Below are 243,793 nucleotides of genomic sequence, written 5' to 3'. Positions count from 1 at the left end.
GAATGGGAAGGTTTCAGTGTGTTGGGACAGCTATGGAAAAATAGGGTGGCACTAATTAGGTCATATTTCTCGGTAGTTTGGGATATTAATGTAATCACTTGAGGTTTCACAGTTCTACTTTACATTATTTTCAATGAGTCCAAAATGATGTTATGGATAGTTACTTCTCCGCTGTTCAATTATTCCATGTCTCCTTCAAGACTATTTATCACAAAAAAACCATAGTCAATTCCCTGAAGCAAAACATGCTATGTGGCAGACTAAAATGATTCCTGTTGTATCGCCTTCCTACTTTAAAATATAACACATGATTTTATCCTGAACAGATCAAAAAGATGAAGAAGATGATATCTTTTCAAAATTATATTTTGCTGAGTGCTAGAATGAGGAAGTTGTTATTGGAAGGTAGGTCTGATTTCAGGCTAGATTCAAAGTATTTATAACTAGGATAAGCCAATCCAGAGGCTTCATACTGCCTGCCAATCCTAGGGGGTCAATATTACAAATGTATAGCCCTTACTGCTTAGTACGTCCTTGTTTTCTGTCTTTTTGCATACCTTGCTAGTGGGGTCAAAGGTCTATTTCAGGCACCCCCAAACTGCGGCCCTCCAGATGTTTTGGCCTACAACTCCCATGATCCCTATCCAACAGGACCAGTGGTCAGGGAAGATGGGGATTGTAGTCCAAAACATCTGGAGGGCCAAAGTTTGGGGGTGCCTGGTCTATTTCCTGATTTTATTAGTTCCTCCTCCTGAGTTTTTGACATCCTGTACCCCACGTAAAGTTTAAAATAAATAGCTTACATATTTTATAAGAACTAGTTATAAACAGTATATATACTGTATTATTAATTAAGGGCTCAATTTCGGTTAATTAAAAGTGTTTAATCAATTAATCTAATATTTAGATTTCACTTAAAATAAGGATTGCAAATTAATTACAGTGGTACCTCGGTTTAAGAACAGTCCTGTTTACAAACGATTCGGTTTGCGAAATCCGCAAAACCAGAAATAGTATCCCGGTTTGCGAACTTTACCTCGGTCTAAGAACGGAATCCGAACGGTGGAAGGGCACCGGCGGCAGGAGCCCTCATTATGGAAAGTGCACCTCAGTTTCAGAACGGTTTTGGTTTAAGAATGGACTTCCAGAATGGATTAAGAATGGATTAAGTACGGTACCACTGTACTGTAATTAGTTTCTAACCAATTTATCAATTACAGTGGTAACTTGCTTATCAAACTTAATCTGTTCCAGGAGTCCATTCAAAAACCAAAGCACGGCTTCTGATTGACTGCAGGAGCTTCTTGCAGCCAACCGGAAGCCGCGTCGGACACTGGACTTCCAAAAAACATTAGCAAACCAGAACACTCACTTCTGGGTTTGTGGCGTTTGGGAGCCAAGCCGTTTGACAACCAAGGTACCACTGTAAACATTTTGGCTATAACATTGACTACAAATGTTCATGGGGGAAAGACATTTGAGTGTGATGTAAAGTTTGTTACTTTATGACTCTATTTAACAGCAGCAAACCTGAAACCTTAGTTTCATCCTTGGAAATGGTTAACAGTAAGTAATTATATTGTGCAATTTAGTACTGAAATCTTTCTTTTTTTAATTAATCATCATCCATCACATCTGCACATCCTGAAAATAGGCTTTAAAAATATTAAATGATAATATGTATTCAACATATAATCCATTGTAAATCTTGTTAATGGGTACATGTGCTTTCCTCAAAAGAGCACTCACTTGGACTCTTCAAAAAGATAATGAGTGCCTAATTTGAAATTTCCTTAGCATCTCATCTAAAGTACAAAAACAACAAATACAAAGGAAACATTGACTGACACCTGGAGAAACATCAAGAAAGGGGAATAATTGTGAGACACGTCTGCTGTCGATAAAAGATTCTTTTGTGCCTGCCAGAGACAAATAATCTCTTTCATAGGAAATATGGAAGCAATTAGATTCCTAAAAATAAATATTCATGTCAAATTATTTGCAGTTTTTCAGTAGTGAGTAGCAAAATAAGGGTACACACAGCCCTGCTTCTCTTCTGACCCCTTTTCTTTCCCCATGGCAGTGGAGGAGGTGATGGAGCAGGGGAGGCAGAGGCAGATTTTATTTTTTTCAAATAATTTTTGCCTCAAGCAACAAAATGTCTTCGGCTGGTTCTGGAAACTAAGGATGACTGGAACTTGTCAGTGCCTGGATGGAAACCCTGTGTACCCCAACTTGAGTTCCCTGAGTTCCTTGGAAGAAAACCAGCATATAAAGGAAAGGAAATAAAGAGTTGTCTATACGCAGTTGTCAATTAATTGAATCAGTGGTGTGGTTTCAGGTGCATCTGTCACAAATGTGAGTTCCTCTTGTGTCTTTAGACACCAGAACTGGCTCCAGGTTTTGGAGGGCTCTTGGGCAAGACACCCCAAACATCTCCACCCCTCAGTAAAGCCCACTTCCTCACTGCCATTATCACTAGCAACTCCTCCTCCTCCCCATCATTACAACCAATGCCAGGCAGAGAACCAATGAACAAGCAGGCGGTGGCATCTCCTGTTGCTCCTTCTCAACAGTACTGTTTGAGCCAGAGCAAGAGATGGATGAACAAGCAAGCAGGTGGTTAGGATGAAGGGAGAGCAGGTTCAGGGGCCTTTTGTTAGCTCTGCCTGGGTGCCTGGCTGATACCTGAAAGTGCTGACCCTTTATGCCAGCAATTAATAAAATGTGGGTTAAAATAAGAACTCTTGAATTCTTTTGAAAGTTACCGATGATGGGGCCATTTCTACTTCACCCCTGAGCATAAATGCAGGGTAGTAGTTTATAAACCCCCAACTCCAGCAAGGTACAGTACTTTATTTCTACAGGTTTTGAGTGAAGGGGCAAAAGGACACGTGCAAAGAAGGTACTGCCTTTCTGCCAAAAGGCAACATTTGATAAGTAAGCTGCGTATAAAGCATGGGAAGGGTTATGAGGTGGGAGCTTTTACTTAAGTACAGGACATGACAAATGCATTGTAGTGCTTTGCTTTGAAAAGTCAAACTACGAATAAATTAATAAGGAAAGGGAAGCCCTGATCATTGTCTAATGTATTGAAATAGGTGTGTCTGCCTGCTGCTCAACTCAAAATAATGTCAGTACAGTGTGGCAGGTTACCGAAATGAATCACTGCCCTGCTCTCAAAGCCCTGTCAAGGAGAAAGAAATGATAACGAGCCCCAAGTCTGCTTACCAGGAAATCTCATTATACTAAGGTAGAGTTCAGATGTCAGAACAGCAAAGCAGAGAGTATCAGGGGAGAAGGAGAATGTGCACATTTTATTCTACTGTACTGCACAAATAAGTACCCTGATTCAATTCCATCCACAAATGTCTCAGCCTAAATAGCTTCATGCACTGCTTCAAAGATACAAACACATTTCATTAAGTGTATTGGGAACAAATCAGGATGTGCATTTTACAAACAACGTAATAATCAATGAGCACAATTCCTATCGCTTCAATCCAGAGGAGGATTGTTCTGTATAATCTTGTTTCTGCTCACGCAAAGTATGTTCTTACAGTTGCCCAAGTTATTTACACTATTCAGTCCCTAATCAACATACCACAATCACAAGAATCAGGTTTTTACAGCCCATCTGTTTATGCCCCTGCAGGTTTTACATCCCATAGTGCCTGGTTTAGTACCTCCTTCATACACGTGGGTGCAGGGAAGGTTTAGAGAAGTCCTTGGGCAAGATATCCTAGTGGAATAACACCAATTATAATGCATGTATATGCACTCCCTGCAAGCATCTGGGTGGGAGATGTATGTCTAGACTCTCTTGTGTAGGTAAGTATCCACTTGAAAATAAATAACCAAGTATTTGGAATGTGTTTTCACACAGCTCTATGGCATTTCCCCACCCATTAAGTTAACAATGGTTTTTTCCTGGCTGGTGCATGTTATACTGAATTAAAAAAGCAAAACAAACCCCCAACAACTTCCCTTTAGGTTACTGAGATTGCATCGTATATTTAGTGAATGAATGTTCTTGGAAGAGGAAAAACATCACTTTCATGAACTTGACCAAGTCTAATATGACTGGCATTTCCCCAACAGCATTCTTTTAGTTACTATGGTTACCTCCTTAGTACTTTATCTTGCGTCTGTATACTAATCTGCAAGTTTCCGTTTACTGGAACATTTGGAAAACAACAACTATATCCTCCCAAGGTGCCGTCTGATATTTTAGGTACTACAGTATTGTGCTTAGAACGCTTTCGAGGAAGAAGGCATTTAGATTTTATTTTGCTTTCTTGGGTTGCTCAGAATGCTTTCAACTGATTAAACCAATGTAAAAGTTATTGGTAAAATATGTTCCTAACTTTGTAAAGGCCTGCTAATAGGCATCCTTCTAAAACACTGAAGATGAAACATCTTGTTTAAATGCTACCACTAGCTTAAGTATTTAAGAGAGGCAGGGGAGAGGAAGAGAGAGACACAAGTTTCCAAAGCTATAAAACTACACAGCCTGAATTCATTAAGCTTAACCTAATGGAGATACATTAAGGCATTGCAGGGGGTTGGACTAGATGACCCTCATGGTCCCTTCCAACTCTACAATTATGTGATTCCATTATTAAAGCACATCTTTCAATTGCTTATATTTAGGATAAATCACCACCATGTGTTCAGAAACTACTCTGAGTGATTCCAAGAAATAATCCAGGGCATTTTAATGAGGAGGCTGATTTGCTATTTACAAATATTTACTATTTTTTAGATTTACATAGCAAGCTAAGACTTTGGTAGTGTGTGGAAGGTTGGAGGTACAATAAACTTCCAGTTTATGTATGTAGCATTTATCAGAGCAATCTAAGGCTCTCAAAGCTGCAGAGGCATAGCTGCCAAGTCTCCTGTTTCCCCCAGGAAACTCCAATTTTTAAAGCCGTTTCCCACTGTCATCCCGAATGGCGAAATATCCCGTAATTCCCCCAGATTTCTTCCGGTGTCACTCTGCCCATGTCTGGGCACTGGAAATCGTGCAGCGCCGGCACCGGAAGTTGCTTCTACGCATGTCTGGACATGCGTAGAAGCGACTTCCGGTGCCGGCACTGCTGATCCCGTACTTTTCTAACCGGGACTTGGCAGCTATGTGCAGAGGTGTTGGTTGGTTTAGGTGGAGATTCCTCTCTGCTGAGCTCTATGTGTAAACAGGTCTCCCATCAGGTGTGGCAGAACATGTGGATGGGTGAGAGGCTGCCTGCTAGTGTTAGCTGATGGGTGATTGGAGTGTGTCTTACTCCAGGAGCTGGAAGAAGTTTGCATGGCATTGAAACTGCTGCTATAATGGAGGTTTTTAAAATCCTTTTTAAAGCATTTGTTTCAATGCAAACTGCTTCCAGCTCCTGGAGCAAAAGGCACTCCCACCTTCTGTCAGCTGGTGGGTAGGAGAAGTGTGTGTGTTGCTCCAACAAAGGAAGAACTGAAGGCCAACTTTAAATTCCAGATTCTTGCTTGGAAGCCATGTCAGTACCTGCCCCACCCTGACAACACATAGGACATCAGGTGTGGGGTAGGTGGGCATGGTTTGCCAGGAATAGCCTGGCAGGCCAAATTGGGAGCCATGCTGAGCCAAATTTGGCCACTGGGCCAGAGATTCCCCAAATCTAATCTACACAATCCTATGGAAGGGAACAATGCCCTCTTGTACTTCTCTTCCACCAGCACACCATTTATACTGTATGCTGTTTTAATTATGTTTCTATTAGCTGCCTTGGGAACACAACTGTGTTAAAGGCATGGAATATATATTTCTATATAACCACGACACACACACACACACCATGTAGTAGTAGTATGCAGTATGAACCAGGGCTGACTTCAGATTCTAAACACAGATTCCTGCCCAATCTGCAATCATATTTATATATTGCAATTAAGTCTGATTTACAGAAGCAGCACTCTGGAATTTTGTTAATTTTTGTCATCTATTTGAAATATTTATCCCCTTAAAAAATTTTTTTCTCACTTTGGTCAAAATTCCAGCAGCTTTTGAAACACAAAGCATGCTTCCATTCTGCAAGGACACCACCATACTCTTCCTAATAAGAAACACAGTTCTTGTAACAGGTCCTGAAGAATACAAATGAGGAAACCAGCAGCAATTTCAGCTGATCTGTCAAATCTTTGGAAAATTGGACAATGGGTTCTTGGCACATTTGATAAAAAATGGCAACCAGCAAAATTCAGCAGAGTCTCGATCACAGTGCCATCTTAGCTCCCATTATAGAATTTATTATAATATTTAAATATATTTAAATAATATTATGAAATAACATAGTACGATATATCTTCACTGAAGGAAATCTACTCCAACTATCTTTTCTTTATATTGGGGAAAATATTTAGGTACTCTCCTGCCGATTTTCTATGTTTCATGCCTCCCTTTAATTCAAGCAAATTCTTTTGAGGAATTTCTTGAATTATTAATTACTTTGAGAAATCAAGATTACTGTGCTCTACTATTATCAAGCTTACTACATTTTATACTAATATTATGTAGGGACTAGGAAAGATTCCCCTCTGAAACCTGGAGAGCTTCTGCTAGTCACTATGGACAATACTCAACTTGTTGGACATAAGGCAGATTCCTATGTTCCACTAGGTAGCCTTTGACACAGCACTCTCCTGCAACCCTCATGCACTCCATCTGCAACATTATCCTGACTGCAACCAGCAACTGAGACTATGGCAAGAAAGTGAACCAACAGTGTAACCAATTTGCAGAGATGTTAAACCCAGACCTAGGCCTTTATACAGGGCTTGAGCCTGATCCTATCGTCCAGGAACTGCTTATGACAGAGACCTTTAAACTAGAATTCCTGAGCCATATACTCCCTCCAGACTGGGGCCTTCATGACTTGAATTTCTTGCTTCCTGGCTTAGGCAATGTATATGGCAGAAGCAGAAGTCAGAGGCAGGACCTCATGCAGTATTAGACTCCAGGCCAGAGGACTATCCCTTTAAGGCTCTTTACTCCAGGAACAGAGACTGGGACAAAAAAAAATTGCCTCAGTTTGAGTGCCAGACCATGTCCCAATAGGTTGGCTGTTTGGAGCTATCCAAGGTTCTGCACCTCCAATCTAACGTTATCTACCTACGGTACCTGATTGATTAACTATCCAAGATGTCTTTGGGCTTCTGCTGGAGGAACTAGATGGGGGCTCCTAGTGGAGAGAAGGCAGGTCCTTCAGGAGTGTTTGGCTCAATGATCCCTCAGACTCATGTTCAAAGTCAGGGTCCAGGTTCAGATCATTATATGCGGACTTCTACTCATGGTCAATGGAAGACCATGTTATTATTAATACTAAACCGTCTTACAGAATTGTAAAATTATCGAGATACACTAAATTTGTTGGCAGAAGTAAAAATAGCAACCCAGTTTCCAAATGTTTCAGGAATTTTTTTTAAAAAATCCATTTGGCACTGAAAGATTGCATTGTAGAATTGTCATCTTAACAAAATAGTGATGCTAAACTGACTGGCTTGATGTTTACAGACCAGAATGAAGACTGTAATTATGATACAATCTGTGTATATACACTGTACTAAAATGAAGAAATCAAATAGTCAACTCAACCAAATTCTGTATGGAGAAAATATTAGTTTTGTGAACATATATGAATGGAGGAAATGAATTAAACTAGAACAGAGTTCACTCTCATGGAATGAGCTTTCCCGCCTCTTCCTTTTCTCTGAACTCCCTGAAAATTCCTTTCCTGGAGATGCGGAACTCCTGGGAATAGCAAGAGATATGGTGCAAGGGACTGCAGAGTGGGAAGTTGGCAGAAATCATGCCTACAACACATGAATAGAGGAGCAACAAGCCAGAGTAATTCTTCCCTCATGGGCTGAACTGGATGCATACCTCTTGCATCGCCTCTCTTTAAACTTCTGTTATAAATGGTGTGGTAGAAACAAAAATTCCATGGAAATAGTCTATTTCTGTTGCAGTCACTGGGAAATAATGCACATGCAAAGCACAATAAAAACAGTTCTCTTGAGACAAATAAAGTTGGATTGAAGCTCAAACATGCTTGATCCTAATTGCTGCAATTTTGTTTTTTAGGCTCAACATTCCCCTAGAGTAAGAGGAGATGTTTCCTGCTAAAACATTCTGGTGCTGATGGCACTAAAAGGACAATGTACTGAGGTTAGGGTGTCCGAATTAATGTTACCAGTTGTGGAGGAATTCTGAACCGTAAATGTCATGCCTCAGCATGAGCTGTCGAATGGACATGCTCTATGTGCCATTCATGGCAGGTTTCATAAGTGAAATGAATGCTATAATATTATTTGTAGGTGGGTTCATGAGGCAAACATAACTACAGTAAAGTATTTCAGCTTTCAGGAAGCCTGTCCTCACAATCAGGAATTGGATGCAAATGCACTAAAGTCTTAACATGAGAGCAATCCTAATTCCAAATGCAGCATAGCCTAGAAAACAGCTGACCGAGAGACACATTAAGACAGGCATCCCCAAACTGCGGCCCTCCAGATGTTTTGGCCTACAACTCCCATGATCCCTAGCTAAGAGGACCAGTGGTCAGGGATGATGGGAATTGTAGTCCAAACCATCTGGAGGGCCAAAGTTTGGGGGTGCCTGCATTAAGAGAATTCCAGGAAAGACAGAAAATTCTGGCTAACAGGAAGCTAAGGTTAAGGTCAAAGCTGATGAGACATTAGTTGCATGGATGTTAATAAATAAAATGAATAGCAGTCATGTTTGACCCCTGAGCCACAGTGGAACGATAAAGAATGAGCCGGAAGCGTTTAACCTCCCCCACCCCCCGATCTCAATGTACTGTAAATTGTACCTGCAAACAGAGCTGGCCCAATCATGAAGTGAAATGTGACAGCCGATACAAACAGCAGATGCACAGGGGTGAGGTAGTGTCCTGAATGCTGGTGTACCGTGAGCTAAGCCCTGTTAGTGCACACAGTGAGCAGCGTAGTCTAGGCAGAAAGAGCTATTGCTAATAGTCCCAAGGGCAGTGCTAGAAAGTAGTCAGACAGTCCAATGTTCAATTACAGGCTCATGTCCAATGCAATGAGAAAAGTTCAAAGTCAAACTGTAAGGCCAAGTTCCTGTCTCTGAAGAAGTTGGAATCCTAGAGTGAGTCCCAAAATCTAAGTCCAGTGGAGCTCCAGAAACAGTCAAGTTATGGTCCGTCAACAATGAAAGTTGAGTAGACACAAAGTCTCCGCCTTGCTTTTCTTCTGATGCCTCCCAATTTTATTTGATGCACCTGAGCTTGCTCTAGCCGAGAAGCTGTGCCTGTCCCCTTAATGAAGCATATGATCATCACCTGCCCCAAACTCAATCAAGCTGAATGACCACCATGATTTCCCCCTGATCAGCTAGGAAGCTGGGGTGTACTCTCTTGCCTGGCTCAGTCTCGTCTCTTAAAGTGTACTTCCTGCTCATCATGTTTTCAGAGAAAGGGGCACCTCTGGTTCTGGTGTCTACTTCCCCTGTCTCCTGTGAACTGTCGGCTGCCCCTTTGACATCCTCTGATGTCCATTGAGCATCTCCAAAGTGCCAAACCTCCCCTTCCCCAACTCCAGCTTATCCCAGCGTATACAATCATGGCTACATCCCTCTTCCCTTTCTTCAGTGCCTGCCAGTTCATGATAGGTGGGGAATTGGTGTCCCTCGGTCTCCCACCTTGCTTCCAGGTCAGTTCTGTACGCCCCAGAGAAGCAGGAGGCTCCTGCTCCTGCCCACGCCTCTCCTCCTGCTCCCTTCCTGACCTCACTCTGTGAAAGGGCCTCTGAACACGGATGAAGAGAGCTACCCAGTACTGCTGCCGCTAATGTACAAAAAAAAAAAAGGGAAAAGGAAATAGACATGAACTGGATGGGCTAGAGCAGTGTTTCTCAACCTTGGGTCCCCAGCTGTTGTTGGCCTACAACTCCCATCATCCCTAGCTAGCAGGACAGTGGTCAGGGATGATGGGAATTGTAGTCCAACAACAGGTGGGGGACCCGAGGTTGAGAAACACTGGGCTAGAGGGAGATGGTGGCAGAGGCAGCAGGACATGGAGGGGAGGCACCAGAGGTAGGAGAGAAGGAGTAAAAGTAGGGACAACAGCACAGTCTCTTGTGCTGGTCCTGCCTCTTTAACTGTCATTTAAGCCACTAGAGGCTTCCTTCTTGGTGCTAATTTTCCATGGGGATAGTTTCAATGGGACCATGATAGGGGGAAAGGGTTGAGTCCCCCACTTCTTACATGACGCAGATCCAGTGCTGCTTCACAGGGAAGCTATTTATAATTATTGCTATTATTTACTAAATGTGTATACCACCCTTCATTCAAAGATCAAAGGGCAGTTCACAACATAAAAATACAAAACGAGAACACAAAATATATAATAAAATAAAACCAATAACCCCACCCCCACAAACACAGAATGTTAATCAGCCAAAGGCCTGGTCAACAGAGAAACTTTTCTGCCTGGTGCCTAAAGATATGTTATGAAGTTGCCGGGTTAGTCTCCCTGGTGAGAGCATTCCACAAACAGGGAGCCACTGCAGAAAAGGACCGTTCTTTTGTTGCCATCCTCTGGACCTCTCACGGAGAAAGTACATAGAGAATTTACATTAACAATTATATTTACATTAACAATGAGCATGTTCATTGTATTCACTCAATTAATGCCACATCTAGTTTAACTGCTAGACCCACTGGGTGTCCATACTGGTATATCTCCTCTGTAAAATAGCACTGATCTGCATTAAATTATTGTTCTCGGGACAAATAACACTATTATAAAGTACTTTTCATGTTAAAGTCCTGCATGAATTATTCACAGTAACTAGGGTGTGTATATTCAAGATACTGCAAGAAAAGGAAGAAATAAAAAACGTGCAGTTGATGAAAAACGAGGCTGCAGAATATAGTTTATGCACAGCCTGCTTTGTTTGGATGAATTAATTCAGTTTATTATTTTGACAGAAGGCCATAATACTCTTCTAGTGTGTAAGTAATAGATTTTTGGGGGGAAAGTCAGCTAGGAACTATATTTGATTTTGTCTATAGCTGATGGGTTCATCCCTTATGGTAAGTTTTTTTAAAGCATAGAATTTTCTAATCTGTGCTTCATTTTCCTAGCCCCGTACAAGGAAATACTATTTTATGCATCCTTGGATGCATTGCTCAGCTGAGTCCTCCATGTGCAATAAATATAAAACATGTTGATTGCTGCTGCAGATGGCCAATTATTGTTGTTGACAACAGTGTATAATCTTATCTTATTCCAAATGGCAAAACTGTATTGTCAATAATTAATTATTGCATTAAAAAATTCCTTCAGTAGCACCTTAAAGACCAACTAAGTTTTTATTTTGGTATGAGCTTTCGTATGCATGCACACTTCATCAGATACACTGAGACAGAAGTCACCAGACCCTTATGCATATTCAGAGGGTGGGGGGTGGGGGTGATGGGAATGGGTGATGGGCTGATAGGAGTGGTAAACCTGTTGATGACTGTTAACGACTGTTAATGACTGCAATTGGTCTTGTGGGGGGGGAGAGCAAGGACTGAGGTGCTAAGGAAAGCTTGATCATGTATAATGAGATAAGAATCCTATGTCTCTGTTCATTCCTGGTGGCTCCATGGTAATTATTGCATGAAAGCTTGACAATCCATAAAACTGTGCAATTTTTTTTAATTTTAATTTTAAAGAAGTTTTGCTCGCCCCAAAACATTATGAAAATGTTGTTTGTTTAGCTTTCTGGGCATGAAATGCAGCAGAGATCCTGCCAATATAAATATAAAGAACACTTTGTGGAGCCTAAAGTGGGTTATAGTCTGCTGTGATATCTGTGAATGTTTTATCTGACTTGGAAAAATTAACTATGGAAGTTAATTTCAAAAATCTGCATGGTCCTTGTGCTGCATTTGCTCTGCACGACCAGGAAGAAGGGGGGTGATTGTTCTGGACTCAATAGCATGAAGAAGCAAGCAGACACTATGGCAGCTAGAGTGTCTTCATACCTTGCTTCTTTCATATTTGAACTGCAATAGGCATGTGAGCAAACTGCTGGTTTGGCTAAAAAAAAAGCCCAAACAACTCTGGGCAATCCTCCCAAAAAAGTTCAACAACTCCCCCCATTTTCTTAATTTTGAGTCCACGGAAAAATATGGTGTGTGTGTATGTGTATTTTTCCATACCGGTATATACTTATATATATGCATGCATGCTGTAAGTCGCTTGGAGACCTTCAGATGACAAGTGATTTAATAAGTTAAATGAATGAAAATGAAATGAAAAAGGAGCAATATACCCCCTCCACCTCACAACTGGACACAGAATTTTATATGCATTTTTCTATAGTGAGTCTGGTTCCAGCAAATTACTGTTAATTCTCAGCATTCAGTAGGTGTAGATAAACATTCACTGAAAAATCAAATGGAATATGATTATTTTAGTGGTAGACCTGCAGCCCTGTGAATTAGCAATGATGTGTAAGCTCCACACTACCTGAAGAATAAATATATTTACGAAGGGAATTAGAATGTGTGTTGAGTATTTAATTCCATGAATCTTTTTGGAGTTTAATTTCACACCACAGATTTCCCGATGACGTGTGTGTGTGTGTGGCAAACAGCTCAAGTTCTGGACAGTGAAGATATAGTGGAATGCCTGCTAAGTAAACTCTGTGGAGTTCAAGTAGGCTTGCTCACAGGAAAGTTTCTGCAGAATAGCAGTTCTCTTAGGATGATAACAGATGAGATGCATTATTGGATCACCAGACATTTTGATTTGAGCTCAAAAGCAGTCATAGGAGCCCTCAAATAGATTGGGGCACTTGGAAGTGTACATTAATGTCCCTCAGTTCTATTTCCCCAAGAAAAAATCACCTTCCCAGAACTGCTATTAGTTCTATGAGGTGGGGCATGGTTAATTAAGAGACAATACACACGGACCTGTCCTTTCCCCCAGCAGGACTAATAGCAGTTTGGGGTGGGGTGGGGGAATCTCCTGTAACTTGTCTATTTCAGTTCTGAGTCATAGTAGAACGATAGTCCTTCAGCCAAACTGAATGGAGCTCATCGGGAGCTACAGGGCAGAAAACCATCCATTTAACTGAGATTATTATTGGAGTACAATCTTTTATCAACTTAGCATCTAGTTTATAAACCTTGAAACCCATTTCCTTGAAGCATCTTGTATTCTTGCAAGATCCTGCTCCCACCATCCCGTGTTTTAATGTTTCTGCACGACAACCCACTATGTGTGTGAAGCAGCCAATTCAGTCTCCGGACCCTTCACTACATCCCCATTTTACAAATTCCCAGTGCTGCCCATTGTTCATTCATTTCTCTTGAATTACCAGGATGAGGATAGGGAACTCCCTGCCACCCATATGCTGAATATATGAACTATCAGGTTTGTCCAGACCAGGCATCCCCAAACTTCGGCCCTCCAGATGTTTTGGACTACAATTCCCATCATCCCTGACCACTGGTCCTGTTAGCTAGGGCTCATGGGGGTTGTAGGCCAAAACATCTGGAGGGCCGCAGTTTGGGGATGCCTGGTCCAGACTTTGTCACAGAATCTTACCAAGTAGCATTTTTATTCTCAATTACTATGTACTGAATGAGCTTTTATTTTCTAGATTGCATGAAACAACACAGGAACAACAGCCTTTATCATTCATGTGTTGAGCAGGAGTTCCCTCGGAAATCACAAGACAGATGACCACTGTTCTGGTAAGGATGTAGAGACACGAAAGTCAAACTGTTTTGAATAAAACTGGGTCAGTGTTAGCCACATACTTAATATAAAATTGAATGTTTTGTTTTTAAAATCTGATGCTTTCCCCAAAGGAAGGATATAATGTTGCCTTACTTTCATGTCTCCCCACTTTTGTGGGTGGGGTGCTGTGAAACAGGCAGCCATTAAATAGAGCACAGTCTTGTATTCATGCATTTTGCTTGCACTGAGGTCTCAACATACCGACAATAAGGGAAACAGGTGTATCAAAGGTATGCTATCTTTTGCCAGTTCTTTGTAGAACTAAATAAAGCTTGCCTTTCTTCCAAGCCCTGCTATCTTATATTAAATAAATTATTTAAGTTTATCTGAATATAAGATGGAAAAATCTAGTGTGTTCAATTATTTCTGTAGATTTCTGTAAAAAGCGTTTTACAGTATGATCTTATACTTGTCTACTCAGAAGCAAGTCCCATTGAATTCACATAAATGTGCATAGGACTGCAACCTTAACCAAGCAAATCACATAAAAGGTAAAATAAATCACAGGATTTTTATTTTTCAATGCATCTTTTTTATGTGATGCATTCACAATTTGGAGTAAATTGAACTTTTAAAATATTGTTGTACATTATGCATGTAGTTATATTATTAAAAATATGGAAAACGCTGACATTGTATGCTTCAACAAAGCTTACAAAGTATGTATAATTGTGTATTATTTTAGCATGGCTGGAGATGATAACCTTTATAATTTTTATCCTAGCTTATGCTAATCTTATTTATAAATATTTCATTCCCTTTCAAAACTGTTTGCCTGTACATTAAGAAAAAAGTCAAATAAAGGCAGTAAAATGAAAGAAGCCCATTTTAAGTCCAGAGATGGCGACAAAGAATTTGAAAGGTTTATGCAAATATTTTGCCTACAGCTAAAGTAATTCTAATGTAAAATGTTAAAAATATATTACAGGAATAAGAGTGATATCAAGAAAAGTGCACTTTCCATCTGAAAATTAAAAAAAATGGTAATATATACAAAGCTCTTACTCTTACTATAAGACAAAATTAATCCAGCCTCAGTATACATAATGTAGGGATCATAAGTAATAGACAAATAGCAGTGATTGGAATTAATGCCTCAATGTATTATTATTTACTATTAAAATGTCTAAGTCACTTTTTTGCCAAGGAAATTCAAAGCGATTTACAATATATAAACACACACACAGAGAGACACAGCATAACAGAAAACAAAGAAAAATCTAAAAGGCAATCCATATAATTAAAAGCTACATAATGTTTTTGCCTGTTGCCTAAAAATATGTAATGAAGGTGCCAAGCGAGCCTTCCTGTGGAGAGCATTCCACAAGCAGGCAACCACTACTGAAAAGGTCTGTTGTGTTGCCATCCTCTGGACATCTCATGGGGAACATGAAGAACCATGATCATATAGAATTTTAAAATTACTTACTATTTTATAAACCTGGAAGGTTTTGCAGCACATAGAGGGGTGTAAAACCTGTGGGTGTAACTCACAAAGTAAGAGGTCGGGATCTAGGGATAATTCTTATGGGATACTCCTGCTGAAGGAAAAGGAGGCAGCTATTTCCACCAATCCTTCATTCACCTACAGTTGTATTTGCATCCCAAAAAGATGTTCTGGAGGATTGGGGGACCCACCAGGACAGCATGGGAAGTGGCCCTGGGGGCTGGTGCAGCAATAAAACTCTGAGTACATTTTCAAAGCTAAGCAGGGTCCAGTATGGTTTCAGATTGGATTGGAGGGGGGAACCACAGGTTGAGACTCCTGCATTGCAGAGGGTTAGACCTGACGGCCCTTGGGGTCCCTTCCAACTCTAGAGTATGATTCTATGAAAAGGGGAAAATCAATTGCCTCCCCTACTTCCTCCAGCACAAGCCTCCATTGAATCTGCCCCTTCAATAATGGAGCAAACCTTTCTCTTCATAGAACGGCAAATCTTAATCAAACAATTGTTGACAGTAAATCCTATTAATATCAGTGAGAGTTAATCATTTACTTGTGCCAGACTGTATTCATAGATAACTTTGGTGAAAACATAAATATTTTGATAAATATATTTTGGTCATTCCTTTTTTTTTTTTTACAACAAGGCTAAAAGTTTATTTCACATTATTTCCAAGCATCAATTTTCCTTCTCATCTTCAGTTTTATTCTGTGTATTGAGTCTCTGGCATAAAATGTATAATGGAAGAATAACTGAGATGAAGAGTAAACAAAATTCAACCAACCATTCAAGTTAAACCAAACAAGTTAAACCCAAACATACAGTTACAGATGTTGCTATTAACAGTTACGTATCCCTTGCAGGGCAAAGCTAACATTCTCAAAGGACAGAATTTATCTTGGTCAGGCTACAAAATCAGTTACAATAAATCTGAAATGCATCTGTAATACAAAGCCCCATTTTGGTTTTAATGTTAAACAATAGCTTAGTTTTACATGAATGAGCAGTATCAAGCCTCAGGCTTGTGTTCTTCTCCCTCTCTTTTTGTCTTTAGTAACCCTGATGAGGAGACCACAAACTATCAGTTCCTATTTTAAATTAAGCAGAGTTTGTCATTATGGACTGGGGTAGAAGAATGTGGGTAATTTAAAATATGGTTTGTTGAAACAAGTTGGAAGTAATGGTTTATGATACTGACTTGCTAACACAAGTAAAGGTAAAGGGTAAAGGGACCCCTGACCATTAGGTCCAGTCGTGACCGACTCTGGGGTTGCGCGCTCATCTCGCATTATTGGCCGAGGGAGCCGGCGTATAGCTTCCAGGTCATGTGGCCAGCATGACAAAGCCACTTCTGGCAAACCAGAGCAGCACACGGAAATGCCGTTTACCTTCCCACTGTAGCGGTACCTATTTATCTACTTGCATTTTGACGTGCTTTCGAACTGCTAGGTTGGCAGGAGCTGGGACCAAGCAACGGGAGCTCACCCCGTCACAGGGATTCGAACCGCTGACCTTCTGATCAGCAAGCCCTAGGCTCAGTGGTTTAACCACAGCGCCAGTTTAAACCAAGGGTAGCCAAAATAACCCTCCAGTTGTTGTTGAAGTACAGTTATAAAGGTTATCATCTATCTGTGGCTGATGGGAGCTGGAATTCAACACACCTGGAGAGCATCATATTGGCCACCTCTGGTTTAAACTAACCACAGTTCTTCCAGTTCAGACATCAGAGGGGACTTTAGGTACTTTAAAATTAAAGGCAGTGCTTCCAGTGCACCAAAGGAAGTGAAAAAGTGCAAGAGCACCACTGCTCATTCACATAATGCTGAACTATGGTTTCAGTGTTATGTTCAAAACATATTATAACCATGTAAACAGATGGAAAATAGTAGCAATATTTCTCCCCCTCACTTGCTGGTAGGAAGCAGATGATAGCTCAGGCTGTGCTAACTCCACCCTCCTTTCATGTTGGTCTCCCATGAAAGTGAGTGTTTTTTGAGAAGGGGGAGTAACTTGGGGATAAATTTCTTACATTTCTCAGGAGGCGTTTACCATCACTGACACTGGGCATAAAATGTATAATGGAAGGATAACTGAGATGAAGGGTAAACAAAGTTCAAACAACCGTTCAAGTTAAACCAAACAAGTTAAACCCAAACATACTGTTACAGTTGTTGTTATTAACAGTTATTAACAACCCATCACTGGGTTGCAGCCATTGCTTCAAAGAAGCAGGGGCTGGAAAGTGTTGCTTACTGAGAATGGTCCAATGGGATCGACACTCTAAGGTTTTTTAGTTGGGGCCTAGTTAGTGCTGAAACAACACCTAATGTTGGTGTTCTTCCTGTTACTCCTTGTTGGACAGCTCCCCTTGTTATCTAAACTTCCAGATCACTGACTTGCTGGACAGCTCCTGGCAAGGCAGGATTTTGAGCCACATGGCAGGGGTAGCAGGAAGGGGACATTCCCTTGCAAAGACCTTTGGATTCAGCATCTGGGTAAATCCAAAAAGACATCCAGAAAAAGGAGACTTTCCTAGGGCACAGCAAAGCTTTACCAGATGGAGACCATGTAATACGTATGAAGTTTGCCACCAAATGTGGGTGGGGTTATATGAAAATTTAACTCTACTTGTCTGGGGCCTTCAGCTAAAGGAAGGTAGAGGTAAATATTTATATGGATCCACCCATATAAAATTTTATCCATGTTACATAGGAATATAGGCATATTTGATTTTTAAGAAAATATTTATTTGTTTTGTGAATCAAAGAGAGCATCAACAAGATGGGGGGGGGGAATAGATCAATATTGCGACCTAACACTGAGAAACTGCAGGATCCATTATTAAAGAAAGGATATAAACATTTTTAAATATAGGCCAATGCCCGCATTACTTGGACCAACATAGGCTGTCAAGTACTGAAATACTAAACAATTGAAATATAATTTTCTTCCAAGTAGTTCCCATATTTTGAACATTGCATTGAGACATAGGTGAAGGACAATTAATAAACAATTACAATGATAGGTGTGTTTGCAACCCAAGGATATTGCAAGCAATGGAAACATCAGAATATCTGAACTTCAAGTTACTGCGTTGGTCACTTTTTAAATTTATGTGAAACACCTGTATGCTGCCTGAAGTACAGTATCAACATTCTCAAAACCTAGTCCAAGCGCTACAAAATCTCCTAATGTACATCAAACAAACTCTCTTTTGCAATCAGCATGATCCAGGATGCTTTGATAAGTACTGTCAAAGGCATTTATAGTACAAACACACACATACAATTTGGGTATCTTTACAGGAAAACGCCTCTTCTTCACAGGAGACAGTAGCTTCTCTGTACCCTGGGCTCATGACACAATTTGTGATGGAGCTTTCTAAACCATACACATAAAAGGAAAGAAAACAGAGGGTTTGCTGTTCTTATTTTGTGGCCTTTTCTCTGGTGGCTCTCAAGCTTTCTTTTGAACTGTCCCTCCATTGCTTCCTATTGCAAGAGTCAGTAAAGTTTTAGCTCACCAACATACACTTGATGGGATAACAACACAGGGAAGTGTTCCATTGTAAGTATCTCAATGAAAACTTGAATCCAGTGTTTTAGAAGCATGTTCAGGGCAATAGTAAATCTGTATTCTGTATACTAAATAGCTGCATATTTTAAAAATGCCAAGGGTGCCAGAGTGGAGCTTCAATGACCTCATGTAATCAGAATGAAGGAGATGCTATAATTTTGCTAACATACACATTTATTCATTTTTAATTTTTATTAAATATTTTCTTAGTTTACAGAAATCTCTGCATGGTCTCTTTTTAAGCTTGTGCTTTTTACATATCAATTACATTTGCACAGGGACCTATTAGCATACACCAGAATGTACACAGGCTCCATTACACTACAGCAATGGAGGCAGACAACATACATTTGGCTGTACATGCATAGTCCCCTGTGCAAATGTAATTGATCTGTAAAAACACAACCTGAAAAAGAGACAACAGGTGTGATCCAGCCCTACAGGTAGGCTGTACCTAAATTGGTCATCTGCACAAGGCTCCTCTTTTTTTCTTTTTACAAATGGATGCACTGCTATTATAAGATGAATTCCTTATTTGTTGTGGCTTCTGCCATGAGAGGTACATCCAGTTTTAGACCAGCAAATTGCCATATACCTCAGCTCAGGAGTGCCAGCTTGGCCCCATGACCGTGGGTGCCAAGGGCCATGGGTGCCATGCAGTGTGCATGGCCCTGACACCAAAATTTGTGGGTGCACAAATGGGAATTTTGTGGATGGGCACCCAGAGCCCCAGGGAGTTGGCCCCTATGCCTCAACTAATTGATTGCGCGATGCATGTACGATGCTGTATACTAACCAGATTTGTTATATACAGTACAGCAATCCCAAATTATAGGTTCTCTGTGACTGTATGCATGTGTGCGTACGTTTACCAAAACACACACATATATACATTAGCATTTTAAATGATATTTATGTGGGGGTGAGTGGGAATGTGGGGGTAGGAGGCACGACCCGTGACTGGCAGTGAAACACAAAGAATAACAAACTCCGAGCCAGAATCTCAGCAGTCTAGCTCGTTTGGGACATTTTAAAGCCGCAGCCTCTCAACTGGGAGATCTCCAATTAGCCGCGAAACAAACTCCAAAAGCGCACAAGCTTGTGTGTGAAACAAGCAGTTGCTGGCACGCAACCATTTCCCAAGGTTGTGCTTCCTTTGCTTTTCGCTGAGATTTGGCGCAGGCGAGGGAAAGGGCTCGGAGTCACATGGATACAAAGCTTTTGATTAATGTCCAGGCGCTGCTGCTGCTGCTTGAAGTCTCCAAATCTCCCCACAGTCATACAAAGAGAGCCGAGAGCTGGTGACCACTCGCACTTCCTTCAGGCTGGGTCCCTCTTCCTGACCGGGAAAGGACGAGAGAGAGAGAGAGAGAGAGGCTGCAGCGGGGTGAGGGGTGGAGGAAGCGAAGCGGCTCCTCCACAGCTGGGATAGTGAGGGGAGCCCGCAGAAGCGAGCTCCGGCCTCGCCATGGAACGGAGCGGGCTCTTTTGTTGTGGTCTTTTCTGAACCCCTGAGGGAATTTCCCCGCCTCTCCCCCCCCCCTTGTCCTGCCGGCCGCCTCGCCAAACACTAGAAGGAGCCGAGGGGAGGAAAGTTTCGAAGGCGCTTCTTTCGGGGGACGGGGGTGGCGGTGGAGAGGAAACCATGACCGAAGAAAGCAAAGGGGAAGGGAAAGGAGAGAGCGGGAAAGACCCCGAGAAGCAGCTGCGCCTCCGGGTGTGCGTTTTGAATGAGCTGCTGAAGACGGAGCGCGACTATGTGGCCACTCTAGAGTTTCTCGTGTCGGTGAGTTGCCCGCCCCTCCCCCCCTCGACGCTTCTTCGCCTTCGCGCGGGGCTCCTCGGCCGCCTCGTCCTGGACTTCTTGTGCACAAACAACCAGCCTTCTCCTCCCTCCCTCCCTCTCCCCATCTTTTCCCCTTGCCAAGTTTGCCAACAGAGAAGAGGGGGAAGGGAATGGTTTTCCTGGAGGAACTCAAAAGCTTTGGGGACCAAGTAGAAAAAAAGACAAGATTTGATATTTCTCCCCGAAGAGGAGGCTAATTCCTGGTGATCCAGGTCTCTCTGTAAAGCCATGTTGTGGTTTTTCCTCCTTAGAGGAGAAATGGGTGTGTGTGTGTTTCTTGTGGCATGTATTTTCCTTAGCTGATTTTAAGCATGTTGCTTTTGTGTTGAAGAGGTGATGGAGCTAACATTTCAAACAAACAAACTTCCTCTCTGTGTGCACAGACGTTGAAAAGTAGTGAGCGCTGTTTGCCTCAGGTACATTTGGTTGAACGGCGTTTGGGGGGATATTAACTGTTGGAAGTTTAGAGTTTCGTCTCCTAAGGCGCCACAGTCTCTGTATTTACAATAATCCTTGTAACACAGTATTCTGGCAGGGGGTAAGAGAGAGAGAGAGAGAGAGAGCACACAAGCAAAAGTGGGGGGGGGGAATGCTTGATCTATAACAGCTGTTCAATATTAAAGCCACATGTAGCATTTGCCCCTTCTCCCCACCCGTTGACATCCTTCTATTCAAAATTTTATTTTGGTAATAAGTTGGTGACCCATGATTGAAATGGCTATGAATTGCACAGCTGTAAAGGTAACACACCTTTTTATATAGGGCCGAATTCAGTGTAAAAGAAGAAGCTTTTGCATTTGGATGAAGCAGACTTCTGAAAGAAACAAGAAAGGTAGAACTTCCTGTGAAGGATCACAAACGCAAACATCTCTATATTGCCTCCTGGCCTAATTTACACATTTATTGGCAGCATCACCTAAGAAGCTTTTGGGATAAACAAATCTCAAGTTGTCTGCTTAGTTTTGTGGAGTGCCTGTCATAATACCCCTCACATTTCTCTTTCTCTTCTCCCCCTTCTCATCCTGAGGGGGAAATGTTTCAAACAGCAAACTTCCTGCTTAGTTTTCTGAGATCTGTGAACTTTATCATGCAAGAGAAAATCCTCAGCTTGGCTTTTGGCAAGAAGACCAACAGTAGAGATGATGAAGTAAAATATCACAAAGTAACATAGTATACTGTGTTTTGTCATTCAGTTTCTGTTTTACACAAAATCTAGTTGTTAAAGTATTTTTTGCTCCTTATCTGATGCACCTGGAATTTGCTTTAAAAAGTGTCAACAAGTTGAAAACTCCTGAGATCTTGTTTTGTCTGTATTTTTCATACAGTGTTGGTCATTCCTGAAAAATGAAGCTGATGACACAAATATTACATCTTAGTTTAGGCTGTGGAGGGTGATGGTGGTGCAATCTTTGGGTTCACCTGTGAAGATTTGGATATGTGCAGGCTAGCTGGAGTTTCAAGCTAAAAAATGGAAGTGTGCAGTGCCTATATATTCCAGTGGGATTTGTGTGCATGTAAGCTTGTCCAGGGCAGTGTCCCAATGTGAGAGAACTATGCCTTGTTTACCTACTGCCCTCTTTTGAGGAGGGGCAATAGCTCAATAATAGAACACAGGCCTTGCATTCATTTAAATAAATAAGCAAAAGAAAATAGGTAGCAAGTGACTTGAATGCCCTCAGGTGATACCCTAGAGAGTTGCTGCCAGTCAGAGTAGACAATACTGGGTCAGATGGTCAAGTACCGTGACCTAGTGAACTGGACCTTGGAATTAACTTCCACTATCAGTTAGAATAGATAATGTGGAAACTTGCAAAGAAACAGAACTCTGTTGCAGGGAACCCCTGAAGTGTTTTTTTAGGTGGGGAAACTCAAGATGTTCTAATATTACATGAAAAATTAAATTCAAATTCCCTGAAAATACAGTTTATGAATATTACACAAATGTGAAAGGATGGTGGTGCTGATGGCCTAGACGTTCTTATGCATAGGACCTCTGCAACAGTGGGTTTTTTGGATTGTTGCCTTGGTCTGTCATTTTCTTCTTGATCTCAGTGTGAGACTACAGCTGCTATGCTGTGCACATTTACATGAAAGTAAGTCCCACTAAGCACTATGGGATTTAGAAATGAGTAAACATGCACAGGAATAGGATTACAATTCATTACAATGGGACGCGGGTGGCGCTGTGGCTTAAACCACAGAGCCTAGGGCTGGCCGATCAGAAGGTCGGCAGTTTGAATCCCCGCAATGGGGTGAGCTCCTGTTGCTCGGTCCCTGCTCCTGCCAACCTAGCAGTTCGAAAGCACGTCAAAGTGCAAGTAGATAAATAGGTACCACTACAACGGGAAGGTAAATGGCGTTTCCGTGTGCTGCTCTGGTTTGCCAGAAGCGGCTTTGTCACGCTGGCCACATGACCTGGAAGCTGTACGCCGGCTCCCTTGGCCAATAAAGTGAGATAAGCGCTGCAACCCCAGAGTCGGTCACGATTGGACCTTATGGTCAAGGGTCCCTTTACCTTTACCTTTAAACATGCATAGAACTAGGATTACAATTCATTTTCCTTTGGGTGCTAGTAGCTGCCAAGTATTGCTAGGAGGGCGCAGGGTACATAGGTTGTGCAAAACCGTATACATACAGTAATGCGTTAACACGGACATAAGAAGAGCACTGATCAGACCAAATGTCCATCTAGTCCTGCATAGTGTTCCCACAGTGACCAACTAGATCCTTATGGGAAGCTGCAAGCAGGAGATGAGTGCAGTAGTAGCGCTCTCCCACTTGTGATACCAGTAACTAATGTTCAGAAGCATGCTGCCTTTGGTACTGGAGCCATCCTTACAAGTAGCTATTGATAGCCTTATCTGTTAATTTGTATAATCACCTTTAAAACCACCCATGTTGATAGTCACCACCACATCTTCTTGTGTGAATTCACTATGGAAGTGTGAATTCACTATGAAATTCACTGTTTAGCTTCACTGGATAACCCTGGCTCCCAGTATAGAAGGGAAGAAAAGGTCTCTCTTTCCACTTTCTTCAAAGCATGCGTTGTTTTATACACCACAAATATGTTTATGCAAAAAAGAGATGCAAACACAGTTGCCTTTCCTCAGAGGAAGTCGCTCCATCCCTTTGATCATTTTAGTTGCCCTTTTCTGCAGATTTTCCATCTCCGCAAGCACATTTTTGAGGTTTGGTGGCCATATCTGTACACAATTCCAAGTATGATCACACAGTAGATTTGTATAAGTGTATAATAAATACTACATTAGGTTAAAAAAATTGTGTAGAAAATTGAAATTTCTGTTGAAGTGAGTGAACTCTGGGGAAGCTGCAGAGAAATTATTTGATATGCTGTTCTTTTTGATGTTTGAAATTAATCTTCAGGCTACTGCTGATTTCTCTGTGGTTCAACAACTTCAAAGGAACTTGGGTTTCCTAAAAGTTTGTTCTGTACAACAGATGATGCACTGCCCATTACAAGAGGCTGAAAAACTTTTATTCTTCAGGCCTATCTTCAAAAAATTTAAACCAGTCAGGAAATATTTTGCATGGTCCAGACAGTGACAATGACATTTCAGCTCATTTAGGGGACAAAACTAGAAACCACAGGAAGTTTGTTAAACAACCCAAAGGTAATCCAGTAGCCAAGCAGGATCCATGCAAAGGATCAGTGATCACACTCACACTAACATATAATTTGGTCTGAAAAAAATCATTATGTATGAAAGATGGAGAGTCAAGGAAAGGTCAAAGGCAGGGAAGGAACAGAAAAACCTAAACAGCAATCTGACTTGGACACCATGCATAAAAGAAGGAAGGTCAGAACCTCTTTCTCTCCCTATGTTTGCACCACCTATTTATTTCCCCCGAATAAGAGATCCTTCCCTATTTGCCCCCAAAGGTTTTGCTACTTCTCTTTTGTGACCACACGCAAAGAGACCACACACAAAGAGAAGTAGAATTACACACATAAGGAATGATTCCAGTTTAGGATGCTCACTCATAAGCAGATCAACTGAACTAGACCTTTCCCAGCCCTCTGATTTGTTCTGCTGTTATATAGCAGCTCTTTGTTGAGTCTAGTGTTATTATCTCAGAAGATATGTCAGGGACCTGCTGGTTTTGAAACAGGGGCTCTGGTAGCTGCTGAACAAAGATAGTTCTGAACACCGCTAGTTCTCTGATGGTCATATACATTTCCATGTTAAACCTAGCTTTTTATCAAAGGAACTGTTTTCATGGAGCCCCTAGGTCTTCCTTTGGTACCTACAGTATATTTTCCTGCCTTGAAGGATCCTATCTACTTTCATCATGGAGCCTTTCCAACCTCTCTAATTCCCCAGTTTTTATTCTTGTTCTCTTGCATCAGAATGAAATTCCAACTTCAATCTTGGCTCTGACAATGGAATTTGGACAAATTATGTGGGGGGTTGCCTAGTTCAGCCACCACTATATACTGATTCTCCAGATTGCAACTGAACTTTGGCCATTGACTTCAATGCAGGTCAAGTTTTTCAGAGCATCTTGTGCTGCAATACTAAGGCAGAGACGATGACTCTTGAATTAATATACCGGAGGTAATTAAGGCTCTTCAAAGCAAAGACTTGCTTAGATTGAAAAGCTGAATGCATGATAACATCAACACACATCCAGTCCCGAGACACAGTAAACAGGAAATAAAAATAAAGTAAACATTGAAGTCTTAGCTCTAAAAGTTAAAAATGCTCATCCAGGATTTAGAGCTATATCTGTAACATACATATATCTAAAATTTAGATGATAAGATTTCACATTAACTGGCAGCAGTTCTAGAGGAATAGCTGTCTGTCTCAGAAAAACATTCCTGTGTTGCTTTAAAGACATTGTTGTTCCCAGTTGTTCCTATCTATCTATCTGAATATTTGTCTGTCTGTCTAGTACAATCTAATTCTTTTCTCATTCTTCTTGACCTAGGAAATGCCCTGCCACAGGTCTGTTTTGGGAGCCCTGTCAGGGAGCTGTATAAACCCTTCTTAATAAATGAGCTGTTAACAATGCTTATGTGGAGATTTAAAACATGGGACCAGCAGACAACAGCTAATCCATTTTATAAATTTATTCTTATATAAATCTCATAATTTTTAGGATTGTTATTTTCATTGTTAACTGGACAAACTTATTTTTCTTATTCACATTTTAATCTTTGAATTCAATTATTAATCTATATTATTCTTGAGTCAAAATCATGTAACCTACAAAACAGAAGATATAACACTGTAGTCAGTTGCTGTCTCAATAGGTCAACCATTGATCACTTGTTGAAATGTACCTAGTGGCAATAAACTTATACTATACAGAGGTGATCCAGTCAACATAGTATACCTGGACTTACCAAAAAGCTTTCAGCAAAGTAGCTCACCAAAGACTCCTGAGTAAGCTTAGCAGTCAAGGAATAAGAGAAGTCCTCTTGTGGATCAGAAATTGGTTAAGTTTCATGAAGCAAATAAAAGTTCTCAGAGAAGTAGAAAGTGAAACTCCCCCATCGGTATTGTGACCTGTGCTTTTTAACTTGTTCATAAATGAGCTAGAGCAGGCATCCCCAAGCTGCAGCCCTCCAGATGTTTTGGCCTACAACTCCCATGATCCCTAGCTAACAGGACCAGTGGTCGGGAAAGATGGGAATTGTAGTCCAAAACATCTGGAGGGCCGAAGTTTGGGGATGCCTGAGCTAGAGTTAGGAGTGAGCAGTGAGGTAGCTAAGTTTACTGATGGTAGCAAATTGTTGTTAAAAGACAAAAAGATTGCAAAGAGCTCCAAAAGGACCTAGCTAAACTGAGTAAATGAGTTGTAAAATGGCAAATGCAATTTAATGTAAACAAGTGTAAAGTGTGTAAAGTGAATGTTAATTTCACACATACTGTACACTGATGGGGTCTGAATTAGCAGTGACAGACCAGGAACGAGACTTTGGATTGTAGTAGGTAGCTCAAATGGGACGTGGGTGGAGCTGTGGGTTAAACCACTGAGCCTAGGGCTTGCTGATCAGAAGGTCGGTGGTGAGCTCCCATTGCTCGGTCCCAGCTCCTGCCAACCTCGTTCGAAAGCACGTCAAAGTGCAAGTAGATAAATAGGTACCGCTACAGAGGGAAGGTAAACGGCGTTTCGATGTGCTGCTTTGGTTTGCCAGAAGCGGTTTAGTCATGCTGGCCACATGACCTGGAAGCTGTACGCCGGCTCCCTCAGCCAATAATGCGAGATGAGTGCCACAAACCCAGAGTCGGTCATGACTGGACCTAATGGTCGGGGTCCCTTTACCTTTACCTTTAGGTAGCTCAATGGAGGTTTTGATCCAGTGCATGGTGGCCGTGAAGAAGGCAAATTCCATGCTAGGGATCATTAGGACAGGAATTGAAAATAAATCTTCCAGTATCATAATTCTGTTATACAAATCTATGGAATACTGTGTGCAGTCCTGGTCACATCACCTCAACCAAAATTATCAAGGGGATGGAGTTACTCCCTTATGAAGAAAGGTTGCAATGTTTGGGACTTTTTAGCTTCAAGAAAAGGTGACTAAGAGATGACATGATATAAGTGTACGAAATTATGCATGGAATGGAGAAAGTGAATACAGTAGATAAAAGTCCCGCCTCCCTAACACTAGAGCTTGCAGACATTCAATGAAGCTAAATGCTGGAAGATTAAGTACAGATAAAAGGAAGCACTTATTCATGCAATGCTGGAACTCCCAGGAGGCAGTGAGGACTACCAGCAAAGATGGCTTTCAAAGAGGATTAAACAAATTCATGGAGGAGAGGGCTATCAAAGTCTACTGGCCATGATGGCTATGCTCCCACTCCACAGTTGATGGCATCAGTGCTCCTGGGTGCCACTTGCTGGAAACTGCAGGAGGGGAGAGTGCTCTAATCCTGTTTCCTGGTTTCTCACATTGTTAGGCATTGTGAGAACAGGATGTTGGGGTGGATGGGCCTCTGATCCAGCAGACTGTGCCTATGCTCTTAATTCAGGTTTGCCTTGATTTGTGATGGTGTTTTCCTCTGGCTGCTAGCCTGCCTTGCGTGTGAGTTTTTCCTTCTTCCCAGGCAAACCTACCTTTATGCATTGAATCAGGAGGCACAGGAAACTACAACCCCCTTGCAGGAAATAGCGTTCCTTTGAAAGCTTACAAGGGTCGAGGCCATTTAAGGATGGAGGCTGTTTCTAGCAAGCACCCGCTCCTGCTGGTTCACCTGACACTATGGTGGGAGGCCTTCCATCAAGTCCTGAATGTTGTCACTGCTAGGTGAATGGGGAGGGAGGGCAGCGAAGTCCAAGGTGCTTATACAAAAAGAGAAATGCGAGAAATAAGATATTCTGACTCTGTATGACGAGGTCCAAGCTTCAGAGCTCACCTCAGGAAAAACACACACATTGTTTTCGATTAAAAACAAAGCCTTGTTTGCTGAGCACAGTTCCAGGTCAAGCTATAGGGAATTTGCTCATCACTAGATTCAAGAGAAAGAGGTCTCAGAAACCTCTGCTGTTTTGTACTTATGATGTAGTATACATATTTAGGCAGGGAATCAGAGATGTGTTGTTCAAGGACCCTCATCTACAGATCATCGCATCCAGCAGCAGGTTGCATGCACAGAATTACGCATAGAAGGATCTGCATGTTGACCTGTGAAACATGTTATCTGTGCTGGATTGGGGAGTTTGAGAAGGTAAAGTAAGTTCAGAGCAGGAAGGAAACCCACAATATTGGAGGAATCACTTTGGCACTATTTTTAACACAAAAATGGGCGACTGAATTAAAGAAATGCAATGTGTTTCTTGACCTCTCGAGTTTACCCCCAGTCTATGTCAACACAAGGTAACCAGGGATCTAAATTTAGATTTCTTGCATGTCAGTTATCTTAACTGTGTTCCATATCTCACTTCCAAATGGCTTGTATTTTATTCATTGAAAAAGTATTAATCAAATATATAGTAATTTGTGACTTTATAATGGCTAACAAAGCTGCACAGTGTGTTGCGGGATTTTTTTAATGGGAAGGGGAAAGACTTCAGCTGGCTGTGCTTTTTGATAAGGTTGTGCGATTTCCTTTTCCTCTGCTCTCTAACACACCACTTGTATGGCTGATGCATCATATAAAGTCAAAAGGAAGCTGAGACACAATTACCATAGAAAGTCAAAATCACTGCCATTCACTTCCAGTTTCTGCTGTTTTTGTCTACTCTGTTACAAAGTGAGGAAAACAGTGAATGGTTTCTTAGTTACTAAGAATTTAATATCAATAGCACCACCTGCATTCTTTATAAGGTAGAATGCTTATTTTTGATGTACATGCAAGAAAACAAAAGAAAATTGAATGCATTTCATTTGCAGGAAATTATTTTCAGACTGTTGTAGTTCACCCAATAGCTTTCAAACATTTTAAAAATTCCAGACACTCAAGAAGAGTAGTAAATGAAGTATTTTGTTGTAATAATTAAACATTTTAACACATCACATCTACATATTACACAATGTCAATTCATTTTTTAATTTACCAGTAAGCACAAGTTCAAAGTCAAATTTATGCAGTTTGATTTTTTTTCACTAGCAATTCAACAAAAATAAGTGATGAATTGAGTGAGAATATGAAAGTTGTAACTTAATGCGACATATGTTTTGAACTTGTTACAACTTGTATTATTCAGTGTAGAAAATGCAGGATGTGGTGATTAATCTTTCAATTTATTAGAATTTGCAAACAGAAAAAGATAGGGAGAAAGCAAACTAGGAGTTTGAATGAAAAATTATGAGACATGCATGAACCATGTGAAGACTGTGACAGTATTAAATCCAAAAAGAATGAATACTGTATGAAATTAACAGTGCAGTTACTAGCCCCATTGAACATAATGTGGATTCCCAGAGAGAAGGTTGCAACTGCTTTGATCCTCCCATGGTTGGGTATGCTGATCAGAAGGTCATTGATTCAAATCTGCCCTACAGGCTGAGCTCTAGTTGCTCTGTCCCAGTTTCTGCCAACCTAGCAGTTCGAAAGCATACTTGTGCAAGTAGATAAATAGGTACCACTGTGGTAGGAAGATAAATGGTATTTCCATGTGCTCTGGCTTCTGTCACGGTGTTCTGTTGCACCAGAAGCAGTTTAGTTCTGCTGGTCACATGACCTGGAAAGCTGTGGACCGGTTCCCTTGGCCTGAAGCAACCATGAGCACCACACCTCATAGTCACCTTTGAATGGACTTAACTGTCCAGGAATCCCTTACCTTTTTTACTTCTACCTGCTGCTGCATTACTGTGAGTTAAGCCATGGTTTGACTTAGCGTTGCATCCAAAGTTGCTCCAGACAAACCATGAGTTGTAGCCAAGGTTTGTTGTGTGGCATACCACTTGTGATTTGTGTCAGGGAGATAAACCATGAGCCTGGGTTCAGATGTAATGCTGAGCCAAACCATGGCTTAGCTCATGGTTTCATGAGTCCTGTGGTAATGCAATGAAGAGAATGGTTGTATCCTGAGGAGGAATGGAACTCAGAAAGTTGGAGCTGGTTGACCCTGGGGAGGGTCAGTATTTGTAGCTTTTAAAGCTTCAGGGCACCTATCTTCTTCCAACTGTAGCACTCAGGTTTCCAGTTCTGTTTTATAATTGGTGAAGGTAGAAACACTACTCCCACATAATAACTTGCTACCAGTGAACTGATCAAGCTACAGATGCTTTGTCAGAGGCAAGACCTAAAACTTTAACAGATTATAAATCCGTGGAACTGACAATAATACTGTAGTTAAAAATAAAGATAGTGGATGTATTTTCTTCATAAAGTTCTAGGATGTTATACAAAGAGAAGAGGTAGAGTTTAAACCATGCTATTCTGATCAATGGATTTGCTTCTTTCTATGAAGTAGAATTCTAATTGCTGGCATCAGTAGCAGGATTCCTGTTATATGAATTAGGGACTAGAACAATGAAGCTGACTGATGAATAAATACTACAGCAGCTGCTGATCCTGCCAATAACAAGTTACAAAAGAGAAGTTTGAGCTGCTGGGATTTCCCTTTCTGAGCTGAAACATTTTATAAACTCACAGAACTGTATGGAAGATTTGAGTTACAAGTGTAACTTGAATAAAATAATATGACCACAGAGTAAGATTAGTGTTGTTGGAACGGAGACCAACATAGTAGCTAACTGTCAAGTTATTTAAGTAAAGGAGAGTTTGTTCCATAGTAATGCAGAAAACAGGTGCTTAAACACTGGGAGAGTGGACATGTAACTCATCATTTTGAAGATGTTGAATGCCTTTCTAGATCCTAGAACAGTTACTCGGTCTGTCCGTTGAGTAAAGGAAGCAGCAAAAGACCTTAATGGTATCTTGGGAGGTGGTGGAAAGAGGTGGGTGGATTGGTCATGCAATTTCATTCAGAAATGCAAGGGTGGCAGTCAGCCCAGACTCCTCAAAGAAGTCCCTGTACAACAGTTTTCAACCTAAATTCATGCTGCTGATTAGATGCAGAATCTTTTCATTTGTAGCAGCCAATTTGCTTCAGTGAGCAGAGGGCCATAACATAAAATATCAGAAATACATCCAACTCGGGACAGAAAATATTTTGTTTCTTGAATTATAATTCCCATGTAGATTATACATTTCTCTATGGTTTGTTCTTTGAATTAGATGCAATAGCACAGTACACTCTTAATAAGGATTTGGTAAAATATGAAACTTTTCTTTCCAGCTAATTGATAGGATTTTTGAATGGGGTAAAGGGGAGTTATCTAGAGTGAGTATTGGGGAGTGAGCAATATAGTATTCAGAGTGGGCCAGCTTTCAATTACTGGGATTTGCAATGTTATCAAGTATGTACTTTTGAGTTTGTTATGCATAGTTTTCTAATTAGACTCTCACATCCCTTTGGCTTCCTCTGTCCATTTTTTATGACTGAGTTTTTTAAATGCAGGCAATTAAACCATTTTTCTTTTAAACTACAACTATTGAAGCTGTCTATATGGATTATAGTATCTGCATTATACCTGGTTAAAATTAGTGGAATTTTCTTTGGAAATCCTCTGATTCTTCATGCTGATTATGAGATTGAGCTTTTCAAAAAATATATACCATTTAAAATGAATGACATGCCACTGCAAGTAGATAAATAGGTACCACTGCGGCGGGGAGGTAAACGGCGTTTCCGTGTGCTCTGGTTTCCATCATGGTGTCCCGTTGCTCCAGAAGCACTTAATGGGCTTCCATGAAGAAAAAAGGTGTAATGGCAAACAAGCATGCACAACATGTGATTACTACTGAGCTGCAATAATGGGGATTAAGTGCACCATTCAAGCAATTGTCCTGGGAATCCCTTCTCCTTCTTTACTTCCTTCACCACACTTTCCAGGGGTTAAATCACTAATGCCTGGCTGGGCAGCATGGCATTGCTTACTTGACTTTGCAATGGTGCAAGTTACTGCTAGTTACCATAAGGAGCAAAGCTGTGGGAAGCTGGATGTGGGCTCAGCAGCAGATCCAATCTTCTGGCTCCCCCTCCCCCTCTCAGGAACTAGCAGTGACTTGCCACACTGAGAAGCCAGGTAAATATTGCCGCCCTGCATGTGCCACTACTGGGTTAAATGTGTTGTTCAAACATACAGTATGTCATGGGAATTCCACATCCCCCTCTTAGCACCTTTCATTGGGCTGGTGGCAATGCGTAAATATACTGCTCATTTAACACTCCCTGAGAGATAAGAACTCTCTCTGATAAGAGCTAAAGTATTAAGGATGACAAGCAAAACAAAGGCTTCTCCCATCAGGAGAAATCAAATCAGCAACATTTTTCAAAATTGCTCTTTTAAAAGCTGCAGTCTGGTTGGCTTCCCTTGCTTGCTCTCCCAATAATCAACTCCTTCCCCTCTTTTTTCTGCAAGCATTCTTCAGAAATTTTGTTTAATGTGAGGTGTTTCAATACTACAAAAGGTTTGAGAACCACTGGTGTATACAATAAGAGTGCACTTGTAAGCAATAACATAATCAATGTGATCTTCCAGATTCTACTGATAGGATTTCTGGAGAAGCAAAAGCAACATTCCCAGTGCTAGCAAAGATAACCACCACTGTATAAGTAGAGAAACCCATGAGTAGCTGGCTGCTCCTTTGTGGCAATTTGCATGTATACACTCTAAGAGATTCCATGCACTACTTGCAAGTAGTAGTGTTTGGACAGCTGCTAGAGGCTGGCTTAGAGACACTGGCCTCCTTTCCTGACAGACAACTGGACAGAGAAGAAAAGAACAGCTCTTGTCCAAGTCTAACAAGCACCATAGAGCTCCCTTGTTCCCAATAATAGCACCCCCTTTGAGAATTGATTTACCAGTGAAAGGAGAACTTGTGCCTCTACTTTAGTGTAATGTAGGAAGCAGAGCACACTGCTCTTTAAAATCTTTAGCACAGCAATGCGGAGGCTACCTTTTGGCAGTTTTTAGCAATGCTGGGAAGCTAAGTCAAGGCACAAGTTATAGTAGCTCAAACCTCAGTCCTAAGCAGTTACAAAATGTAAGAAAACGAGTTAAAACAAAATAGAAACCATAATGCACACTCACATAAATAATTCTGTATACAGTATAAAAGATTAATTATTACACAGGTTACCAGGTTAGACACTCATTGGCTGTTTTCAGATATTAAAACCAATGAACTATACGAACAAGTTTTCGGGACCTTTGGAGAAATGTCTGCTGCTTCTATCCTTTGCCATAGTTTCCCACAAGTCAGCAGAGGTCCGAAACAGCAGTTTTTCCTACTGTTTTTGTCCTTCTCCAAAACTTCTTGTAAGACCTCACCTTGCCTTCCAGGCCTCTGTATTTGCTATAGGTTTCAAGAAAGAGGCAAAGCTGTTCCTGACTTTTATTTAATAACAACTTTCCTTCTCCAAAGTTCTCTATTTGCTTCAGCACACTAGCAAAGCCTGAATGATGAGGTGAGAGCTGGGGTCTTGGAAGAAGCTTTGGAGAAGGACAGAAACAGCTGGCCATTTCTCCAACTGTTTCTGTCCTCTTCCAAAACTTTCTGCAAGTGAGAGAAGCCCCCACCTCCCCCTCACATACTCTAGTAGGCACAGAGGGCTGGAGGGAGAGGCATGGTTCTGCCTCACTTCAGCTGAAGTTTGCTTGAATAAGAAACAGGAAGAAATGCTACCTGTCTCTTTTCTTATCTGCTCTGTTGGAGAAAGGCTGTTACAGTGAGGCAGTGAGGTTTCTTGCCAGGGGATAAGGGACACTCATTCCTGGTAAGCGGGTGAGTGACAAATAATGTTGACGCCAGCCAATGGCTGTATCTGGTCCACCAAGGCTCTTTTGTGGCCTCTCCATCTCTTCCTATCTGCTGTGTGGCAAATTCAAGCTACTCAAATAAGTTAACAACGTTTCTACATCTTTGAGGTCAAATAGGACCTTGCTGGAGTTTCACTGCCTATCAGTGATTTGCATGGTCTGAACAGTCTAAAGGAAAATATGAAAACTATTAGTTACTAATAATTAAATAAAAAAGTAAAAGTTAGTTTTAGATAAATGAAAAGCCATAAACCAACCACATTTATTTCTGTGTCACTTGCATGCTTTGTTATCATAGCTCAAGGTACTGATTCAAATGCCAATAGGGAATAAAAAAAGACTGGGTGGGGAAGCCTTGATACAAATTTTGCAAGAAACAAAGATTATCAAGTTAGTAGGGTAGCAACATTTAAAGGAAAGCTGCTTGCTGCTGCTGAAGATTTAGCTAAAAAGAGAGGAGAAATACAGGTGAATGTTCAGCAATTGCTTATGGAGACATACAAGCTATTCTGTCAGCCATAAGCCTTTCATTTCCATTGATAACTGAACCCCATTCATGCATGCAAACAAATACAAATGTTAATTGGGTGCCCCCTCCCTCCCAAACCTGGGCACGAAAGAGGTCTGTCTGTACATCTGAGAGTGCACAAACCTCTAGATTGGGCACAAGCCTTATTAAATTTAAGACTGATACTTGATTTTCAAAAAGACATGCTGAATAATTGTTCCAAATTTGGTTAAACATTTCATGGTTGTGCAAAATTTTAATCAGTTTGCAGAGTATGAAGATAATTGGTGAGAGAAAACAAAAAAGCGCTGAATCATTCAGACTAAAGTGCAATACTTCCATCTTAGCTAAGCATATTGGCCATGATAGTTACTCACTAGAGGTATGCAGAACATTTTGTACACAAGACTCAATGAAGCTTTCATCATTTTTTCGCTAATTGGAATTTCTCTCTTTCCCTTCCTCTCAACTGGCATTGCACTGCCACTTCTACTATACAAGATTAAATAACCATGCTGAACTTGCAAAACTAACCATGCGCTTTTAAAGATCCATTGCATAGAAGTGAGTTCCACTAAAATGAATGGGTTCCATGTATATATATAGGACTGGGATCTAAAATATGTGGGGTCTAAAATATGGCATGATGGGAAAGCTGTTTACAGGACACCACAAGAAGAAATATTTTCTTATTCACACGTGAAGAAGAGTCATTACTGAGTGACTGTTAAAGGAGTAGAATGCATCTCTAACAATCAAAAGTTCATCTCAATCATAAAAGGTAAAGGTAACGGGACCCCTGACCGGTCCAGTCGTGACCGACTCTGGGGTTGCGGCGCTCATCTTGCTCTATAGGCCGAGGGAGCCAATGTTTGTCTGCAGACAGCTTCCGGGTCATGTGGCCAGCATGACTAAGCCCCTTCTGGCAAACCAGAGCAGCACATGGAAACGCCGTTTACCTTCCCGCTGTAGCGGTTCCTATTTATCTACTTGCATTTTGACGTGCTTTCGAACTGCTAGGTTGGCAGGAGCTGGGACCAAGCAACAGGAGCTCACCCCGTCACAGGGATTCGAACCGCCGACCTTCTGATCAGCAAGCCCTAGGCTCAGTGGTTTAACCACAGCGCATTAAATAGTAGTTACTGAGATTTTATTAATTATCAAATTCATTATGAAAAATATTTTTGTACTGAATGGCAATTTAGTTTAAGGATAATAAACAGCACAATCCTATACCTGTCTACTCAAAAAGCCCATTGAGATCTGTGGGGCTTATTATCTGGTAAGTGGGCATAGATGTCAGGGACTGGGCAGAGGAGGAATGGTGGAGACCACCTCCCGGGAAGCAGGAAGAGGAAGACAGTATAGATTTACAACAGTGGTTTGCAGGAGGTCACAGCTCAGAGGTAGATGAAGGGGGAAGGGGAAATAATGGGAGAGGAGGAGCAGGCAGAACTGGAGCAGCTGGCTGACATGGTACCATTAGAAAGCATTCCAGACCCTTCATCTCTCAGAACCGAGCCAGCCTTAAATTAGGAGAGCAAAGTGCTCAAAGACAGAGGGCACTTAGCAGCACTGGTAGAAGTGATGAATAAGGAGATGGGAGAGACAGGGTGGGGGTAGAGATTCACTTTGGAGAACGCCATTATCTAAGAGGATGGGTTCTATAGTAAGGTTACCAGATACTTTTCAATGAATCCGGGGACACTTTTCAACTTCCTACTAAATAGATGGATTTTGTCAGGGGACTGATTTGTAAATCTGGGGACTGTCCCCAGGAAACGGGGGCATCTGGTAACCTTATTATAGCCTCTCTCTGTAAGGATTGAAATAAAAAGGACAGTAATAAACTTTTCCTTGTCTTTATACTTTCCTGGGCAGCCAGTTGGGAGCTGATGACAGCATCCTGACAGTAGGATTGCAAGCAAAATTTCTATAGAGAGAAATAAAATGTGATAAAATGTGTGCAAATATTTCAGTAGAAAATTTAATTTTGTGCTCACAATTTACAGTAGTTCAAAGAGAAGAAACACCCTCGAGCAAATCTTTTCTTTGCCAAGGGACTGGAATGGTCACCATCCTCTCTCATGGCATCAATACAGAGCACGATGGCTATGATTTATCAATGACTCTTGTCATTCAATTTATTGCAGGGATTTTTTTCTGCAATACATACATTACAATAATTTAAAAACCATATATACTGAAAACATGCTTTGGCAAGAACTTGTGCATGGAAAAACCATTATGATATTTGAACCAGGTATAAATTATTTCTTACTGTAATTCAGAGCTATGTATTATTTTGTAAGTGTCCACACAGCACAGTTGAGATCCCTGAACACTTTTTGTTTGGCCACCAGCTTGCATCTAAATAGTTGTGAAATACTTATTTTCACAGATGGCTTAAGATGGGATATCTATTAAAACTTAGTTTGATATTAATTAAGTCAATGGCATGTGCATTATGCAGCTTCACATACTGTTAAAAGAATTAACCTACTGCTTCGGCATTGATCAAACTTTGTTCATTGCCTTGTCATTCTTTTCTGCAAGAGGAGATCAGCCAAATCAATGTCTCCTGACTGTGATGTCATATGAGTCAAATGAAATATTGTGTGTCATTTTTGTGGTGCCATAGACATTTTGAAGTGATTGTGAGAGTGCACTTACTCACATTGAAAGTGGCTATCCATGTGACTTCCCTGGGACCTGAGACCCCGAAAAGCCCTTACCAGCCAAGAGTAGAAAATAGTAGACTTGATGTACAAATAATCTGACTTCCTAAAAAGCAGTTTCCCATATTTCTTTGGGTCCGTCTCCACATACACGTGGTTACTGTTCTGTTCAAAACAGTTATGGTATAAGCACCAAATGCTACATCAGGCAGGGGCCAAAACCTTACCTGCAACATTTCTGTTTAGTCTGTAATACTCATCAGCATCACACTAGATGTTATGAAAGAAACATACCCATTTCTTCCTCATAATGCTAATATAGGGCGCTTGGAGGGGAAAGTCATTTTTCCTCAGCCTACTGATTCTCCTTTGCAAATGTTTCTCATCCAAGCAGATTTGAATGTTTTTCCCTAGCCAGTTTCCAAAGCTAGAAGTGAGTCTACATGAAGCGGGTTGGGGATGGCTGGGGTGGATCCACCTTCCCACACTCCTTCCTGATGTCCAATCCTCCTCTATATGTGGCCGTTTTCCTACCCACAAAAACGGGGTTGCAACAACATGTTTTCCAAGGTAACATCTAGCTTGACCCTTAAAAGGGCATTAGAAATTTCCGATGCCAACATCTGTATATCTCAGTGAAAACAGCTGTTGTGAGTGGGAATAGCAGACTAAGTTCATGTTGACAATTCTGCTTGGACATAAATGTGGCAGAAAGTTACTCTGACCAATATCTGGCCATTAGCACCTGTATATTAAAATGGCATCAGCATAGTAATACCAAAAAACTATCAGAATTTTTCAGGCATATATTGTTCTCTCTAAAAAAATAGCTTTGGAGGGAAGAGACTGCACTTTATCCTGCAGCCAGTTATTGTCTCTTTTAAGTAACAGTCTCCACTGAAACACACATGCAGTTTCATACTGCTAATGTACTCTTCATCCAAGAAACTGTTCTAATGCTATTGTACTCCTATGGAGGTAAATTTTGGCCTTGTTTCTGCATCTCCACATGATATTTCTTTATTCCGTTTATCTGCTAAGATTGTATATCTCATGGTTATCAGAGAGAAGGTCAGTTCTCAGAAACAGTGTGTTGTCAGTCCAGGGGTTTGCAACCATTTAAATCTGTTTCATAGGAACAAAAAGTGTGTTGAGATCTCCACCCTCCTTTGTTCCCAGGGTGAACTCCTTTTTTTTTCTATAGCCAGGAAATTATGTTTGCTTCCTTTTTGTCTGTTCCTTAAGAATAACAGGGAAAGAAATGTATCTTTAAGGTTTGCAGTTAACAGCTGGCAAATGTGTTTGGGGTAAGATATTTTTCTTTATATGGTTGGACAAGTCTTGCTGTGCCTCAGAAAGAAATGGGTCATCCCACTTCCGTGACCTCACAATACCTATCAGAAAGAGCAGAAACAATACGTGGACACATTCTGTGCTCCCAGACAAAAGAAAAAAAAGAAAGAAATTGTGATCAAATTCAGTTACTTACACTGCATACAACTACACAGCTGACAGTGTGGTGATTATGGAGGTGGAGAGTGAGCTGTCTTGGGCTCTCGGTGGGTAATGAATGAAATATTGTGCCACTGAGTGAGATAATGATATGTTATATAAACCAGAGTTTTGTTGTATAACTAACTAGGAGTATATATTTGTGGAATTTCCCCACCTCTTTAAGCCAGGCCAGTATTAGGAATCAAACCTCAACAATCACATAAAAACCTCAACAATCACATAAAAAGCAGCAATGCAGGATAAAATAGCAGCAGCAGCAAAATGTGTGAAGGTGCCGTGGGTGCTTCCCACGAGTCACGACACACCACCACCTTGAGTAATATCTACAAGGCTTTATTTACAGCTACGGTATGTACAGGTCAGAGCGAAAATGTCCATGGCTGTTTCAGTCTGAGTCAGAATCCGGAAGTGGCTGTTTTCGGGACCGCCTCCAGTACCGTAGAGTAGCATTGGTGTCCTAAGGCGCCTCCTCTCTACCCGTCGCTTTCTCCCCTGTGTTGCTAGGGAGAAGGAAGGACGGTTGTCCCCTTCCCTCCTGAACTACTCAACTGCTGACCAGGCCCTCGGGTCACTGACACCTCCCCTTCCACAGTGCTCTGTTCAGACGTTCTGTGCTGGCAGCCCCCCCTGCCACTTCCTCAGCCTCAGCACCACTCTGAGTGGTGCTCTGAGCTGGGAACATCCTGGAGGCCCGACGCTTCCCGGCTGGGCTCTCTGCCGACCCCTGGTGGCCCCCTGACAAAACAGATCTAATAAACATGATAAAAAGCACAGCTACCGTAAGTGAAAAAGCATTCACCCAGGACTAGAAAGTCTTGGGATTTGTCACGAGGAAAAACGCCTAGGGGAAAAGCATTCCATACGCAGTCTGCTAGAACTGGGAATGCCTTTTCTCAAGAAGGCGGCCTTAGAATTTAGGCAGATTCATGTGGTGCGAGGTGGCAAGTGAGAGACCTTTTTCACCTAAGGTCCACATTTCCTTGCAAACAGTCTTCTGGGGCCTGCATGCCAGTGGTGGGTGAGGGCAGAGGAAAAAGTGGGCAGATAAATGAATATGGCTGTTACCTTTGTACATTGGGCTGCATTCCAGCCATGCAAAAGTCACATTTTTCTATGTATCCCCTCCATCACTCCATCGTCCACCCAGGCAAACAAGCACACTTATGAAAAGGTTTTAACTGAGAAGCTGGCAGCATTCCCACCTCTTATCCTAGATTATTTAACATACACCTGGAAAAGCCAAAGCATCTCAGTAATATATATTTCCCTGTGGAAGCTGCTCTCTGAAAAGGCACAGCATGGAATCACCTTTTCATTTTGAGCTGTTCATGAAGAATTAGTTGAAAATAAAATGTGGATTAGCTAAGGTTGTTGCTTTTAATAAATCACTATAAAAATAGTGATATTTTTAAAATAATCTGTTTTTAAAATTCATCCAGGTGTGCAGAATACAGGATTTATTTTTCTTACCAGCAGATGCAAAACATAGGCAGGATGTGTTTAATTGTAAACTGTTTAGAAATAAAATAAAATGGATATTGTGTCCCAGAAGGAATTACATTGCACACAAAAATGAGGATTATCCAAGGTTGTAATTTTGAACAAGCCAATAGACAAGAGAGAGAGAGAGAAATAAAAAAGCAGTTCTAGCATTCATCCAGGTGGTTTAAGCAGAATGCAAGATTTTAATAAACAACAACAATACAGTAATTTTTATTATTTTCCCCCAACCATCTGGCTGGGTTTCCCCAGCAGCTCTGGGCAGCTTACAACATATCTAAAAACATAATAAAAACATCAACCCTTAAAAACTTCCACAAAACAAAATTTAACCAAGTTTGTCTGTCTGTCCATCCATACTTCTTTCCTCCCTTCCTCCTCTGCTCTCTGTTCTGCTGATATCTTGGATTTCAATGAAAACTTATAAAATCCTGGATGAAAAATGGATCTTGATCTCTCTTGGTTCATGGAACCAAGAAAATATCGGAATAGTATAAGAAAGTTGTAATGATAAGGTTTATAATTATTACAATCTGAAGAAGTGTGCATGCACACGAAAGCTCATACCAATGACAAACTTAGTTGGTCTCTAAGGTGCTACTGGAAGGAATTTTTTTTTGTTTCAATTATTTCAATGGAATGAAATTACATAGGTGCTGAAGTGGTGGTTGGCATCTGCCTGTTTCAGGAGACAATGGAAGAGTACTTAATTCGTATTTTTGGAAGCAATAAATGAAATTACAGCTATATCACAATTTGAATAGCCCCCTTCTCTTAAAGCTTTCCTGAAGCATTTTAGAACAGGCGTCTACTTTATAGACACAACCATAAACATAAGCCAATATCAGGCTGCAGAAAATGTACAAATTATCACACTGGAATTATCAAATTTGGCAGGCACTCAAAATACATTAAAATTCTATTATCTATAGCCAGGCTCATAAAATGTGCTTCAATGGGAGTTTGTGTGTATTTGTGTTGTGTGTTGCCATGTTAAGAGTTGTGTTTGCAATGATAATTTGCAAATGAAACTGCCTAACTCGGAGAGGAGTTGTTTTGGAACTTTCTCTGACCAGTTCACCAGAAGCAAACCAGGATTAAATATGACTGAGTAGCAGGAAACAACCCCAGGTGTAGTGCGACCCCAGGAACAGTTGGTTCAAATGTGTTAGACACAACTGCCCCACAACAATATGGAGTATAGCATGATGTATGTGTTATATTAGAAAAAGGACTTTTCTCTCCTATGGAATTGAAATAGATTGCTGTTTGGGGGGTGCAATGGGAAGGATGCTTGAAGAGTAACAAGAGTGGGGAATCTCCCCCCCCCCTGTTTGGGGCCACATTCTATTGAGGGCAATCTGAAGGGGGAGGGTTATGCCAGCAGTGGACAGAGCATGAACCAAAACTGGATGAGCACTCAACTTCTCTCTCTCTTCACCACCCTCTCTGTTTCCCCTCTGCTTCCTTGACAATAGTATGAAATTACTTTGTTGTTTTGTTGTTGTTTAGTCGTTTAGTCGTGTCCGACTCTTCGTGACCCCATGGACCATAGCACGCCAGGCACTCCTGTCTTGCACTGCCTTCCGCAGTTTGGTCAAACTCATGTTCGTAGCTTCGAGAACACTGTCCAACCATCTTGTCCTCTGTCGTCCCCTTCTCCTAGTGCCCTCAATCTTTCCCAACATCAGGGTCTTTTCCAAGGATTCTTCTCTTCTCATGAGGTGGCCAAAGTATTGGAGCCTCAGCTTCACGATCTGTCCTTCCAGGGAGCACTCAGGGCTGATTTCCTTAAGAATGGATAGGTTTGATCTTCTTGCAGTCCATGGGACTCTCAAGAGTCTCCTCCAGCACCATAATTCAAAAGCATCAATTACTGAAATTACTAAGGTTGCCATATTTCAAGGAAAAGCACAGAAAGTTGTTGAGCTTTTATTGGAGGGGGGATTTCAAAAATCTGGACATTTGAATAATTTCCCGAAATTCCCCCCAGAATCTACCATTGGAATCCCTGACATGTCCAGGAAAATCCAGATGTATGGTAACCCTAAATTAGACCAAGGGATGGATGTGGTCCTTGAGTAGCAATTTTCCCAGTCTGCACTTTAGAACTTGAAGGGGTTTTTTTTTTAATAGAAGCAGGCAGTAGTTCTGTTCTGGGATGGTGGGTTGTTTATTTCTTTTAGTGCCATCCACTCCAGCCAAGTAGGGGAAACAGGTGTTCATCCAGCTGGTGACTTACTGAGAAAAGAGTCTTTTTGTTCAGTATCAAATAGCAGCATGATTGGCTTCTGTCTCTGTTGCTGGCACAGGTTAATTGACATAGGAAGAAAAACTACAGGAGGAGTCATTTTCCAGTTCTTCTGTAAAAACTGTCTGAAAAAGTATGTGTTATATGCAGAAACAGAAGGAAGTGCATCAATTCTCTCAATAGTATATTGTATGTACGGTATATGCTTTGCATCTAACATGCATCAAAGCTGTTAAACACAAATTAAGAATCTATACAAATATTTATACTGCCTGATGGGTTAGTAAACACAACTGACATCCAAATGATTCAAGGAACACAGATAGGGTTTGGAATATAATATGAATATATGTGTATTTATCTAAACTTGGTCTTTAAATTTTCATTAAAAGCATTACGATAATAAAGAAAGTAACTACATTTCCAAAGCTTTGTTGAAAAAATAAGAGAGAGAAAATGTGAAAGGCAAAAATATGTACTTGGTCAGAGGTTTTTTTTGAATATGAAATGTGCAACCAGGTAAAAACCCAATTGGTTCTGTTTTTTTCATAGCAACATAAATCTGTTTCCACATTATGGTTATTATCTTTAGTATTCCATGTTAGACGACTGACTTTAAGATTTTGTTCATGTTCAGCAAGAAAATTATCTATCTGCCTAAACAATCTCACAAAATATAAATTGGTATTTAATGATTTTCTGGTGTAGATGTATCGTAACTGTTGAAAAGCAGTTATTATCCATATATCATTCTTGAATTGCATTAGTGGCTTTGTTATGTCAGAGCCAAAGAGATGCTCAAAAGACTTAAAAGTGAGATTTTCAGTTCCATAAATAGAAAACTGAAAATTCTATTCCACGTTTTATAGTTCTGATGTGCTTACAGTCTGGAACCTAAACTGCTAAACTCTGTTATTCTAAAAAGGAAGTGGAAACTGTTGCTTTGGTAAAAGGAAGTAAATGGTAGAAACACAAAAGTGGCTTGCTAAAGTCACACACTCTAAGCTTGGAACATCCAGCTTAGGCATCCTTAGTTAAAGTGTTCATAAGGTGAAAGAGAAAGAACAAAGAGTTTGGTAACCCTTCCTCCAAAGGTAATGGGGTAAGGCCTAGCTAAGCCTGGCAGGGCAGCTTGCTCTATGGTCTTAACCCTTTCATGCATTAATTAGAGTTAAATATGTTGGTTATATGAGGCTGGTTATATCCCACAGAAACTTCCAATTGCCTTGTAGTTGTGAACAAGCCAGGGTGGGGGGTGAAGAGAGACCAAGGTCAATGTTGTAATTCTAAACTGTGGTTTAGCATTACTTCCAAACACAGCTGACCTGTTTCCCGTTTCTTAATAAAATTATGCAATGTTTCTACTGTCTAGGGCAGAACCACATATTTGTTAGCGCCATGGGGATGTAACTTGCTTCATCTGACTTTAGTTTCAGAAAAGGTTAATTTTTTTGAATGATCCATAATACCAGTAATAACCCTTTAATCAGGGGACAGGACATAAAAATAAGTTTTTTTATTTTTGAAGGATGCAAATAGCATTACAATTGGGTTGTTTGCGCTCCTAGTACAATCATTTATAGTGCTATCTTTAATCGTCTTCCAAAACTGAAATTAGCTGAAAACAGGCAGAAGAGATTAGAATACCAGTATTGTGAATACTGTATCCTAAAGCATAAGCTTTAGTGACTTAAAGGTAGGCTGCTACATTTTAAGGTGGGGCTTCAAAGTAATGAATGTGGCACTGGTAATTTATGTAAAATCTGTTGCTAAGCCAAATGTTTATGTATTTCAGCATCTATAAATTAGTGTCAGGAATGTAGGTTAAATAAAGCAGTTGATTATAAATGTAAAGCTTGTTTACTTACAAACTTTTATTTAAATTAGCCCTCTAATCCTATGGTCTTTGAGAGGGCATTCTCTCAGGACCTCCCTACCATTGAATCCTTCCTCTCTGAGAGCAAAAACAGCACCAGCCTTGAAACAAAATACGTAAAAAATATTTCCTTCCAGTAGCACCTTAGAGACCAACTAAGTTTGTTATTGGTATGAGCTTTCATGTGCATGCACACTTCTTCAGCACCAGCCTTGAACAGGGAGATCTGATGTCAGATGCCACTCTCTGCCAATGTTGAAACTTCCATGAACCTTGCCTTACATTGAAAAGTGGGATTTGTTAGGGTAGATCGGAGGGTATGTCTTTCTAGCCCCCTGGAGCTGGTGTAGTTTTAATGGAAGGGAAATTTGTAATTAAAAATAATAATGGAGGGAGAAAGAAGAGCACAAGAGTGTTGCTCCATCTTCACTTCTGCTCTGCTGGAGAGAACCGGAAAGGCCACTGGATGAGGCAGATCAACCACAGTCAGTCCCCAGCCCCATTTTATTATTTGCTTGCTTGTTTATATGATTTATCACCTGCCCTTCCCCATGAGATCCCAGGGTGAGTTACAACAAATAGAAAATATAATTTAGGACTCCACCCTAACACATTTGGAAAAATAAGCATTGAGCATCTATGCAGGCAAATGTTTTGTAAACATGTTGAACTAATAGAGCAGGTATATTTTATGTTTTCATAAGAATTAATAATAGCGTGAAATGAAGAAGGGTTACACATTCCACCCCCTCTCAGGAACCACCATGTCCTGTTCCCCATGCCCTGACCCCCTGAAGTGGGTTTTGTGGGAGGGCACTGGTGACTGCAAGGGGGTGGGGAGGAAACGCCCTTCCACGATTTCCCTTCTTGTGTTTCTCAGAATACAAGCCAATAATATTATTATGTTGCAGGAGAAGGAAGCAGTCACCTACCACACTTCCATTATATGAAATCCTCTGTTGTAGAATTAGATGGTCTCTTATGAAAACTGTGATGAAGGACAACACACAAACCAGAGAGAGGGAGAGAGAAAGTGTTCTGGCAACATAAGAGAAAATGATTAACAGTTAGGAAGTTTGTGTCTGTATTGCACCTTTCCATCATTGATGCCCAGGCACCTCTCATAAATTGATAGGGCTTCTGTAAGCTCTTCCACATTTGTCATGCTGCTAAAGCTATCTACTTATTCTGTCTTGTTCCTAATTTATGATATAGTATACATCTTAACTGTCTTAGAAGATACCGTAAGTATATATCATAAAATGCCTGCACAGATATGAAAAATATGCTCTTTAGGATTCCAGAGACATTGCTGTTTTAAAGATCAACTGTGTCCCTAGTACAGTTATCTAGACCATCAATTTCAAATATAGGTTCATTTCAATATTCAGCATCTGGCTGTCAGTGTTCCTACCTGATGTTTTAAAGTCATGCAAACAGAGGTCATGTTTGTACTGCACAAATGCATATCTTTTGTTGGTGCTCCATAGTAGATGTCTGCTCTATGTGAGCACCTATTGTGAGCACTTTTGTGGCTGACAAGGCCAAGTGTGAAGAACCTTCTTCAGCCTAAGGGTCTCATGAGTTAAAATTCTACCTTTGTTAAGTAGGCTACTTTCTATATTCTGTCCAGCAAGCAAGAGTCAGAGATCAAGGACATATTCCAGCCAAGCTAAAACACTCAAGGAGGCTGTGAAGTAAAACCACTGAGGTCTAGGGATGCATGTAGTTTGCTGGCCTGAAGTTCCTCACCCCTGACTAGGTTGTCCCTTACAACATATATACATAGTTTGGCTTCTGTTTTCCTACTTTCCCCCCCACATGCATAAAATACTTGGAGGTGAGACTTGAATAATTGTGTGTCGTTGTCCCCCACTCAAGGGTGTGTGATTATGAAACTGTTGTCTGGAAGCCTGTGACAACAGGGGAACAAAAGAGTAATTAGATTGTGGAAGCTACTGCAACCCTTGCTGCCTAACTTATCCACAACTGGATAATAAAATGGACTGTATGCTTAACATTCTAATACAAGTCATGTTTATTTGGGAGAAAATAGTTGCTGCTTATGCCAGTGTTTCTCAACCTTTTTTGGGCCACGGCACACTTGTTCCGTGAAAAAAATCACGAGGCACACCACCATTTAAAAAGTTAAAAAATTTAACTCTGTGCCGCCCTATATTATAATTATGACTGTAAGAAACACTTGCCAAATATTGCTTTCCAGCGGGTTAGTGCTGTGTATTGGCGGCTGCCAGGCTCGTTTGCACTGAGCTTTGGGAAAGAGGAGGAGAAATATTGCTTTCCGGCGGGTCAGTGTTAATTATTGGCGGCCGCCAGGCACGTGACAACGCAAATAGCCCTTCTCGTCGCCGCACGTCGCGGCACACCAGCCAGCGTCTCGCGGCACACTAGTGTGCCGCGGAACAGCAGTTGAGAAACGCTGGCTTATGCTATGGAAGAAGTGTCTGCACTTGATTGAGGGCAGCTTCAGCCTTCCATTTATCACATTACGGTTCATTACCCCCCTTTTTAATACATGGTTTCCCCCTATTACCATGTTTCGCCAATAAATTATTAATTCATGTCTGAAACTCTCTTGAGACATGCATTTGTGTTCTTCAGTTCTCATTTTGTTAACTTTACTGGTATCAGTGGTATAGTGCGCCACCTTCTCAGTTCTCTTTGTACTACTGACACCAATAATTTGATGAAAAGCGAATTATAATAATGTTGTTGTTTTTTGGAAAAAATGTATTTTTGCTGCTATAGACTAACATGGTAATTTACTTATTTACTTACTGTATTTCTATCCCACCTTTTTATGCAAGCAGCTCAAGGTAGTATGAATGGTTCTCTCCCTTTTCATTTAATCCCCAGAACAACCCCATGAGGTAGGTTAGGCTGAGAGGCAGTGACTAAGCCAAGCCCACCCAGTGAGCTTCATGGCCAAGTGGGGATTTGAAGCCTGGTCTCCCAGGCCCTAGACTGACACTCTAACCACTAAACCACGCTGGATCTCAAAACAACACTTCTTTACCTTAAAGTTTCTTTATTTTTATTTTTCTCCTTCTCTCCCAAGGCGTTCCTTCACAGAATAATGCAATGGGCTTTTTCCAAGGTTGATAAAAATGTTACGGAAGAAACAGTTAAGGTTAGTTATATTTACTCTCATTTTATGTATTGTAGTTTATTTCTTTTCATTCATTCATTCATTCATTGATTCTCTGGGCTTCTTGTTTACAGACATTGTTCTCAAACATTGAAGATATTCTTGAAGCGCACAAGGACTTCCTGTCTAGTATTGAAGAATGTCTACATCCTGAACCCAATGCCCAACAAGAAGTGGGAGCCTGCTTCCTTCACTTTGTATGTCAACTTTAATAATATAAGCTTCATATTTAATTGATTTTCTCTTCTTCAGCCCAGCTTTAAAAAAAAGAATTCTGGCATGGTAGCTCATGTACACTTCACACTGAGGACAAAAACAGACTTGATTGCATAATTAAAGGTCTTTTCAGGACACTTGGAAGCAAGAGTCACAGTGAAAAAGGAAAACCTTACAGTTTCAGTGTTCATTTTGTAGATAGCACGATGCACTGCATGTTTCCCCCCCCATCAAGGTACCCTTTAGCATACATTGATTATAATGATTTACCACATTTAAAGAAATAGATTTAATTTTTTTCAGTCAGGTGCAAAAACCATTTTACATTAAAGTGCATTTGCTATGGAAATGAGTGGCAGTCTGTGCGATGTATTCTTTGGCATGAAGTGCTACCTTGTAATTCTGCCAAAAATGCAGTTTTGCGGTTACATCAAGTATTCACGCTGCACTGGGTTTAGAATCAGTGAGAGAGCACAAAAACTACTTGAACTGAACTATGAAGCTGACACTTAAACGAAATTGAGCACTAGTTCTTCCTGTCTGGTTTTGTCTGTGGTTAGTTTTTCAGTATTGGGCGTAATGTGTTTGTATTTTATAGTTTTATTTACTTACTTACCTAATTGAGTTCAGGTATTTGTTTTATATATGTAACTTAAGCCTTTAAAAATGTTTACTCAAAAAGTTAAAAAGCAAACCTGGGGACCAAATGACTAATATAAACTGCCCCCCTCCCCACAGAAAGACAAATTTCGGATCTATGATGAATACTGTAGTAACCATGAGAAGGCACAAAAGCTTCTGCTTGAGCTTAACAAAATAAGAACAGTACGGGCTTTTCTACTGGTAAGCTAATATTTATAAGTATTCTGTACCTAAGTCTTTTGTTTAAACTGATCAATTGATAACAGTTATTGTCAAAAGTGAAATATTTGCCTGTTTTAAGGGCAGAAAGAATTGAAGAGCCCTGGTAGGTCAGACCAAAGGTCCATTTTGTCACCAACCAGGTGACTCCAATAAAGTTCATAAATAATAATAATAATTTTATTATTTATACCCCGCCCATCTGGCTGGTTTCCCCAGCCACTCTGGGCGGCTTCCAACAGAAAAATGAAATAAAATAATCTATTAAACATTAAAAGCCTCCCTAAACAGGGCTGCCTTCAGATGTCTTCTAAAAATCTGGTAGCTGTTTTTTCTTTGACATCTGATGGGACGGCGTTCCACAAGGCAGGCGCCACTACCGAGAAGGCCCTCTGCCTGGTTCCCTGCAACTTGGCTTCTCGCAATGAGGGAACCGCCAGAAGGCCCTTGGTACTGGACCTCAGTGTCCGGGCAGAACGATGGGGGTGGAGACGCTCCTTCATGTATACTGGACCAAGGCCATTTAGGGCTTTAAAGGTCAGCACCAACACTTTGAACTGTGCTCGGAAATGTACTGGGAGCCAATGTAGATCTTTCAAGACCGGTGTTATGTGGTCTCGGCGGCTGCTCCCAGTCACCAGTCTAGCTGCTGCATTCTGGATTAGTTGTAGTTTCCGGGTCACCTTCAGAGGTAGCCCCACGTAGAGCACATTGCAGTAGTCCAAGCGGGAGATAACTAGAGCATGCACCACTCTGGCAAGACAGTCCGCAGGCAGGTAGGGTCTCAGCCTGCGTACCAGATGGAGCTGGTAGACAGCTGCCCTGGACACAGAATTGACCTGCGCCTCCATGGACAGCTGTGAGTCCAGAATGACTCCCAGGCTGCGCACCTGGTCCTTCAGGGGCACAGTTATCCCATTCAGGACCAGGGAGTCCTCCACACCTGCCCGCCTCCTGTCCCCCACAAACAGTACTTCTGTCTTGTCAGGATTCAGCCTCAATCTGTTAGCCGCCATCCATCCTCCAACCGCCTCCTGCCACTCACACAGGACCTTCACCGCCTTCACTGGTTCTGATTTGAAAGAGAGGTAGAGCTGGGTATCATCTGCATACTGATGAACACCCAGCCCAAACCCCCTGATGATCTCTCCCAGCGGCTGCATGTAGATGTTAAAAAGCATGGGGGAGAGGACAGAGCCCTGAGGCACCCCACAAGTGAGAGCCCGGGGTCCGAACACTCATCCCCCACCACCACTTTCTGAACACGGCCCAGGAGGAAGGAGCGGAACCACTGCATGACAGTGCCCCCTATCAACTCCTCCTGCCCTGACATTTTTCTCCATCATCTAGTATGTGTAGACTGCCTTTGGACGTCACCATCACCACTTTAGTATTAATAATGTATCTACCCTTTAATTCAAAGGTTCTGAGGGTGATATACAACATTTGATGAAATCCATTGATAGAAACTCACCTACATGACATTTCCAGCTAAGTTAGTAGTCATTACTGTATCATGCGAAAGATTGAGGGCACAAGGAGAAGGGGACGACAGAAACGAGATGGTTGGACAGTGTTCTCGAAGCTACAAACATGAGTCTGACCAAACTGCACCCCCAAACTGCAGCCCTCCAGATGTTTTGACCTACAACTCCCATGATCCCTAGCTAACAGGACCAGTGGTTGGGGAAGATGGGAATTGTAGTCCAAAACATCTGGAGGGCCGAAGTTTGGGGATGCCTGCTGTAGAGCTTAGGACAAGGGTCAGCAAGGCTTAATGGGCATGGGCCGGATCACTCCCGTGGAGATCCTCCATGGGCTGGACCGGCACAGCGTGATGCCAGAAATCGCGTTTGCGCATGTCCGCAGCGCCGGAAATTGCTTCTGCGCATGCCCAGACGTGGAAATAGCACCTGTGCAGAAGCAATTTTCAGCATCTGGGCATGTGCAGAAGTGATTTCTGGGACCGCGGACATGTGCATACACGACTTCTGGCATCTGGGCATGCGCAGAAGCGATTTCCGGAGCCACGGAAGAGAGTCCCCGCGCCGCACTGCGCTGGTTTAGCGCAGCTCACGGGGATTCGCTGAGTGGGCGGCTCGGTTCGGGGGCAGCTCATGGGCCGGATACACGGCCTCCATGGCCACTTCCGGCACTACTACTTCCGGCCCATGGGCCGCAGGTTGGGAACCCCTGGTTTAGGGTGATGAAATAAGCTGGGCGATGGCTCAAATACAAGAAAAGGTCTGGGTGAATGCAAACTGTAAGTTCTTCTCAGAAAACTGTGGAAACAGGATGCTGGACTAGATGAACCACTGGCCTGATCCAAAAGGCTCATGTTCTTATGTGGCAACTTTGGCCATAATAACAGAGGAATGTTTGCAGCCTGCTAATAAAGGGAATTTGATAAAAGGCATTGCCACCCAGTGAAACCATCTGAAAACTGAGCAGTCAAGCAAAATCTAGAAGCATAATATTGACAATGGAGAAGTTACTTCCAAAAGAATTAAGTGTTTCAATTCCTTTCTAGAACTGCATGTTGTTAGGAGGACGGAAGAATACTGATGTACCATTGGAAGGTTATTTAGTAACACCAATCCAGAGAATATGCAAGTATCCACTTCTTCTGAAGGTATGCATTTTTTGTTGCTTAGAATATTTTATACTGAAAATATATACTTTATATATTTTATACTGAAACTTAATTTCTTTGTTAAATTCTGTTTGATGTTAAGTAATGACAATCCTTTTCCTAAAGCAAATGAGACTTATCATTTCACATTTTCCCCTATTGTGCTTGATAGAAGTTTACTTTGGATCCGATCCATTAATCCATGTTATGCCTGCAGAATCCTTCAGGTGAAGGGATATAAAGAACAAGTGTGAAACTCTAGCAGGCAGGCAACATTGGGATCATTCTAGCAGTTCGCATCTTTGTCCCCAGCTGGGGGAAAGTTGGAGAGAGTAGTGCCGCTGCGAGGAACTGCTTTGTGACTGACAGGTTCCATGTTTGGACTGGGGGAGTTGACAACAGCTGTGATAGATTGGCTGTGGCTGATGAAAGTTGAAGTCCCAAATATCTGGAGGGTAACAGATTAGAGAAGACTGCTTAGGAGAAACCCTGCTTCCTTCCTCTCTTAAGCATATCTACTGCTGGATGTAGTTCCCTCCCATTGTTTGCCAGGAGCTTGTCTCCATTCCCTGCTTCTATCAGCATCTCTGAAGAATGGGGCTAGCATTTCCCCTTTTCCATGCTGCATATTTGTGGAGCCCCTGAAATCCCAATCCTGCAGTATGCTATGGACTGGTGTGTGCTACTTAGTCCAGGGAAGGAGTTGGGGAAGTCCCATGAGAGAACTGAATGGGAGAATTAAGCATAGATTTAATAAAAAAGGGTACTAATGCCTAATATTTAGTTTTAGTATCCCTATCAGTTTCATTGTTCATTCCTATGAATCTTTCTGGATTCAGTGAGACTTGCTCCCAAGTAAGTGTGCATGACACTACAGCTTGTCTCCAATAATAGGAACATAGGAATCTGCCTTATGGTCAGACTATTGGCCCATCTAGTCAACGATTGGCAGCAGCTCCCCAGAGTTTTATGCAGGTACCTCTCCCATCCCTAACAGGATCCCTAACAGGAGATGATGAGGACCGAACCTAGGATCTTCTATGTCCAAAATAGATGTTCTGCCACTGAGCTATGGTTCTTCCCCAACAGTGAAATGATGAGCAGTGAAAGTGCAGGAATTGGTTTTCATTATTGTGAAAGTGCAGGGATTAATTGTTTTCTTTTAATTTTTTTAAAAAGGAGTTGATAAAGCGCACTCCCAAAAAACACAGTGACTACGCAGCCTTAATGGAAGCTCTCCAAGCCATGAAAGCTGTCTGCTCCAACATAAATGAGGCCAAGAGACAGATGGAAAAATTAGAGGTTTTAGAAGAATGGCAGTCTCACATTGAAGGATGGGAGGTAATGTCACAAATTTTGTCATTTTATCAGATGTGGGAGGCATTTAGATGTCTGCACATGGTGCCTGATTTATATTCAGCTCGGTACATTTTGTGACATATTGGGAACAATCCATAACTCACAATTAGAATAAAATGCTTTGTCCTTTTCCCTGATAGTAGGAATAATATTATACTTGCGAACTGGGTGAGTTCTTGTCTGTAAGATTAATAACAGAAATTTGGGGATTGGGCAAGGCAGCAGGAGGGTCTCTTTTGACTGTTGCCCCAAAACCATCGCAAGCAGACACCACCTATATTTTTCAGTGGGCGAGGCAGAGGGTGGGATTAAGATGAGATTCCCTTTCACTACCCTGTCTCTTTCAGGACAAATGGAGAAACAAGTGTTATGGTAGGGAAACCCATGTAAGGGAGCATCCTGATTCTGTCTCCACCACCCTTCCCATTTTGATTACTACTATGTCTCAACTTCCTTCTCTTACCTGTCAATGGAACACTTTGGGTGGGTGCTTGAATTTCAGGAGAATGAGGGTGTCCCTTACCTTTAGCCACATTGGCTATCTTCCCCCTCCATTGATGGAGATGGTATGTCTCTGATTACGGATTACTGTGAATCACGAGTGGGGAGACTGTTTTTGTGCTCAGGTCCTGCTTGTGGTCTTCCCGTAGGCACCTGGTAGGCCACTGTGAGATTATGGGCTAGATGGGCCTTTAGCCTGATGCAGCAGGGCTTAGCTGAAATTAAGAGGGTTGGGATGAAGGATCAGAAGATGGGTTGTGGATTTCATTATGGATTCCCTGCCTTTTCCTTTATAGCATGAGCCCTTCTGTACAATATGGGTACTGGATGGTTGGTGACAAATGCAGTCACCCAATACTTGAAAGATCTACGTTGGCTCCCAGTACGTTTCTGAGCACAGTTCAAAGTGTTGGTGCTGACCTTTAAAGCCCTAAATGGCCTCGGTCCAGTATACCTGAAGGAGCGTCTCCACCCCCATCGTTCTGCCCGGACACTGAGGTCCAGTACCGAGGGCCTTCTGGCGGTTCCCTCGTTGCGAGAAGCCAAGTTGCAGGGAACCAGGCAGAGGGCCTTCTCGGTAGTGGCGCCCGCCCTGTGGAACACCCTCCCATCAGATGTCAAAGAGAAAAATAGCTACCAGATTTTTAGAAGACATCTGAAGGCAGCCCTGTTTAGGGAGGCTTTTAATGTTTAATTGTTTTATTTCATTTTTCTGTTGTAAGCCGCGCAGAGTGGCTGGGGAAACCCAGTCAGATGGGTGGGGTATAAATAATAAATTATTATTATTATTATTTTTTTATTATTATTTCTTTTCCCCATCCCTTGATAAGGTTTAGTCACAGAAAGCATGTGATGTGATACCAATGCACTGAGGCATTCCCTGATCCTAAGGAAAAAGAGTGTGGTTAGGAAAACTCACATTGCTGTTGTGAACTGAGATTTACTTGATGTTACTGCTTTTGGCAGTAGCCAAGTATTCACAGTATAATCTACTTCTATCTTTATTCCTGTGTTCCTATGTTCAAATCAAAACACATATTAGTTATTATGGGGCAATCAGCCTCGTATTACCAACATAAGTCAAATTAGTGCCAGAAGGGGTAAGAGTAAGCTGTCTTGCCAGGCTTAATGAGGTCACTTTCCCTTACCTTGGGAGGAAAATGGGTTATCAAACCTGTTGTTCAACCTCAAGTCTACCTGAGAAGCTCAGTGTGCAAAGAGCTTTGAGCTGGTTGCTTCAGCTCAGAGTAGCTTCCTATGTTTTGTAGCAGGAACATAATGTTGGATAATGATAGTTTTTCAGTAAGGTGATGTCACATCCAGCCCTATATTAGTAATCAGATTTGAAGGTATGTTTTAGTTACAAGTTAATACCCAGTAAAGGAAGACTTTTTCTTCATATGATAGTTTCACACTTCAAACTCTCTGAATTTAAATGGTTTCTGAAAAAGCTAGCCAGTTTTAGAAGGCTTCTTTGCAATAAATTCTTCTACACTGCAAGAGCTGGTTTAATTAACTAAACATCTGGTTTGCTACAATGCTTAAGAACAGAGAAGCACACTTGTTAGAGATTTTCTGTCAGAAGAAAATGTTTAGCACATTGCTTAGCTGGGAAGAGGACTATTTTTAGCATCTGATGGAGGATCAAAGCATGACTTGCATTCCTACACAAAAGTTTCATAAGCTAATCTTGTGTTGCTGACAATTAAAAAATTGTGAGAATACAGACTTTTTTTTAAAAAAAGAATACAGTCTTTAAAACTTCAATTAATTTTTATTAAAAATCATACTACAATGCTAAATTCAATATGCTTATCAAAGTACAGCTTATCTGAGATGATGTTCATATAGCAGGATCTCAGCTGTTTGAAAAATAGGTAGTAACGTTTTTGGATTCTCCAAGAGAAGAAACCCCTGAGACTGCATGAAGTAACTCAAACACAATTGTTTTCTAGCCAGCAAGTTAATTAGAGAATATGTTGTATTCTGTTACAGTCATGTTTATTGATAGGTTTCAGATCATGGATATCTCATTTTTGATCTGTAGTTATGTCTCAAAGGACACAGTAGCATGAATCATCTTCATGGTATTTGATGGTCCATGTACTGCACTTATTAGGCACATATAACGAAGTGCAAATAACTAGCTGCAAAAGCACATTAATTTATTGGTTTTTTACCTATTCTTTAGAGTGCCTTTTAAAGAAATTATTTTGCTCAGCCAATAAATTAATTATCTTAGATGTCATTATGCTAGATGTTCTAGTTCCTAATTCAGCATAGTTCTGACTTGTACAAATACATTCTGAACCACGCATAATTACTAACATTCTAGCCCTCAGCTTATTTTACCTTAAAGCAGGTTCCATTGATATCGTTCATGCTTATAGCCAAGGAAATATGTTTAGGGGTGTAGTACAAGTTTTCATGTTCCCAAAGTAGCATGGTGTGCCAGTCAAGAGCAAATAACCTGACATCATATAATTACTTAATTAGTTAATTTTATATCTTATCCTTCCTCCCAAAGGATCCCCGGGCAGCAATCTTCTTATGTATGAGAACAGTTTAAGGGGAAACTCAATACTGAAAGCCAGTCATTAGATTTAGAGGGAAGCAAAATTCTTCAACCAAGATTTGGTAGCAAAGGAAGAGTTCTGGCCAAAAACCATTGCCCCCCTAATATTTGCAATAAAGTGTGTTATTTTGCTTTCTTGATTATAATCTGCAAATTAGGTTGCCTTTTTTGTGCAAAAACTGCCTTGAAAACTTTTTTTTGGGGGGGGGGATGAAATATGTAGGAAAAACATCAGAGTAGTTTACAAAAATATAAAACAATGACACTATCACTAAAGAATTTACACCATAATTTAAAACGTACAGAAAGTTAAAACCACAATAGAATAGACTAAAACAAATTAAAACTTGTATAAGCTTTCTAAATATCTGGGTAGGCTTGTCTAAACAGGAATGTTTTCAGAAGGCCCTGAAAAGAGTACAGTGAAGGTGCCTGGCTAATATCAATAGGCAGGGAATTCCGAAGTTCTTACATATGCAGTGTGTTATATGGCACCTGTAAAAGTGCCAATTCTGCTGATTGAAGCAGTCAAGTGGGCAAATATGGGGTAAGGCAATCTTGTGGGTAAACCGGTCCCAAATTCTATCTATCTTGGTTTTGCCAATCTCTACCAGCCTTTAGGAACCAATACATTTTTAAAAATATGTTTCTTGGGTAGGGATCTAACATCACAGACACGTGCACAGAAATGCTGATGTATGGAGTTTTGCTGAAAATATCTGCAGGAAATATTCAGGAACGGGTGTTTTTTCTTTTTGACAACCTTCTGGTCTACTGCAAAAGAAAACACAGGTAAGAAACATGCACTGAAGACTGATACCATGTAACAAAATGATGTAGATTTTAATGTTAAAAATATTTCTTATCTTTTGATTTAGCTACTTTAATGTTAATATATGCATTTAATTTTTGAAATTATACACTCTGTAGAATGCAAAGCAACTACACTTAAAGATTTGGGGGGGGAAACAATAGGTCTGCAAGGTAACCTTCTTGCCTGTCTTTTCAAGCTTAACTTTATTATAATTTTTTTTAATCACAGCATACAGAGATGGACAGTAGCCCTTAAAAAAAGATTTGTTGCATCTGTAATATAATTAATTGGTAATAATGATTAATAGTCGTGATGATTCTGGAGTAAAAATAGCAAAGTCAATGTTTGAACATTGCTCTTTCCCCCCCTACCCTCACCATAAGACGACTGAAGAACAGCAAAGCATCAACAGAAGGCCATCGTTATCTCTTCCGGGGCAGAATAAACACAGAGGTGATGGAAGTCGAGAATGTAGATGATGGCACCGGTATGTGCATCCGAACCAAGGAGATAATCTAAAATGGTTGTTGTAACTAAATATAAATGCATCTTCTTTTTGAGATATTCTGTTGGTTTTGCATTTCTTTATATTTGCAGTAATCTATATAGGTTTAATATTAATGCAGTTGTTGTTTAGTCGTTTAGTCGTGTCCGACTCTTCGTGACCCCACGGACCATAGCACGCCAGGCACTCCTGTCTTGCACTGCCTCCCGCAGTTTGGTCAAACTCATGTTCGTAGCTTCGAGAAAACTGTCCAACCATCTTGTCCTCTGTCGTCCCCTTCTCCTAGTGCCCTCAATCTTTCCCAACATCAGGGTCTTTTCCAAGGATTCTTCTCTTCTCATGAGGTGGCCAAAGTATTGGAGCCTCAGCTTCACGATCTGTCCTTCCAGGGAGCACTCAGGGCTGATTTCCTTAAGAATGGATAGGTTTGGTCTTCTAGCAGTCCATTAATGCAGTAATTTGGCAGTAAAGGTAAAGGGTAGAGGGACCCCTGACCATTAGGTCCAGTCACGGACGACTCTGGGGTTGCAGTGCTCATCTCGCTTTATTGGCTGAGGGAGCCGGTGTTCAGCTTCCGGGTCATGTGGTCAGCATGAGTAAGCTGCTTCTGGCGAACCAGCGGTACCTATTTATCTACTTGCAGTTTGACGTGCTTTCGAACTGTTAGGAGGGCAGGAGCTTGGGCCAAACAATGGGAGCTCATCCCGTCTCGGGGATTCGAACCGCTGACCTTCTGATTGGCAAGCCCTAGGCTCTGTGGTTTAGACCACAGCTCCACCCGCGTCCCATTTGGCAATAGTTAGCAGAAATTAAATAAAGATTATAAAAATAAGAAGAGTTAAACAAAGGCATGTAGTCTATTCTATGCGCTGCTGTGCTGAGGCAGTATAATTAGTTAGTGGTAGTACACTCTGAGGAGAAAACATTCATTAAGCATCTAGTGGGGCACTTAGCTGTTTCAGACCCCGTAAAGTCTATTTTATTATTTGAACTGTCCATCAATAGGTGTTTCTTAGCATTGGAAAACCACAACAGCAGCCCAGATCTGCCTGTGCTGTTAAATACTATGTCTGCATCATAAGCAAAGATGATGAGGAATTGCAACAAAATCAGAATTTCATGCCATACTTTGCATGTTTGGACAGTATATCTTGCCTCAGTGGACATCTTCCTCTAAATGACATTAGCTGATCATCAATTGCAACGTTCTTATATGCCAAGATTCATTGTGAGAGTGTCTTTGGGTTGTATCCAACATGGCCTCTATTGAACTTAATGGACAATGACTAACGTTAATTTCAATGTGTCTGCTCTAACTTAGTTGGATACAACCCTTGATAAATGTATTTCACATTTCACTCTCAGGGAGAAGTTTATCTCCCACATTGATTGTTTGGTGTTGAGGTAGATAATAAAATCTGAGGACTCTATTGATTATTTTAAAGGAGGGCAGTGTATGTGCCGGTAGTGTTGGGGGTAATTTTTCTGTCTCAGGGTGGGATCAGAAAATACTTTGTGTGGCCCAGAAGGTGTACTTGCTAATCATTCATGCACATCCTCCAAAGTTTCCTTTGTGTTACCTTTTTCTAGCTGATTATCACAGCAGTGGTCACATAGTTCTCAATGGTTGGAAGATACACAACACAGCAAAGAATAAATGGTTTGTGTGTATGGCTAAAACACCTGAAGAAAAGCAAGAATGGCTGGAAGCTATTCTGAAAGAAAGAGAAAGGAGAAAAGGTGAGAGCATAAATTTTAAATTGTGGGTTATTTCTAGGCAATATCACACTTGGAGGAGAATTGGCTTTGTGTCTCCTATCTGAGGATTTCCTCAGCCTGAGCCAAGTAGAATTCAACCCCCATTATTTCTTTCATGACTTAATTGACACACTTTATTCTGCTTCCTTTGGGGATCTGAGCTGGCATTCTTACCAAAAAATATGTTGGAGATTCCTTTCTTCCATTCGCCATTCATGTTGCCCCCTGCCTATTTAGAAAATAATAGGAGATAGAATAGGAACACACATTCATGAGATGATGGGGCAATGTAGCATGGGAGGGGGGTAGATTTAGAAGACTACATGAAGGCTCTTTCTCAACTTGTAAAGCTTGGAGTATTTTGTCTCAAAACTGAAAAAAAGAAAAGAAAATAGAGTCCTCTAAATTTTTGAATGGTTTCAAAATACATCAGCATTTGCTACTGTATAACAATGGTTTCTTAAGCAGTAATAAATAGGTGCCTGGACACACAACAATTATAGGAGCAACAGAAATGCTTGAATAGGAAGTTGTTGAATTTTATCAGCAAATTCCACCTACAAAGTCCTGGGGGACCATGATTTCCCTGCAGTTGAGGTGCCACTATAATGAAAGGTGTTTGGATCATCCATCAATGGCAACATTAGGTGAAGGAATGTGTTTTGGGTCTCCCATGAGGCTTGTGTGAGTACTGTGGGTTTAATGCACAAAGAAGCCACTGTATAGAAAGGAATCAAGACACTGGAGAAAGGCTTTGGCAAAAACAAGACAGTAAGAGCAGGATGATCTATCACATCAGTTCTCAAGACAGAAGCTTTTGAAACATCTTTCAAATAATTCTTATATTTACAACCTTTATTCCCCCCCCCCGCCATCTCCTGCTAACTATAACTGAAACATCTGTGTAAACACCTCTTTTACAAAGCAGGATGCCTTAATTGCAAGCAGAATTGCCGATGATTCATAAACAGCACAGTTTGCAACAATTCAAATGCTTTTGCTAAAAGTAGCAGAAAACAGCATTCCATTCGACGTGAATAAAGAGAAATTTTAATTCCTTTGTTTGCTTCATACGACAGCATTGACCAAAATTCTGCTCACTTCCCTGGATGCAAACGAATTGAAATGTTTGCACATGGATAACTGGAAAGGAAATTCAGCTGACTTTCTGAAGTAGAGATCTTGTGATCTTAAATGCTGTTACTTGAAAAAAGAAAGGGAGATGAGGGGAAGGCATATGATCTCTCATATCCCTGCCCTTGTGTTTTTTAAGTGATGAGGATGTCATTTCCCTAATTTTCTTGCTTTTAACTTTCAGTCCTTTGCAGATATTTAATGCTTACTTTTGATTAGCCAGTAACCTTAAAGAATAATTACATTTTTAAAAAAATTAATGGTGTTTTTGTGTTTTAACATGTACAGCATGTACAACATGATGTGGCAGTATAGAAATACTTTTATAAATAAATAAATAAATAAATAAATAAATAAAGTCTTCTTCTATCTGGTTTAAAATTTCTCCTGCTTGTATTACTCAGCTGTATTAAGAACCAAGTGCCACTTCCTTGCAGAGTTATTCCACTTGGAATGTAAGCTGAGCTTCTGACATGTTCAAATCAGCAAGGATTGTCTCCCCATGGTATTTGAGTAGTCAGTAGAACTATCAGGCATCCTGGAAACCATATGACCCAGGTCTCCTCGCACTGTTAAGAGTATATTTAACAGCATCCCAGGTGCAAAGAAACCTGGAACATGCTCTGTCCACATCCCTACTAATTACCCAGGTGCCCTTTTCAGTATTCTAGGCATAAGGGAACAAAGGAGACCTGGTTGTTCATGGTGCTGCCACCACTGACAAATGAATTTGGGATGAAGGGAAGGGGTGACAGTTCATGGGTGAGGCATTCAGGGGAAATGTTTGGGCCCCTTTTCTGCTCCCAATTATGCCATTGGGCATGTGACACAATTTCCAAGTTTGGAATTTAAAAACTGTGGAAAATTAAATCTATATTTAACAGATTTATACAGTGGAACCTCGGTTTACGAATTTTCGGTTTACGAACGCCGCGGTCCCATCGGGAGTGGATTAATTCACTTTCCATTACTTTCAATGGGAAAGTTTGTTTCAGTTTATGAACAGACTTCCGGAACCAATTACACCCATGCTTCGGGTTAAGTACGCTTCAGGTTAAGTACTAGAGCAAGGACTTTTAGATGTGCAATGGAAATTCCCTGTCCTCTCTTCTGCTCAACCCCACATGACCCCTAAATCTGTTTTGGGGCTTCTCCAGAGAAGATTCAGGGCTTGTGCAGGGAGAGGAGGGTGGAGAATTTACACTGCACAGCTAAAAGTCCTTGCAGTAGCAGCAAGTCAAGAAATATAGCAGCTAGGCTGTAGTTTGCAAAGGTGATTCTTTCATAACAGAAGCTGATACCAGGTTTTGTTTGTACTGTTTTTATTTGATTATGAACTTCTGACCCTTCCCTCATTATCTAATTTTGACAAGCTGGTACTGTAGCTATTTTCTGGTTTTCCTGGCGAACCCACAGGTAGACTGGTACTCAGCCCTTTTGGACTTTTAGAATCACTGTGAGATGAGTTCACTGTTGAATGGTGATGACTGAAAAGACTGTAGCCATTATTGCATTTGGCAGGGATCCTGCCCAGATCAGCTGTCTGAGATCTGAATACCAGTGGCTGGAAACCACAGGAGGGTTAAGCTCCTGCTTATGTGCTTCTCACAAGAATCTGGTTCACCACTGTGATAATAGGATGTTGGACTTGATTGGCCATTGGCTTGATCCAGCAGGCTCTTCTTTCTTTGTTATGAAGTCTTTACAACTGGAAATGCAAGGCCTTAGAGAACCTCTTGGGCATTGCACTATTTCTTTTTATATACACAAAAATTGATTGCATATATCACTTTGTTGGAAATGGTTCAAATGCCACTCTCAATAACATTACCATTCCAGTTTTGTTATAAATGCCAAAGAACCTATATCTTATAGCTAATATGTATGTTTGTATCTGATAAATCCACAGTTACAAAAACCTGGAAACATTTCAAATAAAAAAATAACTTTGTTTTTGTTTTTCAGGACTAAAACTAGGTGTGGAACAAGATACTTGGATGATGATCTCTGAACAAGGAGAAAAACTTTACAAAATGATGTGCAGACAAGGAAATTTGATCAAAGACCGGAAGAGAAAATTAACCACTTTCCCAAAATGCTTTCTTGGAAGGTATGTGTTTCTATTTCTATTTTGGGTTTCACTTGACTGAAACCTTGTTTTAGCTAGTCTTTGCCATTCTAGTTAGTTAAGAAGAAATCAAGAGGGCTATATCTATGAAACATGGATTCCTATGTTAGCTAACCAAATGGTTCTTAAATGATTATGTAAGTCAGCAGACATGATAGTTCTTTAAGATAGAATATTTATGAGACAAATTAGTACAATTTGTGTATGTAAATGTCCACCTGTTGCCTCCGAAATATTGAAGTTGAAATCACCATTTTATTTCATGCACCCAAAATAATGGATTCTTCAGTTGAGATTCCTGCATTGCAGGGGGTGGACTAGATGCTTCTAAGGGTCCCTTCCAACTCTACAGTTCTATGACAATTGCCCTGTGCCAATGTCCTGCTTGGGCACTTCCCATAGCTATCTGGATGGCCAATGGAGAACAGGATAAAACTTAGATTAGACTAAAATTTAGATTAGACTAAATTTAGATTAGATTAAAATTTAGACTAGACTAAAATTTAGTCTAATCCAGCAGGCAGCAGGCAGAATAACAAAAACTGACAGGAGCCCTTCTTTCAGCCTCCCAGATTTTTGCTGAAGGTGCCAGGCTGAAGTTTCTCTATGCAGGTCTCAAGGGCTAGGAGCAAAGAGCATTTCAAGTTGAGATTACCTGTTTATTAAACACTAATCTGCAGGCAGATTAGATGACACTGGTTCCTTAATAAACATTCACTCCGATTCATTCGCAGGGAAGCTAGACAACATAGAAATTTCTTTTACACATAAACCAAGGTTGATGTTTAATGTACTTACCTTTACATTAACTGTGTAAAAGAAAGTGCTATCCTACAATTTCCACTTAAATTTGTGTCCCTATCCTTGTTTCAAAAAGTTCAATCCTTTGGGGAAGTGGGTTTGTTGTCCAAGAACTCCATATAAGCTTTAATTGCACGATCTGAATTTGCAGGTATGTGGTAGAATCCCATCTGAAAACAGTGATAGTTTGGAAGCCCCCAAACGTGCAACTAGAGATTTCTTTGGAAGGCTGACCCTCTAAAATTATAGAGTCTAGAAGATGCATAAGAGCCAGGCATTAACCAAATACATTCACCAACTACAGGCTCTTGGGCTTTAGCACTTTACTTGGAGGTGGCTAAACTTCATTTGGCTGGAGGAAGAATTCAGTAAACATGAATTTTGAAGCAATTACCTGCTCTGCACCTCCCTGACTGAAGTGTGGATCAGATGTGGGTTCAGTTCAGAATCTACACACTGTATCAATTCCACAGTTATGTGGCTGAGTGTGCTGGAGTCTCTTAAAAATAGTTATGATGATGCGGCTGTAGGCTGGCTTTCTTCTTTTTTACATTCAGAACAGCAAGTCTGAAGTAGCTGGTATGTGCATTGCTGCACTTAAAGCCTTCACTTTCCCTGAAGCGACATATACTGATGACATGACTCTCAAGGAAATTGTATGGGGGCGTGAGGGCAGCCATGCTTTTTTCTCTGTATAATCTCCCCTGGAGTTGTGGCATGTTATCAATATACATTGCTCCAGGGAACTGAAGGCTATTTATGTGCAGCAATGCACACACTAGATACTTCAGGTGGTGGCAGCTCTGAAAGTGAAAGAGCCAGGTTTTGGTTACTTCATAAATATCTTTTAGGAGGCTCCATACTGGACCCTGCTTAGCTTTGCAAATGTGCTAGCAGTTTTATTGCTGCCTCAAGAATTGAACAATCAAAACAAAAACAGCATAAAATGAAAACTGAAAGACAGCAAACTACACTTATCCAAGTTAATGAGATAACCCACACTAATCTGTGTGCTAGATTCTTTTCATAGTTCATAGTGCCATGTTCCTATATCCCATAGCTGCCAAGTTTTCGCTTTTCTCGCGAGGAAGCCTATTCAGCATAAGGGAAAATCCCTGTAAAAAAGGGATAACTTGGCAGCTGTGCTATATCCTTATCTATATCATAGCTTGTTGCTGAAGGGAACAAGGGATCTAGATTTGTGGAGGAGTTGTATGAATTCTTGAATAGTAAATTTAAAAACCAAACCAAGCTTTGTTGCTTCCATAGCAATCTTGATTCATATGAAGTCATTATTTTTCTGCCATTTTAATGTTAAAATATGCTAAAATAATTCTTTGTTTTTCCCCTAACTAGTGAGTTTGTATCCTGGATGTTGGAAATTGGGGAGATCCACAGACCCGAAGAAGGTGTTCATCTTGGCCAGGCTTTACTAGAGAATGGCATTATACACCATGGTAATTATACCCCCTCCCCTCAAGTATGTGAAGGTAACTGTCTCCATGTATATCACATGGAGACAGCTACCTCGCATTTGGAATAACAAGGATAAGATCCAAGATTCCTCATAGATGACTTAAGTACAGCTCTCAATAATAGTTAGTGTAGAATTGAAGGCTGGTGAAATGCTATGGCGGGAGGCTTGTTGATAGCATGCACACGAAAGCTCATACCTATGACAAACTTAGTTAGTCTCTAAGGTGCTACTGGAAGGATTTTTTTTAAAAAAAGACAATCGGAGTTTGCTAACAATGGATATGTTTCTCTATTGCCTGGTGATAGTTAGGAAATGCTGGATAGAAATCTACTACAAATATGCTACGTTGTTTATTGACACCTTACTAATAGAGGAGGTTTTCTCTAGACAGGATGAAAAAATGCATACAGGCAATCCATGTTTGGGCGGGGGATATGTTCTAGACCCCCACAAGTGTTGGTGGGACCTGCGTAAAGCATTCCACCCTGCCCCACCCCTGTTCCGACCTTTCAGTGACATTTTAGGGTCACTTCTAGGTTCAGTGCTGTGCATGCATGCTCGGATCACGTATCAGTCGGACATGTTGTTGATTGCATTTTGCAACAGCAGATTCCTTATGTTCAGTTATTGCACAATTTCTAATCTGCTTCACCTTGTAGTTTTTCCTTCATTATCTACTTAATTAAACCCAATGTGACTTTTTATCAAATAACCCAAAATGTCTATTGCCGGTATCAGGATTACATCTTATTTAAATTGATTGTACTCAGTGGACAATTAAAGCAAAAGAGGGAGGGAATGATGTTTGGATGTCCATAAAATAAAGCAATAACACAGAGAAAATTCTGAATTTGTATAATAATTCATATACTGTACTTTGTTGGAAGTGTATAATAATTTCTTATGTCAGACTATATTTAAATATACTATATAAAATTTTTGTTTAAAGAAATAACTTTCCTTTTAAATTATAATCAGAATTCAATCCTAGATTGACCCAATAGAAATTTAATGAATATTTTATCGGCTGTTTTGATGGAGTCATTACTTTAGACAGAACATAGAAGTTTGAGCCAGACATATTACTTTTATTACCAAGTGGACCCAGCTGTGTTGTCCACAGGAATAGAATTCTTAAAATAAAGTTGAATGAACCATCTGCTCTTCAATTGAGAAAGGACGTGTGTTTGTGAAGGAGTCAGGTTCACATTACAAACGCCCAACTTTAATTATACATTTTAAGGAAAAAATAATTAGTATTATTATACATGCACACTGCATTAAGTATTGTTTGCTAAAAACTAAATAAACTCAGACCTATTACAGAAATTGCAGGCATTATTTTTTGCTTGTTTTCCTTAATATGTCATAATCACAACTAATGAATGCAAGTATGCACTCACACACTCCCTAACCCCCCAAATTTCCTCTTGGAAAGCTTGCTTCAAGCCATTAATTAGTAAGCAAGCAAGCAAGCACAGCTGCCTTTTAAGAAAAAGCATTTTCCTCTGCTGATATGGAAGGCAAGTTGATAAATACCAGCCTATAACTACAATGGGAAGTTTCATACCACTTAATTTCTTTCAATATTAGAGGTGAATCAATCAATCAACTTCAGAGATCCGACTGTATATACTAATGGATTCTGAATAAAAGGAATCTGGGAACATGGCAGAAAACTAACTGAAATGCAACCATATAAGGTTTCACCAGCAGGTCTTAGGGTGGGTTACAACAATTTAAAATTCAGTATCAAAAATAGTTTAAGCAAATTAGAGTAACAGAAATAGAGACGGTTCTGAGAACATACATCTTGGGTGATAAAGCACTTGATTTTGTTCATCTGTCTTTTATGTTTGCCTTTGCTTTAGTTACTGACAAACATCACTTCAAGCCTGAACATATGCTCTACAGATTCCGTTATGATGATGGCACATACTATCCGAGAAGTGAAATGCAGGATGTAATTTCCAAGGTATAAACCTTATAATGTCATAAAGGTAAAGGTAAAGGGACCCCTGACCATTAGGTCCAGTCGCGGACGACTCTGGGACGATTCAGAATGTGGATTAGCCTCAGGCTTGCTCATGCTCAGAGTTGAGTCTATTCAGTAGGCCGATTGAAATTTTAAATTTGTCTACCTTTCTAGCATTCTAAAAGCAATCTAGCTTTTTAAAAAATAAAATTTCCGTGGTCCACCAATGTGTTTTGAATCTACTATACCTACAGAGGTGTACTCTAAACATGACTAAGGTTGGATCCAACCCAGTATTAGTTTGGATTAACTGGTTTTGAACAAGTGCTTATTGGTTGCTGTTTTGTATTTGAACATCGGTTTAGCATTAAACCTGTTTATATCTCTTAACAGGGTGTAAGATTATACTGTCGCCTGCACAGCCTGTTTACTCCTGTGGTAAGGTAGGTCTTGTTTTCAGAGCTTTTGCTTCAGAATGTTAGATAGTAGTTGCTCCCCACATAGGCAGGGCAAAAGATTGATTAATGTGTTGGTGATGGAGAGTAAGGTGGACTTGTTGCAACAGGGAACAACTGTGACAATGGCAATCTGTTGGCTTAATCATGGGATATGTTATGTGTGATATTCAATAAATGCCAAATATGTCAATTTCGGATTGAATTATTTTGTATGTTTTATTTCCTTAGAGATAAAGATTACCATCTAAGAACCTACAAATCTATAGTCATGGCTAATAAATTGATAGACTGGCTAATTGCACAGGTAAGAAAATGCTCTGAAGCACATAGCCTTGATTAGCAAATGGAATGTCTACTAACTGCTATTATCAATACAGATTTTCCTATGATGTATAAATTAACTTGTAGCTCTATATACACCTCAAGGCCAACATCAGTGTCTGGCATCATTGGGAAACTACCAGGGCCACAGTACAATGCTGATGCCCACCCTGTTCCTCTTTTATTGGATTGTTTCCAGTGCTGCATGGGCAGAGTTCTGTGCTGGACCACTAGGGGACAAGATTTTTGACCTGCCTCCCTTCGTGGGACCCTTATAAGGAGGCGCATCCCCCTATGGATTTATTTCTGCTCTCTCCTTTGCCTTTTGGTGGGAACATGAATATGTTGGGGTTTTAGTCTTTTTGAAATGTCATTATTTTGTTGCCTTCAGTTTTTGTAAGTTGATTTCTTTTTGTACCCAACACTATTTGTGCTCTGAGTAGAATGGACTTCCAGTTCTGCCAGGAGACTTCACTGTTCTCTTCCCCCAACACTGCAGCTGTCCACATGGAGATTTTGGAGCCATGTAGGCGGCTGCAGGGGCCATGGTGAAATCACCACAGAAACAGAAGACTATTCCACTTGTGCAGCATTGGATACCATCCAAAATAAGTATGTTAATAAAGGTTATTGTTCCCCAACAGAGATATCTACTTTTTATCAGTAACACTCTAGGACCGATACAAGGCTTCTAAAACAATGGATTTATATGCAACCCACTTTTTGTACATGCTGCAAAAGTGATACATGATTGTTTTTCCTGATTTAGAATTGTTGCCTGTGATATTTACATTGAGGTACATATTATTTATTAATAGGGAGATTGTAGGACAAGAGAAGAAGCAATGATCTTTGGAATAGCACTTTGTGACAATGGATTTATGCACCACGGTATGCAATTTTCATTCAAGTATTCCTTAATTTGTAAGTCTCGAACTCTTGAACCAGATACTCCAGCTTCCATCAGCAAGAGCCAGCATGGCCATGGATGATAGGAAGGCCACACTTTCCCCCTCCTTGTGTTTTGCTACTGAAAACCCTCACCTATGAAATACAGTACTTTTGTGTCTCAGTATTGCATGGCCAAAGAAGAGTAATGCCCAGGCTTGGTGGCCATCAATAATGTAAGGCTTGTGAAGCAAAATATTTTTTCCTGTACCTGGAACAATGTGGCTCACATGTTTGAGCCACCAATGTAATAAAGGTAATATTTATCCTACGTAAACTTTTGCATGGTATACCTTGTGTTTTCTTATGGGTGGGTACCGTGTTTCTCATATTATAAGACATGTCTTATATTTATTTTTTCCTCAAAAAAACACACTATGGCTTATTTTTAAGGGATGTATTATTTTTTCCCTCCTCCTCCTGCCACGGCCGGCATTGCTGCTGCGCCTATCACTATGTCTTATTTTCGGGGTATGGCTTATATTCCTTGAATGCTTAAAAATCCTGCTATGGCTTATTTTATGGGTATGTCTTAAAATATGAGAAACAGGGTATGTTCCAAAGCATGCCACAGATAGCTAATGTGGTCAACAGTACAAAATGCCACAAACACAGAATTCCTCCATTGTTGATTTATGTGCAAAAATACGTTTTCCATCACTGAAGTATTTCTGGAGTTTTAGAACATGCAGGTCAGGTCTCTGCTGTGAGGAGCATAAAATCTAGAATTTGACATAGGGGAAACAAGAGAGAAAGGGGGCACAGGGAAGTAATATGTGGTTGTTTCACTTGTACATGCTTAAGCAAAATCAGAATATCAATAGCAAAATGAGTTTGTGCCATCACAGAAAAATAATATTATTTTTATATCAAACAGTGCTGGAAAAAAGTGAGTTTAAAGATGAACCACTTCTCTTTCGTTTTTTTGCTGATGAAGAAATGGAAGGCTCAGACATGAAGCACAGACTCATGAAACATGATCTAAAAGTAGTGGAAAATGTAATAGCCAAATCACTGCTGGTAAGATTTTTTTTTAAATGAAGCATGTGCATGTATTAATGCATGTGTGTACGTATACACATATTATTTAATGTACACTTGATAGTTGGCAAACCAGTGTGGCTGGAATAGACACTAAATTAAGGTTACCAGATTTTTTTTTCAATGAATCCAGGGACACTTTTCAACTTCAATTGATTTTGTAGGGGGACTGATTTGTAAATCTGGGGACTGTCCCCAGGAAATGGGGACGTCTGGTAACCTTACACTAAATGACAGTGACACCACTTTGGCTTCTAGTAACAATGCTTGAACAAGGAAAACACCCAAGCTATGTGTTTGCTCCTTCAACAGACAGGACCTCCATTTTGTCAAGATTTAGTCTCACTTGATTGCACCTCATTTTCTAATTTAAATGTATTTTAAATATTTTTTCCAATATGTGTCAAACCATTTCCCTTTTACAGATTAAATCCACTGAAGGAAGCTATGGTTTTGGCTTGGAAGACAAAAACAAAGTGCCAATTATTAAAATAGTGGAGAAGGGATCAAATGCTGAGGTAATACATGCTAATTTATAACCATGATTATTTTACTTCACAGACATTCCTGTCAATACAAGGTTGTTATTCTGGCTTCATTCAAATTCTTAACTTTTGAATAAACTGAGAAATATTCCCTGAGTAGTTCCATTTATTACAGAGCCTTGAAGCTGAATGCACTTTCTTTGCCAGATGAAACTGACTGGATGTGAATGGCTTCTGTAATATAGCAGTTCAGGTTTTCAGTCAAAAGAATTAATATTTTGAAGGTACTGTTGGGCTTCTGTATGTTTCTGAGCTGTATCTACAAACCTAAATATTCAGTAAGTTCTGTGCTTTCAAATGCATATCTCTATAAAGCAAAGTGGTTTTCGATAAATGGAAAAAAGGTGAGTCAAGATAGGTAATATGGAATAATTTAAACTTTTTGGTCACTACTGTCAAGGCTGCATAAATATTATAAATAACAAAGTGATTCTTCCAATACAGTAATTCTAAATTTACAAAATAGAGAATTTTCTTTGACCTCCGGAAATAATGTGGATTGTGTAGATTTCATAGCTAAGGGCATACTCTCACATGGCAAGCATTTCAGCATCTTCCTTTGTGTAAAGGAAATTAGTACATCACTAGTTCTGTTAAAACAATTGTGTGTGTCTTATCTTTTCTTACCTAGATGGCAGGTATGGAAGTTGGGAAAAAGATCTTTGCCATTAATGGTGACCTAGTTTTTCTGAGACCCTTCAGTGAAGTGGATAACTTTCTGAAAGCATGTTTAAGCAGCAGAAAGCCCCTCAGGGTACTTGTGAGCACAAAACCCAGGGAGTAAGTTGTTACTTTGGTTTGGTAAATTGTGAACAGGGTGTGTTGCAAAGGCATGCAGATACAAAAGGAAAGAGGAAACACTCTTTTGCCAAATTTTAATGATCAGAATAGGGGGTAAAGGTTAATGGGTGAAAGGACTTACAAGAATTTAAGTAATTTAAATTATTTGTAAGGAATATCTAGTGTTGCTGATAATGATAATGATGAGACTATGAATCGATAATAAATAATAATGTATCAATATATCAGAAAATGTGATTAAGTATCTCTTTCTGTTTTGTTTTTTAACATTTTGTCAACACCAAATAAATATTCAATAGGTTAAACATGTGAAGAGGGCATTTTCTGGAATAAGCAGTGTTCCTTGATTATTAGGGAAGTTTTTAATTTTTGAAGTTTTATTCTGTTTTTAGTCCTCTGTTGGGCGAACCCCTGTCAGATGGGGTGGGGTATAATAATAATAATAATATTTTATTTTCATCAGTGCTTATTCCCCCTTCTCAAAAGCTAAGCTTCATGTGTAATTCATTGTTTGAGAATTTAGTAGAATTTTAAATAATAATAATAATTTTATAGTTATAGTTTTATTATTAGTAAATTGCTATATTCTGTGTAAAAATTGATAAATGTAATAAGCACACTGGTTTTGGACATTCCACCCATACGTTCTCTTGTACTCAGGACAGTGAAGATCCCCGACTCTGTGGATGGCCTTGGATTTCAAATACGAGGCTTTGGTCCTTCTGTTGTCCATGCTGTTGGAAGAGGTAGGCAGAGGGATATAGAAAGCTGTAGATGGAATTACTTTAGATATATGGCTGAGTCATATGATCAATACTTGATGGGTGTTTGCTTTGATAGTTGTTTTGCTATGAATAGTAGTGATGAAAGAAGATTATAGTGGTTTTCACACACCATATTAAACCATAGCTAATGTTTAACTATGGTTTTAACATGCATGAGTAGCAGACTGGTGCATGCTGCTCAGAGGTCCCTGCTTTGCTCCTCTCTGCACATGGCAACACTACATTGTGAGCACGTCATCTGAACCCAGACTCACTGTTTGTTTCCCAGCAGCAATCTATGAACAATAAGCCAACACTGATGAGCTTTTTTAGATCATAGGTAAGACAAACCATGGGACGCGAGTGGCGCTGTGGGTTAAACCACAGAGCCTAGGGCTTGCCGATCAGAAGGCTGGCGGTTCGAATCCCCAGGATGGGGTGAGCTCCCGTTGCTCGGTCCCTGCTCCTGCCAACCTAGCAGTTCGAAAGTACGTCAAAGTGCAAGTAGATAAACAGGTACCATTCCAGCGGGAAGGTAAACAGTGTTTCCGCGCGCTGCTCTGGTTTGCCAGAAGTGGCTTAGTCATGCTGGCCACATGACCCGGAAGCTGTATGCTGGCTCCCTTGGCCAGTAAAGCGAGATGAGCGCCGCAACCCCAGAGTCGTCTGCGACTGGACCTAATGGTCAGGGATCCCTTTTAAGACAAACCATGGTATTTCTTTATATTCTGCTGAGCTGCCATGATTTGATGCATTGAGATCCACTCTTAAGAAGCCTTTGAGCCCTGTGACTTTCACTGTATCTGACTCCTTCATGAGGTCAGGACAGATAAACATACCTGCATACCTGAATTTAGGTTTTCCAATAAACAAGTTCCAGATTAACAAGTTTAGGATTAGGATAGGTATAAATAATGGGCAAAAGGGGCAGCAACAACAAAATACCAGTATATTTCTAAGTACAAGTGGTGCTGTTGTGTTTAGATTCATCATTGGATGCATGGCCACCATTGTTCGTCAGCTTTATTGACCTGCTTTATTGGCTACTAATTCCAGACGTGTCCTGTTCCCACCAAGTTGATAACCTTATCAAAATAGATCACACCAACCATTTATTGGGGGGGGGGATTCTCATGTAAAGTACCTTGTACATATTCTGTGTTGGTTTAATTTAACATGTTCTTGAATAAACAAGCAACTATAAAACCAAACATTTTTTTTTCCTAAGAAGGAAATTTCTAACTTGGCAATTTTTCTAACTTTTTTCAAGGAACTGTAGCAGCAGCTGCTGGCCTCCACCCTGGACAATGCATCATTAAAGTGAATGGGATTAATGTCAGCAAAGAAACTCATGCAAGTGTTATTGCCCATGTCACAGCCTGCAGGAAATACAGACGTCCGATGCATGTAAAGATGGTGCTTACTTATTTATTGTTATGCTACTTAAACAAAAAAATACAGTTTGCTTCCATTCCTTGGCAAATGAATGTTAAAAAACAAATAATAGTCAATTTTTCTAAAGCTGTTCTCTAATCCAGTGGTTCCCAACAGGTGGTCCGGGGACCCCCAGGGGTCCGCGAGCTATGCCAGAGGGGTCCGCAAGATGCTATTAGAATAAAAAATATATTAAATATATTTCGTATGATAACGTATTTTTGGTTTTGGCCGCTTCCTGCATGAGCAGAGTCTAGCACAAAACTAGAATTAGATAGAGGCAGTAGTTCTGCTGTATGCCGTTAGGTGGCGCTTTACAAACACTACTGTTTTGCAAAGAGGCAGCGCGCGCATTCTACTAACGCTCACCTCCCCAAGATGCTTTGCGCGCGTCGGCTTCATTTGTGCGCTACTGCGCAGGTACCCTCTCTTCTCCATTCCCCTCCCTCCTCCCTGGCGCGCGCTGCCTCTTTGCAAAACAGTAGTGTTTGTAAACAAAGCAAGCATTTTCTTCCATGTGTTTCATGAAAAACAAATTTAGGAATTGGCTCGGCATGCGGTCGGATTTCAGAGTGAAAGTTTCAAGTTTGGAACCTAATATTTCAGAAATAATGGTCTCAAAGGACAGATTTAACTTATCTCATTAAGAACTGAAAATTAAAACTAACTGTATACTGATGGAGTACTCTGTTGTAACTGTAAAAAACATATAAATATAAAATATAAAAAGACTCTTAATTTGGCTCTCACTTTTTAATTTTAGGATTAGGAATTAATGGGGGTCCTTGTCACAATAGCGGCTCGATGAGGGGTCCTCAAGAAAATTTTGTTGGGAACCCCTGCTCTAATCTAATTCAAACCACGCATTAGAACTGAGTTCTGCTTAAATCAAAGGGGACCAACTTTTAAATAAAAGTTTTGGAACAGGATGTAGGGATAATATTGTGAATGTTTTACTCCTTTCCAGCATTCAGGGAAAATTATCTACAGCTGAGCCTCTAATGCACATGCAGTGTGAAAAACTGAGCTAAAAAAAGGCAAGGGATATAAAGAAATTTGACCTAGTGTCAAATACGCTCTCCAGTAGCCTTTTAAGTAATCTTTCCAAAGAAGAATTATTAGAGATAAGACAAAGTCTGGTCATAAAGCTCCAGTGAAGTGCAATAGGTTTTGTTTGAACAGTAGTTAAACAAAACTTATTGCACTTCTGAACAGCTTTATATTGGTAAAAAATGACTATAATACTGATGATCTTGAGAATCCTACAAGGGCACTGGTTCCCAGGGTAGTTTCTGAAGAACCGAATAAATATGTATCCAAACAGTCCTGCTTTACTTTGGTGAATGTACCCTACTGACAGCTGCTCAAGATAAGCAATATTTAAATTTAATACTCTGAGATATTATCTTCTTTGTTTTCACTATTATATACGAATTTTCAGGAGATTTGTGTTGACAGTTTTGGCAACAGGGTGTTGTAATATAAAATAAAGATTTAAAACATACCATTTGTTATGATGCATCTTTTATAAAATATGAATGGAGTTCTGATTTAAACCTCATCTGGTAAATAAAATGTATTTTGAATTCTTCATGAATATAATTGCAATGATCGTGAAAGACAAATAAGTTTAAGCTCTCGTTTATGGGAGGGAGCAATGTGCAAAAACTGTATTATTATTTTTTGCTGTTCTTGCTTAACTTTCATTTCATCCCACATGTTTCCCTTTAGAGGCTATGTTTTCAATTCTACCAGAACACAAGCTATTTTTGTGGTTCATCCAGCTGCATTTAAGTGCGGGTGATATAAGCTTCTATGGGGGATGTAATGTTTCAGTAATTCAGCATGAGATTGATTTCAGATATATTAAATAAATTAATTAGCATTTTTTTTGGATGGATTCACTTTTTGATTGGCAGTCCAGCAAAGTTCTACATGTCTGGGAACAAATTTTGAAGTAAAACAAATGACGAAGTGACCTGGTCTTGCTACAGTGAATGCAATTTAAAACCACACTTTCCTCTCTCTCATCTGTTAATTTTTGTGGTGAACACCCAGCAAGCAACAGCTTTCTATTATTTATTTAATATATTTATATCCTGCCTTTCTCCCAAGCTGGGATTCAGGGCAATTTACCACATTTAAAAGCACATTGTTAATATAAAGTAATAAAAGCAAACTAGCTAAAAACAATAATTAAAATAACCAAAACATTTTAAACCAGCAAGTAAAATGGTTTACCCTGACAGCATCCCAGTGATCAGCATTGTCTGTACCTTAATTTTCAGAGGCCTGTCTGAATCAGCCTTCCTGTGGAAGGATAACAATGAAGGAACTAATCTAACCTCTCTTGGGAGGGAATTCCACAACAAGAATCTCTTCTGCACGTTTGTCCTCTTTTGAGTTTCTCACTTTAAAAAAAAAAAAAAGGAGGGGAAAAAAGGATGTGTGTGCTTAGCGGACTTAAAAATGTAAAATACCAAATCTCCTTCTTGGTTCAGCTATAATAAAAACACGGTTTTTCTGGTAAGGCTAATATGTTTGTGTGTGTGTGTGTGTGTGTGTGTGTGTAAACTTTCATCATTGTTATTACTTTCCTATAGCAAGATTCTATTCAGTGGGTATATAACAGTGTTGAGAGTGCCCAGGAAGATCTGCAAAGAACAAACTCCAAACCCTTGGGGGAAGATGGAGGAGATGCATTTGACTGCAAAGTAGAAGGTAGGATCAATTGTTTCTTTGTTATTAAGCAAAATAAAGGTGAGCTTTGGATGTTACCCTTAACAAAGCAAGCACAATTTTCACCTGTTTGTATAATGTAATTCAAAGTACAAGATAAAGTGCAGTTATTGCTTGCTTGATGGCATGGTTTTCTTAACTATTACATATCTGCTATCATAGTATATTTTTTATCTTTTGAATGCAATACGCAAAAAGTTCCTTATGATGTGATAATCTAGAATGAGGCCTTCAGAAGATTGCCTAAGCATGCTTATTTTCATATTGGATTGTGCCCATAGAATAACAGCAAGGCATACTCATATTTTAGTTGTCTGTTACTGTGATTACAGCTTTCGTTTGCCAATAATATTTTTAAAATCCCTCTACAACAAATGAACCATGTTTCACAGACATAGTATCTGCACCACAACCTGACTCACCCTGTTCAATCATTAATTTAACAAACTGAAATAGGTGTTTATTTAGTAAATTAGTTAAGTTAGGCATATTGGTTAGTTTAGTAAGCATACTAGGATTCAAAGCAATTTGATTTTTAAATTTGTTTTTAGAAGTAATTGACAAATTTAATACTATGGCAATAATTGATGGGCGGAAGGACCATGTCAGTCTAACTGTTGATAATGTTCACCTGGAATATGGTGTAGTTTACGAGTATGACAGCACAGCGGGAATAAAATGCCATGTTTTGGAAAAGATGATTGAACCAAAGGGCTTTTTCAGCTTGACTGCAAAGGTATGAAACATAAAATATTTATTTGTTTAGTTCTTTATTGTTCCTTTGATCACTGAAGCAGCACACTCTATTTATGAATATGATTTATGGATATGATTATTGTAATTTAATCTCAAGTGTATTCTTTACCAGTGACCTGTGTCCTATTGATGGTCAGGAATTGTGGTCATTCACCCAGAAAGAAAATTAAGTCATAGTGTAGTCATAAATTGAGCTTCTAAACTCAAAACAACAAATGCTAAAGAAGTGAAACGTTCGCTACCTTTCCAACCATTCTCCATATCCCACGAAAGTTTTTTTTTTTTAAAGGGAGATATACAGTTTTTCCAGGAATCCATTTATTTAATTATTGTATATTCATGTCGCCTTTTGAGCAAACACCACAAAACCATTCACACAGAAAAATTAACTAATAATTATAAATTAAAACTATGTAATAAATGTGGAAATACAAGATACAAGGAGGGGGAGAAAGCCCTCTGGCATGACAGTTAATTAACTGAAGTCAGAATGCTCCAGGAATACTCTGCCCATGTTTTTTGTTATGAAATGTCACTCAGATACCAGGCCAGACCCTGTAAAAAAAAAGTCGTTTGCATTCTGGGTGAAGAAGTGAGTTAATTTTTTCCTGGAACTAGGTGCACAAGGCACCTTCACTTTGTCCAGTCGTTACCATCCAGAGGTAGGTTACGCTGACTGGCCCAAGGCTACCCAGTGAAAGCCATCAATAGGGAGGGGGAAGGTATACCCACCTCTGCTGTATCCCTTGAACCAGAGGATTGCTTGGTAAGTCACCTTGTAGCAAGTAGAAGTAATGTGAAACAATGGAAGGGTAGCTGTGTTTGAGTGTTGGATATAGTAATCCTCGTGGATTTCTTTTCTCCAAAGCTATGAAGCCTAATTAATAAGCAGCTTAATTTTTTTTAAAAATAGGAAACCATATAGCAATGTAATATTTTAGAGCTGCTAAAAATATAATAATTTGAAAATCAAGAAGAGGGTGCAGAAGTCTTAGTAATGGTTTAACCACAGTCTTTGTAGTTATAACCAAGGGATTACGTTTGCAGGTATGTTTTGCATTATTAATTAAACCTGCAGAAAATTAAACTCTTACAAGCAATTAGAAACCTTTAATTACTGTGCTGATTCAGAAAGTAAGAGTTTAAAAGCTTTATGTCTATCATTACATGAACTTAACTTCTTCAGTTCTAGGGCGACTATAATAAGCTATGACTATAATTAAAATGTGTGCAAAAAAATTGGGTGATTAGTAAATTCCCAATTACTTTGACTTTTACCAAATTCCAATAAAAACATCAATAAAAGATTATTATTTCACATAGCATAAATTAATTTATTAGGCTTTCTGATTTTGTAGATTTTGCAGTTGTATATAGGATCTGGAGCCTGTATCCTGGATTTGTTCTGCTTCAAACAATATTGCCAAGTTATTGTGAAGGGAGGACTGGTTAATGACAGCCAATGAGCTTTGTAAGCCTCTAGCCTACAATTAAAACCTCTGTTCAGGGTTGAGAAAGGAGGTTTAAAAATTCACTTTTCCTTTGACATGTTCTCTTTTATTTATAATTGTAACGAGCTTGGGGTTTGTTTTAAACAATACAAATATGACAAGGGCAGGGTGTTAAGGTAATCAGGTTCCAGCTCACAGGGACAAAGGAATTGAGAGGAGGAAGAGGAAGAAGTTGACTAGTGCTTAAGGAAGGCAGGCAAGGCATATAGAAAGTGGCATAGAAATGAATTAAACAAATAAATTAAATTGCAGCTCAGTATCTGGGAGCTACTGCTGACAAGCAGCATACTTAAATCTGAAAAGAAATATCGTCTGCAAGAAAAAATGTTTATTGTCCTGCATTACTTGTTTGTTTACACTGATATCTAATGGCAGTCTTTTTAACACCAACACAATCCACCGCTTTTGTCTTACTCACAGATTCTCGAAGCTTTAGCAAAAAGTGATGAGCAATTTGTGCAAAACTGTAATAGTCTAAATAGTTTAAATGAAGTGATCCCCACTGAACTTCAGAGTAAATTCAGTGCCACTTGCACTGAGAAAATTGAGCACATTTGCAGAAGGATCACTAGTTATAAAAAGGTAAGGAGCAAAAAAAAATTTGGGGAAATTTACTGACTTTGTTTAAAATTAAAAACACTCAGCTGGAACTAAATATGTATAACTGAAATATTAGCTCTCCCACTGTTTACTCCTACGTTTCCCCCCTCTCCTTCCTCTGTTGTCTCCCCTAGGTCAAATTCTATGTGAAATAAAAGGTCAGGTACCTGTCCACTTTGTGAGATGTCATGCACATTAAAGATGCTAAAGAAAAAGAAATAATCAGCCATAATACAGAAAAATGTCTATGCTTATAATAATATTTTATTATCTTGTTAATTATGCTGTTTCAAATATTCATTTTATCCATTCCCCCTTTGAACAATGGATAGGAGATAGAAGATCAACCGCAGCAACCTGACCTACAGGCCTAGTTAGATTTGCCAGACCTCCCAGTTCTGCTCAACAGACTGTTTTGGGCTGACCACACTGACAGGTCATTCACCTGATGTGATATGATGGAAGGCATGGACAAGTAAAGTTGTGGCTGCAAAGAAAGAATCAGGAACCCAAGAATGTACTTATGATAATGTTCCATTGCAGCCATGGCTTCTATTCGTTGCTGTTTAGTTAGTGCCGAATGCAAGTCCTGCTGCTTTCACACAGAAGCAGATCCATTTGGGAGCTCCTGTCTGGAGCTCCTGAGTGGGCTGATCCCTGCTGACTGGGTCCAGAATCAGCGCAGCTTGCATTTGGCGTCAAATCTAAACAGTGCTGAAAGCATGTCCCTCAAGGGTTCCGGTTTCCGCCGGCAGGAATGGCGGACCTGTTTTCCATCTCTCTGACCTTCGTAAGGAATTTGGCGGTTGCTAGGGGAGTAAATGGCAACCCCCTACCCTCTCCGGGGGTTACGGAGAGGGGCCGCTGGCCCGCGATGCCCCCAGACCCACTCCGACTGTTTTTGGAGTGGGGGGAGCTTGGGCTGAGCACTTACGAGGGCCAGGACTCCCGGACGCTAATCTGCATGGCGGGGATTTCCATGGTTAAAGAAGATAATTAGGCTTAAATCTATGGACATACTTCAGAAGGAGGGGAAGAAGCGCTGTTTACTGCTGAGAAATTTATGCTGCTGAGGGAGAGGAGTCAAAGGCTGTATTTCATCTGAAAGAAGGAGTGGTGGGAACGGAGCGATAAGGGAAGTGAGTCCTTTTTTATTTTTCTTCATATGAGTTACTTCGTACCTTCCCAGACGCGATGTCCTGGTTTGTTTGGAGTGAAAGAGAAGCAAAAGACTGTGTGAGTTGAACTTTATAAACTGTTGTTACTGAGCATATTTTTTAAAGATGTGGAGTTGCCGACGAGAAAAGCCCCCCTCTAGTTGGACGGAAGGAGTCCTGGACGCGTTCGGAGGATTTATGAGCTGTGACGCACTTTGAATTGGAGCAGCGACCTGAAGCTAAGTTCAGCTATAGGGCAAGGAGATCCATTAATTTACCAAGAGTCTTTGATGTTTGGGTCTTCTGCCTGGAAAAGCTGTAAATTTTATAAAGATCGTTAATCTACCCGGTTATGAGAGAAAACGAAAGTGTTTTGAGTTTTTTTAAGATGGCGCTGCTTCGTGTTGACGCAACAGGGAGCTCCAGACCAAGAAGATTTATGGGGAGGCTGGACTGATTAACCCACACAGGAGAAAGAACATTTGTGAAACCTTGTTTGATATTTATCTCAGCAGCTGGGAAACAATCGGTTGAAAGTGGAAAACATCTATGTGACTATAAGGGAAAGATTCGGATTATTATGAACTTGGAGAGACGATTTGAACTTTAGAAAAAAGACGGCAGTGGATGGTTGCGAGGAATCCCCAATTTCTTGAAGCATGGGAACCCAAAAAAAATTTTTTTAGATGATTTGGCGTAATATTCGGTTTGATTGATATATATGTGTATAATTTGAAATAACGAATGTGATATAATTGGTTTTAATTGGAAAATTAATAAAAATATATTTTAAAAAAAAGAAAGCATGTCCCTCAAATGCGGCCTGTAGAGGGTTGGCCGCTATTTGACCCAGCCCTCTGGCCAAAAGGGGTTTCCCCACCCCTGCCCTCGTGATCCTTTATTTTGCTTGCATTTTGCAAGAATTATACACACATTAGAATTTTACATTTGTACTTTGAAACTGGGTCTTTTGTTTTATGAACTAAAATGATATTTTTAAACTGGAACCTGGCAAGCAAATGTTCCAATTTGCAAGTGGAGATAGATAGATAGATGATAGATAGATAGATAGATAGATAGATAGATAGATAGATAGATAGAGTTTAACACTCCACCACTTGACTTTAGAATAAATGATCCAAAAACATTTCATGGTCTAAATAAATATAGCTAGCAATCCATTCATTAAACCCTGTCAGTCTCATACCTGCCAAGTCCCGGACTGCAGAATCCGGGACTGGCAGCCGTGTGACACCAGAAGTTGCATAGACGCAACTTCTGGTGTTGCTTTGTCCATCTTTGGGCACCAAAAATGGTCGCCACCGGCTTCGAAAGTCGCATCAACGCATGTCCGGAAGTACGTAGACGCAACTTCCGGTGTCGCTCTGCCCATCTATGGGCACAAAAAATGGCCACCGCTGACACCGGAAGTCCTGTCTATGCACTTTCGGACATGCATAGACAGCGCCGGCCATTTTCGGAGTCCATAGATGGGCAAATCAGAAAAAAATGGCCGCCGGCAGGAGAATAACGGGAGAATAACGGGAGATGAAGTGATACGGGGGACCGCTGGGAAAAGGTAAGAAAAAACGGGGTTTCCCGGGGAAAACGGGGTACTTGGCAGCTATGGTCAGTCTGTCTGTCTGTCTGTCTGCCTGTCTATTCACCTTACTTGACTGCCTCAGGTAGGCATTTTAACTGCTCAGTCAGAAATTCAATGTAGCCAAATACATTATGCTTTTCATATTGCTTGCCTACTTTACAAGAATTTAATGTGATGTGCAGTTTCCAGGATAAGAATAGCAAGATCATACTAGGTCAGGAGGAAGTACATTGGCACAACCACAAGAGGAAGGCATATATAATTACTATACCTGATACATTATCTTATTATAAACCCACATATTCATCAACTTCTCAGATAAGACCTTTCCGACATCCATAATCATGTTGCAAATTTGCCGTTTCAAAAATGTTTACTGTTCTTGATGGCTATTAGTAACCTGTTTCATTCCAAGAATAGCTATGCCTTTCTTTTAGGGAGGTTAATGTAACCATAGTAACAAAAGTGTGCTATTAGCTTCATTGTGAAAGTTTGAAATCTATAAACAGAAATGCAGTGGCTTCCTGCAGTGCTTATTATTATCTCATTATTTCTCAGAGAAGTTTTAAGGCCTGGGTAATAGTCCCCACTTTTTCCAACACATGCATGAAAAGAAATGTGGAACTTACGTTTGACTTAAGTTGTAACTAGCCCATAGCTGCCAAGTTATCCCTTTTTTAAAGGGATTTTCCCTTATGCTGAATAGGCTTCCTCGCGAGAAAAGGGAAAACTTGGCAGCTATGAACTAGCCATTTGGCACCTGTGGGAGACAATGTGTGGGAGATTTAAATGTGAAAAACGTACAGTCAAACATCAGTTCCCAAACGGCTCCATTTTCGAACATTTTGGCTCCTGAACACCAAGAACCCGGAAGTAAATGCTCCAGTTTTTGAACATTCTTCGGAACTCAAACATCCGACGCAGCTTCCGCTTGAGTGCAAGAAGCTCTTGCAACCAATTGGAAGCCACGCCTCAGTTGTCAAACATTTAGGGAGTCAAACGGTCTTCCAGAATGGATTACGTTCGACAACCAAGGTTTGACTATACTGCCGTTCTTCCTATTTAAGTGCCCTTGTTTCTTCCTTGTTGCAGTTTCACGTGTTTAAGTTTAATATATCCACACAAACCTACTTGGATAGAAATATTATCAACGTTACACACAATATAGAAAAAAATTATTGTACAGACTCAATAACCTGTTGATTTTATTGAAAACCAAAGCTGCACACAGGAGCATAAATGTGTGTTTTTGTTTGTGGGTGTAGGAGTGCACTGTGCCTATTGATCTGCAAGAAAAGGTACCTACTTTGGTTAGAATTAAAAGTCTGCATTCCTAGGCTATGCTATGTGGGTACCAAAATATCAATTGATTGGAGCCAGCTGGGGCTACTTCAGCAATTACCTCCATGAGATTCACATCAAGCCTCCTGTTTAAAAAATTCGTTGTCCCTGAATGGTTTGTTTGTTGCTTGTTTTGCCTGTTGATTAATTCTCATCTTTCTACAAGTGATTTGATGAGTGGGGCAGAACTGTTCACTATTGCTTACTGGGAGGTAGAGGCCTGATGCAATGTGGAAGGTCACTGCAAATGCTCCGGCTTGGCTCTGGATTACAAGCTAGCACAGCAATTCTACCCCACCCAGCGAATCATGTCTGACTTTATATAGCTGTTCTTTTCTTGTATTGTTTTAAGACTGATTATAAACTGCCTTTTGGGGATTTTCCTGGAAAGGCAGGAAGCCGGTGTGGTATAGTTAGAGTGTTGGACTAGGACAGGGGTCAAATTTCCGCTCAGCCATGAAAAGCTCCCTCAGTGACGGTGGGCCAGTCACTGTCTTTACCTCACAGGATTGTTGTAGGGATTAAATGAGGAGTGGGAGAACCAGATACACCAACTTGATGTAGAGTAAAATAAAAAAGTAAAATAAAATAGAATTTAAAATAATATAAAAGTAAAAAAGTAAAATAAAATAAATAAAAATATCTAAATTAATGAAATAGGATAAGGGTTCATTCTGTCTTAGGCTGCCACAGGATTATTCATTTTGCTTTTAATTGCTTTTCAAACTATTGTTCCCATAGTTAGTGATTAGAATAATAGAATTAGCACTTGGACTCACCTGCAATCTTCTTCCTCTCTTCTCCTGTAAAAAGCAATATGAGGTTAGGCATGGACACAGAGAAAGAACATTGTTCTATTTCAAGAAGTCAAACTTCAGTTCAGTTCCACCTATCAGGCTGGGGAATACTAAAGTGCGTGAGAGAGAATTTTCCTCATACCTGAAAAATAAATAGAGCTAACTATATTTAAACCTTTTAGTAGTTGCTAATATACTCTACCCTCCCCCTGCAGTTTTCACGGGTGCTAAAAAACCGAGCTTGGCCTACCTTCAAGCAAGCAAAGTCAAAGATTTCACCACTGCACAGCAGTGACTTCTGCCCAACTAACTGCCATATCAACGTGATGGAAGTCTCATATCCTAAAACTTCAACGTCAGTTGGCAGTGCTTTTGGTGTTCAGCTAGAGAGCAGAAAACATCATTCCCATGAAAAAGAAAACAAACACACTGACCAAGGTAAGCTTCAATATGAGCTCTAGCTATCTACCTTCCTCTACCTACCTATCTGAAAACTACCCCTCAACATTTGAGCCCATGCTAGTGTGTCCAAGAAACGCCGGCGATAGTCTGTCCCCATCAACATCAACTGCAGCATTTTGCAGCAGCCAGGTAATTCCACATAGAGCATGTTCCAGAAATCAAGCCTTGAGGTTACCAATGCATGGATCACCATGGCCAGACCCTCCCTGTCCCAAGCATGGCCATAGCTGACATATCAGCCACAGCTGGTAAAAGGCACTCCTAGCTACTCATAAATTCCCAGTGACAGAACTGGAGCCAAGAGCACCGCCAAACTCTGAGCCTGTTCTTTCAAAGGGAGAGCAACCCCACCCAGAACAGGCAACTGCTCAATCTTCCAGATACAGGAACTACTAATCTATGGCACCTTCATCTTCTCATGGTTCAAGCTGAGTTTATTGCCCCTCATCCAGCCCACTACTGCACACAAAGCACAGTCCAGATTATACACAGCTGCCCCGACTCACATGTTATGGAGAAGTACAGCTGTGTGTCATCAGCAAATTGTTGACACTTTGCCCCAAAACTCCTAATGACCGCACGGTGATTTCATATATTTGTTAAACAACGTTGAGGACAAGACATGACATTGTGGTACACCATAGTGCAAAGACCATGTAGCTGAAACACAGTCTCCCAATGCTACTTTCTGGACATGATCCTCTAGGTAGCAGTGAAACCACTGCAAAACAGTGCCCTCAATAGCCATCCCACACAGCTGATTCAGGAGGATACCATAGTGTATGGTATCAAAAGCTGCCATTTTCTTAATCATTTTCTTTTATTTTCTTAGCATAAAGCAAACTAATAACCAGTTAGGCACTGGCAGATTTTGCCAAAATGTTTGATCCTTCAGTGCTTGGGCTATTTAAACAGACTTTTATAACCCTTGAATAACAGAACTAATGTTTCACTAGCAAGCAATTTGCAAAATAAAAATAAAAATGGATTGTTATGCATAGTTGGATTTTCAATATCAAATAGCTCCTTTGTTGAATGTATAAAAAAACTTTTAAAAAACTCAGTGTGATTATTAACTGGATTCATGAAAAATGTATTATCTGCTATGGTTCAAAATAAGTGAGCTACAACTACAGAGACTAACATACCTGATAACCTACTTATGCATTTTATATTATTTCCTTCCTGCCCAGGTAAACTGAGTCCCATGGTTTATGTACAGCATACAATTACCACTATGGCAGCTCCATCGGGACACTCCTTGGGTCAACAAGATGGCCATGGTTTGAGGTATCTGTTAAAAGAAGAGGATCTGGAAACACAAGATGTCTATCAGAAACTGTTGTGCAAACTGCAAGCTGCACTAAAAGAGGTGGAAAACTGTGTTTCTCAAATAGACGAGTAAGTAAAATATATGGAATGTAGGGATTTTGGACATTAAGACATAAATTTGCTTTTAAATGAGCCCTTCCTAACATTGTATCTTAGCCTATGTATTGGACTTTTCTGTGAGGGCTATAGCTCAGTGGTGGTAGATTTTTTTGTGTGCTGCACACCCTGGGTTAGATACCTGGCACTTCATAGATAGATAGATAGATAAATTTTGGAAGCATGGCTGGAAAGTACCTCAGCCTGAGACCTTGGAGAGCTTCTTTAAGCTAGAATAGACAGAAGTGAGTTAGATGATCTGACTCATTGGCACATTCATATAAGTCAAGGGGTAAAAGGATAAAGGCCGTTGGAACAATGCAGTTCCCTAAAATCAATATTAAAAAATCAATATAAAATTGGCAGAAAATGATAGCAAAGGGTATAAGGCGGGGTGGATTAAATCCTATTTAATTATTTCCAAGATGTACATACTGCTCACATGACCTCTTTAAGCAGCCGGCAATTTAAAATAATACAACGTGATACAATAAAAACCACAGCAAAATGTTACTGTATTAAATATAAGATTTTTTTATTTTAAAAAAACAGAAGCAGGAATGTCCCAACCATTAGGCAAAGTGAGGCAACCGCTTCAAGTGGCAGATGCTGGGGGATATTATTATTATTATTAGTAGTAGTAGTAGTAGTACTAAAGGTAAAGGGACCCCTGACCATTAGGTCCAGTCGTGACAGATTCTGGGGTTGTGGTGCTCATCTCGCTTTATTGCCCAAGGCAGCCAGCGTACAGCTTCCAGGTCATGTGGCCAGTAGTAGTACTAGTGGTAGTAGTATATTAATTACTGTACATTTGTATACTTCCCTCTACCCAGGTGGCGCTGTGGGTTCAACCACAGAGCTTAGGGCTTGCCGATCAGAAGGTCGGTGGTTCGAAGCCCCGCGACGGGGTGAGCTCCCATTGCTTGGTCCCAGCTCCTGCCAACCTAGCAGTTCAAAAGCACGTCAAAGTGCAAGTAGATAAATAGGTACTGCTCCAAGTGGGAAGGTAAATGGCGTTTCCGTGTGCTGCTCTGGTTCTCCAGAAGCAGCTTTGTCATGCTGGCCACATGACCCGGAAGCTGTCTGCGGACAAACGCCAGCTCCCTTAAAGCAAGATGAGCGCCGCAACCCCAGAGTCGGTCACGATTGGACCTAATGGTCAGGGGTCCCTTTACCTTTACTATACCCACAGGTCTCAGGGTGGTTCACAACATAAAATCACAATATAAAGACACTAAATACATAATAAATAGAAACAAGAAAGAGGCAATAATCTCCCCTCCCCCTTGCTGTTTCTCTTAAGCACCTCAGCCATTCCCCTGAGTTGGGACAGGAGGATGTGGTGTGTCCTCCCCCCCCCCAAAAAAAACCTTGCGTCTCTGCCTCAGGTGTGGTGGTGCACACTACCTCATCAGCAATGTTGAATTAAGATTCAGCTGTCAGTCCAGTTAGCTTCTTTATCTGGAATGGAGAAAGGTGCCAAATTTATCTTTGCCTCAAGCCAAAAAATGTCTTGGGCCAGCCCTGAATAGTAGCTCTATCTCTCCCCCCCTCACACACTCCATAACATTAACATCTTCCTGATTAAATGGGTTTAAACTAACCTCCTAAAAGTCAGTGGTGACTGACTGACTTCCTTAGGCGAAAGGTTTCAGTGATAGCTCCTCTACTGAAAAAGATTCGTTTTAAATAAACACAACTTTCCCAATTAATCATAAATACTGGACCAGTGCAATTGCTTTTATAACCGAAATTGATGAACAAAAAGTCGAACGAACACATTCACTGACATATTTATGTACATCTTTTTCCAAGAGTTGCAACACAATTTCAAATAATTTGTATTTTTTTCAGATGATATATTGAACTGTTCACATTTCATTTATGAATAAATACATTATAAAGCTGAAATATCACAGAGTGAAATAGCCACAGAGTGAAACAAGGGAAAGTTGTTATACTTTCTTTAAAATCATCAATCTCTTTTGATCAATATTTACATTTTCAGTCTCAGTTATTATTTCAGTAGCTTTTTTACTTGGTAACTCTCACTGTCATTTCTTTTCTGTTCTCTAGACTTCTGTGATGTAGCACCAGTAACTTTCCTATTTTTTTCATGCTGGAGTAAAAATGATATAATTAAGAAAACATAAATTGTGTGAGTCACATAGTTGCAAACGTTAACAATACACAAGAGAATCTTACATAAAGTATTTATATTGTAAAAGAATTCTGTATAAAGTGAACCAGTAGAAAATCATATTTAAGATGTACAGATTGAACAAAGGGTACAAACTTTTTAATACTTAGAATTCTCAGGCTTCTTATCACTATTCCTTATGGGCTTATAGGCTGCCCGCATTTAATTGTTCTGAAAGAAAGCAGTTTTGTACAGGAAACAGGATACCCAGAAGCCTATTTTTAAATCTCTGTGGAAGAATAGGAAAAATGAGGCCAGGATTGTCTGGCTGTCAGTATCAATTTACACAATGCCTAGTTTCTGGAGTTCTATCACACCCTAGTATCATTAGACCAATGTATACAGGATGCACAAGGTCCCAGGGACCTCTCCACAGGAGAGCAACTAGCAACCAGAGCAGGCAATACTTTGTAATCCTATTTTACATCCTATTTGTGCTCTGTTTCTGCTGTAAGTAGAATAATGTAAGTACTTCTTACATTATTTGTAAGAAGTACTTGATTCCTCCCTGCCACAGAGTAGTACTTGGCAAAAATGATTATTTCCAATAAATTTTATTGCCCATCATGCAAGAGTTTCGTGATTAAATGCTAAAATTTGCACTGATGCACAATAAGATGCATAGGTACATTTGTGCTAATAAGAATACCGGTAACACTTACATTGCCCCTGGGCTATTTCCTTTTGCTGCTTTATGCGAAATGGTGATGAACATTCCTTTCCTACTACTGATGCCAAGACTGTAAAATTTGAATATAGCAGCTGAGTGCTTGGAGGGCTTGAGTGCTGCTGTTTATGCTTCCACTTTTTGAGTCTGATAAGTTTGTTTCAGGATTTCATGCATTGTTTAATCACCGTAGATGGAAAGATGGCAGTGTCTAACTGTAGCAGTGCACCTTAATGCATATATTGCTAAGCCCCTAAATTATGGCAAAATTGTATGCCTTTCATTTAATTTAGAAAAAAAAATCTGTTTGCATTTATTATGAATGCACAATTTCCTTTTGTGGTATGTCACTAAGCAGTTGAGGCACACACACCCATTGGGTTGTAAGAATAATCATTGGATTGTGTCACTGTTGTTCTCACATAATCATACTAGCTGCATTTACTAAAATTAGTTTCTCCTAGAGATTATTGTACCTTGGTCCTCTAATTCTATATTGATACATTAAGGAAACAATCCTATTCACAAGAAGCTGGCATAAAGCAAGATGATGTAAATTAAGCTGGCACAGAGTCACACCAGATCCAGCTTCCATTTAGGAGTGAGACTAGTGCTGCCTAAGTCTGGCAGAGGGAAAATAAGCCTTTAGAATAGTGTCTGAGTTACACCACCCTTTCTGTCAGCTTGATTTATGCCAGGTTGCTAGGACACATGGCCAAGTTGAACAGGCTTAGGAAGCAGCCTATACCCTTGCCCTTGGTCCCACCCACACTATGCCCCTGGCCACTTTTTCAGTGTTTACACCATCTTATGATCTGCTGGGCTCAGCTCAGCGAGCTGTGTGGGGATGGGGCAGATACACCGATCTCTCTGGCTGAGCTGAGAATGAGGGAGTCAAATTGGCATAGCCCAGCTACACCAAGAACCACCTAACTCAGCTGCAGATCTGCTGGAGTCTAACCTGCTGATCCAGGTACACAATTACTGTCAAAGCTTCTATAAGAAGGGCTAACCTAACAATGATTTGGACAGTGGTTCCTGTCTTAAGTTGAGTGTGCTTGATTAGATGCGGTGTGAGCTAAGCCATACTGATTATTATTATTTATATCTTATAATTCTGCTGAATTTTAGGACAGTACCATGTCCACTTTGGCATATGCTAGTTTTCATACTGTATTTGTAGCATTACTGTTTTTCAAAAATAAAAAAAATCCTTACTTACAGTAGCTGAATTTATCCCATTTCAGCCTCCTTTCTTCAATAACATACTCTCCACAATCAGAACGAAAAAACCACGAGCCATTAACACCAACAGACAGTGATAGCGAAAAAGGAGAACGAAATGAGAAAAAGGTCTGTTTCAGTGTAGCAGCTGATGAACAAGAAGATTCTGGTCATGACACCATTAGCAACCGGGATTCATACAGGTAAACTCTTACCTCCATCAAGGATAAGAGAATAATGAATGAATCATGTATTCAGTTGTTGGTGCATATAAAGCTGTTCAAACATTTTGCTTACAGGTAGCTAGCCATGTTGGTCTGCCATAGTCGAAACAAAAATAAAAAATTCCTTCCAGTAGCACTTTAGAGACCAACTAAGTTTGTCATTGGTATGAGCTTTCGTGTGCATGCACATATTGTGTGCATGCATGCAGGTATCTGAAGAAGTGTGCATGCACACGAAAGCTCATACCAATGACAAGCATTTTGTTGTTACTTAAAAACTTTGTATGGTTAAAAGAACACTTAATAAAAAAGATGTGATATAGTGTTATAATTAACAGACATTTGATTTGTTTATTTCAATGGACTGAAGCTCACTTAGCTTAAACTCTGTTGGATTGTGGCCTTTGGTATTATTCTGTTCAATTTTAAAATGTTGAGCTTTCTTGCTCACAAAATGTACAGCCTGCATAACTTAGATTAGGAACTGTAAAGAGGTGCTTGGTCAAGAGAAAAAGATAAAAGGATGGAAAAGCTGCTGTTTAAATATAAATGTTCCAAGAGGATTTATAATGTGTTTTCTTTTCTCTATTCAGTGATTGCAACAGCAATAGAAATTCTAGTGCATCTTTTACCAGTATTTCCAGTAGTCAATGCAGTTCCTTTTTTCACAGTGATGAAATGGATTCAGGTAATTTTGTGACCCCCCCCACCCGCACCAAATGTACTTTGTTAAAGGAAATTGTATGCGATTTGTTAACTAGATGGGTTTGTCTACTTCCCTTCTGAAGTAGATGAAAAGAATGTTTGTCTTTCTTTTTGCTTTAATGCATGCTTCAGTTAGCTCTACAGATGCTTCAATTTCTGATGCAAATAAAGTGAATCTGTAGGAAGTGTTGTCCTTTGATCTTGCAAAATACTTACCGGTATGTGAAAATTAGGCTGGCTGCAAGAATCATCTTAATCTCCTCACCACTACCACCAATGGCTTGAGAACAGTGAACAAAGAACGAAGGCCAGTGTTGTCAGTGCAAAGCTCCCGATTCAGTAATGAGTGCAACCTCAATTCCCTGTGCTTCAAAGTTACCTTAGTTAGATGCTGAGAACTCAACATTTCCAACACTCAAGCATAGAACAGCCATACAACGCTTTAACACCTGACATTTACCATTGCTTTGCCATTTCAGGATTTCTTCTTCTTCTTTCTTAAATCAAACAAACAACTCCTCTTTTCTTCCTCTGCCAGGCCATTGAAATACTCAGTCATTACTAGTTAAAAGTGAAAGATGTTGAGAAATAGCAAGTTTTACCACCTTCCCCCACAAAGCCCTGACATTTCAAGAACTGGGATGAGGAATGAAATGGACTAGATGGACTGCAATTAGCTTCAATAAAACTGTGAGGAAAGCTAAAAGGAAAGCAGCTGTAGTAGAAAAGGAATGAGATGGTCATTTCACCTTTAGAATACCCTGTCCTGGAAGCACAAGCAGTGCCATAGCATATGGCAGCAATATTAGTCCCCTAATGTAACATACTGTATGGCTTTTCTGTGCAACAAAGTGATCCACGTGTAAGGTTTGTACAGTCTGTTAAATTCAAAAGCCCATAATAATTTCAAATATTGTTTTAATAGGTGATGAACTTCCTTTAAGTATACGCATCTCTCATGACAAGCAGGACAAACTCCATGGTTGTCTGGAGCATCTTTTTGGTCAGGTATTGAATTATTACCATTTATGATTCTATGATTTTTTTGCGGTGCAAAAACAGTGCTATCTTCTAATAAAATGAGACTATACAGGGATGCATTGTGAAAATTATCTGTAGCAATTTCCCCTCTCTTTCTGGCTTGCATCGTTATTTCAAATGCTGTGCCTTAGATATTTATTCTTCTCCAGAATGTATTCTTAGGCATGAGCCTGCTTTGCATGCAAAAGGTCCCTAGCATCTCTAGGTAGGGTTGGGAAAAGACTCAAGTCTGAAATCCTAGAGGGTCACTGCCAGTCCAGCTAGTTGGACCAATGTGGTCTGACTTAGTACATGTTCCCAGGAAACCTAACATTTTAAAGTTAAAAGCAGTAATGGAGTATGGGGTCAGATTACAACTGTGGCACTGTCAGAGAGGCATTTCACCCTTTCCATATTCATATTCTTGATCTTATTCCAAAGCTTCTATTTGTCTCAAAGGTAAAACATGCACTTACATTTTATGTTTGTCTTGATGGATCCAACATAAACTTTTTTTAAAAAGCTAGTTACGTTTTCACCATCTACAGGTAGATTCAATTATCAATCTACTTAAAGGACCAGCAGTGGCAAGAGCTTTTGAGCAGACAAAGTTCTTCACACCAGGTCGAAGCTTGCAAGGTAAGCAAGTATGGCAGTCAATGGGGTTTCAAACAGAAACAGAAGATAGATACACCTGTTAATATAGCACTGGAGTTAAAAAACAGAATATTTTTTAATATGAAATAATATTAAAGGGTCCTATTCTGTCACATGAAACAGCCTGAATTTCAAGATGGTTCTCTGAGACTGTCCTCTGTGTTCTGCTACCTTCTGAAGTTAGGAGGGTGATAACTAGGGAGAGGACCTTCCCTGTTTTTGAATGCTCTTGCCAAGAACACTCACATGGCAATGCTTTTATTTGTCCAACCATTTTCATACAACATCTTAAACAATGTAAAACTGTCAATTAATAAACTTTTAGAATTGGAGTTCTAATTGTTTTATTAAGATTGTGTTCATACTGATCTTTTAAAAGACCATATAACACCGGTCCTGAAAGATCTTCATTGGCACCGGGGTAGCTAGCCACTCGGGCACTCGGAGCAGCAACCTGCTCCGTATGGCGCATGTGCAGCGTCGCTCCATACAGTGCATGCACAGCGTCGCTCCGTATAGCACATGCTCACCTACTTGGTGCGCCCTTGTTCCTGGGCCAGGGGCGGGCCAGGGAGGGGGGGTCAGCGGCCGCCCCTCGCCTCCGCCCAAGCAGGAAGAAGCAAAGCGCACGCCGGCCAAGCAAGTGAGCGAGCAGCCAGCCACGGAGCGAGGCTTTTTACCGGGCAGCGGCTGGCTGCTCGCTCACGGGGGGCGTGCTGAGTGTCACCCCCCTCCAGGGTGGCACATGGGGCGGCCCGCCCCATTGCCCCCTTGCTACGCCCCTGTTCATTGGCTCCCAGTACGTTTACGAGCACAATTCAAAGTGTTGGTGCTGACCTTTAAAGCCCTAAACAGCCTCGGTCCTATATACCTGAAGGAGTGTCTCCACCCCCATCGTCCACTGAGGTCCAGCGCCGAGGGCCTTCTGGCGGTTCCCTCACTGCAAGAAGTGAGGTTACAGGGAACCAGGCAGAGGGCCTTCTCGGTAGTGGCGCCTGCCCTGTGGAACACCCTCCCAGCAGATGTCAAGGCAATAAGCAACTATTTTACTTTTAAAAGACAACTGAAGGTGGCCCTGTTTAGGGAAGTTTTTAATGTTTGATGCTGTATTGTTTTTAATATTCAGTTGGAAGTCGCCCAGAGTGGCTGGGGAAACCCAGCCAGATGGGCGGGGTATAAATAATAAATTATTATTATTATTAGGAAAAATATTATGAAGTGTTGCATTCTATTTATGCCCAATTAAATTAGTGCTGGTGTTGAATGAAAATGTTTATTCAGAGAATTAAATACAATAGGTCTTTACTCAAGGAAATGAATCTGAAGGCTCGCCTTCAATATTTAAGTTCACTATACTTATGGAGCAAAATAAAATGATAACAAATTAAAGAAGTAATTTTGCTTTTGATCAGAGTTTCAGCAAGAGATTGGACCTAAACTCAGCTGCCCAAAGAGACTGAGACTTCACATCAAACAAGATCCCTGGAATCTCCCTAGCAGTGTCCAAAACCTTTCCCAAAACATCAGAAAACTTGTTGAAGGTAACTCATTTATCATAGATAGTTTTGTCATACTTCTGAGATAGAGCTTCTGAGATTTATAGAATCTTTTGAGGAATAATGTATATTCCAAAAAAAATACCAGTAGCCTGACTAGCCGAGTCAATGGAGACTAATGTTGCTAATGGGAGACCCTACACCTGTGTTCAGAAATTTGAGTCATCATTGCCTTCTTTGATGCAATGTGGATAATTCATGAGCTATGATATCAGTTTCTCCAGTCATCCCGCCTGGTGACTGCAAGGAACTAGTAGGTAGGACTACTCTGGAGAAGCCATCAGTAATATCTTGTGCTTGAGCTGTAGCAGTAGCCTCTACAAGGTCTTCTTGATTATTGGTTTTCTCTTGCTAGTTCACCCCATCCTGCCTGCAGTCACTTTGTAGATAAAGGAAAAATCTCAGCATAGTTGGCTAACATGTCCAAATTCCTGTTTAATAAAAGCTGCATCTTTCTGCGCATTGTAAGCATAATCCATTATCAGTATTTTAACTTAAATTTGAATATACTTAATGTCTCCTGAGCTGCATCTAGAATTTGCAAATACCCAAACAGAGAGCAGAAAATCTCTTTTGACTAGCATCTAAACTCATTTTGGTGAACCAAGTATGCTGTGATTGAAAGTTTGCTGATTTGTTATGGAAGTTAACTAAAGTAATCTACGATGAAAATCAGGGGCCAGTGGGCTTTTGGTCATAGTTTTTTATAGTGTGTATGCAGAATACCAAATTAAATGATGATTGGTGATTAAACATAGATGTAATATTAAAATATTCACTGCTCTTTAATTGATTTTAGTAGTGAATAATGAGGATAAAAATAGAAAATTCATTCTATTCATACCATGATTTTTCTAAGATTTCACTTGGTTTGTTCACTTAGATAGAAAGGAGATTATTAGAAATACACAACAAAAGCTGTCCTACAAAAATGGACCAGAGCTACTTAGTTTCCTTTGGAAATAGGTGAAAATGTTTAATTGAATGTGAAATATATTCAAGGCCAGCAGATGAATTTTAAAAAGACTTGTAATGTGACCAGGGACAGATAAGGATGATTAATTAAGCTGCCTGGTGTGCATTTCGGTATGCATTTGGCAGTTGCATTGGTTCACTGAAATTGTAGCTAGATATTAATGAGAAGTTCTGCTGATTGTGATGGCAGAAGGATAGTGTTTTAAATCATAGTTAATTTGAGGCAAGGTGTCACGAATATGCTGATGACACCCAGCATTTCTATGTAACATCTGAATCAAGAGAGGCCATGCATGCCCTAAAACAGGGCATTGATGCAGCCACGGGCAGGAGGAATGCTAAAAAGCAGCAACTGAATCCTGATGGGAGACCCAATGGACAGGCAATTCCCAAGTCTCACAGTTGGGGTGCGCACCTGCTCTTGATGGGGTTATAGCTCCTCTGAAACAGCAGGTGCATAGTTTTGGGATGCTCCTAGATCCATCACTGACTCTACAGGTCTGGGTGACCTCCGTGGCTCAGAATACACCTTACCAGCTTCAATTGCTCTGCCAACTATGACCATTCAATTACAGGGATAATTTGGCTGTCCATACGTTGGCAAACTGACTACTCTTGAGTCTCATTTGGAAGCGAAAGCTGCTAGAGAGCAAGTTTAATGTTTTGTTGGTATGTAAAGTTCTAAACTTGGGGCCAGGATAAGCCACAGTCTGCTTTCCTCTATATAGATCAAACTGAGCTTTTTAAGATCTTCCAAACAATTTATCACTTCTTGACAATGCAGAAGCAGGCCTTTTCAGTGGTAGCGTCCACATTCTGGAATGTACTCCCTTGGGTAATTTGTGAGGCAGATGCATTAATAACTTTTTAATGCCTCTTTAAACTATATATTTTGTGTACTCTGACTCATACATTTTTATTCTGTTTGGTACATTGCTCAGTCTTATCTGTGATGCATACTTTTTGTTTGGTTTTTATCTTTAGGGAATGTTTTGATGGTTATTCTTGTGTTATTCTTGTTTTTATGCAAACTGCTTAGGATTTTTTATTATATAAAGCAGCATAATTTTCTAATAAATAAGCATAGAACCTGGACATTCATGAATCCAGGAGTGAGAGAGGCTGGAACCAGTAAGCACAGAGTATATGAGTGACAGATTAAGGAATAAAGAAAAAGGGTATATTTGGAAAACTGACTTGGATATAGTTACAGGTAGGTAGCCGTGTTGGTCTGAGTCGAAGCAAAATAAAAAAATTCCTTCAGTAGCACCTTAAAGACCAACTAAGTTTATATTTTGGTATGAGCTTTCGTGTGCATGCACACTTCAGTGTATCTGAAGAAGTGTGCATGCACACGAAAGCTCATACCAAAATATAAACTTAGTTGGTCTTTAAGGTGCTACTGAAGGAATTTTTTTGACTTGGATATGAGAGTCCTTTTTTTAAAAAGGGATCCTAGTGGGGCTGTGGGTTAAACCACAGAGTCTAGGGCTTGCTGATCAAAAGGTTGGCGGTTCGAATCCCTGCTATGGGGTGAGCTCCCGTTGCTCGGTCCCAGCTCTTGCCCACCTAGCAGTTCGAAAGAACATCAAAGTGCAAGTAGATAAATAGGGATCGCTCCGGCGGGAAGGTAAATGGCGTTTCCGTGCGCTGCTCTGGTTTGCCAGAAGCAGCTTTGTCATGCTGGCCACATGACCTGGAAGCTGTCTGCGGACAAGCGCCGGCTCCCTCGGCCTATAGAGTGAGATGAGCGCCGCAACCCCAGAGTCGGACACGACTGGACCTGATGGTCAGGGGCCCCTTTACCTTTAATTAGATATACTTAGTGAGCCAAATGCAAATTCTAGCAGAATTCCAGCTTCACTGGGAATCTTTAGGCATGAATTTGGGATGAGAACAGGAATCAGTTCAACATGACATAGTCAACACTGCAAATGCATCAATTGCTGTATAGAATAGAATTCCTAGAAATCAATGTAGTTAATTAAAAAACCAATATTAAGATTTACCCTTTTTTTTAAATCTTCATGTAGCTTCTAAGAAATGATTGAAAGAAACAAATGCCAACTTCTAAAACTGTTGAACTAGAAGGCTAGGCTGTAATCGTATGGACACTTACCTTGCCATGGAACTGAATGTGGCTTATTTTTGAGTAGTCATAGGTTGGATTGTACTGCAGAATATGAATTCCCATGCTCATATAACTACAAATTCGCATATTCAAAGCTTACTAGAAATTCAGTAGTCAGCTAACCTGTTTAGCATATATTGCTATTTTATTATTTAATTTGGAAAATGAATACAATAAGCATGATTATTCAGAAGATGTATAATTAGAAGATTGGAAGAAATCAATAGAAAGAAGGGCAAAGTGTGGTCAAATCTGAGTCCAAAACAGGATTTTGGCTTACGTGTCTGTCCTTTTCTTCCCCAGAGGTGAAAGCAAGGGCCCTCTTGGCACTCCTTGAATATACAGGTAATTTTAATGAATTCATTTCAGTATTTCTATTCAAAGCAGTTGCCTGAGTCTCCCCAAGAATATTTGTTATATTTTCATGAGCTCAAAGGGTACTCATAAAGATGGAAGAAAATGGAACATAGAAATTGAGTGGTCCATATTAAGTGAAGTGAATATATTAAATGTGATTTTCCCCTTCCCTAACTGATGAAGAGCGTGAAGAAGTATCAGTCAAGTCTGATAAAGGGTGATACTTACAAATGGGGGAGCTAGTGAAAAATTTAACAAAAGAAATTAGGACCAAGAAGAGTAAGATAAGGTCCTAGATCAGGCACCCCCAAACTTCGGCCCTCCAGATGTTTTGAACAATTCCCATCTTCCCCGACCACTGGTCCTCTTAGCTAGGGATCATGGGAGTTGTAGGCCAAAACATCTGGAGGGCCGCAGATGCCTGTCCTAGATACACTAAAATACATCTTTTTTTTCTTTTTTCTTTTTAAAGAAGGGGTTGGGGGAGGCTGAGATATACAGGCCTATACAGGACAGGACATAGTGATGACTTATCAGGGATCAATCTATAGACTGAACACATGGGACACCCAACTTATTTGGCAATTTTTAATGAAAGTTGGTAGAAAAGAAGCACCAATGTGAACTATAGTTGACTTCCTTGCTCTTCTTCAGAATCCTAATATAGTTGCCAGTGCCAAGTGATGCAGTGGCATCTGATAACTAAATTATTTATTGTTCTGAGTCAAAACTTTTGCTGTAATCTACAAAGATCGTGAAGCATATATGACATTGTGCTGTCACACATGACAGCCGCTACTGTGTATAATGTCACATTTTGCCCAAGAAAATAATGGCACTGCTTCTTGAAGGAGAGACACAATTCATTGTGCATTTTCTTTATAGTTTATTTATTTCTCCTTATTTATTTTTCCCCTTCATTGTGCCCTTCACAGATAGTAAGATACAGCTCAGGCGAGACATGGTCTTTTGCCAAAGTCTGGTGGCCACAGTTTGCGCTTTTTCAGAACAGTTAATGACTGCCTTAAATCAGATGTTTGACAATAACAAAGAGTGTGAAATAGAGACACAAGAGGCCAGCAGAAGATGGTTGGAACAGATATCCAGTGCCGGTGTCCTCCTTCACTTCCAGTCACTGTTGTCGCCAAATCTGGTGAGAGTTCCTGTGCGCAGCTGCGCCATTCTGTGTAATGTTCTTATTGTCCTGACCAATGGCATCTGGAATTAGCATGTGTCCAGAAGCTCATAGTGTGTTTTCTAAAACCTATACTATTTCTAAAAATATACTGTAAGTGCTAAATTTAATTCAAATGGCTCTGTATTCTTCAGGAAGCTGACACATTGAACCAATAGGCAAAGGAAAGGCTTTGCATACTTTACTTATTTTTTTCTCTAATTTGCATTAATAACATTTGGTTTCCACTGGAATCCTGGAGCCAAACCCAATCAAACAGCAACCATCCTGAGGGGCCTCAGGAGTAGATGTGCTTATTTAAGCATTGTGATCAATTTGTGTTTGGTTTTTGTTTATTTTTTAAATGTACATTTGAGGAAGCTACAAATGTCTGTGTAGATTACATGTATCAAGGATAAAATATCTCTGTTCTTCTGGTGATTTTATTTAATGCTTCTGGCTTCAACAAGAAGCTGAATATAAAGCAAATTTATATTTTGCTAATCAACATGCTGATAAGCTAGGGAAGGTATCAGAAAATATAATTACTCAGAATCAGATTATTTGATTTCTGTTATAGCTACTGTAAGTTTTACTTTCTGGCAAAGTTCTGGAGGAATGCTCCCCTTGTTCAATAAAGTGCACTGAGAATATTACATTTTATTTTATAAGCCACATTAATACACAGTTGCATTTTAAAAGTATTAAATACTGTAACACAAAAAACATTTTAAGCATTTAAGCATAGCTTGTTGTGCAGAATTTCTGAGCTTACTCATTTGCACGAGACACGATTACAATTTGATAAGATTAAAGTCCACAATCAACATAGCAAATGGTAAATTAACCTGCTATATTTCATCCTTGCTAACAGTCATCTTTTGACAGCAGATAATGGAGTGCAAAGTCAATAGAAATACATCAATCTTCATGCACTCATCAGTTAATTGGGTTAACTACTGAAACAGGATGTGACCACCTGCAGTTAATGTTAATAATGATATACATCAATCAAGTATCTTTAGTAGACTCTCTCTCTCTCTCTCTCTCTCTCTATATATATATATATAAATATATATTTCAGGCTGATGAACAAGCTATGCTAGAAGACACATTGGTTGCATTGTTTGACCTGGAGAAAGTTACATTTTCTTTTAAACAATCTGAACAAGAGCCTCTAGTTGCAAGTGAGTATTATAAAATAAATGTTCGTCCTTCCATTGCTACTTTAAAATATAGTATAGTATAAATGCATAGAAGCTTTATATTTTCTAAATTGTATCATATCACCTGCATGTGGAATGGTTTATAGAGCTTTGGAATGAATATAATTTTAGTCTTAAGACCCAGTGCAGATGCCCAGGTCCAAATTTTATAAACATTGTTAGGTGAATGGAACTTGTGGCTTTCACATACTACTGAAATTACCCAACTTTCCTATTATCGGTGATCCCTGCCCTTCTCCTTCCTTTAACTTAACAATGGTGCAATGTCATGTGTGCACCAATATTAATGCTAATTATGATAACTATAGACAGCCCAAAGAGGTGTATGTATGTGCTGTGGAGGCCAAGTCCCTGGGACCAGGGCCTGAAGGGAATCCAACAGACTGAAAATGGGCTAGGAGCCAGGTGTGTGTGAACAATGAGTTCAAGGCAGCCTATATGGTACTCCCCACCCCCATATCATCCTTCCACCAATCTTGTGACGTAGGTTAGGCTAAGACAGATACCCCCAAACTGCGGCCCTCCAGATGTTTTGGCCTACAACTCCCATGATCCCTAGCTAACAGACCAGTGGTCGGGGAAGATGGGAATTGTAGTCCAAAACATCTGGAGGGCCGAAGTTTGGGGATGCCTGGGCTAAGAGATAGTGACTGGTTCAGGGCCATCTAGTGAGCTTCATGGCAAGAGGGGATTTGAACCTGGGTTTCCCCAGATCTAGTCCAACATTTAACCACCATACAACCCTGGCCTTCTTCTCTCACACACAGCTCCTTTCCCACTTCTCCAGTATGAGAAATGTTGGCTCAGTTAATGTTTTCTTACAGTACTTGAAGCTTTTTGTAGCAAAAATACTGAACGGGTGTTAGCATTTGATAAAACTGTAACATTTTTCTTTTCTTTTTTAGATATGCCAATCACATATCAAGCAGAAGGAAGCCGGCAAGCCTTGAAAGTTTACTTTTATCTTAATAGTTACCATTTTGAACAGCTTCCTCAAAGACTGAAGAATGGTGGAGGATTTAAAATTTACCCCGTCCTCTTTGCACAAGGTATCCTGGCAGTCTTCTCAAGCATTCCTATGTTCCTATGGTAGTCTTCTCAAACATTCTGTAGGAAGTCATGTTATTTTTGTGTGATGCTAATTGTGCATTGTGCATGACTACAACCTGATGCAAGCTTTGATGTTAATTTTTGTTGTTGTTGTTCACTTCCAGCTATTTGGACACTGCCTTGAAAGTTTGAACTTGTTATATATTTACAGACTGCAAAAAAAAACCCAACTCAAACAAACAATACCCAGTAGTTGGTGTGGATGAACATCCAATATTGGATGTTCTGCTGCGATTAGCTCATCTGAAAGAGCATGAGACTCTTAATCTCAGGGCTTTGGGTTCAAGCCCTACGTTGGGTGAAAGATTCCTATTTTGCACAGGGGTTGGACTAGATGACCCTTGTGGTTTCATCCAACTCTACAATTCTATAATAATTATTATATATTTTTGAAATCATTTTTATTGGTTTTACAAATACAAAGTACAAATAAACATAAACTATAAAAACATATCAGTATAAAGAGATTCTCTAAATCTCAAGACTTCCCCTCCATCCCCTCCATAGGGTCTCATTTTAAACATCTACACCTGCATATTCATCCGTACTCCAATTTTTATAGCAAACCATACTGCCCTTAGTGATTTTTTACACTACAAGTGAATCAAAATCCTGCTCTTGTTTCCCTCTGCTTACAGTGGTCTCCTAAGTAATTGTTTCCATTCTTTTATAACATTTTTATCCTCCTTGTTTCTGAGTTTTCCAGTCAGCTTTGCCATCTCGGCATAGTCAATCAGTTTGGTTTGCCATTCTTCTCTGGTAGAGACTTAGGTAAAGGGGGCCCCCTGACCATCAGGTTCAGTCGTGTCTGACTCTGGGGTTGCGGCGCTCATCTCGCTCTATAGGCCGAGGGAGCTGGTGTTTGTCCGCAGACAGCTTCCGGGTCATGTGGCCAGCATGACAAAGCTGCTTCTGGCGAACCAGAGCAGCGCACGGAAACGCCATTTACCTTCCTGCCGTAGCGGTCCCTATTTATCTACTTGCACTTTGATGTGCTTTTGAACTGCTAGGTTGGCAGGAGCTGGGACCGAGCAACGGGAGCTCACCCCGTTGCAGGGATTCGAACCGCCGACCTTCTGATCAGCAAGCCCTAGACTCTGTGGTTTAACCCACAGCGCCACCTGGGTCCCTCTGGTAGAGACTTACAATTCTATAATTATATGATACACATTGCAGTAAATATCTGGACCTCATTGAACTAGATGAATGCGTGTGAAGACGTGCATTCCTGTCTAGGGATTAACTATGACTAGAGTTGGATTTAGATTTGGAGTTATTATATGCTGTCATTTTCTACTCTTGCTGAAATGGAAAAAGAAAATGCCTTTAAACTGACCCCTGTTCCAGGATTATTGAATAAGCACCTCTGTCTTTGTAGGTTGTATGGTCCCATGCACTAGTTATGAATCTAATGCAAGGATAGAGGTATATAATTTGACCAACATCACTAACTATCTTTTGTACAGAAACAAAGCTAAGAACTTTTAAAGCACGCAAGGGGTTGGGCAATAAATGAATTATTTATTAACTGGCCATTTAAAGAACTTTTAGCAGAATTAATATTCAGTATACAGTTAAGGCTGTGAACCCACATGCTGTTTTCAACAAAATTTTGTTTATTGGGAACATTTTCAAGTTGTTCCCTAGAGGGACAAGTCCTCAAAATTTTATATTATCAAAGTGGTGCGATTCCTAATTGCAAAATCTTTTATTAATATGCTCCTTCCCTCAAATGTCAGTTAATGTGTTCCAATTTCAATGTAATAATGAGATTACTCACCTATTAAGTTCTAATTTTATCAGCTTTAGATTTGCATAAGTTCTCGTTAAATGAGTAGGTAAAGACTCAGCAATGACTAAAGATTAAGACTGCAATCCTATGCATACCTAGCTGGATGTGTAAGGAGCATTGCCAATACTTGAAGAATAAATTGAAATGGTTCCTTCTAATTGCAGTGACAGAAACAGTACAGAAATTAGAAATCACATGAAAGAGACAGTGGGACTATGGCACTGAACCTATTGCTGCACTCTCAGAATTAATTCCACAGCCACCCATCTATAGGAGGCATGTCTGCAGAGTCTGCCAAAAACACATAGGCAGCTCCCATGATATGAGATCCTGACTGTTCAGGGTTCCAGATCAAAGGGATCCATTCAGGGGGATTCAGCATATATTAGACATATTTTAATCGGAAGAAAAGAATCATATAGAGAATCATATCGATACTCATATTTATTTTCTTTTGTAGCCCTAGAAAGCATGGAAGGCTATTATTACAGGGACAATGTATCAGTAGAAGAATTTCAAGCCCAGATTAATGCAGCTTCATTGGAAAAAGTGAAACAGTATAACCAAAAACTCAGGTAAGGTAACTGCTTATCTATATGTGTCTTATCCAAGAACTCCTATTTGACTCACACTCTTGAAACAAGGGAAAGTGAAGTCCTATTTAGCGGCTCTCTAAGCACAAGCATCTTTTAGGATTGCAAACTATTATTAATATGCATTGGTATCAACATGACCTACAAATTAGTTCAGGTAGGAATACCTAAATTAAAGTCAGTATGACTCCCATGCCCTATTGCAACTCAGCCTAAGCATGTGCAACTGAATAAATGCATATTGCCACCCCTTCCTCTGCTTTGCAAATTTTAGACTGGAAACTCTTTGCACCAGGGAACTGTTCTCTAGTCTCCGGAAAGCACTATGCATACTGATAGCCCTGTATAAATAGCAGCAGCAACATCATTATCTTAAATGCAACTAGTTTGACTAATTTGTTTATTAAAAATAATACTTAACATTCTGTAGGGTTTCTTGCAAGTGTTTGTACTCATATGCAGAAAGATGGTTTGGATGTAATGCTCCAACTTCATAAATAAACTGTAGTTTACAAAGGGAATGAGCACCAGCCCTACATGTACATTCCCCTCTTGTACTGAATCAGTTCATATCTTAATATCCTTGTTAAGAGACCATGCCTGTTGTCTGATGTACATTCTTTGGTTTGTTCTAAATTGTTTTGTTATATTTTAATATTGTATGATTGCTGGCCCTGCCACACATTGCCGTGGCTAATCCCTGTGACTGCCCCCACCCTGTGCCGATCCATGACGTATCCCGCCCCCTCCTTCCCCCATCCCCGGGTTTTATCTGTGATCCCCCCCTCCGTCCTGTCCCATGACGTATCACGCCCCCTCTTTCCCCCCACCCCGGGTCATCCCTGTGACTGGCCCCACCGTATCCTGACCTATCCCATACCGTCCTCCCCCCAATCCCCACCCAGGCGAGTCAGTACCTCCATTCGGCCTAGTCTGTAAAGGCTTCGGCCTAGTATGTAAACAACAGCTGAGGTGCTGTTGAGAGGGAAGGTTCTATTTCCCAGCATGCACTTTCGGCTGAGTGGTGTGTTCTGGAACATTGGGGTTTTTGGGTTTCACCTGGCAGAGGTGTGGCACCTGTCTTTGAAAACCTTATAAGAGCCTTCGGACATTCACTTTGGATGTTGTGTTCAAATTTGAACACAATCGGTGAAGCAGTTTCGGAGAAAAGTGGATAATAACCCCATATAATTATATGGTTGCAATTACCACTGGGATTTTGTGGTAAAGGGCAGGTAAGAAATTGCTGAAATATTAAACCAGGGTTCCCCATTTTCGGCATAATAGGGAACTTGAGTTAGAACACCACCAGGGTTTCCTTGCTGAAGCCAGCACAGGAGGAGTGGAGAGGTGGGGCAAGGGAAGGGAGAAGCACATGTACCTGATGTTCATTTCAAGCTTCCTAAACATTATGATCCTCTATAATTTTAATATAAACCAATACAAGTAGTTTGCCAATTGTTCTGAAGGAAAACAGGAGACAAGACTAAGTTAACTAGGCTGCAGATTTAAGCATCTACAAGATGGGACATTCTTCCAAACCCAACTGACCTAATTCCATTCCAATGCACACCATGCTGCTTCTGAAGAGACAATAAAAGCCGTGAAATTCCTCACTTCCCATTTGCTCCAGATTTCAACATATACTTGGTAGCCAATAAGGAACACACTGTGTACTAGGTGAAATACCAGGGTGATACAATCAGCTAAGGCATGGTAATAGTCAGGAAACTACTTACCTTGAGAATTTAGAAAGGTGCAGATAAATCTTTTAGCATCTGCCCTAGTCTCATTTTAATGGCTCTATATATTCTTGTCAAACTTTCAGCCAGATTGCTGTTGTGTTTTATAATTAGACTTTACTGTACTAGTTCTGTTTCCTTGGCATTTTGTGCAAGAAAAATGGTATGCTGATTTTCTGTTTTCAAGTTGGGAGAGGTTAATGGTGTAAATTTACCCTGACCTTATGTTTTGCTGATGGAAAGATGCTGCTCAAAAGGGATAAAGTAATTAAGTCAGCAAAGATTTTTAAACACCTTTATTGCGGTATATATGAAAGCTCAGCAGTTATTAAGAGCTATGGGGAACTTAGTGATACATTAGCAAAAATTTAAGCATAGCACTATCAACATTGTATAATTACAGGAGCTTTTGATTAGATCAGTTAATCTCTTCATAATCTTGGGAATTAGGTGAAAGGGAGAAATACAGTAGTAATGCATTACCATAAATCAATTCTAAAACGAAATAAAGTTTTATTTTTTTAATATCTCTTGCTCTTTACATCTGATTTTATCTTTTCTCTTATGGGCCTGGCTCCGCATGTGCCATATTAGCCCATCCTCTTTACCACAGCCATGGCAGCCAGCAAGAACTTGGAGGGCAATGCTCCAGGCTGCATGCCAATACTTTCCAGCCCTACCATCTTAATTGTGGCAGCCCTGTTTTCAGCTCCTCCAATACTCACCAGGAGAGCCTGGCTATAACAAGGGCACTTGTGTGGGGACCCCAGCAGCAGAACTGATCAGAGCGCTGGGCTGCATGCCCAAACTGCCTGGTTGTCACTGCCTTACTTATGCACACACCAGGAGCAGCAGAATTAATGTAGGTAAGAAGTTTGGGCACATCATATGCAGCTACATTATCGTAGGCTGACAGGTGACCTGCCTGCAGTCTACCCAGGGCCTCCAAACATGGAATGTACCTGAGTAACTACCATGTAATTTTGGGTAGTAGATTCAGAACTGTATCTTATACAAGCTGTTTAAAAAATGGTGGAAAATGCTTTCCCATGGCCATTGTTCTGCATTCTTCTGTGGAAAGGAATGCTGTCCTTCCCAAGCATATGATGCAATCCATTTGAATAATATTTTGTGTGAACTCATTTACAGAAAACAAATCCCCTGCTAATAGCTCCCTATCCACACGCGTCTTTTGACAATTTGAATTCTCCAGTTGTGCACTAGAGCAAAATTGATAAATGAATTGCTTTCAACCAGGAATGGTTAATTACAACTTCAAATTTATGAAACATATGCTTTTCAGCTGAAAGCAAACCTGATTTGCTTAACAGCCATTTGCATTTATTCAAATAAATATTTTTAATGGAATTTTGCAGTCCTTTTATTTCTTACAAGGAAGTCATCCTTGTGTAAGAAAAATAAGGTTTAGAAGTCTAAAACAGCATTTCCCAATCATACTACAAAATGATTGTAGTATGTCTGCCATGTATATTTCTTATTGAAAATTTCTTCCTGTCTCTTATTAACGCAGCCTGAAATGGCTTTAGTTGATATATTTTAATAGAATTTTAGCAGCAACAACACAGGTGAAAAGGTTGGGCTATATCTACCAAAGTCATCTGGTTGGCAAAGGGCTTCTGCCTGTCCAATAGGACTTCTCCCTGTTCTAGGGATTTCCCAAACCCTCTTTCTTATCTAAACGGTAGAGATACTGAGAAAGCTCACATAGTAACTCCATCTTCTTTGTGAGGACAAATAAGTATTTTGTCCTCTAGTATTTTCCCCTTTTCTTCACTTTTCAGAGTTAAGCAGGGGTACAGTATGACAACTACACCAATGATAATTCTAACAATAGCCAGCTTTAATTTGTGTTTAAAAATTCAGAATACACAATAAACATGTTGCTTCCAAATAACACCACAAATTTAATATTTCATAATTCAAGAAGTCTACAATTCTGTGTTAACATATATGATCAATGGAGTACTATAGTGAAATATAAAAAAGAGTTAATGACATTTTTATTCACAACAAATTAGCAGTCATTAGACCTTCAATTTGCTTGCTGTGACCATGCAAATAGGTCAATGAAGCTATATTACAAAAGATAAAGCATGCAGAATACATAGGGAATGAGGTAGAAATTAAAAAGTATATTATAATAAAAAGGAGAGATTATGTCAAAATGCAAGTAGATAAATAGGTACTGCTACAGCGGGAGGGCAAACGGCGTTTCCGTGTGCTGTTCTGGTTCGCCGGAAGCGGCTTTGTCATGCTGGCCACATGACCTGGAAGCTGTACGCCGGCTCCCTCGGCCAATAACGCGAGATGAGCGCCGCAACCCCAGAGTCGGTCATGACTGGACCTAATGGTCAGGGGTCCCTTTACCTTTTATGTGAGCTTATATGCTCCATTTCAGAATGTGTGTGTGTGTGTGTGTGTGTTTTAAACTATAACCATATTTGGAATTCAACTGGATCTCGTATGTTCATTTATTGGACTTCCTGACTTTTTAGTTCCCTGACCTTGTTTTCTATGGTGCATGATTTAGATAAGTTTAGACCTAATTACCATTTGATCCTGGTTGCTGTATAGTTATACGTGATTTCAACAAACCAATCTCTTGTATTCAAATACAATGTGGAAACTATGATTTGTTCCAAACATCAAATGGCAGCTTTAAACCTTATATTGTTATGTGTAAAGCATGTTCCCATAACAACAACAATAATTCTCATTCAGACTGAAATGAGCCTTACTCCTATATAATTTCTACCTTTTTCTTAAAAAAAATAATTCTCCCACATTTTCAGAATGGCAAAGCTAATATTTTCTGCACATTGAGTAATTCAGGGGTCAGCACACTTTTTCAGCAGGGGTCCGGTCCACTGTCCCTCAGACCTTGTGGTGGGCCGGACTATATTTTTGGGGGAAAAAGAACAAATTCCTATGCCCCACAAATAACCCAGAGATGCATTTTTAAATAAAAGCACACATTCTACTCATGTAAACCACGCTGATTCCTGGACCATCCGCAGGCCAGATTTAGAAGGCAATTGGGCCGGATCCGGCCCCTGGGCCTTAGTTTGCCTACTCATGGAGTAAGTATTCTGATTTCACACTTGTCACTCTAGGTAGATTAGAAAATACTGCCTCACTTTGGGCATTACTCCAAGTTTTCCATTAGCTTTCCTCATAACATTTGATTAAGGTCCTAAACAGGCATTTAGTAATTAAGTGAAGTACTTTGGAAATTTGTATGCTGTCCTCAGCTTACCGTGTTCTCAGAAATACAGAAGATCATATTGCAAAAAGCTATACAAGTATAGTACTTTCAAATTTTCTACAAGTGTCAGCTACTTTAGGTGCCAGATGAAAACATTCCTCTTCAACCAGGCCTTGGGCTGATTAACACTTTTAATGTGTTTGTAGGAGGGCGGGTTATCAGTTTGTGTTGTTTTTGTTATGCATTTCACTTTTATTTTGTATTTTTATGGTTTGAACCACCCTGAGGTCTTTGGCTGAAGGGTGGTATACAAACTTAATAAATAATAATAATACTTGGTAGTATTATTTCATGTTCACGTAAATTACACTCTGAAAACCAATCTGGTGCAAGGGCTGAACTGTCCTATATTTGTATTCCACAGGAAATAGATAAATGTTTCTGCTTTGCTGGTAAAATGGCTGCCAAATACAATGCATGCTCAGCCCAGGAAGAGATAGGAACAACACATTCTTTACAAATACCAAAAGAGTGTTAAAAAAGAGAGAGACAAGCACGAGTGTAGTCCAATGGAACACCACCAGTGGCAGCTTGTGGCTTGTGATGCTACTAATATACTGTACTCAATATATGCATTCTGCCCACACATGGAAATAACTAAAAACTTGTGACACAGGGGGAAAAACATAATCACAGCCCTGGCATCACTGCACACAGAAATTGCAATATGACACCACAGTATCCTCCCACCCGAACTCAACCAGCTAGTGAAGCATGCTAGCAATTACTGTGCTAGAGCTAGTCCCCAGGCATCCATACAGGCAGGGTTCAAATCCTTTTATTCTCCTCATAAGCACAACAAACACAAATGGAAGGAAGGAGATAGCACACTCCAGAATCTGCATAGCTCCCTGGGTGCTATGTTTGGTGTTGACTGATTCCATCATGGTTATTTTGTAGACCATAAAATCAAGACCTATCAAATAATAAAAAGTGCTCTTCACTTGTTCAACTGAAAGTAAAGTATTTGAACTTGGGTCCTGAACTACCCATAGCCATTCATGATCTACTTTTCCAGACTATTACTAATTGCAGTAGATCTTATGCAAGCTGCTGTAAACATGACCCTGTAAAGGTCATATATTCTAAAGAATTGCTTTTGTAATGCAAACTAAGATTTTCTCATTCTACAACTTTTAACTAAGTCTGTTTCCACGGGTTAGCATATTTTATATTAATGAAAGCTTTGGCTTGCACCATATGGTGGGGTACATTTAATTTTCAGGACAGCTTGCCTCAAAATTATTAATATTTTTCACAATAAGTTTCAAGGGAGGGTTGCATTAAATTAACATTTGCCCATCACTAATTTGCATGATGGTTCTTTGTGTTGTGGATGCTTTAAAAATGCCACAAAGAGGCTAAAGGTTTTTGCTTTAAAAGTACATTATAAAAGCTCTTGAACAATTAACCCATTGTAGATGTTTATTTTTTTTCAGGGCATTTTACCTGGACAAGTCAAATCTTCCACCTAATTCAACATCAAAAGCTGCTTATATAGATAAGGTAAACGAAATAAGGATGTGTTAATTAAACTGTTTCATCATCCAAATTAGGTATTCCTTAAGAGCAATAGTGCAATGCACATTGTCCACAAGAAAAACATTGTATTTCTTGAGACATTCTAAGCTTAAAAACTGGACTAATCATATGAAGGAGGGGAACCTACTCCTTAGGGTCCTTATCAGGAAGTTTCTTATGTTTCAGAGATTTAGGTTACTCACAATGCAGAGCTCACTCAACTATACCATACCTTCCAGTGCTGCTGCTGCCATATTTGTTTTATCTGTAGATGGGCACATGTGCCCATGTTTATACATAGAATGGCTGACTTAAGAACATAAGGAAAGCCTGCTGGTTCAGGCCAATGGCCCATTTAGTCCAGTATCCTGTTCTCACAGTGGCCAACCAGATGCCTACATGAAGCCTGCAAGCAGCATCCAAGCACAAGAGCACTTTTTCATCCTGCAATTTCTAGCAACTGGTATTCAAAACTAAACAGCTTCTAATCATGGAGGCAGAGCATAAACTTACTTTTGTAAACTAGTAAGACGACACCTTTATAAGTGGCTGTTTTCGGCAGGTGCATATGCATGAACCTTAAAGCATAAAACAGGAGGCACAAGCATCAGAAATTGTGCCCTCCCTCAAAGAGGGCACGTGTTGCAGTGAGACCTGGCAACCAAACCCTTGTGTTGTGGGTGGGTACGATTGGATAGCCACAACACCCTATTGGTAGGTCCCTTGATGCTGGGTTTAATCTGACCAATGGGACGCTAGCTAAAATGCCAATGCACATGACTCAGAGCTTCCTCTTTTGATCAGTGCATTGGAACACCCGCCAACCTCTCCCTACTTTTAGGGCTTGCGTGCTTGACCTTGCTATGCCGTCATGTGTCGTCTGTCATTGGGACAGGGGCACGGCATGAATTTTCCAAACATGGCTGATTGGCTAGTGCCATTTGGGTTTCGCCTGCCTCGTTGCAAATCGTCACAACTTGTAAGGTTGCGGACAGGCTCTGGTTCAGGTGATAGGGATGGGGGAACAGCTCTCATCCCTATGCGAAGGGGTATTCTGTTAAAGGAATCCAGGGACTCAATGGTTTGGTCAACCCTGTGAGGGGTTGTGCCCATGCCTGAGTCCAGGGGGACATCTGGGTGGTGGACATAGCATGTCCCCGGCTTTCTGCCATTCCAGGTGTTCACACTAGGCTGACCTACAATGGAGCTCTGGGTCAGCGCTACCTGCCACGGGTTAGGGAGCTAGTCGAACCAGAGCCTATGCAACCACTCACTGTAATCAATAAAGTTGTGGCCTAAATTCTGCCGAAAACCAAACAAAAAATTTGAGTCTTATGTGAATTTAAGGGGGAGGTTTAAAGGTCTGAACACGCAAATAGAATAGAAAGGACAGAAGTAGTGGGGTAGAAGAGCTGAAAAGAATGCTAATATATTTCAAGTCTGGCAACGCCTTTGGTTTCAGATAGTACATGGTAGATAAGTCTAAAAAGCCTGGGACACAAAGGCTCTAGGAGGCTCAGTTTGGCCAGAATCGAACATACACTTCCAGAGTTAATGCTAAATACATTACTTCTGGTAAATGAGCCGTCATAGTTGTTAGAGGACCGTGAAAATTTGTGTCCCAGGCTTTTTAGATTTGTCTACCACAGGCACCCCCAAACTCAGTCCTCCAGCTGTTTTGAGAGTTGTATTCCCCCCCCCCCCCGCTCTCCTACCCCACTAAAGGAACTGTTAGCAGCAGAAATCAGTAGAGCTCTCTGGAGCTACAACCCTGTCTTCCTTGAGATTGTGAATATAAGAGAGAGTTTTCAGGGGAAAAAATCTCTATTGTAAGTATGACAATTCATTAGTTCCATTTCCTTTCTTTGTTTCACTAGAAAGTGTAATCTGCCTATTTAAAAAGTTTCCACTGTTAATTTCCTTTAATTGTCTAATTAAAGAACAAAAGCTGCTTTTGTTACATAATTGCTAAGGGGCCAGCTACAACTTTGTCCTGGTACAGTGGTACCTTGGTTTTCGAGTGTCTCGGAAGCCGAACGTTTCAGTTTTCGAATGCTTCTTGGAAGTCGAACGGTTTCTGCTGCGTGTTTTTCAATTTTCACCATTGAAATTGAAATTCTCCCTTTGCGCCTCAATTCGGTTGTCGAATGTTTTGGAAGTCAAACCATCTTCTGGAACGGATTACGTTCAACAACCGAGGTACCACTGTAATGGGACCTAAAGTTACTTATCTTCTACATGAAGGACAAAAAAGGCTGTCTTCAGGATGCCATGGTACCTATGCTCTGAATTTATTGATTCTCATGTCATTAAGAGAAATAACAGTTTGGTTTTTTGATGAACTTAGAATTCATTACTTTCTTCTTGAGGCAGTGAGAATATATTAATGACAGCAGCATTGTCACTTACTTGCAGCTGATGCGGCCCATCAATTGTCTGGATGAACTTTACCGACTGATGGTGTCATTCATAAGATCGAAGCGCACAGCATCCTGTGCTTACACAGCATGCAGTGCTTCAGGAGTTGGACTGCTGTCAGTCTCTTCAGAACTCTGTAGCAGACTTGGAGCTTGCCATATCATTATGTGCAATAGTGGAGTTCACCGGTATGGTAATTTATCACTATTCTTGATTGCTGCTATTGTCACCCAGTTCCAATAATAATGATTTATTGAAACTTTTTTTATTCAGAACTGAACATGTGTGTACAGCTCGTGTAACTGACTGTGAGGTGGCTTAGCATAAGAATATGTAACACTATCTTATATATATTAAACATGTTGCTGTCCCAAATGTGGTTGAGCGCTATCTCCTTGTGAACTACTCTACTCTGGTGTTGCTCTTGAATAACTAATAACATTGCCTAGATTTGTCTTGGGTGCCACACTGCAAGCTGGGTTTCACTTGAGTAAGAGAGAGATTACATAACAAAAATTAAATGGATGCTGCTTCTAGGTATACCACAATGCTTCCTAGATGCGTGCCTCCTACTGGTCTAAGAGGAACATAAGCCATTTTGTGGACTGGCATGTGAGGACAGCTCAGAAGTGAGAACCCAACAGGCAGTTTTAAGCAGTGCCTTTTTTCTAAAAAAAAAAAAGAGAGAGAAAGAAAATGTTTAGGGGTACCATTTTATAGTTCAAATTGGGAAAAATAAATACAGTAAATGGACAAATTACAAATATTCACAAAATATTTAGGGGTATGCGTACCCCCAGAAGAAAAGCACTGGTTTTAAGAATCTAAACTTAGTCTGCTTTCTCTGCCTTTTGTATTAAATCTTGAGTGGTTTTGACTTTTCTCATGAATAAAGAACAAATTTATTTAAAGGTCACTAATTAGCAAAACCCAACCAAGAGAACAGAATGAGTAAGTAGCAGATGGTAGGACATTTTTTGAAAATACGTGGAAATAAAACCAAACGCTAAAATAAAAGACCTTATTTTTAGAGTAATGCAAGTGTTCTCAAAGCAGTAAGAAATTTATAATCTTCTGAAATCTACATGACCTGCTGAGGTTAAGAACTTTAAAGCCCTCTTCAGATGTTCAGTCTGAATGTACAAAAGGGCAAGTGGAAACATGCACAGTGACCCTCACCTCTTTGATGCGCACTGCGGACACTTCCCAGCCAATGCGTGATTGGTGTTAACCTCAAGGGGGCTGCTTTACTTGTGCATACGGATTCCAACATGGAGACAGTCACAGAACCCAGGTCATTCAGGATCAAATGTTGAATGGACTTAACAATCCTATGCATTCTATAAGAGAGAGAATAAATGCAGTTCACAGAAAACGACCATTGGCAACAAATTATGTTATCAGCTTTTCATTTTAGTTAAATACAAATCCATGTCCTAGCTATCTTTCAGTTTGGTGTGGAGAGTGGCTCTTTTGTCTGTTATTTCTTCCACAGAGTCCAAATTGAACTGTACTTAACAGCACTAAGCTAAAAATGCTTGAAAGATTTATTTGCATTCCAGTATCAGAGCTAATATTTGAGCTTCTGAAAAGTTAGCAATTATTTTTGCTTTGATTTTTATTACAGTACATTTTCCAATTTTACATTAAAGCAACAAATCCTGTATCTCTCCAGACAGACATGTATAGCAATCAAGTGTATCATCTGAATAGGATCACACCAGAAAGAAAATAAATGTACTTATTAACCTTCAGAGTGCTATATGAAACATATTTACTATAATGTATACAAATTAATCATTTATGTAAATTCACCATCATTTATTAAAATTAGCATAATCCTAAAGAGGGAGAATCTTCTGTTTTGGGATTTTGAGGCCACAATTACAATCCTAGTTCCCCTAGTTGGTTGGTTTCTAGCTGCCTTGCAAGCAAAGAATGCCATCCCACCCTGCAGCAGATCACAACAATTTACAATAGAATTAAGCTCAGTTTAATTTACCACTAAGTAAATATTCATCAGATTGAAGAATATGTGTTGCCCAGCGGATAAGAGCAGTAGGCTTGGATTATCTAGGCACAAATTTGCCTTCTCAAATGAAAATCCAAAATATGTTCTATAAATTTGAGTTTTACCTATTTGAGAAAAAACTGATAAAATTTCTCTTTAAATTCGATAGGAAGTTTCAGACAGACTTTTGATTTTCATGTGGTGCAGTTTCAACATGTTTGCATCATAAAACTGCATGAAAAACACTCGAGCCTAATTCAAATAGTAGAGTGCTTGGTATCTGGTGGGCGGGGCTTGTATGTTTTGCTCCGGAATCAGCACCTCCCTTGTGTGTGTTCTAGATCAGTGGTCCTCAACCTTGGGCCTCCAGATGTTTTTGGCCTACAACTCCCATGATCCCTAGCTAGCAGGACCAGTAGTCAGGGATAATGGGAATTGTAATCTCAAAACATCTGGAGGCCCAAGGTTGAGGACCACTGTTCTAGATGGTAAGAAGAGTTCTGTAGAACTAGAAAGAAAGGCTACTCACTACTTCGACTTTTTTGGTTGGACCTAATAAATACATTATCCTACTGCAGCTTTGGATTTTTGTTCTAATGGACCAACATGACTACACATTTTTATACAGAGAACTAGAACGCAATAAAACTTGATCTCTCCTGCATTTATCTGATTTTGTATTGCAGGTGCACTCTGAGTGTCACTCTGGAACAGGCTATAATTCTTGCTCGGAGTCATGGCCTACCTCCTCGCTATATTCTGCAAGCTACAGATGTGATGCGCAAACAAGTAGGCTTTTTTATTGCTTTGATAGGTTACATTTTCGCTACCCAATGCTCAGTCCCCCCCCCCAAGTTGGATTATTGGCCTTGGAAAGCAATTCTATCCATTTGAAAGTACATTAATATTTAAAGCATATGCAGGTTGAACAGGACTGGGCCTGGGAACCCGGGATTTCTCAGCCAAGGCAGGTGGTTAGAGCCATGGCCATCAATCCAAAGGGGCCCACTGCTGCCCCATCACCTTGGCAAATAAGTGGTGCCGATTTCAAGCAAGATTATGCCCATTTGTGGCGAGATCTCACTCAAAATCGGCACAATTGTGCACCAAAGCAGCACTGATAGTAGTGCCACTTCTCCCCCAGCGTGTCTCGGCTTCGTTACAAAAAATAAAATAAAAATCCAAACCCACTTGCAGAGAAAGAACTGCAAGATGTGAGATACAAAATGAAAGTAAGAATGCCCAGCTCTCTGAGCACATGAATTTATCTCTCCTAGCTCAGCATGACCTTGAGATAGTCAAAACATAAAACATAACATTTACAGCACAGCGATGGATGCGTCTGTTTTGATCTTTAATTGCCATCTACCTTGTAGTTTTTCCGATAACTTTGGTATATATTTTTTGAATTTGTTACATTTTACATTTTATGAGGAATTAAAGCATTATGGATAGCACAGGTGCTGACCATTCTTTGAACCTCTCCAGGGTTTTGAATGTTTGGTCAGAATTCTGCCTTTAGAAACTGAAAGTGCAGTGGGAACTTATTTGAAATCACCTTATTTGATTATATTTTCTGAAGCCACAAACAACTCTTCAGTTACTTACTGCTGATTAGGGGTATCTTCTATTTCCGAATCAGCAAGGACAAAATTATTGTTTAGGTATCCTATATTTGACCATTTTGTTTAAATGAATAACCCTGTAAATGTCCTGGTGGAGAGCCCCCTCCCCATTTTCTAAGGAATAACTCTATTAGAAGCACAATCATTTTTCTGTCTTACAGGGAGCAAGAGTGCAGAACACTGCCAAGAATTTAGGAGTTAGGGACCGAACACCACCATCTGCTCCAAGGTAACAAAACATTGCAATCAATGGCCTGTAACCAAGGCTATCATTTCTCCAGTTTCTGTAAAATACTTTACCCAGACCACACTTTTATTGATATTGAAGTACAGGGTGTTTTTTTGTTTGTTTCTTAGTGACATCCATACTTTTGGAGCTTATGCAGTTAGGTAAAGGTAATGATACCCCTGACCATTAGGTCCAGTCGCGGACAACTCTTGAGGGTGCGTTGCTCATCTCGCTCTATTGGCTGAGCGAGCTGCGTTTGTCCGCAGACAGTTTTTCCACATGGAAATGCCGTTTACCTATTTATCTACTTGCACTTTGACGTGCTTTTGAACTGTTAGGTTGGCAGGAACAGGGACCGAACAACGGGAGCTCACCCCGTTGCGGGGATTCGAACTGCCAACCTTCTGATTGGCAAGCCCTAGGCTCTGTGGTTTAGACCACAAATGTCAATTCTGGCGGAGTGCTTGATTATTACAAAGCCATTGTAATATAGTTGTATCCAGTTTAGGAAAATATCCTGATTGGACTGATCTAGGAGCTGGGTGAAATTCCTTTGATCCCTGGAGTCGTATTTAAGAGCCTATTACCTTGGGGGTTGTTTATTTTTCTCTGGAAACATTTAAATGTGTTTGCCAAGTGAATGGTCAGTTCTCTCCCTTTTGTTATAAATGTAAATGTTTATAAATGTTTTGGTTCATACCAGCCTCCTGCTGGAGGCAGAGTTGGAATGTGCATAATTAGTTTTACACTGAACATTATTAACATATTTATATATATGTCTTGTCCCAACTGTGGCAACTCATGAGATTCTATACTTTGGCGGTCTTCCCCTTGCAATTGACTGGGCATGGATCTTTTGAATGAACTCTTTCGAAAGCTCAGGTGCAACCTGCCTAGATTGGAGCATATTTTCATGAGCTAAACATATATTTTCTTTTATTCCAGATACTCATTTGAACTAGAGTTGCCACCTTTGGTCAGGCAAAATATTGGACAGGTTGGGGGCCTAGTCGTTAGTAGAAAGTTTAAATGTTTTAGACCAGGCATCTCCAAACTGCGCCCCTCCAGATGTTTTGGCCTACAAGTCCCATGATGCCTTGCTAACAGGACCAGTGGTCAGGGATGATGGGAATTGTAGTCCAAAACATCTGGAGGGCTGAAGTTTGGGGATGCCTGTTTTAGACACTTTCACAAAACACAAGCACTTTTATAATTGTTCTTTGTTTTTGGCAGGCTATACAAACTGTGTCAACCACCACCTCCTGTTGGAGAAGAGTAAAGATTCCTATTGGAGAAATGATCAAAATTCCAGCTTCCATGACACTAGTATTCCCTAGAATGTGTCTCGATGAACAACAGCGTGTAGTTCCAGATACAGCAGTGCTTTATCTTAAATATGGCTTAGCTATTGAGGAACAACTATTACTGGAAAAAGCAGATCCCAAGATCTGATCTGCTTGCTTGGTGAAGTAACATTTAGGACATTTACACTGGAATAAGTCTGCATTTTAGGTGGTTGCTTCAACAGTGCCAATCACCCACTTAAACACTGGTAACTGTATGAACACAAAGCTATAACACAGAATGGAAAAACCACTATAAAAAGACCCTTTCAAAAAGTTTTGATTCAGAGGAAGATAAAATAATACTAGTTTCAAGTTGTTACGCTATACTTTTGCAGTTTCTTGCACAGATAATTGCGTCCACCCCCAATATTATAATACTGTAAGTTGGAGCTATACTTGAAATTACCATTTTGCTGAAGATACGGTTACATACTAAAAGCAGACTTGAATGCTAATAGGAGTAGAAAAAGTACAAGTGAATTCGTGTTCCTGCTTTTCTAAACCTGCAAAGTGGGACACGAAGATCATACCTTATAATGGGTTTTATCTGAAGCACAAAGACTGCACTGGGGGAAAGATTTCTGGCATTCCACTTCACGGTTACAGGAGAAACATGCCTCCTATAATAGATTTGAGAAAGGGATGGTGATGGTAGATGATTGTAGAGGATTGCAAATGGATTATGTGAAAAGCATTATTCCTAATACATGGGTGTTAGATACAGGAATGTTGTGTTTACTTTCCATGACTTGACAATAAGTGATATTCAGCATGAGATGCTCAGTTTCTTTCACATTGAGATCAGATGCTAGAAGTGACAGGTGGATTCTGAAGAGTTGCAAGATTCCATTAATTAGACTCCTTAATACGGTAATTATTCAGGAACCACTGACAAGAGTGTTTCCTGTGATAGTGAACTCCATGGCATAAGGGATTTTTGAAAATTCTGAATCTGAGAACATGCAATCGTTTATATTTTTGTACTTCCATGTAAAAGATAAGAGTGTGAATTACATAAGAATACAAAAAAGTTCTATCAACTATTAGAGGTCTCTAATCTTTCTTTAAACTACCTGGCAAATTATGTAGTATCAGTATCCTAAAAGAAAAGCAAACATTTTGAAAATTAAAGTTTACTGACAGCATACATAAATTTATGTCAGAAATGACATCAAATTTGTGTTGCAATCAACCATGGGATAGAGTGACAGTGAAAAGAAAAACAGAGAAGATATAGCAAAATAGACAAATTTCACAATAAAATATATATCATCTAGAAAAGCAGAGGATTAACAGCTTGCCTGATTATAAAATTAATGTTAAAAATATCCCACACCCTAAGGCAAAATTGATCTGGCTGACCACTATCAGGGAGAGGCTAGACTATATGTCTACTCAGAAGTACCCCAGGAATTTAGTCACTGAAGCGGCAGCCATAATAGGGTAGTATGATTGTATTATATAGTAAGCAGCTAATTGTTTACTTCAACAATATGTAACATGCAGAATTCACTTTCTGAACTGTATTATCCCTTCTAAAATACTGAACTTTATGTTTTAAATGTATCTAGGGTATATATTTGGAGCATTCGGGTTCTAAAATTTAAGAGTAATTTCAAATTGTCCACTGCAAAATCATATTAGTCATCATTTATCAGACTGGGCTATAAATTTCACTTCATCTTAGGAATCTTGGCTTAGAACCGAAATCCTGCCTTTTAGACAGGATGGTTGCTACTACAGTTCAAAAGCACAATTTAGTATATTCTGATAGTGCCTGGAACATATTTCTACTGAACTCATATTGGTGACTCAGCATATCATTACTATCATATATTCCTACCAATTTTTAAAGAATATAGCAGCACTATTAGTCCGTAGCATCATGTATATAGTGTAAGAAATCCAGTAAACTTATGTGTCCTTTGGGGGGAGGGGAGGAGTTAGTTGTTTTCATTTTTTTTGCTCATTCTTGCAGTACTACTTTTTGCAAAGTGAGAATATATTTTTTTAATTACTCAGTAAGAAATCTAGAACATTGCTGCTTTTTTTTAAAAAAGTATACATATGTAAAGAAAACTACAAAGTATTATCACTAGTTTCTTTTAAATCTCCCATACTTGTAGCCATATACTTCAACTTTTCTGATATGACATTGGTAAATAAAAATGAAATCTCCTCTTAGTATGGATTTGAATCAAATTATTTTTCTATGTATATCTTTGTGTCCATCATATCATCATCACTTACAGTGTAACAAATTCCAGGTGATATCCAGTGTTATTCATACTTGGAGAAAGTCCATTGATTTCAATGGGCCTACTCAGAGTATGACCAATACTGAATATCATTCTCTTTTTTATTAGATATCTGAATGTTTTAAGTCTAAATAAAAAGTATGGAATAGCACCAAACAATAATAAACTTTTCATATGTATAACCTGAGCTGTTCTTTTTATAATTACTTATTTATATAGCACCAATGCATATGTAACTTTGTTTACTTTTGCTTTTCATGCTTTTTAGCAACTTTGAAGACAACTAGCAGTTGGGAAGGGCAATATTTGGTGCACAACTTTCACAGAGCTCTAAGCTGCATCAGGGGCACAATCAAAACAGGGGCCCAGTGGGGCTGTTTTTCCTTCAAAATAAAAATTGCTGACTTGTACATGCTTTTTTTTTTTAAAGTGTGCTGTATCTCCCGAAGTATGGGGAGTCCATTGCAATTCCACATATTGCTTAGATTAGAAGATAAATGACCAGGCAGCATTCAAAGCTTGCAGCTCCTACCCCAGCATTCTGCTATCAACTCTAGATGACATTTAATTAGGTTTGAAAGAAAAGCGCTTATAGAATCCTAATCACTTGTTCATACTACAGTCATACCTCGGTCTAAGTACGCCTCGGTTTGAGTACTTTCAGTTTAAGTACTCCGCGGACCTTTCTGGAATGGATTAATCCACTTTACATTACTTTCAATGGGAGAGTTCGCTTCAGGTTAAGTACGGACTTCCAGAACCAATTACACTCATACTTCGGATTAAGTATGCTTCAGGTTGAGTACTCCGCGGGCCCATCTGGAACGGATTAATCCACTTTCCATTACTTTCAATGGGAAAGTTTGCTTCAGGTTTAGTACGCTTCAGGTTAAGTACAGACTTCCGGAACCAATTGTGTACTTAAACCGAGGTACCACTGTATTGCTATCTGCCTTCTGTGTAATTGAAAGCTCAGAGGACGTCATTATGCCAACCCAATATTCTGAAATCTTGTCCATCACTGTGATAAAGTGACATGTTTTATTAAACTATATATATATATATATATATATATATATATATATATATATATATATATGAGAGATAAGAGGAGATATTTTCTTTAGAACAGTATCTTTACAGATCAATGAACATTTTAAAGAAGAGAATTATTAACACTTAAGGCAAGGGTGAACATTGGGCCCATTGAAACAAAGCAACAATTTATACCTCACAAATGTGTTAATTAGAGACCTTTTGTCAATTCGCTGTAACAAGTAAAGACTTTATACCAAGTCAGGTCAGTCAAATCTGCCATAGTCAAGACCACACATGCGAGTTCTGTGTCCAGTTCTGGGTGCCAAAATTTAAGGAGGGTGTCGCTTTCCTGAGTCCTCCCTCCAAGCTCAATCACATGCAGGCACCAAATGGGTTATCAGGCTTTATTGGCTTCTTCTCTGGCCCCAGCTACAGAACATCAAACAGCAAGTCTAATACACAGCATGTTCTCTCTCCCCTGGCAGGTTAACTCAAAGATTTACAGGGGCTGGGGAATGCTGGCAACCAGCCAGCCCCATCACACACTCCTGCTTTGGGGACTAATCATTACCACCTGCCTGAGGGGCCCCACCTAGATATACTTGCTCACCATGACATTGACAAGCTGGAACATGTGCAGAGGAGGGTGACCAAGATGATCAAGGGTCTGGAAACCAAGTTTTACGAGGAACAGTTGAGGGATTGGGTATGTTTAGCCTGGGAAAGAGGAGATAGAACAGCTATCTTCAAGTATCTAAAGGGCTGTCACATGGAGGCCAGGACCCGAACCAATGGATTCCAGTTACAAGAGAGGAAATCCCGACTAAACATCAGGAAGAACTTTCTGATAGTAAGAGCTGTTCAACAGCTGAATGGACTCCCTCAGGTGTCCTTCCATTGAGGTTTTTAAGCACAGTTTGGCTGGCTGGCCACCTGCCATGTATGATCTAGTTGAGATTTCTGCATTGCAGGGGCTTGGACTAGATGACCCTTGGGATCCCTTCCAACTCTACAGTTCTATGATAAACAGTATGGGTCTTGAAGTAAGTTCATTGGCTTCCTCTGTGTGTTGATGGTGTGCGGGCCTTGTTGTATGTTTGCCCTGATGGGTGCAGATTCCAGGATGTGCATCCCTTTGTCTACATTGTTTTTGTATTTCCTGGTAATACATTTTCCTCTTCCCCTGCTGGGCTAAGCACACACTGAATACAGCAGCTGTTCCACTGGCATAATTGTGGTGTATCTCTTATCACCATCACCCCCTGGCCCAGCATAATGCAAGTGTAGGATTGTTCTATAACTTATCTATACAGTTTTTGCACCACTGGGTTTTTAATCCCATTTTGTGGGTGGAATGAGAATAATGAACCCAAGGAGTTATCAAAGCATCGTCTTCTATAATGAAATATATTGAAATGTTATGATTATGATCCTGTGGGCAGGAACTTGTTTACTTTTATTCCTGTACAGAGCCTAGTGCAATTTAGGTTTTTATACATGTTAAATGATGGTGAAGTGGTAGCGCTGTTCTACAATCAGGGTTCTTAAGAGCCTTTATACTGCATATAAAGCGCATTCACATAGTTCAACAAGAATGCTTGCCCTTCAGTCAAAATCACATTGGCTATGATCCAGAGAGTCCATTTATGCAAGAGACTGTATATATGCCACACGAGGTGTTTGTTCTCTCTCTTCCCTAATGCCTCTCATTATGAATTTTCAAGCTGTTTTCTTCACTTCATAAGGAGCCTGATGTGATGCTATGTGGAGGTGAGAACTGTGCAGACAACTTCTCTTGATTGTGGCTGTTATGCTAACATCCTCTGAAATTAACAGAGTCTTGGTGGGATCACACCAATCATGCAAGCATATACCAGAGCTAAAGCATAGGATTGAGATGCTAGTGTGCAAGAATAGCCATAGTTACCAAAACTGAATGTCACCTACACTTTCATTACCTACTCTCCCAGTATTACGATGATCTTCTGATCATCACTTCCTCCTCCTTTGGAAATACTGTAAAGTTCAGAGGTGGGACAAAGTGGCACCATCGATGCACAGGAGGGAAATATAAGCAGGCATGGGAGAATTCCAAGGTTTGCATGAGTATGAAAACCCTTGGGGTGTGCTTAAAGAGGGAATCACCCTAAAAGCCTAATGAAGTTACAGGGAACATGGCAGAGGGCCTTCTCGGTAGTGGCACCCGCCTTGTATTCCATAATTCCATAATTTAAAAAATCTAGTATTCCATAATTTTATTATACCTGTTCCCCAGGCCAAAAATTTACATATGCAATAATTGAAATTCTTGAAGATGAAAGTACTGAAGTATTTATCATCTTCAAATACCGTGTAACTTCTTGACCTCCTAATTAACAAGAGGTTTTTCATGGGCACACACAGAAAATATACTCTGCATTCTGAAGATACTATACAGAAATGGAAATGTGTGCAGGAAATGTTTCCCTTCTCATATGACCGTGGAGCAGGATTAATATCAAATGGTGGGAAGTGTTTAGTTGTACCACATGTCCTCACTGTACTGCGATTTGGGGGATGGAAAACAAATGTTCTATTTATGCACGAATGTTGTACATGATTTTAGCCTTTTCTTACATTTGTGTGACTTTGTCAAAAAGCTTTTGGTAAGTCTGTTACCCCCAAAATATTCAGTAGCTGCATAAGATGGCAGATTTCATTAAGGAACCTTAATGGGTTAAAAAAAATAAGGAGGAGAAAGGACAAGTATATAGTTTTTCTATGGAGAAAAGAGCAGCGCTGCAATAAACCTACTAGCATGTTTGCAAAGCTAAGCAGCATCCAGAATGGTTTCAAATTGGATGGGAGACCACATGTTGAGATTTCTGCCTTGCAGGGGGTTAGACAAGATGACCCTTGGGGTCTCTTCCAACTATATAATTCTAAGAGTCCATGATAAACATTATGGGTCCTGAAGAATATCTGTTGGCACCCCAGTGATTTTTTTCCATGAATTATATGGAATAAAAGTAGAGGACGAGAAAGCCAACTTTGCAGATAAGGGCAAACTAGGAGAAATCCCAAGTAGACTGAAAGCTCCAAAAGGGTCTCTTCAATCAAGAGTGGAAGAAAGGGTAACAGCACAGCAGAAGAGATTTAATGTTAAATTAGTACAAAACAGAGGTGACTAGAATAATATATGTGGGACAGCAACAAAGTCTCAGTACTGTGACAGTAAAGGTCTTGGTTTTTTTCTCCCTGCTATCTTTGGGCAGTCCATTGAGGAATGTATTTTGGCCTTAGGCCAGCTGACTGGAAAGAGCTGTCTTCAATGGCTTCTGTTTGCTGGGTTGGAAGCAGGGGAGAGGGGGAGAGGGGGGGAGGGAGGTACTTTTAAAAGCTAAGGATACAGAGGCCAGGAAGCTGCTACTGGATCTTATCACAGAAAATGTATGTCAGGTGTTCTTAGAGAACTACACAAACAGTTCATTTATGGGTGAATTTCACTGTGCTTATATTGACTTTTAAAGCTCTACAAAGTTTGGGACAAAGATATCTTAAGGACCACCTTCTTTATAGTCCCTAAAGTCCCTAAACTTTAAAGATGCAATTCTCAGGCTGAATCAGGCATCCCAGACATGCCTGCCAGCCCCAATTTTTAGTGAACTTCTGAGAAATGACCAAGCAATTACTTTATCAGTGGCTTTCAATACCATCAACCATGGTATCCTTTTGAACTTGTGACTATCCGAACTAGGGGTGGGTGACAGTTCTACTTATATGGTCATTCCCTGAGGGTGTTGCTTGGAGAAGGTCCCATGGAACCTTCAATGTGGGGTTCTGCAATGTGGAAATCAATCCTATCCCCAACGTTGGTTAACATCTACATGAAATTGCTGGATGGGGTTCTCTGGAGGTTTGGAGTACATTGTCAGCAGTATGCTAATGACACTCAGCTCCATTTCTCCTTTACATCTGCTGGTGAGACAGTGGAAGTGCTGGACCAGTGTCTTGCCTTGGTAATGGACTGGATGAGAGCCAACAAACTGAAACTCAATCCAGATAAGACTAAGGCACTGTTACTGAGTAGTTTCCTAGACCGGATGGGTGGGAGATGGTCTGCTCTTGATGGGGTTACACTTCCTCTGAAGGAGCAGGTTTGTAGCTTGGGGGTACTCCTGCATCCTTTGCTGTCGCTCAAGGCTCAGGTAGCCTCAGTGGCCCAGAGTGCCTTCCATCAGCTTCGGCTCGTGGCCCAGCTACACCCCGGCCCTATCTGGACAGGGATAGCCTAACTACTGTTGTCTATGCTCTGGTAACCGCAAGGTTAGATTACTGCAATACGTTATACGTAGGGCTGCCTCTGAAGACGGTTCGGAAACTTCAGCTAGTGCAAAATTCAGCAGCCAGGTTGAGCATATTACACCGATCCTGGTCCAACTGCACTAGCTACCAATTAGTTTCTGGGCCCAATTCAAAGTGCTGGTTTTGACCTATAAAGCCTTAAACAGATCAGGACCGCAATACCTCAAGGATTGCCTCTTTCCATATGAACCTACCCAGACCCTGAGATCACCTTCTGAGGCACTTCTTTGTGTGCCTCCTCCTTGAGAGGTCCAGAGGCTGGCAACACAAGAATGGGCCTTCTCTGCAGTGGTTCCCCATCTGTGGAAAACTCCAGGTTCACCTGGCACCTTCATTATACACCTTTAGGGGCCAGGCAATAAAGTTCCTTTTTAACCAGGCCTTTGGTTGATTTGATTGACATTCTACGCCCTTTTAAAATGTGGGGGTTTTTTTGGGGGGGGGAGGGGATATTAGGTTGTTGCTTTTATTTTGATTATGTATTGAGTGGTTTTATATTTTGATTTTATTCTATGAACTGCCCTGAGACCTCCGGGTATAGGGTGGTGTATAAATTAAATTTATTATTATTATTATTATTATTATTATTATTATTATTATTATTATCCCTAGGTTTTCACAGAATTGCCTGGTATTTTTTTAGATAACCATGGCAGTAACCCTTCTGTGATTAGAAAAAAAAACCTTTCAGAAAAACTGATTTTGTAACTGATAAGTCATCCAAATGTGGACAGATTTGTTTCCTATTTTTGTATAGTGTAAACATTTAAATAATAATAAACAGTGAAAATTATGATTTTACGTATTTTATTCTGAGGATTACTGTAATCTACTTTGGGGGTCACCTGGGCCTATAAAGTAGACTCTAAAGTTCCAAATAAATTAATATTATACAAATAAATCTTATTAATAATAATTCCCTGTACCAAAGCTCAGTTTGTTGACCTTTTTATTAACAGATGCCAGAAGCTTATTGAAGCAGAAGCTTTCCATACTGAATTTTAGAACACAGACAAATTTTCCAAAGCTGACTTGAAAGCCACCTATATTGTTATGGTTCTAATCAGTCTTTCAAGGAGAAAATATATTAGACTCATGATATAAAATTCCATATGCTTTTAGTGTCAGGTAGTCACCTCATCCATTTCCCCCCTCTTTCTTTGTAAGCATAGCTCAGCTACCAAATCTTTTATGCCTATCCCCTGCTATTTTGACTGGCAGCACTGCATCATGCAGAGCTCTTGACAATAATCATATAACCAAGCCCACTATTTTCTTTTCCCTATTCCATTATGTTTTCCCCACCCTTGAAGTAGACAAATCTGTTCTGCCCTGCATAATTCCTACACATCATTACTCCCATTTTTCATTTTATAGTTAAACCAGTAATTCATATGTTGCTTCTGCTTCCATTAATTTTTGTCCATTTTATTTTTCAAATGCAATCTCAGCTGGTGCATTTTGTCCCTTTCACTATAAAAATATTAACAGGCATACCTGTTCATTTTTCTAGCTCTCTCTGAATTTAGCATCAATAATCAAATCCAAAAATACACCTACAGTATCCCTCTTATAATGCCATATGTGCTACAGTTGTTGTTTCCTTAAGTACCTATCTCAGTTAATCCATCTGCATAGGTATGTACAGACTTTAAGCGCGAAATTAGGAGTGTGGAAAGTTTTTTAGCCTGAGGTCCACATTCTGTCATGGGCAACCTTCCAGGGTTGCATGCCAGGGTGGACATGGCCAGAGTTTTATCTGTGCACAACAGGCTATTATATGACAGTCACAAAAACATCACAGGTTTCTAGACACCCACCCGGCCAGGCAAGCAACAGACATGATCACAGTTCAAGAACGCGTTCCAGCTAGGCAAAACCAGTCAAGGGAGTGGCAGAGTAGGATTCTGAGGACCAGCGAGAGAGACTCTGAGGAGAGCATTTGACTCTTGGTCCTGATAGTTCCCCAGTCATGATTTAAATGAAGTACTTAAAACTGAGCAATAGACCTTCCCGAAACAATAAAATATACATGCCTGAGTTCAGCAGGGGAAAAAAGAATCGAGGAGAAACTCAACTTTTTCATACTTTATTACTAGGGAGAATGACATATAACTCTGAACTCTGCCAGATGGGCTGACTAGAGTGCCTCAATAAAAAAAGAAAGAAAGCTGATTTCATTCTAAATTTATTAGAAACTGTGTATCATGTTGCTATGAAAGCTGCCTGCAAAGAACTAATAATTAATTCCAATTCTCAAACCTTGTTAAAACAGTAATTAATCCACATTCTGCTTTATTGGTACAAATAAAATGAAACCAGCAAGAAAGCTGTTATGTACTGAGCTGAATCCTAGAACAATAGGATTCAGAATCAGCGGGAGCTACCCAATCCAACTCCAGGTGGAAGTGAATCCGCAACCTGATTGGCCTGCTGGAGCAGCCAATCAGGCGGCTGGCAGAAGTGAATCTGCTACCTGATTGGCCTGTAGGAGCAGCCAATCAGGCTGCAGGCAGAAGTCAATCCACAATATAATTGGCCCACAGGTGTAGCCCTGAAGTAGCCAATCACGCAAGGCCCATTGTGTAAATAATGTATATAAGCAGATGGTTTTGGGAAAAGAGCCATTCGTCTTCTCTTCTTCTCCTTGATGAATATGAGCTGAATAAAGAGCATGAAATTCACTCTCGACTCCGAGTATATTTCACTGGCGACGAAGGTGGGATCCTGCTGAGCTGACCGCCACCACGCACTGCACCACAGCACCGCCACCTGCTGCACCGCTGCATCGCACCGTGCATCCAGGCTTCAGCTCCAGGACCCAAGGAACCCAGAATGGCAACCGACAGCAGCTTCTTGCCATTCAAACCAGCATCAGGAGACTGGGAAGGGTACGCCGCCCGTTTCAACTTCCTCCTGCAAGCGAAAGAAGTCACCAACGATGCCATGAAGAGGGCGACATTCTTCAGCGTCTGTGGAGAGGAGACGTTTGAAATCGCCCGGGCTCTCCTTGCACCTAGAGATGTCGCTACCGTCTCTTACAAAACAATAATGGAACGGCTGAAGGAGCACTTTTCACCACAGCCCTCGGTGGTAGCTTGCCGAAATGCCTTCTACGCAAAGCGGCAAGCCCCAGGGGAAACCATAACTGGGTTTGTGACCTCCCTCCGCCAAGCCGCCCGGTTATGCAACTTCTCAGAGTTGGAGAACATGCTTCGTGACCGCCTCGTCGGTGGCCTGAGGGACGAGATGTTGCAACGACGCCTCTACGCCAAAAAAGACCTCACGTTCCAGATTGCTCTGGAGGAAGCCCTGGCAACCGAAGCCGCCGAGAGGTCAACGCAAGAGGCACGACCGGCCCCGCCATCCCAACCGAGGGTCTACCACGAAGACCTCACCGACGAATCCGAATCTGACAGGGAGGAAGTACACCGAGTACAGCGGCGCACTCAAGCAGCACACACACCACAGCAGCCTCGACGAGAAGGAGGGAACTGTGCAAGCTGCGGGGAGAACCACGAGAGGAGGACCTGTCGTTTCCGCAACGCAGAGTGCAGGCAGTGCAGAAAATTGGGACACATCGCCCGGGTGTGTCGGGCTCGACTCACCCGTCGACAAGCATCAGATGACCGATCCAGGAGCCCCAGGTCACACGGCACCATGCACCAAGGCAACTCGACGGAGATCACGGACTACCAGGTATTCCAGTTGCCCCATCCCAGCACAGAGAAAATTTATATAGAGGTACAGATAGAGGGAGCCCCATGCCGCATGGAGCTGGACACGGGTTCAACTCTATCCATAATCTCGGCCCGAACATTAAGGGAACTGTGCCCTAATGGGGGTCCCAAACTAAGGCCGGCCCCATTCACCCTCCGGGACTTCCAGAAACGTAAGGTCCCTACAATGGGGGTGGGGACCTTCAGGGTGCAATATCGAGGGCGAAAGCAACAATTGGACTTGCTGGTAGTTAAGGGCCCCTACGTTAGCTTACTGGGACTGGCATGGTTTGGACCTCTGGGGCTAGCCGTTACCGGGGTGAACCGCACTAGCTTACAAGTGGACGTGGACGCCATATGCAAAGAGTTTCCAGGGGTTTTCGATGGGGCATTGGGACGATATACAGGACCCCCCATTGCCCTACAGCTAGACCCCGCTGTACGACCCATCAGGCACAAGGCCCGCCGGGTCCCGTTCGCCCTGAAACCCCGCATAGACGAGGAATTGGACCGGCTCGTGGAGCAAGGAGTGCTGGAGCCGGTGCCCAACGCCCCCTGGGAAACTCCAATTGTCACACCCGTCAAGCCTAACGGTTCGGTCCGCATCTGTGCAGACTACAAATGCACCATAAACAAGGCTCTCACGGCCCATGCATACCCAGTGCCAGTGGTCAGCCATGTCCTCGCCACCCTGGCTGGGTCAAAAATCTTTGGCAAACTGGACTTGGCCCAAGCGTATCAACAGTTGCCTGTGGACGAAGCCACAGCAGAGGCTCAGACGATTGTGACGCACAGAGGGGCATTCAGAGTAAAGCGGCTGCAATTTGGCGTTAGCGTGGCACCAGGCATATTCCAGAATCTAATGGACTCTCTCCTTAAAGGGATTCCTGGCGTCACCCCCTTCTTCGATGATGTACTGATCGCCGGGCCCACACCAGAGGAATTTGAGGACCGCCTCCGCTCCGTCCTGCACCGTTTCGAGACGGCGGGCCTCAAGGTGAAGCGGGAAAAGTGTTTACTGGGAGTGCCGCAGGTGGACTTTCTGGGATTTAAGGTGGACGCAGAAGGGGTCCATCCAACCGGTGACAAGGTACGGGCCATTTGTGAGGCCCCAGCGCCCAAGAGCAAGCCCGAACTTCAGTCATTCTTGGGACTATTGAACTTTTACCATGCCTTCCTTCCCCATAAGGCAGCGGTAGCGGAGCCCCTACACAGACTCCTAGATAAAAGGGCCCCTTGGGTGTGGGGCCAGCGACAAAGGGCCGCATTCCAGGCAGTCAAGGACTTGCTCGTCTCGAACTCGGTCTTGGCACACTTCGACGAGAGGCTGCCAGTGGTGCTGGCATGCGACGCCTCTCCCTATGGCATCGGCGCTGTCCTGGGACACCAACTCCCGGATGGAAGAGAGGTGCCGGTGGCATACTTCTCCCAGACGCTTGCTGCAGCCGAACGAAACTACTCACAGATTGACAAGGAGGGTCTGGCAATCGTGAAGGGCGTAAAAAAATTCCATGATTTCTTGTACGGGCGGCCCTTTACCATAGTGACTGACCACAAGCCGTTGCTTGGCCTGTTTGCCCCCGAGAAGCAGACCCCCCAAGTGTTGTCTCCACGTGTCCTCAGGTGGTCAATTTTCCTTGCCGGCTACCAGTATGCACTAATCCACCGCCCTGGGAAGGCGATGGGCCACGCAGACGCACTCAGCAGGCTACCACTACCAGAAACAGGCCCCGACCCAGCGCCTGCGCAAGAGGTTATGACCCTGGAGCTGCTCCCCGACCGACCCATTCAGGCACAAGAAGTTGCGCACCATTCCACAAAAGATAGGGTCATCTCCCGGGTCCTGGACTGGGTGTGGCGAGGATGGCCCAGCAGCAGCCCCGGGCCAGAATTCGCTGGCTACACAAACTGCAAACATGAACTGTCGGCCCACAAGGGGTGCCTGTTATGGGGAAGCAGGGTCGTTGTTCCCCAGCCCCTCCGCAAAAGGGTCCTCACAGCCCTACACGAGACACACCCAGGGGTAGTGAGGATGAAGGCCCTTGCCAGGAGTTATGTGTGGTGGCCGGGGATTGACAGAGAGATAGAGGCCTGGGTCCAACACTGCCAGACCTGCCAAGAATCCCGCCCGGATCCCCCAAGGGCCCCAGTCCAGCCCTGGGAGTCCGCCCGACATCCATGGTCACGCTTGCACGTGGACTTCGCTGGCCCCTTCCAGGGAAAAACATTCTTCATAGTGGTGGATTCCTACACCAAATGGCTGGAGGTCGCACTGGTACCGTCCACTTCTACGGCGGCAGCCATCCGGGTACTACGTAAGCTGTTTGCAACCCACGGGCTCCCTGACACCCTCGTCTCGGACAATGGAACCGCATTCACGTCAGAGGAGTTCCAGACCTTCACAGCGCAGAACGCCATCCGCCACATCCGCTCAGCACCATTCCACCCTGCCACCAATGGCCAAGCGGAGCGCATGGTGCGGACCACCAAGGACAGCCTCCGCCGCATAACACAAGGGGACTGGGAATACCACCTTGCCGCATTTCTTCTAGCACAGCACAGCACCCCAAGCACAACGACGGGCCGGAGCCCAGCTGAACTACTCATGGGCCGGCGCCTTGCAACTAGACTGGACCGACTTCACCCCGACAGAGCTCAGGATAATAATAATAATAATAATAATAATAATAATTTTTATTTATACCCCGCCCTTCCCAGTCAAGACCGGGCTCAGGGCGGCTAACAACAAATAATATCAACACAAATATAAAAGAAACATTTCAGTTAAAACAACAGAATAATACAATGTTAAAATTCAATTTTAAAATTAAAAATCTACGAATAAGATAAAACCATTATAAATAAAACCTTAGGGGAGGGTAACCGTGGGGTCAGACTGCGTCAGTCCGAAGGCCAAACGAAACAGCTCTGTCTTGCAGGCCCTACGAAAAGATGACAAATCCCGCAGGGCCCTAGTCTCCTGGGACAGAGCGTTCCACCAGGTCGGGGCCAGTACTGAGAAGGCCCTGGTCCTGGTCGAGGCCAGCCTAGCCACCTTGTGACTCGGGATCTCCAATATGTTATTATTTGTGGACCGTAATGTCCTCTGTGGGTCATACCAGGAGAGGCGGTCCCGTAGGTACGAGGGTCCTAAGCCGCATAAGGCTTTAAAGGTCAAAACCAGCACCTTGAACCTGATCCTGTACTCCACCGGGAGCCAGTGCAGTTGGTAAAGCACTGGATGAATATGATCCCGCAGCCGGGACCCCGTAAGGAGCCTCGCCGCGGCATTCTGCACCCGCTGGAGTTTCTGGGTCAGTTTCAAGGGCAGCCCCGCGTAGAGCGAATTACAATAATCAAGCCTAGAGGTGACCATCGCATGGATCACTGTGGCTAGATCAGGTTGAGAGAGATAGGGGACCAACTGCTTAATGCGGCGGAGATGGAAAAATGCCACCTTGGCTGTGGTTGCAACCTGTGCCTCCATGGAAAGGGAGGCATCCAAGGTTACCCCCAAGCTCTTGACAGAAGGGGCTGACACTAATTGGGCCCCAGCGAAAGATGGAAGTTGGCCCCCCCGCCCCATGTCATCCCGACCCAGCCAGAGGACCTCTGTCTTCGAAGGATTTAGCTTCAGCCGACTCCCACGTAGCCATCCAGCAACAGCTTCCAGGCACTTGGTCAATGTGTCCGGGGCCGAGGCAGGACGGTCATCCATCAACAGATAAATCTGGGTGTCATCAGCATATTGATGACAACCCAGCCCAAAACTCCGGACAATCTGGGCAAGGGGGCGCATGAAGATATTAAAAAGCATTGGGGAAAGGATTGCACCTTGCGGGACTCCACACACCAAGGAGTGCCGCGGTGACAACCCCCTCCCTAGCGCCACCCTCTGTCCCCGACCTGAGATAAAGGAACGCAGCCATTGTTGGACTGTACCCTGAATCCCCACGTCGGCAAGGCGGTGGTCTAAAAGCTCATAATCGACCATGTCGAAGGCGGCTGACAGATCTAGAAGAATCAGCAGCCCCGACCCGCCTTGATCCAGCTGTTTACGGAGGTCATCTGTTAGGGCGACCAGTGCTGTCTCGGTCCCGTGGCCGGGACGAAAGCCGGACTGGAATGGATCTAAAGCCAATGTTTCATCCAGAAACCTACCGAGCTGTTCGGCAACCGCTCTTTCAATTATCTTACCCAAGTATGGAAGATTTGAAACAGGGCGATAATTGGATAGATCTAGCGGATCTGACGATGCTTTCTTTAAGAGCGGACGCACCACTGCTTCCTTCAACTCCTCTGGGAAAGTCCCTGAACTGAGAGACAAGTTGATAATCTCAACCAGGGGGCCCCGTACCTCGTCTGGACACGCTCTAATCAGCCAGGACGGGCAGGGGTCTAGGGAGCAAGTGGTGGGCCTCCCAGCCTGGAGGAATCTGTCTACATCAGCGGGGAGTATGTGGTCGAAATGGTCCAATACTAAACTCGAAGACAGTCGAGGGGCCTCTAGTTCCGCTATTGTATCAAAATTGGCAGAAAGGTCACGGCGAAGTGTCAAGACTTTCTCCGCAAAAAAGCTCGCAAATGCCTCACAGCTATGGGTCGAATTAGTACCTAAATTTGACTGATCCTCAAGGGTTGTTAGAGACCTGATTGTTCGAAAAAGTTGTGCCGGGCGAGAGCTAGCGGATGCGATGGAAGCTGAGAAGTAAGACTTCTTTGTGGTTTTCACCGCCATCTCGTAGGTTTTCATAAGCGACCTATAAGATGTTCTTGAGGCTCCGTCGCGAGTATGCCGCCATACTCGCTCAAGCCGTCTGAGGTCCCGCTTCATTTTCCGAAGTTCCTCGGTGAACCAAGGGGCCCGGTTTCGGCGGGGTTGCAGAGGGCGCTTAGGTGCGATCTCATCAATGGCCGCCAAGAGCCGGTTATTCCAGTTCTCGACCAGCTCATTTAACGAGCCACCAGGGGGAGCAGGGTCCCGTAAAGCCTGACGGAATCTATCAGGATCCATCAGCCTTCGCGGACGAGCCCAAATCGGCTCACCACCCAAGCGGGGCAGAGGCGGTAAGTCAATCCTGGCTTTCAGAGCGTAGTGATCAGACCATGGCACTTCCATAATTGGGGACATGATCACATCTATACCTGCACCAAAAATCAAATCCAGCGTGTGGCCTGCTTGGTGTGTGGGACCCAAAACAAACTGGGAGAGCCCTAATGTCGCCATGGAAGACACCAGGTCCGGAACCCGTGAGGAGGGGGTGGCATCAGCATGGATGTTGAAGTCCCCCAAAACCAATAAGTTAGGGAACTCCAAGGCCCAGCCGGCCACCACCTCCAACAGGTCCGACAGGGTGGCTGCTGGTGCGCTGGGTGGTCGGTACACCAGCCAGACAGCCAAGCCCTCCTTGGTGCCCCACACTAGGCCAACACATTCAATGCCGGTGATTGATGGTGATGGCAGAGCCCTGAAAGAGCAATCCTCCCGGATTAACAACGCCACCCCTCCCCCCCCGACCCACAGTCCGTGACTGGTGGAGGATGGAGAACCCAGGGGGTGTTATTTCATGTAATGCAACTACTTCACCTTCACGTACCCAGGTCTCCGTCACACAAGCCAGGTCAACCCCCAGTGAGATAAAAAAGTCTCGCATAGTGGCGGTTTTATTGCCTATGGACCTGGCATTGCACAACACCAGTGACGGAGGTGGATAATCCCTGCTCACCCTACCCTCGTCCCTCGGGATGGGGCGTAGATTGGAAGGGATTCGAGCATCACCACATCTCAAAACCCTTCGTCTGTGAAATCTACCCCCACCACCATACCTCCCTCGCCCATCGACAGTGGTGATCCCTAGCCCCGTGTCAGCGTCCTCCCCAAAGGAGTGATGTCCCTTCAATAACAGATCTGCCCTAGGCCCAGTCTCTTGAATAGGAAGGATATAATGATGATATGTAGAATCGGATGGACAGACATCTCCAATAGGTATAAGTATAGCCCCTCCCGCCACATCCCGGATTAAATTAAAGTGCACAGTTTGTCCATCAAGGCACCCGTCCCCTGGGTTCCTGTGTCAGTCTTCTGCCTGAATGGTTTCTAAAGTGCCAAGTTTGTCCACAAAGACTGAACCATTTCCAGGCCTAGGCTGCACCAGTTCAACTTGGTGTGTTGTCAATTTTGGTGTTGAAGGAAGTGTTGGGGGGCCCATTTCTTCCGGGGTCAGGTATTGACATGCCAACCACTCCTCATTAGATAGGGGCTTTGTTTTGTGATTGGCGTAATAATAATCCAAAGGGGCCGGAGGAGCTAGAAGGAAAATATGTTTTCTTAGGGCCGAGAGTTCATCGATCAGTGTATCCTGAGACTGCTGAAGTTGCTCTAGATTGGCCATCAGGCATTGCCCATTCTTTAGAATAAAATCATTTCCTTCCTTGCTAAATGATGTTTGGGGTTTGGGGGGCTTATTCTCATGGAGATGGGTTTTAACAGTGACTGGGTGTGGTGATTTAGGATTATCCTGGAGGCGGGTTTCATTTTTTGTAATGTCTGGCTGTGGTGGCTTAGGATTTTCCACCTTGCTGGGCTTGTTAATAGATATTTGAGTTTTGGGGAGCTTGACCTCCCGGGTGTAGGCTATAACTGTGTCTGATTGTGAAGACTTAAGATTTGCCATACTGCTAGACTCTGTAGAACCAATGTTGGATCTGCCAGACTTGTAGTTCTCTAAAACTGGTGAGGGAGCTCCAATGTTTTCAAAAAGGCGATTTATCCGCAGTCCAGACTTCAGGAATTTATCTCTGTTTGATAATACTTGCTTAACTGCCATCCAGTCTTTAAAAGTCACCACTGCCCTGCTGTATAACTTATCATTTGAGAGAAATGTTACCTTTCTAATATTGTCTAATCTCATAAAGCCCCCAATAGCAAGGTCAATTTTCGTCCGAAAGTTACTTTCCCTGTGGTTGTACATTAGGAAGTTTCTATTATTGTGTGGGATTGTAAAAACAAGTTTATGCTTGTTTAAAATTAAATTCCAGCCATTTTGGATTAATTTATCACACACCTTTTTGGATTGATTTGAATGGGCAATGATTCCTTCGGACATCTTATGTAAACTTGTTTGCTTAAGCGTCGAGGGGTCCTTTTGTTTTTCAGAGTCATCGCTTGGTAGCAGTGTAGGTTCTATACTGTTTTGTAGCACGGCCAGAGAGTGTTTTGTTGAAGAGCTTGGCTTTTGGACAGTTTTCTTCGTTATTGTGGAAGGGTTGTTTGTTATTGAGTCCTCCAGCAATTTGAAGAGCTTTGGGAAGTTCATTTTCCTGGTCTGGTAGTACAATTTTCCGGAGCGGCGGCCCATTTTGATATTCTTGGGCTTTTTCTTTTTTTGTACCTGTCGCTTTCTCTTTAAGGACAGTTTCCTGACCACAAGGGGACTTTCCTTCTGTCGAGGTGTAGAGGAGTTAATTTCCGTGACTTCAGTGCCTGACTGGCATTTATTATCATTGGATATATTATTATTTGATTCATGAGGTGGAGGCCTTTCTTGTCTCTTAATTAGTTCAATTAAGGTAGCAAGCAGGCTCAGGCTTTCTGATAGAAAGTTTTTTATCAGCTTCAGGTCTTTATTTATCTGTGAAGAATAGTTTCTAAACAAGTCTTCATACATCCCAGACAGAAGGTAAAAGTGGCTGTGCGTGAATTGTAATCCGATGTTGCCTTGCTGTTTATCCCATTCCTGTGAGGGAGGTGAACTGGGCACATTTAGTCCAGAATCAGGGTTTCCACTTAAAGGCCCCTGCTCCTGAGGTGGTTCATGATCTGAGTGGGCGACGAGGCTCTTATTTGCTAACGCTGCTTGTTGCAACTCCGTTGCCAGGTCTGTTTCAGCCACTTTATCATTTGGTGTTTCCTCCCACCTGTTCCAAGCATGATCCAAAGACCATTCGTGTGGGTGGGGGTCTACTGGGTTTTTTAATCCTTCCCCTTTTGATTGAAAAAAAGTTGGAATTTTGGTCTGCTTTTTTCTTAAAAGGCTTTCCTCAGGATATAGAGGTGATATACCCAGTTCCTTATAACACTGTCTTGTTAGAACCATAGCTGACTCAGAATGATATAGGCTAATTTAAGGAGTCCAGCGTTAGTCTGGGAAGCTATGGAGGCTATGGAACTGCGGAGGAGGAGAATTTACGAGCTCTTCAAACAACTCCCAGAGTCTTTCAAAGATCTTGTCGGAGTCTTGTTGGTGATAAGGGAAGGAGGTTGGTAATTATTTCTGCCCTGCACTTCTTTATCGGCGTATTTGTTAAAAGATGCTCTTACTCACATAAGCGGGACTCAGAGAGAACTTGCCTCGGCGCCATCTTGGAGACTTTGGATGAGGTAGTGGTGGGGAAAGGCAGGAACCCCCGGACATTTGTGGCCCAGGACCCAATGTATGCAAAGAATTTTGGGGCAGGCCCAGCATGGGTACCCGCCACAGTCACCAAGGTGACCGGTCCCGTGTCGTACGAGGTACTAACGGAAGGGGGGCAATGTTGGCGCCGCCACTGCGACCAGCTACGGCGACGATTCCCAGGAGGAACCCAGGAGGAGAGCGGGACAGAGGGGTCCCAAGGGGACAGCAGGGCAGTGAGGCCTGTAGAGCGAGAGGGGTGGGCAGGGGAAGCAGAAGCAGCAGGCACAGAGGGGCGCCCCGAGGCTGGAAGGACACCGGAACCAGAGTCACAACCTAGTGGTTCAGTGGCGCCAGACCAGACAGCCCCGGCACAGCCAGCAGCCTCGGAACACGAGCCAGAACCAGAACCCCTGACCAAGGAACACCCCAGGCCACAACGCACACGGAGGCGGCCAGCAGACCTTGGGGACTACGAATGCAACTTCCCGGGCAGGACTGGAACTTAGAGGGGAGGGGTGTTATGTACTGAGCTGAATCCTAGAACAATAGGATTCAGAATCAGCGGGAGCTACCCAATCCAACTCCAGGTGGAAGTGAATCCGCAACCTGATTGGCCTGCTGGAGCAGCCAATCAGGCGGCTGGCAGAAGTGAATCTGCTACCTGATTGGCCTGTAGGAGCAGCCAATCAGGCTGCAGGCAGAAGTCAATCCACAATATAATTGGCCCACAGGTGTAGCCCTGAAGTAGCCAATCACGCAAGGCCCATTGTGTAAATAATGTATATAAGCAGATGGTTTTGGGAAAAGAGCCATTCGTCTTCTCTTCTCCTCCTTGATGACTATGAGCTGAATAAAGAGCATGAAATTCACTCTCGACTCCGAGTATATTTCAAAAGCCATTGGCAATAATTCTTACACTCTTAAGGGGGAAAGCAGGTATAGAATATTCATGCAATTAGTAACTGTAGCATTAAAAATATATATGAAATAGTACCTGCAGGAACTTCTGGTCTGCATTGGCACGTGAAGTGGGGCAGGGGGGTTCTTCTTGAACCTTTGAGATAAAATGAGTTATCAATCAGTGAAAAGAACAAAGACCAGTTTAAAATCCTAGCAGATTACTTCTGTGTTATAATGATATGCTAGTGTCCAAATTAAGTATTTCATTAAAAACACTTATTTGCTAGCACATAGAATTGTAATGTGATATGATGGGGGGGGGGGAAGCAAACTCTGAAATAATATATTTCTGAATGATCTGCAAGCTGAGCCTTCAAAAACCACTATTCGTTTTTCAAAGCTGTGTACTACTAGCACAATTAAGTGCACAATTAAGCATTTCTAAAACTGGTCAGTTATTATTTCTGTAGACCTAGAGCATGATCATAGGTAATGTATGCACAGAAAATTTTCATTTTCTTCTGTACCCCAAAATATCAATGTCTACATATATTCTGCATAAATAGACTATTCCCTTACTAAACAAAAGAAGTCCCTCATATCACAGGTTTCAATTATGCAATGCAGTTCTGAACTGTGGCCTGCTGTAAGGAGAAACACAAGCGCTAAAGTTGGTCAAGGCAGAATGCTTGATTGTGGTAAGTTTCTAATACTGTATTTTGTAGACAGGAATGTGTAACTGTACACATGCCCCCTCTAGTGGCTTAATAGGTGGTATGAATTTGCTCCATCCAGTTGGCTTGGTTACTACTATGTAAAAACCAAAGGTCCAAATTTCAGCCTCCCATCTCCATGTAGAACCATGAAATATGAACTTTTGTAGTTCTACATGGGGAATGGGGGCTGAAACCTGGAACTCTGGTACTTACTTCGTAACATCTCCAAATGGCTAGAGCAAATACTCCCTATAAAGTTTAGCAGAGCTATTCCAATCCTCAATTCTGTAGTGAATTCAGTAAACTGAATGGGAAATGTACCTTTGAGCCAATAGTTTACTCCACCTTCAATAAAAGGACCATCTTGCCCCCATCTTCTTGTTCTTTGATATTTCTGCCATTTATTGCTGGAAGGGTATCCAGAGAGACTAGAAATGAAAGCTAAAGATCATGGTCTTTAAAAATATGGAAATAAGGCTCACTAATTTATGAAGAACTATATAATTTGGAAAGAGTCATAATATCTTCTCTAATTTCTCTCAAACTACTATATATATATTTAATATGGAGCAGGCTTGCTCTGCCCACAACCAATAGCTTTGAATGCAATGTGCTATGTGCATCCATTTTATTGATTCATAATGATGTCACCCAATGGATCAGCCCTGGAATGTACTGGGTTTTTTCTTTCATATCTAAAAACTTCTACCATGTTTTTCTGATCCTTCCAACTCTGTATTTGGAAAATAATAAGAGGCAGGAGTCAAGCCATTTATCTTAGTTATGTTTGGAAGGCTTCAATATGTTTCATTTATGAACACATTTGACTGGATATATAGTACTATGAGAAAGAATGGGCTTTGATTAAGGTTTAATCTGGGCAATTCTCCATGACATCAACGTTGACAAAGGAACAGAAATTTATGGTCATTTCAGAATTATGTTTGAGGACCTTTTTTGTATTGAGTTTACACCAATCTATAATTTGAAGTAATTTTAGGAGGTATTAGAACATTGATCTTTAAAGATACAGCAAAGTAGGAGAGTTCTGTAAGATTGCAGGGAATTTAATTTATTTTCAATAAAAGGCAAAGAATGTGTCGCACACATCCATTGTATTGAGAAACTTTTTTATTGTTTCTCTTTGTGTTTTTAGCAACATTCTCCTTAAATTCTTTTTAGCATCCCTTATTGTCTGTTTACATTACAGTACTTACAGCAATTGAACTTGATACAATGAAATATGTTTCAGATACCCAAATGAATCTGGAAAAAGAAGTTCTATACATAGCATATGGATCAACTTGTAATCAGAATAGAATGACTTGGCACTTCATATTTGTGTCCTTTGCAGAAAGCCAAATTATCACTTCAATTTCTTTTTCTTCCAGTGCTTACACAATCATTTTTTTCTACAGAACACGTATTTTATTAGGCACTCAAGTCTTTAAATCTAGTTCTGATTTTCCTGTGATGACTGAGGGTTCATTATAGCCCCATAAACGGAAATGGTGACTCCTCAGTATTTTTTAATGTACCATACAGTTCAAAGATGCACGAGACACTTCTGAAACTCTATAAACATTATCAGAATAGCCACAACTTATGAAAACACAACTAAATGGGTTTAAGAGCTCATGTAATTCAGTAGATAGAATATTGGGTTTTCAAGATTACTCTCAAGACTCTACTCTCAATCAACTTAGAAGCTTCAAAGGTTGCAAGAACTAAAATTAACTTAATACACTAAGAGTTGGATACAGACTTTATGCTTATATCTTATTAACTGAAATCAATGGGACTAACTCTAAGCATGAAATCCTAATCCCACTTACCCTGATGTGAGCACCACTGAATTCAGCAGGACTCATTTGTGAGTACACATGGTTAGGACTGCACTGGAAGTCTGGTTCCAACCCTAACAGAGCAATCCAAACACCTCTTAGACCTGGCTATGGGGGCTTTGGATTGAACAGAGGTGCTGCCCCATTCAGCTCTGCTGGCTGATCCAGAATCCCACCAACAGAGTGATGCAAGCATCACTTCATTGGAACCAATCCCTCTCTTCCACTCATGTTCCAAGCGTGGCGATGAGTCAGCCTGGGATCCACTGAATCTCATTCCAATCTTGCTGCTGTTGCCTGATGCCAACAGGCCCGATCCAGATCCACTGGCACATGGATCTGGACAAATGGTTCTGCCCCTTCTCCTATTTCTATCCCCGTGAATGGGTAAGCTGTAGAGGTGGCTCTGCCAGTTGGGCAGAGGATGTGGGTTTGGATGGTACCTTAAGGCTGCAATCCCAAAGACATGGATCTGAAAGTAAGCCCCACTGAACTCAATGAGATTTATTTCTGAGGGGGCCCACATGGTTGTGTTTTTTATTTTTATTTTTAAAAACCTATACCGATTGCCCAGTGGGTGCTGGTCCACTAGAACTACTGGGGCACACACCTCCTCCCAAAAATGTCAAGCAATTAAAAAAAGGTGCTCCTCAAAATCTCAAAGCCACACACTCTTTCCTGTTCCACACACACACTATATACTTCTTTTGGACTATAGAAGCATTTCCGCCAACCTTCAGTTCTCTTCACTAATCAGCTCTCTGTACCACTCAGCCAATCCTAATCAAAATGCAAAGAGATCTCCCTCATGTGTCTCTAAGCAGAAAAAGGATGTGACAAAGTGGGTTGTTGGAAAGTCTGCCCTATTAGGAAAGCTCTTACTCCATCTGTTGTTATGAGGCCCGTCCAGCACAGCCACGGGATGAGTACCAACTGCTTCAAAAACAGCTCTACGTGGTGGCATTAGTATAAGATTCATACATTGACTCTGAGAATGTTCAGAGATGTTTCTCTGAAAGCCAGAAAAGCAACAAGAAGTTCCCTACTTCGAGGAGCTTTTTTATGGTTTAGTTTAGTATTTGGAAGATATTATCCCAAATCTCAGACAAGAAAAGGTTGATTATGATTAGTCTGGTGTAATGAACTCTACTCATGAGCTGAGATTATTACTGCACGTTTGCAGGGCAGCTATGCATTGCAAATATTTTCTGATGCGCTCTGATGTGCCCTGACTGAAATGAAACAACATTTATTTCCTTTTTGTGGTTTACTGTTGGAATACTTTGTTATTTTAATTCAGAGGGAAAAAAGTGTTCTGGATATTGAATAGTTAAGTAGATTATGGGTGCGAGGAAAACTGCATACAACTAGAAGCAAGTGTTCCTCATACTTTATGTGCTTAGTTTTTCGGCAATAGATGTGTAGGTATAAACAATGCTGTTTAGTCAGTTGTGTCCGACTCTTCGTGACCCCATGGACCAGAGCACGCCAGGCACTCCTGTCTTCCACTGCCTCCCACAGTTTGCTCAGACTCATGTTCGTAGCTTCGAGAACACTGTCCAACCATCTCATCCTCTGTCGTCCCCTTCTCCTTGTGCCCTCAGTATTTCCCAGCATCAGGGTCTTTTCCAGGGAGTCTTCTCTTCTCATGAGGTGGCCAAAGTATTGGAGCCTCAGCTTCAGGATCTGTCCTTCCAGTGAGCAATACATGAATTCAAAAACTGATATGGTATGGCTTAATTTCTAAGTGAGAGATATATAATCAATCTTGCCTGAAAACCATATTTAGGCCCTCTTACATGGAAGCTCTTTTCCTGTCCATGGATGTGCCGAAAATAATAATAACTGATTCTCTTTTTAAGAGGAAGAGCAGGAGATAATTGCACTCTGCACCTGTGTAATGGCACTTTCCTAAATAAGTGCTGTGCAAGTCCTATTGTGAGGAAAGCGGCAAGGTTAAAAACTGCAGCTCTGCAAAGTCGAAATATTACTGGCTGCCTCTGCCAAAGCCCCAGCCTTAAAAGCTAGGGTGGGGAATCCCAGGGGGTCTCTCTATCCAGCCCTCAGTACTATGTGGGCCACACATCCGCTCTCCAGGCCACACTCCTGAATGCCCTTCCTCTGCACCCTCCTTGAGTACTTATTCTGTACTGAAACTGTGAAACTGCCTCTTGCTCACCTGGATGGGTATAGAAACCTCTGACAATTGTATAGCTGGAATTGACTTTACCAAGTTAAGAGTTGCATTCATTGTTCTGTCCCCTTTTCCCTTTGACCCCACCCTATAACTGACACGTGGCTCCCATCATATTTTTCAGGAGGGACTGTGTACCTTGCCCGCCCGTGCCATATAGGTTTTAGGCCCACACACTTGAATAGTCCTTGGGAGTGACTTTTTAATGGAGTAGTTCTAGTTACAGGTCTACCATAGTCGAAACAAATTTTAAAAAAATTCCTTCCAGTAGCACCTTAGAGACCAACTAAGTTTGTTATTGGTATGAGCTTTTGTTTGCATGCACACTTCTTCAGATGCCAATGGAGTAGCGTGATTGATGGCAGCCCCTTCAGGTGTGACAGGGGACTCATGTCAGCATATTCCAGAAGGGCTATTAAACATTCCTATTGGGGCTGTGTGGCTTCAGTTGTGTGTGTGTGTGGGGGGGAATGCCATGTACTCCTGAAAAGACCCTGTGGCGCAAATGGTTGAGGACAGGTGATTATTTATGGAAAATAAGCTAACATGGATCTGTTAAAGACTATTATTATTTAACGAAGATGCTTCTTCACGGACTGTTACGACACTTGCATAGTTCTCCAAAATTTCTACCCCTCTTCAGTATCTCAGAACCTCCAAAATAAGTAAATAATAATATATATTTTAGAATGAGATTCAGGTTGAATATGAGGAGGAATGTTCGTCCTCAATGCTTTGTAGCTTTCCCGGGGTTGTCTGCAACGGCCAAAAGGGCTGTAGAGAATAAAAAACAACACGCGTGTTTCTGGCGTCCGAAAGCGTTTTCACAAGTGACACCGAACACGTGTTGTAGACTCGGAAGCGCCCACCTCCGTGCATGCCATCCCACCGCGCGCCCCCTTCCCGCATCCCCTCTATGGCTTCCCCACATTTTCGCCACGCCGCCTAGGAAACAGTTTTCCTCCTTGGCGAGGGAAGCGGCTCCCTCGTCTGGCCGCGCTTGGGAAAGAGCAGCGCCGTTGCCATTGGCTTTGCGAGAGGCGCTGTCGCTAGGGAGGCGAAGCTTGGCGAGGCGTCTTGAGCTGGAGCCGCGGCTCCGCTCCCTGTAACCAAGGAACGAGTGTCTGTCGAGCCAGCAAGGCAGCGCTCGCACCAGGGCTGCTCCCGCCGCCTCCCTCCAAGCACCCGGCACACTCCATGGAGGAAAAGACCCCAGCCTTTTCTCGCCTCGCAGCCTGGGCTCGGCTCGGCTCTGACGCACGGGCTGCCTTCTAGGGAGCCGAGTTTGCGCCGTCCGCCGGACCTCTCCACGCCGGTCTCTCCGTCTCTGTCCCGCCGGCTCCTCCCTCCTTCCCTCCCTCCTCTTTTTGCTTCAGAGCAAAAGGGGACCTCGGGAGTCGCTGAAGCAGCAGCAGCAGGAGCAGCAGCAACAACAACACGGCCACGCCAGCTCCTCGCCCCGGGCGGCAGCTGAATCTGATGGCGTCTCACCAGCAGAACAGGATTCAAGCCTACCTGGAGAAGAACAAGATCGGGCCCCTATTCGAGGTAAGGCGGGCGGCTTCGGGCCACCGGCTGGGCTCCCTTGGCTTGCACCGAGCCCGGGGCGCTCGGCTCCTTTCGGTAGCACCAGCCGCCCTGCGCGCGCGCCATCCGCCTGGGCAAATGCGCGCGCGGGTCACGCCGAGTTAACTTTCAGCCTCGCCTTCAATTGAAATTGCAAGGCACACCAGGAACAAGTGAGTGACCGATCTGATGGCCGAGCGCCCGCGAGCGGGACTACCTGCTTACGCGTGTGTGTGTGTACCTCGCTGTAGGTTGCATGCAGGTATGCTTCACCTCAGAGAATTCACCTGTGCCTCCTGTTTCCCTCTCTCACGCACGCTCTTCTTTTTCCTCTGTTCCAAACTCTCCCTTCGCCCCCACCCGTTTTCAGTTTAGGGTCCTGCTCCTGTTCTCTTGAGAATTGCACAGAATTATATCATACCAAGAGCAACTTCTCTCCTCCCTACTGTGCTGCTGCATTTAGTATTCTTTCTGGTGTGCACCTGTTAAGGATAAAAAGCCCTGCTCACCAACGACTCAGGCAACCTTCTTGCACGTTTTCTCTTTCTGGCAGGCACACAAGTCTTTCTCAGATGTTAATGCTATCTCTTTGCTTAACTGCATCCATATATGTGTGCGCCCTTTCTCTTGCCTTTTACTGTTCTCTTGCTATTAATCCACATGTTCTGGATTTGACCTGTTCTCTTTTTTTATCTTTCCCACTGATACACATTCTTTCATCCTACATAGTTTTATTTTTTTCTTTTTACCGAGCTCCTTTGCCTAGATACATGTTCTCTGTTGCATGTGCTTCGTATGTATATATTACCACTTGCACATATCTCTTTGCAACTCTCCTTCCTCTTCTCTTCATATGGGTCTGATATTTCATACACTAAAACTGAGCAGTCACGTGTGTAGAGAGAGACAGTTGGTTCCATTGAAGGCATTCCTTGATTATTCTTTTCTGTCACTACGCTTGCTGAGAGTCAGCAAAACTGGACTGAGTTGGAATCATCTGTCACCTTTAGGCTGTGCATAGTCCAGCCTTTTGTGGATTACTGCCTGGCTCTGTGCAAGCAAATTGAGGGCAGAAAGTGTCCTGTTAGTTGCCAGGGCACAGGGTCAGAGAGTGACTTTGCACTGCCCAGGCACGGAAGGCAGCCCGAGGCTGCTGTGCTTCACCCTCCCTGTCATGTCAATGTGAGGGATGGAGAGTGTTCTAGAGTCTCTCTGGACAGGAGAACTGGTGAGGGCTCCACATGCAGACTCAGCACATGGGAGTGTTTGCTTTAGGATATAATGCAAAAGCAGTATTGCTGTGCTCTGAGAGCAAACCGGAGGATAGCTGAGGACTTAAGCATGCTGCGCACGCCAGCATAGATAACACCAGAGCTATTATCTTCTTTTGACTGATCTGAAACAAAAATACCACGCGAAAGATTAATTCAGGATTTACTGGAAGCACAAAGCAGATTTTTAAAAAGAGAGAGGATAGTTATAAAAAGTGACCTGTCCCATTGGAGCGTTTTAAGGCTTTATTTCTTTATGTCCTTCTGCATTTGCAATTATTCTGTTTGTTCTCCACAGGTTGCAGCATTTCTCTATAGGTTTTGCTTTGATATAAACATCTATAAAGAAAGGGCTGGCCAAATTTTCCTGTAACATTTTAAAGCAAATATGCTTTTAGACATCCACTCCATCAAAGTCCTGGGTAAAGAGGTGAATCTTGACAAAGGGTTGAAAAGCATACATTGATGGTGCAAGATGGCGCCTCAGAGGGGAGATCATTCCACAGCCTGAAGGCTACCACAGATAAAGGCCTCTCGTGATGTGCCATCACAACTGAGGGTGGCAACAGCACCAGCAGGGTCTCCACAGCTGAACTTAACAACTGGGTAGGTCAATATGGCAAGAGAAACTCCTTCAGAAATCTGGGCTCTTGATTGTTTAGGACTTACTGTGTCAACATAAACACCTAAAATTGGACTCAGTAACTAATTGGCAATCAGTTCAGATCTTTCAAGGCCAGTGTAATACAGTATGTGTCCAACCAGAGACATTCTTCACTAGTTGCAGCAGTCTTAATGTTCAGTGTTAAGGCAGCAATCCTAATTCCACTTACCTGGCAAAGCCCTATTGAATTCAGAAGGGCTTAGTTAGTGCTAAGTAGACAGGGTTAGGAATTGAGATTTAACCAGGTTGTTGCTGGCCCAGATCCGTAACCAGTGCACTATTCCAGCTCTATGAAGTGTTTCACAGAATCATGAACAGTCTTCTAATATTCCTTTATAGACTCCAAACATGTTAACCACTTTTAATATGGCCCTCTGGGCCAGGCAGCTGGGTATGTGAGCCATTTTAATTGTACATGGTGGTGATGATTTTGATTTTGCAAATGCCCCAGAGTGATGCTACCGTAGTTCATGGGTATTGTGGATAACTAAAATGGTAGGCAGTTCGCAGCTGCCCACTATAGCCTGAAACATTAGCACTGCCACCTCCAGTCCAGCAGTAGGTAAGTCTGCTGGGGTGGGGCTACTGATTAAGGAGGGAGCTCATAAGATGGCTGTATAGTGGGAACCCTCAAACATGTCCTACTTCTCTAGAAAGTACAGCTATTGCCTCCCCACCCCAAGATTCATATTTATTTCAGTTTCGAATCTGCCAACTTTGGCTTAATAACAACATTTTTAGTTACTTGGTTTCTGCCGCTCACCAAACTAGTGTTTATCGTCTTCCTGAGGAGACGACTAAGCCAAAAATGCATCATGAGAAATATAGTTATGTTTAGGGGAAATGCCATTGATTTCTGTAAAAGAGCAGATATGGTTATTGACTTCTGTTAGTGAATGAAAAGTTCAAGTGGTGTAGACATCAAGTAAAATAACAAGACCATTGTGGTTTTATGCATATGGGGATGGTTAAAATGATGCAAGGGTCTCATGTATTTCTTCGGGGAAAGTGGACTATACTTTAAGGCAGCCCTCCTTTAATACATTTACCTAGGAGTGAATCCCATTTAATTCAAAGTAACTTACTTCTGAGTAGATTCAGGTAGGTAGCCGTGTTGGTCTGGTGCAATCTGAAGAAGTGTGCATGCACATGAAAGCACATGAAAGCTTATACATGCACATGAAAGGTGCCACTGGACATTTTTTTAATTTTTTAATTTGTTCTACTTCTGAGTAGGTATGTCTAGGATTGTGATGTAGAACAAATACCCCAAAGTGTTTGAAGATACATGTTCTAAAAATATTGCAAGTTTTGAAAATGGCAAAGATCAGGTTCTTTTTGCAGGTGACAATATATATATTCAGATTTTACCTACTGAAATGGAACTGAGATTCAAGCTTTTGAATGCAAATTTTTCTCTGAGACACTCAGAATGCAGCAGTCTGTTCTAGAGAAATATTTAAAAATGGCTAAGCATAATACAATGCAGCATGATTTTTTAAAAACAAAATACCCCAAATTTGTTAAGGTGGCAGCATTTTAAGAAATAATAAAATTTTAATAGAAGTTAACATTAGCTATTATTGTAGAAAGGAAACCCAGTACATTGGTAAGAAAAATACATTTTTGATTATCATATTTTTAGTTCTGCCCCCCCCCTTGTGCTTGTTTCACAGGAAATCTTATGCCTTTTCTTACTTTTAATATGTACAAGGATACTGTAGTGTGCAAGCTTGTTTGCCAGCTGACTCATTAATGAGTGTCAGTTTATTCAAAATGTTCATGGTGGTGAGCTTATATTAACAATGCTTTTCCTGCATCTAATTAAAGTACAAAGTACATTCTAAACTGCAAACAATATATATTTAATTGCATGGTTTGGAAAGGAAATCTGCGCTAAGCTACCCCAAACAAACCCGGCCATTAGGGCAATACAAATGCACTTTAGTAAAGATGAAAAATATAGTATTTAAGGATAATTTCTTTCCATAATATGCCCAAGAAATAGCTGGATGGCTGGTAAAACACATTCTTAATTTTACTAGTGTATTGGCTGAAATTGATTTTTCATGGGGGTGGTATTTTTCTTTTAAAATACCATAACCTGCAAAGCAGTGGTAAAGTTTGTTCCAAACACGATTCTGATTTTTTGTCCTCAAGCCCAATTTCTTATTCTAACTGACTGGGCCTAGTTTTGTCAGAAAATGCTAGGTAATCATAGAATCATAGAGTTGGAATAGACCAAAAGGGTCATCCAGTCCAACCCCCTGCCAAGCAGGAAACACCATCAAAGCATTCTTGACATATGCCTGTCAAGCCTCTGCTTAAAGATCTCCAAAGAAGGAGACTCCACCACACTCCTTGGTAGCAAATTCCACTGCCGAACAGCTCTTACTGTCAGGAAGTTATTCCTAATGTTTAGGTGGAATCTTCTTTCTTGTAGTTTGAATCGATTGCTCCGTGTCCGCTTCTCTGGAGCAGCAGAAAACAATCTTTCTCCCTCCTCCATATGGCATCCTTTCATATATTTGAACATGGCTATCATATCACCCCTTAACCTTCTCTTCTCCAGGCTAAACATACCCAGCTCCCTAAGCCGTTCCTCATAAGGCATCGTTTGTGAACAATGTGTTTATTTATGCATTTTAAAGGTTGCATTAGGCATTAGTGGGGTGGAGCCACCCTCCAAACAGTGGTGTCACTGCTGCTAACCTGGAAGGAGTTCAGGTGGCGGCAAGGTTGGGGTTGCATGGATATAATAGTGGAAGCAACACCAGTGCTGGGAGAGCAGCTCCACCCCATCACTACTGACATTAGGCTGACATTGGGTACTGTATGCCTGAGCGCCTTCTAGGTAATTCCTGGATCCAGCAAGTGGTAAAATCTAAGCAAAGATTCTAATTGTGGAAATAGCCAGACAAGTATCTTGGTAATGGTCCTCTAAGTATGGGTAAGAAAGGAAGTAGCTCTGTGCCAGATGACAAATGAATGAGTGCCCGTCCCTCAACTTGCTGGTAGAAAGACAAAGGGCAGAGTTGAGAGTTACCTGAGCTACCGTGTTTCTCCTTTTTTAAGACGTAGGCATAATATAAGACATAGCAGGATTTCTAAGCAATTGTGCGATATAAGCCATAACCCGAAAATAAGACATAGTGATAGACCCTTCCCCCCTCCCGCCAGCAAACTCCCCCCCCTAAAAATCTCTCCCCATTTTGCTGTCGCTCCAAAGACACGTATTTCTTTTAAAAGCTTGTAAAAATGCACCGAAGAGCCATAGCTGCTGGTTGCTGCAGACTCGTGATTTCCCCTCCCGTTCGATTTTTTTTTTTTTAGCTAGGCTGTGTGAGTGAAGAGGAGAAAAGTGGCATTTGCGGTGGGGAGGAGATGAAACAGGAGGAAGAAAAGAGGGGCGATTGAAGACGCTGCCTTCCCCTTTAGGGAGAGACTCTGTGTGCGCGTCTCTCTCTCTCTCTCTCTCCCCTGCGTGTCTCTCTCTCTCTCTCTCTCTCTCTCTCTCACACACACACACACACACACACACACACACACACACACACAGAGCCCACCTCTCGCTTCCCCCCACCTTCCCCCCTTTTAAAAACCTTTTAAAAAGTGAGGATTCTTTTTCTTTCTATTGCTTGTCTGTAGAGCTGCCCCTTTAAGGATTTTTACTGGTACCGGGATCGCTGCCGGTGGCTTCTCGCTGTTTAGGAGCTGCTAAAAGTTAACATTTTGTGGGTAAGAGAAGCAGTTAGGACCAGCAGATTATCTCACCCCGCTTTCCTGCTGGCTCAATTGCTACAATTGCTACCATTTACCATTTTAATTGCTGCTCAACTGCCTTGTTTTCTACAGTATCTCTTATCAGCCGGTAGCCTCTTTGCTATCAGTGCTACAAAGTGCTACATTGTTGGAACTTTCGCTCTTAAGTCTTGGGCTGGCTGGTAGAGATCCTTATTTGCTATACGTACTGCATCACACAGATAGATTCCATTATACTGTACTGGTTTAAATTTAAGAAGCTCCAGTGTAGCAGATTGCTATTAAGTGAGTCCCCACCTGGGAGGAGAGAGAGAGAGAGAGCAGCCCTTCGGAGGAGCTCCCTCCCTCCCTCCCTCACGAACATCCCAGGGCCGGGGAGAGAGGGCTGGGCCAGGGACGCACACACTTCCCTTCCCTCAGACTCCCTCTCACGGAGTTTGGTGGTGGCTGTTGCCCGTCCTTTTCTTTCAGTCAAGAATCCTGCCCCGCAGGGAGCCAGGGAGCAAGAGGGGCACTGCTCCTGACGTAATAAAAACAAGACATTCCCTGAAAATAAGCCACCCAGTGTTTTTTTGAGGGAAAAAAGTTATAAGACGGTGTCTTAAAATGTGAGAAACACGGTAGAAGCTGGAAGCAAGCAGCAGGCTAGGAAGCCAGGGGGTCAGAGGCACGCCTGATTTAACAACAACAACAACAACAACTTATTATTTATACCCAGTAACCCCACCTATCTGATTTGTGTTTGTATCCAAGGCTGTGGCTATGGGAGAAGCAAGACTCTCTTAGGGTATTAAGGATATAAGTAAAAGGTAAAGGGTAAAGGGACCCCTGACCATAAGGTCCAGTCGTGACCGACTCTGGGGTTGCAGCGCTCATCTCGCTCTATTGGCCGAGGGAGCCGGCGTACAGCTTCCAGGTCATGTGGCCAGCATGACTAAGCAACTTCTGGCGAACCAGAGCAGTGCATGGAAATGCTGTTTACCTTCCCACTGTAGCGGTACCTATTTATCTATTTGCACTTTGACGTGCTTTTGAACTGCTAGGTTGGCAGGAGCTGGGACTGAGCAAAGGGAGCTCACTCCGTTGCGGGGATTCGAACCGCCAACCTTCTGATCGGCAAGCCCTAGGCTCTGTGGTTTAACCCACAGCGCCACCCGCGTCCCAGGATATAAGTATATATGTGTAAATAAACCATATATCCTAAAGACACTGCAGTCTCCAGTGTATCTCATTACTAAAAGGAAAGCTCTTGGAAAAGTAGCACTGGTTAGAATGATCTTGTGGCTGGGAAGTCCAGCAGGATCATGCTCTGAAGTGGTCTTTACCTGCCTCCCTCTCTCCTGAAATCTTCCTCACACAGTTGATGGTAGATGGCCCTATTATTATTCGGGGGGGGGGGAATGCCTCAGAAGGTGGCATTCTGGGAAATCTTCACGTGTGGTTTCCAACCTGATGGAGAACTCTGGTAAGTATTGTCTTCCATACCCCTCCAAAAATCAAAGAAAAAAAGGAGTCAGAAATCTGACTTAATGGCAGTACAGTCATACCTTGGGTTGCGTCCGCTGTGGCTTACATTTTTCCAGTTTGTAAACGCGGTGGACCCAGAAGTGTTTACTTCCAGGTTCCGCCGCATGCACATGCGCAGAAGCGTTCTGCACGCTTCATGCATGCACAGAAGCGCTCTTTTGCACATGCGCTCTATCGCCGCTTGGGTTGCGGACTTTTTGGGGTGTGAATGGCACCCCGGGAACTGCAGACCCGGATTGGGTCTGCAACCCAAGGTACCACTGTATAGAGGACCTGTAACTAAGAAAAGCAGAGGGAAATGGAGTAGAAGAAGACAAGGGGCTTTTAAGGAAGGAAAAATTCAGAATGAATGTTTATTTTGAGAAGTAAACAGTAGCAAAGCTGTGTCCTGGCATATGTGTCAGTTGGTTTTTACATGTGCCTTATAGATTTAGGCATTTTGGCCATACATCCTAACCTAGATTCCCTAATCAGAGGCTTGATTGATGTTTAGAATTAGGCTTTTTTCCTTTTTTTGCTGTGCTTCACTTTTACTGGTTATGTATTATCTAATCACATAATGAGCTCTTTCGGACATCAAGTTCTTTCTTGGACTGTCTCTTTTGCTGCAACTGCATTTAGGATCACCATTCCGGGAATGACTAAACAAAAGTGACAGGGTTCATTTTCCTTACTCGAAGGGACTTTCAAATCTGTGCAAACTTTAAAAAATGTTATGAAGACTATTTCCCTAATCTTTTATACTGGTTGAAGAATTTGTTTTCAACGTTTGTGAGCTCAAAAGTGTTATTTGGAGGGCTTTCTTATGCCTGTAACCTGGTGTGCATCTTGAGCTACATTTTTTTGGGGGGGGGGGCACAAATAGAATTCTAGACTGTACATGTTCTTTCCACAGTATTTTGTATTATAACAGTTTTGTCACCTGTGTAAAATGCTCTGTTCTTAACGATGCGTGTTACACCTTGATTTCTTGCCCTTTTTTGAGGTCTGGTCTGTACAGTACTTTGTCCTGGCATGGTTCTGGTTCACTGTTTGTCTATTTTCTCTTGAATCTCTTCAATCCGGGGTGTCTCCTCACAATGTTTGGGTTCTCATAGTCATGCGTACACATAGTCTTTTAAAACCTTATGGGGGGGGGCGTGAGAGGAGATTGCATTTTCCTCCTTGAGTTAACATGAAAGTGATGCATGCATGCTACAAGGAAACTGCAGAATCAGAACCTGTTCCCGTTACCAGGAGGAAATGTTGTATGCCATGGAGAATGGATAAAACCATCTGTGGGGACACTTAGAGAGTAAGCATGAAGCATTAATCGCATGGCACATTCATTGTACGTAATGATGACTGGAAGTTGGGCAATATGGGCACAGCTTGTTTCCGAGACATGGGGTTCTGGTGGCAGGTCTTATTTTACACAGCAAATGTGTTCCATGTGTGTACACCACTGTTTCTCATGGCAAACATGTAACATATTGACTACATATACTCATGAAGATATATCTGGGGCCCCTGCTATGGTTCTGGGTCCCAATATGCATGCAGATGCTTAGATATGTGAAACGCCTTTTTAAAGGCATCCTTGATACCCAAAATGTGGAACAGAGACATACTGTACAGTACTCTGTGGTTTCTACCCCAATTCGAAATCCATGCTCCACAGTTTCTCATGTGTCATCATTTCTACAAAGAAAGTGAACATACCGGTAGTCCAAGCCTATCTGCATTTGCATAATCTCCAAAATCTGATTCCCTTCATTCTTTTTTTTCCTGTCTCCAAAACTGCCTGTAGTACAAAGAATATCCTGATGTTTATTCTGGTCAGGGTAACCATATTGTACATTTTACTCCAGCTGGAAGCTGGAAAAACTGTGACATGGAGGCAGAATGATTAAAACAGTATCAAATACACCCCCCTCCCCTGATTATATCTGTGGTCACTGATTTGGTTCACATGTTGCATTTGCATATGGTGACTAGAGCTACAGTACTAGTTTGAAGGTAAGATGCCCTCAGTCAAAGGCTGGAATAACAAAACACAGTGTATCCAAATGACATGAAGCAATGCAAATACATACATTCGTTCCAGTAGTTCTTAGGATAATATTTCACAAAGCTATACAGCTGTCAAATAGTTAACCTGACAGATTTATGTCTGTGATTACGTCCTGTGAAAAAGCAGATTTCCTCACCTGCGGGAAAAGGGAATTATGACTGAGATCAGTAATTTTGTCTGCAATGATCTTTCCTGATTGCTAAATCAATATAATTAGTTTTGACTACAGATTCTCTGCTGTATAGATCCTTGATGAAATGTAGGTTCTGCTAATAGGAAATAGTATCTTACGTCTCTCTGAAAATGAATTTCCATGTCATTCTAAGACTACAGGCTTTGGCTTTTGGGTAACAGTCTAATATTAGAGTTTCCCCATATGGTAATGAAAACTATGCATTCTAGTCACGCTCAAAGTCAGGAATTCAAATATGTATACAGTATACCATATTTTCCCGTGTATAAGACTATATTTTTTTCCTAAATTATTGAAGTTTAAAATAAGGGGTCATCATATACACGGATAGTGCATAGTGCGTCTTATACACTATACACTATACACAAAAATGTGGTGTATAAAAATCCTATTGAGGCAGTCGGAGCCTAATCATGCCTGCTCAGAAGTAAGCCTGATCTGGTTGCAGTTTATTTCCAAATACTGTGACGTTAAGTCAGATTTCTGGCTCCTTTTTTCTTTGATTTTTGGAGGGGTTAGGAAAATGCTCTGCAAAAAAGTTGTAAATCTCACAATTGAAAATACAATTGAGTTGCATTTCAGCTCTACAGCGCCATCTGGTGTCGCAGTATTATAATGCATTTTTAGTATTTTTACTAATGTAGTTGAGTCCTCAGTAATTATTATGCACACACCTTCCCATGGCTACTATTTGTATTTTTTTTTGAAATAAGCACACATTTCTAATAATTTCTAGTTTGGCCCTAAATCCCACTGAGCCTAGGGCTTGCCGATCAGAAGGTCGGTGGTTCGAATACCTGTGACAGGGTGAGCTCCCGTTGCTTGGTCCCAGCTCCTGCCAACCTAGCAGTTCGAAAGCACGTCAAAATGCAAGTAGATAAATAGGAACCGCTACAGCGGGAAGGTAAACGGCGTTTCCATGTGCTGCTCTGGTTTGCCAGAAGCGGCTTTGTCATGCTGGCCACATGACCTGGAAGCTATACGCCGGCTCCCTCGGCCAATAATGCGAGATGAGCGCGCAACCCCAGAGTCGGTCACGACTGGACCTAATGGTCAGGGGTCCCTTTACCTTTACCTTTATACACACACCTTCCCATGGCTACTATTTGTATTTTTTTGAAATAAGCACACATTTCTAATAATTTCTAGTTTGGCCCTAAATCCCAGTAGGCTTTATTGATGTGTAAATAAATATGCATAGGGCTGCAGCATAATGTCTTCTTAATAAACTATGTAACATTTTAAGATACAGTAAGCCAACAATTTATGCAAGGGTTACATTCTGGAGGTTGCACCTAAAGCAAAAATTGTGTACAGCATTGGGTTCAAAGGTGGAGGGGATTGCCAAAGTAATTTCCCCCAGAATTCCGCTCCCTTTTAATTTGTTTTCCACACGCATAAAGCTGAATGCACACAAGTTAAATGTGTGTAAGTTGTGGGCTTATTTTATAGTTAAGAAATATGTAAGCATGTATTACAGTATTTTTTCCTTAGCAATAGGCTGTTATGGCAGCTTACTTGGACTTGTTAAGAAAGGTAGCATTCTATTTATTAATGAAAATGACTTCTATGCTGCCTTTCCAATATAAGAGTGTTCAAAGCAGCTAAAAGCATTCAAAGAACAAAATAAAACAATCATAACAATTAAAGGAATTGGAATAAAACAACAAAAACAGGCTGTATGGCACATAAAAAAAAAAAAAACTCACCAGAGCCAGCATAAAGGGGAACTGTTGCTATAGTTCAATATCAAAAAAATATATTTATTTAAAACCACTAAGGCATTTTACAGTGTTAACTTTTACCATGTTTTGTGTTAAGGTGTACGTTCTTAAAAACAGAGCTTTCAGTTGTTGGTTTTTTGAAAAACGAGACAGAATCTAAAAAGGCTTTGTGCAATCACAGTAGAAAACTGCACACAGCTAAATTTTCTACTGCAGCAGTTTTTAGTGCTGAAGAGATTTGATATTGCTGTTTTCTGTTTCATATATACTTTGGATTGGGGTGAAGCAAGGCTTCTAAATCCTCTTTTTTAATACTGGTATAGTGCATTTCATATTTCTGAAGTATACTTAGAATCAAGATGAACCTAGGGGTATTATTGAAGGGAGCTGCTCACTCAGCACCTATATAGAAATCAGGCCATCCACCTTTTCACCAACAACAGAATTTGCATTGCTAGGCCAGCAGATATATGCTTAAGACCGCCCATATTGCGCGCTCTCTCTCTCTCTCTCTCTCTATCTGTTTTGTCCAATAATGCATAAATAACAAGGTGAGGGTGCTAAGCTTTCCTACCTTTGCAACTTAGCTCCCTGCAACTTCATACAGTTTGCATGAAGTTTGCAATAAACCAAGAATATCTGAACAAGCTTTTAGTCATAATGGGATTTGTGTGTTTTAAATTAAAATAATTACTTAAGCATTCCAATGTATAAATAAAACAGTATCAGCTTAGGCTGAGGTTTCTACCTATGTGGAAACAATCTTTAGAAATCATCTGGACTTTCTTGCAAGCAGTAGCTTTGATCCAGTACCTTTGTTGTTGGTGCATAAAGTCCCACTTAGGTGAGAGCTGCTGTGTTCGCTTCAGCATTGAGGAATATTCTGTATCAAGGCTGTACTGTGTACTCACAGCAAAGGAAGGAGCTGTAGCAAGTATAGAGCTTGTGCTTTGCATGACAAGTTCTAGGTTCAATCCTTGGCATTTCCTAGCAGGGCTAGGAAAGATATCTGTCTAAACCACTGGAAAGCCTCTGCCACTAAACCTTGATTTAGCATTCTGTGCAGGAACATATCTGAACGCTCCTCTCTCCTTTCTAGTCTTCCCAGTCTGCTGAGAAGGCAAATAAGCCACAATTCAGTTTCACTTCAACCCGTTCCTGGATTTTAACCAGGAATCTTGTTTTAAAACACTCTCTAACCAATTGCAAACTAAGGCAATTTCATACCATAGGTTATGATGCTGAAATTAGTTTTAAACTAGTATTGCTTTATGTTTAAAAAGAAGCCAGGAACCATGTAAAGCAAAACTTTTCCCAGCCAGGGGTAAGAGGAGGGTGCAGCACTCACTCACTGTCGCAGAGAATCATGTGCATACCACTAAACCATGGTTTAGCATTAGGTGTGAGCCTGTTAGGTGTGCACAATATACTGATTTAGATAGAGCAATGGTATGACTCAATATAAGGCAGCTTTCTGGGATTTAGTTCCCATAATTGAAGCAGCCCTGTTCACACAGAGGTCATAGAATCATAGAATAGAATTGTAGAGTTGGAAGGACCCCTAGGGTCATCTAAGTCCAGCTCTCTGCAATACAGGAATCTCAACATGCAATCTCTCATCCAATTTGAAACCATATCGGACCCTGCTTAGCTATGCAAATGCATAGCTGCCAAGTTATCCCTTTTTAAAAGGGCTTTTCCCTTATGCTGAATAGGCTTCCTCGCGAGAAAAGGGAAAACTTGGCAGCTATGCAAATGTGCTAGCAGTTTTATTGCTGCAGTAGGTCCTGTGCATATATTGTATAATAGCTTTGGATTTGAATAAATGTATTTAAGGCTGAGATACAAGAATAAATGTATTTAAATGTATTTAAGGCTGAGATACAAGAAGATGGCAGGCAGAATCCAGGACATCTTATTTTTACCATGCCTCTTTGTCTTCCTAACCTCCTATTCACTGAATGAGTAGGACCTGAATTTTTAAAAGGATAGTTGGCTTTTTTTAACCTCATGAAAATGGAAATCAATGAAACACTTAAAGAGGAGGAGAAGTCTGCAATATTCACCTGAATTGCTATTGGTTTTCTTATTGTAGAATTAATGAGGTTTTATTTCTAATGTGCAATTCAGTTCTGAAACAATTTACATTTTAAGTCTTTCTTGATTTATCACTTGCACCTGAGATTATTTTTTGGAAACAAAATGTGTGAGAGAGATGGGACTATGTCTGTGGTAATTTTTTAATTAGTATATGGAAGCCATAAGCTTAATATTTCTTTTTTGTTTATGAAATGGCTCAATCCTATATCCACTTAGACTCAATCCACTTAACTAATGAAGTCAGCGTCATTGAACTCAGTGGGACTTACTTCCAAGTAAAGTAGGTTACTGGTTTTTGAAGAACTTCTGAGAAGATGGTTTTTGAGAAGAAGCTACATAAATCCTCTACAACCCACAATGCTTCTTTTTTAAAAACACAGTACTGCATTATGGTGGCCTTTACATTGCCTTGTTGATCTGTAAGAGAGACCACTTGCAAGCATAACAATTGTTTATATGATATGGCCCCGCTGTCAGTATAAAACTGGTGTTATGGGTTATAGGATCAAGCAGTAAATATTTCTGTGAGGCAGAAAAAAATACTGCAGGAAATCAATGACTCTGGATACTTAGTGAAGCACTAACATAGGCTGAAGGGCTGCGGGAGTTGCTGCCATTTATACAAAACAAATTATGTCTCCTGTCAGGAAGCCACTGCACCTGGGGGTTTGTACCTGGTGTTTAGCTGGGGAAACTGAACAGATAACTTGTTGGTGTGTCACCCACCCTACTGCCTAAATGCCTTCCTGTCAGAATTGACAGAGACAGTTTTAGGGATGATATATAGGAGAACTCCCCAAGTGAAGTGATTTTATTGTAGGACATATATTCCGAAGCTGTCTTGATAGGATCAAATTGGGACTTCATGCCTGCAATGAGAATCATGTGGCTGTTTTCGTACATCACTAGCTCAACATGTGCTGCAGGTTACATTCCTGTTCTGATTCTTTTCCAGAGTGGATTGGGTATGGTTCCGTAGTTGGATGTGTGCGATTGTAACACTGTCATCATGGGTAGATCACTTCCAGATGAGGTTTGATTTGAAGGTGACTGCAGGGATGGTTCATCCCTGAATACTTACTGGTTGGCATGTCTGATATTCCCAATGAAGCTCTGATCCCACTATAAAATGGTGAGATGGGCAGGCCCAGGGCTACCATTGCCCCTATGTGCTCTTTCTTGCACTGCACAGCCCAAGGTATGCCTTGGTTTTCCAGTGAGCTTAGAACAATGAAACAAGTTGGGTGATGGCTCAAGCTCAAGTGGCAGAAGTCTCACACTGACAGTGATAAAACACAAATAAGAGCACATAATTGTACCTACTGTGTGGCGGTGGTGGCAGTACTTGCATCTGGCAGAGCTTTTCAGAGTGGTAAAGAAGCTTGTGAGTTCTGGATCACAGCCAGTAACAGCAGAACCCTCTGGAGCCTACTGCAACAAATCTGCAAGGCATTTCAAGGATAACGTTGCTTGTCTTTGCTCTGACCTTGACACTACTATTAATATAGTCTCTGATGACATGTCTAGAGAGCCATCTGGTCCTGTTCTTTGGGATCAGTTTCACTTACTGTGGCTTGAAGGTAAAGTGAAGACACTTGTAGGGAGTTGGTCAACTGCTCTACATGCTCTCAATCTCTGTCCGTCCTGACTTGTAAAGATATAGGGGCCTGGAGATGGCAAATGCCTCAATGCAGGAGAAGGTAGATACGTCTTTATTTAAAGACTTACCAGCCAATTGCTAATGCCCCCTTTTGGTGCAATGCTATTATAAAGAGTGTGATAGCTGTGAATTGCAGAAGTACTTACATGAAACAGATGGTCTTGAATCATTACAGTCTGGCTTCTGGCCTGATTTTGGTATCGAAACATGATGATTGATGAGTTGTATTGGGAGAGAGACATAGGGTGTGCAATCCTCTTGATTCTTCTTGATATCCAGTGCCTTTTGATACTGATAAGGATACCACGCCTTTGAAGAGCATGGTATCCTGTTAGAGTGTTTGGGGTTGGAGCTCAGTGATACATTGGTTCTGCTTCTAACTGTAGGGTTACCTTCAGATAACACCACTGGAAGACTTCTGCTTGACCACATGACAGTTTTGCTGGGGGTCTTGTCCCATGTTATCGCCAATGCTATTCAACATCTATCGTATATGAAGCAATCTAAGAAGCTATATGCAGTCATCAGGAGATTTGGAGCTCAGTACAATTTTTGCTGGCGAAGCTCAGCTTTACCACTCTATATACCACCTGAACCTGATGAAGCTGTGTTCTTGTTGAACCAGTGCCTGGAAGTGGTAATGGGTTGGATGGAAGCCAGTAGACTGAAACTGAATCCTGACAAGAATGAAGCTCTCCTGATGGATAGTTCTCATGTCTGGCAAGTGGGGCAGTTGGCCTGTTCTAGAGCAAGTTGTACTCCACTTGAAATATCAGATACATAGTAGTGTAGTGGTGCTCCTGGACTCAACTTCGTCACTTGAGGTACATGTGACCTTTGTCACTAGGAGTTCCTATTTCCAGCTGTGGTTGGTTTGCCAGCTATGGCCATTCCTGAAACGAGATAGGCTGGCCACAGTTTTGCACACTTTAGTCACTTCCTACCTTGACTACCATAATGTGCTCTATGTAGGGCTAGCCTTGAAGATGATCTGGAAACAGCAGCTGTCTAGAACCCATATTTTCATGGATTCGTTTCAAGAACCTGCCAAACGATTGTCCTACAGATTTAATTATGGAGGAGAGAAAAACCCTGAAATCTTAGATGCGAGTGGGGAATAAAGCTTGATCGCATGTTTACAACTTCTGAAATGGAACTGGCAACTGCCATTAGTGGCATGATATGCTCTGCTGTACTTCTGCTGTAGCGGCGCTAGCTCACTGCCTTCTGGAAATAAGAACTGGCAGAGACCTTTACAGATGCCCTTCTCTTAAAGCAAGAAGGAAAGAAGCATTTGATTAACCCCGGCCCCAAGTGCTCTTTGTCTGTTTCTCTGTTTCTCTTTTATAAGAGAAAGAAGGTCAGACTGGAGAGGCAGCAAGCATAACACATTGCTATGTTCTTCATCAGAGAAACATACTGGTGTGCTGTGGCTGCCCCAGTCTGAGATAATTTCCTCTTTTTTCCTGCTGTGTGTGAGAGATATATATAGAGAGAGAGCACACGAACTAAGCATCCACAACACACAACTCTGCTTCCTAGGCTGGGGAAATGCAGTGAATGCTGAGACTGCACTTTATCATTGCATTTGCTTACCTGGAAAACAATAAAAGGAATGGTAAATGGGCTGGAGGTAGACCATTTTATAGCTTTTAAAAAAGACCTACTGTAAATGAAATGTTGAACTCTATTTCAATAGCCTGTAAGCAAAGAGGTCCTTTGCAAAGGTAAAGCCTTTGTGAGCAGGTATGAATTTAGTAGGTTTCTTAATAGTGCCACAGCTATGTATGGATGTTGGAAAAGAAAAACATCCAAAAGAGGCAAGATTAGAGTACTGGAAAATGTCACATTTATGAAAGAAGTAAAAGGAGGTAACTCAGAAACCAATTTGCAGAATAATGCAGTCCCTTTAAAAAGCATGTGGGTGGTGGTTTTGAGAAAAGAAAAATCAAATATGTGAATGACACCAATGAGGAAAATCAAGGGAGAAGGAGTGCTGATGAAGATTACGTTACTATTCAGAGTAATAAATTGGCAAGTAAAGAATTCAGAAGCGAATCCTTTCTGCTTTAATGAGGGCAGGTACAGCGAAGCTGCCGGGTTGTTGCTGATAGAGGGCAAAAAGATTACCCTGAACATTTTGTACATTGAGTCTGAAAGATACCCAGTTAGTTATTTCATTTGTAGATTATTTTTTTCTGTCCCAGATGAAGGAAGTTATATAACTACCTTTGTAAAATTTTAATGCAACTTCAAGGGTACATTAACCAACTGAATGGTAATGGAACATTGAACTGCTATGTTAAGGAGGTGGTTGGGAGAGCGTAGCATCACAGAGAAGCCCCAGCAATGGAACCTTGGGGGATCCGTTCCAATGAGATGTTACATGGTAGTATTGATTGTTAATATGACATTGCCCTTTCTGTAAATCCTACAACATTGTGAAAGTTCATAAAGTTGCTAGAGACGTGGGATTTGTCTACCCCCCCCCCATACAAGGTAAAACTAAGCTTAGCTCTCAAAGTAAACAATAACAGATAGCGTGATGGGGCAGTGGTGCTCCCCTGACCACCTGGCAGCTGAGTCGCTGCTGGTTACTGAGAGGGGGAGGGGCCAGGCAGCAGGGCTGAAGCCAACAATGGCCCAGAGTAACGAGAAGATGGTTGGTGAGGTCAAAGGGAAGTGCAGAGGGGTGGCTTGGGTGAGATGAAAAGCAAAGGGTGAGTTGCTTGGGTGAGCAGCATAGCTGCCAAGTTTTCCCTTTTCTCGTGAGGAAGCCTATTCAGCATAAGGGAAAATCCCTTTAAAAAAGGGATAACTTGGCAGCTATGGTGAGCAGAGTGAGCAGGGGGCAACCCCTAGTAAATAAAATTTTCCCTAAATTCCCATATTGCGGGGTGCAGCCTATTTGTAGACAATGTATGTACATTACCAGTTGCCTGTAAAGTGTGTGTGTGTGTGTGTGTGTGTGTGTGTGTGTGTGTATTATATTTATCTTACACATTCTGTATCCCACTTTTCAATGTAAAACCATATCAAGTGTTTTTGTACACTATGGTGGAATTATGCTATAAGAAATCCAGTAGTTTAATTTGTCTTCATGCATTTAAATACTGGCTTTTGGGGGCAGTGGCGGGGGAGGGAGAACATGTCTACTTCATGGTTGAAATATATATTATTTTAGTTGATTCATGAAGTACATAGAATTTTCAGTTGCCGAATAGAGACTAAAAAACAAGGCAGTCCCTGCCCGTAGGCTTACACTCTAATAGACATAAGCGGAGCAGGGCCCCACTTCTTGTATATTATTATAATGACTAGTTGTAATGGAGCAAAAGAGCTCAAAGGCAGCTGGTCTCAGCTGAGCCGATGTGAGACCACTTCTCCCTCTGCTGCAGTCAGGCAGAATGGCTCCTCATAGATAGATGACAGCGCAGGAAGAGAAAAGGAGCCAGATGACAATTGGTAACTCTCTCCACATCTCTGTTTACTGCAACTTGGTGAAATGGTTGTTTTTATTTTATTTTAGTGGAATACCAACATTTCAGTCTGTACGTACTTTTTATATTTGTTTTATATTATTCTTTATCATGTGCTATCAGTGTACATTTGCATAAGGAAAAAGACGGAGAATCTTGGAGGTGGGTGGGAAAGAAGACAACATAACTGTGGGTTGCGGGAAGTGAGAGAAAAATACATTTAGAAAGTGACTGGAAATGTATGTCACGCTTTTAAAGAAAAGATTGTAAGCACTGGCTTTATTTCCAACTTGCAATAGAAAATAAAAACTTGAGAGGAATAGTAAATGAGTTACTAGTTAGCCTACAGATCAATATGGCAATCACACTGGTTCTTATTCGCTCGTTTGCGCACAATGAAGGTGGCAAAGATTAATGAACACACTCCTGTTGCCATTTATCTTGCACCCGCACATGCCTGTCATCTAAAGCCCACAAAATCAGCCCACGCCATTCCCCTGATTACTTGGGCTCATATTGCTGTATATTAAACTGTCTTGTAAATTATCACCACTCCCACCACCTGAGCTGCTGAATCCAGTGCAGCAGTTTCCAGATTATCAAAATTGTGTGATTAACTTATTGGCTGTAGTCCAAACTTTTCTTTAACTCTGTGCACACAAAAATCTGTGTGCAGGATCTGTAGTTCAGAGATGATTTATAAGAATGGGTCACCAAAGAAGTAGTATTTGCCTTGTGGAAAGAAAAAGGAATACTTTACACTTGATTTTAAACTTCATGTTCATATGTTCATAATCACAACACTCTGCAAGAGCCAGGGGATATATTGCCTAGGTGCAATCCTATGTTAAGTTATTTCTAAATTCTTCTGAGTTCAATGGGGCTTACTCAGAGGTAATTGCATAAAGGATAGCAGGCTAAGGGCCAAACCGTGGATTACGTGTGGTGTAGTGGTTAAGAGCAGTAGACCCGTAATCTGGGGAACCGGGTTTGTGTCTCCGCTCCTCCACATGCAGCTGCTGGGTGACCTTGGGCTAGTCACACTTCTCTGAAGTCTCTCAGCCTCACTCACCTCACAGAGTGTTTGTTGTGGGGAAGGAAGGGAAAGGAGAATGTTAGCCGCTTTGAGACTCCTTAGGGTAGTGATAAAGTGGGATATCAAATCCAAACCCTTCTTCTTCTTCTTCTTTCTCTCTCTTTTATAAAAAAAAGTCTGCTCACCAGGGCAGTCTTAAGTATATTTGGCGCCGTGGTGCGACGGATCCCTCCGGCGCCCCCTCCCTGCCCTGTTTCCCAGCGCGGCGGGTGGCCGGAGCTGTAGGGCCGGGCCCTGTGCTCACCTTTTGAAAGAACTGTGCAGTCTTGTATCACACTTTGGGTCCAGATCAGGACCACACCAAGTATCCTCACAACTGCCTTTACCCACAAAGATGCTGTTTGTAATATGTAGTTTGGTCCAAAGTAAAGATCATATTATACACATGCAATTCATCAAAGGTTTTTATGAACAAGATAGCATATTCAAAAACCAATGGGTTGTCTCCAACTGAATCATCCTGTTTGTGCAAGAACTTACACTTAAGCTTCAGAACTCCCCACCCACCTCTCCCAACTCCTTGGGCCCTGTGATGGATGACCCTTGCTCCAAAAAACATGGTCAAAATTAAAGGGTTCAGGAACTCAGACCAGACCAAACTTCATAAAACCATACACAGACTTTACTAAAACAAAACCCTACAAGAGTGCAAAACTCCAAATAATTACACGGATTAAAACAGCTCAGAAAATATGAAAACAACAAACACTAACTTATCCAGCTAATTAACGTAAAAGCTTACACTTAAATCTCGTAGGCTGAGCAATGGAACAAGATGCTGCCAAAAGCCCAAATAAACGCTGACCGCTGGCTGGCGAGAGCTCCCACCAATCCAGGTTTTATGGGAACTTAGACCATGGGCGTTCACCTCTTCCACCCAATTCCCTTGAAGCCTTAATGGGAGACAGCTATATGTGATCTCATTAATAATAATAATAATAATAATAATAATAATAATAATAATAATATTTTATTATTTATACCCCGTCCATCTGGCCGGGTTCCCCCAGCCACTCTGGGCGGCTTCCAACAAAACATTAAAATACAGAAATCCATCAAACATTAAAAGCTTCCCTAAATAGGGCTGCCTTAAGATGCCTTCTAAAGGTCTGGTAATTGTTGTTCTCTTTGACCTCTGGTGGGAGCTCATTCCACAGGGTGGGTGCCACTACCGAGAAGGCCCTCTGCCTGGTTCCCTGTAACTTAGCTTCTCGTAGCGAGGGAACCGCCAGGAGGCCCTCGGCACTGGACCTCAGTGTCCGGGCAGAACGATGGGGAGGAGATGCTCCTTCAGGTATACTGGACCAAGGCCGTTTAGGGCTGTAAAGGTCAGCACCAACACTTTGAATTGTGCTCGGAAACGTACTGGGAGCCAATGTAGGTCTTTCAGGACCGGTGTTATGTGGTCTCGGCGGCCACTCCCAGTCACCAGTCTAGCTGCCGCATTCTGGGTTAGCTGTAGTTTCCGGGTCACCTTCAAAGGTAGCCCCACGTAGAGCGCATTGCAGTACTCCAAGCGGGAGATAACTAGAGCATGCACCACTCTGGCGAGACAGTCCGCGGGCAGGTAGGGTCTCAGCCTGCGTACCAGATGGAGCTGATAAACAGCTGCCCTGGACACAGAATTGACCTGCGCCTCCATGGACAGCTGTGAGTCCAAAATGACTCCCAGGATGGGCACCTGGTCCTTCAGGGGCACAGTTACCCCATTCAGGACCAGGGAGTCCTCCACACCTGCCCGCCTCCTGTCCCCCACAAACAGTACTTCTGTCTTGTCGGGATTCAATCTCAATCTGAGCTTCTAACCCATTCCCATAAACCAGTCTTAAAGGGGCAATATCACCACAGGCCCCCGCCCACAATTTGCTCTAGAAGGTTGGGGGAACTCACAGAACAGACTTGCATGGAGAGGAAGTTCTGTTACACAAGCAAGTTCTGCTCCTTTCACAAATGGTGTTGGATATCACCCACAATCTCCTCTAAAATAGGCTTTGATTAATGTGCGCTTATTAATTATATTTCAATCACCTGCCATCACAAGGTGATTTTTTAAAATACTTCTTTGATTTTATGATTTTAAGGAACTGATGACCAAGCTGATAACAGAGACTCCGGATCATCCAATCCCATTTCTCATTGACCACCTCCAGTCCAAACAGGGAAGTCGTAGTCAGCTTCAGAGGACACTGTCTGGATCTGCTGCTCTCTGGGCAGAAAGTGAAACTTCAGGTATGTAGAAAAATAATTGTATGTTAGGGAACATAGCTGCCAAGTTATCTCTTTTTTAAAGGGATATTCCATTATGCTGAATAGGCTTCCTCGCGAGAAAAGGGAAAACTTGGCAGCTATGTTAGGGAATTCTCAGTAAGTACCAACCAACAGTCATTCCCCACCCAACCTGGTGCCCTCCGGATGTTTCAGACTGCAATTCTCATTAGTCCCGGTCAGCATAGCCAATGATCAGAGGTCAGCGATGGAAATGGTAATCCAGCAGCACCAGGCTGGGGAAGACTGTGGTACAACAATGCTCATATATTAATTTAATTTAATTTAATTTAATTTAATTTAATTTAATGCACAGGGAACTCAGACTTGTGCATGGGGTTATCCCATATTCTCATCACAATAGTCTTTGGATGTAGATTTGGTTGTGCATGACTGATTGTGCCCAGGTCACATTGTAAGCTTTTTGTTGAGTTAGGCTTTGTATCCATGTTTTCCTAGATTAACACTGCTAAACATTTATATAGTACATGTTATTATTTATTATTATTCTGTAATGATATTTTATTTATATAGTGCATTGTTGACGAGATTCTTGGATGCCAGAAATTCCTAGTCCTCCCAACTGTAAAATTTTATCTTCATTCAGAACCAAATTAGGTATGCAGTCATTTCATGAACAGTGCCTGATGCTTTGCTTTTTACGGAAAAGCAGCTGTGGGAGTGTGACATCCCTGGAGCTCTGGTCCCTAGAAATCACTGGGTAAGCCAGGGTAACTAGCTGTCTGGTAGCCCAGCTTGCCCCTTGGATACAGACTCATCATAAATGTATAGGTAAACATTGCTACCACTTACTAAGTGGTAGGACTCTTCTTAAATTTGCTTGACTGTGCAAATGAAGGCAAGAATGTGGAGTGAGACATTTTACTTTGGAATATACCTGGATCAGAACATATCAAATATTTGAACAGCTAGGTATTGTATTTATTTAGGGATCATAACAACCAGGAACATGTGGTCAATAAAGAGTAGGGAATTTTTTTGCTACCTGATAAATTCACTTGACACGTCCTACTCTGCTTTTCACCACCAACTGTCTTAACAAACGACCTTTTACCTCTTCTTCCTGTCCTTCTCTACTAACTCCTCCCACCTGCCACTCACTATGACACTTCCCACCATTCCAACTCCAGAGTGCTTCCAGACTCATTTTTTTTAGGTGGGATTCAGTCACACATTGGCAAATTCAGGCTGCACAATTATTGTTGATCAGGAGGTCCTGTGCAACAAACATGCTTCCCCCCCAAACATTGGACTTCTTCCAATAACGAAAGATGGGGAAATGCCCTGGAAGGTATGGGCTAACCCTTGTTTGATGCAGCATCATCTAATCTCCCTGTAAACAAATCAGGATGAATGGTCAATAAGCAAATTGTTTGGAAGCACCCTCGGTCTCCTGCTTCTCTCACCTAGTCTTCTTTTACAGGAAGCTGCTAGTTTAAGTGGTGGAATCGGTGTACAGTCATACCTCGGTTTAAGTATGCTTCAGTTTGAGTACTTTCAGTTTAAGTACTCTGCGGACCCGGAAGTGTTTACTTCTGGGTTCTGCCACGCGCGCATGCACAGAAGTGAGCTGCGTGCTTCACGCATGCGCAGAAGTGCTCTATTGGTGCTTCGCGCACGTGCGCTATCGCCACTTGGATTAAGTACTTTTCGGGATGAGAATGGCACCCCAGAACCAATTAAGTACTTAACCCGAGGTACCACTGTAAATGTTAATTTTTTCCATCTACAATACTGTCTTATTTTTTTTATAGTACAGTACGTCTCATTAGACAGTAAAATTCGTGTTAAATTGCTGTTTTAGGGGGTGTTTTTCATCGCCTGGAATGGATTAATGCACTTTCCATTACTTTCAATGGGAAAGTTCACTTCAGTTTAAGTACGCTTCAGTTTAAGTACGGACTTCCGGAACCAGTTAAGTACTTAACCTGAGGTACCACTGATGTTGAAGACTTTGTCTGCCTCCTCCTAAGTGGCTTATGTGTGTGTTGGGTGAAAAGATATGGGACCCTTGTCTTTTCCCCTGTAAAAGGAAATACACCTTTGGAATGGTGATTTTGGAAAAGAGGGAAGAGGTTAAGAAGCACCCTCCTTTGTTGTTGCTCTGACCGGTCAGACAGCCTCCTGTAGCTACTTTTCTATATATATATATATATATATATATCAAAATGTTCATGTGTTTCCTTTGCAGTGCAGTACATGGCTGACCAGAGGAGGAGTAAAGTGGCCACAGTCTCCTTTCTGGAAGTGCACACATTAACACAAGTGAACTGAGCCACAATCTACATGCATATTTTACAGTATACCTTATTTTGAATGAGTTTGTTTTTATCAAGCTATATTTTACATATTTGCCTAAAGGAAAAAAAAACTTACTAAGCAAATACAATCTTATTTCTTCTCCCAATAGAAAATAAAGGAACAAGAAGAGATTTCAGAAGCTACGATAAACCCTGGCAGACAAATGCAAAGAAGCCTAAAAAATCAAAGAGTGACCTTGCAGTATCCAACATTTCGCCCCCATCACCAGAGTCCAAATCTTGTAAGGAAAATGTACAGCATATTTAATAATGAATGATTTCTTCAAACTTTTACCTTTTGATTCTTAAGAAATGAAATATGACCCAAACTGGGGCTTGCACTTTTAAGTTTAAATGTGTCAATATGAAAAACTCTTATTTCAAATATGGGTTGCTTGTCATAATATTATGATTTCATATGTACATAATTTGTTTTAAAACATTATATGTGTCATATTCAGTTTTATTTCATTTGTTTCCTGCATGATATTGTCTTGTGTAGAAACAATTTATGGTTGAAGAAATATGTATATTTGAGAAGGGAAAATAATGAGCATGATAAAATATTCAGTTTTAAAATAAAATGTTTAGGAGGAAATCTTACTCTACAGCCGCTAGATAAATTTGTAATTGTTTGTAAAAGTAGTACCGGATTTACAGTATGTAGGAATGGTGGTAAAAGGTTATTCCTTTCATTGCATAGATTCCAAATACCCAGTACTAAACCTATAAATATGGCAACATAAAATAACTAAATATATAGCTATGTTTGACTGTGGGACTATTGGATTGCTATTGAGAAAAATCATGGGCTGGGTCCAGAGTTGTGGAAGTTGAAGTCTGTTTTCACCATAGGACTTTCCTGCCCTCTTTTCCACATTGCAGCTACCTGCATTCTCCCCAAGGAGACTCAGAAAAAAACTGATCTGTGACTGCCGTGGTAGGAGCAACACAGATTGAAAATTGGGCAGAGGCCGCTTGCAGCTTTACACTCTCTCTCTCTCTCTCTCTCTCTCTCTCTCTCTCTCTCTCTCTCTCTCTCTCTCTCTCTCTCTCTCGTGTGTGTGTGATACACACCCACACACAAGTATAGAATTCTGTTTTGGTGATAGGGATAGGATTACATGATCTCTTAGTTGATTCTAATTCTGTGACTATATAGGATATGGGAGCAGCATTTTTATCCTGAGTCCTGCCTCCAGCATAAAAAAACTAAACTGGATTCTCCTTTTAAATCATAAGCTGATAGTGATATTGGTAGAATGGTGTTTTTTTCTGCTAGAGAACCCTGGGAATTGGCCACAGAATTCTCTGTAGTGTTCCCTTAACTGTAATTGCTGAGGTCCTCTGTGAGAAGGAGTGCATTATCACCTTTAAAAAAACTTACTTTGTGCTGTAGATGTGATTTTGGCAATGAACAACTCGGCGTTGGATAAACATAATAATGTGTGTCGTGTCCTGTGACACACTGGTTTAAAAGTGAATTGTGTAAGGCAACACAACTCAGCAGCTGCTTTTAAAAAGTGTATTGCAGACGTACTTCACACTTGTGATGCATCACAGAGACGCTGTGGTCTAAAGGTTGGCGGTTCAAATCCCTGCGATGGGCTGAGCTCACATTGATCTGTCTCAGCTCCTGCCAGCCTAGTAGTTCGAAAGCACACCAGTGCAAGTAGATAAATAGGTACTGCAGCAAAAGGAAGGTAAATGGCATTTCCGTGCACTCTGGCTTCTGTCACGGTGTTCCGTTGCGCCAGAAGCGGTTTAGTAATGCTGGCCACGTGACCCGGAAAGCTGTCTGTGGACAAACAGTGGCTTCCTTGGCCTGAAAGCTAATTGAGCACCATAACCCCATAGTCGCCTTTGACTGGACTTAACCGTCCAGGGGTCCTTTACTACCTTTACCTTACCTTTTTACACTTGTAACACTGCAGTACACCTTACATGATTCATTTGTGCATCTGCTATGCATACAGACATTCTGTACCTATTTTGAGGTATCTAGGAGCATGACATATTTGTTTGGCTGCGTTAAATTAAGATTATACCATCAGCTTCACAACACTGACATTTTTCTCCCTTTATGTATCTTCCGACTCCACTGTATAACACAAATGTGCTCATTTGCCATTTTAGTGTAATGAATGCCAACAGAATTTGGGGCAGGGGAATAGGAGTTACTGAATGGCTATTTAAATATTTGAGGGGAGGGAATCAAAAAGGGATAACATGAGCAAGTACATTTTTGTTATAAATTGAGAGCAATTTTGTTATGAGGGGGAAATCTAAAAGAACATTATACATAAACCATGACAAATCTGGTGTACTTATAGTTACTTGCTTTGCATGCTGGGTATTAGGAGATAATGATAACTCAGGTAATAGGACAGGGGGTTTAGCTAGCTTCTATTCTGATTTTAAATGGAAATTGTGATTTAAAATAAATGGTGACTATAAAGCCAGTGAAGGTCGAGAGTATTACTAAGGAATTTCCCTAATTCTTATTCTTATCTCCCATAAGAAATTCCTATAGTGATAGCAGACATAAACAATGAAACTGGTCTCGTTCTTACTGGCGGATTATTATTATTTTGTATGTATGGGGAACTTTGTGGAAGGAGGGGGAAATATATAATTAAAATGTTGTATGAAGGCTGATTTTCCGTCTCCCCTACCACCGGGGTGGGAAGGGAGCTGCAGAAACACTTTCCCTATCTGCACCACTGGAGTCATTTAAGAAATCCCAAATCTTTTGAAAGGAGCCACCATTCAGAGCCACTTCAAGACTTGCAGAAGTCCTTGGCACAGTGCCAGTGATGGCCATCATCCATGGCAAGGTAGGGCAGATAGGAATGTAGTGCTTACGTTCAAAAGCGACACTGCTGCCCACTGCCAAAAGCATCTGAAGGTCCGGGAAGGCAGTGAAAGGGACAGTGCCCAGCCTGCCCATCCCTGGCAATAGGCCTGCTACTACTCCCTGTGCTAACATTGACTCGGTTTCCTGAGAGTGGGTCCCTTGAAAGTGACACTAAATGATCACATTCTGTTGTTACCAGGGCACTGTAGGTAAAAGCGATGACTGCAAAATCAGTTTTGATAGAAATAAAGCTGCGTGATAATTAAAATCATGATGAAGCAAGTTTGGGGAAGACTTTGGTAGCATTGGGAAAGTTGTGTCTTCCATGCAGGCTCATTATTATCAATTTTTTCTAATATGAAATAAGAAAAATATACTCTATTTTACTTTAGTGCCAAGATCAGCAGAACATCCCAAATGGGACTGGAGGACAAAATCAGAGCATCATGATTTTGATGAATTGAACCATATTCTTCAAGAAAGTAAGAAGCTGGGTAAAGCCCTGGAGAATCTTTCTCGAAGTAAGTTGATTAATGCTGATGTTATGTGCGTGTCAGCCATGTCCTGAAATAGGCACGCGGCTGGTCTTGGTTGCAAGAGCACAGATTAGGCATAACTACTAAATGCATTTTGCCTATGATCCCAGGTTCTTCAAACCAAATCTTCAAAAACTCATTTAAAATATAGTTTATGGTGCCTGTAGGGAAGGATTAAGTTTGAATAAGTGTTGCGTATGCACTATTTGAAGCACAGTTGAAAATGTTCAAAGATGTATTGCTTGCTTTTATTCATTTTTAAAAATTGGAAACCTGAACAGATGCCAGAAAATGCAGCGCACTAAGAGCTTTGTATTTCAGTTTCAGGAAACAATGACATGCCTTTTCATTTGATAATAAAATGCACATTTTTATGATTATAGTACCCAACTGAATTATTGGCAATCACTTCCTGAACATATCTCAGGAAGTGATTGCCAAATGTAATTCAGTTTTCCATGTTTGCATATTTTTCGGAAATAGTTAATATGACTTACTGAATGGTTGGTTACCCACCCTTGAGTGGCCCTGTAGTACACTGTAATTGAAATATAGTAAGCCAACAGATTATTTAGAATTTCCTTGCTTTATGTTCATCGCTCTGTCAATTTCACAAGTGTATGCCTTCAGTGTAAATTTCTGTGACTGACATTTTAATATACAGTTTCAATACATTTTAAGGCGAGCTATTTAAAAAAAGTCTAATCTGTGTTGTGTTTGCTAAGTGATACCATTTTTGATCAAATAATTCAATTTGTTTTGTCCATTACATAATGAACAAAATCAAAATGCTGCCTGAGATTGACACCCTGATCCTAAGCACATTTACAGTATTTGGAATGAAAAAACATGCTTACCTGAGATCTGTTTTCTTTTGTTCATTCCTTTGCCCCATTCCCACTGGCTAGGACACAAACCAGTGCCTGTGCCAGTGGATCTTGGATATTTGCCACCACTGTGGAGTATATTCCAACATATCAGCTGACATATGGTGACAGAATGGTTCATTGGAGAGGTGGAAATGGATGGTGGGTGGGAATTGGTACGTAGGCCAAATATTTCTAAGACCCCACTCCCAGCCTCTATGCCAGCGTTCTGTTACCCTGGCAAAGAAAGCTCATGTAACAAACATATCAACAATGTAAATATTTAGAGTACATAGAGTATTATAATTTTCCATACCATTTTACTGCTCTTCGGTGTCTTCCTGCAATACCTTTTAGTCCTTGCAGCTGTCGTTGCCATAAAGTTTATAATATTAATCATTAGTGACAGCTATGCACACATTTGTTTGTTTGTTTGTTTGTTTATGACATTTATATATGTGCTTATGCATACACATACACAATGAACCCTAAATTCCATAGTGAAATATGAATTCCTAAATTTGTATTGATTTGAGTCACTATTGTCCCTTTCAAATACTGTACTAGGAGGAAGAATTACGTTGTTAGAAGACGAACTGTGTCCAAATTTGTCCTTTTGCCAGATACTGCCTTGGGTTTCTACTTATAAAGGGGTTTCTTTTTACTCAATAGTGTAGAGATACTGAGATATCTCAGTAGAGGTAATGAGGTCTGTGCTCCATTCTTAAGGAGCTGCTTCACTATATCTTCCTGCATTTCCATTAAATGTAGATTGCACTATTTTGTACATATATGTTTCTCCAAGGACATGACCAGCTGCCCTGTTCTAGAAACTGGGTAAATGCTGCTGTTATTTGGGTGTAGAGTAAACCAATTCTAAAGTCAGTGCAACTGTACTGTGCAGAATGAGCATGGTTCCGTTTTACTCACATAAGCTAAACTCGCTCTGAAAGATACACCAGCTGTGGTGTATCAAAACCAACATGTTTAATTCAACAGTTAAAGGCATTTAATTCAGCTGTTAAAAGCATGGGATCTTTAGTAAGGCCATCTGCTGGAAATTCAGAAAAATGCATTGCCATAGACTTCTTGTTTCAAGTGCAATAAACACCAAGAGAATTTGTTTAATTGAGATATCTGAAAGGAAACCAGTAAAGGCAACAGTGCCTTCTTTTCCACCATTGTGATTAGAAGTCACCTGGGTTACATTAAAATTGTGGTAGCACACTCTTCCTGCACTTATTTGAAAGAAATAGCTGTCTGGGAGCCAAGTAAAAGATCACGAACTAAGAAATAAAGGCTCTGTGGTTTATACTTTATTGGTCAGACAGTGATGTGGATCTAACCTACAAGCCTACAATATGAGTGGATGGGAACTGTCAAATAAGCCTATAAAAAAGAATAGGGAATTATTATTATCTGTTGAATAGTCTTGAATTCCAGATATTCAGTTTATGATCCACAAGAGCTAAAATTGCCACTTGAGGTCCTTTCAGTGATGACATCACATATATCCAATTGATATGAAGGAATAAGATTTTTATTTTGTCAGGAAGGGTGCCACACAGGAGTAAACTAGTTGTAAGTCCTGATTCCATGTCAAATTAGAAAGGGATAAATATAATAATTGGCACAAATAGGACCTGCAACAAAACCTTTTAGCATAGTGTGCTCCTGTTCAGAGTTTCAAGTCAGCTGTGCCCTGTACTAGGACACTCCATTCCATGAGATCAGATGGAGGAGCTCTCTAGACCCTATGGACCAGAAGCATTATTCAATGAGGAGACATGCCTTCAGTGTAATGGGTCCAACTTTATGGAATTCCCTCGCATTAGAACTCAAGGCAGGCACTGTATCCCTGCTAAGCTTCAGACATCAGGTTAAAGTAGTTTTGTTTTAGCAGCTCTTTGTACCATGAATTCTGTCCTAACAATTTATTTCCTTATGTTTTGAATTTTGTTTTTGTAAGCCACTTTGAGACATATGGTGAAAAGTGGGGGTATATAAATTCCTTAAATAAATTTTCAAGGGGTACATCATATTTGTAGATGTACCAAATCAAGATTGAGTAGGGTGGTTTTGTCTCTCTTCGTAGCTGTAGCGAGCAGCTGTCTGAGTGAAGAGTGAGCTAAATTAAGTCTTTGGAGCTTGCTTCTGTTTTCTAGCTCCTGCAAACACCCACACAACTAGAGATGCCGGGATGTTCTTTCATTCCTAAATTAATCTCTACAGGATTAAAAACAGATTATCTGCTGGAAGCAAAGTGTATTTTGTTCGATATGTATGTACTTTGTAACTGCAGAGTGGAAAAAAATCCATTAATGGCTAGTATTTCCACACACACACATTGATGTGTTCATAAAATGTTAATTACTGTACTCTGCAGTACGTTATGCTTTTTTCCACACAGAAGTCAATAAAAGGAAGTCATATAGACTGAGGAAAAATGGTCAATGTATTGGCAGTTTTGAAAAACTTTTAAGAAAATAGGAAGCCAACATTTGTCTAGTGTGTTTAACAAACTTATACTGTATTGATACTATGCATGCATTTTTAATGTTTAGAGGAAAGATGTTAGGATGTGTTATTTTGATCCCATAAGGACTTTTTATCTAGCTGAAGTTTCTATGAAGGAAAGGGAAGGAAGGTACTGTAACTGCTGTGGGGTTTGCACTACAATAATGTACCTGGATAAACCTTGAGTTTATACCCACCCTCTTCTCCTCTGGTGGCACCATGTGGAGAAGATTAGAAGCTCTTGCTTCCATTTTCAACTAACTGCAGTTGCTGTTCTGATCCAAGCTGAGAACTGTGGCTAGTGGTTAACCATGGTTTAGAGCAGGGGTAGTTAACCTTTTTATACCTACCACCCACTAATGCATCTTTCTTGATGGTAAAATTTCCTTACCGCCTACCAGTGCTCGATGGAAGGAGGATTCAGCTTTTGCAGTAGAATCCTGAAACGCCCACTAGTGGGCAGTAGGGACCGGGTTGGCAACCCCTGGTTTAGAGAAACAAGCCAGGATTGTAAGCACGTTCCCATAAACCATAGTTGAGACTATATAGATTGTTCAGGTTCAGACATAATGAGTAAATGAGGTTAGAAAACAATAAGCAAAAGCTTCCAATCTCAGTCTTGTGAGCATGACGAACAAAGGGAAGGGAAGCGAGGGCATGTAAGCCCTGAGGCTCACACATGTAATGTTAAACCATTGGTAATAATAATAATAATAATAATAATAATAATAATAATAATAATAATAATAATAATTTATTATTTATGCCCCGCCCATCTGGCCGGGTTCCCCCAGCCACTCTGGGCGGCTTCCAACAAAGTATTAAAATACAGAAATCCATCAAACATTAAAAGCTTCCCTAAACAGGGCTGCCTTGAGATGCCTTCTAAAGGTCTGGTGGGAGGGCATTCCACAGGGTGGGTGCCACTACCGAGAAGGCCCTCTGCCTGGTTTCCTGTAACTTGGCTTCTCGTAGCGAGGGAACCGCCAGAAGGCCCTCGGCGCTGGACCTCAGTGTCTGGGCAGAATGATGGGGGTGGAGACACTCCTTCAGGTATACTGGACCGATGCCATTTAGGGCTTTAAAGGTCAGCACCAACACTTTGAATTGTGCTCGGAAATGTACTGGGAGCCAATGTAGGTCTTTCAGGACCGGTGTTATGTGGTCTCGGCGGCCGCTCCCAGTCACCAGTCTAGCTGCCGCATTCTGGGTTAGTTGTAGTTTCCGGGTCACCTTCAAAGGTAGCCCCACATAGAGTGCATAGCAGTAGTCCAAACGAGAGATAACTAGAGCATGCGAGAGATAACTAGAGCATGCATGAATCCCGACTGGAAGGGATCCAAATGGTCCGCTTCTTCCAGGCGTTCCTGGAGTTGTTCAGCAACCACTCGCTCAATCACCTTGCCCAGGAATGGAAGATTTGAGACTGGGCGATAGTTGGCCATGTTGGCCGCATCTAAAGATGGTTTTTTAAGAAGCGGTTTAATAACCGCCTCTTTCAGCGGGTCTGGGAAGGCTCCCTCACAGAGAGAAGCATTCACCAACCCGCGAAGCCCATCGCCCAGCCCTTCCCGGCTAGCTTTTATAAGCCAGGATGGGCAAGGATCAAGGAGACAGGTGGTTGGTTTCACTCGTCCAAGCAGCCTGTCCACATCCTCGGAGGTAACAGATTGAAATTGATCCCACACAACTTGACTAGACAGTATGCCATTGCACTCTGGGGCGACTTGAAGAACATTCAGGAGAGCTCTGGAGAGTCTTGCTTTCATTAACTTGCAGCCCATATCTTCCTGCATTCTCTCTCTCTCTCTTTCTCTCTGCGGAACATTCAAGGGAGCCGGCAGCTTTAACTTGTAGCCCATTATCTTCCTGAAATAAAACAGCAGCAAAGAAAGAAAGAAAGAAAGAAAGAAAGAAAGAAAGAAAGAAAGAAAGAAAGAAAGAAAGAAGTGGAGAAACACTTTTGCATGATTGTTTATCTTCTTAAAATATCCCCCCCCCAAAAAAAACCCTCCCCACAGCTCCTTAGTTTTACACAGAGGGCATGAGATATGCAAGAAAATAGTACGTAGTGTGGTTTATTAATTTGCTTTTAAAATACACTCCAACTGTGTTCTTCTTTTATTTGTAGGCATTGCCATTTCTGATGAGATTGATAAGGTAAGGGCTCTGCCTTGTTAAATGATGCAATTTCTGTGTGTGCTTCTGAGTGTCTTTACATTGAAGCAATGAAGGCACACAAATAACAACCATCTGGAACAGATATGATAAGGCATGCATACCATTAGTGCAGTGTTAGAAACTGAGATATGAAAGCTAGGAGCTAAATGACACCTTAAATCTAGGTTATGGTCGCAACAATGGAATGTCTAGGCCAGGCACCCCCAAATTGCGGCCCTCCAGATGTTTTGGCCCACAACTCCCATGATCCCTAGCTAATAGGACCAGTGGTCAGGGATGATTGGAATTGTAGTCCAAAACATCTGGAGGGCCAAAGTTTGGGGATGCCTGGTCTAGGCACACTTTTTTTATTAACAAGACAAGATTACAAAGCTGAAAATGAATGAACTGCAGCTAAAAGATTATGTTCACTTTTTGCATGCTCTAGTCCTTCCCCTGCCCACCCCCTAATATTCTTAAGAAGGACTCTTCTCCAGTCTTCGGAGAATAGCTGGAAGTGGGGAGGCAGAAAAAGGTTATCCTTTCCCTCCACTCTGCAGTTTTAATCTGAAATCTTACGTGCAATACTGCACCCAGAGCTCAGAATATATATATATACACAGGTGGCACTGTGGGTTAAACCACTGAGCCTAGGGCTTGCTGATCAGAAGGTCAGCGGTTCGAATCCCCGCGACGGGGTGAGCTCCCGTTGCTCGGTCCCAGCTCCTGCCAACCTAGCAGTTCGAAAGCATGTCAAAATGCAAGTAGATAAATAGGAACCGCTACAGCAGGAAGGTAAATGGCGTTTCCATGTGCTGCTCTGGTTCGCCAGAAGCGGCTTTGTCATGCTGGTCACATGACCTGGAAGCTATACGCCACCTCCCTCGGCCAGAGTCGGTCACGACTGGACCTAATGGTCAGGGGTCCCTTTACCTTTACCTATATAAATTACATCATAGACACTCTTTTTTCTTCTTCCAGGGGCATTAGAAGAAGCCTATTTACCCTTCCAGTGTAACTCTATTATTCTAAGCTTGCATTTAAATGCTAAAATCAGACAGGCTCCCTTGCTTTTGAACTTTCAGTGCATACTGAAGATTTTTTATAGTTAGTTTCAAACAATTTTTTCTCCATTGTATTTGTTGAGCTTGATGTGTATCAATCATTAAGAGACGGTTGCCATTAAGCAATATATAAACGTTCTAGGGAGAGAATGAGAATAAAAAAGCAGCCAAAGTATCATTTCCCCTATCTAGGACGCAGCAGCCTTTAATGCTCCCCTTTTACGCCCCCGTGTTGTTGGAGAATGGGTTGGCCGAGAAGAGAACGATGCAGACCCATTGGCTGCCGAAATGCTGCAACCTCCAATACCAAGAAGCAAAATGGAACAATGGGATAGTGAAGATAGCAGCAGTCCTGGAGGAAGGTAAACTTTGCTGGTCTTATCGAATACTTGAACATCTAAAATGGTCCCCTTATTGGTTATCTTAATACAACAACTTGAGTTTAGCTTCTCTAGCTACATAAATTAGACTAGTGTCTGCATGAAATCATGGGTTGCATGAGGGTCAATAAAACTTACATTTTATAATGAGCTCTATGTAAGGCAGTTCGCCACATGCACTAAAATTAGGTCAGAAAAATATTTCACTTTACGTATTTTGTTTGGAATTCTGTAGAAGAACCAAGATAGCAATATTATCAACTCTGCATATAGTTCAAATCAGGTACCTATTTAGACCTGCACAGGTGTCTTTGTATAGCAACTGATTAAATGCATGTCATCTCAGAGTAACACATCATGTATCCAGGAGTTAATTCAATTTAATTAATTATTAAAGTATTAATTAATTACAGTGTTTACATGATTGCAACATATAATACCATCTGATTAGATGGTTATTTAATTCAACTTAATTATTTAGCCTTTAGTTTAGTAACTCTACTACTTGCAAATAATCTTTCTTTCAAGTACTAATAAAGTGCTAATTTATTAACATTGTCAGATCATTTTAAATGTTAAGTGTGATGGAGAATGTTTTTACATCAATTTTAACAGTACATTATTGGGAGCTTAAAAGGCAATTTGGTGGTTTGTCAGGAGTGGGAGCTGAAGGGCTGTTGAAGACACAGCTGTAGTGAAAAATGTGAATGTTCATTTTATTAACTCCTTATGAATACTGTGTACAACAATTTGGATGCTGAACCTTCTCTGCCTCAATGGGTTTTCATTTGCTATGGTTTGATTGTGGCTGAATGTGGCTGAAACTTGGTATTAGCACAGTGGTATCTGCTGAAGGTGCAAAAATTGGGTTCTGGGGAAGAGTAGATAAATAGCTGGCCTCCTAAGACTATATTAGGGCAAAATGAATATATGCCCACAAATTTTACTATATAGTTTCTTCAAGAAGAGTTGTCTGATGATGCAAGAATGAAATAGACTGAAGCTATTATTCCTAGCAGTGTTTTACTTTTTCTGTTTTATCTGCTAACATGGGCCTGCATTCCTGAAACAGTTTAAATCAGCCTTTCTCAACCTTGAGTCCCCAGATGTTATTGGACTACAACTCCTATCATTCCTAGCCGGTGGGGCCAGGGGTTGGGGGCTGTAGTTCAAGAACATTTGGAGAAGCTGCCCAAAGTGTCTGGGGCAACCCAGTCAGATGGGTGGCATATAAATACATTATTATTACGGTATTATTATTATTATTATTATTATTATTATTATTATTATTATTAGTGAAGGTTGAGAAAGGCTGGTTTAAATTGTAGCTCTGTGGAATAGATAAAATTGTTGCAGGACCTGTGGATTTCAACATGGAACCCTTTTGTTGGATCTCATTATGAGTACATGTTACATGTTATGTGTTATATATTGGAGTTATTTTGTCCCAAAAGTAAACGCTTCAACTACTGTTCCTTTAAAAACTTCCTCTGTTAGATGCAAACATTTCCTTTCACACATATGACGATAAGGAGGCTTTCCATGAGTGGAAGGGTTCATATGGATTCCATCTTTCCGTTCCATTGTTTGCAGCGCTATAAAACACAAACAGTATATATGCAGGTTTCTCATTTGAGAAATTAATCAGACAGAACTTGTAGTTAGAGGCATTTAAAAGCAGGTTTTTAAAAAATGCTTAGCAGATCAACCTGTTCAAGCTATGTTTATGGTAACCTGTATATACCAACTCTATCCAACCCCACCCCCCCAAAAGTGATCTGAGTTTACTGGTGGTGCTGTGGGTTAAACCACAGAGCCTAGGGCTTGCTGATCAGGAGGTCGGCGGTTCGAATCCCCACGATGGGGTGAGCTCCCGTTGCTCGGTCCCAGCTCCTGCCAACCTAGCAGTTCGAAAGCACGTCAAAGTGCAAGTAGATAAATAGGTACCACTCTGGCGGGAAGGCAAACGGTGTTTTCGTGTGCTGCTCTGGTTTGCCAGAAGCGGCTTTGTTGTGCTGACCACATGACCTGGAAGCTGTACGCCAGCTTCCTCGGCCAATAATGCGAGATGAGCGCCGCAACCCCAGAGTCGGTCACGACTGGACCTAATGGCCAGGCGTCCCTTTACCTTTACCTTAAGACTTGGAGGGCATGCTGGTTAGGAAACAGAGAAGAACTTTATGGTCTCTCCCCAACAAGAAAAGTAAAAGTCTGGCTCATCTCAGATCCAACTAAGTCTAGTGCCATCTACTGACTTAAGTAGCCTTTCCCAAACTGATGTCTCCCATCATCTTTGACCATCGACCATACTAGCTGGAGCTGATAGGAGTTGGAGTCTCAATGTTTGGAGGGCACTGAGTTGGGGAAGACCAGACTAAAATTCACACAGTCCTCACACTGACATTGTCTACATTCTGGATTATTATTATATTATTATTTATTAAATTTGTATACCGCCTTTCACCTGAAGATCACTGGCCGGTTCACAACATAAAAATACAAAATGACAACAGAAAATACATTAAAGAAACCAAGAACAGAAACAAACCAATAACCCTCCCTGCCACAAACACATTTCAAAAGCTATAGAATGTTCATATCATCATCATCATCAATATATGAAATTATGGAATAAGTATGAAATTATGGATTGAAATTATGCTTGTGGTTCCCTACTATGTGGACATAGCAGCCTGCCTGCAAGTCGGCTTCTTCATATGTATTATCTTATGTTGGCCACGGTAAATTGTTTTGGTAAGATAAAATTATGAATTCTCCCGAGATGTCAATGGACAACCTAGGTGCTCTCATGGAGAGACTGACAAATCAAAGAGGCAATTCTTTTTTCTTCTAGTTTAAAGATGGAACCAAAGACTAAAGGATTGAAACATCAGCAGCAGCAACATAAGAAGCTTCTCGCTGCCATGCTCTCTCAGGATTCGTTTGATTCTGTACAAAGCACAGCTCCCTCAGTAACAGAAGAAGATATTGACAATGAAGATGATGCTATGGAACTGCTGGGTAATTTAAAAGCTTAATTCACTCACGGAGCGAGTTCAAATGTGGTTTTTGCCATTGCTGCATTTACTCTGCCCCTCCTGTAATATAATGATTGATGCCTATTGTGCAAAAAACCCAGTGTCACTGAAAGCTTACTTTCTTTATAAGGCTGTATCACACATGGGGACATGACTACATGCTTTGTGTTCTTGGAAAAATCCCAGTGTGAAAACAAGACAGGAAATTATTGCCCTCAGCTCTTTAGATGATGTCATAACATTCATTTTTTTAAATGTTGGGGCTATTTCAAATAAATATATGGGCCGAAAGGATAGACTTAAGCAAAGTAACCCAAAAAAGAATCCAGAGCTAGACTTTATTTTCCTTCTTTCACCTCTGTCGTTACTGTGTTGCCTTCCATCATTAGGAAGTCACCCATTTTCCTACAATGTCACACTAATTTTAGCCCTTCCCTTACTCGTTCAAATGATTTGTTTCCACGCTGTCAGCTGCTTGCCTAGCCTTGGCTGCTGCTAAAAGAATATGGTGCTCTGTTAGTCTTCCTAAAGGCAATATTCTAACAATATGTATTTGGTTGAATTAATGTGCATTCCTCCCCCTGTGGTTTCATTTATACAGTTTAACTGGAATGTCTCGCACAATTTTTTAATGACATTGGATTATACAAGTTAGTGAACAACGTATGTAGCCATAGCTGAAGAATCTCTTAGAAGCACAGGAAATTGCATTATACTAAGACCTATTGTTCTTCTATCCCAGTATTGTCTGCTCCACTAGTTGAGACCACTAGTGAGTCATGGCCTGATCCAAGGTGGGTCACAACAGGAGCACTAGCACCATGAATATATATGGTAAAAGATTAAGAAATAGATCCCCAAATGTATGTTTGAATTAAAAGTGGGTCCTGAACCTGAAAACGCTGAAGGCTGCCAATCTACTCTGATTTGCAGCAACTTTCCAAGGTCTCAGTACAGTAGATGTCTCTTGCATAACCTCCTACCTCATCCTTTTTATCTAGAGATGGAAGAAAATTGAATCTGTATGCAAACACATGTGTTTTGTCACTGAGCTATGATACCTTCCCATTTCTTTAATCCTGTTCCTTTTAAATATTTTTAAATATTTAATTTAATTTTTTAAAAAAATATTCCTTTAAAACAATAGTTTGGGTTTCTCACTGCCCCCTCCCTTTATTTTACTTTGTTGGAAGTGTGCATTTTAAATATGTTCAGAAGATATATTCAAGGTTATTTATGCCATGGTTTTAATTAGCACATTATAACGAGTTTTAGTAATTGTTGTATTTGTGGCACATTGATGCCAGATTTAATGTGAGACATCTGTTGAGTCCTTTTTTCTGTGTAATGTGGAAGCTGCTAGTTTAGACCACAAACTGAAGTCTTTTTTTTTAAGCCCCCCCCCCCACTTCTCATATACTGTTGTTGGAGCCAGTGTGCCACAGTGGTTAGAGTGTTAGACAAGAATAGGGGAGACCTGGATTCAAATTATCATTCAGCCAATTAAACCCATTGGGTGACGTTGGGTTAGTCAGTCTCTCTCAGCCTATCCCTACCTCACAAAGGTTTCTCTAAGGAGGAGGAATAAAGGTAGGAGTGGGTGAGGAGAGAACTAAAAGTTACTGAAGGAATGACAAGATTGATTGATTGATTGATTGATTGAATGGTTTGCGTTTATACAGAAGACAATTTTACGGTTAACCAAGTAAGTTGTAATCAGAATCACTGCCCTTTTGAGAGATTGATCACTTCATTGATCCCTCCATGTCCAGTTCCTCCAACTTAATAAGTGTTCTGTACTCTTGTGTAGAAAGGCTACATGAAAAGAGGTTAAGGCTGTTATCCTACATACACTTTTTTAAAAGGTAAGTTTCTTGAACACACTGGGCTTTACTTCTGGCAAATGTGTACAGAGTTGTGCTGTAAGGTTGCGGTGAGCATTTATCTAGAAGTAAATCCCATGGATCTCTGAACAGAAGGACTTACTTCTAAGTGAAATTGTATAGGATTTTGCCGCACATTAGCAACTTGTCTTATTCTGGCACAAAATCCACGGAGATAAACCTAATTAGAAAGAAACCAGCCTATTATATTCAAGAGCAAGTGGCCCAAGGGAAGAGGGAGTTGTAAAGCTGCAACATAATCAGATATTCAGGAGTTCACGTGAATATGAATGTTGAACTAGCAAACTCAGTATTTAAATTAGATTATTAGAACTGGCATTCACTACTGAAAATCTGTATTTTTAGCCCTGATAAGCAAAATATGGTTAAAGGTAACAAGACTCTGCTTATTATTACTATTCATGAATTACTATAAGCTGGGTTGTTGTGTACCTAAGATCAGACTATTTCCATCACAACTTACAAAAAATGCAGCAGAGAAGTTGGGGGGGGAGGTGTAGCTAGTTCCAAACAGAATAAAATTCTAATTCAATTCCAACTCTGATGAAAAGGTTTCCCCTTCTGGATTTCTGCTGTAAGCACCTGTTAAAAGCACAGGAATACTGCCAGCCTCAAGTCAGAATCCTATGATTATATATGGTGTTTCCTGCTTGGCAGGGGGTTGGACTGGATGGCCCTTGTGGTCTCTTCGAACTCTATGATTCTATTCTATTCTAGAATGGCACGGTGTGTAAGTCTAATATTTTCTAGTTATGTCTGTTAGGTAGTAATGCACTACTTGTCCCACATCTCCACCCCCAAAGGGGGAAGTTGGAGATAGAACAGTATCTCACCAGAGAAGCACCAGCTATCGGAATCTGATCCCACTGCCCCCCTGAGGACAGCTGTGGGCTCTATAACCCTCCCCTCCCCCTCCCCACCCTCCACAAAGGACAGCAGTAAGTCCTATACCAAAAAGCTATCTGTTCTTTGTTCATACTCATCTGCTGTTGGCCACCTTTATTTCTGACTTTCACATGTGTTTTCTGCCATTCTGTTCCTTATGTCTGGATTAAGCCTCTTAAAATTCCTAATCAAAACCCACTTTGCCCATAAATCCTTTCCAAACCATCACCATCTTGTCTATTCTGGGCATTTTGCTACCTGTTATTCCCACCCACTAACCCACTCCTTGCATCTCTTCTATCATGCCCTATCTTTTAGTGTTGCCATTCCCATCTGAATGTAAGGCCAGCTTTCATGTTATGATTGTCGCAAGAAGCCTGCTCTTAATTGCTCCACAAGTACCACCACATAGATTTATCATGTACCACAATGCTAGGTGCTATGCATAATATGGAGCCTAGAGGTAACATGGTGCTTGCCCAGGTGGTTTAAAATCCAGATGCTGTCCTCTCTGTTGGAATGTGGCAACAAAGAGTAAATTTCCACTGAACAGAACAGAAAAGATCCTCATTTTCCCCAAGCTCAACTCACCGCAGATGTTTCTCTAATTCCACAGTGAATGGTTAAGACCTGGCAGCTATAAATCACAGCAGACAATCTGCTGTCACTTCTAAAAATTCTCACTGAAGCAGAAGCTTTATAGAAATGAATGGGGCTTGTGCCAGTGTAGCACTTTGAGGATCACTGTTTTAGTAAGGCAAACTCTATAATAATGCTGGAAACAGAGTTTTCAGTTACCTTAATGGGAGTTTTGGCTGTAGTTGGTTCTGATATATTAACATTTCTAAAGTAAGCCCTATTTCAAAATGCTTATGAAGGCTGCATTTGGGACTAATCTCTGAAAACAAATGGAGCCCATTTTCCAGAACACAAATTGGATTAAAAATGCCCTTTGCATTCTTGAATTAGATTGAATTCAGAGTAGTCCAGTTCTGTTACAGTGAAGTTTTACTGAGAAAATTCACATTGGCTGCAGGCCTGTTGTCAATGGCATACAGTTGGTCGCAGGGATGACTCCTCCCACTGGACCTGACAGGAAGTTTCCAGAAAACCTTTCACATCTTCTCCAGGGGGAGGAGTCATCCTGCCCTCCAGTCCAACCCTGTTTGCAGTCAAAGACACTTGGGTGCTCAGTTAGCCTGTGTGTTTCAACAACTTTTCAACCCCATGTGCCACTAGGGAGCGTGTACATTTTGAAATGTCATGTCCTCCGTTCTCCTCAGCTTATCTTTTCCTCTGTCTACTTGTCCTTGCTTCTGACATTTGTCTCAGTCAGTGGTTCCGTCATTTTGTGGGAAGCGTTTGGCAAGCAGCCTTTGTGGGGTGGATTTGCAGAGGCCGTGGTTCATCCTCTGCTTCCTTGGGCCACAGCTGAGAATTGGCTGGAGCAGGCGGTTTCCACAGCTGCACAAAAGTGGGTGGGACTGCCATTGTGTCCCTCAGCAGACGCGGCCACATTTATTCCCCAAACTCCTTTTGTTGTTCAGCTTGTCTCACAACCCTTTGGAATCATGAGGGATTACTCTGCGGATCCCAAATTCCTTGATCCTTAAACTAGGAGGCGTTTTTAAAGCGATTATTGTTCCGCTGTAGCGGTACCTATTTATCTACTTGCACTTTGACGTGCTTTTGAACTACTAGGTTGGCAGGAGCTGGGACTGAGCAACGGGAGCTCACCCCGTCGCAGGGATTCGAACCACCGACCTTCTGATCAGCAAGCCCATGGCTCTGTGGTTTAGACCACAGCGCTGCCCTTTCTCCCATGACATCTAAGCCCACTATTGTGTCCCTTTCCCTTGGTTTTCAACAATGCATGGAAGGCTGAATGGAAACATCATAATAATACTAAAATAGTGCTCCGAATGACAAAGAAACATTATAGTTTCTCTAAAGAAATGCAACAGCTATGCTTGTCTCTAGTGAGTCCACTGGTGGTGACTTTAGTCTCCCCTATGGTTATGCTTTCAGAATAATTACTGGAATTTATCAGCTTTTCAGAAGGTTTCTTCTATTGTAATACTTTTCAGAGAATGAGGATTAAATAATTTTGATGGTTATAGGTTGTTCATACCTTGCAATATTTGTCTTTTCTTTATAGCAAATGACCTATATGTCAAGACACTGTGTCCTTTAGAAATGTTAAGATCAGTAGCAACTTTTGTTCTTTAAATGTCCAGGGGGAAATAGGCAGCAATCCTATACATGTCTACAGCAAAGTAAGCTGGTTCAGTGTGACTTACTCCCAGGTAAATGTGCATCCTTGCATCCTTGTTTATTTATTTATTTTGGCTGTTGTTCACTATTCGTATTTCAAAATATTTTTTACTCAATCAAGTGTCTTAATACTATTACAGGCTAACATTTTGTTATAGAAGCTTTATTTCCAGCATTAGGTTGTTGCCACTTGAGGGCACTAATGTATTCTCTTTATGGAGATCCATAAATCTTAACCAAACAGATGTGCGAAAAGGATCTTACTAAAAATTAGTTCTGTGCAAGAAATATAAGATATAGCTCCTTGAACAAAAAGCTGTGTTGTTTTATTGAAACAAAAACAAAAACACTTCCAAGCCTTGGAAGAATAACCAGAATGTGTATCTTTCAATGCAATTTCTTTTCTTTTCTTTCTTTTTTATAATTTTCCAGTTTATTAACTTTATTTAACTTTTCTCAAAAATTGGAGTGCATAACAAAAAGTATATTCAAAAATGTAAAAGTGCATTGCAAAAACAAGGAATAAATATACAATGCAATTAAATATTCAGATTCAAATTTACTTTGTAAAACTAGCTTGTCCATGTGAACAGAAATAGTTTAAATCATGGTTTTGCCATGTGGGGCTGTATGTGTTTATATAGTTATTAATCACAGTAGAATTGCAGCTCTTAATGTTATTGTTAGTTCTGTAGAAATGGACGAATAAGCCCCTTTAAGTATCTGTTTCCTTGATGCTACTACACACTGATAATTGTAAAGTTTCATTTTAATATTCTTGTCCTCATTCCTTTTAAGTTTAACATTTTATTTAGTTAGTTCAAAGCAGGCAGATCCAAAAATAAACAGAGCTCATCCTGATTCATGAATTAAGTCTTACTAACTATATGGATATATCTGCACATGTGTTCTTGGCTCATTTCCTTGACATTTGCCCCTCACAGTCATGAAGCAAATCTATGCATCTTTCCAATACATAAATGGTTTATTCATCCTTTGAATTTGCTAGGATAAGCTTGACATAAGCTTGTAAATTAGTCAAGTTAGCTTTTGCTTTAAAAAAGGAAGAGATAGAATTAATTCACTGGCCTTGTTTGTATGTCATGATAAGCCAAACCATGCTACTTTGCTCCTCACTGGTCCTATTTGTTTCTGCTATGTGTTGACCAAGTTTGGTTTAGTGTGTTCTGTGAATCCAGGCTCATGGTTAACTTCCCTACAGCCTAACCATGAGCTGCAACCAAAGTTTGTTCCTAGTTACTGCTTGTGGTTAGCATTCAGAAAGTTTAACCACGAGTCTGGGTTTGGATGACATACTAAGCCAGTGTTTTTTTTTACAACTGTAGAGAAAGACTGAGGAATCTGGCTTAGTGCAAAGCAGGCTAGTGGCTAGACCAAAACATACACAGATGTAATGGTTCTTAGGGTGCAAAGTTCAGCTAGATGTATTCTGTGACTTTACCATGCTTGTTTTGACTCACTGATTATCAGTAAATGTTCATAGAAGGAGTTTCTTATCACTAGCATTCTCTAAGATTTTAAGCCTTCAAACTGAAGAATACTGTATTAAGTGTTATATAGTGGAACCTCGGTTTTCGAACTTAATCCATTCTGAAAGACCGTTGGGCTTCCGAAAAGTTGGAAAACCAAGGATCAATGGGCTGGCTGCAAATTCAATGTGAGGGTGGAATGAAAAACGCACCTCGTTTTTCATTCAAAAACGGAAGCATTCACTTCCGGGTTGTCAGCGTTCAGGTTCCAAATTGTTTGGCTTCTGAAGTGTTCGACAACCAAAGTTCCACTGTATATCCATTTCTATTTTCTTCATAGAAGCATTTTCTTATTTTCAATTTGGTCCTTCTGAAAGGTTCTGTGATATTTAAATTACCAGCGACATAGTGGTTTAGATCTAGAGAACCGCACAAGTAATTATGTGTGCTCAAGGAGGTTAACTTACCTTTCTTGAGTACAATCACTCCATGCAACATAACAAACCACTTTCAAAATTGAAAACATTTTAAAAAGCCATTTGTGATGAGGCATAGGGATCTACTGTTTAGTTATGTCCTCCTCACTCCCCCCCAAAAATCCCTGTATGTATATTTAAGTTATTGAGCTTACCTAAGGTAACCCCCTTTGGCTCCTAGGCTTTGAGTACCTTAAAATATTACAGTTTAAGATTTATAAAGTGCACCTCTATATAACTCCTAATTTAATAGCATGAAATCATTTAAAACAATCCTCTGTATTGTTGAGTATAAATTACTGTTGATCTTACAGATGGTTACTGTTTGATTAATTTCAAGATTTGCCCTACCTTGCTATTTTTAGAGTGGAAATGGCATGCATCAGCAGACTTTTGGCAAACTAGCAAAAGTTGACTCAACAAGAAACTAGTTGAGTAAACTATGAAGACATAAAGAAATACGAGTGAGGCATTCAAGGCTAGGCCAAAATTTAATTTAACACTATATAAACAGCTACACTATATAGCCATGTGTCTGAAAAAAAATCGGCTACCTCAACAATATGCCAGCCGTAATGAATTCAGTGTTTGTTTATCGGCAACAATTTCTTAAAATATGGTAGTTGAATATGACACACAGATTCCCCCTTTCCCTCCTACACACAAAGCAAGCACAAATGTGTTTACAGTGGAGTTTTATTGAAGAAACATATGACAAACAATCTCCTGTGAACTTTGGCTGGTTTTTCAGAAACCAGTATAATTTACAAAACAGGCATGCTTTTTGCCAACCCCAAAATGATGCCTCTAAAATAATATCACATAGATCTGCATACTCTTCTGAGTGTGTACCTTTTCCTCCTATAATGCTTCGTTAGGATGTGCTAGATCATGGATAGGGAACCTCAGCCCCCCAGCAACCAAATGGGGACTTGGCTTCTCCACCTGGGCTATCCTCTGGCCACACCTCACCCCTGCCCTGCTTTGCAGCCTCCTCAAGTGTCCTTGCTTGTATTGAATGTATCCTTTAACTCTGTTAAAGCTTCTTGCTTGCCTTGGCGAAGAATAGAGAAGAATGTGTGCGTAAATAAGCATTTGCTGTTCCATCCACTTTTGCTTCTGGCCTTGCCCTGTACTAGCATCTGTCCTCTGGAATGTTGCCTGGAAGGGATGATAAATACAAAGGAGGGAAAGACAGAAGAATACTTGGAGAATCTGCAACCTTTAACCTGGCAGAGAGCCCTTCAGATGCCCTGTACCCCTAAGAATCACCTACCAGCATGTATGCATGTAGGAGTTGGGTGCCTTTGTGACAACCCCAACATACATATTTTCATTATTGTCCATACATTGCATTATTTCCTTCACCCACATATATCTGCATTATTGCATATTGCTTTGACTGGTGGGTGGGTGGAGGGCATTCCATGCTTGTGGTTTTAAAGATTCCCTACCAACCTGATCCTTGCCTCACGTTAAATAATTGTCTTTCACAACAGGCTGACAAACTAATGGTGAATGGGAAATTTTAATTTATTTTTTATTTTATTACCTTCTCTCACCTTCCCTGGAAAGAGCTCAAGGCAGTGTGCATGGTTATTCCTCTGTTTATCCTTGCAACAACCCTGTGAGGTTTTTGGTACAAAGTGACTGGCCCAAGGTCACCCAGTAAGCTTCACGGCTGAAGCTGCCATTTATATGTTTCTAAAACAAATATATTATTGCAAACATTTACTTAGTGATATACTTGCTTTTTTTTAATTTGCAGAGGATCTTGATGATTTAAGAATGGAAGGGGTAACCAGTGTCATTTCTTCTGGGAGCAAATTTAACCAAACCCGAAGCACACATACAGCTGAACCACAAGCCAAGGTCACATTGAACATCTGTGCTAGGTGTGCCAGGTAAATAATAAGATTTTTGTTTGTTTCTTTGTGCTTCCCCAGGGGCAAATGCTTATGGCAGATTGGAATTTGCAACAGTTTCACCCAGCTATCTAAAAGAAAGCCCAGGATACATTTTTTAATCTTAAATTTGGATAGGGGGACCGTTCTTTTTATCCCTGACTTTCAGTGACATTAGAAATTAATTTAATAATCCTAAATTCTAGACAGAGAAGCCACAGCTGCTGGCTCCAGCTTTGAGAAACAGTCATGTCTGGTGTTTTGTTGAAAGAGGAGGCTTTCTTAATTAAAATTAAATCTTGAGTGGAATCTTTATCAGGTCTTAGGACTTGGCAAATTCATAAGAAGGAGTAGTTGGGGTTGAATAGAGCCTTTGGCAAGCCAGAGATCTTTCCCTCTTAGCATGGACTATTAACACATTTTTCTGTCTACCATTTGACTTGATTTGTGGATTTGAACAGGATTGCTCAAGTTTCTTTTGCACATGACACCATTCACACTAACAATGTACCAAATTGTTTCACATACTTATCAGCTATATGCCGCAGCTTGGAACTATTTTCACTTTTCTTTCTCTGAATTTGATTAGTTACCGTACCTGAATTTCTGTGGCTTTTCAAAGATGATCCAGGGTATTTATGGCTTCAAAATTCACCTGTGTAAATTAAGATTCAGTTGCATGTGTGTTTGGGGGGGGGATTTCATACAGTTGCCTTTTAACACTTCATAATCCTATCCTTCTGGAAGGAACCTAATCAATATGGAATCTTTCTGGATTTGGAAGTTATTTTTTCCCATCTACAGTATGAGAGCAAAAAAAAGCAAAGCACCCAAATCAACTAAGAAGGCAATAATAACTGCAAGCCCTTTGATATTTTTTTTAAAATGAAGACTCGTTTTTGAAAAGGAATTTCATGTGACAAAACTAGCCAACTCAATCACTTAAGTGATTAGCAAGAACATTATTTGCAGGGTGGGTGGGACAGTTCCAACTTCTTGACTTCTGCTGCTGGCTATTCTATTGTGGTACTTCAGATAAAGTTGCTGTTGTTTAGTCGTTTAGTTGCGTCCGACTCTTCGTGACCCCATGGACCAGAGCACGCCAGGCACTCCTGTCTTCCACTGCTTCCTGCAGTTTGGTCAAACTCATGTTTATAGCTTCAAGAACACTGTCCAGCCACCTTGTCCTCTGTCATCCCCTTCTCCTTGTGCCCTCCTTGTGCAGATAAAGTTAAATACCTTTAAAGTTAAATACCTTTAAAGTTAAATACCTTGTGCAGATAAAGTTAAATACCTTTAAATAAAGGGAACCTGTGATGGCATCAGGATGAAATTTGAGCATGTTCCAGTCCTGTTTTTAAACTTCATCCTCTTTGATTTGAGGCTGCCACTTTTTGACGGCTGCCTGCTTGGAGATGCTGATTGAAAAACACTTCCAGAAATACCCCCATGCCCTTGCGTGTAGAATCATAATGTAGTGCTGTCATTGTTAGAGAAATCTCCCCCACCATTTAAGATTTAAACCCTGCAATATAAATCAAGATGCGGTTTTACATCCCTGACCCATAGCTGTCACCGCTGATACTTAGTCCTCTCTTGATTACACCAAAAGACTATTCTGTCCGTCTTTTGCTAAATCAAATGGAACAAAATGCTAAGCCTCATCTGCCCAATCAACCAAATAGCATGACAAAACCTGACTGCCCTCAGATGGCAGAATTATCTATTTGTTAAACTCTGAGCTTTGTCTAGCCTTGACTGCTGCCCCAGAATTTGCCCTGATTAAATGAGGTGAGGATTTGTCCTTTTTACAGTGTGGGTCAGGGACTTGACTGCAGAAGAAGCAGAATTTATAACTGAATTAGAACTTGCTCTATTTATAAACCTTTTTTTTTTGGATCATATGATATATACTCTCCATCCCATTGCACAGTGGCGATATGTGTATGATGCTACTGTTAGGTGGCAATTGCTAAGTGTAATTACTTGAAGTATCTTCTGTTCTGTAATCACCGACTCTTTGAGTAATGCAGTGCCCTGAGATCCGTATGGCCTGTTTAGGTCATCAGATGACCTTAACAGATGAGGGATATCTGTTGAATACAGACTAAAAAACATGAAAAAGTGTTTAAAAAAATGAAAAAGTGTAAAAAAAACACAGAAAAGTGTAAAAAAAAACATGGAAAAAAGTGTAAAAAACATGAAAAAAGTGTAAAAAAACATGAAAAATGTCATGGGACTCAAATATCTGAAGGATTCCCTCTATCATCCTGTCTGTGCCTTAAGTTTGTTGAATGAGTTTCTTCTCCACCATTGTGTGAGCTGTGCTTTGTGGTGTCACACGAGAAAGCTTTCTTTACAGTGGCACCCTACTTGTGGACTGTCCCCGCCATAGCTGCCAAGTTTTCCCTTTTCTTGCGAGGAAGCCTATTCAGCATAAGGGAAAATCCCTTAAAATAAGGGATAACTTGGCAGCTATGGTCCCCGCCTCAAAACTGTGGATGATGTTGCTACTTTTATCAAGTTAAGACATACTTGTTTTGCCCAAGCATTCTCAGTGGTTAGTTAATTGGCATTAGGGTTACCTTATCCTGTGTTTTCAGCTGCTCCTATTGGTTAAAATGAATTTTATGGTTTTATTGTAGTGTGATAGCTCAGTTGGTTAGAGCATGGTGCTGATAACACCAAGGATACAGGTTCGATCCCCATATGGGACAGCTGCATAGTCTTGCATTGCAGGAGATTAGACTAGATGATCCCCAGGGTACCTTTCAATCTATGATTCTATTGTGTATTTTTATATGTTGTATCCCATTCTTGTACAGTGGTACCTCGGTTTAAGTACACAATTGGTTCCGGAAGTCTGTACTTAACCTGAAGCATACTTAACCTGAAGCGAACTTTCCCATTGAAAGTAATGGAAAGTGGATTAATCCGTTCCAGACGGGTCCACAGAGTACTCAACCTGAAGCGTACTTAACCCGAGGTATGAGTGTAATTGGTTCCGGAAGTCCGTACTTAACCTGAAGCGTACTTAACCTGAAGCAAACTTTCTCATTGTAAGTAATGGAAAGTGGATTAATCCGTTCCAGACGGGTCCGCAGAGTACTTAAACTGAAAGTACTCAAACCGAAGCGTACTTAAACCGAGGTATGACTGTATAGATGAAGGGCAGGTTATAAATAACAATTCACAGATAAATCTTAAGGTAAGTTCTGCAACCTAGGTGAGAGGATGACCATAGATTACCTATAACTATAAAAAATACATGGAGCAGATTTTCTGTTTTACATTTTGGGAGTATTTATAAAGTGCTAAGTGATGTTTAAATTGGTTTTACTCAGAGCAGATCCACTGAAATTAATGAACATGACTATGCTAGTTTTATTAATTTTGATGGGTCTAGTTGAGTATCGCATCCAACATGTTCAAGGTGGGTTACAAGGTCTTAGGGGAATTTTTTATGAATTTGACTTGCATTCTCACTGTGGCAAATCTCTTTCTTGCATCTCTTGCCAATAGATACTTGGGAACAAAACACTTTTTGTTGAACCCACAATTTCTGCTTGCAACTTTATACAATTTCTGCTTGCAACTTTATACAAAAGTATGAGTTATGTGTAATTTCAAAATGCATAGAATTCCTTAGATCACACAGTCACAAATTATATTATCTGAATGAAATTATAAGAAGACTACTATATGTATGCCAAGTTTGTTGGTAAGCTTTGAAAATACTTGGATCTGGAACTAGATAAATCACAAGTAAAAAAAATCAACAACACTAAACATGTTATGGAAATGAGATGTATCCAATCACAACAAAATTCTTGAGCTAGCTAGCATGCTGTATAATTTCCTGTGCAATCTTTGTAGCAGCACTCTGTGATGCATGTATAATTACCATCACTTGCACCTTGGCTTCATAATAGATGGCTAAATGTCACACAAATCTTTATTGGAAGCCTCCTGGTGACATGAAAATGTGAAGGAATTCATGAGTTCAGTGGATTATGAAGCAAATAAAAGGTTTGTTAATACCTCCTTCTCTGAAAAAAAAAAGTCCTGTTGACTTCTGTGGAGCATACTTCTGAAAAAACAAATAGAGGATTCGCCTGTATGGCCTAAATGTACATCAAATTTAGTGAACACATTTTCAATCAAATGTAGGGTAGACAGTAAATCTATAACACACAGTTACTTACACTTACTTACACTTATAACCCGTTAGGTTTCAGTAGTGCTATTTACTGAATAGTGCCTAAATGAAAAATGTGTGCAATAAACCAAGAACTACTATCGTTTTGAATCCCATGCTGCTAAATCAATTTCATGGTGAACTCCCTGTGAATTTCCCCTTGTGAAAGAAATGGCTAAGTCTCATTATTTCCAAAACCCTAGCTTTGTCATGGGAAACAAACAACATAAGACAGGAGATTTATGTTCCAGCTTAAGCAAAATCTCATGGGGCATAGAATTTCCCTAGTTGACCACATTTTCCCACTGAGTAAATCCAGAAACAACATTGAAAAAAAGTTGATGTGATAATCAAAACATTCTCTGTTAAAGAGTTATAGAGTCTGTCAAAAGGAATTGCTCTCTCTGTGAAGGAAAAGGAGGAATAACTGCAGTCTTAATTGTCCTTCTGTTGCATAATCTATTAAGAGATTATATCTTCCTACTGAGTCTGTTTTAAAGTTGTTCTAGTCCTTTAAAAAACAAATGTCTGCAGGTGTTTTCTGTTTGCTTTGACACATGCAATTATTGCTAAGAGGACAATCCAAGAATCCTGTTTGCCTAATTTTGTAAAGAAAGTATCAAAATGTTTGTTCCGTTGCCTCTTTGGTATTTTTTTGGTTTCGTGCTTTTAAACCACAACCACACTTTAATATTGACCAACTATGTATGGGACTGTGACTTAATGCACTGTGTATTACACAAATAGTATTCTTCATAGATGTTGTTGTTGTTGTTTAGTCGTTTAGTCGTGTCCGACTCTTCGTGACCCCATGGACCATAGCACGCCAGGCACTCCTGTCTTGCACTGCCTCCCGCAATTTGGTCAAACTCATGTTCGTAGCTTCGAGAACACTGTCCAACCATCTTGTCCTCTGTCGTCCCCTTCTCCTAGTGCCCTCAATCTTTCCCAACATCAGGGTCTTTTCCAAGGATTCTTCTCTTCTCATGAGGTGGCCAAAGTATTGGAGCCTGAGCTTCACGATCTGTCCTTCCAGGGAGCACTCAGGGCTGATTTCCTTAAGAATGGATAGGTTTGATCTTCTTGCAGTCCATGGGACTCTCAAGAGTCTCCTCCAGCACCATAATTCAAAAGCATCAATTCTTCGGCGATCAGCCTTCTTTATGGTCCAGCTCTCACTTCCATACATCACTACTGGGAAAACCATAGCTTTAACTATACGGACCTTTGTCGGCATTCTTCATAGATAGAATGGGGAATAGATAGAATAGATTTAGAACTTCATAGATAAAATGGGGGAGTTTTCAATGCAGTATTACCACTCTCTTCCATTTATAAGCAATGCATCTGTTTCTGAAGCAGAATCTAATACATTGTTGTTGTTGTTGTTGTTGTTGTTGTAATTTTATTTATCACCTTCACCCTAAGGTCCCAGGGAGGGTTACAACTCTTCAGTAAAGATAAGTTAATTGTATGACAGAAAACGTTTAGAAATTTATTTTAAAGTACACGTGAAAAGGAATTAGTTTGAATTCCTTTCTTTACATGTTAATATGTTTGTGATGTTGAAGTCGGTACCTGACCATATTTTATAGAGGTATAGTGGTACCTCTGGTTGCGAACAGGATCCATTCTGGAGCCCTGTTTGCAACATGAGCAGTATGCACCCCGCGTCTGTGCTTCTGCGCACGCACGGGTAATGATTTGGCACTTCTGCGCATGCGCATGATGTCATTTGATGCTTCTGCACATGCGCAAACCGCCAAACCCGGAAGTAACCCGTTCCGTTACTTCCGGGTTCGGCGCGTTCGTAACCCATGTTGTACGCAACCCGCAGAATTTGTATCCAGAGGTATGAATGTACCCTGTTTCTCATATTTTAAGACATACCCATAAAATAAGCCATAGCAGGATTTTTAAGCATTCAAGGAATATAAGCCATACCCGAAAATAAGACATAGTGATAGGCGCAGCAGCAATGCTGGCCGCGGCAGGAGGAGGAGGAAAAAAATAAGACATCCCTTGAAAATAAGCCATAGTGTGTTTTTTTGAGGAAAAAATAAATATAAGACATGTCTTATAATATGAGAAACACGGTATATCTTAAATATGTTCTTTTCCTTTCCCCTTTTCCCAAATAATTGCAGGTCTTTTAAATTTAGCAGATAGATCCTTCAGTCCCAAATATTAACATTTAATTCAGTAGAAAGTATACTTAACATAACAGCTTAGCAAGGTGAATTTACACAAAATTATTTTGTTACCTGTGAGTAGACAGAAGGTCAGTTTTTGTACTAACTTGATTTTCCTGTCTTGTTAAAGTCGGAAATTGTAGCCAATTGCAGGAAATTATTTTTCTAAAGTGAGATAATGACTTTAAGCAAGCATCAGATAAAAGATTGCCCTAGAATGGAATAATTCCTGATCTTGGGAAAACATCTGATAATTATGATTCTTTACAGATTCTGTGCTCTGGGAAAATGTATTATTATCACTTTTGGTGCTTTGGAGGAATGGTTGCAATGTCTTTTAATTTAGATACACAAGCAATCACATTTCATAGCTTTTGAAAATGCAAGAAAAACCCCTCGCAGAAAAGGTTTCCTCCTGAAAATTTCAATGTATGACGTTTCCTCAGGTATTAAAGCATTGTAGTCTGATACATTGAAATGTTGTAGGGATTCGGAAACAAAATTGATAGCATACGTGCCCTTAAATAATTTGTAAGTGACTAAAAATCATCATCAGTATAGCCACCCTTTGCCATGAGGTCCCAGGGTTACAACAATATGACATCCAGCATTAAAAACAGTTTAAAGCAAATTACAAACAAATATGGGCAAGCAGGTGTATTGGTAAAGATACTAACATAGAAAAATCACCAGCTCATTCATATAATGAAACTGAAGATGATACATTTTTGAATGATTTATGTTATCAATAACAAAGGATGGAGAACACAGGAAGCAAAACAAGTTTTGAGGTGAGACATGTTTACACAGGTGTTGCATCGGTTTTTAGCAGTGCGTCTTTACAGTTTGGTTGTATTGATTTGGTTACTGTAGTGGCAAAAACAGGAATTTGTTCCACTGCAGTTACATAGGTTTCTTTGCTGTAATTTGGCTCGGTGTGGAATTAGCTTGGTGTTCACATTACTAACTTCATTGAATATTTAGAGAAAACCAGTCGGCTGCTTTCAAAAGTTATCTTCTGGCTTACATTAGCATATGCAAGCTTATTGTGCCTTATATTGCACCCTGGAAATTGTAGTTCCCAACACTAGTCATGACTGTGAGCTGCTCAGAAATTTAACCCATTCCTATGTTTTCGATCTGTACATGGTACAGCAATCTTAATTATGGATGTTTATATTTTAATGCTTGTGCAATTGTTTATTTCAGTTTTTTGTAAACTACTTAGAAGACTACTTTGGTATTAAATGATATATAAATTAATAAACCATCATCATATAAGAAGTTTTCAATAAACTTCTTTATTGTCTCAATTAAAGAGAAATTGCTTACCAAGCAAAAGGCTACTTGATTATAGAATCATTGAGTTGGAAGGGACTCGAAAGTCCAGTTTCACTGCTAAAGCATCGCTAATAGGTGACAAGACTTCTCCTTCCCGGAGGGGAGGGGTTGCGAGCGGGAACCGTTTCCCGCGCTTGCAGTGGGGCGTGTTCACCCCCTGCATTAGCCCCGTCCAGCTGCCGCATTAAGCCCCTCAGCCGGTCAATAGGGCTTGCTGGGGGGCGGAGTCTGGCTGCATTTAAGCGGCCATGGCTGCGGGAATTTTCGTACCCCGCTTCCTGCTTGCATCAGATCTCCCGTCCTCCCTCCCTTTAGGCTTTGCTTTGCTTTGACCTTGCTATGGACTTCGGTTGGTCACCTTGGTTGTCCAAGGGGCCTGGTAGGAGTTTTTTTTTTATCCATGTGGCAAATTGGCACCAGCCTCTTGGTTTTTTCGCCTACCTCATAGCAATTCATCACAACTTTTGGTATTGGCAGTTAGGCATTGGATTATTCAATATGTGATGTATCTGTGTTCTGTGTCGGAGGGCAGGTTGTGGCCATCACCTACTTCCTTTGGGTATCCCGTTAAAGGGATCCAGCAGCCGTGGATCCTGTCCGATGTCATGATGGGGTTAGGGCCATGGCATGACCCCTGGGGACGTCAGGGGAAGCTTCCAGTTGTATTTGCATCAACAAGATCCTCCCACTGTTTGTTAACCCTAAAGTGACTCCACACCGGTTGGGGTGGAGTCATGTGTCGTGTTCCCATCCAGTGCCTAAGCCAATACCACTCACATGCCGTAATCAATAAAGTTGTGACCCTCTTTTGCCCATTAACCTAAAATCACGTGTCCTTGTGTCTTATTTACTCCACATGGGGGGCGGGTCATCGACTCGCAATCATTCCTGTGACTTAGAAAACTCTAATGAAGGTGAGTTCAACACCTTCTGCAGCAGTCTTTTCCACTATTGAACGTTCTACTGACAGGAAGCTCTTCCTAATGTTGAGCTGAAATCCCCTCTCTTGTAATTTCAACCTCTTGGTACAGGTCTTACCTGCTGGAGCAACAGAAAATGAATTGGCTCCATGTGTGTGCAGTAATTTAGAAGGATGTTAAACAGCAGTTTAGAAAGAAAAAAATGTTCCTTTTGGAATTTTAAGGCAATGTTGATATATGTTTTCAGCAGACATGACAGGTCAGACACAGGCTGAATTAAAGAAAAGGTTGAATAGTTCCATTACATAGGACGTTAATTCTAATACTAATGCTAGCTATTGGATGGAGGGGGAAACAAGAGAAGAATGTGTGGATACTTCCTCCGCATGGCTTTATAAAGATGCAGTGGGAAAGAAGAGATGTGTCTCATACAAATGCTGTTTTCTATCTGCCCCCACTTTTCTGGCTTGGAATGCTAAGAACCAGTCTACTATTATTGGCTTGTTTTAATAGCAGATTACAACTGTCACTGGTTTGTATCAGAAGCAATTTATAAAGGACTTCCAGTAAGATTTTGTTTACTTTTCACTAGTGGTATGTTTCAGAGGAGGCTGAGATTTTTCTTTTCTATCTAAAATAGAAAATGAAACTTATTTTCAAACAACAACAAAAAAACCCTTAATTCCTTAACCAGGCTATATATTTGCCTGTAACAAGTAAGCAAGCTTCTCAAGAGAAGCATGATCATTTGTATTACAGTATTTGACTCCAGTGCTCTTTGGTGGCCTGTCTCTGACTGTTTTTCTGTGGAAAAGCGATAGTTTGTTGTTTGTTGTTTTTACTAACCCAGTCTGCTAACATTAGCTGGGGTAGAAAATTCACCCATGCCAAAATTCAGTGCACTTCTAAGTCACTTTATGCCACGTGTGGTTTTTTTTGTTTTGTTTTGTTTCTAGAGGGTAATTCCATGTTTATCTATCTTTACTAATCACAGAAAAAAGTGTAATGTGCTGTAAAACCCTATGCATGTCTACTTATAAGTATTTTCATTTAACTCAAAGGTAAATGTTTACAGGATTGTTGACACAGTATTTTGTAGCAGTGACATTTGTTAGGCTGAATAACCTATCAAATGAAAGAGAATCTTTAGTCTTCAGTAGAAATTTTGTACGTACCAACATCTGGAACCTAGAAAGGTTAGTACACTGGTACCTTGGTAGTTGAATGGCTTGGCTCCCAAACAATTCGGGTCCCACACACCACAAACCTGGAAGTGAGTGTTCCGGTTTGTGAATATTTTTTGGAAGCAAATGTCCAACGTGGCTTCCACAGCTTCCAATTGAGTGCAGGAAGCTCCTGTAGCCAATCGGAAGCTGTGCCTTGGTTTTCAAACTGCTTCGGAGTCGAATGGACTCCCAGAACAGATGAAATTTGAGAACCAATGTACCACTGTATTTCATATTCAGATAATATTGAGGCCTTAAAGTTTTATTTGTGGCTATTGCTATAGTATGTGGCCTATAGCAACATTTACTATAGTAAGTAGTCTGTAAATAATAGATGATCCTTTTTCTAAGTAAACTAGTGGGGAATGTATATTTTAAAACCCAGTATAATGTGAAAAATCAGACTTCCAAAACTAAGCCAACACATATGTATATCCTTCAAAATCTGGGTGACTCCTGGCTCAATACTGTACAGTTCTTGCATGGCTGAGCATTCCCTAAATATGTGCTTAGGAGCACAATCCCATATATGTCTATTCAGAAGTAAGCCCTGTTCAGTTCAATGAGGCTTACTCTCAGGTAGTTTTGTATAAGGTTAATCTAAGCGTCTTGTTATAGGCTGGAGCCTACAGAAGTTTGCAGCAAGAGTCTAGGATAGACTGTGGTGGTCAGGACCATGGACAGCACATTGTGGGAGCTGGTTTCAAGGTTAAACTAGATGCAATTTAAGGAAACAGTGCTTGAAATGTTGCTCCACCAATAGTCTCTAGAATCAACTATGGCCTCAAATAGTCCCCCAGGAAGGTGAATGTCTTACAGCGGTGGAGTGAACACTTCCAAAGGAATGAGTCTTTTGAGTCACAGGAAGGAAGTAAGACTACCTCCTCATGCAGAGTGGATGGAGCTTCCCCTCCATGGGAGCATCCTATAGGCTGGTTGCTTTGGAGGCTTTTTCCTCAGATGGCTCCTAAACCCAGTCTTCCACACCCTTTGCCATTGGATCCCTTCTCTGATAGCATGGGGAGCCTAGTCTTGGGCCATCACATTGCATTAACAAAACTAAAATAAGATAGGCATAAATTTGAAGGATGGTAGAAGGGGACGACAGAGGACGAGATGGTTGGACAGTGTTCTCGAAGCTACGAACATGATTTTGACCAAACTGCGGGAGGCAGTGCAAGACAGGAGTGCCTGGCGTGCTATGGTCCATGGGGTCACGAAGAGTCAGACACGACTAAACGACTAAACAACAACAATTCAATGCAGTGGGATGAGCTAGAAGGGGGGCACCTTTTGGTATACTTAGTAGGTTCCAGTGCTCAAATCGGTGACTGATCTGTGACTAGCACAGGTAGGAGTAAAGAGAGTGGAGTCTTGGAAATGATAGTGTGGCTGCTGACAAAAGTGTTTTGTGATGGTCCTGCCATGGCCAAACCTTTCCCATGCCTACCGTGGTCTGCAGCAAAATCAAGGAAGCCACTTAGGTGGGTTTTTTTTTTTTTTTTTTGCTTGTTCTCTTGAGATGTAAGGGACAGCAGGGAATTTGAGGTGGCAATGGGTTGGGATGAGAAAATAAAGATGCAATAGGGTAACTAAAGAGGAGGAGGAGGAGGAGGAGGAGGAGGAGGAGGAGGGGAACAGTAGCTGGTGCTTTAGGAAAATTACATGTTCCAGAGATGCCTGAGACATTGCTATAGGGAAGGGGAGAGGAGCAGAGAGGTGGTAAAAGGAGACATCCTTCTCTGGCTCAGATTAAAACCTGAGCTAGACTTGGAAGTACTTGAAGATGGGAATTTTAAACCACAGAAATTTGTATTTCAACTCAAAGGACTACACACATTGGGCATCACTAAACTCATGTGTTGTGCTTCTTCATTGGTGAATCAAAAGTGGCTGTTGTTCTTAGTTATCATTGAATATGTACAGGAACGAGCTCAGCACATTGAAAACCATTTCAGGAAATACAATATGAAATTCACGCTATGCTAACATATTTATGTTTTATGATTATGGGCACTGGGAAAAAAGAAGTTATGTAGATGTTCCAGATGGATTGTGTCTCACATTTCTAAAACTCTGCAAGATGTGGAAACTATTGCCAAACTTTAAATGAACATTCTTTCATATTGTGATAATCTGCTATAGAATTAGCAACTGACTTCCCTAGAGCTTCAGGCTGTAATGAGTAATTACTTACAGTTCCCAGATAGTATTCTATATTAAAAGTTATCAGAGGAGTGAAATTGATGAGGTTTTATCAGAAAGCACACAAAAAAGAAAGCCTATAGTTAATTCCACAAAACAATTGTCTGTTTCCAACTCTGATGTCATTTCATGAACATTTTTAGGAGTGGCTGCAGAAAGTAAAACAAGTAATTTGATACACTTTTATATACTTGTTGTTCACATAAAACCATGTTTAAAATTGAAAAGAAAAAAGAAAATGTGGCCTTGATACCACCTGTGTGACATAGATAAGGATTCAGTTCTTCATTTTACATTTTTATCTTACCAGAAGCATGTACATCACTTGCGGGTACTTCTGGATCTATTCCTGTCACTTGAGACATAACTGGCCCCAGTGGCATTGAGTGCCTTCTATCAACTTCAACTGATGGCCCAGATAGTAGCCTACCTATTGTTGTCTGTGTTCTGGTAATCTCTGGGTTAGATACCTTTGAAGAAGCCTTAGAAGAGGAAGCTGGTATAGCACTCATCAGTCTGATTGCTGAGGGAGGAAGGAGTAAGAAGAGAAGAAATTACAGTAGGGCATGGGAACCAGCCATAGGCTTCACTGAAAAGTGGGTTTTGAGAAAGAGTAAAGTTGGAGAGGTGAAATCTCTGATCCTGAGAAGGTAGTTCCAAGCATACAGTGCAGCAAGGGTGAAATGGTGGGAGCTAGAAGCATGTGCTTAGAGCTGGAATAATGAAGATCACAGGCAGGGATATATCAGGATATAAGTGTGGATGTATCAGATGGGTGCAAGGCTATGAATGGTTTTTGAAGGTAAGGGCAAGGAGCTAGTGTTGGATTTAGGAAGCCAGTGTAGGGATTTAAGATGGAGCATCACACTGGGGTTTAAAATGCTCATATCCCACTAGTTCCATGCTTGCATGGTGGAGCAATGAGGGTCCAGCGGCAAATTATTTTAGCAGCTGAGTGTTGGATAGGTGTGAAGAGACATGGGGCAGGGGAGAAATTCTGTTCACCTGGCATTGAAAGGCAAACCTGTCTAATTTGCACTTTCCAAACCAATACAAGAACCAAAACACAGCTAGCTTTTGAAATTGACACTTCTCTGAATTCTGCAATACAGTTTTCAGCCAAGTAATGCATACAAAAATGAAAATAATGTGGGAAATCTTCATGAATTCGTTTAATCTTCTTTTAAAGCTTGGTTGCTTTACTGAGAGAAAGCAACTCAGAGAAACCTTAACTGACAGCCTTGCCCTTCCCTAGAAGAAGCCAAGGTGAGACAATCTAGTTCAAAGAACAGAAATTTGCAGAGAGGAGGCAAAGATAAAGCCAAGGCTCTGTGCATGTTCAAGAGGGTGCCTGTGGATAAAGAAAGCGTACAAGGGGATCAGGCTTAGGAGGAAAGATAGGAAGTTCAGTCTTTTTTTATATATATAATAATTTTTATTGTTTTTTTTATAGAAACAAAACAAACAAAACACACAAAATATGATCTGTCCCTCCAATTTCCCTCCCCCCACAAGTCCACTTCTGCCACCAGTAGTACCCGTGGGCGTTGAGAATCAGAGGGGTCCATTGTAAGGCTGGGTTTGACCTCCCCCTCCCCCCTCATCCCCTCCCTGCCACTGAAAGGACAGGGGTGGAGGGGTTCTGAGGATTGGTTTTCCCCCAGCTGCTCCTTTAACACAACCCTTAAAACACAGCACGCACACAAAAAAGAAAAAACAAAAATAAAAATTCCCACTTCTTATTTTCTTAACATTGTCTTTATGACTTCCTCGATTCTCTTCTTCCTGGTTTTCTAAACTTCTCTAATTGATTATGGCGGATTTTCTACCCCAATTCCAAATCTTATCCTTATAATATTCACTCAATCCTCCTCCTTCTTCATACTGCCCCTCCCCAAGTCCCCTCCTGCCACAAGAGGAACCTGCGGGGCGCAGCACTTCAAAGGTTCCATTTTTGTGTCTGGGCTTCCCTCCGCCCCCTCCTCCCCCCTCAGAGCACCCCCTGCCACTAGCTGCTTCTGAGCAAAGAGAGGAGGGAAGTCGGCCCTCTACCCATACACTCATCTAAACACAAAAATGTTAATACAAATCTAAAATTTGTTTCCAAAACCACTCTTCAACCTCCCTCCAGAAATTTCAATTTTATATCTATTGACTCTCCTTCCCCCTCCCGGTGCCTTCCCCCCCCCCTTGGATCAACATTCCTTTAAAAGGCCAACATTTCAGAAAGTACCTTTTAACTAAAATTCTCACCCCACACCAATTCTTTCCCACTTCCAAATCCAGGCCTTTGTCCCCCCCCTCCTTCTGCCTTTCCTTTCCCTCTATTGCCCATCCCCAAATTTCAGTCTCTCCAGAGGCCTTCTTTTCTTGGGTTTTTATTTCATCTTGTTGTTCCTTGCGGCAGTCTTTTTCTTTTCCAAGTCTTTGTTGTTCTTCCTCCAAGTCATCTTTTTTATAATCCACCTCAGTTTCACTTCTTGTTCTTTAATCTCAAGCTGGCTTTCAACATTATCCTCTGAGTCCTGATCTTGAACCAAAGTCTCTGAACATATTAGACTGGAGTGTTGCAATGTCTTATGGATGTCCTTCAGAGTCTCTAAATAGTTCAAAACAGCCTCTTGGAAGCTTGGTGAATACCTTGTTTTCATTCCTTCTAACCACAAACAGGCAGGAGATTAGGAGACAGAGCACACTGGAAATTTCCATTCACACACGCTTTCCTCCATCTTGGCTGTTCCTTCCATTGTCTTTAACTTTTCCACAATAAATCGTCTCTTAAGTCCAAATGCTTCTCTTTTAATAAGATCTTACAGCCGGTTAAACTCTCAACGAATTTTTACAAATTTTTATTGTCTTTTAGCAGTTTTGACAGCTTTGACAGCTGTCAAAATTTTTCCCCTTAACGTACTTGCTGTTCCTCAGGGGGTGCCGGCGCCGGGGTTTGAGAAGGAGTAAAAGGTCTTTGTTTCTTTCGGGTACTAAGAACAAAGTGTCTTTTTCAGCTTTGGCTTTGGAATATTTAATGCGCCTCTTAATTAGCCATTAGGAAGAGATCGGCTCCCGTTTTTAAATCTCTTCCAATTTTCCAAATTGTTGATTTTAAAATCCAAAAAGTCCCAATGAAGATTTCACTTACTTTGTAAAGTCCTTTATTTTCTTGGGAGAATCTGCCGCTGCCCGGTAGAAGACTCAGGGCTTCGCTAAACCGGAGGTAACGATGTCGTCCAAAAATGGCTCCCGCGACTCCACTCCGCTGGCTCTCGGAGACTCTACTGAGTCTCCGGGCAGCAGAGGAATCGCCCCACGGAGCCTGCCGGACCTTGAGCCCTCGGGACGCCCTTCCCAAGGTTCTTGCGGGGAATCCGCGCGCCCCGTGGAATTCCCCCCCCCTCCGCGATGCCGGGGACTGCGGAGCTCGCAGTCCCTGCGTCTTCTTTAGCCGGCGTGGCAGACCGGAAGTCTTGGACAGTCTTGGACATCCAAGAATGTGTTAGTGCCAGTTGTGGCATGAATTGAGGAAACAAAAACTCACATCTGGGGAAGAGGAGACTGGAAGGAGGTGGCTGTGGGCTCTCAGCAGCTGCCGAACTCATGTTTCTGTGTGTCACCGGGCCTGATTTTAGTTAGTATCTGCACCCATCCAGTGTAGATATGTGTCTTCTATGTCCTCTTTTCCATTTCATGTGTGTGTGTGAGGGGGGGGGGGGAACAAGGCATATTTGTCTTTGACCAATCTTTCTTATTCTATATTACTGAAATCACTGCCAAGTAATTTGGCACTGTAGAGAGAAGCCCACCTATGAGGTTGGATATTTCCGGCATTCCTGAAATACATTATACATTTTTTTAAAGACTATGAATTCCATTTGTAATTAACAGCTACATTTATAAAAAGCACAGCTTTTTTGAAAAAAGAACAGATGCCAAGAATATATATATATATATATATATATATATATATATATATATATATATATACACACACACACACACACACACACACACAAAAACAAGAAGAAGCTACAGGCTTGCTATTGCTCAGCTAACTTCAATATTTACTGAGCCTTAGAAAATACTGTGACTGTGAATAAAGCTTTTCAAAACTGTGGATAAGAAATCTTTTCTACTTAAGTTCTCTTTCCTATGTGGTCTAAATGTGTGATATTTTAGTACTTTGCAAATCAGCAGCTCATCCACTCCAGCTTTCAGTCCTTTAACCCTATCTTCCATGAGCATGAATCTGCACCCATACACCGAGTGTTTGCTACCTAAAAATTAGCTGGGAACATCCCAGCCAGTAAGCCATGAGGAATTGGGGAATGTTAGTTTAGTCTCAGAAATGGTTTAGCAAAATCATTGAGACTGAACAAATACGTTAACCAACCAGTCTTGCTCAGTGCAGCAGTCATGAAGATAGAGATGAACAGAGCTTAGTCAGCGCATACCTTGGAGAGGTTAAAGAGAACCTTTATCTGTACCGCTTGCCTAGAACTTGAATCAGCTCCAGGCAGGAGGCACAGGAGATTAACAGTGCTTGGTATGCTGGGGCCAGCTTTGGTAAGAGGCAGATCTCTCGCCCAGCTCCCAAAGCTGTCATCCCACTGCTAACCTCTGGTGGGCTGTGAATGGAGCTCAGTCACACCAGCCATTTCCATAGCAGCTGTAGATGGAGCAGCTTTGATAAGTTATCGCTTATCAAAAACAAACAAACAAAACCTCCCAAAGTCCTTAGAAAGAAATTGCTAGCTAGTCTCAAATACGTATTTTTGATAGGAATATTAATAATTAATGTTTTAAAAGATACACTTTGTGCAACTAATGTTTTCAATGAATTACGTGGTAAGGTACAGACTCGATGGTGGCTTTGAGAGGTTTTACTGGGTGGCTACTAGCTTCTACCACAGAGCACCTGTGTGAGAGAAGGAGGACCCAGAGCCCTTACTGGAGGTATGGAGAGTGCTGCCGCAGTTCATATCTTGGATCCTTGGATGAAGGGTGGTATATAAATTTAATAAATAAAATAATAGTTTCCACTGCAGATACAAGCCAAAGTATCAGCAGCCCATGTTGGGCACCATTAGCAGCTGCATGCCTGTAAGGCACTAAATTATCAGCCAGCAGCCTCCAGCCCCAGGATCTTTCAACACATTTGTAAGGGCGTCAGCCTCCTAGTGGTGCTTAGCAGTGCAAGCTGGCAGCTGTCCAGTTGTCTTGTGCATTAATCAGTGGAATGTTCCATATAACTTCAAATTGTTTCCATTTCAATCTTCCTAGACTGCAAGGGGATAACTTGGCAGAAAGAACAGAGGATGTATCTGTTGCGTCTCAGACTCTTGAGCAAGAAGTACCACAATCTGTCGGTAAGTTCTTGAAAGAGCTATGCTACCTCGCATGGAATAATCTGAACGACTCAATACATACTGATAAAAGCACATTCGAGAATATCTGCTGGGAAACTTTTTAAGACCAATTTTGGTGGGAGGCAAATTCCTTTTTCACTTACCAAATTATAGTAATGTGTGGAAAGAAATTTAGCTCATCAGACCCTGTTCCTTGCTATTTAAGTTTGTTTTCTTTGCTCTCACTTCTGTTCACACTCCACTCCCTGTTGAGATTAGACTTAACACTGTGTGGAAAACGCTGATGCAACTCTGCTTTTTGAAGACAACAGCACAATGCTGAGGCTTTGCAGAATTAAAGTGCTTATCTCTGCTGTTTGGATAATGATGTATAACTTGGTTAGCAGGCACAATGTGATTACACTCAAAAAACCTCTCCTGTGGCAGTTTGTTCTTTATGAATTAGCTAAAAATCCAGAACTGGGAAGTGCTGAAGCTCAGTAGGAGCAGAACATCTGCTTTGCATGCAAAAGTTCCAGGTTCAGTCTCTAGCCTCTCCAGGTAGGATTGGGAAAGAACCCTGTCTGAAATCCTGATAGCTGCTGATCTGATTCAGTGTAAGGAATATTCCTATGGAGTTCACAACTCAATGAGTGTTATGAGGGAGGGGAGTTCCATGAAGTTCCGACTATCTAAACTGGTCTGCTGGGGGCTTGTGGGAGAAGTGCTGGCCTGGGCAGCTCCCAGTGAACCTTGCTGACTAAGGTTTGGAAGAATAGGCCTGCCTATTTCCAGTTCTAACTGGAGCTGTTCAGATACGTCTCCTTTTGGGCAGAGAGGACTCGACCACAGTACTCCATCCTCTGGTAATCCCAGATTGGATTGTTGCAATGTGCTGTACATGGAGCTGCCCAGAACTAATAAACTTCCATCAACTATGGAATTCTCTCCCCACAAAGGTGCTACTCACTAAGCAGCTTTTAGTAAACACTGAGGATGCATCTCTTTACCCTGAGATGCATGTTACCCTGACACTGAGACATGTGTTTCCAGGATTCATGATATTTCTGTTACTTTAATTGTTTTAAATGTTCTTCATACTGAATTTTAAATTGTTGTAACCTGCCCTGGGACCTGCTGATGAATGGTAGGGAATTATTATTAACAATAACAGAAACCATTATGGTGATGTTTCCTCAACAAAGGATCAGGGTCATCTGAAGACTTAAGAAGTCTCGCTTTCCCTTCCAGTGCCTCCTCTCCCCTAGGAGAGCTGTCATGCAGTCCTTAAAAAGCCTGTAACTTATTCTGCGGTCACATTTTCCTAGATAGCTATGAAACAGGAGAAGTTACAGGGGAGTCTTCAGATGATGAGGGAACACTTCCTCAGGCCCGGATGGTTTAGAAAGGGGCACAAAGAGTTAAGTGACTTTGTTGTTGTTGTTTAGTCGTTTAGTCGTGTCCGACACTTCATGACCCCATGGACCATAGCACACCAGGCACTCCTGTCTTGCACTGCCTCCCGCAGTTTGGTCAAACTCATGTTCGTAGCTTCGAGAACACTGTCCAACCATCTTGTCCTCTGTCGTCCCCTTCTCCTAGTGCCCTCAATCTTTCCCAACATCAGGGTCTTTTCCAAGGATTCTTCTCTTCTCATGAGGTGGCCAAAGTATTGGAGCCTCAGCTTCACGGTCTGTCCTTCCAGGGAGCACTCAGGGCTGATTTCCTTAAGAATGGATAGGTTTGATCTTCTTGCAGTCCATGAGACTCTCAAGAGTCTCCTCCAGCACCATAATTCAAAATGTACCATAAGTGACTTTATGGTAATCTAAATCAGAGTCCGCCTTGGAGTAACACTGGACCATGATGTAATGGCCATGATGCAGACTCTGTGTCAGGTAGTATAAATATTAAAGGTGTTGTTTCACCTTTCGTAATTTAACATTAAAATTAATGTTGCGTCCAATCAACAAATTTTGGGGTCCAGTATATTATTACCATGTGAACTATGACTTGCAATAAATATCTGCATAATATATTATGTCAATAGTTAATGCAAGTTATGCAAACATTTGTTGGTCCACGTGTTTAATGTAACACATAGCCAGTGGGTCAGTTTTTTAATTAAAATTATATGTAGATATATATAAATACTTGCATAATAATTAGTTCTGGATTACATGGTTTCAGTCTGCTATTCATAGATAATAATTGCTTCATCAGAACATAAGTCAGTACAACAGTATTTTCTGAAAATAGCAATTATTTATGGATTAACAGTGTTACCACTCCTGAGCAAAGCTATTTGCTCATCATGTGGCAAAACAAAGCAAACTGGCCCCAGTTAATAAGGCAATGCATGGATGGCAATATATAGGCTGTGTTAAAATAACTATGCGTGAAACAGAAAGGTCTTTAAAATGACTTTCCCACAACATTTTTTCATTATCACTGAACACTGCGCACCGTGATGTGGTGGGATAAGTGTTTATCACATATTTTAAAAAGGTTTGAAGCCTAATGTCTTCCATATTGTAGTAAATCTTGCATTCACAATGCTGTTCTGCCGTCTGATATTTTATTGGAAATTTGCCACTTTTCCACATTGAGCAATGAATGCAAGTTACAAATATATGCAAAGGTTAGCAAATGCAGATTTGGGGTCAACTGACACAAATCAATGGTATTTGCCCAAATATTCAGCAGCAGTGTGCAAGGGCAGCAGAGCTGCATTTTCCAGAACGAGGATGATGCTACCACAGCTCCCTCCCCATCCCTTCTGTGTCTGGGTCAATGCATTGTGGCTATTGGGATGGCACTGTTGGTGCCCTGCCGCCACCTCCAATGCTACTGTGAATTATTTCTTAGTTGAGAAGTCAAGAAATCACTCACACAGCTATGAAGTTATTTAAAGAAGCTTTCATTAACAGAGGAGACTTATTTGGCAACCCAGTTTTAACTAAGTCATGCCAAGCCTAGATCAGCTGAAACTGAGGTTTATTACAACAGGATACTCTTTCTTTTGTGTACTCTTTCCTCCCCTCTCCTGGCATGGCTGCAAAAGGGAGATCGGACCTTTCATTTCCAGTATTAAACAAACCAGAGTTCCCTGTGATATCAGCACTTGGAATCAATGTGGTTGGCTTAGCTTCAGTTGATTGAAACAAGCCAGCTTCAAACCATAATGTACAATACTGGTCTTTTCACTAAACACAAACTAGCCACACTTCCCTGAGTTCAAACCTAATGGGGAGCTATGATTAGTTTAAACCCAGAAGCAGATGCTTCTGATCTCATCTCCACAGCTGCAGTTGGTGTGCGGGGAGTGCACAATAATAAAAAATGTTCATTATTCTTTATTGGTTTTTCCCCCATCTTTTAAAACAGCATCAGTGCCTGGAGCAGAAATTTCAATGGAAAGCAGTGATGAATTGGAGGATGTACTCCAAGGAGCAGAGCAGGTAAGAATAAGGACCCTATATATGCTGTCTTCAGTTTTATGGTCACAAATTCTGTAAATAAACACAAATAAACCCTCCGTTTTTCTAGATTAACTTAAATACATTTGGCATGAAACTGAAGGGCATACTGGAGGTTTGCATATCACATTCCCTGAGCGCTGGACTAGAATATGAATCACATTTAACCAATTAGTTGGTTCAAGTTTTCAGTGTCAACCAGAATATTCAGCATGTATAAATGTCAGTGTTTATGTATAAACATGTACTTTCAGTTTTCCAAGAGCTCAGGATTTTTAAAGTTAATTTTTAATATGTAATTTTAAAGATATATTGGCAGAATCAAGACAAAGGTAAGCACTTTAAAATCCTGTAATAGGAGGCGTGTTAGGCACCTGCTTTACTCTGCAACTGAAATGAATCCACCTTAAAAATACTGAACTGGCTGGATCATATGCTATATTTTTAATACTATATTTTGATGTAAGTATAGCTATGATAGGGTTAACCTCTGTCAAACTAAATCGCATAATCTGTTTTTGTTGGCTTGTGCAAGAGTGTGCAGTGGCTTGTTCTCCACAAAAATAGGTACTGTTTTTCATAAGGTGTTTTATTACAACCAAGAAAGCAAGTTTTAATGGCACATCTTGTACTCATTTCAGCCTCCCTTGATTTTCAGAAACTAAATCAAATAAATGTACTGACATTCATTTCTTAAAATGAGTTTATATAACAGCATAACCTCCTCACACTTGTTAACATCACGGAAAAGCTTAAGCGCTTGCGAACTTTTATCCATGAACGATGCAACTTCAGTCAAGGTTATTTTGCAATGTAGTGCAAAATTTGAGTCCAAAGCATATTGTTCCGCATCGGTTAAAAAGAAAATGGGGCATTTGTCACTTGTGGAATATATACGATATGCCTCACTTGTGATTTTAATAAGCTGTGCTGAGTGCCATTTTAGATGAAGAGCAGGGTAAAAATGCTCTACCGTAATGAAATAAATAAATCTTCATGGTTTTTTGTTCATAACTCTTAATTTACTTCTAACTCCTATTCTGCCCAACTCCCATTGTTACTTAAGTTTATGTTTTCTGTTTTTTTGTTACCAGACCACAATAGATGAGATGCAGGAGAACTATGATCAGATTCCCACTGTTTTTGGTTCAACAAGCAGCCATGGGAGAATTCTCAAAATTAAATGGGAGCGGCAAACAGAAGCCCTTTCCCTGCCATATGTCATTTTCTTGATCTAAATCACCCACCCCATTACTATTAGTCACACTGTGGAAATCTCTGTATCTTCTGCTGTTGGGTGGCAATTCAGAGCAGAGAAATGACATAGGTAGAAAGATTGTACTCTTTCTTCTTCCAGTGCTGCATCTCCAGTCTAGTTAAGGGATGTTCCTAGGTACCTCTGAAATGAAATGTAAGTGTTGGGATATCCAATTTATGAAACTCCCATGATTTGTCTGTTTTGACCCACAGTTTCAAAGTTCCATTATTATTTCTTTTTCCTGGTGGCACTGTTCCTTCCTTTATACAAACTGTCTTTTCTTTGTTGGCACATAAATAGCTTACTGTCCTTAGGTTTACCAGCTGTATTATTTTTTATGCTTTATTTGTAATTTGGTGCATGTGCTTTTGTTTTCTATATCTGCTTTTAGCTTGGGTTGCTAATGTATGAATAAGGATGTTATCTGTGAAGTAACCTACTTTAAAACCTTCTCTGAAACATCAAACCAAGTCTTTTCTTTTTCAGCATCTTGGGATAAATTTTTTGTGTTCTACCCTTTCATATTTCTTCAGCCGCAGACATTCACATCTGGAAAGAACACAGAGTACAGTCTCAGCCAAGTGCTGATTTCAGCAGTGCAATGATCCTGTAAATTCTGGAAGTCAAGAGTTGAAGGGGTCATTCTGGGTTTTCAAATACGCTAGTGGCATCTACAAGACAGCATATGATGTGTCTTCCTGTCGCTTCAAAACAATTTAATATCAATTTATCTCTTGATAGTTTTTCTTTTTCCTAAAGTTTCCATTGTTTTGAGTATCATGCCTGCTTGAAACTCAGCTGAGGAAAAATGAGGATTTAGGATGGGGGGAAGATGAAAACTGGTTGTGTTCTTTGTGGCTCTGGAAAGGGCAGAGGATGGCAGAGAATGGGACAATCAGAGAAGTGGTACTAATTGGAAATGTAGTGACTACAGTGGTACCTCGGTTTATGAACACAATTGGTTCCAGAAGTCTGTTCATAAACTGAAGCGTTCATAAACTGGAGCAAAATTTCCCATTGAAAGTAATGGAAAGTGAATTAATCCGTTCCAGACTGCCCACGGAGTACTTAAACTGAAGCGTTCATAAACTAAAGCAAACTTTCCCATTGAAAGTAATGGAAAGTGGATTAATCCATTCCAGACGGATCCGCGGAGTACTCAAACTGAAGCGCACTTAACCCGAAGCATGGGTGTAATTGGTTCCGGAAGTCTGTTCATAAACTGAAGCGTTCATAAACTGAAGCGAACTTTCCCATTAAAAGTAATGGAAAGTGAATTAATCTGTTCCAGGTGGGTCCGCAGTGTTCATAAACCGAAAATTCGTAAACCGAGGTGTTCATAAACCGAGGTTCCACTGTATTTGCATTGGGAAATGAAGAGCAAATATTATGTTTCACCAAAATAGACCATTTACAACTTTTTAGATGATTCTACCATATAATTTCCCTTTGTGTCATGAGGATTTGTAAAGGAAGCTATGACAAGCGTTCATTGGCTTTGCTAATGCCTCTAAGGCAACCCCCCCAAAAACCTACTAAAGACTTCTTATTTAGATTCCTGGCCTTCTTTTCTATACCAAATAGAATATGTATCTTTCTATCTTAAATGTATACAACACTATTAGTAAAAGGGCCACTCTTTATGAAAATCAGCACTGTATTTGAACCTATGCTATCTTCGGCAATAACGTAAGATTGTCAATCTCAGAATTACCAGTTCTTAAAAACAAAAGCATTGCTTCTGTCTTATTACATGCAGCCATTTGTGTAGGTTTTCCCTGTCTGCATCAGCATGAATCATGGTTTGGGAAGGACTAGCTCAGTATGATTTTGGCGTAAAAATGTGCTGGCATGCTGCCTGCTATACAGAGCAGAAAGCTTGTAATTTCAATTACATGGCATTTCAAGTAGAACGGACCTTAATGTTGGACATAGGGATTAAAAATAGCTGTCAATATTGCAACAAAGCTCTGAGGAGGATTATTATTTTTAGATTACATGAAAAAACTTGAATCGTTTGCAACATGTCCCTGGAAAAAGCTCATGGAGCAAAAAGAGTGAACAGTTGGTGAACTCTAAGAGGAAAATGAATGACGTGAATAGCCCTGCATGCAGAGTATTTCATTAGTTGCTTGGAAAGTTATCAGTCTTCTTATATCCCCCTCAGGCAGGATTAATGAGAGAGACAGATTCACAGGAACACGGAAATGTTTAACCATGTTCTGAAGTCTGTGACAAATATTTCCATTTCATCTTGAGTAGATGAGGATTGTTCAACTGCTTACTAGGGACCTCTGAAATCCATTCTTTTTTTGACATGGAATCATTTCATAAAGTTGAAACTGAAACTGGAAAAATGAAAAGTTCAGCCAAATTAATTTGTATGTAATTTTGACAGGAGCTGATTGCTAAATAGCAATTTCCAGATTTTACTGGCATCAGTATCACTGAGATACATTTCATCTTGGCACCTTTTTTAGTTGTTTTCCTGAATTGTTATTTTCAGTCTGACATTGGTCATTGCAAGCTTCACATTAGCCTTGTCTGAGAAATGAAAAGCATGCTTATGCACCTCTGAAATGTCATTGGGAGAGAAGTTCTAAGGATAAAATCATCCCCAGAAAGCACACAATATGTTACTTGTTCTCGTATAAGAATTATAAAAAGTACTATGCTGCAAAAACGTTTGAATACCTGTCCCCATATGGTGCTGTTTTCACATGCTACATCTCGGTATCTATGCAGTGACTTGTGGTACTTCATTTGGAACCATGTGTGCAACACCTAACAGATGGCTGTTGTTAATAGTTTTGATGGTCCTGCCCCCAAAGGATTAGTGCTGAATCTAGTCCCATGTGTCTAGTCAGCCTTCCCAATTGTCCCAGCTGGCATTGCTAACCTTATGTTAGCTGGCTAGGCATCTGAATCTCATTCCTGCAGCAATAAACCATAGTTTATTGTTTCAGTGTGAGCTAGAGCAAGCAGACTAGTGTGAAGGTCAACGAGTCTCTAACACACAGACAGTGGTTCCCACTGTGCTTTCAGCAAAAACGGGATTAAACCTCCAGTTTCACAAAAGATAGGGCTTGGCTCTAGGTTACCTCAGGGCACTTTTTCCAAAGCCTCTCACCACCTTACTACCAGTGCGGTTTTCCCTCTCATGGATCCCTACTGCTCTGGTTAGCCTCTCCCTCGGGCCACTTTGTGGCTTTCTTGGCTTCACTGACCAGCCCTTAGTTTGTCAGAAGTACTTTGAACTAGCTTCCTTTCCTGACCCCAGGGAAGCTTGGTTCTCTTCTTAGTCACACAACTAGAGGAACTGACACACTGCTGGAGTCAATTAATGTTTAAGCACATTTAACTTTATTTATTAACTTGAGAACATGGATTTCACTGGTAACTTATAGTGCATTCCTTTCATTATAGGACACAGTCTTTTTAGAGCATTTAATCCCTCCAAAACCTAACCTCCCACTCCTCACTATCTCACTCTCCACCTTCCCCAACCAACTCCTCTCCCACCAACTGACTCCTACTAACCGTTATCCCTCTTTTGTTTTCAAACACAGTCTAGTTCCGCCTCCTGGAGAACTGCCTATCATTGGAGGGATAGTTTAACCCCCAACACACCGGAATCCTCATCAGGCACTAATCCGCCACAACTAGCTCCTCCATAATCTCACAGGATTCTACTGTGTTAATACCAGTCTGTGCACCATCAATGGTTTGCATTAGCTTTTATGTACAGTAGTTAAATTACATAAAATATAACACTACAGGGAAAATGAAGAAACAGAGCTTAGACCTTTCCATGAATTTTCTGCAGCCTCTTGCTTTAGAACACCTCTGTTTCCAGAAAGCAGATTAAACCTTCAAGATTAACAATCACCCAAGAAAGATGAGAGCAACGTCACTATTTAAAGGAGTGACTAGCCCAGTGATCAGGTTTTTTCCTTGGGATATAGTAACTGTTAAAAGGACCTAGTTGACTATTCTTGAACTAGAAGTTGCTTTCTGGTGTAGAAGTTGGTGTTGTTTAGTCGTTTAGTCGTGTCCGACCCTTCGTGACCCCATGGACCATAGCACGCCAGGCACTCCTGTCTTCCACTGCCTCCCGCAGTTTGGTCAAACTCATGTTCGTAGCTTTGAGAACACTGTCCAACCATCTCGTCCTCTGTCGTCCCCTTCTCCCAGTGCCCTCAGTCTTTCCCAACATCAGGGTTGTAGAAGTACTGAGTGACAAAACCCCAGCTCTGGAAAACCAGGTAAAGCCAATGGGACATATATTATTGGGAACACAGCTTTGTAAGCCAGAACAACTGCATCAGATTCCCCAATTTGGCAGATTCAAGTTTATGTTATAGTCCTGGGGGAATAAGGACTAGTCAACTCAGCTATAGCTAGCATTTGTTACAATAAAGAGCCATTAAAATAAAAGGGAATGTATTGATTGAGGAACAACCTACTTTAGTGAACAAAGCCAGTATCATTCGATTTGCTTTTGGGTATACTAAAACTGAAATCGCTTATGCTGTTTAATTGAGCACACCTTTGAAGAAACCTCACCAGTCATGCAAATTTTGGCCCTGAGATTTGTGATAGTTTTAATGTGTTTTAATGTGTTTCAGTTTTGCATCTTTCCTAAATGGAAGATCAAAAAAATCACTTGTGTCTGGTCAGATGCAATGCTGAAACTAGACACAAGTGATAGTTGATCTTGTTTCTTAATATGCTGGTGTCCAGGCATGTTTCCTTTCCCCTACCCTCTTACAGTATTTTCCAAAAATGTAAAGAACAAGATAAGTAATGATTGAATTTGGGTCTTTCCTTTCTGTTAATGTTCATGCCAGGAAGAATTTATATGTAGTAACTTGAGTAAAGACAAAAATAAATATAATGTAAGTGAAAAAATAATGAAGACATGGGGGGAAACTTTTAAACCGACATGTGGCTGACCTCAGCTGCTGGCAGATACATCTTAGATATATTGCTTGAGAACAGTTTTCCACTGCTGCGATAGCTGGGGCCTTGCCTCAGTTCAATCTTAGGTAAGAGTGGCTGAAACCCAGTTCCAAAAGTAACATGGACAAGAACGCTTTAATAATTTCCTTTGTCTGAAAATTATTACGACTCAGCCGGTCACAGTTTTATTGTGTATAGCCAAAGGTCATTACAATGAAATAAAAATGCCAGTAACATCAAGGTCACAATTAAAAAAGAACTGCCAATGTGTAATTGATTTTAATATTAACTGTGTTTGACTAAGTCATTGTCTGAGATACAAAAAGCTGTAGGGCCATGCTGGTATAGTCCAAATATTAAGAACGAAAGTGCCCTAGATTTATATATTGGAATTATTAACATTTTTAAACGAAACAAAAACACTGCAGCAAACAGAATTTCTAGGTAAGTAGTATAAAATTCCACCACCATATCTTGGGGTATTTGGTTAATATGGTGCTGCATATAGGTTGGTCTATATTTTGCTTCACTAACTAAAGCAAATAATAGCAATAATATCAAAGAGAATTATGAACAAGTGAGAAAGGACGCTTTAAAAACACAATATAAACAAGGTCAGAAATGCCCAGGGCCCAAGCAGCCTGGCAGAGTCCACAGATAGTAATAATGATGATGATGATGATGATGATACTTATACCCCGCCCATATGGCTGGGTTTCCCAGCCACTCTGCGTGGCTTCCAACCGGAGATTAAAAATACATTAAAATATCAGTCATTAAAAAAACTTCCCTAAACAGGGCTGCCTTCAGATGTCTTCTAAACATCAGATAGTTGTTTATTCCTTTGACATCTGATGGGAGGGTGTTCCACAGGACGGGAGCCATTACCGAGAAGGCCCTCTACCTGATTCCCTATAACTTTGCTTCTCGCAATAAGGTAACCGCCAAAAGGCCCTCGGCCAGTGCTTGCTTAGGCCATCCATTTCCTTTTTTTTTAATAATGATTTTTATTAATTTACAAACAGAAAAAGAAGAAAAATCAACAACTTAAAAAACAATAAGACACATTAAAATACAATAACATAGCAATAAAGGAAAAAAACAAACATCTAAATCCAAATCCAAATTTCTTTAACATTATATATAGGGACCTCCTCGAGTTCCCTCCATCTGCTCTTCATTTCATTTTTATCTTTTAGCAATTTACAATGCATTTTTATATAAATTTCTTAGAATTTCCAATCTATCCTTTCTATGTACTTCACTTATACTCTAAATCCTCAGGTTCTATACAATTCTAAATCTAATCTTAATATACAATTTTTGCATATTTTTTCAAATAGGTTTTAAAATCTTTCCACTCTTCTTCTGTCGCTTCTTCTCCCCGGTCACGAATTCTTCCGGTCATCTCAGCCATTTCCATGTACTCCATCATCTTCATTTGCCATTCATCCACTGTTGGTAGTTCATGAGATTTCCAGTTCTTAGCTAGCAAACCTCTTGCCGCCGTTGTGGCATACATAAAAAAGTTGACATTTTTCTTAGGAATCTCTCCCCCGACTATACCCAATAGAAAAGATTCTGGTTTCTTACTGAATGTGTTTTTCAACACTCTCTTTAGTTCATTATAATTTTCCCCCCAGAAATCTTTTACTAATGGGCAAGTCCACCACATGTGATAAAATGAGCCTTCCTCTTTCCTACATTTCCAACATTTGTTATCTTTGTTATGATAAATCTTAGCCAGTTTTACTGGTGTAAGGTACCATCTATACATCATTTTCATTATATTCTCTCTCAAAAGACTACACGCAGTAAACTTTAAATTCTGTTTCCATAATTTTTCCCAATCTTCCATCATAATATTGTGACCCACATCCTTTGTCCACAACATCATAACATTCTTTGTTTGTTCATCTTTCGTATGCCACTCCAGCAGTAATTTATACATTCTGGAAAGTGTTTTTGGTTTGGGTGCTAACAATTCTGTTTCCAACTTTGACTTCTCTGATTGAAAACCAACTTTCCTATCCATGCTGCCCATCCATTTCCAAGTCCGCAGGCTTATCTGGCAGCAGCAGCCAGAGCTGCAAAGCTTCCCAACATATTAAACTTCCCATGCATTTCCAGAATACCTAATGTAGCATCACAGTATAATTAAAGCACACTTCGTGGGAAAGATTTGCAAAATTCTGAGGTGTATGGTAAGTACAAGACATCATGGAAGAAGATGACCCTCAAGCTCTACAATTCTATGATTCTAAGTTTGCTTGTACATGCAGCTATGTTTTGTTTCTCTTGGTTCATCTCCCAATTGTTGGTTTTGGTGCCAAAGCCTCTGGAAAGCAGCAGGGCTGTAGTAATCAATTGGGGCTATGTGGGGCTATGGCCTTTATTTCAAGAAAATAAATGTGATGATATTTGCACTAAGAAAAACCATGCATAATATGAGAAGTGGTGCCATTTTGACTGCCCTGTATACTTGCATTGTCAGGGAAGAGTGCAGTAACCACACCTGGCTACCCAAACAGAACTCACAAGAGTTTCTGTTCAATGTGTATTCATGGCTGCATGATCAAAAGTCATGCTTAATGCTTATATGGTAGCTGGGAAGTCTGTGGACATATTTGTTGTCTCCTCTACTGGGGAAGATTTGTGGATTAAGGGCACTAGGTAAAGCTCAGGTAGGGTTAAGCCTTACATAGACATTATGGTTAGTAGCCATTGATAGCCTTGTCTGCCATTAAAGATTTTGTTTTTTCAAACATCAAGACTTTATGGAGAAAGCAGACAAATAACTGCTACAGTTTTCCTGTAGCTGCATGTTGTGCTAAATGTCATCAGTCATGCCCAAGCATTTGGAAAACTAATGACAAGCTATGGTATTACAGGCCATATTTATGAGGTAGGAAGCAGAAACATGAGTTTGTTGCACACACACACACACACACACACACACACACACACACATGGCAGTAACATAGAGCTATCACGTGTGTCCTAAGTGTATGACATATTCGTTGAAATCTTTCAGGAACTAGTATTTCTTCACTGATCAGTTCCCCAAGAAGTTTGTTTGACATGTTACCATCTCTGGAATTTCACCATTTGCAGACGGGACAATATTTCACAGGAAGGAAACCTAACTGACTGCCATCAGTACTGTGAGGGACGAGGGATACAGGGAAGTCCCTCCCATCTTAAGTTCCAGCCCATCCCCAAGCGCGGGAGAGAGTAAGGAGAGCTCTGCCTCCAGCGGAGAGTCAGGAAGTGGTGTCCGAGGCTCAGGCAAGGTTGTGGAGCCCAGGCCGCAGGTGGGACAGGAAGTTGGACGCACAGGGGGGAGGCCAATTCCCCCAACTCCCGAATTGCGACGCAAACGTAGGGGGAAGAGGTTGGGTCTGCCAAAGCTGTGGTGCTGGAAGAAAACGCGCCAATCGCCATTCGGGAGTTCAGACACCTCACCTTAAGGATGCATTTTTACTGCTCTGAACACTGTAAATAATCAGCACTTAATAAAAACCTTAAAAGACCATGCTGGAGTCGTTACTCTAGAGTAGCCATACCAGGCCCTCTGACAAGTACCGAAGAGTTTCTCCAAGTCATTTAGTGTATTATTTACAGTATTCATTGTCTTCAATGTTATTATCAGCAGAGGCTGGAGAACCTCAGTCTGATCGCCAGATGTCACTGTGGAGTCAGTTTTTAAGTGGTCTGGCACCTACTAATGATTGTGCTCTGCCCAGTCTACCTGATCTGTGGGGGAAACTGCTATAATGCAGGGAAGGAAAGTTAAAGAAGCCTTTTAGGCTCACAACCAGTGTTTCTAGGTGCACTGACAACTCAGAGGGTGAGCAGAAAAAGGCTTTGAAGCTAGAATGAGTGACAGAACTTCATGAAGTCCTAGGTTGCTACATAGCTTTCTAAACCAGTCTTTAGAGAGACTGCTGTCAGTTCCAAGAAGCAGATACTTGTGTATCTGCCTGTTGCGTTTCTCATGCAGTGCAGATGTGCATCAGTAGCAGATGCACTTACGATTTCCATATCTCACTGTTGGGGTTGCATGTGAGTCCCACCTTGGATATTGCACAGCAGGTGTGAAAAGCAGACACACATGCCACTTCTGCACCTGCTTCTTACCTCTCTGCAAGCCAGTTCCTAACCTTCAGGTGTTTGAGGGAAGCTGCACCTGCTAACTTTGCCCACACTTTTAGGTTGAGCTGTCACTTGGCTATTTGTACTAGTTGGGCAAACCCTGAGAGGGTGCCACAAAGGACAGAATCTGGAAAGTTCTTTGGAACAGGACTCTGCAGTGCCCCATCTTAAAAGAGGGGGAGATAGACATTTACTCTGTGTTTGGGCAGAGTGTAGCCTTTGCAGGAAGGGGCCCTTTCATTCATGCTGGGGAGCAGTAAGAAGGAACACTAGGGCCACTTCGTATTCTCTAGTCCCCATGGGGACACAACTTCCAGAGGAGTGTAGCAACAAAGAAACAGGCTGTACCTGTGAGATGCCTGCCTGGGCAGGATATTGCCTTACAGCAGAATTGATCCAGGGGTGGCTGGTAGGGTGAAGATGCCACTGCTGCTGCCCGCTCATGAGCCACTGCTGCTAGGCAAATGAGTGCAGTGCTGCCGGGATAATGCCACTGCCCCCCTTGTAAGCCGCTGCTGCTAGCAAAACACTTGAAAAGGATAATGTACCTCTTGGTTGTAGGTTTGGATGCTGACACACAAAATTATCGGACAGAAACCATTGTCTTACTTGTTTCCTATACTATACAAAGCCATTTGGTTGGGAGTAAAGATGGCACCGCTTTCAGACATACAAAGGTAAAAGTAAATGACCCCTGACAGTTAAGTCCAGTCGCAGACGACTCTGGGGTTGCGGCACTCATCTCACTTTACAGGCCGAGAGAGCTGGTGTTTGTCTGCAGACAGTTTTTCCGGGTCATGTGGCCAGCATGACTAAACCGCTTCTGGCACAATGGAAAACCGAAACCAGAGCAGCCAGCGCACGGAAACACCGTTAACCTTCCCGCTGGAGCGGTACCTATTTATCTACTTGCACTTTTGAACTGCTAGGTTTGCAGGAGCCGGGACCGAGCAACAGGACCTCACCCTGTTGCGGGGATTCGAACTGCTGACCTTCTGATCAGCAAGCCCTAGGCTCAGTGGTTTAACCACAGCGCCACCTATGCCCCACTTCCTCTTCGGGAACACTTTCCCTCACCAGATGTCAGTGGACCTAGTTACACATCTGAAATTATAATGACAACATGTGTTTGCAGATACAAGAGTCTAACAGTATGTGAAATACACAGGGTTGTATGTGTGTGGGTATGTTTTTAGCTTTTCTGTTTGCATGATTTAATGATTTGAGGACTGAATACTAAATGTGGGGACAAAAATAGAGCTTTCCGAAGTTAAACCATTCTGCTGTAGGGATACATTTTGCAAAGTCAGTTGGAACACTCTCATCCCAAATTCTGCATTAGTAAGGAAATACGCCAGATATAATCTTCAGCCACTTTTATAAAGTTGATTGATGTGATATTTAAATGCAGCCAGATTTTCTTTCCTGTGCTAACGTGGAGCTTCACAGTTTAAATGTTTTTGCATAAACACAGCAGCTTATGTGTTTATGGCTAAACAAAAGGCTTTGGGGTTCTTTAAGGGGGGGAAAGTGTGATTTATGTATAGGCATATAATTTCATGGTATTGTGTTCATTTGTTGTGAACACATTTCTTAGAAACCCAAAAAATGTATTAACAAATATATCTGTGACTTGTATTTACTTCTTTCATGCTAAGGTTTTTTAAAGATTATTTTTATTAGTCTCTGCATGATGCAGTGATTAAAGTGTCTGACTAAGAATGGGGAGACCAAGGTTCAAATTCTACTTGGCCATTTGACCATGTGGGCTAGTCAGACACTTTTCAGCCAGAACTACCATATAGGATTGTTTTGAGAATAAAATGGATGGGACACCATGTACACTTCCTCAAGATATCTTTGGAGAGAGTGAAAGATATGAATGTAATAAATAAAATAAATTGTGCTCTAACGGATAGATAATTTCTACTTTAATTAACCTATAGGCTTCTTGTTTTAACGGTATTCCACATCTGGTCATATGTTTTTTGTTATCTTCTTTGAATGTAAAAAGAAACTAACAAGTTTACTTCATGGTTTCTCATGAAACAACTTTTAAAAGTTAGCTGACAATCTTCCCCAAAATATAATTCTGAACACTGCAGTGTTCAATAACCAAATGACTTTTGTTGCCAACAGTCCTTCCAAAGTACAGTAAGGGCATCACAACTAGTTCCATCTGAAAGGAATATTTTATTTTTATATTTTGTTGCAATGATACAAAACAGCAAAAATGCTGTTTTGTCCCCAGAGGTGATGAATTATATAGATATTGAGGCCAAGTTGATGCTGACTTAAACTAAATGCACTTTCACTGAAGTCAGTGGGATCACAGAGAGTATAAACCATTTCAAATTTTGGCCCAGTATGCTGCCATAGTTTGTACCATTCTCTATACAGGTAAGCAGTACCAGACTGTCTCAATTATGTAATTAAAAGAATGTGCCGTTTTGATGCTTGGTAACTACCATTTTTAATAAGTGTACAAAAACATTTTAGCATTCTCCCTGCTTTTTTTTTCTTTCATGCCAGAATCAACCAGTTTGGGATCTAGACATTATGAGTTCCAGCAGTGGAGACTCCCAAAGCCAGAAGCTATTGAAAGATTCATTGGCTGCAAAAGAACTTCAAACCATGGAAAAACACCTTGCTGGTAGGTATAGTGGCATAAACCCTAGCATTTGCTTGGGGAAGAAATTTCAGGACAGATTTTAGTGGATTGAACAATAAGGTGTTAACAGGGGTGGTTTTTCTTTTCCCAATCTTCGTTACTGTACTTTGAGTCAACAAATACTCATTTTAAGACAGACATTGAGGCTTGCCTGTAGATCGTAATCAAAATATATCTGGACAGCTTCCTTACACATTTGTTTCCATAGCTCAGTAACATTCAGTGCTAGTGAATTATTGTTATTACTGCTAAAAACAGCACTGTATAAATCTTCCCAAATGGCTCCAGAATCCATCACATGGTACCTACAATCTGAAGAATCCTTAGGTGCCTAGTCTTTCAGTAATTACTTGTAGTGAATAGTCACAGTGAAAGGGTCACAAGATTAGGTCCATAAAGGAAAGAAACTCTTGATTGTCAAGGAAACAGGCCAAGTGGAATCTTCTTGTCCAAAGATGGTCTTCCACTATCCAGTACCACCAAGGTCCAGAAGAGAACTGATCCCAGTTCCTCATCCTTAGTTTCCACAGTCAAACTTTATCCCAGTTCTAAACATGAAGCTTTGGACAGGAACACCAGAAGCTGCCTTATACCAGGTCAGACCACTGGCTCACCTAGCTCAGTTTTGACTACGTAGCAGCTGTTCTTCAGGGTTTCATGCAGGAGTCCTTGTCAGCCCTACCTGGAGATGCTGGGGATTGGACCTGGGACATTCTGCTTGCAAAGCTCTGCCACTGAGCTATGGATGCTTTTTGCATGGGGCAAAAATAAGCGTTGAAATCATCCACTAATAGCATGATGTCTGGGACAGGTGGGGCTCCCAAGAGTGTGGGCAGGAGGCACACCTCCGTGCAGGAGAAGTCTCAGGTTGCAGGCGCGCAACCCATCAGGGGACGGTATATAAGCTGGCAGAGGGGTGGGGTCCCACTATTACTTCAAGTGCTCCACAGGGCACAGATCTGAGGGATAGCTGCCTAGTGGCTAGAAGCACCCAAGAAGGTTTACTTGGTTATTTGAACATGTCTTTGTTGGCCCATTCAATTTCATTGCTCATCGTCACTTCACCCCAGTGTTCACCATATAAGGATGAGGTTTAATTAGTGATGCTCCTCCCCGCTTTGTCTATGTCACCTACCAATACCATTTGCCTCCTGCTTCCGCCCATCAAGATATTCAGGATGGAAAGCTCTGCTGTTTAGACATTACCTTAGTAACCAGTAGTGGCCAGTGGAGATGCTGCTGCTGCTGCTGCTGCTCTCCTGGCTTCCAAACACAGCATGCTACTGGCCCACACTGTATGGGGAGGCATGGGGAGCTCTGAGCTGTGCAGTGTGGTGGAGCCAATCCACCACTCTTGCCATCACATGTCTGTGCAATGCCAAGCTCCCCACGCCTTTCCCATCTTCTCCCAGTAAGTGTCAGAATCGTGTTATCTATGGAAGCTGGGAGAACAGTAGCATCCCACCAACTGCTACCGCTAGCAATCAAGTCCAGAAAGGTAGATAGGTAAATAGGTAGACATCCTTCAGATCACCAAGTGCTAGGCTCTGGTTAATTGTGAGGCATCCATCAACTTCCCAAGCTTATTACCTGCAGAGACCTTTCATAGTCCCATTTGATATTCTATGTCTATGTCTATTTCAATTTATATGCCACTAATAAGAACTTTCTTAAATAAATTAATATGCCAAATACATCAAAATATTTGGTGGCACTATATTCTCTTTTAAAACACTTCCTTTCTTCCGTTGGGAAAAGCTGATGTTCAAAATCAACATATATATTCTATGCTAAATAAATGAAAACCATTTTGTAGTGGAAAATTTTAAATTAGCTGTGGAGAAATGATTGAAATGCTTTGCTTATCAGCAGAACCAATCAGTTTTTTTAGATAGCATCTTGGGCCAAAGTTATGATGTTCATTGAACTCTCATTGAAACATAAACAGCATATATCAGTTTTCCAACATACCTTCTTATTCACCGTAGATAAGTCAATGAACCCAGTCATTTGCAAAAACACAGGTTAATTTAATTGTGGGAGAGCTCATTCCACATTTGGTTTAAGTTATGGCATTCGCATTGTCATCTATTGACCTAGACAATTTAAACAGGTAGTCTCCAAATTGTGAAGTGAAGTGATATGTATTAATTTTTTTAAAGAAAAGAAAAAAAATAAAAGCTTAATGCAAGCAAAATCATTTTTTTAAAAAATCATTGATGGCATCATTTTCTCCACTCAATTATTTTAATATTATAGCAACAATAGCAATACCTGTTCTTACCTTTTTATTAAATTAAGCACAGATGTCCATTAAACCAGTGATTGCCATAGCCGCAGCCTTGGATTCAAACAGAAATCAATCATTGTGCTCTGACGCTCCCTCCAGCTTGCTGTCTTTACCAGCCTGCAACCTTTTTTTTCTCCAGGTCACATCACAGCCAACTCTACACCAAACTCTGGCTTTAGTTCTTCTAACTATCTCAGAGCTGGAGGAGAGGTCCCACCTGTTTTCAGTCTGGCTTTCCTTTGTTCTCATAAAGGCCCATCTCCCACTGAACACAGGAAGCATCCAGGGATTAAGAGTGTAGCATCCAGTTTAACTCCCCAAGCCTTGATTAAATTCTAACACCTACTGGACCTAGGAATTTAGAGAAGTCTGGCACTCACCAAATCATGACAAAGAAGAGATTCTTTAGGGATGTGCTGATGTCTGTAAAATTTCAAGATGGTAATTTTTATGAATGCTGTCTTGCGTAGTGATATTGCAACCCATCATGTGGGTTGTGGCAGCATATACTGCAGTAGAATCCTATTCCATACCAGATTGCTTAGATTACCATCAGAATATTACTATTACTATTACTGTATTATTATTATTATTATTATTATTATTATTATTATATTAATTTAGTTATATCCACCTTTTTCCCTGGCAGAATATGACATCCGCTTGTAGAGGTTTCACTGTATCAGAAATGATTGTGAGGAATGGGTCCAAAAAAGTGGCTTGCCAGAAACCGCTTAGTAAGTCCCTTGCTGATATGAATCCAAGTTCCCTAGTATTAGAGTAATAAATAAACTATATCCTCAAGTTCGAATAAACATGGTGATCAATAGGATACAGGGATTTCAATTCTTGTTATATTGTGTTACTTTTGTGTCTGTGCAGACATCGCAAAGGACCTTGCGCTGTGGGAAGAAGGAAGACTATTGCGGAATACCAGTAGCCAACAAACTAATTTACTTGCACTAGATCACCAAGGAAATTTTAAAGTTCCACCAAGCCAGGATTCAGGACCACAAGTGCCAAGTCTGACTGGGAAAGATATTCAGCTCCAGCTTCAAAGAAACAAATCACCACCATTATCCAGCAACAATAGACTACAGGTCTCCAGTGTCACAAACAGTAGGCCTCAATCTCCACAGACCAACAGGTCTTCTGTGCTCCCAGCTCCAGCAAACAGGCCTGCAGCCCCAAATGCTTTGTTGCAAATACCTCTTTCCCCTAGCAACCAAGGAAACAAGGAAGGAGTCGTTAGTATGCAGAGAAGCCGGTCTTTAATATCAAAGAACCAACTTGGGAGGACCATCACCACTCCCTCAGGGCTCCTGGAAACAAGCGGAGACACTCTAGGAAACGTCACTCAAAGAAGCAGTTTGTCCGAAGTAAGTTTTATATATATATATTTGAAAGCAAAGCAAAAATTATCAGTAAATCTGAATCCTGTGTACATCCAGGTAAGTTATACTCAGAGCTGACCTATTGAAATCAGTTGACTATTCGTATATTGCCCATATATTATCATATAATGTTTGACAATAGATCCAACACCTTGTTCATAGTGGTGTTCAAGTTGCTTTAATTATATATCTAGTCTGTGTGTGCACACATGTGCATAAGCATGTATTTATTTCTCTATTGACAGAGGTTTATATTGAAGGAAGGCATTTTTTGCAGATTTCTTTCTTTAGCCCTCTTACTCACTGAAAATCGGCTCCAGTGGGTTGGGGTATTTTTTTTTTGAAATAACTGTGGGAGGTGGCACTAGGAGCTGGGGTGTGTGTGGAAAGGGAAGATAGCAAAATCTGCTTCCATAGGCTTCAGCTTAGCCACTGTGAGAACATGATGCTGAATTCAATGGACCACTGTCCTAGTTGAGCAGGCTCTTTTCATGTTATGACAAGAGTTAATGGCAAATGTTGCATGTTCAGAGTGGTATTAACACTCCTAAAAGAAAAAAATTGAGATTTATATTTCATACTTGGAAAGCAAATTGGGAGAAGGATTTACATACTGTACCTCCTTTTTGCTCACAAGTAGAATTCCACAGAGAATTTTGTTTTGTGAATTTGCGTGTCTGTGGATCTCAGGTACCATTTGTGTAGTAGGGAAACAAACTTGTCCTTTCCCATCCATTGTATGAGACTGGGATATTGCCCTATTGCACCAATAACCCACAAAAGATTGAATATGGCTGGGATGCACTTTATTTAATTGATTCAGGTAGGTGTGGAGCTTCAGTAAAGGAGTTTTATCCTCAGCAGTCCATGAATCTGTCACAATTTGCTTAGTAATTCAATGCATACCTGCCAAGTCTCCCGCTGAAAAATGCGGGATCAGCAGCAGTGCGGCACCCGACGTTGCATAGAAGCAACTTCCAGGGCCGCTCTTCCCATGTGTGCCTGGCGGCCATCTTGGTGGTGGCCGCATGGCGGCGGCCGTCGCCAAGATGGCCACCGCCATGCAGCCACCACCAAGATGGCCACTGGGCATGCGTAGAAACGACTTCCGGTGCCGCTCTGCCCAATTCCGGTGCCCACACATGGGAAGAGCGGCACCCAAAATGGAGGCTCCCTGGCAGGTAGGAAATCCGGGGAAATTTCCGGGATTTTTCTCCATTCGGGAGAACAGCGGGAAACGGATTAAAATCCGGGGGTTTCCCGCAAAAACGGGATACTTGGTAGCTAAGATTCAATGTTAAATCCGTATTTTTTTAAAAAAATGTTTTTTGCCAAATTATAAAATGTGCAGTGTTCGAAGAATGAATGCTAGAACATTTTCTGTTCCATTTCTGTTCAGTGATATCTTTAAAGCTCTTCCTGTCCTTACGGGAGTGACCATGTTATAAGCAGGCATTTTTTTTCTAAACAGGCAAAGAGGCTTAAAGAATTTGGCAACGGTTAACATGTCATCTGTGTAGTTCTTTTTGTAAAAAGTGCAAAATTTTAGTTTTGGAGTTCTGTCTGAAAGAATTATAAGTTGCTTGATGATCTTAGTTCTTGTACACATGCCTGCGTTTCTATTGGCAGGGATTATGCTGTAGCAAATGTGCAGGTGTGTTGTATTACCAGCTCATTTCAAAATCAAACCAAGCAATGTAACGTAGATAAATATTTTTATTATTGCTACAGGATGAATAAATCAAGTTTTTAAATCCTTTCCTACATTCACATATATACACATTTAGTCTTTTAGATCTTCAGGCCTTTCTACAAGTGGATTATCAATTGAGACAAATAGGTTTGAGGATCAAACTCTTAGCCTTTATGAAGTGTGACAACTGAATGCCGAATCTCTTTGGGACAGTATTTCTTGGAGTCTGCAATAGCTCTTATGTTGATGTTTGGGAGGGACAGAGAGACTGTCAGGTTGTATGGGACTTCCCAACAAGATGCTTTATAAACAGCCTTTCTGAAGTGGGTTATGTCTTAATTAAATAAGCTGAACTTAGTTCCCATTGAAGTCTTTGGAACCCAACTTATGTCATTACTAATAGATCCCATTCAACTCAATGGGAAACAACTTCAGCTGCCGTGGGAAACAACTTTAATACATTCCAGTGACCTTATTTGCCTGGTGTAGGTTAGTTGCAAGTTCCCGCAAGACTTGGCCCATTTTTTGATTTTGTTTTTTGCATAATTTGGTGTTGCATACAGTAGTTGCTTTTTCTTTCAAAAATAGCCAACATTGGGAGGTCACGTGGAGTTGGGCCCTTTGCCTTTTCAAATGCAGATCACACTGAGCCTCTGTCTTGTGACTTCTCCAAAGAAGAGCCTTGTGAGTCTCAAAACATTACTACCCTTTTTTATTGACCAAATATTTATTCAGCACAGTAAACTTTCTTATGTGCTGGGTTTCACTTGTTGGCTAATTTCCAGCACAGCAACAGCAGCCCAAACAACATACTTCCAAACAAAAGTGTCCAGGAAGCCATCCTCCTATGAATCCTGTGTTAAAATTACATCAATGCCTCTCTGTGTGAAATCATGTCCTCCCTGATCTGCAAGCAATTTAAAAACGGGGGGGTTATTTTGCTGCAAGAAGTCTGGATTTTATTACAGCTTACATCTGTTCATTGTATATCAAGATTCATTTATTTGCTACTTTTCTACACAGAGACAATCCTTCTATGTGTCAGTTTTGCTAGAATTGTCACACGATTAAAGAAATCATAGATGAATCAACTGAGTTTTGGATTGGTTAAATTTGCATGTGCATAAAATCATCGGTTTCTGGCTATTTGTTAACTTCGCTGACTTCAATAGAACCTCTTCCCAAGAAAATCCACAGAATTGCAACTTTCCAGCTTCCTTGGAAGAAGTGGTGTGATGTCTAGGCCTTGGTTTTGGGACTGAAGCCATCAGCTTTTTTTCCTTGTGAAGTTGGGTCTTCCAAGGAGCCTAGAACCCACAGTGCCTACAGCACACTCAGCTCTGACCCTCCATTCTAGCACATAACTCATGGGATTGACAACTACAACATAAAAAGGGCAGAAAGAGACCCCTTCCAAAATGATACCCAATTAATCAGGAGAACTTTTTGAATTTCATCTTTAATTTTTTAAATCTGTTTGTGTATAATTGAAAGAAACATTGCAGCCCTAATTCTTATTCCTTCTCCAACCATTATTTTTGTTACAGGATGAATTCTTACAACTTCAACTTGCCCACCAGCCTTGGATTTTACCAAGCGACAATGAAAGCGAAGGAGTGGAAGCAGATCTAGATAAACGTAAGAGGTTGCTCCTTGTTTGATATAAATTGTTGGCAGCTTGGAGTAGGCACCATATTTTCACAAAATAGGTGTTCTGCAAACTACTTTTTATTTCTAACAGGTTTAGTTATGATTTGCCTATAGGAGTGAAGAATGATGGATTTTATTGATGGGATCTCAGCTATATTACCGTAGGGCTGAAAGTGCTTGTAGGTTATGCTCCCTGCTTACCATACTACAAAGCTTAACATGTTAATTCATCTCTTATCAATGTGTGCTACATGCAGAAACCAGGGATAAAAAGTTGTGCCAAGCCAAAATCTCTGTTGAATGAGTGTAGTAACACAACCAGATACCAAGCATCCTGGAGTGCTGTCCTAAAGAGAGAGAGAGAAGACTATAGTCCCAGCTTTAAAAACTTTGCTTGCTTGAATAATTCTTGTTGTGCCATGAACATATTTCACAGCTCCAGCTCAAGGGTGTGACATAGACATCTTACTGGGTTAAGGATCCTAAATAATGGAAGTTAAGACAAGTAGTATCTGCTAGTTTCCCTCCACATGCTGAGGCTACAACAAATTATATATGGTGGCAAGTAAACATAAATAATCTTGCTGGAAATGTGAATTGCTCTGACAGTTGCTTTTAAAAAGATCACAGTAGTTTGTAATCTGCCAGGGTGAAAATGTGTGTCATTTCCTAAACTATTTTAGATTTTATGGCTACACTGGAGCAGGCTGTTTAACCAGGTGCTCTGCAGTACCTTGTGCGTAGAACTGAAACCATTTAAACAATACATATTGAAGTAAGAAGAATCAGACTTGTGGAAAAATTGAGAGGGGAGAAAACCATTGAGCTGTTACTTGTTTACATCAATATGACAACCACAATATAATTCTTTTTATCGTAACTTGTAAATTTAGTTACAGGTAGGTAGCCGTGTTGGTCTGAGTCGAAGCAAAATAAAAAAATTCCTTCAGTAGCACCTTAAAGACCAACTAAGTTTATATTTTGGTATGAGCTTTCGTGTGCATGCACGAAAGCTCATACCAAAATATAAACTTAGTTGGTCTTTAAGGTGCTACTGAAGGAATTTTTTTATTTTGTAAATTTAGGACATCAAGCTCTAAATAATATTTAACTTATTTCTGATAGTGAATTGGAGTTCTTTTGCCCTTCCTGTACATCTTGCCCAAGAGGCCAGGTCAGACCCAAAATCTGATGCTCACAAAGTGCTATTACACAAGGAAGTTACCTGGAAATGAGTTGCCCTTGTCACTTTTCTGAGATGTGAAATGGATTACTACATTAGATAGAGTCCTAATCGACTCACAGAACTATCCATAGAACATTTACATGTGTGATCTGTTAGGACCTGCATGTTCACATCATTTCAGAATGTCATGCTGTACATTTCAGACATTAAGCTAGGTCAAAATACTTCCTGATGGAGAAAGTTTTCCTCTGAAATCAAAGGAACCTTTCAATCCAGCCTGCAGTTAGAATAATCTACATTAGAGTACATGCTACAGATGTACATTTTCTTTCCAGGGTTGATTTCACACCAGTGGATCATCACTAGGTGTTAGTTGCTGAGAGTCAGATAGAAGGGGTACAAAATGTTTGTTTGTCGGTCTAGCTATTCGTTTATCAACCATCCGTTTACCCAGCAGGACTTCCCTTTTTTCTCCTCTCTCTTTAGCCTAGCACACTCCCCAAAATTCAGAGCAGATTTGTGGAGTGTGCAGGGCTGCAGGGGGAGTGGAAGCCAATTCCATAAATCAATTTATTTCATCAATAATTGTAGCAACATCTAAGTGGTTTACACAAAGATAAGATAATAAAATCACAAAAACGACAACCATACTTTAGAACGTACAAAAGTTAAATTACTAGAACAGATTAAAATTACCTCATAACCACGTTACTGGCAGACAGACACTGTCAACCATCACCTGAGAAAAATGAATTCCTAGAGTTTTGTGAAGCTAACACCCATCCCCAGATATCACCATAGTCCTGTAGTCCCTGGACATGTCTGGAAGAAAAGCCACGTGAAACTGGTCTAGATTTTATTTTAGATTTAGTTTAAAATATAGGAAAATCTCCTGAACCTTTTAATTTTAACAACTAGGAACTACAACTTTGCGTCAGCTCATTTTGTTGCTCACTATATATCTAAAATTCTTATTTGTTTCATTGTGAATTCTTGGAATAAATCTGCACATGTTAAATTAACAGATGTTAAAGACAAATAGAGACGATAATAAGGCAACCAATTAATTTGGGCTTTTGAGAGAGAACTAACATTCATGTTACTAACGCAACTACCAACACCATGTTACTAAATTAGTTCAGTCCACTGAATTGTAATTTTAAAATCTGCTTTTTGCTTTCATGAGTAAAAACTGTTTACTTTAGCTTAAACCTGTAACATGCAAAGCAGAGAGGGGTCAAAACTCTGTAATTAAAATAATGGCTACCTTCTTGCAGATATTCTAAGGGCGCAACAGACTAGCATCTTGATCTAAACCCATATATCAACTTTCATAGTTACCTATCTTTTGCTGCATGAAGTAGGTTGTTCTTTGTACTATTTTAACCATTGGAGGAGAACAAAAATGTTTGATCTAAGCAATATTGTACTGTATGTGACATCTGAGACTGGCAAATTGGTTAAAGGAATAAGTCTTTAAAAAATAATTATATGGGGTAATGGCAACCATCTGGTTTTGGAATGTAGTTGCTGTAGCCAATCTTACAAGTGAAGGGCAACTCCTGGAAAATGCAGGCTGCCAACAGGCTGCCAACACCCAGGTGTTGAAATGTCTGTAAAGCGGAGAGCCAGTAAAAGGCCTGGCATCGTTTACAGTGCCAATTCCCAGTGTGCAGTGCAGGTAAAAGGCCCAACCATGTAAAGACCAGCCTAATTTAATTTGGCTGTGTGAGAGGAAAGTTAATGCATTAGAAATCTTCATGGACACTGTGTGTGATTTAGTGCCAAGAGGAATGAAACTTCATAATTTATGACTGTGAGCAGAAGAGCTGTAGAATTAATCTTCACAACAACAACAGGTGTCCTTTGACGCAGCTTTTAATAAATTACATGCAGCTAATATTTACTACATTCTTCAACTTCTTCAAGATAATAACTGCCCAGGTGTAAAGCTAATTTTGGATGGTGAAAGAAAATTACACCAGCTGCACAGGTATTAGGAAAGAGGGTATCACAGTAGTCTAATGCTTTTTATAGATAGTTTTTTATCACCTGACCAGCTGAGATGAAAGAACTTCATTTATCAAAAAATTATTTGATGAACGTTGTACTGGGAAATTTACAGTGCAATCTGATGCATATCTCATTAGAAGTATTCCCCATTGAGTTCGATGGAACTTACAACAAAAAAAGAGGTGCTGATACTGAGTATCCTTGAGTACCCCCTGAAAAAAGCACTGCTCCCAGGTCAGTGTGTATGGTCCAGGGATAGGAAGCTCTGAATGGAACAAGTGGAACTGAAAATCCTACCTTTTTTTTTTTTTACAAATTTAAATAATTCAATAGCAGTTTTGTTCAGTGTTTCACAGAGAAGCCTAAACCACCGTATGCATCATTGGGAAAACAACATGGTGGAAAGGTTTATCAAATGAGCATGATATGTAAACCAGAAAGCTTTTGCTCAAAAGAATTCAGAGTTTTCAGATTCAGATACATTTATTTGTATTGTTACAGGTATGTAGCTGTGTTGGTCTGACGTAGTCGAAACAAAAAAAAAAATTCCCCTTCCAGTAGCACCTTAGAGACCTCTAAGGTGGTCTCTAAGGTGCTACTGGAAGGATTTTTTTTATGATTAGCAGTGGTGTATTTTTGCATACCTAATTCTGAGATTCCTGTCAGAATGAGGACCACAGATCATATAGCATGAACCAGGCTGGCAAAATCTGAATTTCAATTTTTTATTTCCATTTTAGTATGAAATTCAAGGCTGTAGACCCTTTTGTGAACTCAAATTAAAGTCAGGAAAGTTAAACTGAATTAGTGTGGATATACCAAATTTAGGGTTGTTTTTTACTCCATTCATTGATGACAACATCTCTTGTCCTTTTCAGTAGACAGATACATATGGACTTCAGGTGTGTTTTGATTAAGGACCTTTGTGCATATTGAGATGTGGGTTGGCCCATTGGAATGGGCATGTGATAAAATGATGAATAGCTACACTACATCTCCACCTGAAAAACTGACCTCTTCTCATTTCTGACACATGCACTCAAATGTCCCTTGATTCAACTCATTAAGGGCCGATGGCTGACCTACTCATTTTGAAGCCATCAGAGTATTGTTTCACCACAAACTTAATGCAGTGAAAACAAGAACATGAATCTTGGCATATACAAAGTGCAGTGGTGCCTCGCTAGACGAATGCCCTGTAAGACTAATTTTTCGTTTAACAAAGAGATTTTTCGAGCGGAGCTTGCCTTGCTAGACGAATTTGTTTTGTGAAAAATTTGTCTAGTGAATCGCGGTTTCCCATAGAATTGACTCACAGAACGAATTAAATTCGTCTTGCGAGGCACCACTGTACCATGTTAATTGGTCCTTAAGATTTTAATGCTTGAAATATAGCTATAAACTGCAAATTATTTCCATCATGTATTTGTCATGATTTGTTGTGATAAACCTTTTTGCGTTACTTATGAAAACAAGTGAGGTAGAATTATAGATGCCTCAAATACTCTGCAATTGCAATTGCTGTTCCTTCTTTGGTGTCATTCCCTTCCCCCTGCTTCCTCCTGCCTGCATTTGTCAATTGGCTGATACTACACAATGAGGGAAAATATGTGAATGAGATTGCATAGCAATGCGACATAACAAATCAGATTGGCTATGCAGTTGTATCATTGAGGGAAGAGTGGAAGACAAAGTAAATAAACAGACATTGTTGCAAAAGTTCACAAAATTGCCTAAAAAGTATTCTGAGTTGCAATTATTTTATTTGTATTTATTTGGGGAGGGGGTGGAACTGTAAGTTTTAGCTCAGCTGTGAAATAAATGGCATTTGTGAAAGGAGGAAAACACAGCTGCAGACTTTTCAAGTACAGGATGGTTTTCTTAGCAGGACTGTACTTTACAAACTGTCAGCATAACCTGAACATAGAAGTTGTTAAAGGTATGTTTTTAGGTTTGGGGCCATTTAACATTGGTATTGTAACTGTCATGCTCTCCGAATAAGCAGTGTAATCATTCAGTTTTGGTAACCTATGCAATAAAAAGTTAGGTGATAAGTGCTTTTCCATTTAAACAAATATAGCTAAAAGCAAATTAACTGAACTATTTTATCTAAATGTGCAGTGAAATTGTGAATGCAAACAAGACTTTCCATTTCGGAGCTATGATAGGGGGATTCCCTAATTTATCCTGATGCCAACACTGAATATCCTTCATAGGAAATGCCAAGATAAACCATGCTGGATATAAATGTTTAACTTCTCGTTTAGACTTAAAAGGACTCTCTTACATTCAAATAAACATTCACAATGGTATTCCGAGTATTCAGGAGAGATTACACTTTCCTGTATACTGTGAAATTTTAAATCTTTTGTGGACCTCATTTATAAACTTAGCAGAAAAGGAATATGCAGAGTTAAGTCTAAAACATAGTAATTATTGCACCACTCATTTTTGAAGTCTTTACTTAGTCTTAATAAAAGTGATTGTGTCAGAAATGCAAAGCCAAATGAGATGCCAATTTTCAGTAAACCTGCACCGTTCATATGTTCTTACTTTAAAAACTGTTTTGTTAGCTTTGGCACTCAAATAGCGTGGCAGTCAACAAGTGAATATTGAACGACAAATCATGCCAATCTTCCTTCTATCCATCATTGGGTTTGTAGTTACTCTTTACATAACATACTAAAACCACCCTCACTGGTACATGTGCGCACTCAGCCTTTGAGCCCAGAGTGGAAAACACCTTGCCCTCTTCTCCCAGGTCTTTGGCTGATTAAACAAACTATGGCCTGTTTAAGTGTGTGTGAGAAGAGTTACTGTTTTTGTATTGTTTTTGTTTTTATATTGTAAACTGTCCTATGATCCTCAGATGAAGGTGAGTATAGAAATAATAATAATAATAATAATAATAATAATAATAATAATAATAATAATAATAATAGGCTGCAACTCCCATCATCCCTCATGACTGGCTGTGCTGGCTAGGGCTGATGGGAGTTGAAATTCATCATCATCTGAAGAGCCACAATTTCCCTATTCCTATCCTAATCCTTAAAACATAAACTTCTGCTTACTTTAGATTTACACAAGCACATAAGGATTGCTTGTTCCCGCACATGGAAATTTGACCTGACTTCCATACTGTCTAGGTTCTGGCCATGAAGATCCTTGCTTCATCATGAGAGTTATTGATCAGGGCTAGAACATCTTCCTGTGCAATACATTTCTTAAAGTGGCAATAATCCCTTATCACTGTGTGTAACTTCATTTAAGCTACATTTATGTATTTCATGTTCTCACTACTCATTACCAGTAAGAATACCCTTACAAAAGATGCTCACACTAATTTTCTCCTGTTTCTTTTCAAGTATGTTGTTTCTAACTATTCTTTCTTTCATTGTTTTCCAGGTTTGTGAACAAATTCGGTGGAAATAATGAAGAATGGTTTCTCATAATTATATAACCTGCAAGTGAAAAGTTCTTTTCACTGATTGTGTATAATAAAAGCTTATTTTTATAAATTCAACAGAACGTAAGTGGAATTATTTTAATGTGTGTATGCTAAAATGCACTAACCTCACATCTATCTTATTGTACAATGGCCTTAGGTAAAGGTGGTTAACAGTCACTTTTTAATACATAGTCCGTAATATAATGTATTTTATTTATACCCCTCTTAATTTGATATATAAAACTTTGCCTGATGAAAAGAAGGTTTACCTTAAAAGATTTTATGCATATAACTTGACTAAGGTTTTCTACTCCTTATATTTTTCTAAACTTTCCTCATTTTTAAATCAATAAACTTTTAAAGTATTTAGCCACATCTGCCGATATGTATACTGTATACAACATTCAAATGTCACGGATGGTTGGCTTTTCACTCATAAACACGGTAGAAATTTGCTGAGACAATAGGAAGGAAGGAAGGAATGGGCTGTGGGGCACGTGTGGTTTTCTTTACATGTGTTTGTGTGCATGTGTACTCACAAAGGCCTAACGTTTCACATTGCTTTTACTGAGTTCTAATTAAATCCTTTACAAAATAAACAGACTACTAAGTGAAATAATGTGGAATGCAGCATGCACAAATGAAATATTCTTTACTCATATCCTAAATGGCTTAAGCATTTGACAGTTTACTATAAGTGTTTGTGTGTGAAACAAGTTGACTATTCTGGATCTGGGTATGATATTTCTGCGAAGATTTCAAATGAAAGAGCTGTCAGAATGATTGCATTTGGTGCATTAATTTAAGCTATTTATTCTGTTAAGCATGGGTTTGGTTTAGTGCCTTCTGTTTCTCAGCCATAACCACATAATAAAGTTGCCTGCTGTTACAATTGATATACATTGTCAGATTATTGAAGAAATAAAATGAAATTCCTATCACAAATATACTGAGAATATGAGCTTTTTGTTTCGTTTCTGTTTTTATTCTGAAAGCTAGTAATCATGGAGAGAGCATTCAAATAAAATGTATTTATTTTATCTAGATTCCAAGGTGGTTTACAACAGCATAAATTAGGGGCAGCCAACATGGTGCCCCCCAGGTGTCATTAGACTGATTGTTGGTCATGCCGGCTGAGGCTTATGCGAATTGTAGCCCACAACATCTGAAGGCACATTAACTACCCCCTGGCCTAGGACAAGCATACAATGCAACATCATGCAACCAAACTACCAGCAGCAGATAACATATTAAGATATATTGATAGCAGGCAACTACGTAAATTTAAAATGCCTGAGTGAATTAAAAAATGTTGTTGAGGATGGGGAAAGTATAGCAATATTGGCACCGGATGAGTTTCCTTGGAGAGTGCATTTTATAATGGGCTTTATGACCTTTTTTTTAAAAAAAATACAATACTGTATACTGGTAGAGACAGTAATGCCTTTCTAGATCATTACAATGCTTCCTGCTACACTCCTGACCTTTCCACATTTTTACTGATGCCAATGGATGTACCGTATTGGCCCAAATATAAGCCTCACTTTTTTCCCTCCAAATTTTGACTGTGAAAAGTTCGAGTATGGCTTATATTTGCGACCTTACGGCTCCCCCCCCCCCAGGAAGCAGCCCGGGTATTGTCTTCCCCCCTGTTAACTTTTAAAGGTGTGTCTTATTTGCAGGTGCGGCTTATATTCGGGTCAATACGGAATGTTAAGGAGGATAAAATTCCAACATTTCTGTTAGGCAAGAGATGCAGTGCTATCAATTTTTATCCTTAGTATTAATGGATTGCAAGGGGGTTGTTTTTTTATTGTTAATTTATTTCCTGCCCTTCACCCTAAGGTCCAAAGGTGCGTAACGTGAACAAGCGCAGTATCAACCAGTGTTTGTGGATGGAAACATCTACTGAAGCAGCCAGCCTTGCCTACATTTAGTGACTCCCTGATCCTTCAGTCTGTGACAGAAGTGCAAACCCTCCTTCTGGTAAAAATAGAAACAGTTTTCTGAATTGAGGATTTCTGCTTTCAGAGCAGTAGAATCACATGTTGTTAAAACCCAACAACCTCATAAGGTTGAAAACAATATATCCTCTGTGCTGTTCATTCACATCTTCTTTTTATCTTTCTTACAGTTCTACCACTGAGAGCTGGATGCCTGTCTCATAGTATGTAATGCGTCTTTCAAGGACACATTGAATTTGGCCACCTATTTGCTTGTTCGTTTTTGATTCTCAGGTAAATGGATTTCTGCAACCACAGGGGCTAAAAACACGAAAACAATGATCCTAAGAGGAGGCCAAAGACTACACAAAATACTTCCGAAACCACATACGGCCTGTATGTCACTCAGCTTTACCCTTAAGGAAAAGCAAGACATTGTGTATGTCAAGTCACCCTTGCAGGTTATAATGGAAAAGGATGACATTCCTAATCACCCTGAATGACAGCCGGTGATAATTTCCTCTAGTTTCTAGGATGCTTATTTTAAATTGTGTACCTATCACATATTAGAAGGAATGACAGATAAGGTAAATGTCTTATCATGCCTCTTTCCTTCAGTCATCACAACTGCATCTAGAGTACCTGAGGAATTACTGAGTTAATTTCAAAATGTTGCCAAAGAATGCTCCTCGGGGCCTGGTATACACACGCCAGATCTCTCCCAAAGTGCCTGCGGTCATCATTCTCTTCCTGTTGATGTGTGTAATCCAACACCTAAGTGCTCACAATTTCAGTTTTAACAGGTATAGGCCCTTTGCTCAAATTCCAGAGCTGTTCCTTGTTGCTATTCCCTTTAGTGACGCCGCTTTATAGTGTCCGGAGCATTGTTATCTGCGATAGGAGTGCAGCTGGACAAACAGCTCATCTAATTTAAATCCCCTTCCCTTACCCTTATCTTGTTGTTGAAAACAGCTGAGGGAATTGCCTGGAGCATCTGAACATATAAGTGCTTGGGGAAATATATTAGCATCGGTCTCAGCCATAATTTCCTATTCACAGTTTAGGGTTATTCGGAGGGTGATGTAATTTTCCTTCCCAAAGCAGATTATAGCAAGAAGTAAGTTCCATATATCATGTGTTTTTTTCATTAAGTGGTAAAGCAGCGAGGCATTGTCTCTTGTCCTTTTTTTTAAAAAAAAAACTGTACATGTGGAGCTATACTTAATAATAGAACAGTATATTCTATTAGTATACTAGTGTATTTCAGCCCGTTTAATAACGGGCGCTAGAACATCCTGGAGTTCGGAGAGGCGCTTGTGCAGCGCTTCTCCGAACCCTGGGACCTGTCCTTGCTGTCGATGGCAGGGGGACAGGAACGGAGGAGGAGAAAGCGCTGCTTTCTCCTGCTCCGTTCCTTTCCCGCAGCCGCCGACAGGAAGCAGACATCCCAGGGTTCAGAGAAGCGCTTGCGCAGCGCTTCTCCGAACCCTGGGACCTGTCCTTGCTGTCGACGGCAGGGGGACAGGAACGGAGGAGGAGAAAGCGCTGCTTTCTCCTCCTCCGTTTCTCTCCCGCAGCCGCCGACAGGAAGCAGACATCCCAGGGTTCGGAGAAGCGCTTGCGCAGCGCTTCTCCGAACCCTGGGACCTGTCCTTGCTGTCGGCGGCAGGGGACAGAAACGGAGGAGGAGAAAGCGCTGCTTTCTCCTCCTCCGTTTCTCTCCCGCAGCCGCCGACAGGAAGCAGACATCCCAGGGTTCGGAGAAGCGCTTGCGCAGCGCTTCTCCGAACCCTGGGACCTGTCCTTGCTGTCGGCGGCAGGGGGACAGGAACGGAGGAGGAGAAAGCGCTGCTTTCTCCTCCTCCGTTTCTCTCCCGCAGCCGCCGACAGGAAGCAGACATCCCAGGGTTCGGAGAAGCGCTTGCGCAGCGCTTCTCCGAACCCTGGGACCTGTCCTTGCTGTCGGCGGCAGGGGGACAGGAACGGAGGAGGAGAAAGCGCTGCTTTCTCCTCCTCCGTTTCTCTCCCGCAGCCGCCGACAGGAAGCAGACATCCCAGGGTTCGGAGAAGCGCTTGCGCAGCGCTTCTCCGAACCCTGGGACCTGTCCTTGCTGTCGGCGGCAGGGGGACAGGAACGGAGGAGGAGAAAGCGCTGCTTTCTCCTCCTCCGTTCCTCTCCCGCAGCCGCCGACAGGAAGCAGACATCCCAGGGTTCGGAGAAGCGCTTGCGCAGCGCTTCTCCGAACCCTGGGACCTGTCCTTGCTGTCGGCGGCAGGGGGACAGGAACGGAGGAGGAGAAAGCGCTGCTTTCTCCTCCTCCGTTTCTCTCCCGCAGCCGCCGACAGGAAGCAGACATCCCAGGGTTCGGAGAAGCGCTTGCGCAGCGCTTCTCCGAACCCTGGGACCTGTCCTTGCTGTCGGCGGCAGGGGACAGAAACGGAGGAGGAGAAAGCGCTGCTTTCTCCTCCTCCGTTTCTCTCCCGCAGCCGCCGACAGGAAGCAGACATCCCAGGGTTCGGAGAAGCGCTTGCGCAGCGCTTCTCCGAACCCTGGGACCTGTCCTTGCTGTCGGCGGCAGGGGGACAGGAACGGAGGAGGAGAAAGCGCTGCTTTCTCCTCCTCCGTTTCTCTCCCGCAGCCGCCGACAGGAAGCAGACATCCCAGGGTTCGGAGAAGCGCTTGCGCAGCGCTTCTCCGAACCCTGGGACCTGTCCTTGCTGTCGGCGGCAGGGGGACAGGAACGGAGGAGGAGAAAGCGCTGCTTTCTCCTCCTCCGTTTCTCTCCCGCAGCCGCCGACAGGAAGCAGACATCCCAGGGTTCGGAGAAGCGCTTGCGCAGCGCTTCTCCGAACCCTGGGACCTGTCCTTGCTGTCGGCGGCAGGGGGACAGGAACGGAGGAGGAGAAAGCGCTGCTTTCTCCTCCTCCGTTCCTCTCCCGCAGCCGCCGACAGGAAGCAGACATCCCAGGGTTCGGAGAAGCGCTTGCGCAGCGCTTCTCCGAACCCTGGGACCTGTCCTTGCTGTCGGCGGCAGGGGGACAGGAACGGAGGAGGAGAAAGCGCTGCTTTCTCCTCCTCCGTTTCTCTCCCGCAGCCGCCGACAGGAAGCAGACATCCCAGGGTTCGGAGAAGCGCTTGCGCAGCGCTTCTCCGAACCCTGGGACCTGTCCTTGCTGTCGGCGGCAGGGGGACAGGAACGGAGGAGGAGAAAGCGCTGCTTTCTCCTCCTCCGTTCCTCTCCCGCAGCCGCCGACAGGAAGCAGACATCCCAGGGTTCGGAGAAGCGCTTGCGCAGCGCTTCTCCGAACCCTGGGACCTGTCCTTGCTGTCGGCGGCAGGGGGACAGGAACGGAGGAGGAGAAAGCGCTGCTTTCTCCTCCTCCGTTTCTCTCCCGCAGCCGCCGACAGGAAGCAGACATCCCAGGGTTCGGAGAAGCGCTTGCGCAGCGCTTCTCCGAACCCTGGGACCTGTCCTTGCTGTCGGCGGCAGGGGGACAGGAACGGAGGAGGAGAAAGCGCTGCTTTCTCCTCCTCCGTTTCTCTCCCGCAGCCGCCGACAGGAAGCAGACATCCCAGGGTTCGGAGAAGCGCTTGCGCAGCGCTTCTCCGAACCCTGGGACCTGTCCTTGCTGTCGGCGGCAGGGGGACAGGAACGGAGGAGGAGAAAGCGCTGCTTTCTCCTCCTCCGTTCCTCTCCCGCAGCCGCCGACAGGAAGCAGACATCCCAGGGTTCGGAGAAGCGCTTGCGCAGCGCTTCTCCGAACCCTGGGACCTGTCCTTGCTGTCGGCGGCAGGGGGACAGGAACGGAGGAGGAGAAAGCGCTGCTTTCTCCTCCTCCGTTTCTCTCCCACAGCCGCCGACAGGAAGGACGCGCGCACTCTCCCCCCCGCCTCCTCCAACCGCCGCTCCTCACGGCCAGGGAGGGTTGTGAGGAGGCCTTCGCCGGCCTCCACCCTCGCTTTCCTGACGTGCCCTGCAGTGAGGCGGTGTCCGGCGGGAGCGGCGGTTGGAGGAGGCAGAGTGGGGGGAGAGTGCGCGCGCGCGCAGTCTCTGCTGTCCAATC

The 243,793-nt window shown here is 41.1% G+C and overlaps 2 protein-coding genes across 4 annotated transcripts; both read left to right on the top strand.

Annotated features, from left to right (window-relative positions):
• Positions 1-20,012: 20,012 nt before the first annotated feature.
• PREX2 (phosphatidylinositol-3,4,5-trisphosphate dependent Rac exchange factor 2) lies at positions 20,013-119,461 on the top strand. Of its 2 annotated transcripts, none has more exons than XM_035125054.2 (40): positions 20,013-20,618; positions 47,398-47,469; positions 47,562-47,684; positions 48,442-48,546; positions 51,095-51,196; positions 52,376-52,537; positions 56,290-56,423; positions 56,829-56,932; positions 58,541-58,690; positions 61,808-61,952; positions 64,128-64,228; positions 66,120-66,223; positions 66,617-66,666; positions 66,910-66,985; positions 67,821-67,893; positions 68,828-68,970; positions 69,417-69,509; positions 70,168-70,316; positions 70,998-71,083; positions 72,372-72,508; positions 75,139-75,256; positions 75,826-76,010; positions 77,962-78,123; positions 83,255-83,477; positions 84,695-84,902; positions 89,044-89,223; positions 89,838-89,932; positions 90,875-90,957; positions 91,518-91,608; positions 93,039-93,167; positions 96,592-96,633; positions 97,581-97,798; positions 98,904-99,006; positions 99,951-100,094; positions 102,408-102,522; positions 109,008-109,074; positions 111,505-111,695; positions 114,205-114,307; positions 115,305-115,372; positions 116,606-119,461. In XM_035125054.2, exons 1-40 carry the CDS (start codon positions 20,478-20,480, stop codon positions 116,649-116,651), a joined length of 4,821 nt encoding a protein of 1,606 aa, XP_034980945.2. In that variant the 5' UTR covers positions 20,013-20,477; the 3' UTR covers positions 116,652-119,461. The 2 variants fall into 2 exon arrangements, with proteins under 2 accessions (XP_034980945.2, XP_034980944.2); XM_035125053.2 differs by having other exon boundaries at positions 72,372-72,517.
• Positions 119,462-143,191: 23,730 nt separating this feature from the next.
• Positions 143,192-238,681, top strand: C8H8orf34 (chromosome 8 C8orf34 homolog). 2 transcript variants are annotated; one of them, XM_035125357.2, is made up of 14 exons: positions 143,192-143,675; positions 165,304-165,451; positions 167,919-168,050; positions 171,058-171,186; positions 176,716-176,744; positions 178,001-178,170; positions 181,043-181,209; positions 190,024-190,159; positions 207,519-207,604; positions 210,971-211,044; positions 223,970-224,090; positions 227,281-227,777; positions 231,033-231,123; positions 237,743-238,681. In XM_035125357.2, exons 1-14 carry the CDS (start codon positions 143,607-143,609, stop codon positions 237,748-237,750), a joined length of 1,857 nt encoding a protein of 618 aa, XP_034981248.1. In that variant the 5' UTR covers positions 143,192-143,606; the 3' UTR covers positions 237,751-238,681. The 2 variants fall into 2 exon arrangements, with proteins under 2 accessions (XP_034981248.1, XP_060133746.1); XM_060277763.1 differs by lacking the exon at positions 237,743-238,681 and having other exon boundaries at positions 231,033-232,022.
• Positions 238,682-243,793: the final 5,112 nt, after the last annotated feature.

Source organism: Zootoca vivipara, chromosome 8 (assembly GCF_963506605.1).
Source record: "Zootoca vivipara chromosome 8, rZooViv1.1, whole genome shotgun sequence".
NCBI lineage: Eukaryota > Metazoa > Chordata > Lepidosauria > Squamata > Lacertidae > Zootoca > Zootoca vivipara.
This window is presented reverse-complemented; position numbering and strand designations above follow the sequence as displayed.

What these genes read in the sequence shown, in the direction of transcription:
- PREX2 (XM_035125053.2), top strand. Translation starts at nt 20,478, where the DNA reads ATGACCGAAGAAAGCAAAGGGGAAGGGAAAGGAGAGAGCGGGAAAGAC. An exon ending in AGAAAGAGAAAGGAGAAAAG is followed by an intron (nt 58,691 to 61,807) that starts GTGAGAGCATAA and finishes TTTGTTTTTCAG; the next exon opens with GACTAAAACTAGGTGTGGAA. An exon ending in CAGATGTGATGCGCAAACAA is followed by an intron (nt 114,308 to 115,304) that starts GTAGGCTTTTTT and finishes TCTGTCTTACAG; the next exon opens with GGAGCAAGAGTGCAGAACAC.
- C8H8orf34 (XM_060277763.1), top strand. Translation starts at nt 143,607, where the DNA reads ATGGCGTCTCACCAGCAGAACAGGATTCAAGCCTACCTGGAGAAGAAC. An exon ending in GGCAGAAAGTGAAACTTCAG is followed by an intron (nt 165,452 to 167,918) that starts GTATGTAGAAAA and finishes TTCTCCCAATAG; the next exon opens with AAAATAAAGGAACAAGAAGA. An exon ending in AGCAGCAGTCCTGGAGGAAG is followed by an intron (nt 178,171 to 181,042) that starts GTAAACTTTGCT and finishes TTTTTCTTCTAG; the next exon opens with TTTAAAGATGGAACCAAAGA.